Source organism: Labrus bergylta, chromosome 18, assembly GCF_963930695.1.
Source record: "Labrus bergylta chromosome 18, fLabBer1.1, whole genome shotgun sequence".
In the NCBI taxonomy this organism is placed as follows: Eukaryota; Metazoa; Chordata; class Actinopteri; order Labriformes; family Labridae; genus Labrus; species Labrus bergylta.
In genome coordinates, this window is record NC_089212.1 from 23364086 (window position 1) to 23606761 (window position 242676).

General features: G+C 39.3%; 3 protein-coding genes and 6 long non-coding RNA genes across 12 annotated transcripts; all 9 read right to left on the minus strand.

Annotated features, from left to right (window-relative positions):
• Positions 1–216: 216 nt before the first annotated feature.
• On the minus strand, positions 217–3695 carry LOC136183242 (uncharacterized). Its single transcript, XR_010669072.1, has 4 exons — positions 3367–3695; positions 2718–2759; positions 2469–2530; positions 217–2039 (listed from the first exon to the last, which is right to left on the minus strand). It is a non-coding gene; the product is annotated as an uncharacterized lncRNA (long non-coding RNA).
• Positions 3696–12023: 8328 nt separating this feature from the next.
• Positions 12024–21165, minus strand: LOC136183243 (uncharacterized). 2 transcript variants are annotated; one of them, XR_010669073.1, is made up of 5 exons: positions 20199–21165; positions 18949–19013; positions 16354–18000; positions 14138–14224; positions 12024–12099 (listed from the first exon to the last, which is right to left on the minus strand). It is a non-coding gene; the product is annotated as an uncharacterized lncRNA (long non-coding RNA). The 2 variants fall into 2 exon arrangements; XR_010669074.1 differs by lacking the exon at positions 20199–21165 and adding an exon at positions 19957–20188 and having other exon boundaries at positions 16354–19013.
• Positions 21166–28280: 7115 nt separating this feature from the next.
• Positions 28281–229858, minus strand: LOC109975379 (trichohyalin-like). Its single transcript, XM_065966013.1, has 26 exons — positions 229786–229858; positions 226482–226546; positions 225422–225508; positions 223177–223215; positions 222545–222631; positions 222131–222244; positions 182290–182376; positions 181876–181989; positions 177193–177279; positions 158794–158907; positions 158193–158270; positions 157777–157890; positions 117297–117383; positions 57862–57975; positions 56932–57018; positions 56518–56631; positions 55583–55669; positions 55124–55282; positions 54083–54169; positions 53671–53784; positions 52732–52818; positions 52060–52431; positions 44972–45058; positions 44212–44673; positions 30019–30105; positions 28281–29652 (listed from the first exon to the last, which is right to left on the minus strand). Exons 2-26 carry the CDS (start codon positions 226505–226507, stop codon positions 29607–29609), a joined length of 2937 nt encoding a protein of 978 aa, XP_065822085.1. The 5' UTR covers positions 226508–226546; positions 229786–229858; the 3' UTR covers positions 28281–29606.
• LOC110006245 (uncharacterized) lies at positions 85696–98343 on the minus strand. 3 transcript variants are annotated; one of them, XR_010669068.1, is made up of 6 exons: positions 98220–98343; positions 90867–92866; positions 89516–89596; positions 88964–89005; positions 87949–88010; positions 85696–87519 (listed from the first exon to the last, which is right to left on the minus strand). It is a non-coding gene; the product is annotated as an uncharacterized lncRNA (long non-coding RNA). The 3 variants fall into 3 exon arrangements; XR_002279243.3 differs by lacking the exons at positions 90867–92866; positions 98220–98343 and adding an exon at positions 90280–90436; XR_003806445.2 differs by lacking the exons at positions 90867–92866; positions 98220–98343 and adding an exon at positions 89887–89933.
• Positions 103283–106951, minus strand: LOC114917758 (uncharacterized). Its single transcript, XR_010669070.1, has 4 exons — positions 106733–106951; positions 106206–106247; positions 105093–105154; positions 103283–104663 (listed from the first exon to the last, which is right to left on the minus strand). It is a non-coding gene; the product is annotated as an uncharacterized lncRNA (long non-coding RNA).
• Positions 121904–162304, minus strand: LOC110004667 (uncharacterized). Its single transcript, XM_065966035.1, has 10 exons — positions 161688–162304; positions 160349–160413; positions 146803–147014; positions 141116–141201; positions 140077–140163; positions 139280–139393; positions 134744–134830; positions 134327–134440; positions 122344–122430; positions 121904–122044 (listed from the first exon to the last, which is right to left on the minus strand). The coding sequence occupies exons 3-10, from the start codon at positions 146941–146943 to the stop codon at positions 121927–121929; spliced, it is 834 nt and encodes a 277-aa protein (XP_065822107.1). The 5' UTR covers positions 146944–147014; positions 160349–160413; positions 161688–162304; the 3' UTR covers positions 121904–121926.
• On the minus strand, positions 166842–169390 carry LOC114922106 (uncharacterized). Its single transcript, XR_003810309.2, has 2 exons — positions 169145–169390; positions 166842–167296 (listed from the first exon to the last, which is right to left on the minus strand). It is a non-coding gene; the product is annotated as an uncharacterized lncRNA (long non-coding RNA).
• Positions 190904–192370, minus strand: LOC114918942 (uncharacterized). Its single transcript, XR_010669075.1, has 2 exons — positions 192327–192370; positions 190904–191424 (listed from the first exon to the last, which is right to left on the minus strand). It is a non-coding gene; the product is annotated as an uncharacterized lncRNA (long non-coding RNA).
• LOC109978874 (uncharacterized) lies at positions 197585–220246 on the minus strand. The gene is made up of 22 exons (XM_065966629.1): positions 220195–220246; positions 219689–219775; positions 219335–219387; positions 218321–218436; positions 217906–218019; positions 216911–216997; positions 216495–216608; positions 215813–215899; positions 215398–215511; positions 214405–214491; positions 213989–214102; positions 213052–213138; positions 212636–212749; positions 211964–212050; positions 211549–211662; positions 210610–210696; positions 210252–210308; positions 209948–209995; positions 202225–202311; positions 201810–201914; positions 199362–199432; positions 197585–199054 (listed from the first exon to the last, which is right to left on the minus strand). Exons 1-21 carry the CDS (start codon positions 220244–220246, stop codon positions 199396–199398), a joined length of 1848 nt encoding a protein of 615 aa, XP_065822701.1. The 3' UTR covers positions 197585–199054; positions 199362–199395.
• Positions 229859–242676: the final 12818 nt, after the last annotated feature.

Consider the following 242676-nt stretch of genomic DNA (forward strand, 5'->3'; position numbering starts at 1 on the left):
CTCAAATGAATAAAAATGTAAACTACATACCTGATGTTCTTCATTCTGCCGCTGAAGCACAAAGGAGCTCTGTGCTACGTCTTCTAGCGTCCATGTTTGTTGCTTTGTGTGCTTATGAAAAGTGTCATCAGTAGAAGCGACGATATAATCAAGTTAATGAGCGGATGTTGTTTGAAAATTAAAAAAAAACAACATACAATTAATGAAATACATTACTTGGCTTAACAGATGGTATTGTTGATTTATTAAACAAAAGAGGTGACGGTCAACAGAAAATATTTCTCTCACCACACATCTTATTTATATAATTACAAGGTAAGACCACCCCACTGCAAATGACCTATTAGGAGCAAAGCAGAGATAAAACATACATATGATGGCTCCTACAGGTGTATATACCTTTATACAAAAGGAGAGATTACATCGCCAAAATATTTGATTAACATTTATACCTGAAGCCGCCTTGAAAAGTATCCTCTCAAGTTTAGCATTGTTTGAAAAAAACATGGAAAGTGGTTTATCGTTCCCCTATTGAAATAAAGGTGGGTATGTCTTGATTGGCTGAATAGGAAGTAGTGCTGGGCGATATGGCCTAAATTTGATATCACAATATTTTTTTGCCTAATGTCGATATTCAATATTTATCGTATTAAAGTTTATAAATGTAGCCTATAAAACTGAATCTCCACTGTATAAAAAGAAAATACCACTGACCTGACCACTGTGATCACTGGCTCAGGAACATTACCTTTGATTAGAAAAATAACAGTCACCGATTTACTCCTGAACCATTCTGATGCAAAAGTCAATAACAACTTTTATTAAATATTTAAACTTGTATTTTTCTTATATCTATGTGCTCATGTTTATTCACCATGCTGTAAGAGTCTACTTAATCTGATATTAATATCAGGCTGTGATAGATCTGGAATCTCTCCTTCTTTCTTCTCTGTGAGAAACTCTTCATCTTTAGATCTTTAGGAGCTCTCTTCAGGGCTGAGGTGCTTTGTGAATAACTTTGATCTTTACCAGGATCTAGTCTTCAACTTTAACGTGTTCCAGCTCCTCCAGCTGTCTGTCACTGTGGATCTAACTTTTCTCCGTTCTGTTTTCGCCCTGCTGTCACTCTCAACTTTTCCGGTGATTTCTATTCCTTGAATGCTGATTTAAACTCGGCTTTTGTCGGGATCTGATGGTTTTAAAACCGTTTTACCAAACGCAGTGAAGCCGCCAGCTGAACGTGCAATCAGCTGGACTCTGTCAATCATTCATCCGGGCCAGCGGGCCAATTATAATGTCGAGCCCTGCGTTATGAGCCTTTTTTTGGAAGTAATTCGGCCTCGCTCGCATCTTTCTCCTCCGTGTTGGTCGCTTTTAAGAGCTGGGCTACTCAGCGGCAGGAGTGAAGTCTCCTCCGCCCTTTCGTCTCCGCGCAACAAGCGCTGCTGCGGAAATCTCACGGAGCAACAAAATCTTCGACAAAAGAAGCAAGAAAGAAAACTTGGAAGTAGTTTAAAAATAAAATCGATGTTCCCTTTTCCATATCAAGCATTAATTAAATATCGATCGAATCGAGCTTCATGATATATCGCCCAGCACTAATAGGAAGGAGACATCTGATTGGCTGCAGACATTTCTCTGCTGAAAAAAATGTATTTGTGAATTTGAATCACGACAGGGGAGTCTCAAAATTCCCAAACACAAATGCAGTGAGGTTCACCCAAGACAGACAGTTTGTAAATGCAGACTGAAAAGTTTGTACATAAATGTAACAAGATCCAATAAATGCTTTTCTTTCACATTAATCAAAACACAACAACAACAAAACAGTTGTAGCATCTGATGTTAAAGGTAGAAGCCAGCCAGCGTGTCATCTGGTATAAACAGCTTGAACAGAAAGATTTAAAAAAAATCATTCATTATTTTAAATGTTTCATGATTAAAGATACATGATGATGAATGTGCCGTCACTCAATGATGTTTAGATCCCAACTCCAGCAAACTTCTGGGATGTAGGGAGACTCGACCAGGCCCCTTTCCTGATAAAAACCCATAGACAGAACTTCAATTACAGACAGTACTACTAAAAGGTCCATTTAGAGTTGTATAATCTTTTGGTTCATAACATCTGTTCATAGTGAAAAAAGGATGCACAACACGATTTCTACAAGATGTATAAATGACAAAAAAGCTGCAAGATGGTGGTGACCTCTTACAAATAATCCAAGCAGTGTCTCAAACAGTCACTCATAACTGATGAAACTTTATTAGAAAAACAATACTTTTTATTAGCAGGAATAAAGACAGCAGGGCACCATGTTCAAAAAGCTGCAGCAGGGTCCGTGGTTGGCGTTTTTCCTGCAATGTGTCCCCACTACCGAGTAATACCCGGTACACAGTGAGCACGCCAGCTTCGTCTGTATATATGAGGGGATAAAAGACATCTGAATGACACAGATTCCACTTACCTCTGTTTGATGCCTGGGTCCAATCATCTGCCCCGACGCTGTCCTCCTCCTCCCTCTCCATCCTGCATCAAGTAACAAGCACTGTGTGATTAAACTTCATCAGAGTGAAAATACACATGAAAATGATGACAGGTTGTTGAACAAAGCAACAGGTGTTATTAATACTGTTTGTCTGTTTTCTTGTATCTGTAATCATAATAATGTATGCGTGTGCATTCCAGTGACATTTGAATGTTGATAAAATCTTACCTGAAACTAATGATTTGATCAAAAGAACGGATTTTCTTGGCCCTAAATTTTTTGGGAAGAGAGAGGGAGAGAGATTAGATCGTGGTTTATTCGTAATCAGGGAAAAGAACTACACTACCCACGATTAATGAGTGTCACAGCGACGTCTTTGATTGGTGGAGAGAAAGGCAACGTTTTCCGCTCCTCTGCGCCAAATGTGAAAATTATATACATCGTCTTGTACCTTTATCCTTTTCCCCTACCCACATGGGGAGGGGTTACTGCCCTTTGTGATGTCATGAAGGGAAAATCTCCAAACAGCCTGTTTGAACACATTTTCTGAAAAGTGGAGCAGGCTAAAGACGGAGAGGATGAACTTCTCCCTTTATTCTTAATATTGGGGGGTTTGGAGACAGACTAGCGACACATATTACTGTTAGAAACACTTGTTAAAGTGTATTTTAAATATCTAACCTTTAATTTATGATATAAAGTCTTTACAGTCAGATGATAACGAGACGCCAAACATGTCTCAGGGGACCAGGGTGTGTGTGTGTGTGTGTGTGTGTGTGTGTGTGTGTGTGTGTGTGTGTGTGTGTGTGTGTGTGTGTGTGTGTGTGCGTGTGTGTGTAATAATTGCAATAACATTTAAAGGTTGATTAAATCTTACCTTAGAGATGATCTTTTTTCTTTGAAGGACCTGACAGTTGACATCATGCAGTGGTTCAGGTCAGTGTAAGACTACATGTAACTGTAAGACAGTTTGAAGATTGCAATGTTAAACATCCAGACCCAACAAATGCTGAAAAGTACAAATTAGGAATCAGTCCAGTAAAAGTTGACTGTGTTCATTCCAAGGTTAGGATTGTTAACGAAATCAAACAAATAACAAAAACTCAAGTGTAAAAAACATTTTCATTCACTGAAACTAAAATTTAAAACAACTTTACCAAAAACATAACAGAAACAGTATTGTGTAAAAAAAAAGACCTAAAATAAAATCATAGAGAAAATGTCTTTAGTTTTTGTCTCTGACACAAACGTACAGAGTGACACTCGGCCTGTCATTACATGTTGTCTCGAGTATTTCAGTTTCAATTCTGGATAAACTCACTGACCGCACAAGTTAAAACTTTTTTCACTGACTCACATAATATGTCTAAGGTTCATAAAAAAAAAGTAGCTTGATATGTTCTCTGAAAGATTTAAGATACAGAGACCAACAAAATGGGGGCGGCAGTAACTCAGTCTGTAGGGGCTTAGGTTGGGAACCAGAGGGTCGCCTGTTCAAGTCCCGGTGCGGACCAAATCTGGAAGTTTGTCTGGTAGCTGGAGAGGTGCCAAAAAATAAATAAAACTAAGCATTTACAAAAAAAAAAACAGTATTATATAAATAAAAACGGTATAATATAAATAAAAACGGTATAATATAATAATAATATAATATGAATAAAAACGGTATAATATAATAATAATATAATATAAATAAAAACGATATAATAATAATATAATATAAATAAAAACGATATAATATGAATATAATATGAATAAAAACGGTATAATATAATAATAATATAATATAAATAAAAACGATATAATAATAATATAATATAAATAAAAACAGTATGGATTCTGTATGTGCAGACGAGACACACCTGTTTCCAATCTGCTCGTCAACCTTACAATAAAAGCATAGGCCTGTATTCAAAATCCCTCTCCTCTCAGAGCATTAGCGTAAAAGATCCTAGGAAGGATTTTTAGTTTAGGAACATTCTCAGGGCAACTCTTTTACAAGGATCTTGTCTTAACTTTAAGGGGAAATTCTTAGAAAATGTCATGATTCTCCAAATTGTCTTAAAATTTGGTCACTAAGAGCAACTCTTAGTATTTTGGAGGATTGTTATGTCAAAACTATTTGAATATTCGTACAGATCCACAAATGTGTAAATAGAGATCCACAAATGCACACACAGATCCACAAATGTGTAAAAAAAAGAAAAATCCACAAATGCGTGTACTAATCTGCAAATCTGTAGACCAATTTCTAAATGTTTACTTATTTATTAATGGCAGTGAACTTTTTCAGCTGTAAATCCTGAAAATACACAAATGACCTCTTACAACTGAGGCGGGCCTCTCCATTGGCTGTCATTTTACATACATTTTACAACACTCCTGTAATGTTGATGGCAGCTTTAAGTGAAGCAACAACGCCATCTATGGGTGACACATTTATATAGAGCAGTCATGTAGCTCAGTCATGGTTAGTTAGTCACTGTTTGTGCATGTAACCGGCAGCCTCTGGATTAAAGCCTATACATTGCTACGTCGTTGTCCGCCTGCTTCATCTCGGGGTTTTACAAACATTACAACTCCTGCCGTGCAAAATCCACAAATGCGCACACATATCTTCAAATGTGTCTGACGAGCTGCAAACACGGTGGGGTTTGTTGCCCTGAGCTCAGGCTCACAGGTTAGGCTGCCGTGCTGGGTAACGCTTTGCCCTCACTGTAAAGGAAACAAATTTCAAAAACACAAACTATAACGGACCCTCCATCTTAGCCTCCTCAGTAAAAAGCACCCACGACAGCTATCCAGCTCAGTAATGTCCATCTTGAAGCCACTGGGTGCTACCGCGGACTGGCAGCCTAGCCTGTGAGCCTGAGCTCAGGGCATCAAACCCAACCATTGTTTTTAGGAACGAGAATGAAGGTAAACGAGGTAATAACAAGATCTTTATCTCGTAATAAGAAGAAACCAGGCAAAAAATTAAAAGTATGTCAACATTAACAAACATATTTTGCCCATCATGAGCATTTTACAACTCGGAAACACGTTTTTCCTATGTTTCCTACACCAAAGATTTCTGACTCTATCCACTGTCCTGTCGTGAAAATAAAGGCATAAAAAGCCTCGAAAACAAAGCATTGCATTTGGTAATAGTATGCTTTTTCTCTCCTATAGGTCTTAGACTAACAGCTGAATTTAAGTTCACATTTTAAGTGACATATTCATGCTGTGTACCTTACAATGATAGTGATTCAGATCATCCCAAACACTGCAGGAACTTTTGACTTCTATTACAAATCAGAGAAGACCCACACGCAGAATCACAGGGCAGAGGCAGGAGTAAGGCACAAACTGAGAGTTTACTGAAGTTTTCAGGAAGAGCAAAACTCAGTCCGTCCCAGAGGTCAAAACCAAAAATGAGGATAACCAGGCAGAAGTACAGAAGCATCAGGCAAAAACTCAAAACAGTGCGTTTGATGCTGGACAGGACAGGATTATGGAATAAATACTCATAATAAAATATCTTTCCTCTGGTTTATTTGTAATGTATTTGTTCCGCTTTGGTTCACGTATTGTGTATTTATCCAGCTATTGATAAATCTAACTATAAACTAAATTAACATTAATTAAATACTGAACTTTAGTACAGTTTTGAGGTAATTTAGTCTACTAGCACTACCTATACCTATCCATTCTTTTGTTTGTTTTTCCTTCTTCATTTATGCCACTTAATACAGCTATACTTCACACTTATTTGGCTGTTGCTTACTTGAAAAAGTAAGTGTGAAATACTTTTACAAAGCTGGAGACAAATTTAAATTTTGGAAAACATTTTATGAATTAAAAATTACAAAAGGAAAACACTTTCACAAAGGACAAAACAAAGTTTAACGCAGTCTATTGGGCCATATTTACCTTTATTTGATAGGACAGCTGAAGAGAGACAGGAAAAGGTTTACACACTTTCAGAAAAATTCAAAAAAAAAAATCAGGATATTTCCAGGAGAAGCTGCATGTGTGAACGCAAACAGCCAAATTTTTCATTCAGACTTCACCCGGAGTTTCTCCTGCCACACACCATAGTATTTTTTTCCACAGCAAATCCAAGTCAGCTGATGTGCGAACGCAGCAGGATATTCTCTGGAGAATTCACCTCGAGCCAATGGGAGGGGGGAGTGACGTGTATACTGTGACTGCTGCACGGTGCATAAAGTGTATACACCGTACGATCTCCATGCAGGTAATTAAACGACTGCATTAAGTTTTCTGTTCGTCAGTATGTTGTTCTCACTCTTTAGTTGACATTGTGATACAGGAATAGTCTGCATATGTGAAAACAGGTTAAGTGACCGCTTCTGGCATTTGGTACATTCCCTTTCCGTCAAGATTCTGGCATTTGTAAATTCCTCTCAGCGCTTGTAAATGTGTTTGACACCTTTTAAATTTGTTTTCTGAAATGTAAATAATTTGTGTCCTTGGTAAAAGGTGTTTTGCTTTTGTATCTTTGTTTTATAAAATGTTTTCCAGAGAGTGAATTTGTCTTTTGGTTTGTACTTCCCAGCCACCGTACAATACAGATTCAGACAAACCATTCAACATCATTCGCATTAATAGAATCAAGAGGAAATCACAAAGCAGTCGGGGTATTTTTGGACCACAAATAAGCATTTGACACAATAAATCATGAAATACTGATCAATAAACTAGAACGATGTGGCATCAGGGGGGATCGTATCGTAGGCAACAATTTGTGAAGTTGGGGGAGTTTTAATCATCGTGCTTGGACATTGCTTGTGGCATCCCCCAGGGGTCAGTGTTGGGTCCTAATCTGTTTATTTTATACATTAATGACATACTGTATGTAAAGTCTCTAATAAACTGAAGCTGGACTTATTTGCAAATGATAACAATATTCTTTGTTCAGGTGAGAATCTACAATTATTAGAGGTTATTACTACAGAAATGGCAACAATTAAAAAAGTGGTTTGATAGAAATAAATTATCATTAAATTTGAATCACATAAAAATTATTTTATTTGGTAAATATAAAGCAAACACAAAAATACAGTGACAAATAGATGGTGTCAGCATTGAAATAGTTTATACACATTTGTTATAGATAGATAATAGGGAGTTAGTGAATTGAGGAAAGCTGCTATGGCTGCGGATTCCTATGAGTTAACACATAGAGATGGGCCTTGGAAAGGTAAAGTTGGTAGACAGGGAGTTTCTGACAGACCTGTTGTATATAGATAGATAATAGATAAATAAAGATAAATAAATAGATAAATAAATCACAAATCTCTCCATACCCTCTACAGTACACTTGTTTTACTGTATTTAAGTTACTGAGAGGAGGTTCGGGGCAACACATAAAAGTTAACCGCATTCACTCTCCGTACTTCAGAAAAGAGCCATAGGCTTCGTTCATAACGCTGGATATCGGGATCACACTCAGTCATTATTCTTGCAGTCAAAAACACTCAAACTCACAGAATTTCAAATAGCACAAATACTGTGCAAAGAAAAAAAACTATTTACTACCAGCAAATATCCCAAAACTATTCTTTGATAGAGAGGGGGGTTACAATATGGAGACAACTGAATCTCAAAATTCTGGCCACACGCACAACATTCAGAAGTTTTTCTGTTTCTATTGTTGGCATAAAACTTTGTAACAGTTTAAATGTGGAGCTGAAGCCAAGTCCAAGCACAAACAAGTTTTACAAAATGTACAAAAAAAATCAAAACATTTTCAGAAAGTATAAGGATGCAGAAGGGACTTAAAATTTGCTGCGTGGTTATGATGGTGATTATAACGGTTGTTAATTTTTTTCTTATGTTAGTTTTTCTAAAAGGAATGAAGGTATATATGTAAATATGTTGACAGGTATGGTGAAGGGTAAATAGGTAATGGAGAAAAAACACTAACTTAAATGTATTACTACAAACTGTATATCATTAATTAAGGGAGAAGAACATGAATATAGAAGATAAAAGAAATCAATACATGTTCAAATATGTCAATGGTTGATAAATGATAGACAGAAAATAGATAGACTCTCTACTGCGATGGAGGTGTGCCCATCTTGGACAAGTATAAATTAATTACACCTGTGCATGGTTGATAAATGAAATTATATTTTGCAGAAACACATTTGTATTTAATTTATATATTTTGTATGTTTATTGGTTTATATATATAAATGTGTATTGCAGATTCGTTATTTATTTATTCGTAAATGAAGATTAAATAAGGAAGCCTGTTCAACTATTAACTACAGATTAACGGAGAGGGGGTGGGAGTCTATAAATTCACACTTCTTCCCACTTCTTTACGAACATGAAATTCAAATGTTCTGTTGTCTTATTTACTTTTCTTTTTGTGGATCTGTTTTGTTTGTTTTTTTATCCTGAAACAAAGGGGGGGAAAAGAAAATACAAATTTGAAATAAAGACTTCAATCAATCAAAAGAATCCCAGCAGAGAAAATGAAAGAATGAGTACACAGATGACAGTAAGATAATAGAAAACAACAGTTGTTTTTAAGGCTGAGTTGACTTCATCATCTTATGTCACTAACAAATCTTATCATTTACATTTGTTTTATCCATAAGTATCCAAATCAAGCTGTCACAAAAAGAGCTACAGATCATTATACTCAACATGGTTTTCAAACAACCAGTCAGCCCAAGTCCAGACACAAAGTTCAGACTTTTAGATCACTGATTTAGTCTCCTCTTCCTCCTCCTCCATCCTGCATGGAGTAATAAGCATTGTGTGATTATTCTTCATCAAAATAAACATTCAAATCAAAAGCAGCTAATTTTTTTAATGTGATCAAAGTAAGTGTTAAAAAAAAAGAAACATGTTATTTATACTTTGTGTCGTTGAACAAAATGTTCATTAATAAAGCAACATGTAATTTTCTCTGAAGGAGAAGACGGTCCGGCTTTAAAATGTTGATTTACAAAATTTAATTATCAAAATATGAAACAAACATTCATTCATGAACAATAGAGACATGACAATAAAGATCCGTTTACCTTAAGAACATTTAAATGATGTTCACAGCTTCATCTCAAAGAATACATACTGTATATGTTGTAAATACATTTTACTCACTGATCAGGTGGGAGACGGGCCGAAAAACGATGCCCATCACTCCCTGCAGACGTTGCCACATTTGATCCCTGCAACAAGAGACACACTGATGATGTTTCTTTATTACAAATGAAATATGAAGAGCAAAGCAGACACTGAGCAACACATTAAACACTGTGTTGTTTCTTTATTCCATGAATGACACAAAGGATCAAAGTAGAGAGGAGGTGTTGATGTTTCAGTCAAACATTTGACTTGAAAACTCAACATCACTTCAACATCTTTTAAACAGGAGCATGGCGTTTGCTTTACATCAACCATGGGGGTTGTTTCATCTTTAAGGTCTTTGCACACTGAGTCTGTTTTTTTAAAATGTGTTTTTCAGATCTGTAATCCGATCAAAACGTTACACAGGAACCTCGCACTCTGAGTCAGATGTGTTCATTCTTCTCTTCATTCTGAAAATTGTCAGTGTGAGACAGAATGGAGTCATCGAGCCGTGAGGATGACTTTGTGATTCTTTCAGTCCTTAAAAAATAAATAAATAAAAACCTCTGGGTCCACCCACTCCTGAAAACAAGACAAGAGCCAGGAGAGTTTCCCCTGTTGATAAAAGAGCTGCAGAATGATCAGCATCACTTCAGGTGTATTTCAGGATGTCAGAGTTTGATACGCTGCTAGCTATACTGAAACTACACATTAAAGGAACACCACCAATTTACACACAGAAACTGATCCTGAACACGGATTGGAAGGATGCAAAAAAAGTTAGAAAAACAAACCTGTTGTGAAAATAATAAAGACAGATGAAAGTTTTCAGAGTGCAAACATGATCGACTCAACATGAGATTGTATTTGTTTTTTAAACATGCAGCAAAACAGACTCAGTGTGTGTGTGTGTGTGTGTACAAACATGACTGTCAGGATTCATTGCTGAAAACACTTACTTGTTTTGCTTGCTTTTTTCAGATTTTTTTAAATCAATCTTTTTTTCTTTTGAACAATCCCTGTGGAGAGATAGATCAGATGGACGTGTCGATTGGTCGTCATCACTGAGAAAGCTGAAAAAGAGAGAAAGATTAGATAGTTAGATATCAAACCACAACAACAGATGAAAAACTTCAAGATTAGTCCAGTCAGACTTGATCTGGTTCACTCTGAATGATTAACCCAGCTTCTCATATGGAAATCAAACCTGAGTTTTTTATGAGATATTTCTGAACCAGCAGGAACAATAATTTTATAAATATGTGAAAACAAAAATCTATTTACCTTTCTGAAGAAAAACAACATTTAAATGATGTTCATAGCTTTATCTGTAAGAATACATACTGTATATGTTGTAAATACATTTTACTTACTGATCAGGTGAGATGTCAACCAAAAAACGTTCTTCTCGCACTCGAAGACATTCCCTCTGATTCTGCAGACGTTGCCATCTTCGATACCTGCAACAAGAAACACATTGATGATGTTTCTTTCTTACAAATGAAATATGAAGAGTAAAGCAGACACTTTCACATGTTCTCTCAATATCACAGTGGATTAATACTTATCTTGAGGTAGTTAACATGGAACTTTCTGTAGCCAAAATCCATGGTGCCAATAGAAACACCATATCATCTTGGACGTTGATTTTAACTATAATTGAAGCATTATTAACTACCAATAAGTAAAAGAACTGTGTATTATTGAGAAACAAGTGAATGTTAATGTGATGAATTGCCCTTTAATACTTGGTGTTTTCTACATTTCCCAAAAGACTTAATACACCTCAATTCATAAACTGTTACCTGTGTTGACATATGTGGATTTTATTTTGAATGTGTAGAGAAATGTGTTTTGAGTGTATGAACATGTATGTGCGAATACATGCATCCATATACAGATGCAATTACATCACATATGAAATATGTAAAATAATGTAGTCAGGGGAGTGCGACTTTCTAACTAAGTTAGTTGAATTGTAGAATATTTTCCAGAACTTGTGTTTATAGTTAGAGATCTTGCGGGGGAGGGGGAGGGGGGGTTTGGTCGCCACGGGAAACAGGGAGTAGGGAGGGATTGATAATCTGCAGCTATAAATAAAACTGATTATAGAAATGCAGATTAGGATTTTCCTATTAATGATATGTTTGATAAATTCATAATGTTGATTCCTCAGATATGTGATATATAAATGTATATGTTGCCTGAACATGAAAATCAATAAAAAATTGATCACAAAAAAGTTAGAAAAACAAACCTGTTCTAAAAATAATAAAGACGGATGAAAGTTTTCAGAGTGCAAACATGATCGACTCAACATGAGATTGTATTTGTTTTTTCAACATGCAGCAAAACAGACTCAGTGTGTGTGTGTGTACAAACATGACTGTCAGGATTCATTGTTGAAAACACTTACCTGGCTGGGTCGCATTTTTCTAATTTTTTTAAATTAATCAATCTTCCATTTAACCGATCACTGTGGGGGGATAGATCAGATGAACTTGATGATTGGTCGTCATCACTGAGAATGCTGAAAAAGGGAGAAAGATTAGATAGTTAGATATCAAACCACAACAACAGATGAAAAACTTCAAGATTAGTCCAGTCAGACTTGATCTGGTTCACTCTGAATGATTAACCCAGCTTCTCATATGGAAATCAAACCTGAGTTTTTTATGAGATATTTCTGAACCAGCAGGAACAATAATTTTATAAATATGTGAAAACAAAAATCAATTTACCTTTCTGAAGAAAAAACATTTAAATGATGTTCATAGCTTCATCTGAAAGAATACATACTGTATATGTTGTAAATACATTTTACTCACCAATCAGTTGGGAGGTCGGCCAAAACATCTTCTTCTTCGATTTGAAGCTGTTCTCTCTGTTTCTGCAGGTGTTGCCATCTTTGATACCTGCAACAAGAGACACACTGATGATGTTTCTTTATTACAAATGAAATATGAAGAGCAAAGCAGACACTGAGCAACACATTAAACACTGTGTTGTTTCTTTATTCCATGAATGACACAAAGGATCAAAGTAGAGAGGAGGTGTTGATGTTTCAGTCAAACATTTGACTTGAAAACTCAACATCACTTCAACATCTTTTAAACAGGAGCATGGCGTTTGCTTTACATCAACCATGGGGGTTGTTTCATCTTGAAGGTCTTTGCACACTGAGTCTGTTTTTTTTAAATGTGTTTTTCAGATCTGTAATCCGATCAAAACGTTACACAGGAACCTCACACTCTGAGTCAGATGTGTTCATTCTTCTCTTCATTCTGAAAATTGTCAGTGTGAGACAGAATGGAGTCATCGAGCCGTGAGGATGACTTTGTGATTCTTTCAGTCCTTAAAAAATAAATAAATAAAAACCTCTGGGTCCACCCACTCCTGAAAACAAGACAAGAGCCAGGAGAGTTTCCCCTGTTGATAAAAGAGCTGCAGAATGATCAGCATCACTTCAGGTGTATTTCAGGATGTCAGAGTTTGATACGCTGCTAGCTATACTGAAACTACACATTAAAGGAACACCACCAATTTACACACAGAAACTGATCCTGAACACGGATTGGAAGGATGCAAAAAAAGTTAGAAAAACAAACCTGTTGTGAAAATAATAAAGACAGATGAAAGTTTTCAGAGTGCAAACATGATCGACTCAACATGAGATTGTATTTGTTTTTTCAACATGCAGCAAAACAGACTCAGTGTGTGTGTGTGTGTGTGTGTGTGTACAAACATGACTGTCAGGATTCATTGTTGAAAACACTTACTTGTTTTGGAAATTAATTCTTTTGTCATTTGACTGAGTACTGCAGGTGGATTCACGAGATGGACGTGTCGATTGGTTGTCATCACTGAGAATGTTGAAAAAAGAGAGAAAGATTAGATAGTTAGATATCAAACCACAACAACAGATGAAAAACTAAAACTTCTAAATTAGACATCGATCCAGTCAGACTTGATTTAGTTCACTCTGAATGATAAATTCCTGATTCTTACATGAACTTTAAACCTGATCAACCTGACTATTTGGAACATTTCTGGACCAACAGCAACAACAAGTTTGAAAAAAAAAAAAACATTTAAAGGAAATCCATAACTTCATCAAAACAAAGAACTTCAGAGAGAATGTGTGTGTTGTTAATCATCATCCAGTGTTTGATGAAAGTAGCAGTGTGTTGAGATTTGAAATAAGAAAATTTCTTAAAGGTGTAATATGTAGATTTTTAAAAATTCACTAAACATCAGTTGTATTTTTTTGTTGAGTACTAAGTTGAGCGGTTAGTGCGCGCGCCCAATATATAGAGGGTTTGAATCCGACCTGTGGCTCCTTTCCCGCATGTCACTCCCCACTCTCTGTCCCTGATTTCCAAATCTATCCGCTTATCTGTCCTAAAACGAAATCTTTAAAAAATAAATAAATAAATGTGATACTAAAGTCCGTGTGAAAGCACTCGATGTCAGTTTTAACTGATACGGTGAAGCCTCATCAAAATATTGATATTTTTAAAACTGTCAGTCTGAATAAGATGTAAGCACATTTCACTCACTGACTGACAGATGAGTATCCTGACTCATTATCATCATCTGCTGCTTCAGCGCCATCTATCTTCAGTTGGGAGAAGGTCGGGTTGAGCCTGTAAAAATAAACACGGTTATGATGCAACTTCACCAGAAAAAAGTTCATATCAAAAGAAAATCCAGATTATTTTTAAATATGATATAAAACAGTGGAATCAGTAAAAGAGGTTATGAGTTTTCTTTGTCATTTTATAAAATGTTCAACAAACAGGTGACTGATGACCTACATGCAGCTAATCACCATGAAGACACCTGGGAGAAGGAATTGGAGATGAAACAGACCTGGCAATCTGAGAGAATACATAAATCCTCCTTGTAATATACCACCTAAGCCTGTAACTACTATGTGTGGTCTAGCTCCAGAGAGGTTGCCCTTTTCAAATTGTCAATCAAATTCTCTGGCCTTTGCCTCTCCTCTGGCCTGCTGATTCATTCTTCATAAGTCGAAGGACCGAGCTCCACCTTCACATGCTTGGTGGGTCAGAGATGTGACGGCACATTTAAAACTAGAGGAGTTGGGGTTTTCAAGATGGCGGCTTTAAGCAAGGTTATGATCGGGAGAGCTGATGTGCCTAATCGCGAAGTTTACATTTTATCCTACAAAAAATACACTTCCAAGAGTCTAGGTTGCTTATAAGCCTAAAATGAGCCTTAACAATTACTTTTTAAGGCAGTCCGAGGGCATGTCACATAGGAAAAACCAAGACATTGACTCTTCAGATGAGCCATGAGACAAGCGACGCTATCGCAGGAGTGCTGACGACCTGGAGAACAGAGCTGTGTCCCCATTCTCGGCAAAAGGTCAGACATGTTCCCAGTGCGTGATGGCCTTCGTCAGGGTTGCCCTTTGTCACCGGTCCTGTTTGTGATTTTCATGGACAGGATCTGAAGGAGCAGCTGGGGGGAGGAGGGTTTCAAGTTCAGAGGCCTCAAAATGTCATCTCTGCTTTTGATGTGGTTTTGTTGGCTTCCTCATTGGGGCGGTTTTTGAGTACCTCTGGGTCTTGTTCACGTCAGCTGTATTGCAGGCGCTGTGCCGGACCGTTGTGGCGAAGAGGGAGCTGAGTCTGAAGGCAAAGCTCTCAATTTACCGATCGATCTTAGTCCCAACCCTCAGCTATGGTCATGAGCTATGGGTAGTGACTGAAAGAATAAGGTCGCGGGTACAACCGGCCGAAATGAGCTTCCTCCAGAGGGTGGCTGGGCTCAGCCTTAGAGATAGGGTGAGGAGCTCGGACATTTGGGGGGAGCTCCGAGTATACCCGCTACTCCTTCGTATGGAAAGGAGCCAGTTAAGGTGGTTTGGGTATCTGTTAAGGATGCCTCCTGGACGCCTCCCATTGGAGGTTTTCCGGGCACGCCCAACTGGGAGGAGACCCCGGGGGAAACCCAGAATACGCTGGAGGGATTATATATCCCGTCTAGCCTGGGAACGCCTCGGAATCCCCCAGGAGGAGCTGGAAAAAGTTGCTGGGGAGAGGGAAGTCTGAGCTGACATCCACCGCACCCCAACCTCAGAAAAGTGGAAGAAAATGGACAAATGGATGGACTTCTATTCACATATTTATTGATTTTTGGAGAAAATCAATAAATGAAGGCTTATTTATATTGTATGTTTTTTTTATATTAGATGTGATTTATTTATAGTTTATATATCTTATTTGATATACATTATATATACACATATAGTTTATTATTAATGTATATAATTGTCTATTTTAGTTATTTTTTATTTCTTAAATCCTTTTTTTTTATTTTTTGTACATGGGATGTTTGTACTGTTGTTGTTGTTAAGGGTGATATGTTTCCCATTATGTACGTTGCATTACTTTTTTCTACACCCGACTCTGGAGGCCTGTATGCCCATATTGCTACATGAACGTGTGTAATTAGAGATGTTTGCAATTCATGCAAAAATCAATTAAAGACAGTTGAAATAAAAATAAAAGGAACACCACCAATTTACACACAGAAACTGATCCTGAACACGGATTGGAAGGATGCAAAAAAAGTTAGAAAAACAAACCTGTTGTGAAAATAATAAAGACAGATGAAAGTTTTCAGAGTGCAAACATGATCGACTCAACATGAGATTGTATTTGTTTTTTAAACACGCAACAAAACAGACTCAGTGTGTGTGTGTGTACAAACATGACTGTCAGGATTCATTGTTGAAAACACTCACTTGTTTGGGTCACTTTTTGCAGATTTTTTAAAATCAATCAATCTTCCATTTGAATGATCACTGTGGAGGGATGGATCAGATGGACGTGACGATTGGTCGTCATCACTGAGAATGTTGAAAAAGAGAGAAAGATTAGATAGTTAGATATCAAACCACAACAACAGATGAAAAACTAAAACTTCTAAATTAGACATCGATCCAGTAAGACTTGATTTAGTTCACTCTGAATGATAAACTCCTGATTCTTACATGAACTTTAAACCTGATCAACCTGACTATTTGGGACATTTCTGGACCAACAGCAACAACAAGGCTGAAAAAAACAAGATTTAAAGGAAATCCATAACTTCATCAAAACAAAGAACTTCAGAGAGAATGTGTGTGTTGTTAATCATCATCCAGTGTTTGATGAAAGTAGCAGCGTGTTGAGATTTGAAATAAGAAAATTACTTAAAGGTGTAATATGTAGATTTTTAAAAATAAGCTAAACATAATGTATTTTATTTTGTTGAGGACGTAAACTCAAATATTTCCAACGGTTATCAAAACCAGAGAATTCTTTAATTTTATAGTTGTAGCGGGACGTGTCTCGTTATGGCAGCCTCTGTGACACTACATATTTATCGTTGCCGTGGAAACACTGGATGTTACGTCAAAGACTCTAGCATAAGGTAAAGGGAACTACTACTGAAAGCTGCCATACTGTTGCTGTGTGTGCTTGCGGTGTACGGATAAGTCAGAGTTTATTCTCATCGGGGGTGGGGTAGCAAAAAATCACTCCCATGATTCCCCACCAGCCTTAACATCATCTTATGTCATTGTTTTGATTGAGAGCCCCCTGGAGGCGGAGTCTATGAACTGTGCCTTTAAAGACCCAAGTATGAAAATGTATAAAAAAATATTGTTTCATTTAAATATTGATTGATGTAAATAAAATTATATTTAAATTAATTGTTAGAATTGTTTTGAGAAATGCCGATGTATATACAAATAAAGAAAAACGAGTGTGTGTACATGGACTTGACCATCCCGGTTATGAGCCTCATTCTGACAACCGTAGGCGTTTGGAAACCGGCGTCCTGTAGCCTGATCACCACAGACTTGAAGAGGTCAGTATTTCTTTCTCCCATCTCAACGTCCAATTATATTGTATTAATGAAAGACAATAATCACAGAGGGATCAATTCCTACGTTTCTTCAACGCTCTCGTTGCCGCCGCCATGTTTGTTCTGATACGTCACTTGGCGGCGGCTGCGACTGAGCTGTCAGAAACCGTCTACATGCCACAGAATCCTGTTTTCTTTCTGAGTTCTCCAGGTAGCCGTACTGGGATTAGGATACTGGTTTGTGTGATCATGTTGTCATGATCACACAAAAAAAACGGGATACTTAAATAACCTAAAAAATATAGTAAAAAAATAATAGTAATAATTAAACAGGATACTCAAGTCCGTGTGAAAGCACTCGATGTCAGTTTTAACTGATACGGTTAAGCCTCATCAAAATATTGATATTTTTAAAACTGTCAGTCTGAATAAGATGTAAGCACATTTCACTCACCGACTGACAGATGAGTTTCCTGACTCATTATCATCATCTGCTGCTTTAGCGCCATCTATCTTCAGTCGGGAGAAGGTCAAGTTGAGCCTGTAACAATAAACACGGTTATGATGCAACTTCACCAGAAAAAAGTTCATATCAAAAGAAAATCCAGATTATTTTTAAATATGATATAAAACAGTGGAATCAGTCAAAAGAGGTTATGAGTTTTCTTTATCATTTTATAAAATGTTCAACAAACAGGTGACTGATGACCTAGCAGATCATAACGTCTCATGTATGGAGGCTAAAGCCATCCAAGTGGACGACCCGGGGTTCAACCTTTTTGACAAGCAACAGAGTCTGCTTTATGACGCTATAATGTCAATGTTTACCTTTCTATCAACATGTAAACCAGAGGCAGTAGCATTCTTCTCTCTCTCCTTTGACTAATCCCTCCTGAAGGACGGACCAGATGAATCTGACAACTTTCTGTCATTAGATCAAACCCAGAAACTGCTTGATTCCAAAAACAATATGTACCACCACAAAGTGAAAAACCCTTTTGAATGTTTTTCTGGCTCTGCTGCTGAGAAGAAGACCTCAGGGTGGGAATCATATTACCAGAAGAGTTCAGTTAAAAAGTACTTTCCTATCAATGGATTTACATTTACATAAATTTTTCTCTGAACAAGCAAACTGTGGAAATTTGACTGTTTGTGATCAAACCACATGCAGCAACTGGTCCTTACAGGGAAACTATGAAGAATGCATCAGATGTTCCTTTTAGAATATGATATAAAGCAGATTGTGTTCGCTCTGAATGGATGTCTCCTCTTTAAAAAGAAGCCTCCTCTTTTCTCTTGACTATGTCGAGTCGTTTAAATCATCTAGAAAGGAGGTCGTTTTTATTGACTTTGCATGTGTGGATACAACAAAAGTGAAAATGGTGTGAACATGTTCTGCACAGAAAACAGGATGATGAGCTTTGTTCTCTCATATAGATGCTAAAAATCTAAATAACGTGATGTGGACTTATCAAACAAGAGTTGTAACCTGTAGTCCCTCAGTAAGTCAGACATAATGAGTTCTTCAGAGTCTGGTCTCTGCACGGCTCTGGGCTGAAAAAGAAAATGCAGAGTTAGGATTCTCCATTTCCTCCTTAACGGACACACACAAATAAACACTTTTATCATTATAGAAGGAAACTGTTGTGCCTCAGCCACTCCACAAAATGGAGGTCGGTGCTCTCAGAGAAGGACTTTAAGACGTACTGAATTATATTTTTTGTACATAAATCACAACTTTAAAACTTGCAGAGCGCACTGATCTGACTGTGTTTATATTTCAAGTTCAGAACAACATTTAAAACTAAAACGTGTGTTTATATTAAAGCTTAATTTGAAAAATAAATAAATAAATAAAAGTCTGCCTGCACTGTCAGGGTCAGTGAATGCTGCAGATTAAAGTCATGAAGCTCACAGCCGACTGAGCAGAGAATCAGTACAGAAGATATACAAATATTAAGACTTATTTCAAATGTAAAACAAGAACACACGTCATGATTTTCCCTTTAAAAGTCTAAAAAACAAACAATAAAATAAACTACATCTGATTAGTTTGTGGATTTAGAAACACTGGATGGTACAACAGGCCTAGTCTACATTTATTAAAAGTTATTTATTTAAACAGACTTCTAAAATAAACATCTGGAAGCGCTGGTAGTCTGGTGATCGACCTGTTCTCTCTCTCTCTCTACTGTCCTGTCTTAAAATGAAGGCTTGAAAAACCCAAAATAAACCTTTTTGTCTAACCTAAAAAAGTTATTCAAACTAAAGTGTAGGTTTAAATAATGACGTCAAATTGTCCTTTAATATTAATCAACTTTAATGTTTTCTAAAAGTTATCAATATGTAGACTAACAAATGTTATCTTAGGTTTTATAGCGTAAAGGCTGCTGACGTGTTTCCTTATTTTGTACCCGAGCTTCTGAAGATATGAAAAAGTAAACACCATTAAACCAACTTCTAAATACTGAAATAAAGCTTATGAAGAATTCTTTACCCGTATGAGTTCACTCAAACTCAGATTAATTTCTCAGTTTCGTCTAAAAATGTTGTTTGTTTACAATCCGTATCTCTCAGGCCTCACAGGATGTATCTCTTCAACATCAGCGGTGGTAAAAACACAGATATAAAATAAAGAAAACACGTCCTCTATACATTTTCTGACAAACTTTCCAAACAGAAGGACACAAATAAATAAATTACTTTCTTTAAGGTGTATAAAACATGCATAGACGTTACCTTTAGATGGAGAAATACAAAGTGCGACTCAGCTTGATAATGAAAGTAATTCAGCGACCTTCAACCAAACCACACTTGTTCTTCTTTAACCCCTTACACATTACACAGACTACATTAAAGAGGAAGAAGCTGCAGGAGAACAGATCTGAACCCAGTTCATGTATAAACCATGTTCAGTAGGTTGTCTTTACCCAAAGTGTTTTCTTAAATAGCTCTGATTTTATGAATATTATTGACTCTGGTGCTCCAGAAGCTTCTTCCAGAGAATGTGTGACTACTGCTCAGTCTGTGTTTTTAACAGAGCAGACACTAATGTGATGTTAGTGTAACAGTGTTAATGATTCCACTTATTTCACTAGCTTTGATTGTGCTGATACAGTTTTACAATGTAGGACTTAAAACATCACAACTTCACAACTTGGATATAATCGACATTTCCCACTCCTCATTAAGACTTTTAATGGCCCTTATAGCTGTCATCAGGATCAGTTAGGCCTGCACACTTTAAGTTCTTCATTTTGAGTTAAATATAACAATAATATACGTTTTTAATAAAACAATATTTTCATTATAAAACATTAATATAATGAAGAATATCTCTATAAGAGGAGCTTTCTGTTATTTCTGTGGTTGGGGGCGGGACATCATTAAGAGTTGTGTTCCTCACCTGGCCAGGAGAGGCAGAGCACGTGGCAGGTTGATCACAGGAGGATGTTTGAGAGTGGTTCTGTGTATCATTCAAAAGTTTAATAAAGAGAAGACTGACCCATGAGTGAAGTTTCCTTTGAGGTGAACTGTTGTGTTCTGGTTGTTGTTTCTATATTATAGCCTACCTGAAGCTAATGGCTAATATGTTAATAGTAAAGCTAATGGCTAACAGGCTAAACCAGTGGCAATCATGATAGCATGAATGACAGCCTGCCATTGTAGTCCATGTTTAAAAAGCTACATTGTGTAAATATGTCAATTTGTGTTTGTGACATGTTTTTGATGCTCTCTTATTTTATGATTTGTATATTTTGTTTAGTTCTCACAGCATGATTGATGGCATGGACATGCTCATGAATACCTGTAGCTCAAAGAACACCTTGATTTCAACTTGAGGTTAGTAACAGCCATTCACATGCTCATAACTCGTAAACGGGACATTTCCGAGGAGCACATCAAGGCAGCGTAGTCTCACCCCTGTTCTTCTTAAACCACACCCCTCAAATGAATAAAAATGTAAACTACATACCTGATGTTCTTCATTCTGCCGCTGAAGCACAAAGGAGCTCTGTGCTACGTCTTCTAGCGTCCATGTTTGTTGCTTTGTGTGCTTATGAAAAGTGTCATCAGTAGAAGTGACGATATAGGATAGGATAGGATGGTACTTTATTGATCCCCATAGGAGAAATTCGGAAGTTGCAGCAGCAGACAAGGTCATACAGAATACAATATAATCAGGTTAATGAGTGGATGTTGTTTGCAAATTTAAAAAAACATACAATTAATGAAATACATTACTTGGCTTCACAGACCACACCACTGCAAATTACCTATTGATGGCCATATGATGGCTCCTACACGTGTATATACCTTTATAAAAGGAGAGATTCAAGTTTAGCATTGTTTGAAAAAAACATGGAAAGTTGTTTATCGTTTCTCTACTGAAATAAAGGTGGGTATGTCGTGATTGGCTGAATAGGAAGGAGACATCTGATTGGCTACAGACATTTCCCTGCTGTAAAAAATGTAATTGTGAAAAAAAATCATTCATTATTTGAAATGTTTCATGATTAAAGATAGATGATGATGAATGTGCCGTCACTCAATGATGTTTAGATCCCAACTCCAGCAAACTTCGGGGATGTAGGGAGACTCGACCAGGCCCCTTTCCTGATAAAAACCCATAGACAGAACTTCAATTACAGACAGTACTACTAAAAGGTCCATTTAGAGTTGTATAATCTTTCGGTTCATAACATCTGTTCAAAGTGAAAAAAGGATGCACAACACGATTTCTACAAGATGTATAAATGACAAAAAAGCTGCAAGATGGTGGTGACCTCTTACAAATAATCCAAGCGCTGTCTCAAACAGTCACTCATAACTGATGAAACTTTATTAGCAGAATCAGCTTTATTGTCCAGATATGCTTAATCACACAAGGAATTTTACTTTGGTAAACTGTGCTCTCTTTGTACAAAGGTATAATATTAAATATCAACAATAAACAAATAAGCAAAGACTAATATGTACAAGGCTAAATACGCTAAATGCACAAAAACGTCCAATAACTGGGAACTGGCTCCTTGAGCTCCTCTCTCTCTCTTCCTCTTTCTCTCTCTGAATTCATATCATATGACTGCATGTTGAAAAGTATCTGCTGCGTTCACATTTCAGCTCACCCTGAAAAAGGGGACGTCAGCAAAACGTGACTTTTGAAACACTCAAGACCAGCAAGACGTTTTCTCAAAAGGGGAATTCGCTGACTTTCAACCAGCTGCGTACCACAAGTCCTATTCGGACTGCTGTTTCAATATTTACGTCCCTGTGATGGTTCACCTTCAATCTGAATGTTGCAGAGGTGTAATGTGGGGAAGAAGTGATCCCCCTCTGTACCATCTTCAGAGGTAGTAACACAGAAGCATTACAGCAGCTGAAAGAACAGTGCTGTGTGTGTGTGTGTGTGTGTGTGTGTGTGTGTGTGTGTGTGTGTGTGTGTGCATGATAATGTATGCGTGGTCATGGAAAAATTTGTACTAATTCCAGTGACATTTGAATGTTGATAAAATCTTACCTGAAACAAATGTATAGTTCAGCAGAATGTTTTTTCTTGGGCCTAAATTTGTTGGGAAGAGAGAGGGAGAGAGATTAGATCGTTAGATATTAAACATTAGCAACTGCTGAACAGAGAAATCGCAAAGTAGGAATATGTGCAGTCAAAGTTAATTGTCTTCAATCAGAAGAGGTTTCCCATGCTTCTCACATAATATGAAACCTTGTGGCCTATAGGGCTCAACAGTGTGGATCCAGAAGTAGAACTCCCATTCATTTTCTCCATTGTGGATTTGATTATTAGCCATAACATCATCATAACCATCCAAAGTAGACTGACCACGAGCTACATGAGTGCGAAACGATGGCATGCTCCTGTAGGAGACCCAAGTTTGAATGATATTAACCTGATGATATTAAAACGTGGTTTATTCCCAATCGGGGAAAAGAACTACACTACCCACGATCAGTGAGCGTCACAGCGACGTCTCTGATTGGTGGAGACAAAGGCAATGTTTTCCACTCCTCTGCGCCAAATGTGAACGTGATAGTTTAACTAGCAGGCTATAACGATGACAAAAGTTACATTTAAGAAGAAGCAGTATCACTCTGAATGGATTGTTGGATGGGTAGAAAATTATATACATCGTCTTGTACCTTTATCCTATTCCCCTACCCACATGGGGGAGGGGTTACTGCCCTTTGTGATGTCATGAAGGGAAAATCTCCAAACAGCCTGTTAGAACACATTTTCTGAAAAGTGGAGCAGGCTAAAGACGGAGAGGATGAACTTCTCCCTTTATTCTTAATATTGGGGGGTTTGGAGACAGACTAGCGACACATATTACTGTTAGAAACACTTGTTAAAGTGTATTTTAAATATGTAACCTTTAATTTATGATATAAAGTCTTTACAGTCAGATGATAACGAGACGCCAAACATGTCTCAGGGGACCAGGGTGTGTGTGTGTGTGTGTGTGTGTGTGTGTGTGTGTGTGTGTGTGTGGGTGTAATAATTGCAATGACATTTAAAGGTTGATTAAATCTTACCTTAGAGATGATCTTTTTTCTTTGAAGGACCTGACAGTTGACATCATGCAGTGGTTCAGGTCAGTGTAAGACTACATGTAACTGTAAGACAGTTTGAAGATTGCAATGTTAAACATCCAGACCCAACAAATGCTGAAAAGTACAAATTAGAAATCAGTCCAGTAAAAGTTGACTGTGTTCATTCCAAGGTTAGGATTGTTAACGAAATCAAACAAATAACAAAAACTCAAGTGTAAAAAACATTTTCATTCACTGAAACTAAAATTTAAAACAACTTTACCAAAAACATAACAGAAACAGTATTGTGTAAAAAAAAAAGACCTAAAATAAAATCATAGAGAAAATGTCTTTAGTTTTTGTCTCTGACACAAACGTACAGAGTGACACTCGGCCTGTCATTACATGTTGTCTCGAGTATTTCAGTTTCAATTTTGTATAAACTCACTGACCGCACAAGTTAAAACTTTTTTCACTGACTCACATAATATGTCGAAGGTTCATAAAAAAAAAAGTAGCTTGATATGTTCTCTGAAAGATTTACGATACAGAGACCAACAAAATGGGGGCGGCAGTAACTCAGTCTGTAGGGGCTTAGGTTGGGAACCAGAGGGTCGCCTGTTCAAGTCCCGGTGCGGACCAAATCTGGAAGTTTGTCTGGTAGCTGGAGAGGTGCCAGATAGCTTCCCGAGCACTGCCGAGGTGCCCTTGAGCAAGGCACCAAACCCCCAACTGCTCTGATGCGCTCTCTGCTTAGCAGCTTGTAACAGCCCCACTCTGACATCTTTCCACCAATGCATGTCCACAGGTCCTGTTTGTGCATGTGTGTGAGAAGCATGTCCCTATAAATATCAGAGTGTGAAACCTCAGGGATTAATTAAGTATATCAAAAAATAAATAAAACTAAGCATTTACAAAAAATAAAACAGTATAATATAATAATAATATAATATAAATAAAAACGGTATAATATAATAATAATAATATCATATAAATAAAAACGGTATAATATAATAATAATATAATATAAATAAAAACGGTATAATATAATAATAATATAATATAAATAAAAACAGTATGGATTCTGTATGTGCAGACGAGACACACCTGTTTCCAATCTGCTCGTCAACCTTACAATAAAAGCATAGGCCTGTATTCAAAATCCCTCTCCTCTCAGAGCATTAGCGTAAAAGATCCTAGGAAGGATTTTTAGTTTAGGAACATTCTCAGGGCAACTCTTTTACAAGGATCTTGTCTTAACTTTAAGGGGAAATTCTTAGAAAATGTCATGATTCTCCAAATTGTCTTAAAATTTGGTCACTAAGAGCAACTCTTCGTATTTTGGAGGATTGTTATGTCAAAACTATTTGAATATTCGTACAGATCCACAAATGTGTAAATAGAGATCCACAAATGCACACACAGATCCACAAATGTGTAAAAAAAAGAAAAATCCACAAATGCGTGTACTAATCTGCAAATCTGTAGACCAATTTCTAAATGTTTACTTATTTATTAATAGCAGTGAACTTTTTCAGCTGTAAATCCTGAAAATACACAAATGACCTCTTACAACTGAGGCGGGCCTCTCCATTGGCTGTCATTTTACATACATTTTACAACACTCCTGAAATGTTGATGACAGCTTTAAGTGAAGCAACAACGCCATCTATGGGTGACACATTTATATAGAGCAGTCATGTAGCTCAGTCATGGTTAGTTAGTCACTGTTTGTGCATGTAACCGGCAGCCTCTGGATTAAAGCCTATACATTGCTACGTCGTTGTCCGCCTGCTTCATCTCGGGGTTTTACAAACATTACAACTCCTGCCGTGCAAAATCCACAAATGCGCACACATATCTTCAAATGTGTCTGACGAGCTGCAAACACCGTGGGGTTTGTTGCCCTGAGCTCAGGCTCACAGGCTAAGCTGCCAGGCTGCGTAACGCTTTGCCCTCACTGTAAAGGAAACAAATTTCAAAAACACAAACTATAATGGACCCTCCATCTTAGCCTCCTCAGTAAAAAGCACCCACGACAACTATCCAGCTCAGTAATGTCCATCTTGAAGCCACTGGGTGCTACCGCGGACTGGCAGCCTAGCCTGTGAGCCTGAGCTCAGGGCATCAAACCCAACCATTGTTTTTAGGAACGAGAATGAAGGTAAACGAGGTAATAACAAGATCTTTATCTCGTAATAAGAAGAAACCAGGCAAAAAATTAAAAGTATGTCAACATTAACAAACATATTTTGCCCATCATGAGCATTTTACAACTCGGAAACACGTTTTTCCTATGTTTCCTACACCAAAGATTTCTGACTCTATCCACTGTCCTGTCGTGAAAATAAAGGCATAAAAAGCCTCGAAAACAAAGCATTGCATTTGGTAAGAGTATGCTTTTTCTCTCCTATAGGTCTTAGACTAACAGTTGAATTTAAGTTCACATTTTAAGTGACATATTCATGCTGTGTACCTTACAATGATAGTGATTCAGATCATCCCAAACACTGCAGGAACTTTTGACTTCTATTACAAATCAGAGAAGACCCACACGCAGAATCACAGGGCAGAGGCAGGAGTAAGGCACAAACTGAGAGTTTACTGAAGTTTTCAGGAAGAGCAAAACTCAGTCCGTCCCAGAGGTCAAAACCAAAAATGAGGATAACCAGGCAGAAGTACAGAGGCAACAGGCAAAAACTCAAAACAGTGCGTTTGATGCTGGACAGGACAGATAAATAGACAAGGACAGGATTATGAAATAAATACTCATAAAAAAATATCTTTCCTCTGGTTTATTTGTAATGTATTTGTTCCGCTTTGGTTCACGTATTGTGTATTTATCCAGCTATTGATAAATCTAACTATAAACTAAATTAACATTAATTAAATACTGAACTTTAGTACAGTTTTGAGGTAATTTAGTCTACTAGCACTACCTATACCTATCCATTCTTTTGTTTGTTTTTCCTTCTTCATTTATGCCACTTAATACAGCTATACTTCACACTTATTTGGCTGTTGCTTACTTGAAAAAGTAAGTGTGAAATACTTTTACAAAGCTGGAGACAAATTTAAATTTTGGAAAACATTTTATGAATTAAAAATTACAAAAGGAAAACACTTTCACAAAGGACAAAACAAAGTTTAACGCAGTCTATTGGGCCATATTTACCTTTATTTGATAGGACAGCTGAAGAGAGACAGGAAAAGGCTTACACACTTTCAGAAAAATTCTAAAAAAAAATGTGGATATTTCCAGGAGGAGCTGCATGTGTGAACGCAAACAGCCAAATTTTTCATTCAGACTTCACCCGGAGTTTCTCCTGCCACACACCATAGTATTTTTTTCCACAGCAAATCCAAGTCAGCTGATGTGAGAACGCAGCAGGATATTCTCTGGAGAATTCACCTCGAGCCAATGGGAGGGGGGAGTGACGTGTATACTGTGACTGCTGCACGGTGCATAAAGTGTATACACCGTACGATCTCCATGCAGGTAATTAAACGACTGCATTAAGTTTTCTGTTCGTCAGTATGTTGTTCTCACTCTTTAGTTGACATTGTGATACAGGAATAGTCTGCATATGTGAAAACAGGTTAAGTGACCGCTTCTGGCATTTGGTACATTCCCTTTCCATCAAGATTCTGGCATTTGTAAATTCCTCTCAGCGCTCGTAAAAGTGTTTGACACCTTTTAAATTTGTTTTCTGAAATGTAAATAATTTGTGTCCTTGGTAAAAGGTGTTTTGCTTTTGTAATTTTGTTTTATAAAATGTTTTCCAGAGAGTGAATTTGTCTTTTGGTTTGTACTTCCCAGCCACCGTACAATACAGATTCAGACAAACCATTCCACATCATTCACATTAATAGAATCAAGAGGAAATCACAAAGCAGTTGGGGTATTTTTGGACTACAAATAAGCATTTGACACAATAAATCATGAAATACTGATCAATAAACTAGAACGATGTGGCATCAGGGGGGATCGTATCTTAGGCAACAATTTGTGAAGTTGGGGGAGTTTTAATCATCATGCTTGGACATTGCTTGTGGCATCCCCCAGGGGTCAGTGTTGGGTCCTAATCTGTTTATTTAATACATTAATGACATACTGTATGTAAAGTCTCTAATAAACTGAAGCTGGTCTTATTTGCAGATGATAACAATATTCTTTGTTCAGGTGAGAATCTACAATTATTAGAGGTTATTACTACATAAATGGAAACAATTAAAAAAGAGCTTTGATAGAAATAAATTGTCATTAAATTTGAATCACATAAAATTATTTTATTTGGTAAATATAAAGCAAACACAAAAATACAGTGACAAATAGATGGTGTCAACATTGAAAGAGTTTATGTATACACATTTGTTGGGGTAACAATAGATCACAGAATCAGCTGAAAAGCTCAAATGAAACAAATACAAGCCAAACTGTCAAGAAGCATTTCAGTCCTAAATAAAGCAAAACATCTTCCGGATCACAAATTTCTATTGTTGGTGTAAAACTTTAAACAGTTTAAATGTGGAGCTGAAGCACAAACAAGTTTTAAAAAATGTACAAAATTTGCTGCGTGGTTATGATGGTGATTATAACGGTTGTTAATTTTTTTCTTATGTTAGTTTTTCTAAAAGGAATGAAGGTATATATGTAAATATGTTGACAGGTATGGTGAAGGGTAAATAGGTAATGGAGAAAAAACACTAACTTAAATGTATTACTACAAACTGTATATCATTAATTAAGGGAGAAGAACATGAATATAGAAGATAAAAGAAATCAATACATGTTAAAATATGTCAATGGTTGATAAATGATAGACAAACAATGATAGACTCTCTACTGCGATGGAGGTGTGTCCATCTTGGACAAGTATAAATTGATTACACCTGTGCATGGTTGAAAAATTGCCTGTTACACGCTGAAGAAGAGCGTCGGCTCGAAACGTTCGTTTGGCAATTAAATACACAAATTTGGAGTGCTGTCCTTATCTTTTTTTAATGGATGATAGATGAAATTATATTTTGCAGAAACACATTTGTATTTAATTTATATATTGTGTATGTTTATTGGTTTATATATATAAATGTGTATTGCAGATTCGTTATTTATTTATTCGTAAATGAAGATTAAATAAGGAAGCCTGTTCAACTGTTAACTACAGATTAACGGAGAGGGGGTGGGATTCTATAAATTCACACTTCTTCCCACTTCTTTACGAACATGAAATTCAAATGTTCTGTTGTCTTATTTACTTTTCTTTTTGTGGATCTGTTTTGTTTGTTTTTTTATCCTGAAACAAAGGGGGGGAAAAGAAAATACAAATTTGAAAAAAGACTTCAATCAATCAAAAGAATCCCAGCAGAGAAAATGAAAGAATGAGTACACAGATGACAGTAAGATAATAGAAAACAACAGTTGTTTTTAAGGCTGAGTTGACTTCATCATCTTATGTCACTAACAAATCTTATCATTTACATTTGTTTTATCCATAAGTATCCAAATCAAGCTGTCACAAAAAGAGCTACAGATCATTATACTCAACATGGTTTTCAAACAACCAGTCAGCCCAAAGTCCAGACACAAAGTTCAGACTTTTAGATCACTGATTTAGTCTCCTCATCCTCCTCCTCCTCCACCATCCTGCATGGAGTAATAAGCATTGTGTGATTATTCTTCATCAAAATAAACATTCAAATCAAAAGCAGCTCATTTTTTTAATATGATCAAAGTAAGTGTAAAAAAAAGAAACACGTTATTTATACTTTGTGTCGTTGATCAAAATGTTCATTAATAAAGCAACATGTCATTTTCTCTGAAGGAGAAGACGGTCCGGCTTTAAAATGTTGATTTACAAAATTTCATAATTAAAATATGAAACAAACATTCATTCATGAACAATAGAGACATGACAATAAAGATCCATTTACCTTAAGAACATTTAAATGATGTTCACAGCTTCATCTGAAAGAATACATACTGTATATGATGTAAATATATTTTACTCACTGCTCAGGTGGGAGGTCGGCCAAAAAACGTTCTTCTTCGATTTGAAGCTGTTCCCTCTGTCGCTGCAGACGTTGCCATCTTTGATCCCTGCAACAAGAGACACACTGATGATGTTTCTTTATTACAAATGAAATATGAAGAGCAAAGCAGACACTGAGCAACACATTAAACACTGTGTTGTTTCTTTATTCCACACAAAGGATCAAAGTAGAGAGGAGGTGTTGATGTTTCAGTCAAACATTTGACTTGAAAACTCAACATCACTTCAACATCTTTTAAACAGGAGCATGGCGTTTGCTTTACATCAACCATGGGGGTTGTTTCATCTTTAAGGTCTTTGCACACTGAGTCTGTTTTTTTAAAATGTGTTTTTCAGATCTGTAATCCGATCAAAACGTTACACAGGAACCTCACACTCTGAGTCAGATGTGTTCAAACAGAAAAACAAACCTGTTGTGAAAAATGATAAAGACAGATGAAAGTTTTCAGAGTGCAAACATGATCGACTCAACATGAGATTGTATTTGTTTTTTCAACATGCAGCAAAACAGACTCAGTGTGTGTGTGTGTACAAACATGACTGTCAGGATTCATTGATGAATACACTTACTTGATTGGGTTGTTTTTTTCAGATTTTTTTTAATTAATCTTTTTTTCCTTTTGACTGATCACTGTGGAGGGATAGATCAGATGGACGTGATGATTGGGCGCCATCACTGTTGTTACGAGCTAGCACCGGCTACACATATACATACAGCAAAACTAGCCCTAACCTGAAGTGTGACAGAGAAGTCAAGAGATGACAGGTACGGAAAGGACTGATTCTCACATCAGGGTTAGGTCAGCTATACGCGGGTCTGCCGGGGCTCCGACGGCCTGATCGCACCGGACGGCTTTTAGAGCGACGAGCCCAAGCTTTGTGTTTGAGTTCAGTTTTGTTTGTTGTAGTTGGATCACATAAGATACGGCTGGTTACTAAAACAAGTTCATGGGAGTGGGTCATCTGTTCGGTCTGACAGCTTCCAAGTTGGCGTCCATACGGGTCCTCCGTCAGCTGCCCCTTCACCTGTTGTATTACGTCATTTAAAGCGACAGAGCACCGCTCTGAGCGCACCTCAGGAATGGTGCGTTCAAGACTATCTGACAAACCAGTAAACACAGCTTAAACCCATTCTCTATTCTCCCCATGAAAACCAGTCCAAAGTGATTAACAAAACAGACAGATAAGGATGAAGAAGAAGAACCTTACTGATTCCTAACATTCCTTCCCCCTTATAACAAAAACTTTTTCTTTTTTTTATGATCCAACCTTTTATTTTTTTTTATCATTTTTATATTAATGTTTTTTTTTTCCTTTTCTTAAAACTGAGACATTTGCATGATGTCTACTTTGGAGTTGAGATTGACTATTTATTTCTATCTAAAAATGTATCTATCTTAGTAGTCGCATCACTCAACTTCTTCAAGTCTGTACACTACTATTATAACAATGTCAACACCTAAACACTTCCAAAAATAAAAAACACACTCAGGCTCTCGACAGGGTGTCGGCTATCACATTTTCTTTACCCGGTAAATGCCGGACTGTCAGGTTATATGGCTGGAGAATCAGACTCCACCGGAAAACTCTCTGACTTGAGGTTTTGAACTTTGCAAGAAAAGTAAGTGGATTATGATCTGTCAGAAGCTCCAGATCCCCACCACTACTAGAGACATAAACCTCAAAGTGTTGAGAACAAGAGCTAGGGCCTCCTTCTCTATGGTGGAATAACGCTTTTGATGGCGATTCAGTTTCTTAGAGAAGTAGGCAACAGGCCTGTCTATTCCTGACCCATCAGTCTGCAACAGCACCGCCCCCACTCCTACATCACAAGCATCAACAGCCAGCTTCAATGGGGCTAAAAAGTCAGGATCGACCAGTACTAGCTCACTAGCGAGGATGGCTTTAACCATCTCCAGAGCTTTTTGATAGTCTACTGACCAACTAAACTTGACCTCCTTTTTTAGCAGGTTAGTAAGTGGTGTCGTCACAGCAGCAAAGTTAGGAACAAAACGACGGTAAAAGCCAGACATACCTAAGAGGCGCATCAGCTGATGTTCAGACTAAAAACTAAAAACTAAAACAAACCACATCGTCTAAATATGTCACAGTGTTTTTCAGTCCAGAGGTTATTGAGTTCATTAACCTTTGGAACGTTGCTGGCGCAACCAGACAACGATACAAACACTCAGGCGTCACAAACGCAGATACTTCCTTTGCCCGATCTGTCAAGAGCACCTGCCAATATCCTTTCAATAAGTCAAATTTTGACACGTACTGAGCGCTGCCAATCTTGTCAATGCAGTCTTCCAGTCTCGGTATAGGATATGCATCAGTTTTAGTTACATTATTTACCTTTCGGTAATCAATACAAGGACGAACAGTCAAATCTGGCTTGGGAACAGGGACTAAAGGAGAACTCCACTCACTTGAACCCTGTTCAATCGCACCAATTTCTTCCATATACAGAAGCTCTGGTTTTACCTTAACCCATTTTTGTGGATTAATCCGGTACGGATGTTGCTTAATGGGAGTAGCTCCACCTGTATCCACATCATGGGTAATGAAATTTGTCAAACCAGGGGTATCTTTAAACAGGGGTCTAAAGTGATCCACTAGCTGCAGTACATCTTCTCTCTGGTCTGTGGTGAGATGACTCAGGGACTCGCTGAGATTGGCCAGAGCACTGGAATTCTTAAGCCTAGCTGTGACCGGCTCCACTGACCCAACCTCATCTTCCTCACTCTCATCCTCCTCCACAGCCGTCTGAGACACCAGACACACAGCAGATGGAATGTCACGAGCATAATATGGCTTCAGAAGATTGACATGACACAGTCGAGACTTCAGTCTTCGATCTGGTGTCTCCACAACGTAGTTACACTCACTCACTTTCCTGATGACCTTATAAGGACCATAAAACTTTACCCCCAACTTCTCTCCACCCATGGGCAACAACACCAAGACTTGATCTCCAAGCTTAAAGGAACGGCTCACTGCTCTCTTGTCATACTGAGCCTTCATCTTTCCCTTAGCAGCCTGAAAATTACTCCTGGCCAAGTCACAAGCTGTATGCAACCGGTCCCGAAAAGATGCTACATACTCCAACACACCCCTGGGAGCATCTGTAGGCCCTGCAGATCGCAACAACTGTTCTTTGACCATCTTCAGAGGTCCTCTTACCTGATTTCCGTAGACTAGCTCAAAAGGACTAAAACCTGTAGACTCATTCACAGAGTCTCGGACAGCAAACAATAGAAAAGTCCCAGTCACCCGAGTAACTCACACAATAGGTTTTAATCATGGACTTTATCGTCTGGTGGTATCTGGGTCAGTGACAAATAAGGGTTGTTCAGATGACCAATTCAAAAATCTTTTAAAAACACAATTTGAAAGCATGCATCAGGTTCATTAAAATGTGAGATTTGTATTCATGTTGGTTTTGTGTTTTTTAAAATGACATTTAAACCTTTTTTTTTCAAAAGGTAAGACTAAATGGACCTAAAAATGTCAAGTGGTGTAACCACTGAAAAATTAAGAATATTGAATATTTTATACATCTAGAGTACCACCTACCAAAGTGCACAGAATACCAGTACGCTGAAGACAGTAATGTAGCACATTTGTCTTAAACACAGAATAGCATAAAACTGAAGTGAACAGATCGGCCTTTTGGATGGGTCTCATAGATCGGCAAATTCTTACTGATACCTGATCTAGCTGTCTTCGTCAGGATCAGTGCATGATCTAATGCAACTACTGGTGCCAATATTACAGCATACAAACATATATTAGATTATACGTGTTTAAAGGTGCACTGTGTAGATTTGGTGGTGAAAGTTGAAGAAGTGAAACAATTCTTTGATATATTTTGTGAACTGAATACACAAACTTTATTCAAAGTAAAAAATGGGTCCCTGGAACACTGTTTGGAGATATAAAGCTACCAGGAGAGTTATGCTTTCACTGTTGCGGGCCCACCACCATAACTTCTCCAGTAGCATTTTATCTTCAAACAGTGTTACAGGGACCAAATTTTCATTTGAGGACAGTTTGTGTTTAGAGTTATGAACATATAGCACATAATCTGTAAATTTCTCCAACTTTCACATTTCTCTACCAAAACTACATAGTGCACCTTTATAAATGTAAGTGAATGGAACACAAATATGCAATTTGAAGCTCAACATTTACAAAATGCCAGAGTATTTTGTCCTAGACCCTTCATAATAAGGTTGTGGATGGATAACCACTTTAATCAACATTAAAAAATACTGATATTTGACAAAAGTGGCCTCTAACAGAAAGGCTTGTCATAAATGTCAAATAACCGGTTACACCATTTGACATTTCCACTTCAAATCAAATTTGACAGGCATTATCATTGAGACCTATGTAAGCCCATTTCCTGGTGTGAACATTTCAAATCTAATTTTCGAAGTGAATACAAATTTTTATAATCATCATAAATTGTTAATGTTTTTCTGAGGTCATACCATTTGACATACCTGACCACGCCCTTAAAATGTTAAATTATCTCATGTTTTAAAGAGAGTTGCTAAACATGGCGTGCAGCAGTTAGGACCATCAGGGGTTCTTCTTTGTGATATCATTTCTTGTCACATGATATGATGAATATATTAACAAAATGGCTCCTTCAATGGTGGTTACACCATGTTGACAATTTGGTACTTGACTGGGTGACACGATTTCCAGTTTTAACAGTTCTATTGTAAGATTATGCCAGGCTAGTTCATAGGGTGTTATATGAAAATTTAACCTTTTTAAAGCAAGTTTAATTCTTTGGTACAAAGTTTCAACGGTTACACCACTTAGACATTTTTGCCTAAATACCCCAAATATTCTCTAAAAATGTATAATAAATATAAATTTTAGACTAGGTCCTCAAAACAAAGGATGAAAGCATGTCATCTGTGCATTTATTTTTAGATTTTAAGCCTTTAAAAGTTCACTAAACCTTATGGACACAAAAAAATGAGCGTCACGTCATTGACCTATCTCTCAATAGCACCCTGGGACTGGGGATGATAAGCTGATGACATGATCTGCTTAATGCCTAGCTCATGCATCACTTCCTGGAAAACACCGGAAGTAAAGTTGGACCCACGATCATGTTGAACTTCTCGTGGTAAACCAACCCTAGAAAAGAAATGCAAAAGAGCCTCAACTATGACCTTGGTCTTAATAGATCTTAATGGAACAGCTTCAGGAAACCTGGTGGAAGCATCCATAATAGTGAAGAGATATTCATTTCCTTTCTTAGTTTTTGGTAGAGGCCCTCCACAATCAATCACTACTCTGGAAAAAGGTTCTTCCATGACAGCTAGAGGACAGAGAGGAGCAACCGGAATAGTTTGATTTGGCTTGCCTGTTACCTGACAAGTGTGACAACTGCGACAATACAAAACGACATCTTTATGCATCCGAGGCCAATAAAAATGCCGACTGATTTTCTCTTGTGTTTTCCCGAATTCCTAAGTGGCCAGCCATGGATACCTCATGAGCCAAACGCAGGACTTCTTTCCTAAAACTCTCAGGTAACACAATCTGTGTCATACCTGTCCACAGCTCATCTGCTGGATGGTCACGAGGGCGCCATTTCCTTAACAAAACTCCGTCTTGGATAAAGAAACCTTCAGCTACCCCCTTCAGGTCTTCAGTACTACCAGCCATTTGTTTCGGAGAAGCTATAGAGGGATCCTTTTCCTGCTCTAATACAAGGGCGTCACGAGAAAACCGAGAGCAGGGGGCTACCTCAGCTAACCTAGCGAAAAATGTGTCGGCCAAACCCCCAGAAAAGTCATCATCCTCACTGAAGCTCTCTTTTTCAACCGCACGGGACTGAGCTCGTGTCACCACACTTGCTGTAAACACCTCAGGGTGTTCTCGCTCCAGAGCCAAGGTCTCTGGGACCTCACAGGGTTGCTCACTCACAACCGGTGTCACACAAACACGAGTACCGGCCAAATCATTGCCCAACACAAAAGCCACCCCTTTTATGGGCAGGTCTGGTACCACACCTACTTCTACTGGGCCATTCACAATGTTGGACTGCAGAAATACGTTATGTAAGGGAGCACTAACAAAACCATCTCCCATGCCTTTTACTGGGGTTGATACATTCAAATAGGTTTTGGGGGAAAGACCAAGAACACTGTTGGGGTTGTATCAAGTCAACTTTGGTTATATTCTTTAATAATTATACTTAATTATGAATAATATAAATAAAATATCATTAAACTATGTTTAATCTCGTTTTGGGGCACCAACCTGTAATCAGGTAAATATAACCAAAATATCACTCAAATCAGTCTCAAATTAGTTATTTAATTACTAATATTATTAATAATGAATAACTATATTTAATAAATTGAAGGCGTGAAATCCGTACACAAAGCCTTCGCACCCAGCTTATATCACAATGCAAATACACCAGTAACCACAAACAACTGCTCTCTTAAAATTATAACAGAATTTATTTAAACAAAGCAACATCAATCCAAAATCAATGAACTTAATTAAACAAATAACTATTATAAACTAATCTAAGCAACAAACATCAAGCAAAGGCTTGTGGATGAGGTGTGAATGTAGGTGTGTGTGTGTGTGTGTGTGTGTGTGTGTGTGTGTGTGTGTGTGTGTGTGTGTGTGTGTGTGTGTGAGAGAGAGAGAGAGAGAGAGAGAGAGAGGGAAGAAGAAAGGGGGGGAGATGGCTTCGTACCCACGTGGTCGTTCACGATGGCGCAAACCTAACAAAGACCTGGGTGCGTGCACGTGTGGATGAAAGGGAGAGAGAAGGGGGGGGAAGATTACTTCGTCCCACGTGGTCGCCCTTCCGATGGCACACACCTAACAAAGGCCTAAATGTGGCCTTAAGGTCTAAAAGAGACCGAGTTCGGCCCTACACAATCTGTGTCTCTGAGGCGTCTGGATAGCCGCGAGTGTATAGATCTCTGTGCGTAATGGCGCGGTGGTGGAGTTGGTCTCCAGATGTACGTTTACACAGGAATATGTGTGTATGTGTGTGCGTAGAAGGGGAAATAAAAGAGAATAAAAGAGAAATGCGTGCCTGAAGAGGCCGGATCACAGTCCGACTCCCGCGCCACAACTCGGAGTAATTCCCTTCATTCACAGAAACAAACCAATAGCCGAATTCAGGTTAATACAGCTTACACTGGCCTTTCTGATCAGAAGAGTAATACCCGGTTATAACGCTGTTACGCTAAACACATATAGGACGCAGCGGTCCGAAACAACAAGAGTTTTAAACAGTTAAAACTCAGGACGCAGGTCCAACAAAGATAAAAATTACAGTTTCTGCTTTGATCAACAATTGTTAAAAACACTCTCTAAAGCTAATTCTGCCCAGACCTAATTAAGCCTCACTTGTGAATCGCTTTGTCCGCGATTGGTGAAAGGAAAAGAGTCCGGCGATGGAGCAGATCTTCTGTCCGTCCTGGTGCAGAGGCGTCTGATGGCGGCGAGGGTCCCTTACGGCGAGAGCGGCTTCGTTGGTTCTCCGTCGAGTGGAAAGATGTCCTTTGATGTCCTTTCGTTGCAGGACGGAATAAGACCGTTATCTTTCTGATAATCTGTTATAGTCTGACGCTCTCCGAGAAACTGAGATGCGTTCACTGGACAATCCGAGCTCGGAATTTAGAACACTGCCGGCCGCGGATTACCTGCGCGCCAAAACTTAAAACAAAGGAAGATTGTTGCAGGAAACCGGAGATCTTCTTGGGTCTCCGAGCACCGAAGGTCAGCGCGTGAAAGAGAGCGAGCAATGGAAGTCTTGGAGTTTTGTAGCCTGGCCTGCTCCATGGGGGTCTACCTCAGGTCCCCTCCAATGAGGAGAGAGAGGTTCCGGTCCCCCCTTTACTTCACACGTAGGTGTGAAGTACCGCAGGGGATTCTGGGATTAAGAGTCCTTTTAGGCCTCTTTGTGATCTCAGTGAATAACTCAAATGAGGCTTTTACAGAGGTGCAGGCCCAAGTCCATTGTTTGACTGTCCTAAGCCTGCGTGGCCCAACATCCCCCCTTTGTCCTGAAGAATGGGATTGCGGGTCGCGGTCTTTAGGGCAAATAGGGCCAACAGTCCATGTGTGAGGAGACAAATTTTCAAATAGTTAGTGAGCAAAAAGTCCATACATTTTGAGAGGCATTCGGTCTGGGCAGACACTGAGGCAAAGTCTGGGCAGACTGTCTAACTATGTCTAAAGCTAGGCATAAAACATAACCAGGCATTAGCAAAGCTTTGCTACTCAAGGTGCATTCCTTAACAAAACAAATGAAACAAACAGACAAGAGGAGGGGAGAAAGAGAAGAGTATAAGGTGTAGATTTGTGGGCTAACTCCTAGCCTGGGCAGGAGTAAGCCTGTGGGAAGGTGTTTGTGGCATGTAGGTGTGTAAATGTACATGTACATTATGTGTCTCCCTACCAATGTCAAAACACAAAACAGGGACTAGGAAACATTCATGTCGGTAGAGTGACATTGTTGTGTTTCTAGAATGGAGGCTACACCCCCACTCCTATGTGGAGTCAGAATCGGGTTCTCTGTAAGCGAGGGAGTCCTTAGGGAGCTCGTAGGAACTCCGATTATACCTACCCTTCTGTCTCAGACTACGGCCATCCGAGAGTTCCGTTCAGATCTGGTAGCGATCAGTTCTCCAGGCTGGAACCTACTCTGTGGTTGAGTCCCACCTTCACCCCCCTGGCTCTGTTCTCTATTCTGCCGGTGATATGGTCTCTTATTCTTAGCACAAGGCAACTTGTTGCCCTCACGTGACACGTGACGTAAGCGTGTCTGCCAAACCGCCTGTGCGAATCTCTTGATCTCTTTCATACTAAGCTGATGTGTACGACTATGCAGGGTGACATCTGAACGCATGCAGCCATGCAGATTGTGCATGAAGATGGACTTGAAAGTTGGGTTCTCTTCCAGACCTGGAGCCTCACGTCCCTGGAAATATGCAGATCTTAGTCGCCAGTAATAATCTTTGGGGGCCTCGTGCTTCTGGTGCAAGACACTGAAAGCACTAAGAAGGGCAGATGCAGGGTCAATGTAGGTGGAGTATTCCTGGCGCAAAGCATTGCAGAGCGCAGAGTACTGGTATCTGATCTCAGGCTGAAGGGTAGTCGTGAAGTTACGGACACTCTTGGAAGTTGTCTTCCAGATCAGCCTGAGTTTTTCTCTTGTGGATGCATCAGGTACCTCACTGAGACACAGGTTAATCTCTCTGAGGTAATCATCGATGCAGAGGTCTGAGTTATCTGGATCAAACCGCTCTACATCCTGTGCCATAGATTCAATGAGCCTTATGCGCATTCTTTGATCTCTGGGTAGAAGGGAGCCATCCCAGTCATCTGAGGTTTGGATATTCCTCAGCTGTGAATCCTGCAATGGGAACCTACAGGTAGCAGGAGGGGGCCTGGTGTTATCGCTGCCTCTGGGGGCTGAGAAGTCACCCCCCTTCCTATGTGGTGATTCAAACCTGTGAAGGTGTGAAAGGGTGTCACAGTTGTCAGAGAACTGGGGCGTTTCCCCAAGGAGCGGGGCTCCACAGTCAAAATCAGGGAAAACTAGACTTATTTCCTCAGTCCTTGGGTTATCCTGGCTGCTCGGTTCTTTACTGAGCTTTTTCAGCAGGGTTGTTTGATCTCTTAAGGGGCTTGGTCCAGGATCAGAGTCATATCCTGACGATATGTCTTGCTCCATGCTTACCTGTGCTCCCTGAATTAATTCAAACATGTCCAACACTTTCTTCACAGTTTGTAAGTGCTGACTAACAGATTTGTTTCCTTTCTGCAAGGATTGGACCTTTGGTGGGAGTGTCCCCATGAAATCACGGACACTCCTAGCCGTAGTCTTCCAGATCCGTTTCAGTTTTTCATGTGAGGACGCATGAGGCAGGTCAAGGAGACAATGGTCAACTTCTCTAAGGTAGTCGTTAATACTTGAATCTGGGCTATCTGGGTCAAAACGCTTCAGATCTTTGGCCTGAGGTTCTATCTGCCTGGTTCGCAGGCCCTGACCCGAAGGCTGGCAAGGGTCGTCCGATTCGTCTGACGAATCGTAAGCCCTGTGGTTGTCACGGTAGTAGGGTTGTAACCGTGGCGGGGTTTGTGTTCGGCTCAGACGTGGCCGTCTATCGTGGGACAGGTAGCGTTCGGTGCCCAATTGGGCCTGTGTCTCCTCCCTGTCTCTAGGGGGAGTAAAGCCTCTCCTCCTGCGGGGTGAGGGTTCTCTTCGCTCAAAGCGTATTGCAGAACGCGGGGGCCCTTCATCTTTAATCATCCAGCTCTTTACCGGGTGGTCTGAGGACGTGGGCGCTTTTGTGCCTGCGTCGACCCGGCGGTGCCTTCCCCTCTCCTCCAGATCCTGCAACATGTCTGTCTCCCTCCTCCAGGGGCTTGTTTCAGTCTCCCATCCTTCGTCTGAGGTTTCCTCAGCTGATCTGGGGGCTGCAGTACTTATCTGCCTATCCTGAAATCTGGGTACCGTGTCACTTCGTTTCTTCTGTTCGGCCAGTTTGCTGCTTTCATGCAGTGTTTTATTCTCCTCCTGCAGGGCCTTGCAATTTTCCTGCAAGGTCTTTAGTTTATCCTGCATTCTTTCGAAGTCGTCCCGCAGGATCTGTCCTTCTTCTAGTACCCGGGCTAGCTGTTCCCGGTGTATCTCATTCTGCACATTTGATTTGCGCTGATAAAGGAGGAGAATTTCACCTAGAACATCTGAAACTGTACGTGTTGGCTTCCCAGTTGGTTGATTTGCATATTCAACCAAGCCCTTTAGTTTCTCTTCACATGTGCTGAGGGTGTAGGAGTTCAGGCTGTCGAGCTGCTCTATAGGGAGGTGGATAAGATTAGCAACTATGTCTTGAAGGGGTGGATCGTCTGATCCATAGTGAGCTTTGGCCCATAGTTGATGTATGTCTTCTGCATACATTCTGTCTTTATTAGGGGTGAGCCTGGCTCTGTGGTTGACAAGATCAACTAGCTCTTCTTACTTCTTATCACTAATGCTAATTGACTAGCTATATAGGTTGACACTCTCTTCTAAGGAGAGGTTTGTCAGACCGGCAGCAGTTTCTTGCAGTGCTGCGTCGTCTGATCCAAAAGGAGTCTCAGCCCCCGACTCACCTAGGGTCTTGGTACACAAGAGCAAATCTTATCTAAGTTTCCCAACTGATCACTGCAGTCTATCCTGGAAGATAGGAGAGGGGATTCACACCTCAAGTCCTCAAAGGAAGGGAGGAACTCACACCTCTCAGACAGCTGGCTATGCAACAATGATGAGGTTACACTCTCATCTGGCCAAATGGCTCTCAAACAACAAGGAGCACCACAATCCTTTAGTAGAATACTTCAGGATCAAAATCTAGATTAATGCAACAAATCAAGTTCCTTGATAAAGTCACACTAGCTGCATCATTATGTCCAATTGTTGTATGGACCCAAAGGGGACAACAGTTATGGCTTTAACCATTAACTAACAACATACAACACAACTAAGCCACTGCTTGATGTCTGCTTTGCTTAAACCACAAAAATTTAAAGAAAATATAATTTTCTTCAGAAGGATCCTTTTTAGGATTTTAAATTTGGATTACTGTGCATTTACAGTGCAATAAAGCTGGTTTATTGAAGGCCTCACACGGGGCACCATTTGTTGGGGTTGTATCAAGTCAACTTTGGTTATATTCTTTAATAATTATTCTTAATTATTAATAATATAAATAAAATATCATTAAACTATGTTTAATCTCGTTTTGGGGCACCAACCTGTAATCAGGTAAATATAACCAAAATATCACTCAAATCAGTCTCAAATTAGTTATTTAATTACTAATATTATTAATAATGAATAACTATATTTAATAAATTGAAGGCGTGAAATCCGTACACAAAGCCTTCGCACCCAGCTTATATCACAATGCAAATACACCAGTAACCACAAACAACTGCTCTCTTAAAATTATAACAGAATTTATTTAAACAAAGCAACATCAATCCAAAATCAATGAACTTAATTAAACAAATAACTATTATAAACTAATCTAAGCAACAAACATTATCAAGCAAAGGCTTGTGGATGAGGTGTGAATGTAGGTGTGTGTGTGTGTGTGTGTGTGTGTGTGTGTGTGTGTGTGTGTGTGTGTGTGTGTGTGTGTGTGTGTGTGTGTGTGTGAGAGAGAGAGAGAGAGAGAGAGAGAGAGAGAGGGAAGAAGAAAGGGGGGGAGATGGCTTCGTACCCACGTGGTCGTTCACGATGGCGCAAACCTAACAAAGACCTGGGTGCGTGCACGTGTGGATGAAAGGGAGAGAGAAGGGGGGGGAAGATTACTTCGTCCCACGTGGTCGCCCTTCCGATGGCACACACCTAACAAAGGCCTAAATGTGGCCTTAAGGTCTAAAAGAGACCGAGTTCGGCCCTACACAATCTGTGTCTCTGAGGCGTCTGGATAGCCGCGAGTGTATAGATCTCTGTGCGTAATGGCGCGGTGGTGGAGTTGGTCTCCAGATGTACGTTTACACAGGAATATGTGTGTATGTGTGTGCGTAGAAGGGGAAATAAAAGAGAATAAAAGAGAAATGCGTGCCTGAAGAGGCCGGATCACAGTCCGACTCCCGCGCCACAACTCGGAGTAATTCCCTTCATTCACAGAAACAAACCAATAGCCGAATTCAGGTTAATACAGCTTACACTGGCCTTTCTGATCAGAAGAGTAATACCCGGTTATAACGCTGTTACGCTAAACACATATAGGACGCAGCGGTCCGAAACAACAAGAGTTTTAAACAGTTAAAACTCAGGACGCAGGTCCAACAAAGATAAAAATTACAGTTTCTGCTTTGATCAACAATTGTTAAAAACACTCTCTAAAGCTAATTCTGCCCAGACCTAATTAAGCCTCACTTGTGAATCGCTTTGTCCGCGATTGGTGAAAGGAAAAGAGTCCGGCGATGGAGCAGATCTTCTGTCCGTCCTGGTGCAGAGGCGTCTGATGGCGGCGAGGGTCCCTTACGGCGAGAGCGGCTTCGTTGGTTCTCCGTCGAGTGGAAAGATGTCCTTTGATGTCCTTTCGTTGCAGGACGGAATAAGACCGTTATCTTTCTGATAATCTGTTATAGTCTGACGCTCTCCGAGAAACTGAGATGCGTTCACTGGACAATCCGAGCTCGGAATTTAGAACACTGCCGGCCGCGGATTACCTGCGCGCCAAAACTTAAAACAAAGGAAGATTGTTGCAGGAAACCGGAGATCTTCTTGGGTCTCCGAGCACCGAAGGTCAGCGCGTGAAAGAGAGCGAGCAATGGAAGTCTTGGAGTTTTGTAGCCTGGCCTGCTCCATGGGGGTCTACCTCAGGTCCCCTCCAATGAGGAGAGAGAGGTTCCGGTCCCCCCTTTACTTCACACGTAGGTGTGAAGTACCGCAGGGGATTCTGGGATTAAGAGTCCTTTTAGGCCTCTTTGTGATCTCAGTGAATAACTCAAATGAGGCTTTTACAGAGGTGCAGGCCCAAGTCCATTGTTTGACTGTCCTAAGCCTGCGTGGCCCAACAACACCTTGCAGCAACAAGGACCGGTTTGCACCTGTGTCCCTCAAGATGTTGACAGGGACCTTTTCACCCTCAGAGGTACAAGAAACAGCACCTTTGGACACAAAACCCTCAAATCCTTCCATTATTGGGCTAAACAATAATGCTAAAGGAATGGTTTGAATCTGGGCACCAATCAACCCCACAATATTGGCTTCGCCATTTTTCTTTTTAAGACTCAGGCATTTGGACTTCAAATGGCCGGGCCTTTTGCAGTAATGACAAATAATGTAATTCCTAGATACGTGTGACTTGTCGTGCCTCTTCTATGAACCTTGTGGCTGAGCAAAGGTAGGAGCAGACTTTGTCATGACAGCCTCAACAGGTCTGTCAGAAACTCCCTGTCTACCAACTTTACCTTTCCAAGGCCCATCTCTATGTGTTAACTCATAGGAATCCGCAGCCATAGCAGCTTTCCTCAATTCACTAACTCCCAATGGAAATCAAACCTGAGTTTTTTTATACGAGATATTTCTGAACCAGCAGGAACAATAATTTTATATAAATATGTGAAAACAAAAATCAATTTACCATGTGGGGAGGGATGGATCAGATGGACGTGATAATTGGGCGTCATCACTGTGGAGAGATGGATCAGATGGACGTGATAATTGGGCGTCATCACTGTGGAGGGATGGATAAGATGGACGTGATAATTGGTCGTCATCACTGTGGAGGGATGGATAAAATGAACGTGATAATTGGTCGTCATCACTATGGAGGGATGGATAAGATGAACGTGATAATTGGTCGTCATCACTGTGGAGGGATGGATAAGATGGACGTGATAATTGGTCGTCATCACTGTGGAGGGATGGATAAAATGAACGTGATAATTGGTCGTCATCACTGTGGAGGGATGGATAAGATGAACGTGATAATTGGTCGCCATCACTGTGGAGGGATGGATAAGATGAACGTGATAATTGGTCGCCATCACTGTGGGGGGATGGAACAGATGAACTTGTCGATTGGTCGTCATCTCTGAGAAAGCTGAAAAAGAGAGAAAGATTAGATAGTTAGATATCAAACCACAACAACAGATGAAAAACTTCAAGATTAGTCCAGTCAGACTTGATCTGGTTCACTCTGAATGATTAACCCAGCTTCTCATATGGAAATCAAACCTGAGTTTTTTATGAGATATTTCTGAACCAGCAGCAACAATAATTTTATAAATAAGTGAAAACAAAAATCAATTTACCTTTCTGAAGAAAAAACATTTAAATGATGTTCATAGCTTCATCTGAAAGAGTATATACTGTATATGTTGTAAATACATTTTACTCACTGATGAGGTGGGAGACGGGCCAAAAAACGTTCTTCTCGCACTCGAAAATGTTCCCTCGGTAGCTGCGGGCGTTGCCATGCTTGATACCTGCAACAAGAGACACACTGATGATGTTTCTTTATTACAAATGAAATATGAAGAGCAAAGCAGACACTGAGCAACACATTAAACACTGTGTTGTTTCTTTATTCCATGAATGACACAAAGGATCAAAGTAGAGAGGAGGTGTTGATGTTTCAGTCAAACATTTGACTTGAAAACTCAACATCACTTCAACATCTTTTAAACAGGAGCATGGCGTTTGCTTTACATCAACCATGGGGGTTGTTTCATCTTTAAGGTCTTTGCACACTGAGTCTGTTTTTTTAAAATGTGTTTTTCAGATCTGTAATCCGATCAAAACGTTACACAGGAACCTCACACTCTGAGTCAGATGTGTTCAAACAGAAAAACAAACCTGTTGTGAAAATAATAAAGACAGATGAAAGTTTTCAGAGTGCAAACATGATCGACTCAACATGAGATTGTATTTGTTTTTTCAACATGCAGCAAAACAGACTCAGTGTGTGTGTGTACAAACATGACTGTCAGGATTCATTGATGAATACACTTACTTGATTGGGTTGTTTTTTTCAGATTTTTTTAAATCAATCTTTTTTTCTTTTGACTGATCACTGTGGAGGGATAGATCAGATGGACGTGATGATTGGGCGCCATCACTGTTGTTACGAGCTAGCACCGGCTACACATATACATACAGCAAAACTAGCCCTAACCTGAAGTGTGACAGAGAAGTCAAGAGATGACAGGTACGGAAAGGACTGATTCTCACATCAGGGTTAGGTCAGCTATACGCGGGTCTGCCGGGGCACCGACGGCCTGATCGCACCGGACGAGCCCAAGCTTTGTGTTTGAGTTCAGTTTTGTTTGTTGTAGTTGTATCACATAAGATACGGCTGGTTACTAAAACAAGTTCATGGGAGTGGGTCATCTGTTCGGTCTGACAGCTTCCAAGTTGGCGTCCATACGGGTCCTCCGTCAGCTGCCACTTCACCTGTCGTATTACGTCATTTAAAGCGACAGAGCACCGCTCTGAGCGCACCTCAGGAATGGTGCGTTCAGGACTATCTGACAAACCAGTAAACACAGCTTAAACCCATTCTCTATTCTCCCCATGAAAACCAGTCCAAAGTGATTAACAAAACAGACAGATAAGGATGAAGTAGAAGAACCTTACCGATTCCTAACATTCCTTCCCCCTTATAACAAAAACTTTTTCTTTTTTTTATGATCCAACCTTTTATTTTTTTTTATCATTTTTATATTAATGTTTTTTTTTTCCTTTTCTTAAAACTGAGACATTTGCATGATGTCTACTTTGGAGTTGAGATTGACTATTTATTTCTATCTAAAAATGTATCTTAGTAGTCGCATCACTCAACTTCTTCAAGTCTGTACACTACTATTATAACAATGTCAACACCTAAACACTTCCAAAAATAAAAAACACACTCAGGCTCTCGACAGGGTGTCGGCTATCACATTTTCTTTACCCGGTAAATGCCGGACTGTCAGGTTATATGGCTGGAGAATCAGACTCCACCGGAAAAACTCTCTGACTTGAGGTTTTGAACTTTGCAAGAAAAGTAAGTGGATTATGATCTGTCAGAAGCTCCAGATCCCCACCACTACTAGAGACATAAACCTCAAAGTGTTGAGAACAAGAGCTAGGGCCTCCTTCTCTATGGTGGAATAACGCTTTTGATGGCGATTCAGTTTCTTAGAGAAGTAGGCAACAGGCCTGTCTATTCCTGACCCATCAGTCTGCAACAGCACCGCCCCCACTCCTACATCACAAGCATCAACAGCCAGCTTGAATGGGGCTGAAAAGTCAGGAGCAACCAGTACTGGCTCACTAGCGAGGATGGCTTTAACCATCTCCAGAGCTTTTTGATAGTCTACTGACCAACTAAACTTGACCCCCTTTTTTAGCAGGTTACTAAGTGGTGTCGTCACAGCAGCAAAGTTAGGAACAAAACGACGGTAAAAGCCAGACATACCTAAGAGGCGCATCAGCTGATGTTTAGACTAAAAACTAAAAACTAAAACAAACCACATCGTCTAAATATGTCACAGTGTTTTTCAGTCCAGAGGTTATTGAGTTCATTAACCTTTGGAACGTTGCTGGCGCAACCAGACAACGATACAAACACTCAGGCGTCACAAACGCAGATACTTCCTTTGCCCGATCTGTCAAGAGCACCTGCCAATATCCTTTCAATAAGTCAAATTTTGACACGTACTGAGCGCTGCCAATCTTGTCAATACAGTCTTCCAGTCTCGGTATAGGATATGCATCAGTTTTAGTTACATTATTTACCTTTCGGTAATCAATACAAGGACGAACAGTCAAATCTGGCTTGGGAACAGGGACTAAAGGAGAACTCTACTCACTTGAACCCTGTTCAATCGCACCAATTTCTTCCATATACAGAAGCTCTGGTTTTACCTTAACCCATTTTTGTGGATTAATCCGGTACGGATGTTGCTTAATGGGAGTAGCTCCACCTGTATCCACATTTCCTGATGACCTTATAAGGACCATAAAACTTTACCCCCAACTTCTCTCCACCCATGGGCAACAACACCAAGACTTGATCTCCAAGCTTAAAGGAACGGCTCACTGCTCTCTTGTCATACTGAGCCTTCATCTTTCCCTTAGCAGCCTGAAAATTACTCCTGGCCAAGTCACAAGCTGTATGCAACCGGTCCCGAAAAGATGCTACATACTCCAACACACCCCTGGGAGCATCTGTGGGCCCTGCAGATCGCAACAACTGTTCTTTGACCATCTTCAGAGGTCCTCTTACCTGATTTCCGTAGACTAGCTCAAAAGGACTAAAACCTGTAGACTCATTCACAGAGTCTCGGACAGCAAACAATAGAAAAGTCCCAGTCACCCGAGTAACTCACACAATAGGTTTTAATCATGGACTTTATCGTCTGGTGGTATCTGGGTCAGTGACAAATAAGGGTTGTTCAGATGACCAATTCAAAAATCTTTTAAAAACACAATTTGAAAGCATGCATCAGGTTCATTAAAATGTGAGATTTGTATTCATGTTGGTTTTGTGTTTTTTAAAATGACATTTAAACCTTTTTTTTTCAAAAGGTAAGACTAAATGGACCTAAAAATGTCAAGTGGTGTAACCACTGAAAAATTAAGAATATTGAATATTTTATACATCTAGAGTATATGTAAGTGTACTCATGATTGTAATTACTTCATTTTAAAATAGCACAAGAAAATAGATTTTATTAGGATTATCCCTAAATTTATAAGTTATACCTTTTTTCAATACTGAGCGGGACACAAAGCTGAAAACACCTCTGTTTTCTAATTAATTTTTGGCAAATTATGTGAAAAATTTTTAAAAACATGTTATTTCACTGCAATAGAGGACTACTTTTATTCCACTTTAATTTTCCTGTATTTTATTATAATTTTTACAAGAAATACTGGTTACACCAATTGACGCAAACCAGTTACACCAACTGACCATGCTGCTTCTACAGTCAAAGGCCATTGTTTCTTGAAGAAATTATTGTTAGCTTCCTCCATTTAATGTTTGATCCACCTTCCAAAGTGCACAGAATACCAGTACGCTGAAGACAGTAATGTAGCACATTTGTCTTAAACACAGAATAGCATAAAACTGAAGTGAACAGATCGGCCTTTTGGATGGGTCTCATAGATCGGCAAATTCTTACTGATACCTGATCTAGCTGTCTTCGTCAGGATCGGTGCATCCTTAATTAATTCATATCTTAAGTAAATTACAACATCTGACCAAAATCTTCAGGGGGAATTCATTTCTTCAGTATTTGGAATAAACTCAAGGTACTTGTGCCCTAATCAAAGGACAACATACCCACAGGCAACACTTTACATTTCTCCTTCTTTACATCATAGCCATCACAGCACAAACAGCATTGCCACCTTCTATAGTACCAGACTTTGGCAAGCAAGCTCCAGGTAGTGACACGCTGATACTACCTACCACATGGTACCTAATAGCCGACACATCTAAAATGCAACTACTGGTGCCAATATTACAGCATATATTAGATTATACGTGTTTAAAGGTGCACTATGTAGATTTGGTGGTGAAAGTTGGAGAAGTGAAACAATTCTTTGATATATTTTGTGAACTGAATACACAAACTTTATTCAAAGTAAAAAATGGGTCCCTGGAACACTGTTTGGAGATATAAAGCTACCAGGAGAGTTACGCTTTCACTGTTGCGGGCCCACCACCATAACTTCTCCAGTAGCATTTTATCTTCAAACAGTGTTACAGGGACCAAATTTTCATTTGAGGACAGTTTGTGTTTAGAGTTATGAACATATAGCACATAATCTGTAAATTTCTCCAACTTTCACATTTCTCTACCAAAACTACATAGTGCACCTTTATAAATGTAAGTGAATGGAACACAAATATGCAATTTGAAGCTCAACATTTACAAAATGCCAGAGTATTTTGTCCTAGACCCTTCATAATAAGGTTGTGGATGGATAACCACTTTAATCAACATTAAAAAATACTGATATTTGACAAAAGTGGCCTCTAACAGAAAGGCTTGTCATAAATGTCAAATAACCGGTTACACCATTTGACATTTCCACTTCAAATCAAATTTGACAGGCATTATCATTGAGACCTATGTAAGCCCATTTCCTGGTGTGAACATTTCAAATCTAATTTTCGAAGTGAATACAAATTTTTATAATCATCATAAATTGTTAATGTTTTTCTGAGGTCATACCATTTGACATACCTGACCACGCCCTTAAAATGTTAAATTATCTCATGTTTTAAAGAGAGTTGCTAAACATGGCGTGCAGCAGTTAGGACCATCAGGGGTTCTTCTTTGTGATATCATTTCTTGTCACATGATATGATGAATATATTAACAAAATGGCTCCTTCAATGGTGGTTACACCATGTTGACAATTTGGTACTTGACTGGGTGACACGATTTCCAGTTTTAACAGTTCTATTGTAAGATTATGCCAGGCTAGTTCATAGGGTGTTACATGAAAATTTAACCTTTTTAAAGCAAGTTTAATTCTTTGGTACAAAGTTTCAACGGTTACACCACTTAGACATTTTTGCCTAAATACCCCAAATATTCTCTAAAAATGTATAATAAATATAAATTTTAGACTAGGTCCTCAAAACAAAGGATGAAAGCATGTCATCTGTGCATTTATTTTTAGATTTTAAGCCTTTAAAAGTTCACTAAACCTTATGGACACAAAAAAATGAGCGTCACGTCATTGACCTATCTCTCAATAGCACCCTGGGACTGGGGATGATAAGCTGATGACATGATCTGCTTAATGCCTAGCTCATGCATCACTTCCTGGAAAACACCGGAAGTAAAGTTGGACCCACGATCATGTTGAACTTCTCGTGGTAAACCAACCCTAGAAAAGAAATGCAAAAGAGCCTCAACTATGACCTTGGTCTTAATAGATCTTAATGGAACAGCTTCAGGAAACCTGGTGGAAGCATCCATAATAGTGAAGAGATATTCATTTCCTTTCTTAGTTTTTGGTAGAGGCCCTCCACAATCAATCACTACTCTGGAAAAAGGTTCTTCCATGACAGCTAGAGGACAGAGAGGAGCAACCGGAATAGTTTGATTTGGCTTGCCTGTTACCTGACAAGTGTGACAACTGCGACAATACAAAACGACATCTTTATGCATCCGAGGCCAATAAAAATGCCGACTGATTTTCTCTTGTGTTTTCCCGAATTCCTAAGTGGCCAGCCATGGATACCTCATGAGCCAAACGCAGGACTTCTTTCCTAAAACTCTCAGGTAACACAATCTGTGTCATACCTGTCCACAGCTCATCTGCTGGATGGTCACGAGGGCGCCATTTCCTTAACAAAACTCCGTCTTGGATAAAGAAACCTTCAGCTACCCCCTTCAGGTCTTCAGTACTACCAGCCATTTGTTTCAGAGAAGCTATAGAGGGATCCTTTTCCTGCTCTAATACAAGGGCGTCACGAGAAAACCGAGAGCAGGGGGCTACCTCAGCTAACCTAGCGAAAAATGTGTCGGCCAAACCCCCAGAAAAGTCATCATCCTCACTGAAGCTCTCTTTTTCAACCGCACGGGACTGAGCTCGTGTCACCACACTTGCTGTAAACGCCTCAGGGTGTTCTCGCTCCAGAGCCAAGGTCTCTGGGACCTCACAGGGTTGCTCACTCACAACCGGTGTCACACAAACACGAGTACCGGCCAAATCATTGCCCAACACAAAAGCCACCCCTTTTATGGGCAGGTCTGGTACCACACCTACTTCTACTGGTCCATTCACAATGTTGGACTGCAGAAATACTTTATGTAAGGGAGCACTAACAAAACCATCTCCTATGCCTTTTACTGGGGTTGATACATTCAAATAGGTTTTGGGGGAAAGACCAAGAACACCTTGCAGCAACAAGGACCGGTTTGCACCTGTGTCCCTCAAGATGTTGACAGGGACCTTTTCACCCTCAGAGGTACAAGAAACAGCACCTTTGGACACAAAACCCTCAAATCCTTCCATTATTGGGCTAAACAGCAGGTTAAAACTGCCAATGTCACCAGGAATGGTCTGAATCTGGGCACCAATCAACCCCACAATATTGGCTTCGCCATTTTTCTTTTTAAGACTCAGGCATTTGGACTTCAAATGGCCGGGCCTTTTGCAGTAATGACAAATAATGTAATTCCTAGATACGTGTGACTTGTCGTGCCTCTTCTATGAACCTTGTGGCTGAGCAAAGGTAGGAGCAGACTTTGTTATGACAGCCTCAACAGGTCTATCAGAAACTCCCTGTCTACCAACTTTACCTTTCCAAGGCCCATCTCTATGTGTTAACTCATAGGAATCCGCAGCCATAGCAGCTTTCCTCAATTCACTAACTCCCAATGGAAATCAAACCTGAGTTTTTTTATACGAGATATTTCTGAACCAGCAGGAACAATAATTTTATATAAATATGTGAAAACAAAAATCAATTTACCATGTGGGGAGGGATGGATCAGATGGACGTGATAATTGGTCGTCATCACTGTGGAGGGATGGATAAGATGGACGTGATAATTGGTCGTCATCACTGTGGAGGGATGGATAAGATGGACGTGATAATTGGTCGTCATCACTGTGGAGGGATGGATAAGATGAACGTGATAATTGGTCGTCATCACTGTGGAGGGATGCATAAGATGAACGTGATAATTGGTCGTCATCACTGTGGAGGGATGGATAAGATGAACGTGATAATTGGTCGCCATCACTGTGGAGGGATGGATAAGATGAACGTGATAATTGGTCGCCATCACTGCGGAGGGATGGATAAGATGAACTTGTCGATTGGTCGTCATCTCTGAGAAAGCTGAAAAAGAGAGAAAGACTAGATAGTTAGATATCAAACCACAACAACAGATGAAAAACTTCAAGATTAGTCCAGTCAGACTTGATCTGGTTCACTCTGAATGATTAACCCAGCTTCTCATAAGGAAATCAAACCTGAATTTTTTATATGAGATATTTCTGAACCAGCAGGAACAATAATTTTAAATATATGTGAAAACAAAAATCAATTTACCTTTCTGAAGAAAAAACATTTAAATGATGTTCATAGCTTCATCTGAAAGAATACATACTGTATATGTTGTAAATACATTTTACTCACCAATCAGGTGGGAGGTCGGCCAAAAAACGATGTTCTAGCCTTGGAAGGAGTTTCCTCAGTTTCTGCAGAAGTTTCAATGACCAACCCCTGCAACAAGAGACACACTGATGATGTTTCTTCATAACAAATGAAATATGAAGAGCAAAGCAGACACTGAGCAACACATTAAACACTGTGTTGTTTCTTTATTCCATGAATGACACAAAGGATCAAAGTAGAGAGGAGGTGTTGATGTTTCAGTCAAACATTTGACTTGAAAACTCAACATCACTTCAACATCTCTTAAACAGGAGCATGGCGTTTGCTTTACATCAACCATGGGGGTTGTTTCATCTTTAAGGTCTTTGCACACTGAGTCTGTTTTTTTAAAATGTGTTTTTCAGATCTGTAATCCGATCAAAACGTTACACAGGAACCTCACACTCTGAGTCAGATGTGTTCATTCTTCTCTTCATTCTGAAAATTGTCAGTGTGAGACAGAATGGAGTCATCGAGCCGTGAGGATGACTTTGTGATTCTTTCAGTCCTTAAAAAATAAATAAATAAAAACCTCTGGGTCCACCCACTCCTGAAAACAAGACAAGAGCCAGGAGAGTTTCCCCTGTTGATAAAAGAGCTGCAGAATGATCAGCATCACTTCAGGTGTATTTCAGGATGTCAGAGTTTGATACGCTGCTAGCTATACTGAAACTACACATTAAAGGAACACCACCAATTTACACACAGAAACTGATCCTGAACACGGATTGGAAGGATGCAAAAAAAGTTAGAAAAACAAACCTGTTGTGAAAATAATAAAGACAGATGAAAGTTTTCAGAGTGCAAACATGATCGACTCAACATGAGATTGTATTTGTTTTTTAAACATGCAGCAAAACAGACTCAGTGTGTGTGTGTGTACAAACATGACTGTCAGGATTTATTGCTGAAAACACTTACTTGATTGGGTTGTTTTTTTTAGATTTTTTTGAATAAATCTTTTTTTCTTTTGACTGATCACTGTGGAGGGATGGATCAGATGGACATGACGATTGGTCGTCATCACTGAGAAAGCTGAAAAAGAGAGAAAGATTGGATAGTTAGATATCAAACCACAACAACAGATGAAAAACTTCAAGATTAGTCCAGTCAGACTTGATCTGGTTCACTCTGAATGATTAACCCAGCTTCTCATATGGAAATCAAACCTGAGTTTTTTATGAGATATTTCTGAACCAGCAGCAACAATAATTTTATAAATAAGTGAAAACAAAAATCAATTTACCTTTCTGAAGAAAAAACATTTAAATGATGATCATAGCTTCATCTGAAAGAATACATACTGTATATTTGGAAAATACATTTTACTTACTGATCAGGTGAGATGTCAACCAAAAAACGTTCTTCTCGCACTCGAAGATGATCCCTCTGATTCTGCAGACGTTGCCATCTTCGATACCTGCAACAAGAAACACATTGATGATGTTTCTTTCTTACAAATGAAATATGAAGAGCAAAGCAGACACTTTCACATGTTCTCTCAATATCACAGTGGATTAATACTTATCTTGAGGTAGTTAACATGGAACTTTCTGCAGCCAAAATCCATGGTGCCAAAAGAAACACCATATCATCTTGGACGTTGATTTTAACTATAATTGAAGCATTATTAACTACCAATAAGTAAAAGAACTGTGTATTATTGAGAAACAAGTGAATGTTAATGTGATGAATTGCCCTTTAATACTTGGTGTTTTCTACATTTCCCAAAAGACTTAATACACCTCAATTCATAAACTGTTACCTGTGTTGACATATGTGGATTTTATTTTGAATGTGTAGAGAAATGTGTTTTGAGTGTATGCACATGTATGTGCGAATACATGCATCCATATACAGATGCAATTACATCACATATGCAATATGTAAAATAAGGTACTCAGGGGAGTGCGACTTCCTAACTAAGTTAGTTGAATTGTAGAATATTTTCCAGAACTTGTGTATATAGTTAGAGATCTTGCGGGGGAGGGGGAGGGGGGGTTTGGTCGCCACAGGAAACAGGGAGTAGGGAGGGATTGACAATCTGCAGCTATAAATAAAACTGATTATAGAAATGCAGATTAGGATTTACCTATTAATGATATGTTTGATAAATTCATAATGTTGATTCCTCAGATATGTGATATATAAATGTACATGTTGCCTGAACATGAAAATCAATAAAAAATTGATGAAAAAAAAGTTAGAAAAACAAACCTGTTGTGAAAATAATAAAGACAGATGAAAGTTTTCAGAGTGCAAACATGATCGACTCAACATGAGATTGTATTTGTTTTTTCAACATGCAGCAAAACAGACTCAGTGTGTGTGTGTACAAACATGACTGTCAGGATTTATTGTTGAAAACACTTACCTGTCTGGGTCGCATTTTTCTAATTTTTTTAAATTAATCAATCTTCCATTTAACCGATCACTGTGGAGGGATAGATCAGATGGACGTGATGATTGGGCATCATCACTGTGGAGAGATGGATCAGATGGACGTGACGATTGGTCGTCATCACTGAGAATGCTGAAAAAGAGAGAAAGATTAGATAGTTAGATATCAAACCACAACAACAGATGAAAAACTTCAAGATTAGTCCAGTCAGACTTGATCTGGTTCACTCTGAATGATTAACCCAGCTTCTCATATGGAAATCAAACCTGAGTTTTTTTGAGATATTTCTGAACCAGCAGGAACAAGAATTTTATATAAATAAGTGAAAACAAAAATCTATTTACCTTTCTGAAGAAAAAAACATTTAAATGATGATCATAGCTTCATCTGAAAGAATATATACTGTATATGTTGTAAATACATTTTACTCACTAATCAGGTGGGAGGTCGGCCAAAAAACGTTCTTCTTGGACTCGAAGATGCTCCCTCTGTTTCTGCAGACGTTGCCATGCTTGATACCTGCAACAAGAGACACACTGATGATGTTTCTTTATTACAAATGAAATATGAAGAGCAAAGCAGACACTGAGCAACACATTAAACACTGTGTTGTTTCTTTATTCCATGAATGACACAAAGGATCAAAGTAGAGAGGAGGTGTTGATGTTTCAGTCAAACATTTGACTTGAAAACTCAACATCACTTCAACATCTTTTAAACAGGAGCATGGCGTTTGCTTTACATCAACCATGGGGGTTGTTTCATCTTTAAGGTCTTTGCACACTGAGTCTGTTTTTTTAAAATGTGTTTTTCAGATCTGTAATCCGATCAAAACGTTACACAGGAACCTCGCACTCTGAGTCAGATGTGTTCATTCTTCTCTTCATTCTGAAAATTGTCAGTGTGAGACAGAATGGAGTCATCGAGCCATGAGGATGACTTTGTGATTCTTTCAGTCCTTAAAAAATAAATAAATAAAAACCTCTGGGTCCACCCACTCCTGAAAACAAGACAAGAGCCAGGAGAGTTTCCCCTGTTGATAAAAGAGCTGCAGAATGATCAGCATCACTTCAGGTGTATTTCAGGATGTCAGAGTTTGATACGCTGCTAACTATACTGAAACTACACATTAAAGGAACACCACCAATTTACACACAGAAACTGATCCTGAACACGGATTGGAAGGATGCAAAAAAAGTTAGAAAAACAAACCTGTTGTGAAAATAATAAAGACAGATGAAAGTTTTCAGAGTGCAAACATGATCGACTCAACATGAGATTGTATTTGTTTTTTCAACATGCAGCAAAACAGACTCAGTGTGTGTGTACACACATGACTGTCAGAATTTATTGTTGAAAACACTTACCTGGCTGGGTCGCATATTTCTAATTTTTTAAAATCAATAAATTTTCTATTTGACCAATCACTGTGGAGGGATGGATCAGATGGACGTGTCGATTGGTCGTCATCACTGAGAATGCTGAAAAAGAGAGAAAGATTAGATAGTTAGATATCAAACCACAACAACAGATGAAAAACTTCAAGATTAGTCCAGTCAGACTTGATCTGGTTCACTCTGAATGATTAACCCAGCTTCTCATAAGGAAATCAAACCTGAATTTTTTATATGAGATATTTCTGAACCAGCAGGAACAATAATTTTAAATATATGTGAAAACAAAAATCAATTTACCTTTCTGAAGAAAAAACATTTAAATGATGATCATAGCTTTATCTGAAAGAATACATACTGTATATGTTGTAAATACATTTTACTCACTAATCAGGTGGGAGGTCGGCCAAAACACGTTCTTCTTGGACTCGAAGACGTTCCCTCAGTAGCTGCAGGTGTTGCCATCTTCGATACCTGCAACAAGAAACACACTGATGATGTTTCTTTATTACAAATGAAATATGAAGAGCAAAGCAGACACTGAGCAACACATTAAACACTGTGTTGTTTCTTTATTCCATGAATGACACAAAGGATCAAAGTAGAGAGGAGGTGTTGATGTTTCAGTCAAACATTTGACTTGAAAACTCAACATCACTTCAACATCTTTTAAACAGGAGCATGGCGTTTGCTTTACATCAACCATGGGGGTTGTTTCATCTTTAAGGTCTTTGCACACTGAGTCTGTTTTTTTAAAATGTGTTTTTCAGATCTGTAATCCGATCAAAACGTTACACAGGAACCTCGCACTCTGAGTCAGATGTGTTCATTCTTCTCTTCATTCTGAAAATTGTCAGTGTGAGACAGAATGGAGTCATCGAGCCGTGAGGATTACTTTGTGATTCTTTCAGTCCTTAAAAAATAAATAAATAAAAACCTCTGGGTCCACCCACTCCTGAAAACAAGACAAGAGCCAGGAGAGTTTCCCCTGTTGATAAAAGAGCTGCAGAATGATCAGCATCACTTCAGGTGTATTTCAGGATGTCAGAGTTTGATACGCTGCTAGCTATACTGAAACTACACATTAAAGGAACACCACCAATTTACACACAGAAACTGATCCTGAATACGGATTGGAAGGACGCAAAAAAAGTTAGAAAAACAAACCTGTTGTGAAAATAATAAAGACAGATGAAAGTTTTCAGAGTGCAAACATGATCGACTCAACATGAGATTGTATTTGTTTTTTCAACATGCAGCAAAACAGACTAAGTGTGTGTGTGTACAAACATGACTGTCAGTGTTGAAAACACTTACATCGTTGGGTTGCATTTTTTTAACTTTTTTAAATCAATCTTTTTTCCATTTAACCGATCACTGTGGAGGGATGGATCAGATGGACGTGATGATTGGTCGTCATCACTGAGAATGCTGAAAAAGAGAGAAAGATTAGATAGTTAGATATCAAACCACAACAACAGATGAAAAACTTCAAGATTAGTCCAGTCAGACTGGATCTGGTTCACTCTGAATGATTAACCCAGCTTCTCATATGGAAATCAAACCTGAGTTTTTTATATGAGATATTTCTGAACCAGCAGGAACAATAATTTTATATATGTTTGGATTTTATCTGGTTTATCTTGGTTATATTATTAATAATTATATTTAATTATTTATTAATATAAATAACAATGTTATTAAATTACATTTAATTGACTCGGGGGCACCACCCTGAAACCAGGGGAAAATAACCAAAATATCACTAAAATCACTCAAATTAGTTACTTAATTAATAACTATATTTAATAAATTGAAGGCATGAAATCTGTACACAAAGCCCTTGCACCCAGGTTATATCACAATGCAAATACACCAGTAATCACAAACAACTGCTCTCTTAAATTATAACAAAATTTACTTAAACAAAGCAACATCAACCCAAAATCAATGAACTCAATTAAACAAATAACTATTATAAACTAATCTAAGCAAACAAACATTATCAAGCAAAACTTGTGAATGAGGTGTAAAAGTGTAGTTATGTGTGTATGTGTGTGTATGAGAGAGAGAGAGGAGGGAGAGAGAAAACAAGATGGTGGAGAGAGACAATGCACCATGTGGCTTCGTCACATGGGGACAAAATGGTGGACAGCAAAGGAAGCCGTGTGGCTACCTTTTGAAATAGTTTGAGCTCTCTGAGCTGAGTTCAGTAACTGTTACTTAAACACCAGAAAGCCAGTGGCCGGACTTTGATTCAACAGCAGGTACACTGGTCTTTCTGATTGTGAAAGCCGTTGACTGAAGGTAAGCTAGCATAGCATTACATACATAGACGAACACAGCAGTTCATTACAATAAAACAAATGCAGCAGTTTACAACAAATAATAAACAGAATGTGACGTCTCGTCAACAATGATGCATAATTATCAGTGGTTATAAAAGAAACATAAATATTTCTGAAACTATTTCTGCCCAGACCAAAGCTCTTACTTGGGGTAACTCCTGGTGATCGTTGCAAAGTTGGTTAGATCATCACTCTGTTGAATGTTAAACTCATAGACTATAAAAATAATGGACAGGACAAGCTCCCCGGTGGAGTGAAGCTTTTATTTTTAGAGCTCCCCCTGCTGACTGGCTGCAGTATAGGTCATAAACCCCGCCTCCTCAATGATAACAGATGGGATGTGGGTCAGACTGTAAAGTTAAAATACTCGTCACATAATTTTTTTCCAAACCTAAACTCTGCTGTGATCATTAGTTATTATCACCCCTAAGTTATTTGAGATTGAAAAACTGGATTTTACGTCATATTTGATGATTATTGACAGCAGCCGATCTTGCGTAGCTCTCTTTGTGAATAGCAAAGCTACGTAGTGAAGGAAAGCCGAGACGCCATTGACTATTTCCACTCCGCCGTCTCTCTTGGACTGACAGAATGAGTTGTTCTGCTGTAAACACATCTAACCAACTTGTGGGATTTAAGGATATCTGCGTTAACTTGGTAAGTTGAAATGTTTGTTTAATGTGCTGTTCGCGGGTAATGTCGTTAGGTAGCTAGCTAACATTGAAGTATGCTAATGGAGCTAACGTTATGTTACTGAAAGCTGGCTGTGACGGACATTATTATTATTTTTTAATTTCAGTAAAGAATCGGGGGGGGGGGGGGGATCCTGATTAACTATGCTGGCTGTGCTTCATGATACTAAAACTTTACTGTGCTCGAGATTCATATTAATGAACGATCAGATCCGTAGTCAAATTCAGCATATAGTTGTGCATCTCCGACAATAACTTTACGTTACGGTCTGTTAAAGTAAAATAGAATATGTCCTGATGGTCTGCATTATTAATAACATTAACAGTTGTTCAGTCTGCTCAGTGTGAACAGACTGTAAGAATAACAGGCTCGACTTTCTTCCGCTCCCTGTGATGCTGCTGCGGGGCTGAAATTTAACATTAATATTTGGACGAGGCAGAATATTTATATAATATGTTCAGATAACACTTAAGTTATTATTGGTTCAATAATATCTCTAACTGCTCGAAGAAAAGAAACAGAACGGACATTTGTACAAGTACTCAAAACGGGCTGATCATATTCTACTAAGACTTCAACAGGTTGACTTTAGTGTTATTTTACTTTAGTTAATATTTAAGACTTCAACAGGTTGACTTTAGTGTTCAATTACTTAAGTTAATATTTAAGACTTCAACAGGTTGACTTTAGTGTTAATTTACTTTAGTTAATATTCAAGACTTCAGCACACTACCAGAAGTCAATTCAATAGTTTACAGTTGATTTGTTGTGACTTTGGTTCAGAATATTCAGAATTTGTTCAGAAATACTCTTCTTGCTTTGCTCCATGATTATGTGATTCATATGTTATATAATAACTTTCCTTTTATTAACACTATTTCTGTTCAACAAGATTAATTTCTATTTAAATTGCTCTTTTGGTTATTTCATTATCATATTTGTGTAAGATTTAAAAGTGAAGTAAATTCATATATTTGAGTTAATCTATGTATTTAAGTCTTAAGTTAAAAATAAGTTAACATTTATACAGTGAACTATTTACATATTTGAGTCTACAAAGTTAATATTGATATATTTACATGTGTTAATGTTTGCAGCAGCACCTAGTAATGGTGACCAAATTATATTGAATCTACTTCTGTGTTTGCCATAATGTTTGCCTTGAATTTAATCATCCTAACCTCTGATTGGCTAATGACGGGACATGTGATGAGTAACAAGGAAGTGTGGTGGTTGTTGTGTAGCAGAACAATGTGGATGACAGTAAAGTGCTGCTGAGAAAGTTATCCATCTCCATCCTTCTGTTTCTCTTAACTAGAGTGATCCATCCACCACACATCGGACCCTCACGTTACATTTGGTGGCAGCGTGGTGAAACTTTTGGTGGTTTTGTGCATTTTGGTGAGTTTTTATCTCCACTGTGGATGTTGTCACTTTTGCACTCTGGATTTTTTTTTTTCTTTCACTCTGAGAGCAGTTGACGGACTGGAAGTTTCGTCTTAAGGAGATAATAGGGATTACTGCATTTTTTCTTCCACATTTTCCTTTTTTTTGCATTGGAGATTTTTCTAACACTATGTCGGCTGATGAAAGTGAAAGTGAGCATGAGCTGCAGCCTGCTCCTGTGCAAGGACTGATGTTAGCGGATGATAGCAGGGCTTGCGCTGCTCCAACAGCCCCACACACTGTCTCGAGTTCCCTGAAAATAGATCTCCCACCTGTTTTTAAAGGAGATGGGACTGAATCTTTCACAAGTTGGTCCAGACGCTTCGAAGTAGCAGTGCAGGCTATGTCTTCACCTGATACGGATCTGTCTACAGTACTGGCCTCTGTCTTACCTACACGTCTAGCTGATGCTGCTTTCCTGTATTGGGACAGCTTGTCTCCTTTAATTCAAACGGACTATGATCTAGTGAGAAACAAACTGAAAGATGTGTTTGGTCCCAAATACTCACTGCCATTTTTCCAAACGCATGTCAATGCCAGACCTCGTAAGCCAGGTGAAAGTTTGGATGGGTACAGTGCAGACATTACTCGTCTTGTGCTAGAAGCCTTCCCAAATTATGACCACAATGCACTGGACGGAGAGAAATTTCGCCGCTTTGTTGCCGGCTTGGACTCAACTTTACAATCAAAAATTCATGAGATGGGTGCAGAGAAGTTAGAGGATGCACTGCGTATTGCCAGTCGCTGCGAGAGAGCACGTACAGCACAGCAGCTGACTACTGCGGGATTCCTGCACACATTGCCATCTGAACAGGTAGCTATGATTCGGCCCGAGCCCAGAGATGAAAAACTTCTTAGAGCAATTGAACAGCTAACTCTTACGGTAACAAACTTAAAGTATGAAGTGCAGGATTTGCGAGACAAACACAGTCACCTTGTTCGGCATATAGACACCAGACCTGACAGAGTCTCCCCTCGCAGCCCCTCTCCTTCACCCTACTGTACAAGACACCATTCCAGAGACTATCATGCACCTGAGCAGGATTATGGCCGTGATCCACAGTCCCGCTATGAACGTTCGCCTCCTCGCTCTGTCAGTCGGAGAAATCCTGAGTGGGACGATAAAGACAAACATGACTCCTTACCACGCCCATCCTACCATTACTCAAGGTTTGGTCGCAATGAAGATGACATTAACAGATATAGACGCAGTCCAAGTCCAGCTCCAAGGGGGCATAGAGATGCAAATCCACACACTAGAAGCAATATTCGCTTCCAGTCTCCAGAAAAGCCTGCCCCTACGGGCTTCAACCATCAGGGAAACTTCCATTAGCTGCTGTTGAGGGGCAAACATCAGCTTTTGTATCACAGCCCCAGGATGACTCCCCACAGTTAATGTTTGAGGACAGTGACTCACAATCGGAAGATTCTGTTTCTTCAAACATTTTTGCTATTGTTGAAGGCATTGAAGTGTGTGCATTAATTGACTCTGGCTCTTTTGTCTCCATTGTGAGTGAAGATTTCCGTAACTCTCATCCAGCTTTGAAAAAACACCCCATGACAGTCTCTTCTGTTCCAGCTCGTTCAGTCAACGGACAGAGCTTGGACATCTTAGGCAAGTTAACGATTGGGATCAGACTTGGTAAACAGGTATGGCAGCAGGACTTTGAAGTTCTTAGAGGTGCTTACCAGCCTGTGATAATAGGTTGGGATTTTCTGAAAAAAAATCATGCGCTTCTTGACATTAAAAACAAAGTTCTGCAACTATGGGACATGAAAATTCCCCTCTTGCCCAAATGTCATGAAGTGGCTGTTTGCTGTAATGTGTCTGTGCTAGTTCCCACTAAGATTCCAGCTATGAGTGAAACCCTCATCACAGCCTGTGTTTCAGCAGCTACACCCGCTTCCCCTGTACCTACTGCCTACTGTGGTATTGTCATGCCCAACCCCACCTGTGACGTGATCGTGGCACACACTCTCAGCGAAGTTCACAATGGCACTATGGTTGTTCGAGTTTTGAATCCATCCAGAGACGACATTGAGCTACATTCTGGTCAACACCTCGGTGAGTTTCACTCTGCTTCCTCAGTTGACATCGTACCAGTTCAAGAGTCATGCGATTCAACATTACCTGTCTCTGATTCAGCTCCACCTATACAGATACATGAAACGAACCTGTCACCTTCTCAAGTTAATTCTTTGAAATCACTGCTTCACAAGTATTCAGCAGTGTTCAGTAAAGATTCGGAGGACAGAGGTCGTAGAGGCATAATTAAACATCACATTCACACTGGTGATGCTACACCTGTTAAACAGAGAGCTTACAGAGTGACACCAGAACAGAGAGCAGAAATACAGACTCAAATTGGAAACCTGTTAAGAGCAGATGTCATCGAAGAAAGCTATAGCCCCTGGGCTGCCCCAGTTGTGTTGGTGCGTAAGAAAAATGGCACATGGCGATTCTGCCTCGACTATCGAAAACTTAATGCAGTGACTATTAAAGACTCTCATCCTCTTCCCAGAGTCGATGATGCCTTGGATGCTCTGTCCGGCTCTGCTTGGTTCTCAACTGTGGACCTTCAACATGGATATTGGCAAGTGGAACTGGATGAAAATGACAGAGAAAAGACAGCATTCACAACAGGCAGTGGACTTTATCATTTTAAGGTGATGCCGATGGGACTCAAATGCTCCTGCCACATGCCAACGTTTGATGGAGATGGTGCTTCGTGGCCTTCCCTGGAAAACCTGCCTTGTCTATTTGGATGATGTACTGATTTACAGCTGCTCTTTCAGTGAACATCGCCATCACCTGGAGGAAATTCTGTCCAGATTTCAGTCAAGTGGCCTCAAACTGAATCCATCTAAGTGTTGTTTCGCCAGAGATCATGTACAATTTTTGGGTCATGTTGTTTCACAGAATGGCATCCAGCCAGACCCGAGAAATGTGAAAAGTGTTCAGGACTGGCCAACTCCACGCTCAGTAACAGAAGTCAGAGCATTCCTGGGACTTTGTTCGTATTACCGCAAGTTCATAAAGCAGTTTGCGCACCACAGTGTTCCCCTGCATGCTCTTACTGAGAAAAATGCACACTTCCTATGGACACCTCAGTGTCAGGATGCTTTTACTCACCTGAAAGAGGCACTCTCAAACCCTCCAGTTGTTGCCTTCCCTGATTTCACTTTGCCATTCTCTCTTTACACTGATGCATCAGGTTCTGCTATTGGTGCTGTGTTGGCTCAGAAGCAGGAGATTCAGGAAAAGGTAATAGCATATGCTAGTCATGTCCTCACAAAAGCAGAAAGGAAATGGTCCACCTATGACAGAGAACTCTGGGCTATTGTATGGGCAGTAAGACATTTCCGCCATTACCTCTACAAGCAGCCTTTTGTTATTATAACAGACCATAAACCTCTTCTGGGCCTCAGAAAAATACCCATTGACAATGACAGAACTGGTCGCCGTGCACGATGGGCTCTTGAACTGGATACCTTTGAATGGACTGTAATTCATAAGGAAGGCCATCGTCACCTGAATGCAGATGCAATGTCACGTCGCCCTGCAGACACCCGGTCTCTAACCCAAAACACCTCCTGCAACACCCCTGTCCACCTACTAACTGACAACACAAACCAAAGCTATGCAAGTTCCCCTTGTTCTGTCAGTTCTGCTTGTCACCACAAGTCCTGCAGTGCTGTTTCAGAGCCAGTTTCCTGTGACCAGGCCACACCACAGCCTCCTATTCCCGACCCACAGTCTGCTGCACAATCTGTTTCCTCCACATGTCAACTTCAACTGCCTGAAGAAGATCTCAAAATGGAACAGCAAAAAGATCCCATACTGGTAGAGGTCAAGAGCTGGAAAAAGAAAGGTCAGAAACCCCCATACTGGCGCGTGAAAAAACGCTCACCTGCTGAGAGAGCACTTTGGCAGGAATACCATAGACTTACCTTTAATAATGGTTTACTTTGTCGTAATGTTTTCAACCCATCCTCAAAGTCAGTTCTACAACAAGTTGTTGTCCCTCATGCCCTAAAAGACACTGTTTTACAGTTGTTACATGGAAACCCAGTAACCGGTCATCTATCTGCAGAAAAAGTCCTGAAACGTGCTCAGCAACTGTGCTACTGGCCGTTCATGTCACGTGACTTCAAGATGTGGTGCAAGCAATGTATTCCATGCGATGCAAGACGGAGTCCTGTACCTCCCCTAAAAGTTCCAATGAAAACAATTGTTGCTACAGAACCATTCCAAAAGGTTGCAGCTGACATACTTGAACTCCCCATCACAAGTCGTGGAAACAGGTATGTGCTTGTTGTCCAAGATTATTTCTCCAAGTATGTTAACAGCAACAGTTGCAAAATGTTTGTTTGAACATTACATCTGTCAACATGGTATGCCAGAAATGCTGCATACAGATCAAGGACGTCAATTTGAGTCGGACCTAATGAAACATCTGTGCCAACTCCTGGACATTCACAAAACAAGAACTAGCCCATACCATGCTCAGTGTGATGGTATGATAGAGAGATTTAACCGTACATTGATTGATCAGTTAGCAAAGTCACTTCTTCAGCAGCCTGGTGAATGGGATGACTGCCTAAACCAAGTTGCTTTAGCCTACAACACCAGTCCTCACTCGACAACAGGTTTCACTCCATTCTTCCTCACACATGGCCATGAAGCCAGGATGCCTGCTAACCTTTTGTTACCTAACAACACACCATCTTCATCTACCCCAGGTTCTCCTGCGGACTATGCTGCCCAATTAACTGAGAAACTTCAGTCTGCCTTTGGTTCTGCTGCATATAACAGAGACTGTGCCCACTATCAGCAAAAACATCAGTATGACAAAGGTGTCAATCATAACCCCTATGTTTCTGGTGATCTTGTGTGGTTAAATGACCCCACTACATCGAGACAAAAACTTGCTCCTCACTGGAAAGGACCCTTTGAAATAATGGAGTGCCTTGGATCTGAACTTGATTCCCCCGAAGTGACATATAAGATTCATTACCTCTTGGATCATTCTGACAAAACCCAGATTGTGCACTATAATCGTCTCAGACCTTACCGTCTCAGACCCTGTGCCAAATCATGGACAAAAGATATCTGATCGTGACACAACTTTGCAGCCTCAACTTCTTTGTTTGTCTGCGTTGTCAGGTGCTTTGCCCTTTAAATCCCGGCAATCTGCTGTCACACAGAGCTATAACACACCTAGCCACAACAATGCACCTATAGCTATTTCACAGACTTGCCAGGCCCAGCCCGTTTCCCAATCTCCCCTCACATTGACTTCTCAGACTCGGTGTTTGACTACTCCCAGTTCCAGTCCTGTGGTGGTGACTCAGTCTTACACGGTCCCTCCTGACTCTGCTGTTACAGACTCTGGTGTTTCCATGCGTTCCAGCAGATGTCAAGTTAGACCCCCGGGTTACCTTAGGGACTATGTTCTTAAATGAGTATGTTGCGAAGCTCTTTCTTAGGTCCTGCTAATGTCCTGCATTGTTTGTTATGCATTTGTGAAACGAGGACGTTTCTTTTGTAGGAGGGGGGAGGAAATGTAAGATTTAAAAGTGAAGTAAATTCATATATTTGAGTTAATCCATGTATTTAAGTTTTAAGTTAAAAATAAGTTAACATTTATACAGTGAACTATTTACATATTTGAGTTTACAAAGTTAATATTGATATATTTACATGTGTTAATGTTTGCAGTAGCACCTAGTAACTGTGACCAAATTATATTGAATCTACTTCTGTGTTTGCCATAATGTTTGCCTTGAATTTAATCATCCTAACCTCTGATTGGCTAATGACGGGACATGTGATGAGTAACAAGGAAGTGTGGTGGTTGTTGAGTAGCAGAACAATGTGGATGACAGTAAAGTGCTGCTGAGAAAGTTATCCGTCTCCATCCTTCTGTTTCTCTTAACTAGAGTGATCCATCCACCACACATCGGACCCTCACGTTACATTTGTCTGTTATAACTTTTTAGTTTTAGACTTAAATTTTTTAATTTTCTCAAATAACAAAGCAGTCTCAAATCTTTTTGAGGAATTATAGCTAAAAAAATGAAATTCTTAAATAAAGTGAAGTACTTTGATTGCACTTCTGTGGTGTTCCTGTAGGTGACCATGATGCAGCCAGACTGAAGCAGCAGGTTGTGAAGGACGCCATCATCTGGTCTTTGCAGTGCTGATTCTGAAGAGCATGTCTTCACATAGAACTCAAAGGTAAAATTATCTCTCATATGATTGGACCGTGTTATTGTAACCGCTATCAGCATCAAAGTAATTTTAGTGTAAGAGTGAAAATGGGATATGCAAATAAGTTAGAAACATATGTTTATTATGTTCTTTCTCTATGCAGACATAACTTTAGTATGTTCTTAAATGATTGCTAAAATGTTGGTTACAAGTGTTTACAGTAATGTTAATATCCTGTTATTAGGTAGGCCCCCTAGTGGGCGCTGTTCAGGCAGGAGTGAGCTGTGTCGTCAGGGAAGGGAAAACAGGAGAAGAAGAGAGGTTGGGAAATGTACCGTGCGTCGGAGAAGCTGACTAAAGTTATGAGAAAGACCCAGAACGTGTTTGGACTGATTTATTCCTTGACATACACCCACGTCACTTACATTAGTAACAATTTGTATTCTTTCTTAAAATGTAAGGAAGACTAGCAGAAGATTTTAACAGCCTCTATGGTTCTGCAAGGAGTCTAGTTCATGTTTAAATTGTTCTTTCTGTCTTCAAGGAAATCAATGCCCAAAAGGAAACAGCAGTCCAGACTCTGATTCCAGCTCTGGTGACGTTCTGCACACAAATTGGCTGTCTGATTTGTTTAATGGGTAATTACCACACAACACCAAATCAGTACATTAAATTGACTTTTTCTTTTAGCCAAATACTGAAGCTACTTCTGCATATTTCTCATGAAGCACAAGAATCCAACTGACTGCAGTTTCTGCTCAAACCGCTGAAATCATGTCTCACTGTTTAAGTTTCACAGTTGTACTGTGAGTATCTGTAACTTAAGAAATCAACCTAAACAACAGCCAAATGCTGCCACCTAGTGTCTAAAGTGAGTTTTGTCTAAACTAAATGTGTTGATGTGTTTGCACTTCAGAAATAAAAGTTTCCATGGCTAACAAAAACCAGTATAAACCGGTTCTGTCTGCTCATCTGTCTGTCCCTGTCCATAGGCTCACTGCAGACTTGAAGAGAGAGGACAATTGGCTTCCATGTACGAGACACATAAGCCTCAGATTGAATCACTCTTTCAGGTAAAGAGCTAGCTCACTTGACTGGAGACGAAGCCGGATGCTAGAAAGGTAGCGTTACTGCTAATTATAGCAGGGCCACAAGCCATAGAAGCGTACAACACGCGTGTGTATGAAATTCCGGATGATAAGGACAAGTTAGACATTGTGCTTGTTAACTTTGATGCACATTGCTCTCCAAAGAAGAACGAGACATATGAGAGATATATTTTTCGGTCTCGGATGCAGCAACGACGTGAGCCTTTTGATAGCTTCCTTACAGACTTAAGGCTAAAAGCACAGTCGTGCAACTTTGCAACATTGAATGACTCTATGATCAGGGACCAGATCGTTTGTAGCGTGGAAGATAAAAAAGCTCAGAGAACGGCTACTGAGGGAATCGGAGCTGAAACTCGACGGAGCCATCGCCATTTGCAAGGCAAGTGAGCTGTCTCAAATGCATGTGAGGACGTTCAGCAAGAGAGAGGCGGGAACAGCCAACGTGGGTGATGGTGTGGCTGTTGATGCTGTCTCAGGCAAAGGAAGACAACGCACGCATACCCGGCAGACGCATCGGACTGATGACTGTAAATTCACCTGCAAACGCTGTGGCTCACAGCACAAGCAGAGCCAGTGTCCTGCATTTGGTAAGATATGCTCGAACTGCCAAGGAAATAACCATTTTGCTAAACAATGCTTCTCAAAAAGAAAGGACAAAAACAAAGGAAGATCTGTAAATATAGTTGAGGAGACAGATCTCAGTGAAACATTTTTTGTTGGCATGATAAACTGTGAAAATAAACCAGAAAAAGAAATCAATTCCATAAATGAAGACAAGTGGATAGCACCACTGCGAATAAATGGAACATTAGTCACAGTAAAGTTGGACACTGGTGCAAAAGCTAATCTAATAAGCATGTCTGACATTAAAGACATGAAGATTAAGCCAAAAATACAAAGAAAAACACTTGAGCTGAAGGACTACAATGGACAAGACATCGAGTGTTTGGGCACATGCCAGCTAAGAGTTACAGTGAAAGAAAAAGTGCATCACCTACTATTTTCTGTTGTACCAGAAGGACTTGATTCACTGCTAGGTGATAAAGCATGTGAAAATCTGGGGCTTGTTAAAAGAGTGTATCTCATCAACACAGCAATGAATGCACCAAGTGACTCTGTTAACTGCATCACACAGAAATTTGAAGATGTGTTCAGGGGTTTTGGTGTGTTGCCATTCACATACAAAATTCAGCTGAAAGAAAATGCACAGCCAGTGGTACATCCTGCACGAAGAGTCCCGGCACCAGTAAGAGAGCGCCTTAAGAACGAACTGGACAGGATGACTACACTGGGTGTGATAAGAAAAGTCGAGGAACCAACAGACTGGGTCAATTCTATGGTATGTGCTAAGAAAAAAAATGGCGACCTGAGAATATGCATGGTCCAAAGGATCTGAATGAGAACATTAAGCGGGAACATTATCAGATTCCAAAACGTGAAGAAATCAGTAGTGAAATGTCAGGTGCAAGATACTTCACAAAGCTTGACGCATCACAGGGCTTCTGGCAGTTAAAACTGGATGAAAGCAGCACAAAATACTGCACCTTTAATACACCGTTTGGCCGATATTGCTTCCTAAGAGTGCCGTTTGGAATAATTTCAGCATCTGAAATATTTCATAGAGCCATGGAGCACATTATCGAGGGGCTGGAGGGAGTGCGTGTCTACGTGGATGACATCGTCATCTGGGGCTCCATGCTTCAAGAGCACAATGACAGGCTTACCAGAGCTCTAGAGCGGATACAAAAGTATGGATTGAAGCTCAACAAGAGTAAATGCCAGTTTGGAGCTCAGGAAATCGTTTTCGTCAGAGACAAGCTCTCTCCACAAGGTGTCGAGCCCGACCAGGAAAAGATAAATGCCATAAAGAACATGCCAAGACCCACAGACAAAACGGGTGTCCTGCTTATCATGGGGATGGTGAACTTTATAGGTAAATTCATTCCTAATTTATCTGCAAAGACGTCCTGCATTCGTGAACTACTGCACAAGGAGAAAGATTTCAAGTGGACAACAAAGCATGAAAATTAGTGTGAAAGGCTTAAACACACACTGACAACTACACCTGTTCTGGCATTTTTCGATCCCACAAAGAGGATCAAAGTGTCAACGGATGCATCAAAGGATGGTATCGGGGCAGTACTTCTACAGGCTGAAGGTGAGCATTGGAAACCTGTTGCCTATGCCTCAAGGTCCATGACAGAAACTGAATGTAGATATGCCCAGATAGAGAAAGAATGTCTTGGGTTAGTGTTTGGCCTAGAGAGGTTCCACAGCTATGTATATGGTCTTCCCTCCTTCACTGTGGAAACAGACCATCGTCCACTAGTGGCCATAATAAAGAACCTAAATGAAATGACACCAAGGATACAACGTCTGATGATGAAACTGCAGCGATATGACTTTGAACTGATTTATACACCAGGAAAACACCTCATACTCGCTGATGCACTCTCACGAGTGCCCACTGGAGGCAGTGTGAGTACGACAGATGAGGATGTTCAAAGCCATGTGAACATGATTTCTTCTGCTCTTCCTGTATCTGACACAAAGTCCAAACAAATAGCCGGAGAAACAGCAAAGAATACAGAGATGCAACGTGTCATTGAAAATATAAAAAATGGATGGCCTGTAGGTTCCTGTCCATTGTTTTATCACATCAGAGGTGAGCTGGCTGTCGTGAAAGGGCTGTTGCTCAAGCAAGACAGAATCGTTATTCCACAGAAGCTGAGACAGGACATTCTACAGAGGATCCACGAAGGTCATCTCGGTGTGGAGAAATGTAAAAGAAGGGCGAGAGACACAGTTTTCTGGCCTGGCATCAATAAAGATATTGAGAAACTGATAAGCAGATGTGATACATGCCAGAAGCACAGGAACAAGCAAACCAAAGAGCCCATGGTGGTAGCTGATGTCCCAACAGCGCCATGGTTTAAGGTAGCAATGGACTTGTTCATCTCAAGACTATTTGGTGGTCATTGACTATCACTCAAACTTCCCTGAAATGGCTTTACTATCAAACACATCATCAATGTGTGTCATAACACAAGTAAAATCCATTTTTGCCAGACATGGTATACCAAACACAGTGGTGAGTGATAATGGACCATGTTTTAACAGCAGAGAGTGGCAGCAGTTTGCAAGAAAGTACGACTTCAAACATGTGGCATCTAGTCCACTGTATGCACAATCAAATGGGAAAGCTGAAAAAGGAGTCCACATCCTTAAGCAACTCCTGAAGAAAGCTGAAGACAGTGATTCAGATCCGTACCTTGCTCTACTCAGCTACAGAGCATCACCTCTCGAGTGTGGCTTATCACCTGCCGAGCTGCTGATGAACAGAAAGCTGCGTACAACACTGACAAGTTACATCAAACAAAAGAGACGTCCAAAGCTGGAACGAAGACTGCAGCATCAGAAGATGAAGCAGAAGTCATTTTATGACAAAACTGCCAAGCAGCTTCCCCCACTGTCAACTGACGACACAGTCAGGGATTGAGGAACCTAATGGTTGGAAAACAAAAGCCACTGTTATTCAAGAAGTAGGTCCATGGTCATTCACCATAAAGACTGAGGAAGGGCAAATCCTTAGGCGAAACCGTCGCAGTCTGTTAAAAACGCAGGAGCTCAGTGAAGAAGACAGTGAGTCTCCTACAGACAACAACACAGGCACACAAACTTTGACGGAACCTGTGGTGAGAAGATCTACAACAGAAATCAAGAAACCTGAAAGACTGAACTTGTGATTTAAAAAATAATAATAATAATAACAATTAAAGGTTATGTTCTTTGTGTGAGCTAATGTTTTACAGACCTTTCAAACTGCTTTTATGTTTATATAGAGGTTTGCAATGGCATGCTAAGTTTTCTAAATATTGATATGTTGCTACGACATGTTTTGGTAAGAATAGCACTGTTAACAAACCTGACACTTATTTTGTTTATACCCTGTTATGTTGCCTCAAAGGAAAGGGGATGTGATGATCAGGTGCTATTACAGTTGACCACAAGGTGGTGATAGTGGTTAATCATAAAAGCTATGAGACAGAATTAAGTGGGATAGCCGAGGTAGAAGATGTATGCTAACTACATGTACCGGCAATAAACAACAGATTCGTAAACTGACAAAGGACTAATATTCTTTTGCAAACGACGAACAAAACAGTTCCTTCAAACTAAGCGACCCCAGCCTGACCACTGTAACAGGTGTGCAGACGAAGGTTGAAAATAGTCATTTTTAGGTTCTGTTGATTGTAAAATGGAAAAGAAAACATCACATTTCTATTTAACATTCAGCTGGTGTATGACTCAGTGTGACTTTTTATTTTAGAAGACTGTATTGTTAACAATAGCTTGTTTTTACAATCCTCTTATGAAACTTAAAAAAGATCACAGGATATATAACTTTTAACAGATGATTTTAACTTACGCTTCGCCTCTGTTGAAGATGTCAGACCTGCTTTTATCAGGGCTCCTCCCGCTGGACCCTACTGCGCAGACTCTGGCTCCAAATGACGTCAAAATCGCAAGATGGAAGCGCCCGTAAAGGGCGTATTTTGACTTCAAGAACGTTGAGTGGGAGCAGCTACAGTGTGCGCCCACTGGTTAAAATCAACAGATTCAGGCAGGTTTCCTTCATGGCAGATGTAGGAGGAGGGAAGCAGGATTCAGAGCTACGACCAGAGCACTGATCTGTGGTCTTCAGTTTGCAGGAGCCGAGTTCTTTATGTGTCCTTGTGGATTCAGGGATCAGTGGGCTTCCTTCAGTGCTCCTTTCCAGTTGCGTTCAATGACGTCTTACGAGAAATCAAAGGAAAGAAACTCTTGTTTTTGCTCGAACCTGATAGCATCTGATTGCGCCTAAAACTCCTAAAAATATGCCGTGGAAGTAGTCAGCTGAATCCTCTGATGCTTGAATTCAGCATGTGAAGAGCTACCTAGACTGAGTAACCTCAGCTCTGGAGTTTAACCTATGTAAGCCAAGAGGAGGAAAGGCTTTATCTCGAATGCTGGAGTCAATCATATGGGAGAAGGTATTCTCTGATGTCGGCAGACCACACTTGACGAGAAGGTAAAATGAGAGGCGACTGCTTTTTAGTACTGGGGCTGCCTGTGGGTTTACCTCAGGCCTCCTGGATAGAGAATAGAGAATTCAGACCCCCCCCCCACCCCCACCCCCCCACACACACACACACACACACACACACACACACACACACTTTTCACACCTATTTGTTAGTTACTGTTGGGTGGTGCTGGGCTAAGACTCCTTTGTATAGTTCCTTCCAAAACAACTCTAGTCAGGCTTGAGAACTACGATACAGGCCTGAGTCCTTTGTCCAGCACACATGGCTGAGGTCCAAAATATGTGAAAATAAAAATCTATTTAGATTTTACTCACTATTCAGGTGGGAGGTCGGCCAAAAAATATTCTTCTTGGATTTGAAGACGTTCCCTCTCATGCTCCAGATGATGCAATGTTTGAAACCTGCAACAAGAGACACACTGATGATGCTTTTTTATGACAAATGATGTCATGATTTGGTCTTATTAGTTTTGTATTTTCATCTATTTCAAAGTTTAGGTTTCCTTGCTTGTTTTAATTCATATTGTCTATCCTAGTGTTGCTTGTTTCCCTTGTGTGTCATCTTAGTGTTAGTTTAGCCTTTAGTGTTTCCTTTTTTTATTTTGTAAAGTTTCTCTGTTTTAGTGTGTATTGTTAAATTCTTGAGTTCTCTGTGTCTTTAGTGTTTCTTGATTTATATTGCAGTTCTTGTCTCCAGTGTTTCTTGTCTTGTATTTTATTCCTGCCTGTGTGTTTCCCTCCAGTTTGATTGCCCTCATTGTCTTCACCTGTGTCGTTTGTCTCACCTGTGTTTGATTACCCCTGTCTATTTAGTCTCAGTGTTCCTCCCCTCTTGTTGTCAGTTCATTGACACATCAAGGAGACTGTCGGCCGTCGGCCGTCGGTAAGCGGTCGCCCTCCTAGTTTTTGTGGTGTGTCCAACTCTGTCGCTACCAGTGGGCCCCAGTTGGCCTTTTTTTGTCCGACTCTACATGTTGAATAGGAGGAGACGTCGCTGGAGTGGTTGGGGGTAGGAATCTCTCTAATTGGCTGTTCAGCTAAGAGAAACAGGACAACTTCAGGTTAAAAAATTAACCCCTGTTCTCTGAAACATGAGTGAGACATGCCCCTCGCGCTGTCCCTAGAAGCAATATTACATTACGCCAGTCTTGACTGGCAGACAGACGGGGGGACTTCCTCCTACTATAAAAGCCTGACGTAACGTCCCTTCTTCAGTCTTGGCAAACACACCCCTTCCTCGCTCCAGACAAGGAGGGTGGTCTGGTGAGATACCTCACTCATGTTTCAGAGAACCAGGGTTAATTTTTTAACCTGAAGTTCTCTTTCAACATTTGTTTCTGTATCTCACTATCGGATAGAGACTCCCGTATTGCCAGACAGGCTTACGTCGAAGAACGGTAAAGGATAATTAAACAAGCATATCATGAGCGCCCACGCTCAGCACTGAATGACAGTGTGTGCGCAGTCACATCAAGCTTGTAGAATCTGGAGAAAGTGTGAGGCGTTGCCCAGCTGGCAGCCACACAAATCTCCTCAACAGTTACACCATGAAACATTGCCCATGACGTGGCCATACCGCGATTGTATGCCATAACTGCCCTAAGCCATGGCAATTGCCCCCACGATCCAGTGTGATAGCCATTGTTTCGTGAGAGGCTTCCCAAAATGCGCTGTCGCCCATGACACAAACAACTGTACCAATTTCCTGTATCAAGCTGTTTTCCCCACGCAAGTGTGTAATGCTCGCACCGTGCAAAACGTATTCAGCCGTATTCAGCTCCTGTGTGGCGAACGCAGGAGGATTAAAGGCAGACAGCTAAATAGAGTGATATGACAGCGTCGGGTTCAATATTTTAGGCACAAAAGCGGGATTAGGTTTCAATAAAACTTTGGAATCCCCCATTTGAAACTGCATGCATGACAGATTTACAGACAGCGCATGGATATCAGTCACGTTTCGCCGAGGCGAGTGCCAGTAAAAAGACCGTTTTAAAGAAGAGTAACTTCATCTCTACCTGTTGCAATGGCTCAAAAGGTGGGCGAGACAGTGCACCAAGGATAAATTCCAGGGGGCAGTCAAGTTTTTAGACACCGACCTAAGGCGTCGGGCTCCTTTCATAAACTGACATATGAGAGGATGCTAACCTGCCTTTTTATCCCCAAAGCCTACATGACAAGCCGATATGGCGGCTAAATACACTTTGACAGTGGAGAAGGCCAAGCCCTTACCCAGCAGCTCTTGAAGGAATGTCAAAACATCTGACACTGAACTCTGAAATTCAATTCAATTCAAAAAACTTTATTTGTCCCTGGGGGGCAATTCAAAAGCCAACCACCCCGGCTTTTACACACAATTTATCAAACACACGCCATTTGCCATCATAAGCACAACGTGTAGATGATGCTCTGGCGCCCTGAATAGTTGTAATTACGCTCAGGGGAAGCCCTGTAGCAGTTACATTTAACTTTTCACGGGCCAAGCCCACAGGGCCATGCGCTATGGGTGGGGATGAAAGATCTCTCCGTCTGCCTGTGACAGGAGATCCCTGCGGAGAGGCAGAGGCCACGGAGGTCCCCAAAGCATTTGAAATATCTCCGCTAACCAGTGTTTTCCCACCCAGCGGGGAGCCACCAAAATGACAGAGACCCCACTCTCGCACTCTGGCGAGAGTAGGAGTGATCCGCTCTAATTGGGGAAAAGCATACATGTGGACACGTGGTCACTCATGCGCTAAAGCATCCAGTCTCATCGGAGCGCTTTGACCGATCAGGGAATAAAACAGCTGGCATTGAGCGTTTTCCTCTGATGCAAAGAGGTCTATCTCCGCTTGACCGTACATCGTCCATATCTGAGCCACCACTTTGCTGTGGAGCTTCCAGTCCTTGTAGCGAGGGATGCCTCTGGACAGTAAATCCGCCCCTCTGTTCAATATTCCCGTCACATGGGTAGCTCTCAGAGGTAATAGGCGAGAGCTGCTCCACAAAATCAGTCCTGACCAATACATTCTGCCCTCATAAAAGGGGTATAAAATGTTTCAGAGCCAGAAAGACAGCCTGGAGTTCCAGGTAGTTTATATGAAACATTTGCATCTGCAAGCTCCACGTGCCATTCACAGCCCTGTCTTTGTACGTGGCTCCCCAGCCCCCACGAGAGGCATCCGCGGTAACAACTTTCCTGCAACTTGATCCTGCAACTTGATCGTTCCCATGGAATCGCCCATAGTCAGAAAAGCCGTGCAGTGCAAGGACGCACGCCAAGGAGATCAACACCTGGCGATGGCAGTGGTGCGTGCGGCTTAAACGGTCTCATGTGTAAGTGGCCGAGAGAGATGACAGTCAGTGCCGATGCCATCAGCCCCAGCAGCCTGAGACAAATTCTGAATTTTAACATCGCCCCTCTGTGAAAAAGTGCCAGACAAGCCTGCAAGGCTTTCACCTTTTCCACAGATAGGAGTCCAGCGACAAGCCTGGGATGTTTTGAGTTGGGGTCAAAACACTCTTTTCCCGGTTTATTGTGAAACTCAGGGCTGCCAGATGTGACATGAGCAGTCTCGATTGTGCCTGAATCTGCCGGGAAGACTGTGCCGCTATAAGCCTGTTTATTAAATGTTTTATATGGGAGGGAAGAGACTGGTGTGTGTTTGTGGGACTCAGCTGGAGCTCGGGCGAAGCTCCCTGCAGGTCCGACCTTCCTCCTCTTCATACGGCGGCGAACTGTGAGAGCCGTCATGGCCTCTGCGCGCCTCTTGAAGGGCCTGGAACATGCCTCTCTGAACATTATTTGGAACAGAACATTTTCTGAGTAGGACGGGGCGAGTGTCTGGCTGAGCCTGCTGTCGCACTTGTCCGACAGCGCATTAGGTAGCGCATCGCTTCTTTTTTGCCCCCAGAGTGACAGGAGTGCTCACCTGGTCCCTTGGCGTCACACTGGCAGCGAAGGGCTTCTTAGCTCAGGTGGTTTGCTCTGGCTCCGGCCGCTTGTCTGAGGCTGGAGTTTGGGAATGCGGTAAGCTGATCTCACTACCGCCTGGGCAAACGTCTGCCGTGCTGCAGGAGGTTGGGAGAGTGGCACTTTTCTGGGGAGACACACCTGCAGTGCTTCACCCTCCTTTTTCTTTTCCTCGCAGCATTTCTGCATTGTGGCTACCGCTGGGCCGAATAAGCCTGACGGGTCCACAGGCACATCGAGAAGATGGATCTTCTCCTTGTAAGAGAGGCTGGACAGGTTGAGCCGTCTCACTCTCTCCTGAGAGACCATCAGGGCCATAGCTCTCTCGGAGGTCTGTACAGCGTACCTGTGAAGACGCAGGCAGAGGTTTGTAACCACACACAGTTCATCTCAAAGGGCCGGGTTGGGTGAGGTTGCCATGTTGTCCTTTAACTCTAGTGAGGATAGTAGTAGCGACAATGCATTCAGGGCCCTCACAGACATAGCCACTGCCTTATAGACTTTCTCAGTCAGTGAAGACTGGAAACAATTGGCTTTCGAAGGGCAGGGAGGGGCTCCCAGAGGTCATGGTGGACTTCCGTGAAGGGTGGAGGTGAGATGCTAACAGAGTCTCAACCAGAGGAAGGTGTAAGAATCCTCTCTCTTCCATATCGGCCCAGTCCAACGCTGACCCTCCCTGGAAGGGGTTTTTAGCCATTAAGGGGTTGCTCCAGGACCGGGTAGCCTCCTCCAGGCACTCAGGGAAGACCAGTAGCACCTGCCTGGTACAGAGTTTAGCTTTAGGCAGCCTTTTTCCCTCACAGCCAGACGTGGTGGTCTCTGCGAAGACATCAGGCCACGCAATGCCCAGCTTTGCAGCCACTCTCTCGCTGGCTCCGTGCAGGTCCATGCAGTCAGGTTTGGAGGGCCACTGCACGTACCACCCTCAGCCGCTGGCTTTGCAGCCGGTGAAGTGATGAAAGATTCCACATAGTCCTCATCGTCTTGGTCAGAACCGAGGCTAAGGGATTCTCTGGAGTCGGAGTATCTATCCTCGACGTTTCCCTGCCCTGCCATCTGGCTTGCTTCAAGATTGTCGGCTAGCGGGGCTATGGCGTCAAGCTGATCGCCCCAGCTAGCAGTAGTGCCCAGAGGGATGCCGTCACCCTGGAAGCTATCTGAAATCTCCTGATGCGGCGGAGTGGTAACCCCCAGCATAGGATCGGCGGTTGACAGGCTAGCTTGGCTTGCAACCTGCGCCGACGAGTTTAGCCTGGGGTGCTAGTGTGTCCTGGGCGTGTTGCAGCCCAAGGCACGCACTGCAAACAGAGTGGGTGGCTGCCCCGGCTGTCTAGTTACCACATGTACACAGCCTGGCCGACAGCTTGCCCTTTCCATGGTGAGTAGAAAGTCAAAGCTCTGTGTCAGGGATGCTCCGTCAATCAATGCAAGAAGCGAGAAGCAGTTAGTGTGGTGGCTAACTGTAGCAGCTACTGTTTGGGAACAGACCAGTGTGAAAATGTTCTCCCATACCTTTTCACCTGCCCCCACCTTCCCTACACTGACTGCAGCCTGCAGAGTGATTTGGCTGAGTGAAACGACCTGAGCCTAATTGGACAGAGTGAAGCCTTCATTTTGTGTTGTTTCTTGTTTCTACTTAGAAGGGTTAATAAATATAAAACAATTATATGTTACTGTTTTTAGTTGATATTGTGCTTTAGATTTCCACTTGAAATAATATAATGATAATTTACTGTTAAGTGATTTATTATTGTTGGTATTTTTTTTATTCTTTGACTTACCTTTGTGCCTGAAATGGTTTCTTCCAATTAGGGCGTGGTCGAGAAAAGTGTAAAGGTAGACTCAGCCAGAGTCTGGGGGGAAAATTGTTGTTGCCGGCAGCTTGCTGAGGCTGTGTTTTATTTCAGTTTATTTAATGTATTATATTACCCGGGACTTTTGTTTTGCTATTTTGTGCTAATCTTGGTTGATAAATCAACCACCTTATTTTTGCATCTATTTCTGCCTCCTGACATCTTTTTGCTCACCACCAGTGCCGAACAGCCACACTTAAATCTCAGTTTAATGTTGACTTACAATCAGTGATGTTACAACCAGATAATGGCTCAGTTGACTTTGTAGTTTAAAGGTAGCGTTCGGTGACCGAGGGGTTAACTCGCTCTGTGAACAGTTTTTGCTAACCTGTCAGCTACACTGTCTGAGAGGTTGATTCTAGAAGTGGTTTAAGACTGAAGAAGGGATGTTACGTCGGGCTTTTACAGTAGGAGGAAGTCCCTCCTCTGGAGAGGAGACGTCACGTCTGTCTGCCAGTCAAGGGGGCATGTAACATAATGTGATACCGAAATGAATGTTGAAAGAGAACCAGTGTACAAGAAGAAATACGGAAGTGCCTCTTCTAGTCTTGTTCCACTAATAAAAGTCCAAGGGGCTGACAGTTCCATTTTCAACTTTTTATCAGACATTATTCTCCATTAGAAGTTCCTATATTACGAGTTGTGAGTGACAGTGGTGAGAAAATTGTCTTCTTGTATCACAACAACGGTTTATTTATCCGGGTTCTTCCTCGTCCTTTTCCGGTTTCCCCGACACTTTACGACGCTCAGTGTTTCCCCTAGGTTTACAACTTTGGGGGGGTGGTGGAGGGGGACATACGCCGCCACAAACACTTTAAAGAATCTTGGTGTTCATGCGTTACTTTTAATGATAGCTGTCCTTTTCTATCGGAAAGGTATCCTAAATGACTTCTTCCCCTGATTTCCGACTCTATCCACTATCCTATCTCTACAATAAAGGCACAAAAAGCCCCCCCAAAAAAAATTTAAATTGTTTTTTAACTTGACCTTCAACGGGCCGCCCCCCCAATATAATGGTAGGGGAAACACTGATGTTATAATGTCAATGTTTGCCTTTCTATCAACATGTAAACCAGAGGCAGTAGCATTCTTCTCTCTCTCCTTTGACTAATCCCTCCTGAAGGACGGACCAGATGAATCTGACAACTTTCTGTCATTAGATCAAACCCAGAAACTGCTTGATTCCAAAAACAATATGTACCACCACAAAGTGGAAAAACCCTTTTGAATGTTTTTCTGGCTCTGCTGCTGAGAAGAAGACCTTAGGGTGGGAATCTTATTACCAGAAGAGTTCAATTTAAAAAGTACTTTCCTATCAATGGATTTACATTTACATATATTTTTCTCTGAACAAGCAAACTGTGGAAATTTGACTGTTTGTGATCAAACCACATGCAGCAACTGGTCCTTACAGGGAAACTATGAAGAATGCATCAGATTTTCCTTTTAGAATATGATATAAAGCAGATTGTGTTCGCTCTGAATGGATGTCTCCTCTTTAAAAAGAAGCCTCCTCTTTTCTCTTGACTATGTCGAGTCGTTTAAATCATCTAGAAAGGAGGTCGTTTTTATTGACTTTGTGAATATGTTCAGCACAGAGAACAGGATTAAACCAGATGAACTTTGATTTGAAGTATGCTGTTTTCTCTTCAGGTCAAACACTAACAGCAGAAATGTTCACTCATATAGATGTTAAAAATCTAAAGGACAAAAAATGCAAATTAGCTAACTCTGGTGGAATTACATTTAATTGTGCGCTGCTCCTGTAAAAATTATCAATAAATAAAAAACATGATGTTTACTTACTCATCAAACAAGTGTTGTAACCTGCGGTTCCTCAGTGAGTCATCAGGCATACTGAGTTCTTCAGACTCTGGTCTCTGCACGGCTCTGGGCTGAAAAAGGAAATGCAGAGTTAGGATTCTCCATTTCCTCCTTAACAGACACACACAAATAAACACCTTTATCATTATGGAAACTGTTGTGCCTCAGCCACTCCACAAATGGAGGTCGGTGCTCTCAGAGAAGGACTTTAAGACGTACTGAATTATATATTTTTTTAACCTAAATCACAACTTTAAAACTTGCAGAGCGCACTGATCTGACTGTGTTTATATTTCAAGTTCAGAACAACATTAAAAACTAAAACGTGTGTTTTAAGACTTAATTCAAATGTAAAACAAGAACACACGTCATTATTTTCCCTTTAAAAGTCTGAAAAACAAACAATAAAATAAACTACATCTGATTAGTTTGGGGATTTAGAAACACTGAAATGTTAGAATAACTGAATGATGCAATAGCTGTCTCTCTCTCTTATCAGGCCGTTATGGAGGATTTTCTCTGAGCTTTTTTTCTCTCTCTCTGATGTTAGTGTAGCACTGTTAATGACTTCACTTATTTCACTTGCCGATTTTGATTGTGCGATCGTTATACCCTCCTTATCACTTTAACTACAGCAGTGCTGAAAACACAGATATAAAAAAAAAAAAAAACGTCCTCTGACTCTGGACCTCCAGAAGCTTCTTCCAGTGAACAAATGGAGGTCGGTGCTCTCAGAGAAGGACTTTAAGACGTACTGAATTATATTTTTTTTTACCTAAATCACAACTTTAAAACTTCCAGAGCACACTGATCTGACTGTGTTTTTATTTCAAGTTCAGAACAACATTTAAAACTAAAACATGTGTTTATATTAAAGCTTAATTTGAAAAATAAATAAATCAAAGTCTGCCTGCACCGTCGGGGTCAGTGAATGCTGCAGATTAAAGTCATGAAGCTCACAGCCAACTGAGCAGAGAATCAGTACAGAAGATATACAAATATTAAGACTTATTTCAAATGTAAAACAAGAACACACGTCATGATTTTCCCTTTGAAAGTCTAAAAAACAAACAATAAAATAAACTACATCTGATTAGTTTGAGGATTTAGAAACACTGGATGGTACAACAGGCCTAGTCTACATTTATTAAAAGTTATTTATTCTAGACTTCTAAAATATACATCTGGAGGCGCTGGTAGTCTGGTGATTGTTATGAGCGCTACATGGAGACTACTGTGGACCTCCAAGCGGGGGGTCTCTCTCTCTCTCTCTAAATGAAGGCATAAAAACCAAAAATAAACATTTTTGTTTAACCTAAAAAAGTTATTCAAACTAAAGTGTAGGTTTAAATAATGACGTCAAATTGTCCTTTAATGTTAATCAACTTATGTTTTCTAAAAGTTATCAATATGTAGACTAACAAATGTTATCTTAGGTTTTACAGCGTAAAGGCTGCTGACGTGTTTCTTTATTTTGTACCCGAGCTTCTGAAGATATGAAAAAGTAAACACCATTAAACCAACTTCTAAATACTGAAATAAAGCTTATGAAGAATTCTTTACCCGTATGAGTTCACTCAAACTCAGATTAATTTCTCAGTTTCATCTAAAAATGTTGTTCTTCTCAGGCCTCACAGGATGTATCTCTTCAACATCAGCGGTGGTAAAAACACGGATATAAAATAAAGAAAACACGTCCTCTATACATTTTCTGACAAACTTAAACATAAAAATAAAAGGACACAAATAAACATAAATTAAACAAATTAAATAAATTGCTTTTTTAAGCAACATAAAACATGAATAAACGTTACCTTTAGATGGAGAAAAACAAACTGCGACACAGATTGATAAAGAAAGTAATTCAGCGACCTTCAACCTTACACCACACCTCTCTCCTTTAACCCAATCCCATGAACATTGCACAGGGTCAATTAAAGACGAAGAAGCTGCAGGAGAACAGATCTGAACACAGTTCATGTATAAACCATGTTCAGTAGGTTGTCTTTTCCCAAAGTGTTTTCTTAAATAGCTCTGATTTTAGGAATATTATTGACTCTGGTGCTCCAGAAGCTTCTTCCAGAGAATGTGTGACTACTGCTCAGTCTGTGTTTTTAACAGAGCAGACACTAATGTGATGTTAGTGTAACAGTGTTAATGATTCCACTTATTCCACTATCTTTGATTGTGTGAATACAGTTTTACAATGGACTGGTACAAACTGTGATGAATCTCTCAGTTTGGTCCAAAATGTGGTTCGTTATACCCTCCTTATCTCTCAGGCCTCACAGGATGTAGGCTATCACTCTAACTACAGCGGTGGTAAAAACACAGATATAAATAAAGAAAACACGTCCTCTGGCCTCTACATTATACTCTATACTGACACACTTTCTAAAAAGAAGGACACAATTAAACAAATCAGTGCTGCAATTACTTTCTTTAAAGGTCTTTAAAACATGCACAAACGATAGGCCTACCTTTAGATGGAGAAAAACAAACTGCGACACAGATTGAAAAAAAAAAAGTAATTCAGCAACCTTAAACCTTAAACCACACCTGTTCTCTCTCTCTCTCTCTCTCTCTCTCTCTCTCCCCCCCCCTCTCTCTCTCTCTCCCTCTCTCTCTCTCTCTCTCTCTCTCATTTCTGACTCTATCCACTGTCCTGTCTTAAAATGAAGGCATAAAAACCCAAACTAAACCTTTTTGTCTAACCTAAAAAAGTTATTCAAACTAAAGTGTAGGTTTAAATAATGACGTCAAATTGTCCTTTAATATTAATCAACTTTTATGTTTTCTAAAAGTTATCAATATGTAGACTAACAAATGTTATCTTAGGTTTTATAGCGTAAAGGCTGCTGACGTGTTTCTTTATTTTGTACCCGAGCTTCTGAAGATATGAAAAAGTAAACACCATTAAACCAACTTCTAAATACTGAAATAAAGCTTATGAAGAATTCTTTACCCGTATGAGTTCACTCAAACTCAGATTAATTTCTCAGTTTCGTCTAAAAATGTTGTTCGTCTCAGGCCTCACAGGGTGTATCTCTTCAACATCAGCGGTGGTAAAAACACGGATATAAAATAAAGAAAACACGTCCTCTATACATTTTCTGACAAACTTTCCAAACAGAAGGACACAATTAAATAAATTACTTTCTTTAAGGTCTATAAAACATGCATAGACGTTACCTTTAGATGGAGAAAAACAAACTGCGACACAGATTGATAATGAAAGTAATTCAGTGACCTTAAAAGTCTAAAAAACAAACAATAAAATAAACTACATCTGATTAGTTTGGGGATTTAGAAACACTGGATGGTACAACAGGCCTAGTCTACATTTGATTCAAAGTGTTTTCTTAAATAGCTCTGATTTTAGGAATATTATTGACTCTGGTGCTCCAGAAGCTTCTTCCAGAGAATGTGTGACTACTGCTCAGTCTGTGTTTTTAACAGAGCAGACACTAATGTGATGTTAGTGTAACAGTGTTAATGATTCCACTTATTTCACTAGCTTTGATTGTGCTGATACAGTTTTACAATGTAGGACTTAAAACATCACAACTTCACAACTTGGATATAATCGACATTTCCCACTCCTCATTAAGACTTTTAATGGCCCTTATAGCTGTCATCAGGATCAGTTAGGCCTGCACACTTTAAGTTCTTCATTTTGAGTTAAATATAACAATAATATACATTTTTAATAAAACAATATTTTCATTATAAAACATTAATATAATCAAGAATATCTCTATAAGAGGAGCTTTCTGTTATTTCTGTGGTTGGGGGCGGGACATCATTAAGAGTTGTGTTCCTCACCTGGCCAGGAGAGGCAGAGCACGTGGCAGGTTGATCACAGGAGGATGTTTGAGAGTGGTTCTGTGTATCATTCAAAAGTTTAATAAAGAGAAGACTGACCCATGAGTGAAGTTTCCTTTACCCCCCTTTCGGTTGATGCAGCCGATGAAGTGAACTGTTGTGTTCTGGTTGTTGTTTCTATATTATAGCCTACCTGAAGCTAATGGCTAATATGTTAATAGTAAAGCTAATGGCTAACATGCTAACAGGCTAAACTAGTGGCAATCATGATAGCATGAATGACAGCCTGCCATTGTAGTCCGTGTTTAAAAAGCTACATTGTGTAAATATGTCAATTTGTGTTTGTGACATGTTTTTGATGCTCTCTTATTTTATGCTTTGTATATTTTGTTTAGTTCTCACAGCATGATTGATGGCATGGACATGCTCATGAATACCTGTAGCTCAAAGAACACCTTGGTTTCATGATTTCAACTTGAGGTTAGTAACAGCCATTCACGTGCTCATAACTCGTAAACGGGACATTTCCGAGGAGCACATCAAGGCAGCGTAGTCTCACCCCTGTTCTTCTTAAACCACACCCCTCAAATGAATAAAAATGTAAACTACATACCTGATGTTCTTCATTCTGCCGCTGAAGCACAAAGGAGCTCTGTGCTACGTCTTCTAGCGTCCATGTTTGTTGCTTTGTGTGCTTATGAAAAGTGTCATCAGTAGAAGCGATGATATAATCAAGTTAATGAGCGGATGTTGTTTGAAAATTAAAAAAAAACAACATACAATTAATGAAATACATTACTTGGCTTAACAGATGGTATTGTTGATTTATTAAACAAAAGAGGTGACGGTCAACAGAAAATATTCAAACTCTCTCACCACACATCTTATTTATATAATTACAAGGTAAGACCACCCCACTGCAAATGACCTATTAGGAGCAAAGCAGAGATAAAACATCCATATGATGGCTCCTACAGGTGTATATACCTTTATACAAAAGGAGAGATTACATCGCCAAAATATTTGATTAACATTTACACCTGAAGCCGCCTTGAAAAGTATCCTCTCAAGTTTAGCATTGTTTGAAAAAAAACATGGAAAGTGGTTTATCGTTCCTCTATTGAAATAAAGGTGGGTGTGTCTTGATTGGCTGAATAGGAAGTAGTGCTGGGTGATATGGCCTAAATTTGATATCACAATGTTTTTTTGCCTAATGTCGATATTCGATATTTATCGTATTAAAGTTTATAAATGTAGCCTATAAAACTGAATCTCCACTGTATAAAAAGAAAATACCACTGACCTGACCACTGTGATCACTGGCTCAGGAACATTACCTTTGATTAGAAAAATAACAGTCACCAATTTACTCCTGAACCATTCTGATGCAAAAGTCAATAACAACTTTTATTAAATATTTAAACTTGTATTTTTCTTATATCTATGTGCTCATGTTTATTCACCATGCTGTAAGAGTCTACTTAATCTGATATTAATATGAGGCTGTGATAGATCTGGAATCTCTCCTTCTTTCTTCTCTGTGAGAAACTCTTCATCTTTAGATCTTTAGGAGCTCTCTTCAGGGCTAAGGTGCTTTGTGAATAACTTTGATCTTTACCAGGATCTAGTCTTCAACTTTAACGTGTTCCAGCTCCTCCAGCTGTCTGTCACTGTGGATCTAACTTTTCTCCGTTCTGTTTTCGCCCTGCTGTCACTCTCGACTTTTCCGGTGATTTCTATTCCTTGAATGCTGATTTAAACTCGGCTTTTGTCGGGATCTGATGGTTTTAAAACCGTTTTACCAAACGCAGTGAAGCCGCCAGCTGAACGTGCAATCAGCTGGACTCTGTCAATCATTCATCCGGGCCAGCGGGCCAATTATAATGTCGAGCCCTGCGTTATGAGCCTTTTTTTGGAAGTAATTCGGCCTCGCTCGCATCTTTCTCCTCCGTGTTGGTCGCTTTTAAGAGCTGGGCTACTCAGCGGCAGGAGTGAAGTCTCCTCCGCCCTTTCGTCTCCGCGCAACAAGCGCTGCTGCGGAAATCTCACGGAGCAACGAAATCTTCGACAAAAGAAGCAAGAAAGAAAACTTGGAAGTAGTTTAAAAATAAAATCGATGTTCCCTTTTCCATATCAAGCATTAATTAAATATCGATCGAATCGAGCTTCATGATATATCGCCCAGCACTAATAGGAAGGAGACATCTGATTGGCTGCAGACATTTCTCTGCTGAAAAAAATGTATTTGTGAATTTGAATCACGACAGGGGAGTCTCAAAATTCCCAAACACAAATGCAGTGAGGTTCACCCAAGACAGACAGTTTGTAAATGCAGACTGAAAAGTTTGTACATAAATGTAACAAGATCCTATAAATGCTTTTCTTTCACATTAATCAAAACACAACAACAACAAAACAGTTGTTGCATCTGATGTTAAAGGTAGAAGCCAGCCAGCGTGTCATCTGGTATAAACAGCTTGAACAGAAAGATTTTAAAAAAATCATTCATTATTTTAAATGTTTCATGATTAAAGATACATGATGATGAATGTGCCGTCACTCAATGATGTTTAGATCCCAACTCCAGCAAACTTCTGGGATGTAGGGAGACTCGACCTGGCCCCTTTCCTGATAAAAACCCATAGACAGAACTTCAATTACAGACAGTACTACTAAAAGGTCCATTTAGAGTTGTATAATCTTTTGGTTCATAACATCTGTTCATAGTGAAAAAAGGATGCACAACACGATTTCTACAAGATGTATAAATGACAAAAAAGCTGCAAGATGGTGGTGACCTCTTACAAATAATCCAAGCGCTGTCTCAAACAGTCACTCATAACTGATGAAACTTTATTAGAAAAACAATACTTTTTATTAGCAGGAATAAAGACAGCAGGGCACCATGTTCAAAAAGCTGCAGCAGGGTCCGTGGTTGGCGTTTTTCCTGCAATGTGTCCCCACTACCGAGTAATACCCGGTACACAGTGAGCACGCCAGCTTCGTCTGTATATATGAGGGGATAAAAGACATCTGAATGACACAGATTCCACTTACCTCTGTTTGATGCCTGGGTCCAATCATCTGCCCCGACGCTGTCCTCCTCCTCCCTCTCCATCCTGCATCAAGTAACAAGCACTGTGTGATTAAACTTCATCAGAGTGAAAATACACATGAAAATGATGACAGGTTGTTGAACAAAGCAACAGGTGTTATTAATACTGTTTGTCTGTTTTCTTGTATCTGTACATCTTAATGTTTCTTGTAAGTGAGTCTGTGTCTTTAAGTTTTGTATGTTTTATTGAGTTACTTGGCTGCAAAGCAAATTTCCCCATGAAGTTGAAGTTGGTACAAAATGTTTTCTGATCCAGACAGGACAGCATGGACAGTCAAGTTTTTTAACAAGTAGTCCCTACAACAACATATCGTCTCTAAAACAATTTCCCAGCAGCAAATTTCCCGTTTTAATATCAACCAGGAAGTTTATATTTAAAGAGGTCATATTATGTTCTTTTTGTGGTTCATATATTTAATCTCTGTATCTACTAAAGTATGTTCACAATATCTAAAGTTGGAAAAAGTGTCTGTTTTCATGTACTGCCGCTCCATGCACCGGCTCGCTTCTGACTCTCTCTCTAAGGCTCTGAAGCGCCCATGTTCAGAGTCCCCACGTGTGCCAAGTCTGATCTGATTGGTCGGCCTGTCGGCTCTGCAAAAACATTAGCACGTTAGCACTACTGTGCTACTGCAGGCTACGGCATATCGTGGGCGTTGCTACAGAAGTTAACGGGCGTGCAACATGAGCTGCAGGGCTTGCCACAACGAGCCAATGGGCTTAGATCAGTGACATCACACTGACAAGACGTCACAATGACAAAAAATTTTCGAGGGGGGCTAGAACCGAGCGTTACATGCAGCTAATGCTACAGCTAACAGGAGGAGGTAGGAGAAGCTGCGTTTCCGCGGACTTTGAATTTTTGCACATAGATGTGCCTAAACATGATAATGTATGCATGTGCATGCAAAAATGTGTACTAATTCCAGAGACATTTGAATGTTGAGAAAATCTTACCTGAAATCCATGTGTCGATCAGATGAAAGGTTTCTCTTGTGCCTAAGTTTGTTGGGAAGAGAGAGGGAGAGAGATTAGATCGTTAGATATTAGAAAATTATTTACATCGGTCTACCTTTATCCTTTTCCCCTACCCACATGGGGGAGGGGTTACTGCCCTTTGTGATGTCATGAAGGGAAAATCTCCAAACGGCCTGTTAGAACACATTTTCTGAAAAGTGGAGCAGGCTAAAGACGGAGAGGATGAACTTCTCCCTTTATTCTTAATATTGGGGGGTTTGGAGACAGACTAGCGACACATATTACTGTTAGAAACACTTGTTAAAGTGTATTTTAAATATGTAACCTTTAATTTATGATATAAAGTCTTTACAGTCAGACGATAACGAGACGCCAAACATGTCTCAGGGGACCAGGGTGTGTGTGTGTGTGTGTGTGTGTGTGTGTGTGTGTGTGTGTGTGTGTGTGTGTGTGTGTGTGTGTGTGTGTGTGTGTGTGTGTGTGTGTGTGTGTAATAATTGCAATGACATTTAAAGGTTGATTAAATCTTACCTTAGAGATGAGCTTTTTTCTTTGAAGGACCTGACAGTTGACATCATGCAGTGGTTCAGGTCAGTGTAAGACTACATGTAACTGTAAGACAGTTTGAAGATTGCAATGTTAAACATCCAGACCCAACAAATGCTGAAAAGTACAAATTAGGAATCAGTCCAGTAAAAGTTGACTGTGTTCATTCCAAGGTTAGGATTGTTAACGAAATCGAAACGAAAACTCAAGTGTAAAAAACATTTTCATTAACTGAAACTAAAATTTAAAACAACTTTACCAAAAACATAACAGAAACAGTATTGTGTAAAAAAAAAAGACCTAAAATAAAAAAATAGAGAAAATGTCTTTAGTTTCTGTCTCTGACACAAACGTACAGAGTGACACTCGGCCTGTCATTACATGTTGTCTCGAGTATTTCAGTTTCAATTCTGGATAAACTCACTGACCGCACAAGTTAAAACAGGTGTGTCATACATGCAGGTAAGTGCAGCAACTTAAGCAGAAACTTAAGCAGAAAGACAATTCGACCTATCTTTTTCACATTCATTTTTATCCTTTTCTAAGCTTATTTTTAAAATGCAGCATTGTCCCCCCTAGGTCTCATAACTGTGGCACGTTGAAGATAACGCGGTAATAAAAAAAATTAAGAACAGGATGTTCTCCTCTGTTCGTTTCCATTCTCGGACACAATCTTAAGTTTGAATGTCTCTATTTGAACAACGAATGACACAATGAGGTTTCTATCATAAAACATTAAGTTACATTACCTGTAGACGGAAAAACAGCGACGCAGAGTAAACCCAGAAACACAGTGAAGAAAAAACTACACAACATGAACACGTTAACCACACCTCAAATAACCTGTTTTACAAGAGATTAAAAACAAACCACAAGCCAGCAGAGAAATGAAGGCTGGTGCTTCATAGAAGTAGCCTGCAAAAATATTTCAGTTGTGTTTTTTTACAGGTTACTATTAAAATTCTGAAGTAGATATACCTAAACTATGGATCATTGTCAATGCATTCACATTTCCAACACCTACTAAAAAGGCCAAAAACAACCAATAACAATTTAATAAGTTGTAGCTGGTTTTTGAACATCATCCCTGACACCTGCTTTTTTTTCAGAGGAGAGGATTGTCTGTTTGTTCACACTACTGAGAGGTGGTCTCTATACCTTTAATGTTCATGCTGAATCTGTCAACATTTCAGATGTTGAATGTCAGCATGGGTTTCAGTACAAATAATTATAACAAAATAACTCATGTTTGTAAATCACAGATTTTTGTCTGTAAAAACTTCTTTTAGGTGGCCATGAAATAAACAAGTTGTTGATAATAAGGAGCGTAGCTGACCTGATTGACAGACGGGGGGCGTTGTAGCTGTTCGTCGGCAGGCTTAAAACCCGCCTCAGCTCTTAGCCTGTCGTTAGGTTGAGACAGCATTTCCAGCGTGGCGACCGCCATCAATCAGATTCCAAAGACCCGTTCAGAAATAAAGTGTGGTGCTTCATCCATGATTTTTCACAGTATTATTAAACCCCCCTCATGTAAAAACACCCCTTTTACAGCAGAAAATAAACATGTCATGTTAAGCACTTGGGGAGATTTGCATTTACTTTGGATATATTAAGGATAAGAGTTATTCAAATTAGGGGTGTGGCTAAGTTGACTTACAGGTTGGCACGCTGTGGTCGTTTGTCAGGAGAGTAAAGGTGCCCGTTAGCCCCGGCCAAAAGATAGCTTAGACAGCATTTCCAATATGGCCATTGCCATCGTTTTGAATCCAATGGATGACGTCACTGAGATCACGTCCATGACTGTTAAAAGTCGACATAAAGAGCTTTCAAACTTGCAGAAATCTCCTGAAAGACTCCTGATATTTCCAGGAGGAGCTTTATATATATGTGAACGCAAACAGCCACATTTTTCGCTCGGACTTCACCCGGAGTTTCTCCTGCCAGACCCCTGGTATTTTTTTCCACAGCAAGTCTGAGTGGGCTGATGTGAGAACGCAGCAGGATATTCTCCGGAGAATTCAGCTCGAGCCAATAGGAGGGGGGAGTGACGTTTCTACACCGTTACTGCTGCACGGGCTTTCTACAAGACACAGACACCACCACACATGTATAAACATTTGATTTTATTCTCAACAGAATATTCCAACAAAAGGATGTAGTACAGCACGTTCAGCGTAATAAAGGAAGCAGAGGAATAATAAAAGAAAAAGACTGAATCTGGGTGGACATAAAGTGCAGGTTCAAACACTGGCTGAATCATGACTTTGTGGTGTCACAGGAAGTGCAAACTTACAACACAACCAAACACATGGAAGAACTGAGATGTTGGTGTTTAAAACAGTTTGAGTGGATGACCTTGTGAATGTGCACGACACTGAAAACGACCACTGTTACACTAAACCCTAACGTCCTCTTCTCTTTCGGCTCTGAAAAACGACAACCTAACGACACATTGTGGGACCAGAAAAACCATTAAAATGTGTCAAAATTGAAAGCCAATCACTTGGAACGTGACACAGACAGATCCGGTGAAGTTTCTTATCTTCTCTCTTAGATTGATAACAAAATGGGCCCTGAAATGCAAAGAACATGACCTACAGCTGCTTTTCTTTCTGCTTTAAAGGGTTAAAGGTGGATCTGTCCGTTACTCTGCATAAGATGATGTTTAATCTGGAAGATCTGTGTTCAAACTGGTTTAACCGTTAAGTGAAAACACTCTGGAAGGAGAGTCAGCGAAAAAAAAAAAAAGGGATCCATAAAGTGTCACATCTGGTGAATAAAACCGTCATCTAACTGCAGCATTTAAAGTCATCGACCGAGCCTCTATATCTGAAGGCATCTCTGAAGTTATAAAAAAATGTTATGTGGAAGGTAAAATGTCACATTTAGAGTGAAAGCAAAATACATTTAAAGGAAGAAGCGTCGCAAAAGCATCAGATACTTGCTGGTGTTGTGAAGTGTCTTCTGCTGCTCAGCTGTCAGGAACATTAAACGCCCTGATTCAATCAGAGACAAACTTTGACAAAATGTAAAATGAGATCTTCAGCATCATTGTAGTAAACAGGTACAAAGTACTGGTTAAAGAGGTAATAAAGTGTTTCTCATTTGTATAAACGTTTCTTGCTGAGATTACCGTAATAAAAAAATGTCATCGAGAGGCCGAAAGATCAGACGGAAAACGCAGAATCAGAGCTGGCGTTAATAAAAGCAAAACTCTACCGAAAACCCCCCGGAGAGACGGGGGTACGAACACTTGGGTGTGTGCTGCCTGGAGGGTCAGTTCAGAAGGCCGTCTGCAGGTCACAGGTCACGAGCTTCATACAGGAGTTTGGCTGCCTGCGGGGAAAAACACAAACATGAAGAATAGATCAAATAAACAGTCAGCCAGATGTTTGGCACTATCAGGACTGTTATCCTAAAAACACACACAAGGGGCGGCTGTGTCAGTCGGTCGTCTCTCAACTGAAAGGTTGAGGGTTCGATCCTGCAGCCACATGCCCGATGTGTCCGTCGGCAAGACACTTAACCCCGAATTGCTCCATCTGCTTCGTCAGCGGTGTATGAATGGGATTAGTTACTTCTGATGGACTCTTTACTCAGCAGCCTCTACCGTCAGTGTGTGAATGTGTAGGAGTGAATGTGTAGGTGTGAATGTGTAGGAGTGAATGTGTAGGTGTGAATGTGTAGGAGTGAATGTGTAGGTGTGAATGTGTAGGAGGTGTGAATGTGTAGGAGTGAATGTGTAGGTGTGAATGTGTAGGAGGTGTGAATGTGTAGGTGTGAATGTGTAGGTGTGAATGTGTAGGTGTGAATGTGTAGGTGTGAATGTATAGGAGTGAATGTGTAGGTGTGAATGTGTAGGAGTGAATGTGTAGGAGTGAATGTGTAGGAGGTGTGAATGTGTAGGTGTGAATGTGCAGGAGTGAATGTGTAGGTGTGAATGTGTAGGAGTGAATGTGTAGGAGTGAATGTGTAGGAGGTGTGAATGTGTAGGTGTGAATGTGTAGGAGGTGTGAATGTGTAGGAGTGAATGTGTAGGAGTGAATGTGTAGGAGGTGTGAATGTGTAGGTGTGAATGTGTAGGAGGTGTGAATGTGTAGGAGTGAATGTGTAGGAGTGAATGTGTAGGAGGTGTGAATGTGTAGGAGTGAATGTGTAGGAGGTGTGAATGTGTAGGAGTGAATGTGTAGGAGTGAATGTGTAGGTGTGAATGTGTAGGAGGTGTGACTGTGTAGGTGTGAATGTGTAGGAGGTGTGAATGTGTAGGAGTGAATGTGTAGGACTGAATGTGTAGGAGGTGTGACTGTGTAGGAGTGAATGTGTAGGAGTGAATGTGTAGGAGTGAATGTGTAGGACTGAATGTGTAGGAGGTGTGACTGTGTAGGAGTGAATGTGTAGGTGTGAATGTGTAGGAGTGAATGTGTAGGAGTGAATGTGTAGGAGGTGTGAATGTGTAGGAGTGAATGTGTAGGAGTGAATGTGTAGGAGTGAATGTGTAGGAGGTGTGACTGTGTAGGTGTGAATGTGTAGGTGTGAATGTGTAGGAGTGAATGTGTAGGAGTGAATGTGTAGGTGTGAATGTGTAGGAGGTGTGAATGTGTAGGAGTGAATGTGTAGGTGTGAATGTGTAGGTGTGAATGTGTAGGAGTGAATGTGTAGGTGTGAATGTGTAGGTGTGAATGTGTAGGAGTGAATGTGTAGGTGTGAATGTGTAGGTGTGAATGTGTAGGTGTGAATGTGTAGGAGTGAATGTGTAGGTGTGAATGTGTAGGTGTGAATGTGTAGGAGTGAATGTGTAGGAGGTGTGAATGTGTAGGTGTGAATGTGTAGGAGTGAATGTGTAGGAGTGAATGTGTAGGTGTGAATGTGTAGGAGTAAATGTGTAGGAGGTGTGAATGTGTAGGTGTGAATGTGTAGGAGGTGTGAATGTGTAGGTGTGAATGTGTAGGTGTGAATGTGTAGGAGGTGTGAATGTGTAGGTGTGAATGTGTAGGAGTGAATGTGTAGGTGTGAATGTGTAGGTGTGAATGTGTAGGTGTGAATGTGTAGGAGTGAATGTGTAGGAGTGAATGTGTAGGTGTGAATGTGTAGGTGTGAATGTGTAGGTGTGAATGTGTAGGAATGAATGTGTAGGTGTGAATGTGTAGGAGTGAATGTGTAGGTGTGAATGTGTAGGTGTGAATGTGTAGGTGTGAATGTGTAGGAGTGAATGTGTAGGTGTGAATGTGTAGGAGTGAATGTGTAGGTGTGAATGTGTAGGAGTGAATGTGTAGGAGTGAATGTGTAGGAGGTGTGAATGTGTAGGTGTGAATGTGTAGGAGTGAATGTGTAGGAGTGAATGTGTAGGTGTGAATGTGTAGGAGTGAATGTGTAGGTGTGAATGTGTAGGTGTGAATGTGTAGGAGTGAATGTGTAGGTGTGAATGTGTAGGTGTGAATGTGTAGGTGTGAATGTGTAGGAGTGAATGTGTAGGTGTGAATGTGTAGGAGTGAATGTGTAGGAGTGAATGTGTAGGTGTGAATGTGTAGGTGTGAATGTGTAGGTGTGAATGTGTAGGAGTGAATGTGTAGGTGTGAATGTGTAGGAGTGAATGTGTAGGTGTGAATGTGTAGGTGTGAATGTGTAGGTGTGAATGTGTAGGAGTGAATGTGTAGGAGTGAATGTGTAGGTGTGAATGTGTAGGAGTGAATGTGTAGGAGTGAATGTGTAGGAGGTGTGAATGTGTAGGTGTGAATGTGTAGGAGTGCATGTGTAGGAGTGAATGTGTAGGTGTGAATGTGTAGGTGTGAATGTGTAGGAGTGAATGTGTAGGTGTGAATGTGTAGGTGTGAATGTGTAGGAGTGAATGTGTAGGAGTGAATGTGTAGGAGTGAATGTGTAGGTGTGAATGTGTAGGTGTGAATGTGTAGGAGTGAATGTGTAGGTGTGAATGTGTAGGTGTGAATGTGTAGGTGTGAATGTGTAGGAGTGAATGTGTAGGAGTGAATGTGTAGGTGTGAATGTGTAGGAGTGAATGTGTAGGAGTGAATGTGTAGGAGGTGTGAATGTGTAGGTGTGAATGTGTAGGAGTGAATGTGTAGGTGTGAATGTGTAGGTGTGAATGTGTAGGTGTGAATGTGTAGGTGTGAATGTGTAGGAGTGAATGTGTAGGTGTGAATGTAGGAGTGAATGTGTAGGTGTGAATGTGTAGGAGTGAATGTGTAGGAGTGAATGTGTAGGAGGTGTGAATGTGTAGGTGTGAATGTGTAGGAGTGAATGTGTAGGTGTGAATGTGTAGGAGTGAATGTGTAGGTGTGAATGTGTAGGAGTGAATGTGTAGGAGTGAATGTGTAGGTGTGAATGTGTAGGTGTGAATGTGTAGGTGTGAATGTGTAGGAGTGAATGTGTAGGTGTGAATGTGTAGGAGTGAATGTGTAGGAGTGAATGTGTAGGTGTGAATGTGTAGGTGTGAATGTGTAGGTGTGAATGTGTAGGAGTGAATGTGTAGGTGTGAATGTGTAGGTGTGAATGTGTAGGTGTGAATGTGTAGGTGTGAATGTGTAGGAGTGAATGTGTAGGTGTGAATGTGTAGGTGTGAATGTGTAGGTGTGAATGTGTAGGAGTGAATGTGTAGGAGTGAATGTGTAGGTGTGAATGTGTAGGTGTGAATGTGTAGGTGTGAATGTGTAGGAGTGAATGTGTAGGTGTGAATGTGTAGGAGTGAATGTGTAGGAGTGAATGTGTAGGTGTGAATGTGTAGGTGTGAATGTGTAGGTGTGAATGTGTAGGAGTGAATGTGTAGGTGTGAATGTGTAGGTGTGAATGTGTAGGTGTGAATGTGTAGGTGTGAATGTGTAGGAGTGAATGTGTAGGTGTGAATGTGTAGGTGTGAATGTGTAGGTGTGAATGTGTAGGAGTGAATGTGTAGGAGGTGTGAATGTGTAGGTGTGAATGTGTAGGAGTGAATGTGTAGGTGTGAATGTGTAGGTGTGAATGTGTAGGTGTGAATGTGTAGGAGTGAATGTGTAGGTGTGAATGTGTAGGAGTGAATGTGTAGGTGTGAATGTGTAGGAGTGAATGTGTAGGAGTGAATGTGTAGGAGGTGTGAATGTGTAGGTGTGAATGTGTAGGAGTGAATGTGTAGGTGTGAATGTGTAGGAGTGAATGTGTAGGTGTGAATGTGTAGGTGTGAATGTGTAGGTGTGAATGTGTAGGAGTGAATGTGTAGGAGTGAATGTGTAGGTGTGAATGTGTAGGAGTGAATGTGTAGGAGTGAATGTGTAGGAGGTGTGAATGTGTAGGTGTGAATGTGTAGGAGTGAATGTGTAGGAGTGAATGTGTAGGAGGTGTGAATGTGTAGGTGTGAATGTGTAGGAGTGAATGTGTAGGTGTGAATGTGTAGGAGTGAATGTGTAGGAGTGAATGTGTAGGAGGTGTGAATGTGTAGGTGTGAATGTGTAGGAGTGAATGTGTAGGTGTGAATGTGTAGGAGTGAATGTGTAGGTGTGAATGTGTAGGTGCTGAATGTGTAGGTGTGAATGTGTAGGAGTGAAATGTTAGGTGTGAATGTGTAGGTGTGACATGTGTCGAGTGAATGCTGTAGGAGTGAATGTGTAGGAGTGAATGTCGTAGGTCGTGAATCGTGTAGAGCGTGAATGTGTCAGGTAGTGACTGTGTAGGCCATGAATGTGTAGCTTGAGCAATGTGTAGGTGTGAATGTGTAGGTGTGAATGTGTAGGAGTGAATCGTGTAGGAGTGAATGTGTAGGAGTGAAGCTGTAGGACGTGAATCGTGTAGGAGTGAATGTGTAGGAGTGAATGTGTAGGAGGTCGAGCATATGTCGTAGCCAGTAGACTGTGTCAGGAGTGAATGTGTAGGCAGTGACTCGTGTCAGGTAGTGACTGTGTAGGTCATAGACGTGATGCTGTAGGAGTGATCTGACTGTAGCGAGGTGTGAATGTGTAGGTGTGACTGTGTAGGAGTGAATGTGTACGGTGTGATCCGAGTAGGAGTGAATGTCGTAGGAGTGAATGAGTAGATGCCATGTGTAGGAGGTGCTGAATGTGTAGGAGTGACTGTGTAGGAGTGAATGTGTAGGAGGACTTGAATGTGCTAGGAGTGAATGTGTAGGAGTCGAATACTTCGTATCCAGGTATACGTCTAGCCAGTGATTCTGTAGGAGAATGTGTAGACGTTCTAGTGCCATAGACTTCTATCCGATAGACGTGCTGTATAGGCCAGAATGTGTAGGAGGTGTGAATGCTGTAGGAGGTGTGAATGTGTAGGAGTGAATGCTGTAGGAGTGCAATAGTGTAGGAGTGAATGTGTAGGAGGTCGTGACTGCTGTAGGTCGTGGACTGTGTAGGCAGTAGAATGTGTAGGTGCAGAACTGTGTCAGGAGTGACTGTCGATCAGAGACGAATGTCGTAGGAAGTTGAATCGTGTAGGACGTGTGAATGTGTCAGGAGTGAATGTGTAGACGGTGAATGTGTAGGAGGTGTGAATGTGTAGGAGCTGCTGATTGAGCCTTAGGAGTGAATGTCGTAGGAGCTGAATGTGTAGCGAGAGAATCGTGTAGGAGTGAATGTGTAGGAGGTGTGAATGTCGTAGGTCGATGAATGTGCTAGGCCAGCTGACCCTGCGGTGTAAAAGCGCTTTGAGAAGCGTAGAAAAAGCGCTCTATGAGCTCAAGTCGTGCGACACGTCGTACCTTGTGCATCGCAGCTAACCATCACGAGGCCACCTTCTTGTCGTCTGCTGCCTCCATGCGGAGCTGCTCAGCATCCTGGGAGCCCATCGGTTTGTAGTGAAGCAGCATGCCGCTGGCCCGCGACGAGCTTCCTGCATCACCACACCCACACACACACACACACACACACACACACACACACACACACACACACACACACACACACACAGTGTTACTATAGTCTATTGTTCTACTTGTCTATTTCTGCCCAATCGTCGGCTCAGATTTGACGACATTGTGAGAAAAAGTTGCCTCAACATTTCAAATTTCTCCACTACACACATCCACACTGATGCTTTTCTCAAAGCGGTTTAACACTTTATGAAACGTGTAAAAAGCAGCGAGCAAAACAAGGTTATTATCGAGCAGTAATATTCACTTCCTCGTTAATTTAATGGGATAACGGAGGAGGGGAATAAGAATGTGCTACACCTACATGGCGTTTTATACAACGGTGTATTTGATTCATTTGACAAGATATTTGAGTTTGGTTTTTTTTCTATGTGAAACTTCTGGGATAAAGTTCCTGCTTATGCCTCTGAAAAGTACAGCCTCAAAAACATGAGTCAAGTCATTCAGAAGTGATCACTGCATGCAGGAGATACACAGATGAGACAACAAAGAGATGTCAGGGGGAGAAAGTCACAGATACACAACAAACAGACAAGACAAGAAAAAAAGAAAACTGAGGATGAAAGGAAATGTTTGAACTTTAAAGTCAAAGTGAACAAAAATCTCAGAGTGCCGCATTACTTCACTTTGATGAGTTTACGTTACATAATTAAACGTCAATAACGAAGAATTGACTAATTTAAATGTCACTACAGATCCAAGACAATGGTTCTCAAGGGGTCTCAAGGTGGCAGACTTGGTTGACTCAAACTGGCTCACTGGACCAAAGTTTTTATGGGAACGGGAAATTGTCAAGATTCAACATTCTCCAGAACTTCTCGTTGGTGATCCAGAGGTAAAGGTTCTGAAGACAAATGCTCTTGAAAATGACAGCTTTCTTGCAAGGTTCTCAAGATTTTCTGACTGGAATACAACCCTCAATGTTGTCGCAAGGATAAAAAGACTGGCAAAGAGGGACAAGTCAGGGCCCATTAGTGTGGAAGAGAGAAAATTGGCATCTTTTGCACTCATCCAGGCAGCGCAAAGAGAAGACTTTGAAGAGGAGCTGAAATGGTTTACTCAAAAATCAGCTAAACTACCAAAAACTCATAAGATGTTCCAACTTGATCCCATCCTCGTTAATGACTTGCTTAGGGTTGGAGGGCGGTTGAGAAAGTCTTCTGCATCTTTTGAGCTGAAACATCCAGTAATACTTCCTAAGGAAGGCATTATCACACAACTAATACTTGATCATTATCACAAGAAAACACAACATCAAGGCCGAGGCCAAACATTGAACGAACTCAGGGCCAGCGGATATTGGATAATAGGTGCCAGTAAGGTAGTGGCCAAGCATATCAAGTGTTGTGTCACTTGCAGAAAGGTGCGTGGACCGACTGAAGAACAGCGCATGGCTGACTTGCCAGTTGACCGTGTAGATCCTTCACCCCCTTTCTCATACACTGGACTTGACTGTTTTGGCCCCTTCTATACAAAACATGGTCGGAAAGAATGTAAGCGATATGGCCTGTTGTTCATGTGTTTAAGCTCCAGAGCCATTCACATTGAAATGTTAGAGGATCTCACTACTGATGCATTCATAAATGCTTTGAGATGCTTTATAGCAATCAGAGGAGCAGTAAGACAGATTCGATCTGACCAAGGTACGAATTTTGTCGGGGCAAAGAATGAGTTGGAGAAAAGTCTATTGAAGCTAGACAAAGAGAGGATTTCTACCTATCTGGCTCAAAACCAATGCGACTTCCTAATGAATGTTCCTGAAGCAAGCCACATGGGTGGTGTTTGGGAACGCCAGATCCGGACAGTCAGGAGTGTAATGAGGTCTGTCCTGGCACAAGTCACAGGAAGGCTAGATGACTCTTCACTGAGAACATTCTTCTATGAAGCCATGTCGATTGTGAACAATCGCCCACTAACCACAGATACAATCAGTGACCCCAAAAGTGTTGAGCCTTTGACGCCTAATCATTTACTCACGATGAAGACATCTCTTCCCCTGCCGCCTCCTGGCAATTTTGTCAGAGAAGATTTGTACGCCAGGAAAAGATGGCGGAGAGTGCAATATCTGACAGAACAATTCTGGAGCAGGTGGCGCAAGGAATACTTGACCAACATATGCCTAAGACAACAGTGGCATGCGCCCAAAAGAAATGTACGAGTTGGGGATGTAGTGATTGTTAAAGATGACAATACTCCAAGAAATGAGTGGAAACTAGCCAGAGTAGTTGAGACAAGGGAAGATGATGATGGTCTTGTGCGAAAGGTTAAAATCCAAATAGGAAAGAGAGATTTAGGAAAGAAAGGTGAACTTTTGAAGCCACTTTCTTTTCTTGAACGGCCAGTTCAAAAACTAGTGGTTCTAGTTGAGGATGAATCCTAAACTACAAGTGAAATACTACTAAAATTAGACAAAATAAATACAAAAAGGAGTATAGTTTGTTGGGTTGAGAGTCAATATTATTAATGTCATTGAAGCTCTAATGACTTGAAGATTGATTGTTAATTCATCGAAAATTACTTGATTTAAATGTTTGGTTGAGACATATGATGAATATAAATCTTTGTAATTTTGGTGGCAGTGTAGCTGTCGCAGAACATTATATTTCTTTGAACAGGATTTGTTGTAATTACAGAGAAAATGTTTTATTTTGAAATGTCTTCAGATTCTATGCTCTGTTACTGACACCTACTGGTCTAATTGTGTATTGCGCTGAGTGTTCAGCATGCAGTGTTCACATGTTTAAATAGAGCAATAAAAACGTGCTGCCAGATGCTAGTACCAACGGTAGGACACAGATGAAGGAGACGCGTCTGTGAAGAACTTTAAAAGACTGCAAAGCCTAAACATTTCTGGTTAGAAGGCGCACACGGTATGTAATTGTATTTTTATTTGTAAAGGACATTTTGTTTAGCTTTTGTATAGTCATCCGTGCTCATAAATGCTTGTGTCTTTATTTACTTCATTTTAGTTTTTCACGGTGTTTGCTGACAAAAGGAAAATAATAAATATTGGTCAAACATCAGTTGGAGCGTGGCTTATCTGTACCAGATGAAGAAACTTATGGAGCAGTTATATAGGCTAAATACTAAATGATAAGTTAATAAGGTGAATAATGGAACAACAGAACTAATATATACAATATAACTGTAAAGGTAAAAATGAGATAAATAAAGTGACCGTAGTGCAATGATGGATAAGAAACATCAGGAATAAAGTAACCAGAACTGGATGAATACTGAAATAGAAAGAATAGAATAAAGAGATGTAGTGCATGGATAATGTGATGTTAGTGTAACAGTGTTAATGATTCCACTTATTTCACTAGCTTTGATTGTGCTGATACAGTTTTACAATGTAGGACTTAAAACATCACAACTTCACAACTTGGATATAATCGACATTTCCCACTCCTCATTAAGACTTTTAATGGCCCTTATAGCTGTCATCAGGATCAGTTAGGCCTGCACACTTTAAGTTCTTCATTTTGAGTTAAATATAACAATAATATACATTTTTAATAAAACAATATTTTCATTATAAAACATTAATATAATCAAGAATATCTCTATAAGAGGAGCTTTCTGTTATTTCTGTGGTTGGGGGCGGGACATTATTATGAGTTGTGTTCCTCACCTGGCCAGGAGAGGCAGAGCACGTGGCAGGTTGATCACAGGAGGATGTTTGAGAGTGGTTCTGTGTATCATTCAAAAGTTTAATAAAGAGAAGACTGACCCATGAGTGAAGTTTCCTTTACCCCCCTTTCGGTTGATGCAGCCCATGAGGTGAACTGTTGTGTTCTGGTTGTTGTTTCTATATTATAGCCTACCTGAAGCTAATGGCTAATATGTTAATAGTAAAGCTAATGGCTAACAGGCTAAACTAGTGGCAATCATGATAGCATGAATGACAGCCTGCCATTGTAGTCCGTGTTTAAAAAGCTACATTGTGTAAATATGTCAATTTGTGTTTGTGACATGTTTTTGATGCTCTCTTATTTTATGCTTTGTATATTTTGTTTAGTTCTCACAGCATGATTGATGACATGGACATGCTCATGAATACCTGTAGCTCAAAGAACACCTTGGTTTCATGATTTCAACTTGAGGTTAGTAACAGCCATTCACATGCTCATAACTCGTAAACGTTTTCCGAGGAGCACATCAAGGCAGCGTAGTCTCACCCCTGTTCTTCTTAAACCACACCCCTCAAATGAATAAAAATGTAAACTACATACCTGATGTTCTTCATTCTGCCGCTGAAGCACAAAGGAGCTCTGTGCTACGTCTTCTAGCGTCCATGTTTGTTGCTTTGTGTGCTTATGAAAAGTGTCATCAGTAGAAACGACGATATAATCAAGTTAATGAGCGGATGTTGTTTGAAAATTAAAAAAAAACAACATACAATTAATGAAATACATTACTTGGCTTAACAGATGGTATTGTTGATTTATTAAACAAAAGAGGTGACGGTCAACAGAAAATATTCAAACTCTCTCACCACACATCTTATTTATATAATTACAAGGTAAGACCACCCCACTGCAAATGACCTATTAGGAGCAAAGCAGAGATAAAACATACATATGATGGCTCCTACAGGTGTATATACCTTTATACAAAAGGAGAGATGACATAGCCAAAATATTTGATTAACATTTACACCTGAAGCCGCCTTGAAAAGTATCCTCTCAAGTTTAGCATTGTTTGAAAAAAACCATGGAAAGTGGTTTATCGTTCCTCTATTGAAATAAAGGTGGGTATGTCTTGATTGGCTGAATAGGAAGTAGTGCTGGGCGATATGGCCTAAATTTGATATCACAATATTTTTTTGCCTTATGTCGATATTCGATATTTATCGTATAGTATCGTATATATCCATTTATCGTAAGTTTATAAATGTAGCCTATAAAACTGAATCTCCACTGTATAAAAAGAAAATATCACTGACCTGACCACTGTGATCACTGGCTCAGGAACATTACCTTTGATTAGAAAAATAACAGTCACCAATTTACTCCTGAACCATTCTGATGCAAAAGTCAATAACAACTTTTATTAAATATTTAAACTTGTATTTTTCTTATATCTATGTGCTCATGTTTATTCACCATGCTGTAAGAGTCTACTTAATCTGATATTAATATGAGGCTGTGATAGATCTGGAATCTCTCCTTCTTTCTTCTCTGTGAGAAACTCTTCATCTTTAGATCTTTAGGAGCTCTCTTCAGGGCTAAGGTGCTTTGTGAATAACTTTGATCTTTACCAGGATCTAGTCTTCAACTTTAACGTGTTCCAGCTCCTCCAGCTGTCTGTCACTGTGGATCTAACTTTTCTCCGTTCTGTTTTCGCCCTGCTGTCACTCTCGACTTTTCCGGTGATTTTTATTCCTTGAATGCTGATTTAAGCTCGGCTTTTGTCGGGATCTGATGGTTTTAAAACCGTTTTACCAAACGCAGTGAAGCCGCCAGCTGAACGTGCAATCAGCTGGACTCTGTCAATCATTCATCCGGGCCAGCGGGCCAATTATAATGTCGAGCCCTGCGTTATGAGCCTTTTTTTGGAAGTAATTCGGCCTCGCTCGCATCTTTCTCCTCCGTGTTGGTCGCTTTTAAGAGCTGGGCTACTCAGCGGCAGGAGTGAAGTCTCCTCTGCCCTTTCGTCTCCGCGCAACAAGCACTGCTGCGGAAATCTCACGGAGCAACGAAATCTTCGACAAAAGAAGCAAGAAAGAAAACTTGGAAGTAGTTTAAAAATAAAATCGATGTTCCCTTTTCCATATCAAGCATTAATTAAATATCGATCGAATCGAGCTTCACGATATATCGCCCAGCACTAATAGGAAGGAGACATCTGATTGGCTGCAGACATTTCTCTGCTGAAAAAAATGTATTTGTGAATTTGAATCACGACAGGGGAGTCTCAAAATTCCCAAACACAAATGCAGTGAGGTTCACCCAAGACAGACAGTTTGTAAATGCAGACTGAAAAGTTTGTACATAAATGTAACAAGATCCAATAAATGCTTTTCTTTCACATTAATCAAAACACAACAACAACAAAACAGTTGTTGCATCTGATGTTAAAGGTAGAAGCCAGCCAGCGTGTCATCTGGTATAAACAGCTTGAACAGAAAGATTTTAAAAAAATCTTTCATTATTTTAAATGTTTCATGATTAAAGATAGATGATGATGAATGTGCCGTCACTCAATGATGTTTAGATCCCAACTCCAGCAAACTTCTGGGATGTAGGGAGACTCGACCAGGCCCCTTTCCTGATAAAAACCCATAGACAGAACTTCAATTACAGACAGTACTACTAAAAGGTCCATTTAGAGTTGTATAATCTTTTGGTTCATAACATCTGTTCATAGTGAAAAAAGGATGCACAACACGATTTCTACAAGATGTATAAATGACAAAAAAGCTGCAAGATGGTGGTGACCTCTTACAAATAATCCAAGCGGTGTCTCAAACAGTCACTCATAACTGATGAAACTTTATTAGAAAAACAATACTTTTTATTAGCAGGAATAAAGACAGCAGGGCACCATGTTCAAAAAGCTGCAGCAGGGTCCGTGGTTGGCGTTTTTCCTGCAATGTGTCCCCACTACCGAGTAATACCCGGTACACAGTGAGCACGCCAGCTTCGTCTGAATATATGAGGGGATAAAAGACATCTGAATGACACAGATTCCACTTACCTCTGTTTGATGCCTGGGTCCAATCATCTGCCCCGACGCTGTCCTCCTCCTCCCTCTCCATCCTGCATCAAGTAACAAGCACTGTGTGATTAAACTTCATCAGAGTGAAAATACACATGAAAATGATGACAGGTTGTTGAACAAAGCAACAGGTGTTATTAATACTGTTTGTCTGTTTTCTTGTATCTGTACATCTTAATGTTTCTTGTAAGTGAGCCTGTGTCTTTAAGTTTTGTATGTTTTATTGAGTTACTTGGCTGCAAAGCAAATTTCCCCATGAAGTTGAAGTTGGTACAAAATGTTTTCTGATCCAGACAGGACAGCATGGACAGTCAAGTTTTGTTAACAAGTAGTCCCTACAACAACATATCGTCTCTAAAACAATTTCCCAGCAGCAAATTTCCCGTTTTAATATCAACCAGGAAGTTTATATTTAAAGAGGTCATATTATGTTCTTTTTGTGGTTCATATATTTAATCTCTGTATCTACTAAAGTATGTTCACAATATCTAAAGTTGGAAAAAGTGTCTGTTTTCATGTTCTGCTGCTCCATGCACCGGCTCGCTTCTGACTCTCTCTCTAAGGCTCTGAAGCACCCACGTTCAGAGTCCCCACGTGTGCCAAGTCTGATCTGATTGGTCGGCCTGTCGGCTCTGCAAAAACATTAGCACGTTAGCACTACTGTGCTACTGCAGGCTACGGCATATCGTGGGCGTTGCTACAGAAGTTAACGGGCGTGCAACATGAGCTGCTGGGCCACAACGAGCCAATGGGCTTAGATCAGTGACATCACACTGACAAGACGTCACACTGACAAAAATTTTTCGAGGGGGGCTAGAACTGAGTGTTACATGCAACTAATGCTACAGCTAACAGGAGGAGGTAGGAGAAGCCGTGTTTCCGCAGACTTTGAATTTTTGCACATAGATGTGCCTAAACATGCACAGGACACTTGGAAAACACACTAAAGAGCATATAAAACCAGAAACAGCATAATATAGGACCTTTAAGCCTCACTGTGTGTGTGTGTGTGTGTGTGCATGATAATGTATGCATGTGCATGCAAAAATGTGTACTAATTCCAGAGACATTTGAATGTTGAGAAAATCTTACCTGAAATCCATGTGTCGATCAGATGAAAGGTTTCTCTTGTGCCTAAGTTTGTTGGGAGGAGAGAGGGAGAGAGATTAGATCGTTAGATATTAGAAAATTATTTACATCGGTCTACCTTTATCCTATTCCCCTACCCACATGGGGGAGGGGTTACTGCCCTTTGTGATGTCATGAAGGGAAAATCTCCAAACAGCCTGTTAGAACACATTTTCTGAAAAGTGGAGCAGCTAAAGACGGAGAGGATGAACTTCTCCCTTTATTCTTAATATTGGGGGGTTTGGAGACAGACTAGCGACACATATTACTGTTAGAAACACTTGTTAAAGTGTATTTTAAATATGTAACCTTTAATTTATGATATAAAGTCTTTACAGTCAGATGATAACGAGACGCAAACATGTCTCAGGGGACCAGGGTGTGTGTGTGTGTGTGTGTGTGTGTGTGTGTGTGTGTGTGTGTGTGTGTGTGTGTGTGTGTGTGTGTTGTGTAATAATTGCAATGACATTTAAAGGTTGATTAAATCTTACCTTAGAGATGATCTTTTTTCTTTGAAGGACCCGACAGTTGACATCATGCAGTGGTTCAGGTCAGTGTAAGACTACATGTAACTGTAAGACAGTTTGAAGATTGCAATGTTAAACATCCAGACCCAACAAATGCTGAAAAGTACAAATTAGGAATCAGTCCAGTAAAAGTTGATTGTGTTCATTCCAAGGTTAGGATTGTTAACGAAATCAAACAAATAACAAAAACTCAAGTGTAAAAAACATTTTCATTAACTGAAACTAAAATTTAAAACAACTTTACCAAAAACATAACAGAAACAGTATTGTGTAAAAAAAAAGACCTAAAATAAAATCATAGAGAAAATGTCTTTAGCTTTTGTCTCTGACACAAATGTACAAAGTGACACTCGGCCTGTCATTACATGTTGTCTCGGGTATTTCAGTTTCAATTCTGGATAAACTTACTGACCGCACAAGTTAAAACTTTTTTCACTGACTCACATAATATGTCTAAGGTTCATAAAAAAAAAAAGTAGCTTGATATGTTCTCTGAAAGATTTACGATACAGAGACCAACAAAATGGGGGCAGCAGTAACTCAGTCTGTAGGGGCTTAGGTTGGGAACCGGAGGGTCGCCTGTTCAAGTCCCGGTGCGGACCAAATCTGGAAGTTTGTCTGGTAGCTGGAGAGGTGCCAGATCGCTTCCTGAGCACTGCCAAGGTGCCCTTGAGCAAGGCACCGAACCCCCAACTGCTCTGATGCACTCTCTGCTTAGCAGCTTGTAGCAGCCCCACTCTGACATCTTTCCACCAATGCATGTCCACAGGTCCTGTTTGTGCATGTGTGTGAGAAGCATGTCCCTATAAATATCAGAGTGTGAAACCTCAGGGATTAATTAAGTATATCAAAAAAATAAATAAAACTAAGCATTTACAAAAAATAAAACAGTATAATATAATAATAATATAATATAAATAAAAACGGTATAATATAATAATAATAATATCATATAAATAAAAACGGTATAATATAATAATAATATAACATAAATAAAAACGGTATAATATAATATAAATAAAAACAGTATGGATTCTGTATGTGCAGACGAGACACACCTGTTTCCAATCTGCTCGTCAACCTTACAATAAAAGCATAGGCCTGTATTCAAAATCCCTCTCCTCTCAGAGCATTAGCGTAAAAGATCCTAGGAAGGATTTTTAGTTTAGGAACATTCTCAGGGCAACTCTTTTACAAGGATCTTGTCTTAACTTTAAGGGAAAATTCTTAGAAAATGTCATGATTCTCCAAATTGTCTTAAAATTTGGTCACTAAGAGCAACTCTTCGTATTTTGGAGGATTGTTATGTCAAAACTATTTGAATATTCGTACAGATCCACAAATGTGTAAATAGAGATCCACAAATGTGTAAATAGAGATCCACAAATGTGTAAATAGAGATCCACAAATGCACACACAGATCCACAAATGTGTAAAAAAAAGAAAAATCCACAAATGCGTGTACTAATCTGCAAATCTGTAGACCAATTTCTAAATGTTTACTTATTTATTAATAGCAGTGAACTTTTTCAGCTGTAAATCCTGAAAATACACAAATGACCTCTTACAACTGAGGCGGGCCTCTCCATTGGCTGTCATTTTACATACATTTTACAACACTCCTGAAATGTTGATGGCAGCTTTAAGTGAAGCAACAACGCCATCTATGGGTGACACATTTATATAGAGCAGTCATGTAGCTCAGTCATGGTTAGTTAGTCACTGTTTGTGCATGTAACCGGCAGCCTCTGGATTAAAGCCTATACATTGCTACGTCGTTGTCCGCCTGCTTCATCTCGGGGTTTTACAAACATTACAACTCCTGCCGTGCAAAATCCACAAATGCGCACACATATCTTCAAATGTGTCTGACGAGCTGCAAACACGGTGGGGTTTGTTGCCCTGAGCTCAGGCTCACAGGCTAAGCTGCCAGGCTGCGTAACGCTTTGCCCTCACTGTAAAGGAAACAAATTTCAAAAACACAAACTATAATGGACCCTCCATCTTAGCCTCCTCAGTAAAAAGCACCCACGACAACTATCCAGCTCAGTAATGTCCATCTTGAAGCCACTGGGTGCTACCGCGGACTGGCAGCCTAGCCTGTGAGCCTGAGCTCAGGGCAACAAACCCAACAATTGTTTTTAGGAACGAGAATGAAGGTAAACGAGGTAATAACAAGATCTTTATCTCGTAATAAGAAGAAACCAGGCAAAAAATAAAAAGTATGTCAACATTAACAAACATATTTTGCCCATCATGAGCATTTTACAACTCGGAAACACGTTTTTCCTATGTTTCCGACACCAAAGATTTCTGACTCTATCCACTGTCCTGTCGTGAAAATAAAGGCATAAAAAGCCTCGAAAACAAAGCATTGCATTTGGTAATAGTATGCTTTTTCTCTCCTATAGGTCTTAGACTAACAGTTGAATTTAAGTTCACATTTTAAGTGACATATTCATGCTGTGTACCTTACAATGATAGTGATTCAGATCATCCCAAACACTGCAGGAACTTTTGACTTCTATTACAAATCAGAGAAGACCCACACGCAGAATCACAGGGCAGAGGCAGGAGTAAGGCACCAACTGAGAGTTTACTGAAGTTTTCAGGAAGAGCAAAACTCAGTCCGTCCCAGAGGTCAAAACCAAAAATGAGGATAACCAGGCAGAAGTACAGAGGCAACAGGCAAAAACTCAAAACAGTGCGTTTGATGCTGGACAGGACAGGATTATGGAATAAATACTCATAATAAAATATCTTTCCTCTGGTTTATTTGTAATGTATTTGTTCCGCTTTGGTTCACGTATTGTGTATTTATCCAGCTATTGATAAATCTAACTATAAACTAAATTAACATTAATTAAATACTGAACTGTAGTACAGTTTTGAGGTAATTTAGTCTACTAGCACTACCTATACCTATCCATTCTTTTGTTTGTTTTTCCTTCTTCATTTATGCCACTTAATACAGCTATACTTCACACTTATTTGGCTGTTGCTTACTTGAAAAAGTAAGTGTGAAATACTTTTACAAAGCTGGAGACAAATTTAAATTTTGGAAAACATTTTATGAAATAAAAATTACAAAAGGAAAACACTTTCACAAAGGACAAAACAAAGTTTAACGCAGTCTATTGGGCCATATTTACCTTTATTTGATAGGACAGCTGAAGAGAGACAGGAAAAGGCTTACACACTTTCAGAAAAATTCTAAAAAAAAAATCTGGATATTTCCAGGAGGAGCTGCGTGTGTGAACGCAAACAACCAAATTTTTCATTCAGACTTCACCCGGAGTTTCTCCTGCCACACACCATAGTATTTTTTTCCACAGCAAATCCAAGTCAGCTGATGTGAGAACGCAGCAGGATATTCTCTGGAGAATTCACCTCGAGCCAATGGGAGGGGGGAGTGACGTGTATACTGTGACTGCTGCACGGTGCATAAAGTGTATACACCGTACGATCTCCATGCAGGTAATTAAACGACTGCATTAAGTTTTCTGTTCGTCAGTATGTTGTTCTCACTCTTTAGTTGACATTGTGATACAGGAATAGTCTGCATATGTGAAAACAGGTTAAGTGACCGCTTCTGGCATTTGGTACATTCCCTTTCCGTCAAGATTCTGGCATTTGTAAATTCCTCTCAGCGCTCGTAAAAGTGTTTGACACCTTTTAAATTTGTTTTCTGAAATGTAAATAATTTGTGTCCTTGGTAAAAGGTGTTTTGCTTTTGTATCTTTGTTTTATAAAATGTTTTCCATAGAGTGAATTTGTCTTTTGGTTTGTACTTCCCAGCCACCGTACAATACAGATTCAGACAAACCATTCAACATCATTCGCATTAATAGAATCAAGAGGAAATCACAAAGCAGTTGGGGTATTTTTGGACCACAAATAAGCATTTGACACAATAAATCATGAAATACTGATCAATAAACTAGAACGATGTGGCATCAGGGGGGATCGTATCGTAGGCAACAATTTGTGAAGTTGGGGGAGTTTTAATCATCGTGCTTGGACATTGCTTGTGGCATCCCCCAGGGGTCAGTGTTGGGTCCTAATCTGTTTATTTTATACATTAATGACATACTGTATGTAAAGTCTCTAATAAACTGAAGCTGGTCTTATTTGCAGATGATAACAATATTCTTTGTTCAGGTGAGAATCTACAATTATTAGAGGTTATTACAACAGAAATGGCAACAATTAAAAAAGTGCTTTGATAGAAATAAATTGTCATTAAATTTGAATCACATAAAAATTATTTTATTTGGTAATTATGAAGCAGACACAAAAATACAGCTACAAATAGATGGTGTCAGCATTGAAAGAGTTTATGTATACACATTTGTTGGGGTAACAATAGATAAATAAATCACAAATCTCTCCATACCCTCTACAGTACACTTGTTTTACCATATTTAAGTTACTGTGAGGAGGTTCGGGGCAACACATATAAAAGTTAAGCGCACTCACTCTCCGTACTTCAGAAAAGAGCCATAGGCTTCGTTCATAATGCTGGATATCGGGATCACACTCACTCATTATTCTTGCAGTCAAAAACACTCAAACTCACAGAATTTCAAATAGCACAAATACTGTACAAAGAAAAAAAACTATTTACTACCAGCAAATATCCCAAAACTATTCTTTGATAGAGAGGGGGGTTACAATATGGAGACAACTGAATCTCAAAATTCTGGCCACACGCACAACATTCAGAAGTTTTTCTGTTTCTATTGTTGGCATAAAACTTTGTAACAGTTTAAATGTGGAGCTGAAGCCATGTCCAAGCACAAACAACTTTTAAAACATGTACAAAAAAATAAAAACATTTTCAGAAAGTATAAGGATGCAGAAGGGACTTAAAATTTGCTGCGTGGTTATGATGGTGATTATAACGGTTGTTCATTTTTCTTTTCTGTTTGTTTTTCTAAAAGGAATGAAGGTATATATGTAAATATGTTGACAGGTATGGTGAAGGGTAAATAGGTAATGGAGAAAAAACACTAACTTAAATGTATTACTACAAACTGTATATCATTAATTAAGGGAGAAGAACATGAATATAGAAGATAAAAGAAATCAATACATGTTAAAATATGTCAATGGTTGATAAATGATAGACAGAAAATGATAGACTCTCTACTGCGATGGAGGTGTGCCCATCTTGGACAAGTACAAATTGATTACACCTGTGCATGGTTGAAAAATTGCCTGTTACACGCTGAAGAAGAGCGTCGGCTCGAAACGTTCGTTTGGCAATTAAATACACAAATTTGGAGTGCTGTCCTTATCTTTTTTTAATGGATGATAGATGAAATTATATTTTGCAGAAACACGTTTGTATTTAATTTATATATTTTGTATGTTTATTGGTTTATATATATAAATGTGTATTGCAGATTCGTTATTTATTTATTCGTAAATGAAGATTAAATAAGGAAGCCTGTTCAACTATTAACTACAGATTAACGGAGAGGGGGTGGGATTCTATAAATTCACACTTCTTCCCACTTCTTTACGAACATGAAATTCAAATGTTCTGTTGTCTTATTTACTTTTCTTTTTGTGGATCTGTTTTGTTTGTTTTTTTATCCTGAAACAAAGGGGGGAAAAAAGAAAATACAAATTTGAAAAAAGACTTCAATCAATCAAAAGAATCCCAGCAGAGAAAATGAAAGAATGAGTACACAGATGACAGTAAGATAATAGAAAACAACAGTTGTTTTTAAGGCCGAGTTGACTTCATCATCTTATGTCACTAACAAATCTTATCATTTACATTTGTTTTATCCATAAGTATCCAAATCAAGCTGTCACAAAAAGAGCTACAGATCATTATACTCAACATGGTTTTCAAACAACCAGTCAGCCCAAAGTCCAGACACAAAGTTCAGACTTTTAGATCACTGATTTAGTCTCCTCTTCCTCCTCTTCATCCTGCATGGAGTAATAAGTATTGTATGATTATTCTTCATCAAAATAAACATTCAAATCAAAAGCAGCTCATTTTTTTAATATGATCAAAGTAAGTGTAAAAAAAAAAGAAGAAACATGTTATTTATACTTTGTGTCGTTGACCAAAATGTTCATTAATAAAGCAACATGTCATTTTCTCTGAAGGAGAAGACGGTCCGGCTCTAAAATGTTGATTTACAAAATGTAATTATCAAAATATGAAATAAACATTCATTCATGAACAATAGAGACATGACAACAAAGATCCATTTACCTTAAGAACATTTAAATGATGTTCATAGCTTCATCTGAAAGAATACATACTGTATATGTTGTAAATACATTTTACTCACCAATCAGGTGAGAGGTCAGCCAAAACATCTTCTTAGGATTTGAAGATGATCCCTCTGTTTCTGCAGGCTTTGCCATCTTTGATCCCTGCAACAAGAGACACACTGATGATGTTTCTTTATTACAAATGAAATATGAAGAGCAAAGCAGACACTGAGCAACACATTAAACACTGTGTTGTTTCTTTATTCCATGAATGACACAAAGGATCAAAGTAGAGAGGAGGTGTTGATGTTTCAGTCAAACATTTCACTTGAAAACTCAACATCACTTCAACATCTTTTAAACAGGAGCATGGCGTTTGCTTTACATCAACCATGGGGGTTGTTTCATCTTTAAGGTCTTTGCACACTGAGTCTGTTTTTTTAAAATGTGTTTTTCAGATCTGTAATCCGATCAAAACGTTACACAGGAACCTCACACTCTGACTCAGATGTGTTCATTCTTCTCTTCATTCTGAAGATTGTCAGTGTGAGACAGAATGGAGTCATCGAGCCGTGAGGATGACTTTGTGATTCTTTCAGTCCTTAAAAAATAAATAAATAAAAACCTCTGGGTCCACCCACTCCTGAAAACAAGACAAGAGCCAGGAGAGTTTCCCCTGTTGATAAAAGAGCTGCAGAATGATCAGCATCACTTCAGGTGTATTTCAGGATGTCAGAGTTTGATACGCTGCTAGCTATACTGAAACTACACATTAAAGGAACACCACCAATTTACACACAGAAACTGATCCTGAACACGGATTGGAAGGATGCAAAAAAAGTTAGAAAAACAAACCTGTTGTGAAAATAATAAAGACAGATGAAAGTTTTCAGAGTGCAAACATGATCGACTCAACATGAGATTGTATTTGTTTTTTCAACATGCAGCAAAACAGACTCAGTGTGTGTGTGTGTGTGTGTGTGTGTGTGTGTGTGTGTGTGTGTGTGTACAAACATGACTGTCAGGATTTATTGTTAAAAACACTTACCTGGCTCGCTTGCTTTTGTCAGATTTTTTAAAATCAATTATTTTTCCTGTTGACCGATCACTGTGGAGGGATGGATCAGATGAACGTGTCGATTGGTCGTCATCACTGAGAAAGCTGAAAAAGAGAGAAAGATTAGATAGTTAGATATCAAACCACAACAACAGATGAAAAACTTCAAGATTAATCCAGTCAGACTTGATCTGGTTCACTCTGAATGATTAACCCAGCTTCTCATATGGAAATCAAACCTGAGTTTTTTTTATGAGATATTTCTGAACCAGCAGGAACAATAATTTTATAAATATGTGAAAACAAAAATCAATTTACCTTTCTGAAGAAAAAAAACATTTAAATGATGATCATAGCTTCATCTGAAAGAATACATACTGTATATGTTGTAAATACATTTTACTCACCAATCAGGTGGGAGAAGGGCCGAAAAACGTTCTTCTCGCGCTCGAAGACGTTCCCTCTGTTTCTGCAGGTGTTGCCATCTTTGATACCTGCAACAAGAGACACATTGATGATGTTTCTTTATTACAAATGAAATATGAAGAGCAAAGCAGACACTGAGCAACACATTAAACACTGTGTTGTTTCTTTATTCCATGAATGACACAAAGGATCAAAGTAGAGAGGAGGTGTTGATGTTTCAGTCAAAAATGTAAGGTCTTTGGTCTTTAAGGGCTTCATTACCTTGATTCCTACTTAGACCCATCTTCCTTACCAGCACTAGTTCCTATGGTCAAACAATTTAAATATCTGGGAGAGGTCATTTCTCCTTCTCTTAATAGCATTATGACAAACAACTATTGGGATAATTATAAATGTATAACTGTCGATCTAGATAGATGGGTCAAATTCCCCATTTCTCTTCAGGCTCACGTCTCCATAGTAAAAATGGACATCCTACCACGGGTAAACTTCTTTTCCTCCATGTTGCCATTACCACCACTACTGGACATACTAGGACAAGATTCAGTCACTTGTGACTAAATTCATTTGGGGAGGGAAGCGACCCTGTGTTAAGTTATTCACACTGCAACGTCATAAATCATCAGGAGGTCTCTCCGTTCCAAATTTTAAATACTATTCCTGGTCATTTGTCCTAAGGCCTATCTCATCCTGGTTTAACCCTGATGCTGTGGTGTCATGGAAACCTATAGAGGAATACATAGCCCATCCTCATAGATTAAAGGATTTAGTTTACTCTGCCATACCACTAAAACATGCCAAACTCCATCTTAGTCCTATCAATATGGCGCAAAACAGAAAGAGAATCGAAAACAAGTCAGAAGTGGCACACAGCCCTATATTTCATAATAATTCCCTTCTAACTGGGTCTGTTCCATTTGCATCTCCAGTGTGGGAGAGCATCCATACAAGTGTGTACATCCATGTACATCCAACAAGTGTGGTCTAGGGAACTGGAGGTAGCTTTGGAGGATGATAGTTAGAAAAAGATATGGGGAACTATCGTTGACTCTTCCAAAAACCCAAACCTCCAACTAATACACCTTAACTTCATTCACAGAACCTATCTTACACCCAGGAAACGTTACCTTGTGAAACTGTCTTCTTTATCAAGTTGTGATCTCTGCCCAGATACTCATGTTGGCTCATTTATGCACATGTCTTGGGAATGCATGTAGCAAAATGTTCTTATCTTATCTATTCTGTTTAATGTGTATTTTTGAGCTTTCTTGTCTGTGCTGCTGTAACACCCGAATTTCCCCTCTGGGGATCAATAAAGTATTATCCTATCCTATCCTAAAATTTTGGAGACAAGTTGGCCTTATTTTATCTAGAATCTTAAATTGTGATATACCTTTGCACTCACACAAGACTACCCTACAACTTGCATACTCACAAAAACGCATAATGTTAGCTGGACTTACTGCCGCAAGAAAGATGTTGGCTCTCCGCTGGCAACTTTCACATGTTCTCTCAATATCACAGTGGATTAATACTTATCTTGAGGTAGTTAACATGGAACTTTCTGTAGCCAAAATCCATGGTGCCAATAGAAACACCATATCATCTTGGACGTTGATTTTAACTATAATTGAAGCATTATTAACTACCAATAAGTAAAAGAACTGTGTATTATTGAGAAACAAGTGAATGTTAATGTGATGAATTACCCTTTAATACTTGGTGTTTTCTACATTTCCCAAAAGACTTAATACACCTCAATTCATAAACTGTTACCTCTGTTGACATATGTGGATTTTATTTTGAATGTGTAGAGAAATGTGTTTTGAGTGTATGAACATGTATGTGTGAATACATGCATCCATATACAGATGCAATTACATCACATATGCAATATGTAAAATAATGTAGTCAGGGGAGTGCGACTTTCTAACTAGGTTAGTTGAATTGTAGAATATTTTCCAGAACTTGTGTTTATAGTTAGAGATCTTACGGGGGAGGGGGAGGGGGGGTTTGGTCGCCACGGGAAACAGGGAGTAGGGAGGGATTGACAATCTGCAGCTATAAATAAAACTGATTATAGAAATGCAGATTAGGATTTTCCTAATAATGATATGTTTGATCAATTCATAATGTTGATTCCTCAGATATGTGATATATAAATGTATATATTGCCTGAACATGAAAATCAATAAAAAAAATTGATCAAAAAAAGTTAGAAAAACAAACCTGTTGTGAAAATAATAAAGACAGATGAAAGTTTTCAGAGTGCAAACATGATCGACTCAACATGAGATTGTATTTGTTTTTTAAACATGCAGCAAAACAGACTCAGTGTGTGTGTGTGTGTGTACAAACATGACTGTCAGGATTCATTGTTAAAAACACTTACCTGTCTGGGTCGCATTTTTCTAATTTTTTGAAATTAATTATTTGTCCTTTTGACCGATCACTGTGGAGGGATGGATCAGATGGACGTGATGATTGGGCGTCATCACTGAGAAAGCTGAAAAAGAGAGAAAGATTAGATAGTTAGATATCAAACCACAACAACAGATGAAAAACTTCAAGATTAGTCCAGTCAGACTTGATCTGGTTCACTCTGAATGATTAACCCAGCTTCTCATATGGAAACCAAACCTGAGTTTTTTAAAAGATATTTCTGAACCAGCAGGAACAATAATTTTATAAATAAGTGAAAACAAAAATCAATTTACCTTTCTGAAGAAAAAAACATTTAAATGATGTTCATAGCTTCATCTGAAAGAATACATACTGTATATGTTGTAAATACATTTTACTCACAAATCAGGTGAGAGACGGGCCAAAAAACATTCTTGTTGGACTCGAAGACGTTCCCTCTCTTCCTGCAGGTGTTGCCATCTTTGATACCTGCAACAAGAGACACACTGATGATGTTTCTTTATTACAAATGAAATATGAAGAGCAAAGCAGACACTGAGCAACACATTAAACACTGTGTTGTTTCTTTATTCCATGAATGACACAAAGGATCAAAGTAGAGAGGAGGTGTTGATGTTTCAGTCAAACATTTGACTTGAAAACTCAACATCACTTCAACTGTGGTACAACACTGCCTCTCTTCTCTGATGTTTACATTACTTGCTGCTATTTATCATACCAAGCCACTTTAATTACTTGTCACTTTATCTTGTCATTCCCTGCAAATACTGTCTCAATTCTTAATTCCCCCCAGTTAACTTCATCATTCATTTTGTACTGTATATACCCCCTGTTTTTATTTTTATTTATCTTACATCACATTACATCACATTCTGTTTATTATTTGTTGTAAACTGCTGCATTTGTTTTATTGTAATGAACTGCTGTGTTTGTCTATGTATGTAATGCTATGCTAGTTTACCTTCAATCAACGGCTTTCACAATCAGAAAGACCAGTGTACCTGCTGTTGAATCAAAGTCCGGCCACTGGCTTTCTGGTGTTTAAGTAACAGTTACTGAACTCAGCTCAGAGAGCTCAAACTAAGCCACACGGCTTCTTTTGTCTTTGTCCACCATTTTGTACCTACGTGACGTAGCTCCACATGGTGCTCTCATCTGCCCTCTATCTCTCCCCCCCTCACACACACACACACACATACACACACACACACTACGTGGTTTGTTTGTAGATATTTTGTTTGCTGTAGCTTAGTTTATAATAGTTATTTGTTTGATTGAGTTTCATTGATTGCAGTTGATGTTGCTTTGTTCAAATAAATTCTGTTTTATTTAAGATCAGTTGTTTGTGATTACTGGTGTATTTGCATTGTGATACAACTGGTTGCGAGGGCTTTATGTACAGATTTCAAGTCTGCAATTTATTAAATACAGGTTGTTAATTATTGATAATATTAGTATTTAATTCATTCATTTGAGACTGATTTTATGACATTTGGTTCATGTTCTCTGATCCCACAGTGGTGCCCCTGTTTTTTAACTCTAGTTAATAATATTGTTGTTTTACAGTATATTAATAATGAATTAAGGGTAATTATTTATATTAATTTAATAACCAAATGTTACTATATACTAAAACCCAACTTAAATGTTGCCTGTGTATTAGCTCTGCAAAACCCCAACAATACTTTGTGCAGTAATTTCAGACCTCTGTCAATTTTGAACTCAGAACTTCAATTATGTGCTCGTATTTTAACTAACCGCATGGAATCATATATGATTAAAGCCCTATTCACACGGCACTAGTATTACCTGGGGACCTCATGTGATTTAGAAATGACATCACCTCGTCTGTGTTTCGTGCGGCACATTCACACGGGATAAGTTAAGTCTGTTTTTGAACTCGAATATACTGATATTATCCCCCAGATATGATGTCATGTGTTAACCTTTCCTGCTTCGGCGTTCCGACCGTGGTCGGAGCACACGGCGGAGACTTATTGGTCTGCTTCAGAGCCAAAGTTGTAGCCCTAAACTTCGAGCTGACCCCCGTCACTTTAACTGGGGTGCAGCAAGTTGTAAACAGACACGGAGAGTCCGGCTTGTTCTCTTTCCTCACTCGCACTGAGCCATTCACAGACAGACATACACTACTCGTATAACACAAGGCTCTGAGTAATATATGCGTAAAAGATAGAAAAATGTTCCATCTTATCATCTTTGGAGATTTCTATCTCCTGATGGATTTGAGCTTGCTCTTTCTGCGATTGGGTCTCCATGCTGTGTAGCTAGATGAGCCTCCTGAATTTGCACCCAAAATGCTGTCAGATCTTTCATTTAGAATTGGCAATGCAGCCTCCATAATTCTCGAACGGGAAAAAGGCAGAAAAAAGTCAGGGAGAAGACAAACAACCTTAAAAAAATAAATTAAAAAAACTACCCCAAATTACGAGATGCCGATTTGCACGGGACTAATATTATCACATGACCTGTGTGTTTGGTGACATACCGTAGGTAATTTGCGGTGGAATTTTTACTTCACAAATAACAGACATGGCAGATTCACACGGGATTAAGATCACAGAAGACCTCCACATTTATTACAAATTATAACATCTCTAATAGATTTCCCATTTCACGTTCATGCCGCCAAGGCTGCCCTTTAAGCCCTCTTTTATTTGCACTGTTGCTAAAACCTCTTGCCCAGAAAATCAGACAACATCCTTACATCTCCCCTATAGTTTTCCACAATAGCAGTCGATGATATACTACTATATGTAGATAAAACACCTACCTCCATTCCTTACATTCTTGAAACCTTTAATGAATTTGGAACCCATTCCAGCTACAAAATAAACTGGTCCAAATCGGCTTTATTACCATTAAATTCCTACTTAGACCCATCTTCCTTACCAGCACTAGTTCCTATGGTCAAACAATTTAAATATCTGGGAGAGGTCATTTCTCCTTCTCTTAATAGCATTATGACAAACAACTATTGGAATAATTATAAATGCATAACTGTCGATCTAGATAGATGGGTCAAATTCCCCATTTCTCTTCAGGCTCACGTCTCCATAGTAAAAATGGACATCCTACCACGGGTAAACTTCTTTTCCTCCATGTTGCCATTACCACCACTACTGGACATACTAGGACAAGATTCAGCCACTTGTGACTAAATTCATTTGGGGAGGGAAGCGACCCTGTGTTAAGTTATTCACACTGCGACGTCATAAATCATCAGGAGGTCTCTCCATCCCAAATTTTAAATACTATTGCTGGTCATTTGTCCTAAGGCCTATCTCATCCTGGTTTAACCCTGATGCTGTGGTGTCATGGAAACCTATAGAGGAATACATAGCCCATCCTCATAGATTAAAGGATTTAGTTTACTCTGCCATACCACTAAAATATGCCAAACTCCATCTTAGTCCTATCAATATGGCGCAAAACAGAAAGAGAATCGAAAACAAGTCAGAAGTGGCACACAGCCCTATATTTCATAATAATTCCCTTCTAACTGGGTCTGTTCCATTTGCATCTCCAGTGTGGGAGAGCATCCATACAAGTGTGTACATCCATGTACATCCAGCAAGTGTGGTCTAGGGAACTGGAGGTAGCTTTGGATGATGATAGTTAGAAAAAGATATGGGGAACTATCGTTGACTCTTCCAAAAACCCAAACCTCCAACTAATACACCTTAACTTCATTCACAGAACCTATCTTACACCCAGGAAACGTTACCTTATGAAACTGTCTTCTTTATCAAATTGTGATCTCTGCCCAGATACTCATGTTGGCTCATTTATGCACATGTCTTGGGAATGCATGTAGCAAAATGTTCTTATCTTATCTATTCTGTTTAATGTGTATTTTTGAGCTTTCTTGTCTGTGCTGCTGTAACACCCGAATTTCCCCTCTGGGGATCAATAAAGTATTATCCTATCCTATCCTAAAATTTTGGAGACAAGTTTGCCTTATTTTATCTAGAATCTTAAATTGTGATATACCTTTGCACTCACACAAGACTACCCTACAACTTGCATACTCACAAAAACGCATAATGTTAGCTGGACTTACTGCTGCAAGAAAGATGTTGGCTCTCCGCTGGCAACTTTCACATGTTCTCTCAATATCACAGTGGATTAATACTTATCTTGAGGTAGTTAACATGGAACTTTCTGTAGCCAAAATCCATGGTGCCAATAGAAACACCATATCATCTTGGGCGTTGATTTTAACTATAATTGAAGCATTATTAACTACCAATAAGTAAAAGAACTGTGTATTATTGAGAAACAAGTGAATGTTAATGTGATGAATTGCCCTTTAATACTTGGTGTTTTCTACATTTCCCAAAAGACTTAATACACCTCAATTCATAAACTGTTACCTCTGTTGACATATGTGGATTTTATTTTGAATGTGTAGAGAAATGTGTTTTGAGTGTATGAACATGTATGTGCGAATACATGCATCCATATACAGATGTAATTACATCACATATGCAATATGTAAAATAATGTAGTCAGGGGAGTGCGACTTTCTAACTAAGTTAGTTGAATTGTAGCATATTTTCCAGAACTTGTGTATATAGTTGGAGATCTTGCAGGGGACGGGGAGGGGGGCTTTGGTCGCCACGGGAAACAGGGAGTAGGGAGGGATTGACAATCTGCAGCTATAAATAAAACTGATTATAGAAATGCAGATTAGGTTTTACCTATTAATGATATGTTTGACAAATTCATAATGTTGATTCCTCAGATATGTGATATATAAATGTATATGTTGCCTGAACATGAAAATCAATAAAAAAAATTGATCAAAAAAAAGTTAGAAAAACAAACCTGTTCTGAAAATAATAAAGACAGATGAAAGTTTTCACAGTCCAAACATGATCGACTGGAGATTGACATGAAATTGTGTAAGTTTTTTCAACATGCAGCAAAACAGACTCAGTGTCTGTGTGTGTGTACAAACATGACTGTCAGGATTCAATGTTAAAAACACTTACCTGTCAGGGTCGCATTTTTCTAATTTTTTGAAATTAATTAATTGTCCATTTGACCAATCACTGTGGAGGGATGGATCAGATGGACATGCCGATTGGTCGTCATCACTGAGAAAGCTGAAAAAGAGAGAAAGATTAGATAGTTAGATATCAAACCACAACAACAGATGAAAAACTTCAAGATTAGTCCAGTCAGACTTGATCTGGTTCACTCTGAATGATTAACCCAGCTTCTCATATGGAAATCAAACCTGAGTTTTTTATGAGATATTTCTGAACCAGCAGGAACAATAATTTTATAAATAAGTGAAAATAAAAATCAATTTACCTTTCTGAAGAAAAAAACATTAAAATGATGTTCATAGCTTCATCTGAAAGAATACATACTGTATATGTTGTAAATACATTTTACTCACCAATCAGGTGGGAGACGGGCCAAAACAAGTTCTTCTTGCATTTGAATGAGTTTCTTCTGTTTCTGCAGAAGTTGCCATGCTCGATCCCTGCAACAAGAGACACACTGATGATGTTTCTTTATTACAAATGAAATATGAAGAGCAAAGCAGACACTGAGCAACACATTAAACACTGTGTTGTTTCTTTATTCCATGAATGACACAAAGGATCAAAGTAGAGAGGATGTGTTGATGTTTCAGTCAAAAATGTAAGGTCTTTGGTCTTTAAGGTCTTTAAGGGCTTCATTACCTTAATTCCTACTTAGACCCATCTTCCTTACCAGCACTAGTTCCTATGGTCAAACAATTTAAATATCTGGGAGAGGTCATTTCTCCTTCTCTTAATAGCACTATGACAAACAACTATTGGAATAATTATAAATGCATAACTGTCGATCTAGATAGATGGGTCAAATTCCCCATTTCTCTTCAGGCTCACGTCTCCATAGTAAAAATGGACATCCTACCATGGGTAAACTTCTTTTCCTCCATGTTGCCATTACCACCACTACTGGACATACTAGGACAAGATTCAGTCACTTGTGACTAAATTCATTTGGGGAGGGAAGCGACCCTGTGTTAAGTTATCCACACTGCGATGTCATAAATCATCAGGAGGTCTCTCCGTCCCAAATTTTAAATACTATTCCTGGTCATTTGTCCTAAGGCCTATCTCATCCTGGTTTAACCCTGATGCTGTGGTGTCATGGAAACCTATAGAGGAATACATAGCCCATCCTCATAGATTAAAGGATTTAGTTTACTCTGCCATACCACTAAAACATGCCAAACTCCATCTTAGTCCTATCAATATGGCGCAAAACAGAAAGAGAATCGAAAACAAGTCAGAAGTGGCACACAGCCCTATATTTCATAATAATTCCCTTCTAACTGGGTCTGTTCCATTTGCATCTCCAGTGTGGGAGAGCATCCATACAAGTGTGTACATCCATGTACATCAAGCAAGTGTGGTCTAGGGGACTGGAGGTAGCTTTGGAGGATGATAGTTAGAAAAAGATATGAGGAACTATCGTTGACTCTTCCAAAAAACCAAACCTCCAACTAAGACACCTTAACTTCATTCACAGAACCTATCTTACACCCAGGAAACGTTACCTTATGAAACTGTCTTCTTTATCAAATTGTGATCTCTGCCCAGATACTCATGTTGGCTCATTTATGCACATGTCTTGGGAATGCATGTAGCAAAATTTTGGAGACAAGTTTGCCTTATTTTATCTAGAATCTTAAATTGTGATATACCTTTGCACTCACACAAGACTACCCTACAACTTGCATACTCACAAAAACGCATAATGTTAGCTGGACTTACTGCCGCAAGAAAGATGTTGGCTCTCCGCTGGCAACTTTCACATGTTCTCTCAATATCACAGTGGATTAATACTTATCTTGAGGTAGTTAACATGGAACTTTCTGTAGCCAAAATCCATGGTGCCAATAGAAACACCATATCATCTTGGACGTTGATTTTAACTATAATTGAAGCATTATTAACTACCAATAAGTAAAAGAACTGTGTATTATTGAGAAACAAGTGAATGTTAATGTGATGAATTGCCCTTTAATACTTGGTGTTTTCTACATTTCCCAAAAGACTTAATACACCTCAATTCATAAACTGTTACCTCTGTTGACATATGTGGATTTTATTTTGAATGTGTAGAGAAATGTGTTTTGAGTGTATGAACATGTATGCGCGAATACATGCATCCATATACAGATGCAATTACATCACATATGCAATATGTAAAATAATGTAGTCAGGGGAGTGCGACTTTCTAACTAAGTTAGTTGAATTGTAGCATATTTTCCAGACCTTGTGTATATAATTGGAGATCTTGCGGGGGAGGGGGAGGGGGGGGTTTGGTCGCCACGGGAAACAGGGAGTAGGGAGGGATTGACAATCTGCAGCTATAAATAAAACTGATTATAGAAATGCAGATTAGGTTTTGCCTAATAATGATATGTTTGATAAATTCATAATGTTGATTCCTCAGCTATAAAGGCGGGGGAAGCGCGGAGGTATAAGAGCTAAGCTAAAGCTAACACCGCACCGTCTCCCGTTACCCAGCATTTTCCTCGCTAATGTGCGGTCTTTGGTGAACAAAATGGACGAGTTACGACTTCGCATCATCCACAGTAAGAGACTTATGGACTGTAATGTCATGATCTTCACGGAAACATGGCTAAACAACGGAGTACCGGACGATGCTATCAAGCTAGCCGGTCGCCACACACACTCCGGGCAGACAGAACAGCAGAGGACTCCGGTAAGACCAGAGGAGGAGGGCTGTGCATCTATATTAACAAAGCTTGGTGTACAGACTCTGTCATTATTGGGAGACACTGCTCAGCTAACCTTGAGTTTCTCATGGTTAAATGTAGACCTTTCTATCAGCCAAGGGCGCTCAGCTCCACTATTGTAACTGCAGCCTACATCCCCCCTGATGCCGATGCAAAAGCTGCTATGAACGAACTTTACACCGCTATCAGTAAACAACAGACTGCTCACCCGGAGGCTGCATTTATAGTTGCAGGTGATTTTAATCACTCAAACTTAAAGACAGTGCTCCCTAAATTTCACCAGCATGTTTCCTGCAATACAAGAGGAAACAAAACTCTGGACCATGTTTACACAAACATCGCAGGAGCCTACACCACGACCCCCCTCCCCCACCTGGGACAGTCAGACCATCTTTCTTTGTTCCTCATCCCCAAGTACTACCCACTCATCCAACGTGTGAAGCCATCAGTGACAACTATTAAAGTGTGGCCAGCGGGGACAGACTCTGTACTTCAGGACAAGTTCCATCACACAGACTGGAGTATGTTTGCTTCGCAGGCTACCTTGGGCTCTCACACAGACATTGACACCTACACTTCTTCCGTGCTGGATTATATCAACACCACCATCGACAGTGTTACAACATGGAAGCAGATCACCACGTACCCAAATCAGAAGCCATGGATGAACAAGGAGGTGCATCTCCTGCTGAAGGCCCGCAACACCGCCTTCAGATCAGATGATGCAATGGCCTACAGCGTATCCAGGGCAAACCTGAGGAGGGGCATCATCAAGGCCAAGCACTGCTACAAGCTGAAGGTTGAGGAACACTTCTCCAACTCCGACCCCAGACGCATGTGGCAGGGCATCCAGGCCATCAGTGACTATAAACCCAGAAACTCCACCCCGATAACCACAGATGTCTCCTTCCTGAACGAGCTAAATCACTTTTATGCTCGTTTCGATAGAGACAACAGGGAATCGCAGACCACGACCAGACCTCCTGCAGACAACCAACCCCTCTCACTCACCTCCACAGACGTCCACGCTGCACTGAGCCGGATCAACGCTCGAAAGGCTGCTGGTCCAGACGGCACCCCCGGGCGCGTGCTTAGGGCATGTGCGGAGCAGCTCACTGGGGTTTTTACGGACATCTTCAACCTGTCCCTCGCCCAAGCAGCTGTGCCAGCATGCTTCAAAGCCACCTCCATTGTCCCAGTGCCGAAACACTCCAGCCCGACAGGCCTGAACGACTACCGCCCTGTGGCACTCACACCCATCATAATGAAGTGCTTTGAGCGACTGGTCCTAGCACACCTGAAAAACTGCCTCCCACCCACACTGGACCCATACCAGTTTGCCTACCGCAGCAACAGGAGTACAGAGGATGCAGTCTCCACTGCGCTGCACTCTGTGCTCACTCATCTGGACAATAACAACACATACGCACGAATGCTGTTTGTTGATTTTAGCTCAGCATTCAACTCTGTCATCCCCTCCAAGTTAAACACTAAACTCGGAGACCTGGGCTTCAACACCTCCCTCCGTCACTGGATAATGGACTTTCTGACCAACAGACCCCAGTATGTTAGGTCAGGACACACCTGCTCCACCACCATCACACTCAACACAGGCGTACCACAGGGCTGTGTGCTGAGCCCATTCCTCTACTCCCTCTTCACCCACGACTGCAGACCTGTACATGGATCCAACACCATCATCAAGTTTGCGGACGATACAGCGGTGATTGGCCTCATCAGCAACAACGATGACACGGCCTACAGGGAGGAGGTACAGCATCTGGCCGCCTGGTGTGCTGACAACAACCTGCTCCTCAACACCAGCAAGACGAAGGAGATCATCGTGGACTTCAGGAGAGAAAGAGGAAGCACGCACAACCCCATTCACATCAACGGGATGGCTGTTGAACGTGTCTCCAGCTTCAAGTTCCTGGGGACCCACATCACAGAGGACCTCTCCTGGTCCACTAACACCTCCAGTCTGGTTAAGAAGGCTCATCAACGCCTCTTTTTCCTGAGGACACTGAAGAGACACCACCTGTCTTCAGCTGTACTGATGAACTTCTACCGCTGTGTGATCGAGAGCATCCTGACCAGCAGTGTCTCAGTCTGGTACGGAAACTGCTCTGTCGCAGACCGTAAGGCGCTACAGCGGGTGGTAAAAACCGCCCAGCGCATCACAAGGTGTCCACTTCCTGCCATTGAGGATGTCCAAAGAACACGCTGTCTGCGGCGAGCTCACGGCATCCTTAAAGACTCCTCCCACCCTGCCCACAGACTGTTTACCCTCCTGCCCTCCGGCAGGCGCTTCAGAAGCCTCCGGACCAGAACCAGCAGACTGAGGAACAACTTTTTCCCCAAAGCTGTTTCTCTACTGAACTCTACCCCCCGAACTCTGAACTCTGTCTCTCTCTCTCTCTCTCCGCACCCTGCTGACCCCCCTTTCCCCTACATATCACCTCACACCCATCATCGCCCCACCACTCCTCCTGGTCATACACACACATCTCTCATCCATCTGTATTATTGTATTATAGTATGTTCATATGCTGTAAACTAGTATAGCATGCTCACTGCATCTTAATCTGTATATTATTAGTATAGCATGTTCACTGCATCTTAATCTGTATATTATTAGTATAGCATGCTCACTGCATCTTAATCTGTATATTATTAGTATAGCATGTTCACTGCATCTTAATCTGTATATTATTAGTATAGCATGCTCACTGCACCTTAATCTGTATATTATAATCCTAAGAACACACTTATTTTGTAACATTACTTATTTATAGCATTTATTTATATTTATTGCATCCCATTAATCCAGCCATCCAGATATACCTCATAATTCACTTTTTTTGTCTACATCTGTAAATTTTGCAATTACTGTACATAGCACAGAATTACTGTACATAGCACAGACTCTTGCACTCAGTTACTGTACATAGCACAGACTTTTGCACTTTCTGCTTATTTGCACTTCTGGTGAGATGCCAAACCTCATTTCGTTACTCTATACTTGTATATGTGTAATGACAATAAAGTTGAATCTCATCTTATCTCATAATCTGTTATAGTCTGACGCTCTCCGAGAAACTGAGATGCGTTCACTGGACAATCCGAGCTCGGAATTTAGAACACTGCCGGCCGCGGATTACCTGCGCGCCAAAAAAACTTAAAACAAAGGAAGATTGTTGCAGAAACAGGAGGTAAGCTTGGGTCTCGGAGCACTAGAAGTCAGCGCGTGGAAAGAGGAAGAACAATGGAAGTCTTGGAGGTTTTGTAGCCTGGCCTCCTCCAATGAGGAGAGAGAGGTTCCGGTCCCCCCCTTACTTCACGCGTAGGTGTGAAGTACTGCAGGGGATTCTGGGATTAAGAGTCCTTTTAGGCCTCTTTGTGATCTCAGTGAATAACTCAAATGAGGCTTTTACAGAGGTGCAGGCCCAAGTCCATTGTTTGACTGTCCTAAGCCTGCGTGGCTCAACATCCCCCCTTTGTCCTGAAGAATGGGATTGCGGGTCGCGGTCTTTAGGGCACATAGGGCCAACAGTCCATGTGTTAGGAGACAAATGTTCAAATAGTTAGTGAGCAAAAGTCCATACATTTTGAGAGGCATTCGGTCTGGGCAGACACTGAGGCAAAGTCTGGGCAGACTGTCTAACTATGTCTAAAGCTAGGCATAAAACATAACCAGGCATTAGCAAAGCTTTGCTACTCAAGGTGCATTCTTTAACAAAACAAATGAAACAAACAGACAAGAGGAGGAGAGAAAGAGAAGAGTATCAGGTGTAGATTTGTGGGCTAACTGCTAGCCTGGGCAGGAGTAAGCCTGTGGGAAGGTGTTTGTAGCATGTAGGTGTGTAAATGTAGAGGTACATTATGTGTCTCCCTACCAATGTCAAAACACAAAACAGGGACTAGGAAACATTCATGTCGGTAGAGTGACATTGTTGTGTTTCCAGAATGGAGGCTACACCCCCACTTCTATGTGGAGTCAGAATCAGGTTCTCTGTAAGCGAGGGAGACCCCCTGACATACCACATCTTTCATGCGCTCCAACTCGGATCTGGTAGTGATCAGTTCTCCAGGCTGGAACCTACTCTGTGGTTGAGTCCCACCTTCACCCCCCTGGCTCTGTTCTCTATTCTGCCGGTGATATGGTCTCTTATTCCTAGCACGAGGCAACTTGTTGCCCTCACGTGACACGTGGCGTAAGCGTGTCTGCCAAACCGCCTGTGCGAATCTCTTGATCTCTTTCATACTAAACTGATGTGTACGACTATGCAGGGTGACATCTGAACGCACGCAGCCATGCAGATTGTGCATGAAGATGGACTTGAAAGTTGGGTTCTCTTCCAAACCTGGAGCCTTTACGTCCCTGGAAATATGCAGATCTTAGTCGCCAGTAATAATCTTTGGGGGCCTCGTGCTTCTGGTGCAAGACACTGAAAGCACTAAGAAGAGCAGATGCAGGGTCAATGTAGGTGGAGTATTCCTGGCGCAAAGCATTGCAGAGCGCAGAGTACTGGTATCTGATCTCAGGCTGAAGGGTAGTCGTGAAGTTATGGACACTCTTGGAAGTTGTCTTCCAGATCAGCCTGAGTTTTTCTCTTGTGGATGCATCAGGTACCTCACTGAGACACAGGTTAATCGCTCCGAGGTAATCATCGACGCAGAGGTCTGAGTTATCTGGATCAAACCGCTCTACATCCTGTGCCATAGATTCAATGAGCCTTATGCGCATTCTTTGATCTCTGGGTAGAAGGGAGCCATCCGAGTCATCTGAGGTTTGGATATTCCTCAGCCGTGAATCCTGCAATGGGAACCTACAGGTAGCAGGAGGGGGCCTGGTGTTATCTCTGCCTCTGGGGGCTGAGAAGTCACCCCCCTTCCTATGTGGTGATTCAAACCTGTGAAGGTGTGAAAAGGTGTCACAGTTGTCAGAGAATTGGGGCGTTTCCCCAAGGAGCGGAGCTCCACAGTCAAAATCAGGGAAAACTAGACTTATTTCCTCAGTCCTTGTGTTATCCTGGCTGCTTGGTTCTTTACTGAGCTTTTTCAGCAGAGTTGTTTGATCTCTTAAGGGACTTGGTCCAGGATCAGAGTCATATCCTGACGATGTGTCTTGCTCCATGCTTACCTGTGCTCCCTGAATTAATTCAAACATGTCCAACACTTTCTGCTTGGCAGTTTGTAAGTGCTGACTAACAGATTTGTTTCCTTTCTGCAAGGATCGGACCTTTGGTTCGGAGTGTCCCCATGAAATCACGGACACTCCTAGCCGTAGTCTTCCAGATCCGTTTCAGTTTTTCATGTGAGGACGCATGAGGCAGGTCAAGGAGACAATGGTCAACTTCTCTAAGGTAGTCGTTAATACTTGAATCTGGGCTATCTGGGTCAAAACGCTTCAGATCTTTGGCCTGAGGTTCTATCTGCCTGGTTCGCAGGCCCTGACCCGAAGGCTGGCAAGGGTCGTCCGATTCGTCTGACGAAGCCCTGTGGTTGTCACGGTAGTAGGGTTGTAACCGTGGCGGGGTTTGTGTTCGGCTCAGACGTGGCCGTCTATCGTGGGACAGGTAGCGTTCGGTGCCCGATTGGGCCTGTGTCCCCTCCCTGTCTCTAGGGGGAGTAAAGCCTCTCCTCCTGCAGGGTGAGGGTTCTCTTCGCTCAAAGCGTATTGCGGAACGCGGGGGCCCTTCATCTTTGATCATCCAGCTCTTTACCGGGTGGTCTGAGGACGTGGGCGCTTTTGTGCCTCGGTCGACCCGGCGGTGCCTTCCCCTCTCCTCCAGATCCTGCAACATGTCTGTCTCCCTCCTCCAGGGGCTTGTTTCAGTCTCCCATCCTTCGTCTGAGGTTTCCTCAGCTGATCTGGGGGCTGCAGTACTTATCTGCCTATTCTGAAATCTGGGTACCGTGTCACTTCGTTTATTCTGTTCGGCCAGTTTGCTGCTTTCATGCAGTGTTTTATTCTCCTCCTGCAGGGCCTTGCAATTTTCCTGCAAGGTCTTTAGTTTATCCTGCATTCTTTCGAAGTCGTCCCACAGGATCTGTCCTTCTTCTAGTGCCCGGGCTAGCTGTTCCCGGTGTATCTCATTCTGCACATTTAATTTGCGCTGATAAAGGAGGAGAATTTTGCCTAGAACATCTGAAACTGTACGTGTTGGCTTCCCAATTGGTTGATTTGCATATTCAACCAAGCCCTTTAGTTTCTCTTCACATGTGCTGAGGGTGTAGGAGTTCAGGCTGTCGAGCTGCTCTATAGGGAGGTGGATAAGATTAGCAACTACGTCTTGAAGGGGTGGATCATCTGATCCATAGTGAGCTTTGGCCCATGGTTGATGTATGTCTTCTGCATACATTCTGTCTTTATTAGGGGTGAGCCTTGCTCTGTGGTTGACAAGATCAACTAGCTCTTCTAACTTCTTATCACTAATGCTAATTGAAAAGCTATATAGGTTGACACTCTCCCCTAAGGAGAGGTTCGTCAGACCGGCAGCAGTTTCTTGCAGTGCTGCGTCGTCTGATCCAAAAGCAGTCTCAGCTCCCGACTCACCTAGGGTCTTGGTACACAAGAGCAAATCTTATCTAAGTTTCCCAACTGATCACTGCAGTCTATCCTGGAAGATAGGAGAGGGGATTCACACCTCAAGTCCCCAAGGAAGGGAGGAACTCACACCTCTCAGACAGGAGCACCACAATCCTTTAGTAGAATACTTCAGGATCAAAATCTAGATTAATGCAACAAATCAAGTTACTTGATAAAGTCACACTAGCTGCATCATTATGTCCAATTGTTGTATGGACCCAAAGGGGACAACAGTTATGGCTTTAACCAGTAACTAACAACATACAACACAACTAAGCCACAGCTTGATGTCTGCTTTGCTTAAACCACAAAAATTTAAAGAAAATATAATTTTCTTCAGAAGGATCCTTTTTAGGATTTAAGTTTGGATTACTGTGTGTTAACAGTGCAATAAAGCTGGTTTATTGAGGCCTCACACGGGGCACCATTTGTTGGGGTTGTATCAAGTCAACTTTGGTTATATTCTTTAATAATTATACTTAATTATTAATAATATAAATAAGATATCATTAAACTATGTTTAATCTCGTTTTGGGGCACCAACCTGTAATCAGGTAAATATAACCAAAATATCATTCAAATCAGTCTCAAATTAGTTATTTAATTACTAATATTATTAATAATGAATAACTATATTTAATAAATTGAAGGCGTGAAATCCGTACACAAAGCCTTCGCACCCAGCTTATATCACAATGCAAATACAACCAGTAACCACAAACAACTGCTCTCTTAAATTATAACAGAATTTATTTAAACAAAGCAACATCAACCCAAAATCAATGAACTTAATTAAACAAATAACTCTTATAAACTAATCTAAGCAACAAACATTATCAAGCAAGGCTCGTGGATGAGGTGTAAATATGTGTGTGTGCAGATGAGTGTGTATGTAGATGAGTGTGTATGTAGATATGAGATAGAGAGAGAGAACAAGAAAGGGGGGGGGGAGATGGCTTCGTACCCACGTGGTCGCTCACGATGGCGCAAACCTAACAAAGACTTGGGTGCGTGCGTGCGTGCGTGCGTGCGTATGTGGATGAAAGGGAGAGAAAGGGGGGGGGGGAAGATTACTTCGTCCCACGTGGTCGCCCTTCCGATGGCGCACACCTAACAAAGGCCTAAATGTGGCCTTAATGTCTAAAAGAGACCGAGTTCGGCCCTACACGATCTGTGTCTCTGAGGCGTCTGGATAGCCGCGAGTGTATAGATCTCTGTGCGTAATGGCGCGGTGGTGGAGTTGGTCTACAGATGTACGTTTACACAGGAATATGTGTGTGTGTGTGTGTGTATGTTCGTAGAAGGGGAAATAAAAGAGGATAAAAGAGAATAAAGGAGAAATGCGTGCCTGAAGAGGCCGGATCACAGTCCGAATCCCGCGCCACAACTCGGAGTAATTCCCTTCATTCACAGAAACAAACCAATAGCCGAATTCAAGTTAATACGGCTTACACTGGCCTTTCTGATCAGAAGAGTAATACCCGATTATAACGCTGTTACGCTAAACACATATAGGACGCAGCGGTCTAAAACAACAACACGAGTTTTAAACAGTTAAAACTCAGGACGCAGCAGTCCAACAAAGATAAAAATTACAGTTTCTGCTTCGATCAACAATTGTTAAAAACACTCTCTAAAGCTAATTCTGCCCAGACCTAATTAAGCCTCACTTGTGAATCGCTTTGTCCGCGATTGGTGAAAGGAAAAGAGTCCGGCGATGGAGCAGATCTTATGTCCGTCCTGGTGCAGAGGCGTCTGATGGCGGCGAGGGTCCCTTGCGGCGAGAGCGGCTTCGTTGGTTCTCTGTCGAGTGGAAAGATGTCCTTTGATGTCCTTTCGTTGCAGGACGGAATAAGACCGTTATCTTTCTGATAATCTGTTATAGTCTGACGCTCTCCGAGAAACTGAGATGCGTTCACTGGACAATCCGAGCTCGGAATTTAGAACACTGCCAGCCGCGGAATACCTGCGCGCCAAAAAAACTTAAAACAAAGGAAGATTGTTGCAGAAACAGGAGGTAAGCTTGGGTCTCGGAGCACTAGAAGTCAGCGCGTGGAAAGAGGAAGAACAATGGAAGTCTTGGAGTTTTTGTAGCCTGGCCTGCTCCATGGGGGGTCTACCTCAGGTCCCCTCCAATGAGGAGAGAGAGGTTCCGGTCCCCCCCTTACTTCACGCGTAGGTGTGAAGTACTGCAGGGGATTCTGGGATTAAGAGTCCTTTTAGGCCTCTTTGTGATCTCAGTGAATAACTCAAATGAGGCTTTTACAGAGGTGCAGGCCCAAGTCCATTGTTTGACTGTCCTAAGTCTGCGTGGCCCAACACAGTCAAACATTTGACTTGAAAACTCAACATCACTTTAACATCTTTTAAACAGGAGCATGGCGTTTGCTTTACATCAACCATGGGGGTTGTTTCATCTTCAAGGTATTTGCACACTGAGTCTGTTTTTTTAAAATGTGTTTTTCAGATCTGTAATCCGATCAAAACGTTACACAGGAACCTCACACTCTGAGTCAGATGTGTTCATTCTTCTCTTCATTCTGAAAATTGTCAGTGTGAGACAGAATGGAGTCATCGAGCCGTGAGGATGACTTTGTGATTCTTTCAGTCCTTAAAAAATAAATAAATAAAAACCTCTGGGTCCACCCACTCTTGAAAACAAGACAAGAGCCAGGAGAGTTTCCCCTGTTGATAAAAGAGCTGCAGAATGATCAGCATCACTTCAGGTGTATTTCAGGATGTCAGAGTTTGATACGCTGCTAGCTATACTGAAACTGCACATTAAAGGAACACCACCAATTTACACACAGAAACTGATCCTGAACACGGATTGGAAGGATGCAAAAAAAGTTAGAAAAACAAACCTGTTGTGAAAATAATAAAGACAGATGAAAGTTTTCAGAGTGCAAACATGATCAACTCAACATGAGATTGTATTTGTTTTTTCAACATGCAGCAAAACAGACTCAGTGTGTGTGTGTGTGTGTAAAAATATGACTGTCAGGATTCAATGATGAAAACACTTACCTGGCTGGGTTGTTTTTTTCTGATTTTTTTAAGTCAATCTTTTTTCCTGTTGACCGATTACGGCGGAGAGGTTGATTAGATGGACGTGACGATTGGTCGTCATCACTGAGAAAGCTGAAAAAAAGAGAAAGATTAGATAGTTAGATATCAAACCACAACAACAGATGAAAAACTTCAAGATTAGTCCAGTCAGACTTGATCTGGTTCACTCTGAATGATTAACCCAGCTTCTCATATGGAAATCAAACCTGAGTTTTTTATATGAGATATTTCTGAACCAGCAGGAACAATAATTTTATAAATATGTGAAAACAAAAATCAATTTACCTTTGCTGAAGAAAAACAAGATTTAAATGATGTTCATCGCTTCATCTGAAAGAATACATACTGTATATGTTGTAAATACATTTTACTCACTCATGAGGTGGGAGGTCGGCCAAAAAACGTTCTTCTCGCACTCGAAGACGTTCCCTCTGATTTTGCAGGTGTTGCCACATTTGATACCTGCAACAAGAGACACACTGATGATGTTTCTTTATTACAAATGAAATATGAAGAGCAAAGCAGACACTGAGCAACACATTAAACACTGTGTTGTTTCTTTATTCCATGAATGACACAAAGGATCAAAGTAGAGAGGAGGTGTTGATGTTTCAGTCAAACATTTCACTTGAAAACTCAACATCACTTCAACTGTGGTACAACACTGCCTCTCTTCTCTGATGTTTACATTACTTGCTGCTATTTATCATACCAAGCCACTTTAATTACTTGTCACTTTATCTTGTCATTCCCTGCAAATACTGTCTCAATTCTTAATTCCCCCCAGTTAACTTCATCATTCATTTTGTAGTGTATATACCCCCTGTTTTTATTTTTATTTATCTTACATCACATTACATCACATTCTGTTAATTATTTGTTGTAAGCTGCTGCATTTGTTTTATTGTGATGAACTGCTGTGTTCGCCTATGTATGTAATGCTATGCTAGTTTACCTTCAGTCAACGGCTTTCACAATCAGAAAGACCAGTGTACCTGCTGTTGAATCAAAGTCCGGCCACTGGCTTTCTGGTGTTTAAGTAACAGTTACTGAACTCAGCTCAGAGAGCTCAAACTAAGCCACACGGCTTCTTTTGTCTTTGTCCACCATTTTGTACCTACGTGACGTAGCTCCACATGGTGCTCTCATCTGCCCTCTATCTCTCCCCCCCGCTCTCTCTCACACACAAACACACACATCGGCACTCATGACCACACACACGCACGCACGCGCGCGCGCTACGTGGTTTGTTTGTAGATATTTTGTTTGCTGTAGCTTAGTTTATAATAGTTATTTGTTTGACTGAGTTTCATTGATTGCAGTTGATGTTGCTTTGTTCAAATAAATTCTGTTTTATTTAAGATCAGTTGTTTGTGATTACTGGTGTATTTGCATTGTAATACAACTGGTTGCGAGGGCTTTATGTACAGATTTCACGTCTGCAATTTAGGTTGTTAATTATTGATAATATTAGTATTTAATTAATTCATTTGAGACTGATTTTATGATATTTGGTTCATGTTCTCTGATCCCACAGTGGTGCCCCTGTTTTTTAACTCTAGTTAATAATATTGTTGTTTTACAGTATATTAATAATGAATTAAGAGTAATTATTTATATTAATTTAATAACCAAATGTTACTATATACTAAAACCCAACTTAAATGTTACCTGTGTATTAGCTCTGCAAAACCCCAACAATACTTTATGCAGTAATTTCAGACCTCTGTCAATTTTGAACTCAGAACTTAAATTATGTGCTCGTATTTTAACTAACCGCATGGAATCATAAATGATTAAAGCCCTATTCGCACGGCACTAGTATTACCTGGGGACCTCATGTGATTTAGAAATTACATCACCTCGTCTGTGTTTCGTGCGGCACATTCACACGGGATAAGTTAAGTCTGTTTTTGAACTCGAATATACTGATTTTATCCCCCAGATATGATGTCATGTGTTAACCTTTCCTGCTTCGGCGTTCCGACCGTGGTCGGAGCACACAGCGGAGACTTATTGGTCTGCTTCAGAGCCGAAGTTGTAGCCCTAAACTTCGAGCTGACCCCCGTCACTTTAACTGGGGTGCAGCAAGTTGTAAACAGACACGGAGAGTTCAGCTTGTTCTCTTTTCTCACTCGCACTGAGCCATTCACAGACAGACATACACTACTCGTATAACACAAGGCTCTGAGTAATATATGCGTAAAATATAGAAAAATGTTCCATCTTATCATCTTTGGAGATTTCTCTCTCCTGATGGATTTGAGCTTGCTCTTTCTGCGATTGGGTCTCCATGCTGTGTAGCTAGATGGGCCTCCTGAATTTGCATCCAAAATGCTGTCAGATCTTTCATTTAGAATTGGCAATGCAGCCTCCATAATTCTCCACCGGGAAAAAGGCAGAAAAAAGTCAGGGAGAAGACAAACAACCTTAAAAAAATAAATTAAAAAAACTACCCCAAATTACGAGATGCTGATTTGCACGGGACTAATATTATCACATGACCTCTGTGTTTGGCGACATACGGTAGATAATTTGCGGTGGAATTTTTACTTCACAAATAACAGACATGGCAGATTCACACGGGATTAAGATCACAGAAGACCTCCACATTTATTACAAATTACAACATCTCTAATAGATTTCCCATTTCACGTTCATGCCGCCAAGGCTGCCCTTTAAGCCCTCTTTTATTTGCACTGTTGCTAGAACCTCTTGCCCAGAAAATCAGACAACATCCTTAGATCTCCCCTATAGTTTTCCACAATAGCAGTCGATGATATACTACTATATGTAGATAAAACACCTAGCTCCATTCCTTACATTCTTGAAACCTTTAATGAATTTGGAACCCATTCCAGCTACAAAATAAACTGGTCCAAATCAGCTTTATTACCATTAAATTCCTACTTAGACCCATCTTCCTTACCAGCACTAGTTCCTATGGTCAAACAATTGAAATATCTGGGAGAGGTCATTTCTCCTTCTCTTAATAGCATTATGACAAACAACTATTGGAATAATTATAAATGTATAACTGTCGATCTAGATAGATGGGTCAAATTCCCCATTTCTCTTCAGGCTCACGTCTCCATAGTAAAAATGGACATCCTACCACGGGTAAACTTCTTTTCCTCCATGTTGCCATTACCACCACTACTGGACATACTAGGACAAGATTCAGTCACTTGTGACTAAATTCATTTGGGGAGGGAAGCGACCCTGTGTTAAGTTATCCACACTGCGATGTCATAAATCATCAGGAGGTCTCTCCGTCCCAAATTTTAAATACTATTCCTGGTCATTTGTCCTAAGGCCTATCTCATCCTGGTTTAACCCTGATGCTGTGGTGTCATGGAAACCTATAGAGGAATACATAGCCCATCCTCATAGATTAAAGGATTTAGTTTACTCTGCCATACCACTAAAACATGCCAAACTCCATCTTAGTCCTATCAATATGGCGCAAAACAGAAAGAGAATCGAAAACAAGTCAGAAGTGGCACACAGCCCTATATTTCATAATAATTCCCTTCTAACTGGGTCTGTTCCATTTGCATCTCCAGTGTGGGAGAGCATCCATACAAGTGTGTACATCCATGTACATCCAGAAAGTGTGGTCTAGGGAACTGGAGGTAGCTTTGGAGGATGATAGTTAGAAAAAGATATGGGTAACTATCGTTGACTCTTCCAAAAACCCAAACCTCCAACTAAGACACCTTAACTTCATTCACAGAACCTATCTTACACCCAGGAAACGTTACCTTATGAAACTGTCTTCTTTATCAAGTTGTGATGTCTGCTCAGATACTCAGGTTGGCTCATTTATGCACATGTTTTGGGAATGCATGTAGCAAAATTTTGGAGACAAGTTTGCCTTATTTTATCTAGAATCTTAAATTGTGATATACCTTTGCACTCACACAATACTACCCTACAACTTGCATACTCACAAAAACGCATAATGTTAGCTGGACTTACTGCCGCAAGAAAGATGTTGGCTCTCCGCTGGCAACTTTCACATGTTCTCTCAATATCACAGTGGATTAATACTTATCTTGAGGTAGTTAACATGGAACTTTCTGTAGCCAAAATCCATGGTGCCAATAGAAACACCATATCATCTTGGGCGTTGATTTTAACTATAATTGAAGCATTATTAACTACCAATAAGTAAAAGAACTGTGTATTATTGAGAAACAAGTGAATGTTAATGTGATGAATTGCCCTTTAATACTTGGTGTTTTCTACATTTCCCAAAAGACTTAATACACCTCAATTCATAAACTGTTACCTCTGTTGACATATGTGGATTTTATTTTGAATGTGTAGAGAAATGTGTTTTGAGTGTATGAACATGTATGTGCGAATACATGCATCCATATACAGATGTAATTACATCACATATGCAATATGTAAAATAATGTAGTCAGGGGAGTGCGACTTTCTAACTAAGTTAGTTGAATTGTAGCATATTTTCCAGAACTTGTGTATATAGTTGGAGATCTTGCAGGGGACGGGGAGGGGGGCTTTGGTCGCCACGGGAAACAGGGAGTATGGAGGGATTGACAATCTGCAGCTATAAATAAAACTGATTATAGAAATGCAGATTAGGTTTTACCTATTAATGATATGTTTGACAAATTCATAATGTTGATTCCTCAGATATGTGATATATAAATGTATATGTTGCCTGAACATGAAAATCAATAAAAAAAATTGATCAAAAAAAAGTTAGAAAAACAAACCTGTTCTGAAAATAATAAAGACAGATGAAAGTTTTCACAGTCCAAACATGATCGACTGGAGATTGACATGAAATTGTGTAAGTTTTTTCAACATGCAGCAAAACAGACTCAGTGTGTGTGTGTACAAACATGACTGTCAGGATTCATTGTTAAAAACACTTACCTGTCTGGGTCGCATTTTTCTAATTTTTTTAAATTAATATTTTTTTCTTTTGACCGTTCACTGTGGAGGGATGGATCAGATGGACATGTCGATTGGTCGTCATCACTGAGAAAGCTGAAAAAGAGAGAAAGATTAGATAGTTAGATATCAAACCACAACAACAGATGAAAAACTAAAACTTCTAAATTAGACATCGATCCAGTCAGACTTGATTTAGTTCACTCTGAATGATAAACTCCTGATTCTTACATGAACTTTAAACCTGACCAACCTGACTATTTGGAACATTTCTGGACCAACAGCAACAACAAGTTTGAAAAAAAACATTTAAAGGAAATCCATAACTTCATCAAAACAAAGAACTTCAGAGAGAATGTGTGTGTTGTTAATCATCATCCAGTGTTTGATGAAAGTAGCAGCGTGTTGAGATTTGAAATAAGAAAATTGCTTAAAGGTGTAATATGTAGATTTTTAAAAATTCACTAAACATCAGTTGTATTTTTTTGTTGAGTACTAAGTTGAGTGGTTAGTGCGCGCGCCCAATATATAGAGGGTTTGAATCCGACCTGTGGCTCCTTTCCCGCATGTCACTCCCCACTCTCTGTCCCTGATTTCCAAATCTATCCGCTTATCTGTCCTAAAACGAAATCTTTAAAAAATAAATAAATAAATGTGATACTCAAGTCCGTGTGAAAGCACTCGATGTCAGTTTTAACTGATATGGTGAAGCCTCATCAAAATATTGATATTTTTAAAACTGTCAGTCTGAATAAGATGTAAGATGTGATTTCACTCACTGACTGACAGAGGAGTATCCTGACTCATTATCATCATCTGCTGCTTCAGCGCCATCTATCTTCAGTTGGGAGAAGGTCGGGTTGAGCCTGTAACAATAAACACGGTTATGATGCAACTTCACCAGAAAAAAGTTCATATCAAAAGAAAATCCAGATTATTTTTTAATATGATATAAAACAGTAGAATCAGTCAAAAGAGGTTATGAGTGTTCTTTGTCATTTTATAAAATGTTCAACAAACAGGTGACTGATGACCTAGCAGATCGTAACGCCTCATGTATGGAGGCTAAAGCCATCCAAGTGGACGACCCGGGGTTCAACCTTTTTGACAAGCAACAGAGTCTGCTTTATGACGCTATAATGTTAATGTTTGCCTTTCTATCAACATGTAAACCAGAGGCAGTAGCATTCTTCTCTCTCTCCTTTGACTAATCCCTCCTGAAGGACGGACCAGATGAATCTGACAACTTTCTGTCATTAGATCAAACCCAGAAACTGCTTGATTCCAAAAACAATATGTACCACAAGTGAAAAACCCTTTTGAATGTTTTTCTGGCTCTGCTGCTGAGAAGAAGACCTTAGGGTGGGAATCATATTACCAGAAGAGTTCAGTTAAAAAGTACTTTCCTATCAGTGGATTTACATTTACATATATTTTTCTCTGAACAAGCAAACTGTGGAAATTTGACTGTTTGTGATCAAACCACATGCAGCAACTGGTCCTTACAGGGAAACTATGAAGAATGCATCAGATTTTCCTTTCAGAATATGATATAAAGCAGATTGTGTTCGCTCTGAATGGATGTCTCCTCTTTAAAAAGAAGCCTCCTCTTTTCTCTTGACTATGTCGAGTCGTTTAAATCATCTAGAAAGGAGGTCGTTTTTATTGACTTTGTGAATATGTTCAGCACAGAGAACAGGATTAAACCAGATGAACTTTGATTTGAAGTATGCTGTTTTCTCTTCAGGTCAAACACTAACAGCAGAATTGTTCACTCATATAGATGCTAAAAATCTTAATAACATGATGTGGACTTACTCCGTAAACAAGAGTGGTAACCTGCGGTCCCTCAGTAAGTCAGACATACTGAGTACTTCAGAGTCTGGTCTCTGCACGGCTCTGGGCTGAAAAAGGAAATGCAGAGTTAGGATTCTCCATTTCCTCCTTAACGGACACACACAAATAAACACTTTTATCATTATAGAAGGAAACTGTTGTGCCTCAGCCACTCCACAAATGGAGGTCGGTGCTCTCAGAGAAGGACTTTAAGATGTACTGAATTATATGAATGCTGCAGATTAAAGTCATGAAGCTCACAGCCGACTGAGCAGAGAATCAGTACAGAAGATATACAAATATTAAGACTTATTTCAAATGTAAAACAAGAACACATGTCATTATTTTCCCTTTAAAAGTCTAAAAAACAAACAATAAAATAAACTACATCTGATTAGTTTGAGGATTTAGAAACACTGGATGGTACAACAGGCCTAGTCTACATTTATTAAAAGTTATTTATTTAAACAGACTTCTAAAATATACATCTGGAGGCGCTGGTAGTCTGGTGATTGTTATGAGCGGAGGCTTTGGACCTCCAAGCGGGCGGCCCGGGTTCGAATCTGACCTGGCTCCTTTTACCGCATTCTCTCTCTCTCTCTCTCTCTCTCTCTCTCTCTCTCTGATTTCTGACTCTATCCACTGTCCTGTCTTAAAATGAAGGCGTGAAAAACCCAAAATAAACCTTTTTGTCTAACCTAATAAAGTTATTCAAACTAAAGTGTAGGTTTAAATAATGATGTCAAATTGTCCTTTAATATTAATCAACTTTAATGTTTTCTAAAAGTTACCAATATGTAGACTAACAAATGTTATCTTAGGTTTTATAGCGTAAAAGCTGCTGACGTGTTTCTTTATTTTGTACCCGAGCTTCTGAAGATATGAAAAAGTAAACACCATTAAACCAACTTCTAAATACTGAAATAAAGCTTATGAAGAATTCTTTACCCGTATGAGTTCACTCAAACTCAGATTAATTTCTGTTTCGTCTAAAAATGTTGTTTGTTTACAATCCGTATCTCTCAGGCCTCACAGGGTGTATCTCTTTAAATCCAGCGGTGGTAAAAACACGGATATAAAATAAAGAAAACACGTCCTCTATACATTTTCTGACAAACTTTCCAAACAGAAGGACACAATTAAATAAATTACTTTCTTTAAGGTCTATAAAACATGCATAGACGTTACCTTTAGATGGAGAAAAACAAACTGCGACACAGATTGATAAAGAAAGTAATTCACTGACCTTAAACCTTAAACCAAACAAACCTGTTCTCCTTTAACCCAACCCCTTACACATTACACAGGCTACACAGGAGGAATTAAGGAATTGTGACTCCAGCAGCTTCTTCCAGAGAACAAATAAATAAATAAAAGTCTGCCTGCACTGTCAGGGTCAGTGAATGCTGCAGATTAAAGTCATGAAGCTCACAGCCGACTGAGCAGAGAATCAGTACAGAAGATAAACAAATATTAAGACTTATTTCAAATGTAAAACAAGAACACACGTCCTGATTTTCCCTTTAAAAGTCTAAAAAACAAACAATAAAATAAACTACATCTGATTAGTTTGAGGATTTAGAAACACTGGATGGTACAGTAGGCCTAGTCTACATTTGATTCAAAGTGTTTTCTTAAATAGCTCAGATTTTAGGAATATTATTGACTCTGGTGCTCCAGAAGCTTCTTCCAGAGAATGTGTGACTACTGCTCAGTCTGTGTTTTTAACAGAGCAGACACTAATGTGATGTTAGTGTAACAGTGTTAATGATTCCACTTATTTCACTAGCTTTGATTGTGTGAATACAGTTTTACAATGGACTGGTACAAACTGTGATGAATCTCTCAGTTTGGTCCAAAATGTAGTTCGTTATACCCTCCTTATCTCTCAGGCCTCACAGGATGTAGGCTATCACTCTAACTACAGCGGTGGTAAAAACACAGATATAAATAAAGAAAACACATCCTCTGGCCTCTACATTATACTCTATACCAGGGGTATTCAATTAAAATTCAAAGAGGTTCAGTTAGAGAACATTTTCTCAAGCATAGGTCCGGGAACATCGTAATGTCTAACTTGAGTTATAGTTCAGTGTCATACACATTAAAGTAGCCTAGTAGTTGTATCAACGTATGTATGAAGTCAACAACTGACTGATTAAATAAAGAAATCCAATAATATTTCAACAATATTTATTCAGATTTCACATTGAACAGGGATTATAAATAATAAGTAGTATTCTAATAATAAACAAATGCTCTCTCTCATTTCAAGTAAAATAAGGGCTGCATGTAAAAAATAAAATAGAGCTTTTGAAAAATGTGCATATCAAAATAAAGTGCTTCATTTTTGAAAAATGAAGTAAAAAGGGCAGCTTGAGTTTCCCTTTTCTTTTCGTCCTTTTTTAACTCTGTTTCACATCTTAACAAACAATCTAAAATACTAATAACAAATGATAAACAATCTCGAAACATCTTCACAAGTGAACAGCTTTAACACCTAATTTATTCTTTCTTTTCCTCTTATATCCCACTCCCCTACTTTCTCTTGTTCAGTGAGAGAAGTGAGCTCGAGCTTGGCCTGCCAGGATTTTAAATCTGGGCTTGAATGGTGTCAGGGCCATTCTCATACACACGTGTAGGTGCTCATTGGTGAAGTGGTCAAGATGTACAGGGCTACTTTCCTCAGACCTAGGAAAGCTGTCTCTGAGACCATTTGGAGCCAGAAAGTGTCAGGGTCAGTCTCTCCAAAGTTCTTTTTCAGAGCCACATCTCCTTGGAGATCGACCAGTTCCATCTGGAGAGGCCCAGCATTTGCCCACTTGAAGTGCTGTGTGACTTCCTTTGAGAACCCCCTGACATCTGTGATGAGGAATGGGTTCTGAATGAACAGGGTGAGCTGCTGTCCAAGGCTGAAACTGTCAAACCGTTTGCTGAAGTTTACAATCAGCTTGTCCACAAAGTCAACAAAAGAAGATCTATCTCTCTCACCCTGAACCTGTTCCTGCACTGATGGGAAGTGTGCACAGTCTTCCTGCAGGTCTTCCTTGAACACCTCAAGTTTCCTCTGGAAGGAGCGGACAGCTGTCATCAGGTCACAAACTGTATTTTCCTTACCCTCTAGCTTTAAATTCAGTTCATTCAGGTGTGAAGTGATGTCAACCAAAAATGCTACCATATCCATCTTCTTCTCATCTTCTAAAAAGAGAGAAAATTGTGTTGCCTTCTGGCTCTTCAACTGTGCTAAAAAGGCTGCGATTTCCTTTCGGATGGACCAAAAGCGCTTCAACAGCCTGCCTTTGCTGAGCCATCTAACATTGTTGTGCAGCAGAAGGTCATCAGCATTTGCATCAACTTCTCTGAGGAATTCCCTGAGCATGCGATGCTGATGGGAAGAGGATGCCCTGAGAAAGTTAATCATTCTCATCATTGTGTTCATAACCTCAGCATACTCATCTGACAGGGTGGAGCACAGAACTGATTGATGAATGATACAATGGTAAAGAGATTAGCTCAGGATTGTCCACTTTCATTCTTGCCACAGCTCCTTTCTCTCTCCCTACCATGGCAGGGGCTCCATCTGTGGTTATTGAAACCACTTGTTTTGTCTCTATTCCCCTCTGTGTTAACATCTCCTTTATGGCCAGGTAGATGTCCTCTCCTCTTCTACTGGTCTGAAGGGGCGTAACACCTAACAGGTCTTCACAGAACTCTTTCTTTTCCTTGTTGAAGAATCTGACAAATAAACTAACAGCTGCGCATTCTCAGACACATCTGTGGACTCATCTACAGATAAGCCTAAGCATGTTGCCTTATGAATGGCTTCATCCAGCTGGGCTAGCACATCCTGGGTCAACAATTCACTTTTTTTTGTGGCTGATAATGCTGACATAGGTATTTGCTTGATTTTTTCACAAAGCTCTTCTTTTTGTTTACCCTCTAACAAGGTTTCAGCTACCGCACACATGCCCTCCTTAACAACCCCTCCGTCAGTAAAGGGTTTTTTATGTTGACCCAAAATCCAAGCCTCTCTCAGGGAACATTCATTAGCACGTTGTTGAGCAGTGAATGAATGGGATAGTATCCGGGTGGATCGATCATATTGGGTTCTTAGATCGCTTATTTTCTGTGCCCTCAGTTCGGATTTAAGTGGGTATGTTAGCGCAAAAGAGCTGTGTTGTCTCGTAGTGGCGTTTCACATTCCCGCTTTTAATAATCGCCACGGTCTCATCACGGAAAATATGAGACATACTGGCTTTGAACTGCCAGCGGCAAGAATGAACATGTAACAGTCTGTCCATTCTTGATTAAAAGCTCTGTTTTCACTGTCTACCTTTCTCTTTTGAGAGCACGCCATGTATTTCCTCTCTCTGACTCTCTTCTCCGACTGTCTGTCTCTCTTTGTTTTCCTCTCCTCCTCTGTGTAGTGGACTAGCGGTAGCTTACTGTTTATTCTCCCTGACTCGAATGCACAGATTTGATTGGCTGAGTATCATTACGTCAGATGACTACAACGCATGCAATTGGTTTGTGAGTTTCAGCCAGTACCGTAAAGACGATAAAAGCTGCGCCGGTTAAAATAGAAACGCTTCGTCAAAATTTAATAATTTTCACTAATTTCACGGTTACAGGTCTGGGTCCGGATAGGACAGCTTCCGGGTCCGGACACGGTCCACCTATTAGGGACCCCAGTTAATGACACACTTTCTAAAAAGAAGGACACAATTAAATAAATCAGTGCTGCAATTACTTTCTTTAAAGGTGTATAAAACATTCACAAACGATAGGCCTACCTTTAGATGGAGAAAAACAAACTGCGACACAGGTTTAAAAAAAAAGTAATTCAGCGACCTTAACCACACCTGTTCGTCACTATTTCACTAATGATTTCACTATTTAAATGCGTCTTTATTGGTTTATTTTATATTCTGTATATTACTGTCTTTCATTTGTTCTTCATATACTGTATGTTATTTAGTTATTTAATCTGCCTTTTACTTGATTTACATTGTGATATTGTTTTTGTTTACCTGACTGTATATGCGCATTACTCTTCTTGAATAAACCTAAACAAAAAAAAACAAAAAAAAAACGGGTGGATGCTGCCGGCTCGGGCAACGCAAATGACGCCACTTCCATACTGAATGAATCAGACGAAGTAGGAACAAATATCTGCCTACTGTGCGCTCCTACTGAACAGTAGATACTAAGAGTATACAGCACGGATAGTAAAGTACTGTCTACTGCCTGCTGACAGATTGAGTAGGTACTTGGCAATTCGGATGCACCCACAGTCACCACCACACATGTATGGAGGCCCATAAGTGAAGATTGAGCAGCATTAGCTACCTGTAAGTAACTACAGCTGTCAGATATGTAGTACAATAACATATGATATTTCTCTCTGAATTATAGTGGAGCAGACGTATCGAGCGGTATAACATTTTAATACTGAGGATAAAGTCAGCAAGTTAAATTTTACATCAGTACTTGACTGAATGTATTCAGTTACTTCCCATATCTAGGAAACTATTGTACAAAACCATAACAGACAAACATCTTCTAAATAAAGCAGGTTATATTTGTCAACAATCTCACTCTCTATTACGTCTGGTAAAGACTTCATGACCAGGTTTGCTCTCACAGGTGAATCATTTCATTCCTCTCACCTTCTGAGGAGACAAACTGTCCGACAGCCGACGACCCTCCGCCTCCCGTCTCCACAAACTCCACCTCAGACACGATGATGTTGTCCTCCAGCACGGAGCCGCAGCCCATACAGACCGCATCTCCACGCGCCTGGTCAACATCGATGTCCGAGCTGCCGCAGCTCTTACACACCCTGGAGCTCATGGTGTCGCACGGCAGGAAGCCCCAAAGCCTGATGAGGAAAAGAAAATTCAAGTTTATTGTTTTTTTTAACACTGTTCTAATGCTCTGCCCGGTTTAAACCCCTTTGTATTGTCTTGTATTTTCAATTGTGATCACTTAATGAAGCTATGAAAGAAAGATATGAGCTCGTTCCATACTCAAATTTATGCTCAAACTAAAACTGTGCACTTAATCACAAATTCATCGTTATTGAGGAATTGCAATAAACACATCGCTCGCAGCTACCATCAAATTAACCAGTTTAATTTATTTTGCATTTTGGAGTTTGGAGATTCTGTTAATCTAGGATTTTCAGGGCCGATACAGATATCGATATTGGGGAAAGTAAGAATCAGAAACCGATATATCGGCAGATATCTTTCTTAGATCTGTTGGGCCACGCAGGCTTAGGACAGTCAAACAATGGACTTGGGCCTACACCTCTGTAAAAGCCTCATTTGAGTTATTCACTGAGATCACAAAGACTCTTAATCCCAGAATCCCCTGCGGTACTTCACACGTACGCGTGAAGTAAGGGGGGACCGGAACCTCTCTCTTCTCATTGGAGGGGACCTGAGGTAGAGCCCCCATGCAGCAGGCCAGGCTACAAAACTCCAAGACTTCCCTTGTTCTTCCTCTTTCCACACGCTGACTTCAAGTGCTCGGAGACACAAGCTCACCTCCTGTTTTCTGCAACAATCTTCCTTTGTTTTAAGTTTTGGCGCACAGGTAATCCGCGGCTGGCAGTGTTCTAAATTCCGAGCTCGGATTGTCCAGTGAACGCATCTCAGTTTCTCGGAGAGCGTCAGACTATAACAGATTATCAGAAAGATAACGGTCTTATTCCATCCTGCAACGAAAGGACATCAAAGGACATCTTTCCACTCGACGGACACATCGAAGCCGCTCTCGCCGTAAGGGACCCTCGCTGCCATCAAACGCCTCTGCACCAGGACGGACAGAAGATCTGCTCCATCGCCGGACTCCTTTTTCCCTTTCACCAATCGCGGACAAAGCGATTCACAAGTGAGGCTTAATTAGGTCTGGGCAGAATTAGCTTTAGAGAGTGTTTTTAACAATTGTTGATCGAAGCAGAAACTGTAATTTTTATCTTTGTTGGACCTGCGTCCTGAGTTTTACCTGTTTAAAACTCTTGTTGTTCCCGTTTGGGACCGCTGCGTCCTATATGTGTTTAGCGTAACAGCGTTATAATCGGGTATTACTCTTCTGATCAGAAAGGCCAGTGTAAGCCGTATTAACTTGAATTCGGCTATTGGTTTGTTTCTGTGAATGAAGGGAATTACTCCGAGTTGTGGCGCGGGAGTCGGACTGTGATCCGGCCTCTTCAGGCACGCATTTCTCCTTTATTCTCTTTTATCCTCTTTTATTTCCCCTTCTACGAACACACACACACATATTCCTGTGTAAACGTACGTCTGGGGACCAACTCCACCACCGCGTCATTCCGCACATAGGCCACACACACACCCACGCACACAGAGATCTATTCACTCGCGACTATCCAGACGCCTCAGAGACACAGATCGTGTAGGGCCGAACTCAGTCTCTTTTAGACATTAAGGCCACATTTAGGTTTTTGTTAGGTGCGCGCCATCGGAAGGGCGACCACGTGGGACGAAGTAATCTTCCCCCCCTTTTCTCTCTCTCACAAACACACACACACACGAAATTGTCGAGATAGATACAGAAACACACGTTTATTGTGTTGATCCCTCAAATGCAGTTATCAAACACTTGTGGAAAAGCTAATGGGGCTGTCTGCTCCCATTAGCCGGTTAGCTACGTGGCATTGCTCAGCACCAGGTGGCTAGCTCAGCTTTTCTTTTTTTTTGACATGACCAAGCCAAAAGACGAGTCATTTTCAACAAGCCCTTTTCCCCGCCGACATATTCATGATGTAACAAGTATTGCACATGTAGTTAGAAACGCTCATAATGACAGGTATGTGGTGACGGTGTACAAACCTTCAGTCCGGTGAAGTCAAACAGCAGTCGCCTGCAGTCACGCCGGTTAGCGTGTCAGCTCCTTTACACAAAGTGTTTTCTACTATAACCCTGATTTTAATGATTTATTTAATCATTGGCCGAGAAGCTTATCGCATTGTGAGAGCACACAGCAACGTGACAGCCCGCAACGGTTCACTTAAATGCTGTAATATCACCGCAATCCTCAGCACAACACACCCGACATGTGCGTTTGATGCTGGGCAGACTCGGGCGAGACCAACTCGGTTTGGAGGGGTGGCGCGCTGTCAACATGTACTTCGATTTAAGCAATCTTTGTTCAGTGGGTTCACTTTTAGAAACTCAAAGTAGCGTTTTGATTTCAGGTTTATTTTGAGTGTTGTCTTGATTTAAAATCGCCTCTGGATGAAAGCTGTAAGCATATAAACGGCGAATAACCTCAAGCGGAATCCCCCGCTCAGGCAATGGGACTTCGTACGTCGCTGCTTTTAAATGAACAGTTCAGATAAATTGACAAGGACAGGATTATGGAATAAATACTCATAAAAAAATATCTTTCCTCTGGTTTATTTGTAATGTATTTGTTCCGCTTTGGTTCACGTATTGTGTATTTATCCAGCTATTGATAAATCTAACTATAAACTAAATTAACATTAATTAAATACTGAACTTTAGTACAGTTTTGAGGTAATTTAGTCTACTAGCACTACCTATACCTATCCATTCTTTTGTTTGTTTTTCCTTCTTCATTTATGCCACTTAATACAGCTATACTTCACACTTATTTGGCTGTTGCTTACTTGAAAAAGTAAGTGTGAAATACTTTTACAAAGCTGGAGACAAATTTAAATTTTGGAAAACATTTTATGAATTAAAAATTACAAAAGGAAAACACTTTCACAAAGGACAAAACAAAGTTTAACGCAGTCTATTGGGCCATATTTACCTTTATTTGATAGGACAGCTGAAGAGAGACAGGAAAAGGCTTACACACTTTCAGAAAAATTCTAAAAAAAAAATCAGGATATTTCCAGGAGGAGCTGCATGTGTGAACGCAAACAGCCAAATTTTTCATTCAGACTTCACCCGGAGTTTCTCCTGCCACACACCATAGTATTTTTTTCTACAGCAAATCCAAGTCAGCTGATGTGAGAACGCAGCAGGATATTCTCTGGAGAATTCACCTCGAGCCAATGGGAGGGGGGAGTGACGTGTATACTGTGACTGCTGCACGGTGCATAAAGTGTATACACCATACGATCTCCATGCAGGTAATTAAACGACTGCATTAAGTTTTCTGTTGGTCAGTATGTTGTTCTCACTCTTTAGTTGACATTGTGATACAGGAATAGTCTGCATATGTGAAAACAGGTTAAGTGACCGCTTCTGGCATTTGGTACATTCCCTTTCCATCAAGATTCTGGCATTTGTAAATTCCTCTCAGCGCTCGTAAATGTGTTTGACACCTTTTAAATTTGTTTTCTAAAATGTAAATAATTATTTCCAGAGAGTGAATTTGTCTTTTGGTTTGTACTTCCCAGCCACCGTACAATACAGATTCAGACAAACCATTCAACATCATTCGCATTAATAGAATCAAGAGGAAATCACAAAGCAGTTGGGGTATTTTTGGACTACAAATAAGCATTTGACACAATAAATCATGAAATACTGATCAATAAACTGGAACGATATGGCATCAGGGGGGATCGTATCGTAGGCAACAATTTATGAAGTTGGGGGAGTTTTAATCATCGTGCTTGGACATTGCTTGTGGCATCCCCCAGGGGTCAGTGTTGGGTCCTAATCTGTTTATTTAATACATTAATGACATACTGTATGTAAAGCCTCTAATAAACTGAAGCTGGTCTTATTTGCAGATGATAACAATATTCTTTGTTCAGGTGAGAATCTACAATTATTAGAGGTTATTACTACAGAAATGGCAACAATTAAAAAAGTGGTTTGATAGAAATAAATTATCATTAAATTTGAATCACATAAAAATGATTTTATTTGGTAATTATAAAGCAGACACAAAAATACAGTGACAAATAGATGGTGTCAACATTGAAAGAGTTTATGTATACACATTTGTTGGGGTAACAATAGATCACAGAATCAGCTGAAAAGCTCAGATGAAACAAATACAAGCCAAACTGTCAAGAAGCATTTCAGTCCTAAATAAAGCAAAACATCTTCTGGATCACACATTTCTATTGTTGGTGTAAAACCTTAAACAGTTTAAATGTGGAGCTGAAGCACAAACAAGTTTTAAAAAATTTACAAAATTTGCTGCGTGGTTATGATGGTGATTATAACGGTTGTTAATTTTTTTCTTATGTTAGTTTTTCGAAGGTAAAAATGTAAATATGTTGACAGGTATGGTGAAGGGTAAATAGGTAATGGAGAAAAAACACTAACTTAAATGTATTACTACAAACTGTATATCATTAATTAAGGGAGAAGAACATGAATATAGAAGATAAAAGAAATCAATACATGTTAAGATATGTCAATGGTTGATAAATGATAGACAAACAATGATAGACTCTCTACTGCGATGGAGGTGTGTCCATCTTGGACAAGTATAAATTAATTTCACCTGTGCATGGTTGAAAAATTGCCTGTTACACGCTGAAGAAGAGCGTCGGCTCGAAACGTTCGTTTGGCAATTAAATACACAAATTTGGAGTGCTGTCCTTATCTTTTTTTAATGGATGATAGATGAAATTATATTTTGCAGAAACACATTTGTATTTAATTTATATATTTTGTATGTTTATTGGTTTATATATATAAATGTGTATTGCAGATTCGTTATTTATTTATTCGTAAATGAAGATTAAATAAGGAAGCCTGTTCAACAATTAACTACAGATTAACGGAGAGGGGGTGGGAGTCTATACATTCACACTTCTTCCCACTTCTTTACGAACATGAAATTCAAATGTTCTGTTGTCTTATTTACTTTTCTTTTTGTGGATCTGTTTTGTTTGTTTTTTCTGTCCGGACGAAAAAAGAAAATACAAATTTGACAAAAAAAGACATCAATCAATCAAAAGAATCCCAGCAGAGAAAATTAAAGAATGAGTACACAGATGACAGTAAGATAATAGAAAACAACAGTTGTTATTAAGGCTGAGTTGACTTCATCATCTTATGTCACTAACAAATCTTATCATTTACATTTGTTTAATCCATAAGTATCCAAATCAAGCTGTCACAAAAAGAGCTACAGATCATTATACTCAACATGGTTTTCAAACAACCAGTCAGCCCAAAGTCCAGACACAAAGTTCAGACTTTTAGATCACTGATTTAGTCTCCTCTTCATCCTCTTCATCCTGCATGGAGTAATAAGCATTGTATGATTATTCTTCATCAAAATAAACATTAAAATCAAAAGCAGCTAATTTTTTTAATATGATCAAAGTAAGTGTTAAAAAAAAAGAAACATGTTATTTATACTTTGTGTCGTTGACCAAAATGTTCATTAATAAAGAAACATGTCATTTTCTCTGAAGGAGAAGACGGTCCGGCTTTAAAATGTTGATTTACAAAATGTAATTATTAAAACATGAAATAAACATTCATTCATGAACAATAGAGACATGACAACAAAGATCCTTTTACCTTAAGAACATTTAAATGATGTTCATAGCTTCATCTGAAAGAATACATACTGTATATGATGTAAATACATTTTACTCACTGATCAGGTTGGTGGTCGGCCAAAAAACGTTCTTCTTGCATTTGATTGATTTTCTTCTGTTTCTGCAGAAGTTGCCATGCTTCATACCTGCAACAAGAGACACACTGATGATGTTTCTTTATTACAAATGAAATATGAAGAGCAAAGCAGACACTGAGCAACACATTAAACACTGTGTTGTTTCTTTATTACCAGCTTCTCATATGGAAATCAAACCTGAGTTTTTTGTGAGATATTTCTGAACCAGCAGGAACAATAATTTTATAAATAAGTGAAAATAAAAATCAATTTACCTTTCTGAAGAAAAAACATTTAAATGATGATCATAGCTTCATCTGAAAGAATACATACTGTATATGTTGTAAATACATTTTACTCACCAATCAGGTGGGAGACGGGCCAAAACAAGTTCTTCTTGCATTTGAATGAGTTTCTTCTGTTTCTGCAGAAGTCGCCATGTTTGATCCCTGCAACAAGAGACACACTGATGATGTTTCTTTATTACAAATGAAATATGAAGAGCAAAGCAGACACTGAGCAACACATTAAACACTGTGTTGTTTCTTTATTCCATGAATGACACAAAGGATCAAAGTAGAGAGGAGGTGTTGATGTTTCAGTCAAACATTTCACTTGAAAACTCAACATCACTTCAACTGTGGTACAACACTGCCTCTCTTCTCTGATGTTTACATTACTTGCTGCTATTTATCATACCAAGTCACTTTAATTACTTGTCACTTTATCTTGTCATTCCCTGCAAATACTGTCTCAATTCTTAATTCCCCCCAGTTAACTTCATCATTCATTTTGTACTGTATATACCCCCTGTTTTTATTTTTATTTATCTTACATCACATTACATCACATTCTGTTTATTATTTGTTGTAAGCTGCTGCATTTGTTTTATTGTAATGAACTGCTGTGTTTGTCTATGTATGTAATGCTATGCTAGTTTACCTTCAATCAACGGCTTTCACAATCAGAAAGACCAGTGTACCTGCTGTTGAATCAAAGTCCGGCCACTGGCTTTCTGGTGTTTAAGTAACAGTTACTGAACTCAGCTCAGAGAGCTCAAACTAAGCCACACGGCTTCTTTTGTCTTTGTCCACCATTTTGTACCTACGTGACGTAGCTCCACATGGTGCTCTCATCTGCCCTCTATCTCTCCCCCCCTCTCTCTCTCTCACACACAAACACACACATCGGCACTCATGACCACACACACGCACACACACACACACACACACACACACACACACACGTGCTCCGTGGTTTGTTTGTAGATATTTTGTTTGCTGTAGCTTAGTTTATAATAGTTATTTGTTTGATTGAGTTTCATTGATTGCAGTTGATGTTGCTTTGTTCAAATAAATTCTGTTTTATTTAAGATCAGTTGTTTGTGATTACTGGTGTATTTGCATTGTGATACAACTAGTTGCGAGGGCTTTATGTACAGATTTCACGTCTGCAATTTATTAAATACAGGTTGTTAATTATTGATAATATTAGTAATTAATTAATTCATTTGAGACTGATTTTATGATATTTGGTTCATGTTCTCTGATCCCACAGTGGTGCTCCTGTTTTTTAACTCTAGTTAATAATATTGTTGTTTTACAGTATATTAATAATGAATTAAGGGTAATTATTTATATTAATTTAATAACCAAATGTTACTATATACTAAAACCCAACTTAAATGTTGCCTGTGTATTAGCTCTGCAAAACCCCAACAATACTTTGTGCAGTAATTTCAGACCTCTGTCAATTTTGAACTCAGAACTTCAATTATGTGCTCGTATTTTAACTAACTGCATGGAATCATATATGATTAAAGCCCTATTCACACGGGACTAGTATTACCTGGGGACCTCATGTGATTTAGAAATGACATCACCTCGTCTGTGTTTCGTGCGGCACATTCACACGGGATAAGTTAAGTCTGTTTTTGAACTCGAATATACTGATATTATCCCCCAGATATGATGTCATGTGTTAACCTTTCCTGCTTCGGCGTTCCGACCGTGGTCGGAGCACACGGCGGAGACTTATTGGTCTGCTTCAGAGCCAAAGTTGTAGCCCTAAACTTCGAGGTGACCCCCGTCACTTTAACTGGGGTGCAGCAAGTTGTAAACAGACACGGAGAGTCCGGCTTGTTCTCTTTCCTCACTCGCACTGAGCCATTCACAGACAGACATACACTACTCGTATAACACAAGGCTCTGAGTAATATATGCGTAAAAGATCGAAAAATGTTCCATCTTATCATCTTTGGAGATTTCTCTCTCCTGATGGATTTGAGCTTGCTCTTTCTGCGATTGGGTCTCCATGCTGTGTAGCTAGATGAGCCTCCTGAATTTGCACCCAAAATGCTGTCAGATCTTTCATTTAGAATTGGCAATGCAGCCTCCATAATTCTCCACCGGGAAAAAGGCAGAAAAAAGTCAGGGAGCAGACAAACAACCTTAAAAAAATAAATTTAAAAAACTACCCCAAATTACGAGATGCTGATTTGCACGGGACTAATATTATCACATGACCTCTGTGTTTGGCGACATACGGTAGGTCATTTGCGGTGGAATTTTTACTTCACAAATAACGGACATGGCAGATTCACACGGGATTAAGATCACAGAAGACCTCCACATTTATTACAAATTACAACATCTCTAATAGATTTCCCATTTCACGTTCATGCCGCCAAGGCTGCCCTTTAAGCCCTCTTTTATTTGCACTGTTGCTAGAACTTCTTGCCCAGAAAATCAGACAACATCCTTACATCTCCCCTATAGTTTTCCACAATAGCAGTCGATGATATATTACAATATGCAGATAAAACACCTACCTCCATTCCTTACATTCTTGAAACCTTTAATGAATTTGGAACCCATTCCAGCTACAAAATAAACTGGTCCAAATCGGCTTTATTACCATTAAATTCCTACTTAGACCCATCTTCCTTACCAGCACTAGTTCCTATGGTCAAACAATTTAAATATCTGGGAGAGGTCATTTCTCCTTCTCTTAATAGCATTATCACAAACAACTATTGGGATAATTATAAATGCATAACTGTCGATCTAGATAGATGGGTCAAATTCCCCATTTCTCTTCAGGCTCACGTCTCCATAGTAAAAATGGACATCCTACCACGGGTAAACTTCTTTTCCTCCATGTTGCCATTACCACCACTACTGGACATACTAGGACAAGATTCAGTCACTTGTGACTAAATTCATTTGGGGAGGGAAGCGACCCTGTGTTAAGTTATTCACACTGCGACGTCATAAATCATCAGGAGGTCTCTCCGTTCCAAATTTTAAATACTATTCCTGGTCATTTGTCCTAAGGCCTATCTCATCCTGGTTTAACCCTGGTGCTGTGGTGTCATGGAACCCTATAGAGGAATACATAGCCCATCCTCATAGATTAAAGGATCTAGTTTACTCTGCCATACCACTAAAACATGCCAAACTCCACCTTAGTCCTATCAATATGGCGCAAAACAGAAAGAGAATCGAAAACAAGTCAGAAGTGGCACACAGCCCTATATTTCATAATAATTCCCTTCTAACTGGGTCTGTTCCATTTGCATCTCCAGTGTGGGAGAGCATCCATACAAGTGTGTACATCCATGTACATCCAGCAAGTGTGGTCTAGGGAACTGGAGGTAGCTTTGGAGGATGATAGTTAGAAAAAGATATGGGGAACTATCGTTGACTCTTCCAAAAACCCAAACCTCCAACTAAGACACCTTAACTTCATTCACAGAACCTATCTTACACCCAGGAAACGTTACCTTATGAAACTGTCTTCTTTATCAAATTGTGATCTCTGCCCAGATACTCAGGTTGGCTCATTTATGCACATGTCTTGGGAATGCATGTAGCAAAATGTTGTTGTTTTTATTTATCTTATCTATTCTGTTTAATGTGTATTTTTGAGCTTTCTTGTCTGTGCTGCTGTAACACCCGAATTTCCCCTCTGGGGATCAATAAAGTATTATCCTATCCTATCCTAAAATTTTGGAGACAAGTTTGCCTTATTTTATCTAGAATCTTAAATTGTGATATACCTTTGCACTCACACAAGACTACCCTACAACTTGCATACTCACAAAAACGCATAATGTTAGCTGGACTTACTGCCGCAAGAAAGATGTTGGCTCTCCGCTGGCAACTTTCACATGTTCTCTCAATATCACAGTGGATTAATACTTATCTTGAGGTAGTTAACATGGAACTTTCTGTAGCCAAAATCCATGGTGCCAATAGAAACACCATATCATCTTGGACGTTGATTTTAACTATAATTGAAGCATTATTAACTACCAATAAGTAAAAGAACTGTGTATTATTGAGAAACAAGTGAATGTTAATGTGATGAATTGCCCTTTAATACTTGGTGTTTTCTACATTTCCCAAAAGACTTAATACACCTCAATTCATAAACTGTTACCTGTGTTGACATATGTGGATTTTATTTTGAATGTGTAGAGAAATGTGTTTTGAGTGTATGAACATGTATGTGCGAATACATGCATCCATATACAGATGCAATTACATCACATATGCAATATGTAAAATAATGTAGTCAGGGGAGTGTGACTTTCTAACTAAGTTAGTTGAATTGTAGCATATTTTCCAGAACTTGTGTTTATAGTTAGAGATCTTGCGGGGGAGGGGGAGGGGGGGTTTGGTCGCCACGAGAAACAGGGAGTAGGGAGGGATTGACAATCTGCAGCTATAAATAAAACTGATTATAGAAATGCAGATTAGGATTTTCCTAATAATGATATGTTTGATAAATTCATAATGTTGATTCCTCAGATATGTGATATATAAATGTATATGTTGCCTGAACATGAAAATCAATAAAAAAAATTTATCAAAAAAAAGTTAGAAAAACAAACCTGTTGTGAAAATAATAAAGACAGATGAAAGTTTTCAGAGTGCAAACATGATCGACTCAACATGAGATTGTATTTGTTTTTTCAACATGCAGCAAAACAGACTCAGTGTGTGTGTGTACAAACATGACTGTCAGGATTCAATGTTGAAAACACTTACCTGTCTGGGTCGCATTTTTCTAATTTTTTGAAATTAATTAATTGTCCTTTTGACCGATCACTGTGGAGGGATGGATCAGATGAACTTGATGATTGGTCGTCATCACTGAGAAAGCTGAAAAAGAGAGAAAGATTAGATAGTTAGATATCAAACCACAACAACAGATGAAAAACTTCAAGATTAGTCCAGTCAGACTTGATCTGGTTCACTCTGAATGATTAACCCAGCTTCTCATATGGAAATCAAACCTGAGTTTTTTATATGAGATATTTCTGAACCAGCAGGAACAATAATTTTTATAAATAAGTGAAAACAAAAATCAATAAACCTTTCTGAAGAAAAAAACATTTAAATGATGTTCATAGCTTCATCTGAAAGAATACATACTGTATATGTTGTAAATACATTTTACTCACCAATCAGGTGGGAGGTCGGCCAAAACAAGTTCTTCTCGTCGTTCCTTCAGTTTCTGCAGACGTTGGCATGCTCGATCCCTGCAACAAGAGACACACTGATGATGTTTCTTTATTACAAATGAAATATAAAGAGCAAAGCAGACACTGAGCAACACATTAAACACTGTGTTGTTTCTTTATTCCATGACACAAAGGATCAAAGTAGAGAGGAGGTGTTGATGTTTCAGTCAAACATTTCACTTGAAAACTCAACATCACTTCAACATCTTTTAAACAGGAGCATGGCATTTGCTTTACATCAACCATGGGGGTTGTTTCATCTTTAAGGTCTTTGCACACTGAGTCTGTTTTTTTAAAATGTGTTTTTCAGATCTGTAATCCGATCAAAACGTTACACAGGAACCTCACACTCTGAGTCAGATGTGTTCAAACAGAAAAACAAACCTGTTGTGAAAATAATAAAGACAGATGAAAGTTTTCAGAGTGCAAACATGATCGACTCAACATGAGATTGTATTTGTTTTTTAAACATGCAGCAAAACAGACTCAGTGTGTGTGTGTACAAACATGACTGTCAGGATTCATTGATGAAAACACTTACTTGTTTGGGTCACTTTTTTCTAGTTTCTTTAAAGCAATCATTTTTCCATTTGACCAATCACTGTGGAGGGATGGATCAGATGAACTTGATGATTGGTCGTCATCACTGAGAAAGCTGAAAAAGAGAGAAAGATTAGATAGTTAGATATCAAACCACAACAACAGATGAAAAACTAAAACTTCTAAATTAGACATCGATCCAGTCAGACTTGATTTAGTTCACTCTGAATGATAAACTCCTGATTCTTACATGAACTTTAAACCTGATCAACCTGACTATTTGGAACATTTCTGGACCAACAGCAACAACAAGTTTGAAAAAAAATAAACATTTAAAGGAAATCCATAACTTCATCAAAACAAAGAACTTCAGAGAGAATGTGTGTGTTGTTAATCATCATCCAGTGTTTGATGAAAGTAGCAGCGTGTTGAGATTTGAAATAAGACAATTTCTTAAAGGTGTAATATGTAGATTTTTAAAAATTCACTAAACATCAGTTGTATTTTTTTGTTGATTACTAAGTTGAGTGGTTAGTGCGCGCGCCCAATATATAGAGGGTTTGAATCCGACCTGTGGCTCCTTTCCCGCATGTCACTCCCCACTCTCTGTCCCTGATTTCCAAATCTATCCACTTATCTGTCCTCAAACGAAATCTTTAAAAAATAAATAAAAAAATGTGATACTCAAGTCCGTGTGAAAGCACTCGATGTCAGTTTTAACTGATCTGGTTAAGCCTCATCAAAATATTGATATTTTTAAAACTGTCAGTCTGAATAAGATGTAAGCACATTTCACTCACTGACTGACAGATGAGTATCCTGACTCATTATCATCATCTGCTGCTTCAGCGCCATCTATCATCGATTGGGAGAAGGTCGAGTTGGGCCTGTAACAATAAACACGGTTATGATGCAACTTCACCAGAAAAAAGTTCATATCAAAAGAAAATCCAGATTATTTTTAAATATGATATAAAACAGTGGAATCAGTAAAAAGAGGTTATGAGTTTTCTTTATCATTTTATAAAATGTTCAACAAACAGGTGACTGATGACCTAGCAGATCGTAACGTCTCATGTATGGAGGCTAAAGCCATCCAAGTGGACGACCCGGGGTTCAACCTTTTTGACAAGCAACAGAGTCTGCTTTATGACGCTATAATGTCAATGTTTGCCTTTCTAATTTGACTGTTTGTGATCAAACATGCAGCAACTGGTCCTTACAGGGAAACTATGAAGAATGCATCAGATGTTCCTTTTAGAATATGATATAAAGCAGATTGTGTTCGCTCTGAATGGATGTCTCCTCTTTAAAAAGAAGCCTCCTCTTTTCTCTTGACTATGTCGAGTTGTTTAAATCATCTAGAAAGGAGGTCGTTTTTATTGACTTTGTGAATATGTTCAGCACAGAGAACAGGATTAAACCAGATGAACTTTGATTTGAAGTATGCTGTTTTCTCTTCAGGTCAAACACTAACAGCAGAATTGTTCACTCATATAGATGCTAAAAATCTTAATAACATGATGTTGACTTACTCATTAAGCCAGTGTTGTAACCTGCGGTTCCTCAGTGAGTCAGACATACTGAGTTCTTCAGAGTCTGGTCTCTGCACGGCTCTGGGCTGAAAAAGAAAATGCAGAGTTAGGATTCTCCATTTCCTCCTTAACGGACACACACAAATAAACACCTTTATTATTATAGAAATAAACTGTTGTGCCTCAGCCACTCCACAAATGGAGGTCGGTGCTCTCAGAGAAGGACTTTAAGACGTACTGAATTATATTTTTTTTACCTAAATCACAACTTTAAAACAGAGCACACTGATCTGACTGTGTTTTTATTTCAAGTTCAGAACAACCTTAAAAACTAAAACATTTGTTTATATTAAAGCTTAATTTGAAAAATAAATAAATAAATCAAAGTCTGCCTGCACCGTCAGGGTCAGTGAATGCTGCAGATTAAAGTCATGAAGCTCACAGCCGACTGAGCAGAGAATCAGTACAGAAGATATACAAATATTAAGACTTATTTCAAATGTAAAACAAGAACACACGTCATTATTTTCCCTTTAAAAGTCTAAAAAACAAACAATAAAATAAACTACATCTGATTAGTTTGAGGATTTAGAAACACTGGATGGTACAACAGGCCTAGTCTACATTTATTAAAAGTTATTTATTTAAACAGACTTCTAAAATATACATCTGGGGGCGCTGGTAGTCTGGTGATTGTTATGAGCGGAGGCTTTGGACCTCCAAGGGGGCGGCCCGGGTTCGAATCTGACCTGGCTCCTTTTACCGCATTCTCTCTCTCTCTCTCTCTCTCTCTCTCTCTCTCATTTCTGACTCTATCCACTGTCCTGTCTTAAAATGAAGGCGTGAAAAACCCAAAATAAACCTTTTTGTCTAACCTACAAAAGTTATTCAAACTAAAGTGTAGGTTTAAATAATGACGTCAAATTGTCCTTTAATATTAATCAACTTTTCTAAAAGTTATCAATATGTAGACTAACAAATGTTATCTTAGGTTTTATAGCGTAAAGGCTGCTGACGTGTTTCTTTATTTTGTACCCGAGCTTCTGAAGATATGAAAAAGTAAACACCATTAAACCAACTTCTAAATACTGAAATAAAGCTTATGAAGAATTCTTTACCCGTATGAGTTCACTCAAACTCAGATTAATTTCTCAGTTTCATCTAAAAATGTTGTTTGTTTATAATCCGTATCTCTCAGGCCTCACAGGATGTATCTCTTTAAATCCAGCGGTGGTAAAAACACAGATATAAAATAAAGAAAACACGTCCTCTATACATTTTCTGACAAACTTTCCAAACAGAAGGACACAATTAAATAAATTACTTTCTTTAAGCAACATAAAACATGCATAAACGTTACCTTTAGATGGAGAAATACAAACTGCAACACAGATTGATAAAGAAAGTAATTCAGTGACCTTAAACCTTAAACCAAACAAACCTGTTCTCCTTTAACCCCTTACACATTACACAGGCTACATTAAAGAGGAATTAAGGAATTTTGACTCCAGCAGCTTCTTCCAGAGAACAAATGAATGAATAAATGTCTGCCTGCACCGTCAGGGTCAGTGAATGCTGCAGATTAAAGTCATGAAGCTCACAGCCGACTGAGCAGAGAATCAGTACAGAAGATATACAAATATTAAGACTTATTTCAAATGTAAAACAAGAACACACGTCATGATTTTCCCTTTAAAAGTCTAAAAAACAAACAATAAAATAAACTACATCTGATTAGTTTGAGGATTTTGAAACACTGGATGGTACAACAGGCCTAGTCTACATTTAATAAAAGTTATTTATCTAAAAATGTTGTTTGTTTACAATCCGTATCTCTCAGGCCTCACAGGATGTATCTCTTTAAATACAGCGGTGGTAAAAACATGGATATAAAATAAAGAAAACACGTCCTCTATACATTTTCTGACAAACTTTCCAAACAGAAGGACACAATTAAATAAATTACTTTCTTTAAGGTACATAAAACATGCATAGACGTTACCTTTAGATGGAGAAATACAAAGTGCAACACAGATTGATAAAGAAAGTAATTCAGTGACCTTAAACCTTAAACCAAACAAACCTGTTCTCCTTTAACCCAACCCCTTACACATTACACAGACTACATTAAAGAGGAAGAAGCTGCAGGAGAACAGATCTGAACCCAGTTAATGTATAAACCATGTTCAGTAAGTTGTCTTTACCCAAAGTGTTTTCTTAAATAGCTCTGATTTTAGGAATTTTGACTCTGGTGCTCCAGAAGCTTCTTCCAGAGAACAAATGGAGGTCGGTGCTCTCAGAGAAGGACTGTAAGACGTACTGAATTATATTTTTTTTACCTAAATCACAACTTTAAAACTTCCAGAGCACACTGATCTGACTGTGTTTTTATTTCAAGTTCAGAACAACATTAAAAACTAAAACATGTGTTTATATTAAAGCTTAATTTGAAAAATAAATCAAAGTCTGCCTGCACCGTCAGGGTCAGTGAATGCTGCAGATTAAAGTCATGAAGCTCACAGCCGACTGAGCAGAGAATCAGTACAGAAGATATACAAATATTAAGACTTATTTCAAATGTAAAACAAGAACACACGTCATTATTTTCCCTTTAAAAGTCTAAAAAACAAACAATAAAATAAACTACATCTGATTAGTTTGAGGATTTAGAAACACTGGATGGTACAACAGGCCTAGTCTACATTTGATTCAAAGTGTTTTCTTAAATAGCTCTGATTTTATGAATATTATTGACTCTGGTGCTCCAGAAGCTTCTTCCAGAGAATGTGTGACTACTGCTGTCTGTGTTTTTAACAGATCAGACACTAATGTGATGTTAGTGTAACAGTGTTAATGATTCCACTTATTTCACTATCTTTGATTGCGTGAATACAGTTTTACAATGGACTGGTACAAACTGTGATGAATCTCTCAGTTTGGTCCAAAATGTGGTTTGTTATACCCTCCTTATCTCTCAGGCCTCACAGGATGTAGGCTATCACTCTAACTACAGCGGTGGTAAAAACACAGATATAAATAAAGAAAACGCGTCCTCTGGCCTCTACATTATACTCTATACGAGGGGTATTCAATTAAAATTCAAAGAGGTTCAGTTAGAGAACATTTTCTCAAGCATAGGTCCGGAACATCGTAATGTCTAACTTGAGTTATAGTTCAGTGTCATACACATTAAAGTAGCCTAGTAGTTGTATCAACGTATGTATGAAGTCAACAACTGACTGATTAAATAAAGAAATCCAATAATATTTCAACAATATTTATTCAGATTTCACATTGAACAGGGATTATAAATAATAAGTAGTATTCTAATAATAAACAAATGCTCTCTCTCATTTCAAGTAAAATAAGGGCTGCATGTAAAAAATAAAATAGAGCTTTTGAAAAATGTGCATATCAAAATAAAGTGCTTCATTTTTGAAAAATGAAATAAAAAGGGCAGCTTGAGTTTCCCTTTTCTTTTCGTTCTTTTTTAACTCTGTTTCACATCTTAACAAACAATCTAAAATACTAATAACAAATGATAAACAATCTCGAAACATCTTCACAAGTGAACAGCTTTAACACCTAATTTATTCTTTCTTTTCCTCTTATATCCCACTCCCCTACTTTCTCTTGTTCAGTGAGAGAAGTGAGCTCGAGCTTGGCCTGCCAGGATTTTAAATCTGGGCTTGAATGGTGTCAGGGCCATTCTCATACACACGTGTAGGTGCTCATTGGTGAAGTGGTCAAGATGTACAGGGCTACTTTCCTCAGACCTAGGAAAGCTGTCTCTGAGACCATTTGGAGCCAGAAAGTGTCAGGGTCAGTCTCTCCAAAGTTCTTTTTCAGAGCCACATCTCCTTGGAGATCGACCAGTTCCATCTGGAGAGGCCCAGCATTTGCCCACTTGAAGTGCTGTGTGACTTCCTTTGAGAACCCCCTGACATCTGTGATGAGGAATGGGTTCTGAATGAACAGGGTGAGCTGCTGTCCAAGGCTGAAACTGTCAAACCGTTTGCTGAAGTTTACAATCAGCTTGTGCACAAAGTCAACAAAAGAAGATCTATCTCTCTCACCCTGAACCTGTTCCTGCACTGATGGGAAGTGTGCACAGTCTTCCTGCAGGTCTTCCTTGAACACCTCAAGTTTCCTCTGGAAGGAGCGGACAGCTGTCATCAGGTCACAAACTGTATTTTCCTTACCCTGTAGCTTTAAATTCAGTTCATTCAGGTGTGAAGTGATGTCAACCAAAAATGCTACCATATCCATCTTCTTCTCATCTTCTAAAAAGAGAGAAAATTGTGTTGCCTTCTGGCTCTTCAACTGTGCTAAAAAGGCTGCGATTTCCTTTCGGATGGACCAAAAGCGCTTCAACAGCCTGCCTTTGCTGAGCCATCTTACATTGTTGTGCAGCAGAAGGTCATCAGCATTTGCATCAACTTCTCTGAGGAATTCCCTGAGCATGCGATGCTGATGGGAAGAAGATGCCCTGAGAAAGTTAATCATTCTCATCATTGTGTTCATAACCTCAGCATACTCATCTGACAGGGTGGAGCACAGAACTGATTGATGAATGATGAAATGGTAAAGAGATTAGCTCAGGATTGTCCACTTTCATTCTTGCCACAGCTCCTTTCTCTCTCCCTACCATGGCAGGGGCTCCATCTGTGGTTATTGAAACCACTTGTTTTGTCTCTATTCCCCTCTGTGTTAACATCTCCTTTATGGCCAGGTGGATGTCCTATCCTCTTCTACTGGTCTGAAGGGGCGTAACACCGAACAGGTCTTCACAGAACTCTTTCTTCTCCTTGTTGAAGAATCTGACAAATAAACTAACAGCTGCGCATTCTCAGACACATCTGTGGACTCATCTACAGATAAGCCTAAGCATGTTGCCTTATGAATGGCTTCATCCAGCTGGGCTAGCACATCCTGGGTCAACAATTCACTTTTTTTTGTGGCTGATAATGCTGACATAGGTATTTGCTTGATTTTTTCACAAAGCTCTTCTTTTTGTTTACCCTCCAGCAAGGTTTCAGCTACCGCACTCATGCCCTCCTTAACAACCCCTCCGTCAGTAAAGGGTTTTTTATGTTGACCCAAAATCCAAGCCACTCTCAGGGAACATTCATTAGCACGTTGTTGGGCAGTGAATGATTGGGATAGTATCCGGGTGGATCGATCATATTGGGCTCTTAGATCGCTTATTTTCTGTGCCCTCAGTTCGGATTTAAGTGGGTATGTTAGCGCAAAAGAGCTGTGTTGTCTTGTAGTGGCGTTTCACATTCCCGCTTTTAATAATCGCCACGGTCTCATCACGGAAAATATGAGACATACTGGTTTTGAACTGCCAGCGGCAAGAATGAACATGTAACAGTCTGTCCATTCTTGATTAAAAGCTCTGTTTTCACTGTCTACTGTCTCTTTTGAGAGCACGCCATGTATTTCCTCTCTCTGACTCTCTTCTCCGACTGTCTGTCTCTCGCCTTTGTTTTCCTCTCCTCCTCTGTGTAGCGGACTAGCGGCAGCTTACTGTTTATTCTCCCTGACTCGAATGCACAGATTTGATTGGCTGAGTATCATTACGTCAGATGACTACAACGCATGCAATTGGTTTGTGAGTTTCAGCCAGTACCGTAAAGACGATAAAAGCTGCGCCGGTTAAAATAGAAACGCTTCGTCAAAATTTAATAATTTTCACTAATTTCACGGTTACAGGTCTGGGTCCGGATAGGACAGCTTCCGGGTCCGGACACGGTCCACCTATTAGGGACCCCAGTTCCTGACACACTTTCTAAAAAGAAGGACACAATTAAATAAATCAGTGCTGCAATTACTTTCTTTAAGGTGTATAAAACATGCACAAACGATAGGCCTACCTTTAGATGGAGAAAAACAAACTGCTACACAGGTTTAAAAAAAAAGTAATTCAGCGACCTTAACCACACCTGTTCTTCACTATTTCACTAATGATTTCACTATTTAAATGCGTCTTTATTGGTTTATTTTATATTCTGTATATTACTGTCTTTCATTTGTTCTTCATGTACTGTATGTTATTTAGTTGTTTAATCTGCCTTTTACTTGATTTACATTGTGATATTGTTTTTGTTTACCTGACTGTATATGCGCATTACTCTTCTTGAATAAACCTAAACAAAAAAAACAAAACAAAAAAACGGGTGGATGCGGCCGGCTCAGGCAACGCAAATGACGCCACTTCCATACTGAATGAATCAGACGAAGTAGGAACAAATATCTGCCTACTGTGCGCTCCTACTGAACAGTAGATACTAAGAGTATACAGCACGGATAGTAAAGTACTGTCTACTGCCTACTGACAGATTGAGTAGGTACTTGGCAATTCGGATGCACCCACAGTCACCACCACACATGTATGGAGGCCCAGAAGTGAAGATTGAGCAGCATTAGCTACCTGTAAGTAACTACAGCTGTCAGATATGTAGTACATGTAACATATGATATTTCTCTCTGAATTATAGTGGAGCAGACGTATCGAGCGGTATAACATTTTAATACTGAGGATAAAGTCAGCAAGTTAAATTTTACATCAGTACTTGAGTGAATGTATTCAGTTACTTCCCATATCTAGGAAACTATTGTACAAAACCATAACAGACAAACATCTTCTAAATAAAGCAGGTTATATTTGTCAACAATCTCACTCTCTATTACGTCTGGTAAAGACTTCATGACCAGGTTTGCTCTCACAGGTGAATCATTTCATTCCTCTCACCTTCTGAGGAGACAAACTGTCCGACAGCCGACGACCCTCCGCCTCCCGTCTCCACAAACTCCACCTCAGACACGATGATGTTGTCCTCCAGCACGGAGCCGCAGCCCATACAGACCGCATCTCCACGCGCCTGGTCAACATCGATGTCCGAGCTGCCGCAGCTCTTACACACCCTGGAGCTCATGGTGTCGCACGGCAGGAAGCCCCAAAGCCTGATGAGGAAAAGAAAATTCAAGTTTATTGTTTTTTTTAACACTGTTCTAATGCTCTGCCCGGTTTAAACCACTTTGTATTGTCTTGTATTTTCAATTGTGATCACTTAATGAAGCTATGAAAGAAAGATATGAGCTCGTTCCATACTCAAATTTATGCTCAAACTACAACTGTGCACTTAATCACAAATTCATCGTTATTGAGGAATTGCAATAAACACATCTGGGCCTGGGCCACGCAGGCTTAGGACAGTCAAACAATGGACTTGGGCCTGCACCTCTGTAAAAGCCTCCTTTGAGTTATTCACTGAGATCACAAAGAGGCCTAAAAAGGACTCTTAATCCCATAATCCCCTGCGGTACTTCACACGTATGCGTGAAGTAAGGGGGGACCGGAACCTCTCTCTCCTCATTGGAGGGGACCTGAGGTAGACCGCCCATGGAGCAGGCCAGGCTTCAAAACTCCAAGACTTCCATTGTTCTTCCTCTTTCCACACGCTGACTTCAAGTGCTCGGAGACACAAGCTCACCTCCTGTTTTCTGCAACAATCTTCCTTTGTTTTAAGTTTTGGCGCACAGGTAATCCGCGGCTGGCAGTGTTCTAAATTCCGAGCTCGGATTGTCCAGTGAACGCATCTCAGTTTCTCGGAGAGCGTCAGACTATAACAGATTATCAGAACGATAACGGTCTTATTCCATCCTGCAACGAAAGGACATCAAAGGACATCTTTCCACTCGACGGACACATCGAAGCCGTTCTCGCCGTAAGGGACCCTCGCTGCCATCAGACGCCTCTGCACCAGGACGGACAGAAGATCTGCTCCATCGCCGGACTCTTTTCCTTTCACCAATCGCAGACAAAGCGATTCACAAGTGAGGCTTAATTAGGTCTGGGCAGAATTAGCTTTAGAGAGTGTTTTTAACAATTGTTGATCGAAGCAGAAACTGTAATTTTTATCTTTGTTGGACCTGCGTCCTGAGTTTTACCTGTTTAAAACTCTTGTTGTTGTTTCGGACCTCTGCGTCCTATATGTGTTTAGCGTAACAGCGTTATAATCGGGTATTACTCTTCTGATCAGAAAGGCCAGTGTAAGCCGTATTAACTTGAATTCGGCTATTGGTTTGTTTCTGTGAGTGAAGGGAATTACTCCGAGTTGTGACGCGGGAGTCGGACTGTGATCCGGCCTCTTCAGGCACGCATTTCTCCTTTATTCTCTTTTATTCTCTTTTATTTCCCCTTCTACGAACACACACACACATATTCCTGTGTAAACGTACGTCTGGGGACCAACTCCACCACCGCGCCATTCCGCACATAGGCCACACACACACCCACGCACACAGAGATCTATTCACTCGCGACTATCCAGACGCCTCAGAGACACAGATCGTGTAGGGCCGAACTCAGTCTCTTTTAGACATTAAGGCCACATTTAGGTTTTTGTTAGGTGCGCGCCATCGGAAGGGCGACCACGTGGGATGAAGTAATCTTCCCCCCCCTTTTCTCTCTCTCACACACACACACACACACACACACACACACACACGAGATTGTCGAGATAGATACAGAAACACACGTTTATTGTGTTGATCCCTCAAATGCAGTTATCAAACACTTGTGGAAAAGCTAATGGGGCTGTCTGCTCCCATTAGCCGGTTAGCTACGTGGCATTGCTCAGCACCAGGTGGCTAGCTCAGCTTTTCTTTTCTTTTTTTACATTACCAAGCCAAAAGACGAGTCATTTTCAACAAGCCCTTTTCCCCGCCGACATATTCATGATGTAACAAGTATTGCACATGTAGTTAGAAACGCTCATAATGACAGGTATGTGGTGACGGTGTACAAACCTTCAGTCCGGTGAAGTCAAACAGCAGTCGCCTGCAGTCACGCCGGTTAGCGTGTCAGCTCCTTTACACAAAGTGTTTTCTACTATAACCCTGATTTTAATGATTTATTTAATCATTCACCGAGAAGCTTATCGCATTGTGAGAGCACACAGCAACGTGACAGCCCGCAACGGTTCACTTAAATGCTGTAATATCACCGCAATCCTCAGCACAACACACCCGACATGTGCGTTTGATGCTGGGCAGACTCGGGCGAGACCAACTCGGTTTGGAGGGGTGGCGCGCTGTCAACATGTACTTTGATTTAAGCAATCTTTGTTCAGTGGGTTCTTTTTTAGAAACTCAAAGTAGCGTTTTGATTTCGGGTTCATTTTGGGTGTTGTCTTGATTCAAAATCGTTTCTGGATGAAAGCTGTAAGCATATAAACGGCGAATAACCTCAAACGGAATCCCCCGCTCAGGCAATGGGACTTCGTACGTCGCTGCCTTTAAATGAACAGTTCAGATAAATTGACAAGGACAGGATTATGGAATAAATACTCATAAAAAAATATCTTTCCTCTGGTTTATTTGTAATGTATTTGTTCCGCTTTGGTTCACGTATTGTGTATTTATCCAGCTATTGATAAATCTAACTATAAACTAAATTAACATGAATTAAATACTGAACTTTAGTACAGTTTTGAGGTAATTTAGTCTACTAGCACTACCTATACCTATCCATTCTTTTGTTTGTTTTTCCTTCTTCATTTATGCCACTTAATACAGCTATACTTCACACTTATTTGGCTGTTGCTTACTTGAAAAAGTAAGTGTGAAATACTTTTACAAAGCTGGAGACAAATTTAAATTTTGGAAAACATTTTATGAATTAAAAATTACAAAAGGAAAACACTTTCACAAAGGACAAAACAAAGTTTAACGCAGTCTATTGGGCCGTATTTACCTTTATTTGATAGGACAGCTGAAGAGAGACAGGAAAAGGCTTACACACTTTCAGAAAAATTCTAAAAAAAAAATCAGGATATTTCCAGGAGGAGCTGCATGTGTGAACGCAAACAGCCAAATTTTTCATTCAGACTTCACCGGAGTTTCTCCTGCCACACACCATAGTATTTTTTTCCACAGCAAATCCAAGTCAGCTGATGTGAGAACGCAGCAGGATATTCTCTGGAGAATTCACCTCGAGCCAATGGGAGGGGGGAGTGACGTGTATACTGTGACTGCTGCACGGTGCATAAAGTGTATACACCGTACGATCTCCATGCAGGTAATTAAACGACTGCATTAAGTTTTCTGTTTGTCAGTATGTTGTTCTCACTCTTTAGTTGACATTGTGATACAGGAATAGTCTGCATATGTGAAAACAGGTTAAGTGACCGCTTCTGGCATTTGGTACATTCCCTTTCCATCAAGATTCTGGCATTTGTAAATTCCTCTCAGCGCTCGTAAAAGTGTTTGATACCTTTTAAATTTGTTTTCTAAAATGTAAATAATTATTTCCAGAGAGTGAATTTGTCTTTTGGTTTGTACTTCCCAGCCACCGTACAATACAGATTCAGACAAACCATTCCACATCATTCGCATTAATAGAATCAAGAGGAAATCACAAAGCAGTTGGGGTATTTTTGGACTACAAATAAGCATTTGACACAATAAATCATCAAATACTGATCAATAAACTAGAACGATGTGGCATCAGGGGGGATCGTATCGTAGGCAACAATTTGTGAAGTTGGGGGAGTTTTAATCATCGTGCTTGGACATTGCTTGTGGCATCCCCCAGGGGTCAGTGTTGGGTCCTAATCTGTTTATTTAATACATTAATGACATACTGTATGTAAAGTCTCTAATAAACTGAAGCTGGTCTTATTTGCAGATGATAACAATATTCTTTGTTCAGGTGAGAATCTACAATTATTAGAGGTTATTACTACAGAAATGGAAACAATTAAAAAAGTGGTTTGATAGAAATAAATTGTCATTAAATTTGAATCACATAAAAATTATTTTATTTGGTAAATATAAAGCAAACACAAAAATACAGCTACAAATAGATGGTGTCAGCATTTAAATAGTTTATGTATACACATTTGTTGGGGTAACAATAGATAAATAAATCACAAATCTCTCCATACCCTCTACAGTACACTTGTTTTACCATATTTAAGTTACTGTGAGGAGGTTCGGGGCAACACATATAAAAGTTAAGCGCACTCACTCTCCGTACTTCAGAAAAGAGCCATAGGCTTCGTTCATAATGCTGGATATCGGGATCACACTCACTCATTATTCTTGCAGTCAAAAACACTCAAACTCACAGAATTTCAAATAGCACAAATACTGTAGAAAGAAAAAAAACTATTTACTACCAGCAAATATCCCAAAACTATTCTTTGATAGAGAGGGGGGTTACAATATGGAGACAACTGAATCTCAAAATTCTGGCCACACGCACAACATTCAGAAGTTTTTCTATTTCTATTGTTGGCATAAAACTTTGTAACAGTTTAAATGTGGAGCTGAAGCCAAGTCCAAGCACAAACAAGTTTTACAAAATGTACAAAAAAAATAAAAACATTTTCAGAAAGTATAAGGATGCAGAAGGGACTAAACATTTGCTGCGTGGTTATGATGGTGATTATAACGGTTGTTAATTTTTTTCTTATGTTAGTTTTTCTAAAAGGAATGAAGGTATATATGTAAATATGTTGACAGGTATGGTGAAGGGTAAATAGGTAATGGAGAAAAAACACTAACTTAAATGTATTACTACAAACTGTATATCATTAATTAAGGGAGAAGAACATGAATATGGAAGATAAAAGAAATCAATACATGTTCAAATATGTCAATGGTTGATAAATGATAGACAAACAATGATAGACTCTCTACTGCGATGGAGGTGTGCCCATCTTGGACAAGTATAAATTAATTACACCTGTGCATGGTTGATAAATGAAATTATATTTTGCAGAAACACATTTGTATTTAATTTATATATTTTGTATGTTTATTGGTTTATATATATAAATGTGTATTGCAGATTCGTTATTTATTTATTCGTAAATGAAGATTAAATAAGGAAGCCTGTTCAACTATTAACTACAGATTAACAGAGAGGGGGTGGGATTCTATAAATTCACACTTCTTCCCACTTCTTTACGAACATGAAATTCAAATGTTCTGTTGTCTTATTTACTTTTCTTTTTGTGGATCTGTTTTGTTTGTTTTTTTATCCTGAAACAAAGGGGGGGAAAAGAAAATACAAATTTGAAATAAAGACTTCAATCAATCAAAAGAATCCCAGCAGAGAAAATTAAAGAATGAGTACACAGATGACAGTAAGATAATAGAAAACAACAGTTGTTTTTAAGGCTGAGTTGACTTCATCATCTTATGTCACTAACAAATCTTATCATTTACATTTGTTTTATCCATAAGTATCCAAATCAAGCTGTCACAAAAAGAGCTACAGATCATTATACTCAACATGGTTTTCAAACAACCAGTCAGCCCAAAGTCCAGACACAAAGTTCAGACTTTTAGATCACTGATTTAGTCTCCTCTTCCTCCTCTTCATCCTGCATGGAGTAATAAGCATTGTATGATTATTCTTCATCAAAATAAACATTCAAATCAAAAGCAGCTAATTTTTTTAATGTGATCAAAGTAAGTGTAAAAAAAAGAAACATGTTATTTATACTTTGTGTCGTTGACCAAAATGTTCATTAATAAAGCAACATGTCATTTTCTCTGAAGGAGAAGACGGTCCGGCTTTAAAATGTTGATTTACAAAATTTCATAATTAAAATATGAAACAAACATTCATTCATGAACAATAGAGACATGACAATAAAGATCCGTTTACCTTAAGAACATTTAAATGATGTTCACAGCTTCATCTCAAAGAATACATACTGTATATGTTGTAAATACATTTTACTCACTGATCAGGTGGGAGACGGGCCGAAAAACGATGCCCATCACTCCCTGCAGACGTTGCCACATTTGATCCCTGCAACAAGAGACACACTGATGATGTTTCTTTATTACAAATGAAATATGAAGAGCAAAGCAGACACTGAGCAACACATTAAACACTGTGTTGTTTCTTTATTCCATGAATGACACAAAGGATCAAAGTAGAGAGGAGGTGTTGATGTTTCAGTCAAACATTTGACTTGAAAACTCAACATCACTTCAACATCTTTTAAACAGGAGCATGGCGTTTGCTTTACATCAACCATGGGGGTTGTTTCATCTTTAAGGTCTTTGCACACTGAGTCTGTTTTTTTAAAATGTGTTTTTCAGATCTGTAATCCGATCAAAACGTTACACAGGAACCTCACACTCTGAGTCAGATGTGTTCATTCTTCTCTTCATTCTGAAAATTGTCAGTGTGAGACAGAATGGAGTCATCGAGCCGTGAGGATGACTTTGTGATTCTTTCAGTCCTTAAAAAATAAATAAATAAAAACCTCTGGGTCCACCCACTCCTGAAAACAAGACAAGAGCCAGGAGAGTTTCCCCTGTTGATAAAAGAGCTGCAGAATGATCAGCATCACTTCAGGTGTATTTCAGGATGTCAGAGTTTGATACGCTGCTAGCTATACTGAAACTACACATTAAAGGAACACCACCAATTTACACACAGAAACTGATCCTGAACACGGATTGGAAGGATGCAAAAAAAGTTAGAAAAACAAACCTGTTGTGAAAATAATAAAGACAGATGAAAGTTTTCAGAGTGCAAACATGATCGACTCAACATGAGATTGTATTTGTTTTTTAAACATGCAGCAAAACAGACTCAGTGTGTGTGTGTGTGTGTGTGTGTGTGTGTGTGTGTGTGTGTGTGTGTGTGTGTGTGTGTGTGTGTGTGTGTACAAACATGACTGTCAGGATTTATTGTTAAAAACACTTACCTGGCTGGCTTGCTTTTGTCAGATTTTTTAAAATCAATTATTTTTCCTGTTGACTGATCACTGTGGAGGGATGGATCAGATGGACGTGATGATTGGTCGTCATCTCTGAGAAAGCTGAAAAAGAGAGAAAGATTAGATAGTTAGATATCAAACCACAACAACAGATGAAAAACTTCAAGATTAGTCCAGTCAGACTTGATCTGGTTCACTCTGAATGATTAACCCAGCTTCTCATATGGAAATCAAACCTGAGTTTTTTTTATGAGATATTTCTGAACCAGCAGGAACAATAATTTTATAAATATGTGAAAACAAAAATCAATAAACCTTTCTGAAGAAAAAAACATTTAAATGATGTTCATAGCTTCATCTGAAAGAATACATACTGTATATGTTGTAAATACATTTTACTCACCAATCAGGTGGGAGAAGGGCCGAAAAACGTTCTTCTCGCACTCGAAGACGTTCCCTCTGTTTCTGCAGGTGTTGCCACATTTGATACCTGCAACAAGAGACACACTGATGATGTTTCTTTATTACAAATGAAATATGAAGAGCAAAGCAGACACTGAGCAACACATTAAACACTGTGTTGTTTCTTTATTCCATGAATGACACAAAGGATCAAAGTAGAGAGGAGGTGTTGATGTTTCAGTCAAAAATGTAAGGTCTTTGGTCTTTAAGGTCTTTAAGGGCTTCATTACCTTAATTCCTACTTAGACCCATCTTCCTTACCAGCACTAGTTCCTATGGTCAAACAATTTAAATATCTGGGAGAGGTCATTTCTCCTTCTCTTAATAGCATTATGACAAACAACTATTGGGATAATTATAAATGTATAACTGTCGATCTAGATAGATGGTTCAAATTCCCCATTTCTCTTCAGGCTCACGTCTCCATAGTAAAAATGGACATCCTACCACGGGTAAACTTCTTTTCCTCCATGTTGCCATTACCACCACTACTGGACATACTAGGACAAGATTCAGTCACTTGTGACTAAATTCATTTGGGGAGGGAAGCGACCCTGTGTTAAGTTATTCACACTGCGATGTCATAAATCATCAGGAGGTCTCTCCGTCCCAAATTTTAAATACTATTCCTGGTCATTTGTCCTAAGGCCTGTCTCATCCTGGTTTAACCCTGATGCTGTGGTGTCATGGAAACCTATAGAGGAATACATAGCCCATCTTCATAGATTAAAGGATTTAGTTTACTCTGCCATACCACTAAAACATGCCAAACTCCATCTTAGTCCTATCAATATGGCGCAAAACAGAAAGAGAATCGAAAACAAGTCAGAAGTGGCACACAGCCCTATATTTCATAATAATTCCCTTCTAACTGGGTCTGTTCCATTTGCATCTCCAGTGTGGGAGAGCATCCATACAAGTGTGTACATCCATGTACATCCAGCAAGTGTGGTCTAGGGAACTGGAGGTAGCTTTGGAGGATGATAGTTAGAAAAAGATATGGGGAACTATCGTTGACTCTTCCAAAAACCCAAACCTCCAACTAAGACACCTTAACTTCATTCACAGAACCTATCTTACACCCAGGAAACGTTACCTTATGAAACTGTCTTCTTTATCAAGTTGTGATCTCTGCTCAGATACTCAGGTTGGCTCATTTATGCACATGTTTTGGGAATGCATGTAGCAAAATTTTGGAGACAAGTTGGCCTTATTTTATCTAGAATCTTAAATTGTGATATACCTTTGCACTCACACAAGACTACCCTACAACTTGCATACTCACAAAAACGCATAATGTTAGCTGGACTTACTGCCGCAAGAAAGATGTTGGCTCTCCGCTGGCAACTTTCACATGTTCTCTCAATATCACAGTGGATTAATACTTATCTTGAGGTAGTTAACATGGAACTTTCTGTAGCCAAAATCCATGGTGCCAATAGAAACAGCATATAATCTTGGACGTTGATTTTAACTATAATTGAAGCATTATTAACTACCAATAAGTAAAAGAACTGTGTATTATTGAGAAACAAGTGAATGTTAATGTGATGAATTGCCCTTTAATACTTGGTGTTTTCTACATTTCCCAAAAGACTTAATACACCTCAATTCATAAACTGTTACCTCTGTTGACATATGTGGATTTTATTTTGAATGTGTAGAGAAATGTGTTTTGAGTGTATGAACATGTATGTGTGAATACATGCATCCATATACAGATGCAACTACATCACATATGCAATATGTAAAATAATGTAGTCAGGGGAGTGCGTCTTTCTAACTAAGTTAGTTGAATTGTAGAATATTTTCCAGAACTTGTGTTTATAGATCTTACGGGGGAGGGGGAGGGGGGGTTTGGTCGCCATGGGAAACAGGGAGTAGGGAGGGATTGACAATCTGCAGCTATAAATAAAACTGATTATAGAAATGCAGATTAGGATTTACCTATTAATGATATGTTTGATAAATTCATAATGTTGATTCCTCAGATATGTGATATATAAATGTATATGTTGCCTGAACATGAAAATCAATAAAAAAAATTGATCAAAAAAAGTTAGAAAAACAAACCTGTTGTGAAAATAATAAAGACAGATGAAAGTTTTCAGAGTGCAAACATGATCGACTCAACATGAGATTGTATTTGTTTTTTCAACATGCAGCAAAACAGACTCAGTGTGTGTGTGTGTACAAACATGACTGTCAGGATTCATTGTTAAAAACACTTACCTGTCTGGGTCGCATTTTTCTAATTTTTTGAAATTAATTATTTGTCCTTTTGACCAATCACTGTGGAGGGATAGATCAGATGGACGTGACGATTGGGCGTCATCACTGAGAAAGCTGAAAAAGAGAGAAAGATTAGATAGTTAGATATCAAACCACAACAACAGATGAAAAACTTCAAGATTAGTCCAGTCAGACTTGATCTGGTTCACTCTGAATGATTAACCCAGCTTCTTATATGGAAATCAAACCTGAGTTTTTTAATGAGATATTTCTGGACCAGCAGGAACAATAATTTATATAAATAAGTGAAAACAAAAATCAATTTACCTTTCTGAAGAAAAAACATTTAAATGATGATCATAGCTTCATCTGAAAGAATACATACTGTATATGTTGTAAATACATTTTACTCACAAATCAGGTGAGAGACGGGCCAAAAAACGTTCTTGTTGGACTCGAAGACGTTTCCTGTCTTCCTGCAGGTGTTGCCATGTTTGATACCTGCAACAAGAGACACACTGATGATGTTTCTTTATTACAAATGAAATATGAAGAGCAAAGCAGACACTGAGCAACACATTAAACACTGTGTTGTTTCTTTATTCCATGAATGACACAAAGGATCAAAGTAGAGAGGAGGTGTTGATGTTTCAGTCAAACATTTGACTTGAAAACTCAACATCACTTCAACTGTGGTACAACACTGCCTCTCTTCTCTGATGTTTACATTACTTGCTGCTATTTATCATACCAAGTCACTTTAATTACTTGTCACTTTATCTTGTCATTCCCTGCAAATACTGTCTCAATTCTTAATTCCCCCCAGTTAACTTCATCATTCATTTTGTACTGTATATACCCCCTGTTTTTATTTTTATTTATCTTACATCACATTACATCACATTCTGTTAATTATTTGTTGTAAGCTGCTGCATTTGTTTTATTGTGATGAACTGCTGTGTTCGTCTATGTATGTAATGCTATGCTAGTTTACCTTCAATCAACGGCTTTCACAATCAGAAAGACCAGTGTACCTGCTGTTGAATCAAAGTCCGGCCACTGGCTTTCTGGTGTTTAAGTAACAGTTACTGAACTCAGCTCAGAGAGCTCAAACTAAGCCACACGGCTTCTTTTGTCTTTGTCCACCATTTTGTACCTACGTGACGTAGCTCCACATGGTGCTCTTATCTGCCCTCTATCTCACACACACACACACACACACACACACACACACACACACACACACACACACACACACACACACACACACACACACACACTACGTGGTTTGTTTGTAGATATTTTGTTTGCTGTAGCTTAGTTTATAATAGTTATTTGTTTGATTGAGTTTCATTGATTGCAGTTGATGTTGCTTTGTTCAAATAAATTCTGTTTTATTTAAGATCAGTTGTTTGTGATTACTGGTGTATTTGCATTGTGATACAACTGGTTGCGAGGGCTTTATGTACAGATTTCACGTCTGCAATTTATTAAATACAGGTTGTTAATTATTGATAATATTAGTATTTAATTAATTCATTTGAGACTGATTTTATGATATTTGGTTCATGTTCTCTGATCCCACAGTGGTGCTCCTGTTTTTTTAACTCTAGTAAATAATATTGTTGTTTTACAGTATATTAATAATGAATTAAGGGTAATTATTTATATTAATTTAATAACCAAATGTTACTATATACTAAAACCCAACTTAAATGTTGCCTGTGTATTAGCTCTGCAAAACCCCAACAATACTTTGTGCAGTAATTTCAGACCTCTGTCAATTTTGAACTCAGAACTTCAATTATGTGCTCGTATTTTAACTAACTGCATGGAATCATATATGATTAAAGCCCTATTCACACGGCACTAGTATTACCTGGGGACCTCATGTGATTTAGAAATGACATCACCTCGTCTGTGTTTCGTGCGGCACATTCACACGGGATAAGTTAAGTCTGTTTTTGAACTCGAATATACTGATATTATCCCCCAGATATGATGTCATGTGTTAACCTTTCCTGCTTCGGCGTTCCGACCGTGGTCGGAGCACAGAGCGGAGACTTATTGGTCTGCTTCAGAGCCAAAGTTGTAGCCCTAAACTTCGAGCTGACCCCCGTCACTTTAACTGGGGTGCAGCAAGATGTAAACAGACACGGAGAGTCCGGCTTGTTCTCTTTCCTCACTCGCACTGAGCCATTCACAGACAGACATACACTACTCGTATAACACAAGGCTCTGAGTAATATATGCGTAAAAGATCGAAAAATGTTCCATCTTATCATCTTTGGAGATTTCTCTCTCCTGATGGATTTGAGCTTGCTCTTTCTGCGATTGGGTCTCCATGCTGTGTAGCTAGATGAGCCTCCTGAATTTGCACCCAAAATGCTGTCAGATCTTTCAGTTAGAATTGGCAATGCAGCCTCCATAATTCTCCACCGGGAAAAAAGGCAGAAAAAAGTCAGGGAGAAGACAAACAACCTTAAAAAAATAAATTTAAAAAACTACCCTAAATTACGAGATGCCGATTTGCACGGGACTAATATTATCACATGACCTCTGTGTTTGGCGACATACGGTAGATAATTTGCGGTGGAATTTTTACTTCACAAATAACAGACATGGCAGATTCACACGGGATTAAGATCACAGAAGACCTCCACATTTATTACAAATTACAACATCTCTAATAGATTTCCCATTTCACGTTCATGCTGCCAAGGCTGCCCTTTAAGCCCTCTTTTATTTGCACTGATGCTAGAACCTCTTGCCCAGAAAATCAGACATCATCCTTACATCTCCCCTATACTTTTCCACAATAGCAGTCGATGATATACTACTATATGTAGATAAAACACCTACCTCCATTCCTTACATTCTTGAAACCTTTAATGAATTTGGAACCCATTCCAGCTACAAAATAAACTGGTCCAAATCGGCTTTATTACCATTAAATTCCTACTTAGACCCATCTTCCTTACCAGCACTAGTTCCTATGGTCAAACAATTTAAATATCTGGGAGAGGTCATTTCTCCTTCTCTTAATAGCATTATGACAAACAACTATTGGGATAATTATAAATGTATTACTGTCGATCTAGATAGATGGGTCAAATTCCCCATTTCTCTTCAGGCTCACGTCTCCATAGTAAAAATGGACATCCTACCACGGGTAAACTTCTTTTCCTCCATGTTGCCATTACCACCACTACTGGACATACTAGGACAAGATTCAGTCACTTGTGACTAAATTCATTTGGGGAGGGAAGCGACCCTGTGTTAAGTTATTCACACTGCGACGTCATAAATCATCAGGAGGTCTCTCCGTCCCAAATTTTAAATACTATTCCTGGTCATTTGTCCTAAGGCCTATCTCATCCTGGTTTAACCCTGATGCTGTGGTGTCATGGAAACCTATAGAGGAATACATAGCCCATCCTCATAGATTAAAGGATTTAGTTTACTCTGCCATACCACTAAAACATGCCAAACTCCATCTTAGTCCTATCAATATGGCGCAAAACAGAAAGAGAATCGAAAACAAGTCAGAAGTGGCACACAGCCCTATATTTCATAATAATTCCCTTCTAACTGGGTCTGTTCCATTTGCATCTCCAGTGTGGGAGAGCATCCATACAAGTGTGTACATCCATGTACATCCAGCAAGTGTGGTCTAGGGAACTGGAGGTAGCTTTGGATGATGATAGTTAGAAAAAGATATGGGGAACTATCGTTGAATCTTCCAAAAACCCAAACCTCCAACTAAGACACCTTAACTTCATTCACAGAACCTATCTTACACCCAGGAAACGTTACCTTATGAAACTGTCTTCTTTATCAAGTTGTGATCTCTGCTCAGATACTCATGTTGGCTCATTTATGCACATGTTTTGGGAATGCATGTAGCAAAATGTTGTTGTTTTTATTCATCTTATCTATTCTGTTTAATGTGTATTTTTGAGCTTTCTTGTCTGTGCTGCTGTAACACCCGAATTTCCCCTCTGGGGATCAATAAAGTATTATCCTATCCTATCCTAAAATTTTGGAGACAAGTTTGCCTTATTTTATCTAGAATCTTAAATTGTGATATACCTTTGCACTCACACAATACTACCCTACAACTTGCATACTCACAAAAACGCATAATGTTAGCTGGACTTACTGCCGCAAGAAAGATGTTGGCTCTCCGCTGACAACTTTCACATGTTCTCTCAATATCACAGTGGATTAATACTTATCTTGAGGTAGTTAACATGGAACTTTCTGTAGCCAAAATCCATGGTGCCAATAGAAACACCATATCATCTTGGACGTTGATTTTAACTATAATTGAAGCATTATTAACTACCAATAAGTAAAAGAACTGTGTATTATTGAGAAACAAGTGAATGTTAATGTGATGAATTGCCCTTTAATACTTGGTGTTTTCTACATTTCCCAAAAGACTTAATACACCTCAATTCATAAACTGTTACCTGTGTTGACATATGTGGATTTTATTTTGAATGTGTAGAGAAATGTGTTTTGAGTGTATGAACATGTATGTGCGAATACATGCATCCATATACAGATGTAATTACATCACATATGCAATATGTAAAATAATGTAGTCAGGGGAGTGCGACTTTCTAACTAAGTTAGTTGAATTGCAGCATATTTTCCAGAACTTGTGTTTATAGTTAGAGATCTTACGGGGGAGGGGGAGGGGGGGTTTGGTCGCCACGGGAAACAGGGAGTAGGGAGGGATTGACAATCTGCAGCTATAAATAAAACTGATTATAGAAATGCAGATTAGGATTTTCCTATTAATGATATGTTTGATAAATTCATAATGTTGATTCCTCAGATATGTGATATATAAATGTATATGTTGCCTGAACATGAAAATCAATAAAAAAAATGATGAAAAAAAAGTTAGAAAAACAAACCTATTGTGAAAATAATAAAGACAGATGAAAGTTTTCAGAGTGCAAACATGATCGACTCAACATGAGATTGTATTTGTTTTTTCAACATGCAGCAAAACAGACTCAGTGTGTGTGTGTGTGTGTGTGTGTACAAACATGACTGTCAGGATTCATTGTTGAAAACACTTACAGGGCTGGGTCGCATTTTTCTAATTTTTTGAAATTAATTATCTGTCCTTTTGACTGATCACTGTGGAGGGATGGATCAGATGAACTTGATGATTGGTCGTCATCACTGAGAAAGCTGAAAAAGAGAGAAAGATTAGATAGTTAGATATCAAACCACAACAACAGATGAAAAACTTAGATTAGTCCAGTCAGACTTGATCTGGTTCACTCTGAATGATTAACCCAGCTTCTCATATGGAAATCAAACCTGAGTTTTTTATATGAGATATTTCTGAACCAGCAGGAACAATAATTTTATAAATATGTGAAAACAAAAATCAATTTACCTTTCTGAAGAAAAAAAACATTTAAATGATGTTCATAGCTTCATCTGAAAGAATACATACTGTATATGTTGTAAATACATTTTACTCACAAATCAGGTGGGAGAAGGGCCGAAAAACGTTCTTGTTGGACTCGAAGACGTTCCCTCTCTTCCTGCAGGTGTTGCCATCTTTGATCCCTGCAACAAGAGACACACTGATGATGTTTCTTTATTACAAATGAAATATGAAGAGCAAAGCAGACACTGAGCAACACATTAAACACTGTGTTGTTTCTTTATTCCATGAATGACACAAAGGATCAAAGTAGAGAGGAGGTGTTGATGTTTCAGTCAAACATTTGACTTGAAAACTCAACATCACTTCAACATCTTTTAAACAGGAGCATGGCGTTTGCTTTACATCAACCATGGGGGTTGTTTCATCTTTAAGGTCTTTGCACACTGAGTCTGTTTTTTTAAAATGTGTTTTTCAGATCTGTAATCCGATCAAAACGTTACACAAACCTCACACTCTGAGTCAGATGTGTTCAAACAGAAAAACAAACCTGTTGTGAAAATAATAAAGACAGATGAAAGTTTTCAGAGTGCAAACATGATCGACTCAACATGAGATTGTATTTGTTTTTTCAACATGCAGCAAAACAGACTCAGTGTGTGTGTGTGTGTGTGTGTGTGTGCGCGCACACATGACTGTCAGGATTCAATGTTGAAAACACTTACCAGTTTTGGAAATTAATTATTTGGTAATGTGACCTAGCACTGCAGGTGGATGGATCAGATGGACGTGTCGATTGGTTGTCATCAATGAGAATGTTGAAAAAAGAGAGAAAGATTAGATAGTTAGATATCAAACCACAACAACAGATGAAAAACTTCAAGATTAGTCCAGTAAGACTTGATTTAGTTCACTCTGAATGATAAACTCCTGATTCTTACATGAACTTTAAACCTGATCAACCTGACTATTTGGAACATTTCTGGACCAACAGCAACAACAAGTTTGAAAAAAAAAAAACATTTAAAGGAAATCCATAACTTCATCAAAACAAAGAACTTCAGAGAGAATGTGTGTGTTGTTAATCATCATCCAGTGTTTGATGAAAGTAGCAGCGTGTTGAGATTTGAAATAAGAAAATTACTTAAAGGTGTAATATGTAGATTTTTAAAAATAGACTAAACATAATTTTGTATTTTATTTTGTTGGGGACGTAAGCTCAAATATTTCCAACGGTTATCAAAACCAGAGAATTCCTTAATTTTATAGTTGTAGTGGGATGTGTCAGCCTCTGTGACAGACATTATATATTTATCGTTGCCATGGAAACACTGGATGTTACGTCAAAGACTCTAGCATAATGTAAAGGGAACTGCTACTGAAAGCTGCCATACTGTTGCTGTGTGTGCTTGCGGTGTACGGATAAGTCAGAGTTCATTCTCATCGGGGGTGGGGTAGCAGAGAGAATCACTCCCATGATTCCCCACCAGCCTTAACATCATCTTATGTCATTGTTTTGATTGAGAGCCCCCTGGAGGCGGAGTCTATGAACTGTGCCTTTAAAGACCCAAGTATTAAAATGTATAAAAAAATATTGTTTCATTTAAAACTTGATTGATGTAAATAAAAATACATTGGACCTCATTCACTAACAGTGCATACACACAAATATGTGCTTAAACCGTGCGTACAAACGTTTGAAGCACAAATCTGGGATTCATCAACGCATTCTTACTTGAATTTATTCTTACTCTTCCTCAGACCATGCGTACACACAAATGATTGACCACCTTTCTCAGAAAGTGTTAACACACACTCTTTTAACTAAATGCATGACATATTAAAAATACATTCAGTAAATAAATATATATAAGCAATATCAATATATATTTTTTTTTTAAATGTTGAAAAGACCAGCATTAAAAACGTGAATTAACTAATGCATTTACTAATGTATTAAATAATCATGAAATATTCGCCTTATCATCCTTTAACGTAAAATCTAATCGTCAACCACTCCAACTAATATTGCTGAAATGAAAATATCGCATTTGTAACCAAAACCAGCTGATTAATTGGAGCCTATTTAAGAGCATGCAGGGAACATTCATGATTATGATTTACGTCTAAGAAAATGTAACGATCAGCCTTGCTGAAGCAAATTGCAGCCGGAGCCTCCATCAGGAACGCGCCTGACGATTTAGAATGATTCTGATTCACTATCATACGCAAGTTGATGAGACCAAAATTGGCTGGTACGCACGTGTCATGAATCCAACTTGGCAGTGATTTTGCGTATGCACTTATTTTATGCGCAGAGTAAGAACATTTCTACGCACATATTAGTGAATGAGGCCCAAATTGAATCTATTTGTTAGAATTGTTTTGAGAAATGGCGAAATAAAGAAAAACGAGTGTGTGTACATGGACTTGACCATCCCGGTTATGAGCGTCATCATGACAACCGTAGGCATTTGGAAACCGGCGTCCTGTAGCCTGATCACCACAGACTTGAAGAGGTCAGTATTTCTTTCTCCCATCTCAACGTCCAATTATATTGTATTAATGAAAGACAATAATCACAGAGGGATCAATTCCTACGTTTCTTCAACGCTCTCGTTGCTGCGACTGAGCTGTCAGAAACCGTCTACATGCCACAGAATCCTGTTTTCTTTCTGAGTTCTCCAGGTAGCCGTACTGGGATTAGGATACTGGTTTGTGTGATCATGTTGTCATGATCACACAAAAAAAACGGGATACTTAAATAACCTAAAAAATATAGTAAAAAAATAATAGTAATAATTAAACAGGATACTCAAGTCCGTGTGAAAGCACTCGATGTCAGTTTTAACTGATACGGTTAAGCCTCATCAAAATATTGATATTTTTAAAACTGTCAGTCTGAATAAGATGTAAGCACATTTCACTCACCGACTGACAGATGAGTTTCCTGAGTCTTTATCATCATTTTCTGCTTTAGCGCCATCTATCTTCAGGTGGGAGAAGGTCGGGTTGAGCCTGTAACAATAAACACGGTTATGATGCAACTTCACCAGAAAAAAGTTCATATCAAAAGAAAATCCAGATTATTTTTAAATATGATATAAAACAGTGGAATCAGTCAAAAGAGGTTATGAGTTTTCTTTGTCATTTTATAAAATGTTCAACAAACAGGTGACTGATGACCTAGCAGATCATAACGTCTCATGTATGGAGGCTAAAGCCATCCAAGTGGACGACCCGGGGTTCAACCTTTTTGACAAGAAACAGAGTCTGCTTTATGATGCTATAATGTTAATGTTTGCCTTTCTATCAACATGTAAACCAGAGGCAGTAGCATTCTTCTCTCTCTCCTTTGACTAATCCCTCCTGAAGGACGGACCAGATGAATCTGACAACTTTCTGTCATTAGATCAAACCCAGAAACTGCTTGATTCCAAAAACAATATGTACCACCACAAAGTGAAAAACCCTTTTGAATGTTTTTCTGGCTCTGCTGCTGAGAAGAAGACCTCAGGGTGGGAATCATATTACCAGAAGAGTTCAGTTAAAAAGTACTTTCCTATCAATGGATTTACATTTACATATATTTTTCTCTGAACAAGCAAACTGTGGAAATTTGACTGTTTGTGATCAAACCACATGCAGCAACTGGTCCTTACAGGGAAACTATGAAGAATGCATCAGATGTTCCTTTTAGAATATGATATAAAGCAGATTGTGTTCGCTCTGAATGGATGTCTCCTCTTTAAAAAGAAGCCTCCTCTTTTCTCTTGACTATGTCGAGTCGTTTAAATCATCTAGAAAGGAGGTCGTTTTTATTGACTTTGTGAATATGTTCAGCACAGAGAACAGGATTAAACCAGATGAACTTTGATTTGAAGTATGCTGTTTTCTCTTCAGGTCAAACACTAACAGCAGAATTGTTCTCTCATATAGATGCTAAAAATCTAAAGGACATGATGTGGACTTATCAAACAAGTGTTTTAACCTGCAGTTCCTCAGTGAGTCAGGCATAATGAGTTCTTCAGAGTCTGGTCTCTGCACGGCTCTGGGCTGAAAAAGGAAATGCAGAGTTAGGATTCTCCATTTCCTCCTTAACGGACACACACAAATAAACACCTTTATCATTATAGAAGGAAACTGTTGTGCCTCAGCCACTCCACAAATGGAGGTCGGTGCTCTCAGAGAAGGACTTTAAGACGTACTGAATTATATTTTTTTGTACATAAATCACAACTTTAAAACTTGCAGAGCACACTGATCTGACTGTGTTTATATTTCAAGTTCAGAAGAACATTAAAAACTAAAACGTGTGTTTATATTAAAACTTAATTTGAAAAATAAATAAATGAATAAAAGTCTGCCTGCACTGTCAGGGTCAGTGAATGCTGCAGATTAAAGTCATGAAGCTCACAGCCGACTGAGCAGAGAATCAGTACAGAAGATATACAAATATTAAGACTTATTTCAAATGTAAAACAAGAACACACGTCATGATTTTCCCTTTAAAAGTCTAAAAAACAAACAATAAAATAAACTACATCTGATTAGTTTGAGGATTTAGAAACACTGGATGGTACAACAGGCCTAGTCTACATTTATTAAAAGTTATTTATTTAAACAGACTTCTAAAATAAACATCTGGGGGCGCTGGTAGTCTGGTGATTGTTATGAGCGCTACATGTAGACTACTGTGGACCTCCAAGCGGGCGGCCAAGGTTCGAATCCGACCTGTGGCTCCTCTCCCGCATGTCATTCCCCGCTCTCTCTCTCTCTCTCTCTCTCTCTCTCTCTGTCTCTCTCGCTCTCTCATTTCTGACTCTATCCACTGTCCTGTCTTAAAATGAAGGCTTAAAAACCCAAAATAAACCTTTTTGTCTAAGCCAAAAAAGTTATTCAAACTAAAGTGTAGGTTTAAATAATGACGTCAAATTGTCCTTTAATATTAATCAACTTTCATGTTTTCTAAAAGTTATCAATATGTAGACTAACAAATGTTATCTTAGGTTTTATAGCGTAAAGGCTGCTGACGTGTTTCTTTATTTTGTACCCGAGCTTCTGAAGATATGAAAAAGTAAACACCATTAAACCAACTTCTAAATACTGAAATAAAGCTTATGAAGAATTCTTGACCCGTATGAGTTCACTCAAACTCAGATTAATTTCTCAGTTTCATCTAAAAATGTTGTTTGTCTCAGGCCTCACAGGATGTATCCCTTTAAATCCAGCGGTGGTAAAAACACGGATATAAAATAAAGAAAACACGTCCTCTATACATTTTCTGACAAACTTTCCAAACAGAAGGACACAAATAAATAAATTACTTTCTTTAAGCAACATAAAACATGCATAAACGTTACCTTTAGATGGAGAAAAACAAACTGCGACACAGATTGATAAAGAAAGTAATTCAGCAGCTTTCAACCAAACTTGTTCTTCTTTACACAATGCACAGACTACATTAAAGAGGAAGAAGCTGCAGGAGAACTCACCAAGTTCTCTCTCTCTCCTCACTCGCTCCCCCCACCCACACACATACGCACTGAGCCATTCACAGACAGACAGAGGCCTACCCTGATCGTATAACAGGAGGAAAAGAAACTAACGCAGAAATCCTTTGTCTCTTGTCCTTTCAAAAAAAGAAAATGTCATACTCATCATGGTAGTTGTTTTATCATAGCCTTGTTATAGGCCTAAAATAAATACATACAGGTATTTGTTTTCACAACTTCTATGGCAACTTTTCTGTGTTACTTATATAGCCTACTTCATAAAGCACAATTGTATCTGTCTGACAACTTTGAGGGGCGGCAGTGATACGGAGGAATCTTTCTGAAAAGCAGCCGCACACTCCATTGGTTGTATAGCGCAATTGCGGTCCACTTTTATTTATTTTTTTTATTGATAAAAAACAAAAAAAAACAGTTAACTGTGTACACGGAAAAAATGACGTTGTGTAACCGTTTACAATTTTCTGCAGTCGTTCACACCCCTAATGGATATAAATGAAGAAAACACGTCCTCTATACATTTTCTGACAAACTTTCTCAACAGAAGGACACAATTAAATAAATTACTTTCTTTAAGGTCTATAAAACATGAATAAACGTTACCTTTAGATGGAGAAAAACAAACTGCGACACAGGTTGATAATGAAAGTAATTCAGTGGCCTTAAACCTTAAACCAAACAAACTTGTTCTCCTTTAAACCCTTACACATTACACAGGCTCAATTAAACAGGAAGAAGCTGCAGGAGAACAGATCTGAACACAGTTAATGTATAAACCATGTTCAGTAGGTTGTCTTTACCCAAAGTGTTTTCTTAAATAGCTCTGATTTTGCCTGAAGCCCCAAAATAAACCTTTTTGTCTAACCTAATAAAGTTATTCTAACTAAAGTGTAGGTTTAAATAATGACGTCAAATTGTCCTTTAATATTAATTAACTTTTATAAAAGTTACCAATATGTAGACTAACAAATGTTATCTTAGGTTTTATAGTTTATTAAAATGGCAGCTGACGTTTTTCTTTGTTTTGTACCCGAGCTTCTGAAGATATGAAAAAGTAAACACCATTAAACCAACTTCTTAGTATGACGGAGGACTAGGGCCATTTTAAAGAAAACAAAATCCAGAATTTCGAGAATAAACACGTACATTTACGAGAATAAAATCATAAATTTGCAAGATTAATCTTGTAAATGTACGAGTTGGAGACCAGCCTGCGAGTAAATGATGAAAGTAGAACTCTTAAAGTATTTTCCTCTGCAGACACTTCCTGCACGTCAGTGTGGTTCTTTCTTCAGTTTCTTGCAGTATCTTTTCAGGGTGCTGATATTTTATGACAATGTGAAGATGATGTGCCAAAAGCATGTGTAGTTTCATATCTGTATAAGTAAAGCCCCAACACAACTATTTGTGTCTGTTATCTGTCTGCCTTGTTAAAGTGTCTCATGTGCAGAGACAGTTTGTGTCCTGTTCATCATTTGACAGACAAACAAGGTCTTGCAAATTGAAGTGAAAACTCTCTTAAACTAACTGTTTTACCGACAACACAAGGAAGTAGCCTATTTCCTTGTTAGTGAAACCTTTACTAAAGTATTAGAAGATGCTCCATGTTTGTCATTTCAGAACAGGTTACCCTCCGTACATCTCAGTCCTCACAGGATGTATCCCTTCAACATCAGCGGTGGTAAAAACACGGATATAAAATAAAGAAAACACGTCCTCTATACATTTTCTGACAAACTTTCCAAACAGAAGGACACAAATAAATAAATTACTTTTTTTAAGGTATATAAAACATGCATAGACGTTACCTTTAGATGGAGAAAAACAAACTGCGACACAGATTGATAATGGAAGTAATTCAGCAACCACACTTGTTCTTCTTTAACCCAACCCCTTAAACATTACACAGACTACATTAAAGAGGAAGAAGCTGCAGGAGAACAGATCTGAACACAGTTAATGTATAAACCATGTTCAGTAGGTTGTCTTTACCCAAAGTGTTTTCTTAAATAGCTCTGATTTTAGGAATATTATTGACTCTGGTTCTTCAGAAGCTTCTTCCAGAGAATGTGTGACTACTGCTCAGTCTGTGTTTTTAACAGAGCAGACACTAATGTGATGTTAGTGTAACAGTGTTAATGATTCCACTTATTTCACTAGCTTTGATTGTGCTGATACAGTTTTACAATGTAGGACTTAAAACATCACAACTTCACAACTTGGATATAATCGACATTTCCCACTCCTCATTAAGACTTTTAATGGCCCTTATAGCTGTCATCAGGATCAGTTAGGCCTGCACACTTTAAGTTCTTCATTTTGAGTTAAATATAACAACAATATACATTTTTAATAAAACAATATTTTCATTATAAAACATTAATATAATCAAGAATATCTCTATAAGAGGAGTTTTCTGTTATTTCTGTGGTTGGGGGCGGGACATGATTAAGAGTTGTGTTCCTCACCTGGCCAGGAGAGGCAGAGCACGTGGCAGGTTGATCACAGGAGGATGTTTGAGAGTGGTTCTGTGTATCATTCAAAAGTTTAATAAAGAGAAGACTGACCCATGAGTGAAGTTTCCTTTACCCCCCTTTCGGTTGATGCAGCCCATGAGGTGAACTGTTGTGTTCTGGTTGTTGTTTCTATATTATAGCCTACCTGAAGCTAATGGCTAATATGTTAATAGTAAAGCTAATGGCTAACATGCTAACAGGCTAAACTAGTGGCAATCATGATAGCATGAATGACAGCCTGCCATTGTAGTCCGTGTTTAAAAAGCTACATTGTGTAAATATGTCAATTTGTGTTTGTGACATGTTTTTGATGCTCTCTTATTTTATGCTTTGTATATTTTGTTTAGTTCTCACAGCATGATTGATGACATGGACATGCTCATGAATACCTGTAGCTCAAAGAACACCTTGGTTTCATGATTTCAACTTGAGGTTAGTAACAGCCATTCACGTGCTCATAACTCGTAAACGGGACATTTCCGAGGAGCACAACAAGGCAGCGTAGTCTCACCCCTGTTCTTCTTAAACCACACCCCTCAAATGAATAAAAATGTAAACTACATACCTGATGTTCTTCATTCTGCCACTGAAGCACAAAGGAGCTCTGTGCTACGTCTTCTAGCGTCCATGTTTGTTGCTTTGTGTGCTTATGAAAAGTGTCATCAGTAGAAGTGACGATATAGGATAGGATAGTACTTTATTGATCCCCATAGGAGAAATTCGGGCGTTGCAGCAGCAGACAAGGTCATACAGAATACAATATAATCAGGTTAATGAGCGGATGTTGTTTGCAAATTTAAAAAAACATACAATTAATGAAAAACATTACTTGGCTTCACAGACCACACCACTGCAAATTACCTATTGATGGCCATATGATGGCTCCTACACGTGTATATACCTTTATAAAAGGAGAGATTCAAGTTTAGCATTGTTTGAAAAAAACATGGAAAGTTGTTTATCGTTCCTCTATTGAAATAAAGGTGGGTATGTCGTGATTGGCTGAATAGGAAGGAGACATCTGATTGGCTACAGACATTTCCCTGCTGTAAAAAATGTAATTGTGAAAAAAAATCATTCATTATTTTAAATGTTTCATGATTAAAGATAGATGATGATGAATGTGCCGTCACTCAATGATGTTTAGATCCCAACTCCAGCAAACTTTTGGGATGTAGGGAGACTCGACCAGGCCCCTTTCCTGATAAAAACCCATAGACAGAACTTCAATTACAGACAGTACTACTAAAAGGTCCATTTAGAGTTGTATAATCTTTTGGTTCATAACATCTGTTCATAGTGAAAAAAGGATGCACAACACGATTTCTACAAGATGTATAAATGACAAAAAAGCTGCAAGATGGTGGTGACCTCTTACAAATAATTCAAGCGCTGTCTCAAACAGTCACTCATAACTGATGAAACTTTATTAGCAGAATCAGCTTTATTGTCCAGATATGCTTAATCACACAAGGAATTTTACTTTGGTAAACTGTGCTCTCTTTGTACAAAGGTATAATATTAAATATCAACAATAAACAAATAAGCAAAGACTAATATGTACAAGGCTAAATAGGCTAAATGCACAAAAACGTCCAATAACTGGGAACTGGCTCCTTGAGCTCCTCTCTCTCTCTTCCTCTTTCTCTCTCTGAATTCATATCATATGACTGCATGTTGAAAAGTATCTGCTGCGTTCACATTTCAGCTCACCCTGAAAAAGGGGACGTCTGCAAAACGTGACTTTTGAAACACTCAAGACCAGCAAGACGTTTTCTCAAAAGGGGAATTCGCTGACTTTCAACCAGCTGCGTACCACAAGTCCTATTCGGACTGCTGTTTCAATATTTACGTCCCTGTGATGGTTCACCTTCAATCTGAATGTTGCAGAGGTGTAATGTGGGGAAGAAGTGATCCCCCTCTGTACCATCTTCAGAGGTAGTAACACAGAAGCATTACAGCAGCTGAAAGAACAGCGCTGTGTGTGTGTGTGTGTGTGTGTGTGTGTGTGTGTGTGTGTGTGTGTGTGCATGATAATGTATGCGTGGTCATGGAAAAATTTGTACTAATTCCAGTGACATTTGAATGTTGATAAAATCTTACCTGAAACAAATGTATAGTTCAGCAGAATGTTTTTTCTTGGGCCTAAATTTGTTGGGAAGAGAGAGGGAGAGAGATTAGATCGTTAGATATTAAACATTAGCTACTGCTGAACAGAGAAATCACAAAGTAGGAATATGTGCAGTCAAAGTTAATTGTCTTCAATCAGAAGAGGTTTCCCATGCTTCTCACATAATATGAAACCTTGTGGCCTATAGGGCTCAACAGTGTGGATCCAGAAGTAGAACTCCCATTCATTTTCTCCATTGTGGATTTGATTATTAGCCATAACATCATCATAACCATCCAAAGTAGACTGACCACGAGCTACATGAGTGCGAAACGATGGCATGCTCCTGTAGGAGACCCAAGTTTGAATGATATTAACCTGATGATATTAAAACGTGGTTTATTCCCAATCGGGGAAAAGAACTACACTACCCACGATCAGTGAGCGTCACAGCGACGTCTCTGATTGGTGGAGACAAAGGCAATGTTTTCCGCTCCTCTGCGCCAAATGTGAACGTGATAGTTTAACTAGCAGGCTATAACGATGACAAAAGTTACATTTAAGAAGAAGCAGTATCACTCTGAATGGATTGTTGGATGGGTAGAAAATTATATACATCGTCTTGTACCTTTATCCTATTCTCGTTTTTTTATCCTATTCCCCTACCCACATGGGGGAGGGGTTACTGCCCTTTGTGATGTCATGAAGGGAAAATCTCCAAACAGCCTGTTAGAACACACATTTTCTGAAAAGTGGAGCAGCTAAAGACGGAGAGGATGAACTTTTCCCTTTATTCTTAATATTGGGGGGTTTGGAGACAGACTAGCGACACATATTACTGTTAGAAACACTTGTTAAAGTGTATTTTAAATATGTAACCTTTAATTTATGATATAAAGTCTTTACAGTCAGATGATAACGAGACGCCAAACATGTCTCAGGGGACCAGGGTGTGTGTGTGTGTGTGTGTGTGTGTGTGTGTGTGTGTGTGTGTGTGTGTGTGTGTGTGTGTGTGTGTGTGTGTGTGTGTGTGTGTGTGTGTGTGTGTGTGTGTGTGTTGTGTAATAATTGCAATGACATTTAAAGGTTGATTAAATCTTACCTTAGAGATGAGCTTTTTTCTTTGAAGGACCCGACAGTTGACATCATGCAGTGGTTCAGGTCAGTGTAAGACTACATGTAACTGTAAGACAGTTTGAAGATTGCAATGTTAAACATCCAGACCCAACAAATGCTGAAAAGTACAAATTAGGAATCAGTCCAGTAAAAGTTGACTGTGTTCATTCCAAGGTTAGGATTGTTAACGAAATCAAACAAATAACAAAAACTCAAGTGTAAAAAACATTTTCATTCACTGAAACTAAAATTTAAAACAACTTTACCAAAAACATAACAGAAACAGTATTGTGTAAAAAAAAAAAAAGACCTAAAATAAAATCATAGAGAAAATGTCTTTAGTTTTTGTCTCTGACACAAACGTACAGAGTGACACTCGGCCTGTCATTACATGTTGTCTCGAGTATTTCAGTTTCAATTCTGGATAAACTTACTGACCGCACAAGTTAAAACTTTTTTCACTGACTCACATAATATGTCTAAGGTTCATAAAAAAAAAGTAGCTTGATATGTTCTCTGAAAGATTTACGATACAGAGACCAACAAAATGGGGGCGGCAGTAACTCAGTCTGTAGGGGCTTAGGTTGGGAACCGGAGGGTCGCCTGTTCAAGTCCCGGTGCGGACCAAATCTGGAAGTTTGTCTGGTAACTGGAGAGGTGCCAGATCGCTTCCCGAGCACTGCCGAGGTGCCCTTGAGCAAGGCACCGAACCCCCAACTGCTCTGATGCGCTCTCTGCTTAGCAGCTTGTAGCAGCCCCACTCTGACATCTTTCCACCAATGCATGTCCACAGGTCCTGTTTGTGCATGTGTGTGAGAAGCATGTCCCTATAAATATCAGAGTGTGAAACCTCAGGGATTAATTAAGTATATCAAAAAATAAATAAAACTAAGCATTTACAAAAAATAAAACGGTATAATATAATAATAATATAATATAAATAAAAACGGTATAATATAATAATAATATAATATAAATAAAAACGGTATAATATAATAATAATATAATATAAATAAAAACGGTATGGATTCTGTATGTGCAGACGAGACACACCTGTTTCCAATCTGCTCGTCAACCTTACAATAAAAGCATAGGCCTGTATTCAAAATCCCTCTCCTCTCAGAGCATTAGCGTAAAAGATCCTAGGAAGGATTTTTAGTTTAGGAACATTCTCAGGGCAACTCTTTTACAAGGATCTTGTCTTAACTTTAAGGGGAAATTCTTAGAAAATGTCATGATTCTCCAAATTGTCTTAAAATTTGGTCACTAAGAGCAACTCTTCGTATTTCGGAGGATTGTTATGTCAAAACTATTTGAATATTCGTACAGATCCACAAATGCACACACAGATCCACAAATGTGTAAAAAAAAGAAAAATCCACAAATGCGTGTACTAATCTGCAAATCTGTAGACCAATTTCTAAATGTTTACTTATTTATTAATAGCAGTGAACTTTTTCAGCTGTAAATCCTGAAAATACACAAATGACCTCTTACAACTGAGGCCTCTCCATTGGCTGTCATTTTACATACATTTTACAACACTCCTGTAATGTTGATGGCAGCTTTAAGTGAAGCAACAACGCCATCTATGGGTGACACATTTATATAGAGCAGTCATGTAGCTCAGTCATGGTTAGTTAGTCACTGTTTGTGCATGTAACCGGCAGCCTCTGGATTAAAGCCTATACATTGCTACGTCGTTCTCCGCCTGCTTCATCTCGGGGTTTTACAAACATTACAACTCCTGCCGTGCAAAATCCACAAATGCGCACACATATCTTCAAATGTGTCTGACGAGCTGCAAACACCGTGGGGTTTGTTGCCCTGAGCTCAGGCTCACAGGTTAGGCTGCCGTGCTGGGTAACGCTTTGCCCTCACTGTAAAGGAAACAAATTTCAAAAACACAAACTATAATGGACCCTCCATCTTAGCCTCCTCAGTAAAAAGCACCCACGACAGCTATCCAGCTCAGTAATGTCCATCTTGAAGCCACTGGGTGCTACCGCGGACTGGCAGCCTAGCCTGTGAGCCTGAGCTCAGGGCAACAAACCCAACCATTGTTTTTAGGAACGAGAATGAAGGTAAACGAGGTAATAACAAGATCTTTATCTCGTAATAAGAAGAAACCAGGCAAAAAATAAAAAGTATGTCAACATTAACAAACATATTTTGCCCATCATGAGCATTTTACAACTCGGAAACACGTTTTTCCTATGTTTCCGACACCAAAGATTTCTGACTCTATCCAATGCATTGCATTTGGTAATAGTATGCTTTTTCTCTCCTATAGGTCTTAGACTAACAGTTGAATTTAAGTTCACATTTTAAGTGACATATTCATGCTGTGTACCTTACAATGATAGTGATTCAGATCATCCCAAACACTGCAGGAACTTTTGACTTCTATTACAAATCAGAGAAGACCCACACGCAGAATCACAGGGCAGAGGCAGGAGTAAGGCACAAACTGAGAGTTTACTGAAGTTTTCAGGAAGAGCAAAACTCAGTCCGTCCCAGAGGTCAAAACCAAAAATGAGGATAACCAGGCAGAAGTACAGAGGCATCAGGCAAAAACTCAAAACAGTGCATTTGATGCTGGACAGGACAGGATTATGAAATAAATACTCATAATAAAATATCTTTCCTCTGGTTTATTTGTAATGTATTTGTTCTGCTTTGGTTCACATATTGTGTATTTATCCAGCTATTGATAAATCTAACTATAAACTAAATTAACATTAATTAAATACTGAACTTTAGTACAGTTTTGAGGTAATTTAGTCTACTAGCACTACCTATACCTATCCATTCTTTTGTTTGTTTTTCCTTCTTCATTTATGCCACTTAATACAGCTATACTTCACACTTATTTGGCTGTTGCTTACTTGAAAAAGTAAGTGTGAAATACTTTTACAAAGCTGGAGACAAATTTAAATTTTGGAAAACATTTTATGAAATAAAAATTACAAAAGGAAAACACTTTCACAAAGGACAAAACAAAGTTTAACGCAGTCTATTGGGCCGTATTTACCTTTATTTGATAGGACAGCTGAAGAGAGACAGGAAAAGGCTTACACACTTTCAGAAAAATTCTAAAAAAAAAATCAGGATATTTCCAGGAGGAGCTGCATGTGTGAACGCAAACAGCCAAATTTTTCATTCAGACTTCACCCGGAGTTTCTCCTGCCACACACCATAGTATTTTTTTCCACAGAAAATCCAAGTCAGCTGATGTGAGAACGCAGCAGGATATTCTCTGGAGAATTCACCTCGAGCCAATGGGAGGGGGGAGTGACGTGTATACTGTGACTGCTGCACGGTGCATAAAGTGTATACACCGTACGATCTCCATGCAGGTAATTAAATGACTGCATTAAGTTTTCTGTTCGTCAGTATGTTGTTCTCACTCTTTAGTTGACATTGTGATACAGGAATAGTCTGCATATGTGAAAACAGGTTAAGTGACCGCTTCTGGCATTTGGTACATTCCCTTTCCATCAAGATTCTGGCATTTGTAAATTCCTCTCAGCGCTCGTAAAAGTGTTTACACCTTTTAAATTTGTTTTCTGAAATGTAAATAATTTGTGTCCTTGGTAAAAGGTGTTTTGCTTTTGTATTTTTGTTTTATAAAATGTTTTCCATAGAGTGAATTTGTCTTTTGATTTGTACTTCCCAGCCACCGTACAATACAGATTCAGACAAACCATTCCACATCATTCACATTAATAGAATCAAGAGGAAATCACAAAGCAGTCGGGGGGATTTTTGGACCACAAATAAGCATTTGACACAATAAATCATGAAATACTGATCAATAAACTAGAACGATATGGCATCAGGGGGGATCGTATCGTAGGCAACAATTTGTGAAGTTGGGGGAGTTTTAATCATCGTGCTTGGACATTGCTTGTGGCATCCCCCAGGGGTCGGTGTTGGGTCCTAATCTGTTTATTTAACACATTAATGACATACTGTATGTAAAGTCTCTAATAAACTGAAGCTGGTCTTATTTGCAGATGATAACAATATTCTTTGTTCAGGTGAGAATCTACAATTATTAGAGGTTATTACTACAGAAATGGCAACAATTAAAAAAGTGGTTTGATAGAAATAAATTATCATTAAATTTGAATCACATAAAAAGTATTTTATTTGGTAAATATAAAGCAAACACAAAAATACAGCTACAAATAGATGGTGTCAGCATTGAAAGAATTTATGTATACACATTTGTTGGGGTAACAATAGATAAATAAATCACAAATCTCTACATACCCTCTACAGTACACTTGTTTTACCATATTTAAGTTACAAATCAGTTGTTATGGAGACAACTGAATCTCAAAATTCTGGCCACACGCACAACATTCAGAAGTTTTTCTGTTTCTATTGTTGGCATAAAACTTTGTAACAGTTTAAATGTGGAGCTGAAGCCAAGTCCAAGCACAAACAAGTTTTACAAAATGTACAAAAAAAATAAAAACATTTTCAGAAAGTATAAGGATGCAGAAGGGACTTAAAATTTGCTGCGTGGTTATGATAGTGATTATAACGGTTGTTCATTTTTCTTTTCTGTTAGTTTTTCTAAAAGGAATGAAGGTATATATGTAAATATGTTGACAGGTATGGTGAAGGGTAAATAGGTAATGGAGAAAAAACACTAACTTAAATGTATTACTACAAACTGTATATCATTAATTAAGGGAGAAGAACATGAATATGGAAGATAAAAGAAATCAATACATGTTCAAATATGTCAATGGTTGATAAATGATTGACAGAAAATGACAGACTCTCTACTGCGATGCAGGTGTGCCCATCTTGGACAAGTATAAATTGATTACACCTGTGCATGTTTGAAAAATTGCCTGTTACACGCTGAAGAAGAGCGTCGGCTCGAAACGTTCGTTTGGCAATTAAATACACAAATTTGGAGTGCTGTCCTTATCTTTTTTTAATGGATGATAGATGAAATTATATTTTGCAGAAACACATTTGTATTTAATTTATATATTGTGTATGTTTATTGGTTTATATATATAAATGTGTATTGCAGATTCGTTATTTATTTATTCGTAAATGAAGATTAAATAAGGAAGCCTGTTCAACTATTAACTACAGATTAACGGAGAGGGGGTGGGATTCTATAAATTCACACTTCTTCCCACTTCTTTACGAACATGAAATTCAAATGTTCTGTTGTCTTATTTACTTTTCTTTTTGTGGATCTGTTTTGTTTGTTTTTTTATCCTGAAACAAAGGGGGGAAAAGAAAATACAAATTTGAAAAAAGATTTCAGTCAATCAAAAGAATCCCAGCAGAGAAAATTAAAGAATGAGTACACAGATGACAGTAAGATAATAGAAAACAACAGTTGTTATTAAGGCTGAGTTGACTTCATCATCTTATGTCACTAACAAATCTTATCATTTACATTTGTTTTATCCATAAGTATCCAAATCAAGCTGTCACTAAAAGAGCTACAGATCATTATACTCAACATGGTTTTCAAACAACCAGTCAGCCCAAAGTCCAGACACAAAGTTCAGACTTTTAGATCACTGATTTAGTCTCCTATTCATCCTCTTCCTCTTCCTCCATCCTGCATGGAGTAATAAGCATTGTATGATTATTCTTCATCAAAATAAACATTAAAATCAAAAGCAGCTCATTTTTTTAATATGATCAAAGTAAGTGTAAAAAAAAAAGAAACACGTTATTTATACTTTGTGTCGTTGAACAAAATGTTCATTAATAAAGCAACATGTCATTTTCTCTGAAGGAGAAGACGGTCCGGCTTTAAAATGTTGATTTACAAAATTTCATCATTAAAATATGAAACAAACATTCATGAACAATAGAGACATGACAATAAAGATCCTTTTATGATGTAAATACATTTTACTCACCAATCAGGTGAGAGGTCTGTCAAAAAACGTTCTTCTAAAAATCTTCCCTCTCTGGCAGAAGACTTTGATCCCTGCAACAAGAGACACACTGATGATGTTTCTTTATTACAAATGAAATATGAAGAGCAAAGCAGACACTGAGCAACACATTAAACACTGTGTTGTTTCTTTATTCCATGAATGACACAAAGGATCAAAGTAGAGAGGAGGTGTTGATGTTTCAGTCAAACATTTGACTTGAAAACTCAACATCACTTTGTAGCCGTTATCAGTAGTCACGTTTTACAACCTCTCTTCCTGCAGGACTCAGGACTGTGGATTAACATGTTGTCTACTTTTACCAAGGAACAAAGGAACTGATCAATGATTTAAGTCTCCCTCTCAGACAGGATGTTATGAACTTTTACAACACCTTGAATAAACAACCGAGCGGAAACAGAACACTCCGCTATCTACGAATTGACCCCAAAGACTTGAAATGTGACCGAAACCAGTCTCTGCAAAGTCGTAAAATTGACCATCTGTTGAAGGACTGCTGAAGAACTGAATTAAACCACAGCTTTCAATTCTGCATCAAATGAACATTTATGTCTTTCTTCATCTAGATATTTGTAATTGTCACATTGAATGTATTATAATCATCTTTTTAACTCAAAATCTGATCTTCAGAACAGCAATAAGAGTTAAATTATGTTTAATAGGAATTTGACGTGGAGCGCTATTGCCATCTAGTGTTAGAATATCCATGAATATGTAACCTTCATAATTATACATTTAGACGTGTTATAAAGCATACTCTTTGATATTAGCTATAGAAGTTGTTATTTAAAGACACCAATTTCTTTTCCTACTTTATTAATATGTCTTATTAAGAATGCTGACTGTATAACATGTTTTTGTTCACCTACAGGCTGGGATTGACTGAGGATGTTCCCAGATGGTGTGATTTTCATCTCAACATGAATCTGATAGAAATGTTTGTCTAAATATATGACGTGAACCTACATCAACGTGGATCTGATAGAAATAATATCGAAATGAATGTGTGGTGACGTATACATGTTTAGATTCTTATTCTTAATCTTATTGAGTAAACTCGGTTTAGTTTAAACAATTGTCCTCCGGTCAGAATGGGAGTCACCCGTGGGCTGCACCCCTCTTTGCCTGCAGACCCCCCTCCTCTCATCCAGGTGATAAGAGTTCACACTCAGCTCAGATCTTTTCTTCTGAGTTTTGGTTTCTTGAAGTTTCGAGCTCCAGCTCTTGCTCGCTTCTCTTCGGACTTCGGTCCGAATCACTTCTTTTAAGTTTGTGCCGTAGAGACGACTCTCTACCGAACTTTCTTTTTCACGCACAATTTTTGGAAACATCAATTCCTTCCGGCTCAAGCAAGGTTTTAGAACTTTCTTCTCCAAAGTCTTTGCTCTTCAATTTTGAATGCCAATTCCTTAGTTTGGATTCATTGAGATGGCCATCCGGTTAATCTGAATTGGAAATCGACGTATCAAAAGACTCTTTAATAATTTCTTTCCTGTTGGATCTTTGTGATGCTTCTGAGACGAAGGCATCTAATCTGGCCCGTGGACCTCTCTGGACCTGAAAAGAACCGCTTGCCAGAGACTGAAAAGCGGGACCAGCCGGTGGAGTTCAATTGAACACATCTCACAGTAAGACTGCTGGTGGCAAGGGGTGTTGGAAGATTGAGTCTTGAGTCGTGTCTATTCAGAGCCCTCCTTTAAAATCCAAATAGAATCCCAAAATTCTTTTATCAACTTTTTCTTTTTGACCATTTTCTGATCAAGTCATTCAAACAATACCGCGTCTTATCTCATTACTAAATATATAATGTCACCATACATTATAACTGCATTAACCTGATCATAATGATCATATTCTTTATCTGTTTCATCTATACATTATTGTTTACCCCTTTCATATTAAATTTTACACATAAAATTCAGGACTTTGTCTTTGTGTTTTCTTGTTTAACATTTCCAGGACTTACTTCTTTCAAGATATGAAACTGACTGATTAATTAATTAACTTATACCATTAAAGTTATTTTCTTCCTTTAACAGAAAGTGGTGCCCCTTCTTAAATCCGAGGTTAAATAAAGACATAACATCTTGGCGTTTGCTTTACATCAACCATGGGGGTTGTTTCATCTTTAAGGTCTTTGCACACTGAGTCTGTTTTTTTAAAATGTGTTTTTCAGATCTGTAATCCGATCAAAACGTTACACAGGAACCTCACACTCTGAGTCAGATGTGTTCAAACAGAAAAACAAACCTGTTGTGAAAATAATAAAGACAGATGAAAGTTTTCAGAGTGCAAACATGATCGACTCAACATGAGATTGTATTTGTTTTTTAAACATGCAGCAAAACAGACTCAGTGTGTGTGTGTGTACAAACATGACTGTCAGGATTCATTGTTGAAAACACTCACCAGGCTGGGTAGTCTATTTCAATTTTTTTTAAATCAATCATTTTTTCTTTTGACTGATCACTGTGGAGGGATGGATCAGATGGACGTGACGATTGGTCGTCATCTCTGAGAATGTTGAAAAAGAGAGAAAGATTAGATAGTTAGATATCAAACCACAACAACAGATGAAAAACTTCAAGATTAGTCCAGTCAGACTTGATCTGGTTCACTCTGAATGATTAACCCAGCTTCTCATATGGAAATCAAACCTGAGTTTTTTATATGAGATATTTCTGAACCAGCAGGAACAATAATTTTATAAATATGTGAAAACAAAAATCAATAAACCTTTCTGAAGAAAAAAACATTTAAATGATGTTCATAGCTTCATCTGAAAGAATACATACTGTATATGTTGTAAATATATTTTACTCACAAATCAGGTGGGAGACGGGCCAAAAAACGTTCTTCTCGGACTCGAAGTTGTTCCCTCAGTTGCTGCAGGCGCTGCCTTATTTGATCCCTGCAACAAGAGACACACTGATGATGTTTCTTTATTACAAATGAAATATGAAGAGCAAAGCAGACACTGAGCAACACATTAAACACTGTGTTGTTTCTTTATTCCATGAATGACACAAAGGATCAAAGTAGAGAGGAGGTGTTGATGTTTCAGTCAAACATTTGACTTGAAAACTCAACATCACTTCAACATCTTTTAAACAGGAGCATGGCGTTTGCTTTACATCAACCATGGGGGTTGTTTCATCTTTAAGGTCTTTGCACACTGAGTCTGTTTTTTTTAAATGTGTTTTTCAGATCTGTAATCCGATCAAAACGTTACACAGGAACCTCGCACTCTGAGTCAGATGTGTTCATTCTTCTCTTCATTCTGAAAATTGTCAGTGTGAGACAGAATGGAGTCATCGAGCCGTAAGGATGACTTTGTGATTCTTTCAGTCCTTAAAAAATAAATAAATACAAACCTCTGGGTCCACCCACTCCTGAAAACAAGACAAGAGCCAGGAGAGTTTCCCCTGTTGATAAAAGAGCTGCAGAATGATCAGCATCACTTCAGGTGTATTTCAGGATGTCAGAGTTTGATACGCTGCTAGCTATACTGAAACTACACATTAAAGGAACACCACCAATTTACACACAGAAACTGATCCTGAACACGGATTGGAAGGATGCAAAAAAAGTTAGAAAAACAAACCTGTTGTGAAAATAATAAAGACAGATGAAAGTTTTCAGAGTGCAAACATGATCGACTCAACATGAGATTGTATTTGTTTTTTCAACATGCAGCAAAACAGACTCAGTGTGTGTGTGTGTGTGTGTGTGTGTGTGTGTGTGTGTGTGTGTGTGTGTGTGTGTGTGTGTGTGTGTGTGTGTGTGTGTGTACAAACATGACTGTCAGGATTCATTGATGAAAACACTTACACTTTTTTCAGATTTTTTTTAATTAATCTTTTTTTTCTTTTGACTGATCACTGTGGAGGGATAGATCAGATGGACGTGATGATTGGGCGCCATCACTGTTGTTACGAGCTAGCACCGGCTACACATATACATACAGCAAAACTAGCCCTAACCTGAAGTGTGACAGAGAAGTCAAGAGATGACAGGTACGGAAAGGACTGATTCTCACATCAGGGTTAGGTCAGCTATACGCGGGTCTGCCGGGGCTCCGACGGCCTGATCGCACCGGACGAGCCCAAGCTTTGTGTTTGAGTTCAGTTTTGTTTGTTGTAGTTGGATCACATAAGATACGGCTGGTTACTAAAACAAGTTGATGGGAGTGGGTCATCTGTTCGGTCTGACAGCTTCCAAGTTGGCGTCCATAGGGGTCCTCCGTCAGCTGCCACTTCACCTGTCGTATTACGTCATTTAAAGCGACAGAGCACCGCTCTGAGCGCACCTCTGGAATGGTGCGTTCAAGACTATCGGACAATCCAGTAAACACAGCTTAAACCCATTCTCTATTCTCCCCATGAAAACCAGTCCAAAGTGATTAACAAAACAGACAGATAAGGATGAAGAAGAAGAACCTTACCGATTCCTAACATTCCTTCCCCCTTATAACAAAAACTTTTATTTTTTTTATGATCCAACCTTTTATTTTTTTTATCATTTTTATATTAATGTTTTTTTTTTCCTTTTCTTAAAACTGAGACATTTGCATGATGTCTTCTTTGGAGTTGAGATTGACTATTTATTTCTATCTAAAAATGTATCTATCTTAGTAGTCGCATCACTCAACTTCTTCAAGTCTGTACACTACTATTATAACAATGTCAACACCTAAACACTTCCAAAAATAAAAAACACACTCAGGCTCTCGACAGGGTGTCGGCTATCACATTTTCTTTACCCAGTAAATGCCGGACTGTCAGGTTATATGGCTGGAGAATCAGACTCCACCGGAAAACTCTCTGACTTGAGGTTTTGAACTTTGCAAGAAAAGTAAGTGGATTATGATCTGTCAGAAGCTCCAGATCCCCACCACTACTAGAGACATAAACCTCAAAGTGTTGAGAACAAGAGCTAGGGCCTCCTTCTCTATGGTGGAATAACGCCTTTGATGGCGATTCAGTTTCTTAGAGAAGTAGGCAACAGGCCTGTCTATTCCTGACCCATCAGTCTGCAACAGCACCGCCCCCACTCCTACATCACAAGCATCAACAGCCAACTTGAATGGGGCTGAAAAGTCAGGAGCGACCAGTACTGGCTCACTAGCGAGGATGGCTTTAACCATCTCCAGAGCTTTTTGACAGTCTACTGACCAACTAAACTTGACCCCCTTTTTTAGCAGGTTAGTAAGTGGTGTCGTCACAGCAGCAAAGTTAGGAACAAAACGACGGTAAAAGCCAGACATACCTAAGAGGCGCATCAGCTGATGTTTAGACTAAAAACTAAAAACTAAAACAAACCACATCGTCTAAATATGTCACAGTGTTTTTCAGTCCAGAGGTTATTGAGTTCATTAACCTTTGGAACGTTGCTGGCGCAACCAGACAACGATACAAACACTCAGGCGTCACAAACGCAGATACTTCCTTTGCCCGATCTGTCAAGAGCACCTGCCAATATCCTTTCAATAAGTCAAATTTTGACACGTACTGAGCGCTGCCAATCTTGTCAATACAGTCTTCCAGTCTCGGTATAGGATATGCATCAGTTTTAGTTACATTATTTACCTTTCGGTAATCAATACAAGGACAAACAGTCAAATCTGGCTTGGGAACAGGGACTAAAGGAGAACTCCACTCACTTGAACCCTGTTCAATCGCACCAATTTCTTCCATATACAGAAGCTCTGGTTTTACCTTAACCCATTTTTGTGGATTAATCCGGTACGGATGTTGCTTAATGGGAGTAGCTCCACCTGTATCCACATCATGGGTAATTAAATTTGTCAAACCAGGGGTATCTTTAAACAGGGGTCTAAAGTGATCCACTAGCTGCAGTACATCTTCTCTCTGGTCTGTGGTGAGATGACTCAGGGACTCGCTGAGATTGGCCAGAGCACTGGAATTCTTAAGCCTAGCTGTGACCGGCTCCACTGACCCAACCTCATCTTCCTCACTCTCATCCTCCTCCACAGCCGTCTGAGACACCAGACACACAGCAGATGGAATGTCACGAGCATAATATGACTTCAGAAGATTGACATGACACAGTCGAGACTTCAGTCTTCGATCTGGTGTCTCCACAACGTAGTTACACTCACTCACTTTCCTGATGACCTTATAAGGACCATAAAACTTTACCCCCAACTTCTCTCCACCCATGGGCAACAACACTAAGACTTGATCTCCAAGCTTAAAGGAACGGCTCACTGCTCTCTTGTCATACTGAGCCTTCATCTTTCCCTTAGCAGCCTGAAAATTACTCCTGGCCAAGTCACAAGCTGTATGCAACCGGTCCCGAAAAGATGCTATATACTCCAACACACCCCTGGGAGCATCTGTGGGCCCTGCAGATCGCAACAACTGTTCTTTGACCATCTTCAGAGGTCCTCTTACCTGATTTCCGTAGACTAGCTCAAAAGGACTAAAACCTGCAGACTCATTCACAGAGTCTCGGACAGCAAACAATAGAAAAGTCCCAGTCACCCGAGTAACTCACACAATAGGTTTTAATCATGGACTTTATTGTCTGGTGGTATCTGGGTCAGTGACAAATAAGGGTTGTTCAGATGACCAATTCAAAAATCTTTTAAAAACACAATTTGAAAGCATGCATCAGGTTCATTAAAATGTGAGATTTGTATTCATGTTGGTTTTGTGTTTTTTAAAATGACATTTAAACCTTTTTTTTTCAAAAGGTAAGACTAAATGGACTATTGAATATTTTATACATCTAGAGTATATGTAAGTGTACTCATGATTGTAATTACTTCATTTTAAAATAGCACAAGAAAATAGATTTTATTAGGATTATCCCTAAATTTATAAGTTATGTCTTTTTTCAATACTGAGCGGGACACAAAGCTGAAAACACCTCTGTTTTCTAATTAATTTTTGGCAAATTATGTGAAAATTGTTTAAAAACATGTTATTTCACTGCAATAGAGGACTACTTTTATTCCACTTTAATTTTCCTGTATTTTATTATAATTTTTACAAGAAATACTGGTTACACCAATTGACGCAAACCAGTTACACCAACTGACCATGCTGCTTCTACAGTCAAAGGCCATTGTTTCTTGAAGAAATTGTTGTTAGCTTCCTCCATTTAATGTTTGCTCCACCTTCCAAAGTGCACAGAATACCAGTACGCTGAAGACAGTAATGTAGCACATTTGTCTTAAACACAGAATAGCATAAAACTGAAGTGAACAGATCGGCCTTTTGGATGGGTCTCATAGATCGGCAAATTCTTACTGATACCTGATCTAGCTGTCTTCGTCAGGATCGGTGCATCCTTAATTAATTCATATCTTAAGTAAATTACAACATCTGACCAAAATCTTCAGGGGGAATTCATTTCTTCAGTATTTGGAATAAACTCAAGGTACTTGTGCCCTAATCAAAGGACAACATACCCACAGGCAACACTTTACATCTCTCCTTCTTTACATCATGGCCATCACAGCACAAACAGCATTGCCACCTTCTATAGTACCAGACTTTGGCAAGCAAGCTCCAGGTAGAGACACGCTGATACTACCTACCACATGGCCCCTAATAGCCGACACATCTAAAATGCAACTACTGGTGCCAATATTACAGCATACAAACATATATTAGATCATACATGTTTAAAGGTGCACTGTGTAGATTTGGTGGTGAAAGTTGAAAGTTGGAGAAGTGAAACAATTCTTTGATGTATTTTGTGAACTGAATACACAAACTTTATTCAAAGTAAAAAATGGGTCCCTGGAACACTGTTTGGAGATATAAAGCTACCAGGAGAGTTACGCTTTCACTGTTGCGGGCCCACCACCATAACTTCTCCAGTAGCATTTTATCTTCAAACAGTGTTACAAGGACCAAATTTTCATTTGAGGACAGTTTGTGTTTAGAGTTATGAACATATAGCATATAATCTGTAAATTTCTCCAACTTTCACATTTCTCTACCAAAACTACATAGTGCACCTTTATAAATGTAAGTGAATGGAACACAAATATGCAATTTGAAGCTCAACATTTACGAAATGCCAGAGTATTTTGTCCTAGACCCTTGATAATAAGGTTGTGGATGGATAACCACTTTAATCAACATTAAAAAATACTGATATTTGACAAAAGTGGCCTCTAACAGAAAGGCTTGTCATAAATGTCAAATAACCGGTTACACCATTTGACATTTCCACTTCAAATCAAATTTGACAGGTATTATCATTGAGACCTATGTAAGCACATTTCCTGGTGTGAACATTTCAAATCTAATTTTCGAAGTGAATACAAATTTTTATAATCATCATAAATTGTTAATGTTTTTCTGAGGTCATACCATTTGACATACCTGACCACGCCCTTAAAATGTTAAATTATCTCATGTTTTAAAGAGAGTTGCTAAACATGGCGTGCAGCAGTTAGGACCATCAGGGGTTCTTCTTTGTGATATCATTTCTTGTCACATGATATGATGAATATATTAACAAAATGGCTCCTTCAATGGTGGTTACACCATGTTGACAATTTGGTACTTGACTGGGTGACACGATTTCCAGTTTTAACAGTTCTATTGTAAGATTATGCCAGGCTAGTTCATAGGGTGTTATATGAAAATTTAACCTTTTTAAAGCACTTAGACATTTTTGCCTAAATACCCCAAATATTCTCTAAAAATGTATAATAAATATAAATTTTAGACTAGGTCCTCAAAACAAAGGATGAAAGCATGTCATCTGTGCATTTATTTTTAGATTTTAAGCCTTTAAAAGTTCACTAAACCTTATGGACACAAAAAAATGAGCGTCACGTCATTGACCTATCTCTCAATAGCACCCTGGGACTGGGGATGATAAGCTGATGACATGATCTGCTTAATGCCTAGCTCATGCATCACTTCCTGGAAAACACCGGAAGTAAAGTTGGACCCACGATCATGTTGAACTTCTCGTGGTAAACCAACCCTAGAAAAGAAATGCAAAAGAGCCTCAACTATGACCTTGGTCTTAATAGATCTTAATGGAACAGCTTCAGGAAACCTGGTGGAAGCATCCATAATAGTGAAGAGATATTCATTTCCGTTCTTAGTTTTTGGTAGAGGCCCAACACAATCAATCACTACTCTGGAAAAAGGTTCTTCCATGACAGCTAGAGGACAGAGAGGAGCAACCGGAATAGTTTGATTTGGCTTGCCTGTTACCTGACAAGCGTGACAACTGCGACAATACAAAACGACATCTTTATGCATCCGAGGCCAATAAAAATGCCAACTGATTTTCTCTTGTGTTTTCCCGAATTCCTAAGTGGCCAGCCATGGATACCTCATGAGCCAAACGCAGGACTTCTTTCCTAAAACTCTCAGGTAACACAATCTGTGTCATACCTGTCCACAGCTCATCTGCTGGACGGTCACGAGGGCGCCATTTCCTTAACAAAACTCCGTCTTGGATAAACAAACCTTCAGCTACCCCCTTCAGGTCTTCAGTACTACCAGCCATTTGTTTCGGAGAAGCTATAGAGGGATCCTTTTCCTGCTCTAATACAAGGGCGTCACGAGAAAACCGAGAGCAGGGGGCTACCTCAGCTAACCTAGCGAAAAATGTGTCAGCCAAACCCCCAGAAAAGTCATCATCCTCACTGAAGCTCTCTTTTTCAACCGCACGGGACTGAGCTCGTGTCACCACACTTGCTGTAAACACCTCGGGGTGTTCTCTCTCCAGAGCCAAGGTCTCTGGGACCTCACAGGGTTGCTCACTCACAACCGGCCAAATCATTGCCCAACACAAAAGCCACCCATTTTATGGGCAGGTCTGGTACCACACCTACTTCTACTGGTCCATTCACAATGTTGGACTGCAGAAATACTTTATGTAAGGGAGCACTAACAAAACCATCTCCCATGCCTTTTACTGGGGTTGATACATTCAAATAGGTTTTGGGGGAAAGAACAAGAACACCTTGCAGCAACAAGGACCAGTTTGCACCTGTGTCCCTCAAGATGTTGACAGGGACCTTTTCACCCTCAGAGGTACAAGAAACAGCACCTTTGGACACAAAACCCTCAAATCTTTCCATTATTGGGCTAAACAGCAGGTTAAAACTGCCAATGTCACCAGGAATGGTCTGAATCTGGGCACCAATCAACCCCACAATATTGGCTTCGCCATTTTTCTTTTTAAGACTCAGGCATTTGGACTTCAAATGGCCGGGCCTTTTGCAGTAATGACAAATAATGTAATTCCTAGATACGTGTGACTTGTCGTGCCTCTTCTATGAACCTTGTGGCTGAGCAAAGGTAGGAGCAGACTTTGTCATGACAGCCTCAACAGGTCTGTCAGAAACTCCCTGTCTACCGACTTTACCTTTCCAAGGCCCATCTCTATGTGTTAACTCATAGGAATCCGCAGCCATAGCAGCTTTCCTCAATTCACTAACTCCCAATGGAAATCAAACCTCAGTTTTTTTATACGAGATATTTCTGAACCAGAAGGAACAATAATTTTATATAAATATGTGAAAACAAAAATGTATTTACAATGTGGTGAGGGATGGATCAGATGGACGTGATGATTGGGCGTCATCACTGTGGAGGGATGGATCAGATGGACGTGATGATTGGTCGTCATCACAAAAAGAGAGAAAGATTAGATAGTTAGATATCAAACCACAACAACAGATGAAAAACTTCAAGATTAGTCCAGTCAGACTTGATCTGGTTCACTCGGAATGATTAACCCAGCTTCTCATATGGAAATCAAACCTGAGTTTTTTAAACGAGATATTTCTGGACCAGAAGGAACAATAATTTTAAATATATGTGAAAACAAAAATAAATTTACCGTGTGGTGAACGATGGATCAGATGGACGTGATGATTGGGCGTCATCACTGAGAAAGCTGAAAAAGAGAGAAAGATTAGATAGTTAGATATCAAACCACAACAACAGATGAAAAACTTCAAGATTAGTCCAGTCAGACTTGATCTGGTTCACTCGGAATGATTAACCCAGCTTCTCATATGGAAATCAAACCTGAGTTTTTTACATGAGATATTTCTGAACCAGCAGGAACAATAATTTTATAAATATGTGAAAACAAAAATCAATTTACCTTTCTGAAGAAAAAAACATTTAAATAATGTTCATAGCTTCATCTGAAAGAATACATACTGTATATGTTGTAAATACATTTTACTCACTGATGAGGTGGGAGGTCGGCCAAAAAACTTTCTTTTTGGACTCGAAGCTGTTCCCTCAGTTCCTGCAGGCGCTGCCTTATTTGATCCCTGCAACAAGAGACACACTGATGATGTTTCTTTATTACAAATGAAATATGAAGAGCAAAGCAGACACTGAGCAACACATTAAACACTGTGTTGTTTCTTTATTCCATGAATGACACAAAGGATCAAAGTAGAGAGGAGGTGTTGATGTTTCAGTCAAACATTTGACTTGAAAACTCAACATCACTTCAACATCTTTTAAACAGGAGCATGGCGTTTGCTTTACATCAACCATGGGGGTTGTTTCATCTTTAAGGTCTTTGCACACTGAGTCTGTTTTTTTAAAATGTGTTTTTCGGATCTGTAATCCGATCAAAACGTTACACAGGAACCTCACACTCTGAGTCAGATGTGTTCATTCTTCTCTTCATTCTGAAAATTGTCAGTGTGAGACAGAATGGAGTCATCGAGCCGTGAGGATGACTTTGTGATTCTTTCAGTCCTTAAAAAATAAAGAAATAAAAACCTCTGGGTCCACCCACTCCTGAAAACAAGACAAGAGCCAGGAGAGTTTCCCCTGTTGATAAAAGAGCTGCAGAATGATCAGCATCACTTCAGGTGTATTTCAGGATGTCAGAGTTTGATACGCTGCTAGCTATACTGAAACTACACATTAAAGGAACACCACCAATTTACACACAGAAACTGATCCTGAACACGGATTGGAAGGATGCAAAAAAAGTTCGAAAAACAAACCTGTTGTGAAAATAATAAAGACAGATGAAAGTTTTCAGAGTGCAAACATGATCGACTCAACATGAGATTGTATTTGTTTTTTCAACATGCAGCAAAACAGACTCAGTGTGTGTGTGTGTACAAACATGACTGTCAGGATTCAATGTTAAAAACACTTACCTGTCTGGGTTGCTTTTGTCAGATTTTTTAAAATCAATTATTTTGCCTGTTGACTGATCACTGTGGAGGGATGGATCAGATGAACTTGATGATTGGTCGTCATCTCTGAGAAAGCTGAAAAAGAGAGAAAGATTAGATAGTTAGATATCAAACCACAACAACAGATGAAAAACTTCAAGATTAGTCCAGTCAGACTTGATCTGGTTCACTCTGAATGATTAACCCAGCTTCTCATATGGAAATCAAACCTGAGTTTTTTATATGAGATATTTCTGAACCAGCAGGAACAATAATTTTATAAATATGTGAAAACAATAATCAATTTACCTTTCTGAAGAAAAAAACATTTAAATGATGTTCATAGCTTCATCTGAAAGAATACATACTGTATATGTTGTAAATACATTTTACTCACCAATCAGGTGGGAGGTCGGCCAAAAAACTTTCTTCTCGGACTCGACGACGTTTCCTCAGTTGCTGCAGACGTTGGCATGCTCGATCCCTGCAACAAGAGACACACTGATGATGTTTCTTTATTACAAATGAAATATGAAGAGCAAAGCAGACACTGAGCAACACATTAAACACTGTGTTGTTTCTTTATTCCATGAATGACACAAAGGATCAAAGTAGAGAGGAGGTGTTGATGTTTCAGTCAAACATTTGACTTGAAAACTCAACATCACTTCAACATCTTTTAAACAGGAGCATGGCGTTTGCTTTACATCAACCATGGGGGTTGTTTCATCTTGAAGGTCTTTGCACACTGAGTCTGTTTTTTTTAAATGTGTTTTTCAGATCTGTAATCCGATCAAAACGTTACACAGGAACCTCGCACTCTGAGTCAGATGTGTTCAAACAGAAAAACAAACCTGTTGTGAAAATAATAAAGACAGATGAAAGTTTTCAGACTGCAAACATGATCGACTCAACATGAGATTGTATTTGTTTTTTCAACATGCAGCAAAACAGACTCAGTGTGTGTGTGTGTGTGTGTGTGTGTGTGTGTGTGTGTGTGTGTGTGTGTGTGTGTGTGTGTGTGTGTGTACAAACATGACTGTAAGTATTCATTGTTAAAAACACTTACTTGATTGGGTGGCTTTTTTCTATTTTTTTTAAATCAATCTTTTTTCCAGTTGACTGATCACTGTGGAGGGATGGATCAGATGAACTTGATGATTGGTCGTCATCTCTGAGAAAGCTGAAAAAGAGAGAAAGATTAGATAGTTAGATATCAAACCACAACAACAGATGAAAAACTTCAAGATTAGTCCAGTCAGACTTGATCTGGTTCACTCTGAATGATTAACCCAGCTTCTCATATGGAAATGAAACCTGAGTTTTTTATATGAGATATTTCTGAACCAGCAGGAACAATAATTTTATAAATATGTGAAAACAATAATCAATTTACCTTTCTGAAGAAAAACAACATTTAAATGATGTTCATAGCTTCATCTGAAAGAATACATACTGTATATGTTGTAAATACATTTTACTCACCAATCAGGTGGGAGGTCGGCCAAAAAACATTCTTCTCGGACTCGACGACGTTCCCTCAGTTGCTGCAGACGTTGCCATCTTTGATCCCTGCAACAAGAGACACACTGATGATGTTTCTTTATTACAAATGAAATATGAAGAGCAAAGCAGACACTGAGCAACACATTAAACACTGTGTTGTTTCTTTATTCCATGAATGACACAAAGGATCAAAGTAGAGAGGAGGTGTTGATGTTTCAGTCAAACATTTGACTTGAAAACTCAACATCACTTCAACATCTTTTAAACAGGAGCATGGTGTTTGCTTTACATCAACCATGGGGGTTGTTTCATCTTTAAGGTCTTTGCACACTGAGTCTGTTTTTTTAAAATGTGTTTTTCAGATCTGTAATCCGATCAAAACGTTACACAGGAACCTCGCACTCTGAGTCAGATGTGTTCATTCTTCTCTTCATTCTGAAAATTGTCAGTGTGAGACAGAATGGAGTTATCGAGCCGTGAGGATGACTTTGTGATTCTTTCAGTCCTTAAAAAATAAAGAAATAAAAACCTCTGGGTCCACCCACTCCTGAAAACAAGACAAGAGCCAGGAGAGTTTCCCCTGTTGATAAAAGAGCTGCAGAATGATCAGCATCACTTCAGGTGTATTTCAGGATGTCAGAGTTTGATACGCTGCTAGCTATACTGAAACTACACATTAAAGGAACACCACCAATTTACACACAGAAACTGATCCTGAACACGGATTGGAAGGATGCAAAAAAAGTTAGAAAAACAAACCTGTTGTGAAAATAATAAAGACAGATGAAAGTTTTCAGAGTGCAAACATGATCGACTCAACATGAGATTGTATTTGTTTTTTCAACATGCAGCAAAACAGACTCAGTGTGTGTGTGTACAAACATGACTGTCAGGATTCATTGTTAAAAACACTTACCTGGCTGGGTTGCTTTTGTCAGATTTTTTAAAATCAATTATTTTGCCTGTTGACTGATCACTGTGGAGGGATGGATCAGATGAACTTGATGATTGGTCGTCATCTCTGAGAAAGCTGAAAAAGAGAGAAAGATTAGATAGTTAGATATCAAACCACAACAACAGATGAAAAACTTCAAGATTAGTCCAGTCAGACTTGATCTGGTTCACTCTGAATGATTAACCCAGCTTCTCATATGGAAATCAAACCTGAGTTTTTTATATGAGATATTTCTGAACCAGCAGGAACAATAATTTTATAAATATGTGAAAACAATAATCAATTTACCTTTCTGAAGAAAAACAACATTTAAATGATGTTCATAGCTTCATCTGAAAGAATACATACTGTATATGTTGTAAATACATTTTACTCACCAATCAGGTGGGAGGTCGGCCAAAAAACATTCTTCTCGGACTCGACGACGTTCCCTCAGTTGCTGCAGACGTTGCCATCTTTGATCCCTGCAACAAGAGACACACTGATGATGTTTCTTTATTACAAATGAAATATGAAGAGCAAAGCAGACACTGAGCAACACATTAAACACTGTGTTGTTTCTTTATTCCATGAATGACACAAAGGATCAAAGTAGAGAGGAGGTGTTGATGTTTCAGTCAAACATTTGACTTGAAAACTCAACATCACTTCAACATCTTTTAAACAGGAGCATGGCGTTTGCTTTACATCAACCATGGGGGTTGTTTCATCTTTAAGGTATTTGCACACTGAGTCTGTTTTTTTAAAATGTGTTTTTCAGATCTGTAATCCGATCAAAACGTTACACAGGAACCTCACACTCTGAGTCAGATGTGTTCATTCTTCTCTTCATTCTGAAAATTGTCAGTGTGAGACAGAATGGAGTCATCGAGCCGTGAGGATGACTTTGTGATTCTTTCAGTCCTTAAAAAATAAAGAAATAAAAACCTCTGGGTCCACCCACTCCTGAAAACAAGACAAGAGCCAGGAGAGTTTCCCCTGTTGATAAAAGAGCTGCAGAATGATCAGCATCACTTCAGGTGTATTTCAGGATGTCAGAGTTTGATACGCTGCTAGCTATACTGAAACTACACATTAAAGGAACACCACCAATTTACACACAGAAACTGATCCTGAACACGGATTGGAAGGATGCAAAAAAAGTTAGAAAAACAAACCTGTTGTGAAAATAATAAAGACAGATGAAAGTTTTCAGAGTGCAAACATGATCGACTCAACATGAGATTGTATTTGTTTTTTCAACATGCAGCAAAACAGACTCAGTGTGTGTGTGTGTGTGTGTGTGTGTGTGTGTGTGTGTGTGTGTGTGTGTGTGTGTGTGTGTGTGTGTACAAACATGACTGTCAGGATTCAATGTTAAAAACACTTACCTGTCTGGGTTGCTTTTGTCAGATTTTTTAAAATCAATTATTTTGCCTGTTGACTGATCACTGTGGAGGGATGGATCAGATGAACTTGATGATTGGTCGTCATCTCTGAGAAAGCTGAAAAAGAGAGAAAGATTAGATAGTTAGATATCAAACCACAACAACAGATGAAAAACTTCAAGATTAGTCCAGTCAGACTTGATCTGGTTCACTCTGAATGATTAACCCAGCTTCTCATATGGAAATCAAACCTGAGTTTTTTATATGAGATATTTCTGAACCAGCAGGAACAATAATTTTATAAATATGTGAAAACAATAATCAATTTACCTTTCTGAAGAAAAAAACATTTAAATGATGTTCATAGCTTCATCTGAAAGAATACATACTGTATATGTTGTAAATACATTTTACTCACCAATCAGGTGGGAGGTCGGCCAAAAAACTTTCTTCTCGGACTCGACGACGTTTCCTCAGTTGCTGCAGACGTTGGCATGCTCGATCCCTGCAACAAGAGACACACTGATGATGTTTCTTTATTACAAATGAAATATGAAGAGCAAAGCAGACACTGAGCAACACATTAAACACTGTGTTGTTTCTTTATTCCATGAATGACACAAAGGATCAAAGTAGAGAGGAGGTGTTGATGTTTCAGTCAAACATTTGACTTGAAAACTCAACATCACTTCAACATCTTTTAAACAGGAGCATGACGTTTGCTTTACATCAACCATGGGGGTTGTTTCATCTTGAAGGTCTTTGCACACTGAGTCTGTTTTTTTTAAATGTGTTTTTCAGATCTGTAATCCGATCAAAACGTTACACAGGAACCTCGCACTCTGAGTCAGATGTGTTCAAACAGAAAAACAAACCTGTTGTGAAAATAATAAAGACAGATGAAAGTTTTCAGACTGCAAACATGATCGACTCAACATGAGATTGTATTTGTTTTTTCAACATGCAGCAAAACAGACTCAGTGTGTGTGTGTGTGTGTGTGTGTGTGTGTGTGTGTGTGTGTGTGTGTGTGTGTGTGTGTGTGTGTGTGTGTGTGTGTGTACAAACATGACTGTAAGTATTCATTGTTAAAAACACTTACTTGATTGGGTGGCTTTTTTCTATTTTTTTTAAATCAATCTTTTTTCCAGTTGACTGATCACTGTGGAGGGATGGATCAGATGAACTTGATGATTGGTCGTCATCTCTGAGAAAGCTGAAAAAGAGAGAAAGATTAGATAGTTAGATATCAAACCACAACAACAGATGAAAAACTTCAAGATTAGTCCAGTCAGACTTGATCTGGTTCACTCTGAATGATTAACCCAGCTTCTCATATGGAAATGAAACCTGAGTTTTTTATATGAGATATTTCTGAACCAGCAGGAACAATAATTTTATAAATATGTGAAAACAATAATCAATTTACCTTTCTGAAGAAAAACAACATTTAAATGATGTTCATAGCTTCATCTGAAAGAATACATACTGTATATGTTGTAAATACATTTTACTCACCAATCAGGTGGGAGGTCGGCCAAAAAACATTCTTCTCGGACTCGACGACGTTCCCTCAGTTGCTGCAGACGTTGCCATCTTTGATCCCTGCAACAAGAGACACACTGATGATGTTTCTTTATTACAAATGAAATATGAAGAGCAAAGCAGACACTGAGCAACACATTAAACACTGTGTTGTTTCTTTATTCCATGAATGACACAAAGGATCAAAGTAGAGAGGAGGTGTTGATGTTTCAGTCAAACATTTGACTTGAAAACTCAACATCACTTCAACATCTTTTAAACAGGAGCATGGCGTTTGCTTTACATCAACCATGGGGGTTGTTTCATCTTTAAGGTATTTGCACACTGAGTCTGTTTTTTTAAAATGTGTTTTTCAGATCTGTAATCCGATCAAAACGTTACACAGGAACCTCACACTCTGAGTCAGATGTGTTCATTCTTCTCTTCATTCTGAAAATTGTCAGTGTGAGACAGAATGGAGTCATCGAGCCGTGAGGATGACTTTGTGATTCTTTCAGTCCTTAAAAAATAAAGAAATAAAAACCTCTGGGTCCACCCACTCCTGAAAACAAGACAAGAGCCAGGAGAGTTTCCCCTGTTGATAAAAGAGCTGCAGAATGATCAGCATCACTTCAGGTGTATTTCAGGATGTCAGAGTTTGATACGCTGCTAGCTATACTGAAACTACACATTAAAGGAACACCACCAATTTACACACAGAAACTGATCCTGAACACGGATTGGAAGGATGCAAAAAAAGTTAGAAAAACAAACCTGTTGTGAAAATAATAAAGACAGATGAAAGTTTTCAGAGTGCAAACATGATCGACTCAACATGAGATTGTATTTGTTTTTTCAACATGCAGCAAAACAGACTCAGTGTGTGTGTGTGTGTGTGTGTGTGTGTGTGTGTGTGTGTGTGTGTGTGTGTGTGTGTGTGTGTGTGTGTACAAACATGACTGTCAGGATTCAATGTTAAAAACACTTACCTGTCTGGGTTGCTTTTGTCAGATTTTTTAAAATCAATTATTTTGCCTGTTGACTGATCACTGTGGAGGGATGGATCAGATGAACTTGATGATTGGTCGTCATCTCTGAGAAAGCTGAAAAAGAGAGAAAGATTAGATAGTTAGATATCAAACCACAACAACAGATGAAAAACTTCAAGATTAGTCCAGTCAGACTTGATCTGGTTCACTCTGAATGATTAACCCAGCTTCTCATATGGAAATCAAACCTGAGTTTTTTATATGAGATATTTCTGAACCAGCAGGAACAATAATTTTATAAATATGTGAAAACAATAATCAATTTACCTTTCTGAAGAAAAAAACATTTAAATGATGTTCATAGCTTCATCTGAAAGAATACATACTGTATATGTTGTAAATACATTTTACTCACCAATCAGGTGGGAGGTCGGCCAAAAAACTTTCTTCTCGGACTCGACGACGTTTCCTCAGTTGCTGCAGACGTTGGCATGCTCGATCCCTGCAACAAGAGACACACTGATGATGTTTCTTTATTACAAATGAAATATGAAGAGCAAAGCAGACACTGAGCAACACATTAAACACTGTGTTGTTTCTTTATTCCATGAATGACACAAAGGATCAAAGTAGAGAGGAGGTGTTGATGTTTCAGTCAAACATTTGACTTGAAAACTCAACATCACTTCAACATCTTTTAAACAGGAGCATGGCGTTTGCTTTACATCAACCATGGGGGTTGTTTCATCTTTAAGGTCTTTGCACACTGAGTCTGTTTTTTTAAAATGTGTTTTTCAGATCTGTAATCCGATCAAAACGTTACACAGGAACCTCGCACTCTGAGTCAGATGTGTTCATTCTTCTCTTCATTCTGAAAATTGTCAGTGTGAGACAGAATGGAGTCATCGAGCCGTGAGGATGACTTTGTGATTCTTTCAGTCCTTAAAAAATAAAGAAATAAAAACCTCTGGGTCCACCCACTCCTGAAAACAAGACAAGAGCCAGGAGAGTTTCCCCTGTTGATAAAAGAGCTGCAGAATGATCAGCATCACTTCAGGTGTATTTCAGGATGTCAGAGTTTGATACGCTGCTAGCTATACTGAAACTACACATTAAAGGAACACCACCAATTTACACACAGAAACTGATCCTGAACACGGATTGGAAGGATGCAAAAAAAGTTAGAAAAACAAACCTGTTGTGAAAATAATAAAGACAGATGAAAGTTTTCAGAGTGCAAACATGATCGACTCAACATGAGATTGTATTTGTTTTTTAAACATGCAGCAAAACAGACTCAGTGTGTGTGTGTGTGTGTGTGTGTGTGTACAAACATGACTGTCAGGATTTATTGTTAAAAACACTTACCTGGCTGGCTTGCTTTTGTCAGATTTTTTAAAATCAATTATTTTTCCTGTTGACCGATCACTGTGGAGGGATGGATCAGATGGACGTGATGATTGGTCGTCATCTCTGAGAAAGCTGAAAAAGAGAGAAAGATTAGATAGTTAGATATCAAACCACAACAACAGATGAAAAACTTCAAGATTAATCCAGTCAGACTTGATCTGGTTCACTCTGAATGATTAACCCAGCTTCTCATATGGAAATCAAACCTGAGTTTTTTATATGAGATATTTCTGAACCAGCAGGAACAATAATTTTATAAATATGTGAAAACAAAAATCAATAAACCTTTCTGAAGAGAAAAACATTTAAATGATGTTCATAGCTTCATCTGAAAGAATACATACTGTATATGTTGTAAATACATTTTACTCACCAATCAGGTGGGAGAAGGGCCGAAAAACGTTCTTCTCGCACTCGAAGACGTTCCCTCTGTTTCTGCAGGTGTTGCCACATTTGATACCTGCAACAAGAGACACACTGATGATGCTTCTTTATTACAAATGAAATATGAAGAGCAAAGCAGACACTGAGCAACACATTAAACACTGTGTTGTTTCTTTATTCCATGAATGACACAAAGGATCAAAGTAGAGAGGAGGTGTTGATGTTTCAGTCAAAAATGTAAGGTCTTTGGTCTTTAAGGTCTTTAAGGGCTTCATTACCTTAATTCCTACTTAGACCCATCTTCCTTACCAGCACTAGTTCCTATGGTCAAACAATTTAAATATCTGGGAGAGGTCATTTCTCCTTCTCTTAATAGCATTATGACAAACAACTATTGGGATAATTATAAATGTATAACTGTCGATCTAGATAGATGGGTCAAATTCCCCATTTCTCTTCAGGCTCACGTCTCCATAGTAAAAATGGACATCCTACCACGGGTAAACTTCTTTTCCTCCATGTTGCCATTACCACCACTACTGGACATACTAGGACAAGATTCAGTCACTTGTGACTAAATTCATTTGGGGAGGGAAGCGACCCTGTGTTAAGTTATTCACACTGCGATGTCATAAATCATCAGGAGGTCTCTCCGTCCCAAATTTTAAATACTATTCCTGGTCATTTGTCCTAAGGCCTGTCTCATCCTGGTTTAACCCTGATGCTGTGGTGTCATGGAACCCTATAGAGGAATACATAGCCCATCCTCATAGATTAAAGGATTTAGTTTACTCTGCCATACCACTAAAACATGCCAAACTCCATCTTAGTCCTATCAATATGGCGCAAAACAGAAAGAGAATCGAAAACAAGTCAGAAGTGGCACACAGCCCTATATTTCATAATAATTCCCTTCTAACTGGGTCTGTTCCATTTGCATCTCCAGTGTGGGAGAGCATCCATACAAGTGTGTACATCCATGTACATCCAGCAAGTGTGGTCTAGGGAACTGGAGGTAGCTTTGGAGGATGATAGTTAGAAAAAGATATGGGGAACTATCGTTGACTCTTCCAAAAACCCAAACCTCCAACTAATACACCTTAACTTCATTCACAGAACCTATCTTACACCCAGGAAACGTTACCTTATGAAACTGTCTTCTTTATCAAGTTGTGATCTCTGCTCAGATACTCATGTTGGCTCATTTATGCACATGTTTTGGGAATGCATGTAGCAAAATGTTGTTGTTTTTATTTATCTTATCTATTCTGTTTAATGTGTATTTTTGAGCTTTCTTGTCTGTGCTGCTGTATCACCCGAATTTCCCCTCTGGGGATCAATAAAGTATTATCCTATCCTATCCTAAAATTTTGGAGACAAGTTTGCCTTATTTTATCTAGAATCTTAAATTGTGATATACCTTTGCACTCACACAAGACTACCCTACAACTTGCATACTCACAAAAACGCATAATGTTAGCTGGACTTACTGCCGCAAGAAAGATGTTGGCTCTCCGCTGGCAACTTTCACATGTTCTCTCAATATCACAGTGGATTAATACTTATCTTGAGGTAGTTAACATGGAACTTTCTGTAGCCAAAATCCATGGTGCCAATAGAAACACCATATCATCTTGGACGTTGATTTTAACTATAATTGAAGCATTATTAACTACCAATAAGTAAAAGAACTGTGTATTATTGAGAAACAAGTGAATGTTAATGTGATGAATTGCCCTTTAATACTTGGTGTTTTCTACATTTCCCAAAAGACTTAATACACCTCAATTCATAAACTGTTACCTGTGTTGACATATGTGGATTTTATTTTGAATGTGTAGAGAAATGTGTTTTGAGTGTATGAACATGTATGTGCGAATACATGCATCCATATACAGATGCAATTACATCACATATGCAATATGTAAAATAATGTAGTCAGGGGAGTGCGACTTTCTAACTAAGTTAGTTGAATTGCAGCATATTTTCCAGAACTTGTGTTTATAGTTAGAGATCTTACGGGGGAGGGGGAGGGGGGGTTTGGTCGCCACGGGAAACAGGGAGTAGGGAGGGATTGACAATCTGCAGCTATAAATAAAACTGATTATAGAAATGCAGATTAGGATTTTCCTATTAATGATATGTTTGATAAATTCATAATGTTGATTCCTCAGATATGTGATATATAAATGTATATGTTGCCTGAACATGAAAATCAATAAAAAAAATGATGAAAAAAAAGTTAGAAAAACAAACCTGTTGTGAAAATAATAAAGACAGATGAAAGTTTTCAGAGTGCAAACATGATCGACTCAACATGAGATTGTATTTGTTTTTTCAACATGCAGCAAAACAGACTCAGTGTGTGTGTGTGTGTGTGTGTGTGTGTGTACAAACATGACTGTCAGGATTCATTGTTGAAAACACTTACAGGGCTGGGTCGCATTTTTCTAATTTTTTGAAATTAATTATCTGTCCTGTTGACTGATCACTGTGGAGGGATGGATCAGATGAACTTGATGATTGGTCGTCATCACTGAGAAAGCTGAAAAAGAGAGAAAGATTAGATAGTTAGATATCAAACCACAACAACAGATGAAAAACTTAGATTAGTCCAGTCAGACTTGATCTGGTTCACTCTGAATGATTAACCCAGCTTCTCATATGGAAATCAAACCTGAGTTTTTTATATGAGATATTTCTGAACCAGCAGGAACAATAATTTTATAAATATGTGAAAACAAAAATCAATTTACCTTTCTGAAGAAAAAAAACATTTAAATGATGTTCATAGCTTCATCTGAAAGAATACATACTGTATATGTTGTAAATACATTTTACTCACAAATCAGGTGGGAGAAGGGCCGAAAAACGTTCTTGTTGGACTCGAAGACGTTCCCTCTCTTCCTGCAGGTGTTGCCATCTTTGATCCCTGCAACAAGAGACACACTGATGATGTTTCTTTATTACAAATGAAATATGAAGAGCAAAGCAGACACTGAGCAACACATTAAACACTGTGTTGTTTCTTTATTCCATGAATGACACAAAGGATCAAAGTAGAGAGGAGGTGTTGATGTTTCAGTCAAACATTTGACTTGAAAACTCAACATCACTTCAACATCTTTTAAACAGGAGCATGGCGTTTGCTTTACATCAACCATGGGGGTTGTTTCATCTTTAAGGTCTTTGCACACTGAGTCTGTTTTTTTAAAATGTGTTTTTCAGATCTGTAATCCGATCAAAACGTTACACAGGAACCTCACACTCTGAGTCAGATGTGTTCAAACAGAAAAACAAACCTGTTGTGAAAATAATAAAGACAGATGAAAGTTTTCAGAGTGCAAACATGATCGACTCAACATGAGATTGTATTTGTTTTTTCAACATGCAGCAAAACAGACTCAGTGTGTGTGTGTGTGTGTGTGTGTGTGCGCGCACACATGACTGTCAGGATTCAATGTTGAAAACACTTACCAGTTTTGGAAATTAATTATTTGGTAATGTGACCTAGCACTGCAGGTGGATGGATCAGATGGACGTGTCGATTGGTTGTCATCAATGAGAATGTTGAAAAAAGAGAGAAAGATTAGATAGTTAGATATCAAACCACAACAACAGATGAAAAACTTCAAGATTAGTCCAGTAAGACTTGATTTAGTTCACTCTGAATGATAAACTCCTGATTCTTACATGAACTTTAAACCTGATCAACCTGACTATTTGGAACATTTCTGGACCAACAGCAACAACAAGTTTGAAAAAAAAAAAACATTTAAAGGAAATCCATAACTTCATCAAAACAAAGAACTTCAGAGAGAATGTGTGTGTTGTTAATCATCATCCAGTGTTTGATGAAAGTAGCAGCGTGTTGAGATTTGAAATAAGAAAATTACTTAAAGGTGTAATATGTAGATTTTTAAAAATAGACTAAACATAATTTTGTATTTTATTTTGTTGGGGACGTAAGCTCAAATATTTCCAACGGTTATCAAAACCAGAGAATTCCTTAATTTTATAGTTGTAGTGGGATGTGTCAGCCTCTGTGACAGACATTATATATTTATCGTTGCCATGGAAACACTGGATGTTACGTCAAAGACTCTAGCATAATGTAAAGGGAACTGCTACTGAAAGCTGCCATACTGTTGCTGTGTGTGCTTGCGGTGTACGGATAAGTCAGAGTTCATTCTCATCGGGGGTGGGGTAGCAGAGAGAATCACTCCCATGATTCCCCACCAGCCTTAACATCATCTTATGTCATTGTTTTGATTGAGAGCCCCCTGGAGGCGGAGTCTATGAACTGTGCCTTTAAAGACCCAAGTATTAAAATGTATAAAAAAATATTGTTTCATTTAAAACTTGATTGATGTACATAAAAATACATTGGGCCTCATTCACTAACAGTGCATACACACAAATATGTGCTTAAACCGTGCGTACAAACGTTTGAAGCACAAATCTGGGATTCATCAACGCATTCTTACTTGAATTTATTCTTACTCTTCCTCAGACCATGCGTACACACAAATGATTGACCACCTTTCTCAGAAAGTGTTAACACACACTCTTTTAACTAAATGCATGACATATTAAAAATACATTCAGTAAATAAATATATATAAGCAATATCAATATATATATTTTTTTTAAATGTTGAAAAGACCAGCATTAAAAACGTGAATTAACTAATGCATTTACTAATGTATTAAATAATCATGAAATATTCGCCTTATCATCCTTTAACGTAAAATCTAATCGTCAACCACTCCAACTAATATTGCTGAAATGAAAATATCGCATTTGTAACCAAAACCAGCTGATTAATTGGAGCCTATTTAAGAGCATGCAGGGAACATTCATGATTATGATTTACGTCTAAGAAAATGTAACGATCAGCCTTGCTGAAGCAAATTGCAGCCGGAGCCTCCATCAGGAACGCGCCTGACGATTTAGAATGATTCTGATTCACTATCATACGCAAGTTGATGAGACCAAAATTGGCTGGTACGCACGTGTCATGAATCCAACTTGGCAGTGATTTTGCGTATGCACTTATTTTATGCGCAGAGTAAGAACATTTCTACGCACATATTAGTGAATGAGGCCCAAATTGAATCTATTTGTTAGAATTGTTTTGAGAAATGGCGAAATAAAGAAAAACGAGTGTGTGTACATGGACTTGACCATCCCGGTTATGAGCGTCATCATGACAACCGTAGGCATTTGGAAACCGGCGTCCTGTAGCCTGATCACCACAGACTTGAAGAGGTCAGTATTTCTTTCTCCCATCTCAACGTCCAATTATATTGTATTAATGAAAGACAATAATCACAGAGGGATCAATTCCTACGTTTCTTCAACGCTCTCGTTGCCGCCGCCATGTTTGTTCTGATACGTCACTTGGCGGCGGCTGCGACTGAGCTGTCAGAAACCGTCTACATGCCACAGAATCCTGTTTTCTTTCTGAGTTCTCCAGGTAGCCGTACTGGGATTAGGATACTGGTTTGTGTGATCATGTTGTCATGATCACACAAAAAAAACGGGATACTTAAATAACCTAAAAAATATAGTAAAAAAATAATAGTAATAATTAAACAGGATACTCAAGTCCGTGTGAAAGCACTCGATGTCAGTTTTAACTGATACGGTTAAGCCTCATCAAAATATTGATATTTTTAAAACTGTCAGTCTGAATAAGATGTAAGCACATTTCACTCACCGACTGACAGATGAGTTTCCTGAGTCTTTATCATCATTTTCTGCTTTAGCGCCATCTATCTTCAGGTGGGAGAAGGTCGGGTTGAGCCTGTAACAATAAACACGGTTATGATGCAACTTCACCAGAAAAAAGTTCATATCAAAAGAAAATCCAGATTATTTTTAAATATGATATAAAACAGTGGAATCAGTCAAAAGAGGTTATGAGTTTTCTTTGTCATTTTATAAAATGTTCAACAAACAGGTGACTGATGACCTAGCAGATCATAACGTCTCATGTATGGAGGCTAAAGCCATCCAAGTGGACGACCCGGGGTTCAACCTTTTTGACAAGAAACAGAGTCTGCTTTATGATGCTATAATGTTAATGTTTGCCTTTCTATCAACATGTAAACCAGAGGCAGTAGCATTCTTCTCTCTCTCCTTTGACTAATCCCTCCTGAAGGACGGACCAGATGAATCTGACAACTTTCTGTCATTAGATCAAACCCAGAAACTGCTTGATTCCAAAAACAATATGTACCACCACAAAGTGAAAAACCCTTTTGAATGTTTTTCTGGCTCTGCTGCTGAGAAGAAGACCTCAGGGTGGGAATCATATTACCAGAAGAGTTCAGTTAAAAAGTACTTTCCTATCAATGGATTTACATTTACATATATTTTTCTCTGAACAAGCAAACTGTGGAAATTTGACTGTTTGTGATCAAACCACATGCAGCAACTGGTCCTTACAGGGAAACTATGAAGAATGCATCAGATGTTCCTTTTAGAATATGATATAAAGCAGATTGTGTTCGCTCTGAATGGATGTCTCCTCTTTAAAAAGAAGCCTCCTCTTTTCTCTTGACTATGTCGAGTCGTTTAAATCATCTAGAAAGGAGGTCGTTTTTATTGACTTTGTGAATATGTTCAGCACAGAGAACAGGATTAAACCAGATGAACTTTGATTTGAAGTATGCTGTTTTCTCTTCAGGTCAAACACTAACAGCAGAATTGTTCTCTCATATAGATGCTAAAAATCTAAAGGACATGATGTGGACTTATCAAACAAGTGTTTTAACCTGCGGTTCCTCAGTGAGTCAGGCATAATGAGTTCTTCAGAGTCTGGTCTCTGCACGGCTCTGGGCTGAAAAAGGAAATGCAGAGTTAGGATTCTCCATTTCCTCCTTAACGGACACACACAAATAAACACCTTTATCATTATAGAAGGAAACTGTTGTGCCTCAGCCACTCCACAAATGGAGGTCGGTGCTCTCAGAGAAGGACTTTAAGACGTACTGAATTATATTTTTTTGTACATAAATCACAACTTTAAAACTTGCAGAGCACACTGATCTGACTGTGTTTATATTTCAAGTTCAGAAGAACATTAAAAACTAAAACGTGTGTTTATATTAAAACTTAATTTGAAAAATAAATAAATGAATAAAAGTCTGCCTGCACTGTCAGGGTCAGTGAATGCTGCAGATTAAAGTCATGAAGCTCACAGCCGACTGAGCAGAGAATCAGTACAGAAGATATACAAATATTAAGACTTATTTCAAATGTAAAACAAGAACACACGTCATGATTTTCCCTTTAAAAGTCTAAAAAACAAACAATAAAATAAACTACATCTGATTAGTTTGAGGATTTAGAAACACTGGATGGTACAACAGGCCGAGTCTACATTTATTAAAAGTTATTTATTTAAACAGACTTCTAAAATAAACATCTGGGGGCGCTGGTAGTCTGGTGATTGTTATGAGCGCTACATGTAGACTACTGTGGACCTCCAAGCGGGCGGCCAAGGTTCGAATCCGACCTGTGGCTCCTCTCCCGCATGTCATTCCCCGCTCTCTCTCTCCCTCTCTCTCTCTCTCTCATTTCTGACTCTATCCACTGTCCTGTCTTAAAATGAAGGCTTAAAAACCCAAAATAAACCTTTTTGTCTAAGCCAAAAAAGTTATTCAAACTAAAGTGTAGGTTTAAATAATGACGTCAAATTGTCCTTTAATATTAATCAACTTTCATGTTTTCTAAAAGTTATCAATATGTAGACTAACAAATGTTATCTTAGGTTTTATAGCGTAAAGGCTGCTGACGTGTTTCTTTATTTTGTACCCGAGCTTCTGAAGATATGAAAAAGTAAACACCATTAAACCAACTTCTAAATACTGAAATAAAGCTTATGAAGAATTCTTGACCCGTATGAGTTCACTCAAACTCAGATTAATTTCTCAGTTTCATCTAAAAATGTTGTTTGTCTCAGGCCTCACAGGATGTATCCCTTTAAATCCAGCGGTGGTAAAAACACGGATATAAAATAAAGAAAACACGTCCTCTATACATTTTCTGACAAACTTTCCAAACAGAAGGACACAAATAAATAAATTACTTTCTTTAAGCAACATAAAACATGCATAGACTTTACCTTTAGATGGAGAAAAACAAACTGCGACACAGATTGATAAAGAAAGTAATTCAGCAGCTTTCAACCAAACTTGTTCTTCTTTACACAATGCACAGACTACATTAAAGAGGAAGAAGCTGCAGGAGAACTCACCAAGTTCTCTCTCTCTCCTCACTCGCTCCCCCACACACATACGCACTGAGCCATTCACAGACAGACAGAGGCCTACCCTGCTCGTATAACAGGAGGAAAAGAAACTAACGCAGAAATCCTTTGTCTCTTGTCCTTTCAAAAAAAGAAAATGTCATACTCATCATGGTAGTTGTTTTATCATAGCCTTGTTATAGGCCTAAAATAAATACATACAGGTATTTGTTTTCACAACTTCTATGGCAACTTTTCTGTGTTACTTATATAGCCTACTTCATAAAGCACAATTGTATCTGTCTGACAACTTTGAGTGGCGGCAGTGATACGGAGGAATCTTTCTGAAAAGCAGCCGCACACTCCATTGGTTGTATAGCGCAATTGCGGTCCACTTTTATTTATTTTTTTTATTGATAAAAAACAAAAAAAAACAGTTAACTGTGTACACGGAAAAAATGACGTTGTGTAACCGTTTACAATTTTCTGCAGTCGTTCACACCCCTAATGGATATAAATGAAGAAAACACGTCCTCTATACATTTTCTGACAAACTTTCTCAACAGAAGGACACAATTAAATAAATTACTTTCTTTAAGGTCTATAAAACATGAATAAACGTTACCTTTAGATGGAGAAAAACAAACTGCGACACAGGTTGATAATGAAAGTAATTCAGTGGCCTTAAACCTTAAACCAAACAAACTTGTTCTCCTTTAAACCCTTACACATTACACAGGCTCAATTAAACAGGAAGAAGCTGCAGGAGAACAGATCTGAACACAGTTAATGTATAAACCATGTTCAGTAGGTTGTCTTTACCCAAAGTGTTTTCTTAAATAGCTCTGATTTTGCCTGAAGCCCCAAAATAAACCTTTTTGTCTAACCTAATAAAGTTATTCTAACTAAAGTGTAGGTTTAAATAATGACGTCAAATTGTCCTTTAATATTAATTAACTTTTATAAAAGTTACCAATATGTAGACTAACAAATGTTATCTTAGGTTTTATAGTTTATTAAAATGGCAGCTGACGTTTTTCTTTGTTTTGTACCCGAGCTTCTGAAGATATGAAAAAGTAAACACCATTAAACCAACTTCTTAGTATGACGGAGGACTAGGGCCATTTTAAAGAAAACAAAATCCAGAATTTCGAGAATAAACACGTACATTTACGAGAATAAAATCATAAATTTGCAAGATTAATCTTGTAAATGTACGAGTTGGAGACCAGCCTGCGAGTAAATGATGAAAGTAGAACTCTTAAAGTATTTTCCTCTGCAGACACTTCCTGCACGTCAGTGTGGTTCTTTCTTCAGTTTCTTGCAGTATCTTTTCAGGGTGCTGATATTTTATGACAATGTGAAGATGATGTGCCAAAAGCATGTGTAGTTTCATATCTGCATAAGTAAAGCCCCAACACAACTATTTGTGTCTGTTATCTGTCTGCCTTGTTAAAGTGTCTCATGTGCAGACAGTTTGTGTCCTCTTCATCATTTGACAGACAAACAAGGTCTTGCAAATTGAAGTGAAAACTTCTCTTGAACTAACTGTTTTACCGACAACACAAGGAAGTAGCCTATTTCCTTATTAGTGAAACCTTTACTAAAGTATTAGAAGATGCTCCATGTTTGTCATTTCAGAACAGGTTACCCTCCGTACATCTCAGTCCTCACAGGATGTATCCCTTCAACATCAGCGGTGGTAAAAACACTGATATAAAATAAAGAAAACACGTCCTCTATACATTTTCTGACAAACTTTCCAAACAGAAGGACACAAATAAATAAATTACTTTTTTTAAGGTATATAAAACATGCATAGACGTTACCTTTAGATGGAGAAAAACAAACTGCGACACAGATTGATAATGGAAGTAATTCAGCAACCACACTTGTTCTTCTTTAACCCAACCCCTTAAACATTACACAGACTACATTAAAGAGGAAGAAGCTGCAGGAGAACAGATCTGAACACAGTTAATGTATAAACCATGTTCAGTAGGTTGTCTTTACCCAAAGTGTTTTCTTAAATAGCTCTGATTTTAGGAATATTATTGACTCTGGTTCTTCAGAAGCTTCTTCCAGAGAATGTGTGACTACTGCTCAGTCTGTGTTTTTAACAGAGCAGACACTAATGTGATGTTAGTGTAACAGTGTTAATGATTCCACTTATTTCACTAGCTTTGATTGTGCTGATACAGTTTTACAATGTAGGACTTAAAACATCACAACTTCACAACTTGGATATAATCGACATTTCCCACTCCTCATTAAGACTTTTAATGGCCCTTATAGCTGTCATCAGGATCAGTTAGGCCTGCACACTTTAAGTTCTTCATTTTGAGTTAAATATAACAACAATATACATTTTTAATAAAACAATATTTTCATTATAAAACATTAATATAATCAAGAATATCTCTATAAGAGGAGTTTTCTGTTATTTCTGTGGTTGGGGGCGGGACATCATTAAGAGTTGTGTTCCTCACCTGGCCAGGAGAGGCAGAGCACGTGGCAGGTTGATCACAGGAGGATGTTTGAGAGTGGTTCTGTGTATCATTCAAAAGTTCAATAAAGAGAAGACTGACTCATGAGTGAAGTTTCCTTTACCCCCCTTTCGGTTGATGCAGCCCATGAGGTGAACTGTTGTGTTCTGGTTGTTGTTTCTATATTATAGCCTACCTGAAGCTAATGGCTAATATGTTAATAGTAAAGCTAATGGCTAACATGCTAACAGGCTAAACTAGTGGCAATCATGATAGCATGAATGACAGCCTGCCATTGTAGTTCGTGTTTAAAAAGCTACATTGTGTAAATATGTCAATTTGTGTTTGTGACATGTTTTTGATGCTCTCTTATTTTATGCTTTGTATATTTTGTTTAGTTCTCACAGCATGATTGATGGCATGGACATGCTCATGAATACCTGTAGCTCAAAGAACACCTTGGTTTCATGATTTCAACTTGAGGTTAGTAACAGCCATTCACGTGCTCATAACTCGTAAACGGGACATTTCCGAGGAGCACATCAAGGCAGCGTAGTCTCACCCCTGTTCTTCTTAAACCACACCCCTCAAATGAATAAAAATGTAAACTACATACCTGATGTTCTTCATTCTGCCGCTGAAGCACAAAGGAGCTCTGTGCTACGTCTTCTAGCGTCCATGTTTGTTGCTTTGTGTGCTTATGAAAAGTGTCATCAGTAGAAGCGACGATATAATCAAGTTAATGAGCGGATGTTGTTTGAAAATTTAAAAAAAACAACATACAATTAATGAAATACATTACTTGGCTTAACAGATGGTATTGTTGATTTATTAAACAAAAGAGGTGACGGTCAACAGAAAATATTCAAACTCTCTCACCACACATCTTATTTATATAATTACAAGGTAAGACCACCCCACTGCAAATGACCTATTAGGAGCAAAGCAGAGATAAAACATCCATATGATGGCTCCTACAGGTGTATATACCTTTATACAAAAGGAGAGATTACATCGCCAAAATATTTGATTAACATTTATACCTGAAGCCGCCTTGAAAAGTATCCTCTCAAGTTTAGCATTGTTTGAAAAAAAACATGGAAAGTGTGAAGGAGACATCTGATTGGCTGCAGACATTTCTCTGCTGAAAAAAATTTATTTGTGAATTTGAATCACGACAGGGGAGTCTCAAAATTCCCAAACACAAATGCAGTGAGGTTCACCCAAGACAGACAGTTTGTAAATGCAGACTGAAAAGTTTGTACATAAATGTAACAAGATCCAATAAATGCTTTTCTTTCACATTAATCAAAACACAACAACAACAAAACAGTTGTAGCATCTGATGTTAAAGGTAGAAGCCAGCCAGCGTGTCATCTGGTATAAACAGCTTGAACAGAAAGATTTAAAAAAAATCATTCATTATTTTAAATGTTTCATGATTAAAGATACATGATGATGAATGTGCCGTCACTCAATGATGTTTAGATCCCAACTCCAGCAAACTTCTGGGATGTAGAGAGACTCGACCAGGCCCCTTTCCTGATAAAAACCCATAGACAGAACTTCAATTACAGACAGTACTACTAAAAGGTCCATTTAGAGTTGTATAATCTTTTGGTTCATAACATCTGTTCATAGTGAAAAAAGGATGCACAACACGATTTCTACAAGATGTATAAATGACAAAAAAGCTGCAAGATGGTGGTGACCTCTTACAAATAATCCAAGCGCTGTCTCAAACAGTCACTCATAACTGATGAAACTTTATTAGAAAAACAATACTTTTTATTAGCAGGAATAAAGACAGCAGGGCACCATGTTCAAAAAGCTGCAGCAGGGTCCGTGGTTGGCGTTTTTCCTGCAATGTGTCCCCACTACCGAGTAATACCCGGTACACAGTGAGCACGCCAGCTTCGTCTGAATATATGAGGGGATAAAAGACATCTGAATGACACAGATTCCACTTACCTCTGTTTGATGCCTGGGTCCAATCATCTGCCCCGACGCTGTCCTCCTCCTCCCTCTCCATCCTGCATCAAGTAACAAGCACTGTGTGATTAAACTTCATCAGAGTGAAAATACACATGAAAATGATGACAGGTTGTTGAACAAAGCAACAGGTGTTATTAATACTGTTTGTCTGTTTTCTTGTATCTGTACATCTTAATGTTTCTTGTAAGTGAGTCTGTGTCTTTAAGTTTTGTATGTTTTATTGAGTTACTTGGCTGCAAAGCAAATTTCCCCATGAAGTTGAAGTTGGTACAAAATGTTTTCTGATCCAGACAGGACAGCATGGACAGTCAAGTTTTGTTAACAAGTAGTCCCTACAACAACATATCGTCTCTAAAAAAATTTCCCAGCAGCAAATTTCCCGATTTGATATCAACCAGGAAGTTTATATTTAAAGACGTCATATTATGTTCTTTTTGTGGTTCATATATTTAATCTCTGTATCTACTAAAGTATGTTCACAATATCTAAAGTTATAAAAAAGTGTCTGTTTTCATGAACTGCCGCTCCATGCACCGGCTCGCTTCTGACTCTCTCTCTAAGGCTCTGAAGCGCCCACGTTCAGAGTCCCCACGTGTGCCAAGTCTGATCTGATTGGTCGGCCTGTCAGCTCTGCAAAAACATTAGCACGTTAGCACTACTGTGCTACTGCAGGCTACGGCATATCGTGGGCGTTGCCACAGAAGTTAACGGGCGTGCAACATGAGCTGCAGGGCTTGCCACAACGAGCCAATGGGCTTAGATCAGTGACATCACACTGACAAGACGTCACACTGACAATTTTTTTTCGAGGGGGGCTAGAACTGAGTGTTACATGCAGCTAATGCTACAGCTAACAGGAGGACGTAGGAGAAGCTGCGTTTCCGCGGACTTTGAATTTTTGCACATAGATGTGCCTAAACATGATAATGTATGCATGTGCATGCAAAAATGTGTACTAATTCCAGAGACATTTGAATGTTGAGAAAATCTTACCTGAAATCCATGTGTCGATCAGATGAAAGGTTTCTCTTGTGCCTAAGTTTGTTGGGAGGAGAGAGGGAGAGAGATTAGATCGTTAGATATTAGAAAATTATTTACATCGGTCTACCTTTATCCTATTCCCCTACCCACATGGGGGAGGGGTTACTGCCCTTTGTGATGTCATGAAGGGAAAATCTCCAAACGGCCTGTTAGAACACATTTTCTGAAAAGTGGAGCAGCTAAAGACGGAGAGGATGAACTTCTCCCTTTATTCTTAATATTGGGGGGTTTGGAGACAGACTAGCGACACATATTACTGTTACCTTAGAGATGAGCTTTTTTCTTTGAAGGACCTGACAGTTGACATCATGCAGTGGTTCAGGTCAGTGTAAGACTACATGTAACTGTAAGACAGTTTGAAGATTGCAATGTTAAACATCCAGACCCAACAAATGCTGAAAAGTACAAATTAGGAATCAGTCCAGTAAAAGTTGAATGTGTTCATTCCAAGGTTAGGATTGTTAACGAAATCAAACAAAAAACAAAAACTCAAGTGTAAAAAACATTTTCATTAACTGAAACTAAAATTTAAAACAACTTTACCAAAAACATAACAGAAACAGTATTGTGTAAAAAAAAAAGACCTAAAATAAAAAAATAGAGAAAATGTCTTTAGTTTCTGTCTCTGACACAAACGTACAGAGTGACACTCGGCCTGTCATTACATGTTGTCTCGAGTATTTCAGTTTCAATTCTGGATAAACTCACTGACCGCACAAGTTAAAACAGGTGTGTCATACATGCAGGTATGTGCAGCAACTTAAGCAGAAACTTAAGCAGAAAGACAATTCGACCTATCTTTTTCACATTCATTTTTATCCTTTTCTAAGCTTATTTTTAAAATGCAGCATTGTCCCCCCTAGGTCTCATAACTGTGGCACGTTGAAGATAACGCGGTAATAAAAAAAATTAAGAACAGGATGTTCTCCTCTGTTCGTTTCCATTCTCGGACACAATCTTAAGTTTGAATGTCTCTATTTGAACAACGAATGACACAATGAGGTTTCTATCATAAAACATTAAGTTACATTACCTGTAGACGGAAAAACAGCGACGCAGAGTAAACCCAGAAACACAGTGAAGAAAAAACTACACAACATGAACACGTTAACCACACCCTCAAATAACCTGTTTTACAAGAGATTAAAAACAAACCACAAGCCAGCAGAGAAATGAAGGCAAGCCAGCAGAGAAATGAAGGCTGGTGCTTCATAGAAGTAGCCTGCAAAAATATTTCAGTTGTGTTTTTTTACAGGTTACTATTAAAATTCTGAAGTAGATATACCTAAACTATGGATCATTGTCAATGCATTCACATTTCCAACACCTACTAAAAAGGCCAAAAACAACCAATAACAATTTAATAAGTTGTAGCTGGTTTTTGAACATCATCCCTGACACCTGCTTTTTTTTCATAGGAGAGGATTGTCTGTTTGTTCACACTACTGAGAGGTGGTCTCTATACCTTTAATGTTCATGCTGAATCTGTCAACATTTCAGATGTTGAATGTCAGCATGGGTTTCAGTACAAATAATTATAACAAAATAACTCATGTTTGTAAATCACAGATTTTTGTCTGTAAAAACTTCTTTTAGGTGGCCATGAAATAAACAAGTTGTTGATAATAAGGAGCGTAGCTGACCTGATTGACAGACGGGGGGCGTTGTAGCTGTTCGTCGGCAGGCTTAAAACCCGCCTCAGCTCTTAGCCTGTCGTTAGGTTGAGACAGCATTTCCAGCGTGGCGACCGCCATCAATCAGATTCCAAAGACCCGTTCAGAAATAAAGTGTGGTGCTTCATCCATGATTTTTCACAGTATTATTAAACCCCCCTCATGTAAAAACACCCCTTTTACAGCAGAAAATAAACATGTCATGTTAAGCACTTGGGGAGATTTGCATTTACTTTGGATATATTAAGGATAAGAGTTATTCAAATTAGGGGTGTGGCTAAGTTGACTTACAGGTTGGCACGCTGTGGTCGTTTGTCAGGAGAGTAAAGGTGCCCGTCAGCCCCGGCCAAAAGATAGCTTAGACAGCATTTCCAATATGGCCATTGCCATCGTTTTGAATCCAATGGATGACGTCACTGAGATCACGTCCATGACTGTTAAAAGTCGACATAAAGAGCTTTCAAACTTGCAGAAATCTCCTGAAAGACTCCTGATATTTCCAGGAGGAGCTTTATATATATGTGAACGCAAACAGCCACATTTTTCGCTCGGACTTCACCCGGAGTTTCTCCTGCCAGACCCCTGGTATTTTTTTCCACAGCAAGTCTGAGTGGGCTGATGTGAGAACGCAGCAGGATATTCTCCGGAGAATTCAGCTCGAGCCAATAGGAGGGGGGAGTGACGTTTCTACACCGTTACTGCTGCACGGGCTTTCTACAAGACACAGACACCACCACACATGTATAAACATTTGATTTTATTCTCAACAGAATATTCCAACAAAAGGATGTAGTACAGCACGTTCAGCGTAATAAAGGAAGCAGAGGAATAATAAAAGAAAAAGACTGAATCTGGGTGGACATAAAGTGCAGGTTCAAACACTGGCTGAATCATGACTTTGTGGTGTCACAGGAAGTGCAAACTTACAACACAACCAAACACATGGAAGAACTGAGATGTTGGTGTTTAAAACAGTTTGAGTGGATGACCTTGTGAATGTGCACGACACTGAAAACGACCACTGTTACACTAAACCCTAACTCTTCTTCTTCTCTTTCGGCTCTGAAAAACGACAACCTAACGACACATTGTGGGACCAGAAAAACCATTAAAATGTGTCAAAATTGAAAGCCAATCACTTGGAACGTGACACAGACAGATCCGGTGAAGTTTCTTATCTTCTCTCTTAGATTGATAACAAAATGGGCCCTGAAATGCAAAGAACATGACCTACAGCTGCTTTTCTTTCTGCTTTAAAGGGTTAAAGGTGGATCTGTCCGTTACTCTGCATAAGATGATGTTTAATCTGGAAGATCTGTGTTCAAACTGGTTTAACCGTTAAGTGAAAACACTCTGGAAGGAGAGTCAGCGAAAAAAAAAAAAAGGGATCCATAAAGTGTCACATCTGGTGAATAAAACCGTCATCTAACTGCAGCATTTAAAGTCATTGACCGAGCCTCTATATCTGAAGGCATCTCTGAAGTTATAAAAAAATGTTATGTGGAAGGTAAAATGTCACATTTAGAGTGAAAGCAAAATACATTTAAAGGAAGAAGCGTCGCAAAAGCATCAGATACTTGCTGGTGTTGTGAAGTGTCTTCTGCTGCTCAGCTGTCAGGAACATTAAACGCCCTGATTCAATCAGAGACAAACTTTGACAAAATGTAAAATGAGATCTTCAGCATCATTGTAGTAAACAGGTACAAAGTACTGGTTAAAGAGGTAATAAAGTGTTTCTCATTTGTATAAACGTTTCTTGCTGAGATTACCGTAATAAAAAAATGTCATCGAGAGGCCGAAAGATCAGATGGAAAACGCAGAATCAGAGCTGGCGTTAATAAAAGCAAAACTCTACCGAAAACCCCCCGGAGAGACGGGGGTACGAACACTTGGGTGTGTGCTGCCTGGAGGGTCAGTTCAGAAGGCCGTCTGCAGGTCACAGGTCACGAGCTTCATACAGGAGTTTGGCCGCCTGCGGGGAAAAACACAAACATGAAGAATAGATCAAATAAACAGTCAGCCACATGTTTGGTACTATCAGGACTGTTATCCTAAAAACACACACAAGGGGCGGCTGTGTCAGTCGGTCGTCTCTCAACTGAAAGGTTGAGGGTTCGATCCTGCAGCCACATGCCCGATGTGTCCGTCAGCAAGACACTTAACCCCGAATTGCTCCATCTGCTTCGTCAGCGGTATGAATGGGATTAGTTACTTCTGATGGACTCTTTACTCAGCAGCCTCTACCGTCAGTGTGTCAATGTGTAGGAGTGAATGTGTAGGTGTGAATGTGTAGGAGTGAATGTGTAGGTGTGAATGTGTAGGAGTGAATGTGTAGGTGTGAATGTGTAGGAGGTGTGAATGTGTAGGTGTGAATGTGTAGGTGTGAATGTGTAGGTGTGAATGTATAGGAGTGAATGTGTAGGTGTGAATGTGTAGGAGTGAATGTGTAGGAGTGAATGTGTAGGAGGTGTGAATGTGTAGGTGTGAATGTGCAGGAGTGAATGTGTAGGTGTGAATGTGTAGGAGTGAATGTGTAGGAGTGAATGTGTAGGAGGTGTGAATGTGTAGGTGTGAATGTGTAGGAGGTGTGAATGTGTAGGAGTGAATGTGTAGGAGTGAATGTGTAGGAGTGAATGTGTAGGAGGTGTGAATGTGTAGGTGTGAATGTGTAGGAGGTGTGAATGTGTAGGAGTGAATGTGTAGGAGTGAATGTGTAGGAGGTGTGAATGTGTAGGAGTGAATGTGTAGGAGGTGTGAATGTGTAGGAGTGAATGTGTAGGAGTGAATGTGTAGGTGTGAATGTGTAGGAGGTGTGACTGTGTAGGTGTGAATGTGTAGGAGGTGTGAATGTGTAGGAGTGAATGTGTAGGACTGAATGTGTAGGAGGTGTGACTGTGTAGGAGTGAATGTGTAGGAGTGAATGTGTAGGAGTGAATGTGTAGGAGTGAATGTGTAGGACTGAATGTGTAGGAGGTGTGACTGTGTAGGAGTGAATGTGTAGGTGTGAATGTGTAGGAGTGAATGTGTAGGAGTGAATGTGTAGGAGGTGTGAATGTGTAGGAGTGAATGTGTAGGAGTGAATGTGTAGGAGTGAATGTGTAGGAGGTGTGACTGTGTAGGTGTGAATGTGTAGGTGTGAATGTGTAGGAGTGAATGTGTAGGAGTGAATGTGTAGGAGTGAATGTGTAGGTGTGAATGTGTAGGAGGTGTGAATGTGTAGGAGTGAATGTGTAGGTGTGAATGTGTAGGTGTGAATGTGTAGGAGTGAATGTGTAGGAGTGAATGTGTAGGAGGTGTGAATGTGTAGGTGTGAATGTGTAGGAGTGAATGTGTAGGAGTGAATGTGTAGGAGTGAATGTGTAGGAGGTGTGAATGTGTAGGAGGTGTGAATGTGTAGGAGTGAATGTGTAGGTGTGAATGTGAAGGTGTGAATGTGTAGGAGTGAATGTGTAGGAGTGAATGTGTAGGAGGTGTGAATGTGTAGGTGTGAATGTGTAGGAGTGAATGTGTAGGAGTGAATGTGTAGGTGTGAATGTGTAGGAGTGAATGTGTAGGAGTGAATGTGTAGGTGTGAATGTGTAGGTGTGAATGTGTAGGAGTGAATGTGTAGGTGTGAATGTGTAGGTGTGAATGTGTAGGTGTGAATGTGTAGGAGTGAATGTGTAGGTGTGAATGTGTAGGAGTGAATGTGTAGGAGTGAATGTGTAGGTGTGAATGTGTAGGACTGAATGTGTAGGAGTGAATGTGTAGGAGGTGTGAATGTGTAGGTGTGAATGTGTAGGAGTGAATGTGTAGGAGTGAATGTGTAGGTGTGAATGTGTAGGAGTGAATGTGTAGGAGTGAATGTGTAGGAGTGAATGTGTAGGAGGTGTGAATGTGTAGGTGTGAATGTGTAGGAGGTGTGAATGTGTAGGTGTGAATGTGTAGGTGTGAATGTGTAGGTGTGAATGTGTAGGAGTGAATGTGTAGGTGTGAATGTGTAGGTGTGAATGTGTAGGTGTGAATGTGTAGGAGTGAATGTGTAGGTGTGAATGTGTAGGAGTGAATGTGTAGGTGTGAATGTGTAGGAGTGAATGTGTAGGAGTGAATGTGTAGGAGGTGTGAATGTGTAGGTGTGAATGTGTAGGAGTGAATGTGTAGGTGTGAATGTGTAGGAGTGAATGTGTAGGTGTGAATGTGTAGGAGTGAATGTGTAGGTGTGAATGTGTAGGAGTGAATGTGTAGGAGGTGTGAATGTGTAGGAGTGAATGTGTAGGAGTGAATGTGTAGGAGTGAATGTGTAGGAGGTGTGAATGTGTAGGAGTGAATGTGTAGGTGTGAATGTGTAGGAGGTGTGAATGTGTAGGAGTGAATGTGTAGGAGTGAATGTGTAGGAGGTGTGAATGTGTAGGAGTGAATGTGTAGGAGTGAATGTGTAGGAGGTGTGAATGTGTAGGTGTGAATGTGTAGGAGGTGTGAATGTGTAGGAGTGAATGTGTAGGAGGTGTGAATGTGTAGGTGTGAATGTGTAGGAGGTGTGAATGTGTAGGAGTGAATGTGTAGGAGTGAATGTGTAGGAGTGAATGTGTAGGAGTGAATGTGTAGGAGGTGTGAATGTGTAGGTGTGAATGTGTAGGAGTGAATGTGTAGGAGGTGTGAATGTGTAGGTGTGAATGTGTAGGAGTGACCTGCGGTGTAAAAGCGCTTTGAGAAGCGTAGAAAAGCGCTCTATGAGCTCAAGTCGTGCGACACGTCGTACCTTGTGCATCGCAGCTAACCATAACGAGGCCACCTTCTTGTCGTCTGCTGCCTCCATGCGGAGCTGCTCAGCATCCTGGGAGCCCATCGGTTTGTAGTGAAGCAGCATGCCGCTGGCCCGCGACGAGCTTCCTGCAACACACACACACACACACACACACACACACACACACACACACACACACACACACACACACACACACACACAGTGTTACTATAGTCTATTGTTCTACTTGTCTATTTCTGCCCAATCGTCGGCTCAGATTTGACGACATTGTGAGAAAAAGTTGCCTCAACATTTCAAATTTCTCCACAACACACATCCACACTGATGCTTTTCTCAAAGCGGTTTAACACTTTATGAAACGTGTAAAAAGCAGCGAGCAAAACAAGGTTATTATCGAGCAGTAATATTCACTTCCTCGTTAATTTAATGGGATAACGGAGGAGGGGAATAAGAATGTGCTACACCTACATGGCGTTTTATACAACGGTGTATTTGATTCATTTGACAAGATATTTGAGTTTGGTTTTTTTTCTATGTGAAACTTCTGGGATAAAGTTCCTGCTTATGCCTCTGAAAAGTACAGCCTCAAAAACATGAGTCAAGTCATTCAGAAGTGATCACTGCATGCAGGAGATACACAGATGAGACAACAAAGAGATGTCAGGGGGAGAAAGTCACAGATACACAACAAACAGACAAGACAAGAAAAAAAGAAAACTGAGGATGAAAGGAAATGTTTGAACTTTAAAGTCAAAGTGAACAAAAATCTCAGAGTGCCGCATTACTTCACTTTGATGAGTTTACGTTACATAATTAAACGTCAATAACGAAGAATTGACTAATTTAAATGTCACTACAGATCCAAGACAATGGTTCTCAAGGGGTCTCAAGGTGGCAGACTTGGTTGACTCAAACTGGCTCACTGGACCAAAGTTTTTATGGGAACGGGAAATTGTCAAGATTCAACATTCTCCAGAACTTCTCGTTGGTGATCCAGAGGTAAAGGTTCTGAAGACAAATGCTCTTGAAAATGACAGCTTTCTTGCAAGGTTCTCAAGATTTTCTGACTGGAATACAACCCTCAATGTTGTCGCAAGGATAAAAAGACTGGCAAAGAGGGACAAGTCAGGGCCCATTAGTGTGGAAGAGAGAAAATTGGCATCTTTTGCACTCATCCAGGCAGCGCAAAGAGAAGACTTTGAAGAGGAGCTGAAATGGTTTACTCAAAAATCAGCTAAACTACCAAAAACTCATAAGATGTTCCAACTTGATCCCATCCTCGTTAATGACTTGCTTAGGGTTGGAGGGCGGTTGAGAAAGTCTTCTGCATCTTTTGAGCTGAAACATCCAGTAATACTTCCTAAGGAAGGCATTATCACACAACTAATACTTGATCATTATCACAAGAAAACACAACATCAAGGCCGAGGCCAAACATTGAACGAACTCAGGGCCAGCGGATATTGGATAATAGGTGCCAGTAAGGTAGTGGCCAAGCATATCAAGTGTTGTGTCACTTGCAGAAAGGTGCGTGGACCGACTGAAGAACAGCGCATGGCTGACTTGCCAGTTGACCGTGTAGATCCTTCACCCCCTTTCTCATACACTGGACTTGACTGTTTTGGCCCCTTCTATACAAAACATGGTCGGAAAGAATGTAAGCGATATGGCCTGTTGTTCATGTGTTTAAGCTCCAGAGCCATTCACATTGAAATGTTAGAGGATCTCACTACTGATGCATTCATAAATGCTTTGAGATGCTTTATAGCAATCAGAGGAGCAGTAAGACAGATTAGATCTGACCAAGGTACGAATTTTGTCGGGGCAAAGAATGAGTTGGAGAAAAGTCTATTGAAGCTAGACAAAGAGAGGATTTCTACCTATCTGGCTCAAAACCAATGCGACTTCCTAATGAATGTTCCTGAAGCAAGCCACATGGGTGGTGTTTGGGAACGCCAGATCCGGACAGTCAGGAGTGTAATGAGGTCTGTCCTGGCACAAGTCACAGGAAGGCTAGATGACTCTTCACTGAGAACATTCTTCTATGAAGCCATGTCGATTGTGAACAATCGCCCACTAACCACAGATACAATCAGTGACCCCAAAAGTGTTGAGCCTTTGACGCCTAATCATTTACTCACGATGAAGACATCTCTTCCCCTGCCGCCTCCTGGCAATTTTGTCAGAGAAGATTTGTACGCCAGGAAAAGATGGCGGAGAGTGCAATATCTGACAGAACAATTCTGGAGCAGGTGGCGCAAGGAATACTTGACCAACATATGCCTAAGACAACAGTGGCATGCGCCCAAAAGAAATGTACGAGTTGGGGATGTAGTGATTGTTAAAGATGACAATACTCCAAGAAATGAGTGGAAACTAGCCAGAGTAGTTGAGACAAGGGAAGATGATGATGGTCTTGTGCGAAAGGTTAAAATCCAAATAGGAAAGAGAGATTTAGGAAAGAAAGGTGAACTTTTGAAGCCACTTTCTTTTCTTGAACGGCCAGTTCAAAAACTAGTGGTTCTAGTTGAGGATGAATCCTAAACTACAAGTGAAATACTACTAAAATTAGACAAAATAAATACAAAAAGGAGTATAGTTTGTTGGGTTGAGAGTCAATATTATTAATGTCATTGAAGCTCTAATGACTTGAAGATTGATTGTTAATTCATCGAAAATTACTTGATTTAAATGTTTGGTTGAGACATATGATGAATATAAATCTTTGTAATTTTGGTGGCAGTGTAGCTGTCGCAGAACATTATATTTCTTTGAACAGGA

Bases quoted from the DNA above. Each gene is read 5' to 3' on its own strand.
- LOC110004667 (XM_065966035.1), bottom strand. From the start codon at position 146,943: ATGTTGACCAGGCGCGTGGAGATGCGGTCTGTATGGGCTGCGGCTCCG. The intron at 140,164-141,115 runs GTAAGTCCACAT...TTATTGTTACAG, and splicing joins TTACCACTCTTGTTTACGGA to GCTCAACCCGACCTTCTCCC. The intron at 122,431-134,326 runs GTAAGTGTTTTC...CTCTTGTTGCAG, and splicing joins GAAAAAAACAACCCAGCCAG to GGATCGAGCATGGCAACTTC.
- LOC109978874 (XM_065966629.1), bottom strand. From the start codon at position 220,246: ATGTCCAGTAGTGGTGGTAATGGCAACATGGAGGAAAAGAAGTTTACC. The intron at 212,750-213,051 runs GTGAGTAAAATG...TCTCTTTTTCAG, and splicing joins GCCGACCTCCCACCTGATTG to CTTTCTCAGAGATGACGACC. The intron at 210,309-210,609 runs GTGAGTAAAATG...TCTCTTTTTCAG, and splicing joins GCCGACCTCCCACCTCATCA to CTTTCTCAGTGATGACGCCC.
- LOC109975379 (XM_065966013.1), bottom strand. From the start codon at position 226,507: ATGCCTGACTCACTGAGGAACCGCAG. The intron at 181,990-182,289 runs GTGAGTAAAATG...TCTCTTTTTCAG, and splicing joins GCCCTTCTCCCACCTGATTT to CTTTCTCAGTGATGACGACC. The intron at 55,670-56,517 runs GTAAGTGTTTTC...CTCTTGTTGCAG, and splicing joins GAAATATGCGACCCAGCCAG to GTATCAAGCATGGCAACGTC.